The 211,311-nt window shown below is 45.7% G+C and overlaps 3 protein-coding genes across 15 annotated transcripts; 2 read left to right on the top strand and 1 right to left on the bottom strand.

The window, feature by feature from the left end:
* Window positions 1–9,530: 9,530 nt before the first annotated feature.
* Window positions 9,531–16,986, bottom strand: MRTO4 (MRT4 homolog, ribosome maturation factor). Of its 2 annotated transcripts, XM_032300625.1 has the most exons (8): window positions 16,667–16,986; window positions 13,609–13,667; window positions 12,450–12,553; window positions 11,359–11,440; window positions 10,992–11,059; window positions 10,540–10,691; window positions 9,974–10,050; window positions 9,531–9,846 (listed from the first exon to the last, which is right to left on the bottom strand). In XM_032300625.1, exons 1-8 carry the CDS (start codon window positions 16,692–16,694, stop codon window positions 9,697–9,699), a joined length of 720 nt encoding a protein of 239 aa, XP_032156516.1. In that variant the 5' UTR covers window positions 16,695–16,986; the 3' UTR covers window positions 9,531–9,696. The 2 variants fall into 2 exon arrangements, with proteins under 2 accessions (XP_032156516.1, XP_032156517.1); XM_032300626.1 differs by lacking the exon at window positions 13,609–13,667 and having other exon boundaries at window positions 9,546–9,846; window positions 16,667–16,791.
* On the top strand, window positions 16,972–51,489 carry EMC1 (ER membrane protein complex subunit 1). Of its 5 annotated transcripts, none has more exons than XM_032300618.1 (24): window positions 16,972–17,110; window positions 23,820–23,944; window positions 24,829–24,894; window positions 25,136–25,229; window positions 26,682–26,810; window positions 28,117–28,243; window positions 29,115–29,264; window positions 29,575–29,742; window positions 30,264–30,335; window positions 30,712–30,771; window positions 31,419–31,541; window positions 32,357–32,453; window positions 34,019–34,141; window positions 34,770–34,778; window positions 35,816–36,015; window positions 36,177–36,326; window positions 37,525–37,686; window positions 38,023–38,142; window positions 41,226–41,363; window positions 46,317–46,490; window positions 47,050–47,260; window positions 48,721–48,805; window positions 49,861–49,990; window positions 50,107–51,489. In XM_032300618.1, the coding sequence occupies exons 1-24, from the start codon at window positions 17,016–17,018 to the stop codon at window positions 50,284–50,286; spliced, it is 2,988 nt and encodes a 995-aa protein (XP_032156509.1). In that variant the 5' UTR covers window positions 16,972–17,015; the 3' UTR covers window positions 50,287–51,489. The 5 variants fall into 5 exon arrangements, with proteins under 5 accessions (XP_032156509.1, XP_032156508.1, XP_032156512.1 ...); XM_032300617.1 differs by having other exon boundaries at window positions 30,709–30,771; XM_032300621.1 differs by lacking the exon at window positions 30,712–30,771.
* Window positions 51,490–59,542: 8,053 nt separating this feature from the next.
* UBR4 (ubiquitin protein ligase E3 component n-recognin 4) lies at window positions 59,543–197,117 on the top strand. 8 transcript variants are annotated; one of them, XM_032300609.1, is made up of 108 exons: window positions 59,543–59,789; window positions 67,662–67,759; window positions 69,696–69,799; window positions 70,491–70,620; window positions 70,738–70,877; window positions 71,360–71,462; window positions 71,597–71,738; window positions 72,161–72,285; window positions 75,565–75,689; window positions 76,588–76,647; window positions 76,746–76,936; window positions 82,182–82,281; window positions 82,420–82,557; window positions 83,401–83,518; window positions 84,388–84,575; window positions 85,535–85,694; window positions 85,814–85,899; window positions 90,993–91,162; window positions 93,000–93,282; window positions 93,997–94,132; window positions 95,643–95,722; window positions 96,214–96,342; window positions 97,024–97,206; window positions 97,355–97,480; window positions 97,568–97,797; window positions 99,669–99,790; window positions 100,951–101,048; window positions 101,998–102,155; window positions 102,924–103,133; window positions 104,380–104,481; window positions 104,786–104,886; window positions 105,134–105,332; window positions 105,694–105,882; window positions 106,311–106,374; window positions 107,538–107,729; window positions 108,252–108,322; window positions 108,413–108,560; window positions 109,002–109,229; window positions 109,875–110,045; window positions 112,401–112,583; window positions 113,494–113,652; window positions 113,998–114,150; window positions 114,751–114,978; window positions 115,377–115,534; window positions 116,517–116,688; window positions 116,948–117,149; window positions 117,969–118,132; window positions 118,585–118,801; window positions 119,629–119,845; window positions 120,613–120,645; window positions 121,797–121,860; window positions 122,298–122,432; window positions 123,751–123,925; window positions 124,630–124,713; window positions 124,803–124,943; window positions 125,804–125,925; window positions 126,618–126,729; window positions 128,777–128,907; window positions 129,030–129,207; window positions 129,660–129,764; window positions 131,335–131,466; window positions 132,520–132,694; window positions 141,676–141,772; window positions 142,432–142,539; window positions 143,009–143,125; window positions 144,091–144,300; window positions 146,046–146,195; window positions 147,663–147,890; window positions 148,703–148,781; window positions 149,275–149,520; window positions 150,353–150,521; window positions 151,016–151,160; window positions 151,751–151,836; window positions 152,757–152,844; window positions 153,237–153,430; window positions 155,015–155,254; window positions 155,691–155,829; window positions 156,563–156,688; window positions 156,765–156,893; window positions 157,725–158,068; window positions 159,961–160,051; window positions 160,341–160,425; window positions 160,580–160,707; window positions 164,031–164,160; window positions 164,270–164,427; window positions 165,134–165,243; window positions 165,747–165,888; window positions 166,263–166,344; window positions 166,677–166,850; window positions 168,988–169,109; window positions 169,948–170,145; window positions 170,846–170,926; window positions 173,233–173,320; window positions 173,834–173,961; window positions 175,233–175,340; window positions 175,892–176,011; window positions 176,765–176,955; window positions 177,409–177,582; window positions 177,978–178,077; window positions 181,829–182,047; window positions 182,834–182,947; window positions 183,936–184,078; window positions 184,485–184,610; window positions 186,048–186,242; window positions 189,104–189,328; window positions 192,565–192,655; window positions 193,719–193,881; window positions 196,257–197,117. In XM_032300609.1, exons 1-108 carry the CDS (start codon window positions 59,614–59,616, stop codon window positions 196,319–196,321), a joined length of 15,660 nt encoding a protein of 5,219 aa, XP_032156500.1. In that variant the 5' UTR covers window positions 59,543–59,613; the 3' UTR covers window positions 196,322–197,117. The 8 variants fall into 8 exon arrangements, with proteins under 8 accessions (XP_032156500.1, XP_032156499.1, XP_032156501.1 ...); XM_032300608.1 differs by having other exon boundaries at window positions 131,329–131,466; XM_032300610.1 differs by lacking the exon at window positions 120,613–120,645 and having other exon boundaries at window positions 131,329–131,466.
* The last annotated feature ends 14,194 nt before the right edge of the window (window positions 197,118–211,311 follow it).

Here is a 211,311-nt window from a genome sequence, read left to right as displayed (position 1 = left end):
CAACATGGTGAAACCCCGTCTCTACTAAAAATACAAAAAAATCAGCTGGGCATGGTGGCGCATGCCCAGCTGATTTTTTTGTATTTTTAGTAGAGACGGGGTTTCACCATGTTGACCAGGATGGTCTCGATCTCTTGACCTCGTGATCCACCCACCTCGGCCTCCCAAAGTACTGGGATTACAGGCGTGAGCCACCGCGCCCGGCCTAATTTTTGTCTTTTTAATAGAGATGGGGTTTCACCATGTTGACCAGGCTGCTCTCAAACTTCTGACCTCGTGATCTGCCTGCCTCAGCCTTGCAAAGTGCTGGGATTACAGGCGGGAGCCACCGGGCCCAGCCTCATTGTCTGTATTTCTATTAGCATTTTTGTCACAACTACTTAACAAGTCTCTAAGAAGTTCCAAACTTTCCCTAACCTTCCTGTCATCTACTGAGCCCTCCAACCTCTTCCAACCTTTGCCCATTTCCCAGTTCCAAAGCTGCTTCCAACCTGCATTTTCAGTTACTGTTATCGTAATGCTGCACTCCTCCATACCAATTTTTTGTGTTCGTCCATTTATGTTACTATAAAGGAATACCAGAGCCTGAGTAATTTATAAAGAAAGGAGATTTCTTTGGCTCACAGTTCTGCTGGCTGTACAAAAAGCATGACGCAATCTTGGTGGACTGGCAAAAAGGGAGCGGATGCGTCACATGGCAAGAGGGGGAGCAAGAGGGAGGGAGATGGTGCCAGGTTCTTTTAAACAACCAGGTCTCCTGTGAACTAAGAGAGGGAGAATTTATCATCATGAGGACAGCACCAAGCCATTCATGAGGGATCCACCCCAGTGACCCAAATATCTCCCACAAGGCCCACTTCCAACATTGGAGGTCACATTTCAACATGAGATTTGAAGGGGAGAAAACATCCAAGCCATATCAGTGTGGAACTTTTTTTTTTTTTTTTGAGACGACGTCTTGCTCTGTTGCCTAGTCTAGAGTGCAACGGCACAATCTTGGCTTACTCCAACTTCTGCCTTCCGGGTTCAAGAAATTCTCCTGCCTCAGTCTCTTGAGTAGCGGGGATTACAGGAACATGGTATCAAGCCTGGCTAATTTTTGTATTTGAGTAGAGACAGGGGTTTTATCATGTTGGCCAGGCTGGTCTCGAACTCCTGTACTCAGGTGATCCAACCGCCTCAGCCTCCCAGAGTGCTGGGATCACAGGAGTGAGCCACCACGCCGGCCCAGTGTGGAATGTTTCTACCACGCTCGATCTCAGCAGTGGCTTCCTCTTGTCAACTAAAGCTTCCTGTCTCTTCATCCATAACCTCCTCAGTGGTGGTTCTGGGCTTCTTTTTGTTGGGTATGGGGGCAAGGGCAGTGGGGTCCACATTTTCCTCACCTCTACTTCAAACAGGAGGCACTCAAGGCTGGAGAAGAAAAAGCCCAGGTTTGGTGGTTGCTGTGTGACTATTGCAGCAAAATCCCCGCAGCCCTGGGCAGGGCAGCAGGCAGCCCTTCAGGGAGCAGCCCCTGAAGGTGATGAAAGGGGCCCAACTTGGAAATGTAGATAACACCACTGATCCAAAAGCCTGACCCAAAAAGAGGTCCCGTTTGCTGACCAGAGGGAGACACCTGCAGACGAAATTTATTCTTTATGAAAAGAAATTACTCCCGCCGGGCGCGGTGGCTCATGCCTGTAATCCCAGTACTTTGGGAGGCCGAGGCGGGTGGATCACGAGGTCAAGAGATCGAGACCATCCTGGTCAACACGGTGAAACCCCGTCTCTACTAAAAATACAAAAAATTAGCTGGGCATGGTGGCGTGTGCCTGTAATCCCAGCTACTCAGGAGGCTGAGGCAGGAGAATTGCCTGAACCCAGGAGGCGGAGGTTGCGGTGAGCCGAGATAGCGCCATTGCACTCCAGCCTAGGTAACATGAGCGAAACTCCGTCTCAAAAAAAAAAAAAAAAAAAGAGAAATTACTCCCTCATTGTTTTTATCCATACAACATAGATACTCCCTGATGCAGGGTGGCCTGCATCAGGCCAGTTATCTTTGGACAAAAAAGCACACCCAAAATTGAGTTGCTTAATATGACAGAATCTCCCAAGTTGATGAGGAAATTCAGCACAATCTCTGTCCATCCAAATTCCAGCTGCTATTTTTTTTTGTTGTTGTTGTTCAGAGATGGAGTCTGTCTCCCAGGCTACACTACAGTGGGGGCATCTTCGCTCACTGCAGCATCCACCTCCCGGGTTCAAGTGGTTCTCCTGCCTCAGCCTTCTGAGTAGCTGGAATTACAGTCATGCGCTACCACATCTGGCTAATTTTTGCACTTTTTGTGGATGGGGTTTTGCCATGTTGGCCAGGTTGGTTTCAAACTCCTGACTTCAGATGATCCTCCCACCTCGGTCTCCCAGAATGCTGGGATTATAGGCCTGAGCCACCACGCCCAGTCAGCTTTTTTCTTCTTTTTAAGCACAGAAATTGACAAACTGGTTTAAAAATTCATAGGGAAATTCAGAGCACCCAGGATAGCCAAGGTGTGAGCCAGCGTGCCTGACCAAATCATACACTTTAAGTAGGTCAACTTTATAGTGTCTGAATTATGTCTCAATACAGTTGATTTTGAAAAACAAAACAGGCAGGGCATGGTGGCTCATGCCTGTAATCACAGAAATTTGGTAGGCCTAGGAGATTGCTTGAACCCAGGAGTTCAAGACCAGCCTGGGCGACGTGGTGAAATCCCATCTTGATGAAATACACAAAAATTTGCTGGGTGGTGGCAAACCTGCTGTTTGGTAGAACTCAGTGGGGAAGCTTCATCTGTTCCCCAGTATCCGAGATGTGATTTAGCAGCTGGAGGCAAGAGTTGCGTGGAGACATTCACTTATCAGCTGCTGTCATCAACCGGCACACATGTCACCTCTGCATGTGGCTTCCAAGGGAGAACATCCCAAGAAAACTAGGCAGAAGCTGTGTGGCCTTTTATGCCCAAGCCTCAGAAGTCTATAGCATCACTTGTGTCTTGGGAGGAGAGTCAAAGACACTATTGCAAAGTGCATGTGAGAGTATGGGGTGCTTATCTTAGGAAACAAACTTTTTTTTTTTTAGGTGACACTTTTGCTCTTGTTGCCCAGGCTGGAGTGCAATGGTGCAATCTTGGCTCACTGCAACCTCTGCCTCCTGGGTTCAAACGATTCTCTTGCCTCAGCCTCCTGAGTAGCTGGGATTACAGGCATGTGTCACCACACCCAGCTAATTTTTTGTATTTTTAGTAGAGACGGGGTTTCTCCATGTTGGTCAGGCTGGTCTTGAATTCCTGACCTCAGGTGATCTGCCTGCCTTGGCCTCCCAAAGTGCTGGGATTAACAGGTGAGAGCCACCGCGCTCGGTGGAAATAAACTCTTCACACTGGGAGCAACAGTCCTGAGTGGTCAAGTCGAGATGAGCCCCAGGAGCTGCTGAGACTTCTTGAGTATCCCCATCAGGGATGTACTCTCTGCCATCACATCCCATCTGTTAAAATCTTCTGGATACTATATCTCAAAATAGTTGATGGCCACTTGAATTCAGCCATTTCAAATATATTTTTCTCTTTTTTCCCACTCCACTTCCTCCCCTGGTCATTTCATATTGAAAGAGCTTCTCCAAGAGACAATTCCCAAACAGCACCTTGAGTATATACACAATTTGTGTTTGTTAATTTAAAAACAAATAAGTGAGGATGAACAAAAATACTTGAAGGAGCAGAGCTGGATCTGGAGAGCATCTCTCTCTCTTTTTTTTTTTTTTTGGAGACGGAGTGTTGCTCTGTCACCAGGCTGGAGTTCAGCTCTGTCACTAAGCTGGAGTGCAGTGGGGCAATCTCCGCTCACTGCAACCTCCGCCTCCTGCATTCAAGCAATTCTTCCGCCTCAGCCTCCCGAGTAGCTGGGACTACAGCTGCACGCCACCACACCTGGATAATTTTTTGTATTTTGGTAGAGACGGGGTTTCACCATGTTGCCCAGGCTAGTGTTGAACTCTTGAGCTCACGTAATCCACCTGCCTCGGCCTCTCAAAGTGCTGGGATTACAGGCATGAGCCTCCGCACCTGGGCACGTCTAATATAATCATCCTCAAACTAAGGAAACTGGTCTGTGCTGGTCTGTACTGTATAAAAGACTGGAGAAGGAGGTGGTAGAGATTTTGCACATGGGAATTCACAAGGAGGGGGGCTCCTGAAACTTCACACTGCAGAGAGGGCCACGAGTGGCCCCACTTGCTTCATTTCTGACCTGCTTGTTCCCAGCAACTGGGCTGATTGGCCTCGCCAGTGTCTCATATTTGGCCATTCTGAATACATTTCAGAAGCAACATGAAAGTAAGAGCACTAGGTTCCATAATGGCTTATGAACAAGTACATTTCTGCTGCATGGACTTTTTTTTTTTTTTTTTTTGAGACGGAGTTTCACTCTTGTTACCCAGGCTGGAGTGCAATGGCGTGATCTCGGCTCACCGCAACCTCCGCCTCCTGGGTCCCGGCAATTCTCCTGCCTCAGCCTCCTGAGTAGCTGGGATTACAGGCATGCGCCACCATGCCCAGCTAATTTTTGTATTTTTAGTAGAGACGGGGTTTCACCATGTTGACCAGGATGGTCTCGATCTCTTGACCTCGTGATCCACCCGCCTCGGCCTCCCAAAGTGCTGGGATTACAGGCTTGAGCCACCGCGCCCGGCTGCATGGACTTTTAATTTTTCTTTTTACTTTTGAGATGGAGTCTTGCCCTGCCAGCCAGGCTGGAGTACAGTGGTGCGATCTCAGCTCACTGCAACCTCTGCCTCCCAGGTTCAAGCAATTCTCCTGCCTCAGCCTCTGGGACTACAGGCATGTGCCACCATGCCTGGCTAATTTTTTTTTTTTTTAAGTAGAGACGGTTTCACCCTGTTAGTCAGGATGGTCTTGATCTCCTGACCTCGTGATCTACCTGCCTCGGCCTCCCAAAGTACTGAGATTACAGGCATGAGCCACCACACTCGGCCAGATTTTTAATTTAATAAGGCTATTTTTACCATGGCATTTGTAAGTGTATGTCCACTGCAGAAACAAATTTCTATCCTCAATGTTGAGCTTTATTCACTGAATTTGAAACAGCATTCAGAACAGTTAGATGATGCTGCTTCTTTTTTTTAGAGATGAGGGTTCACCATGTTAGCCAGGCTGGTCTCGAACTCCTGAGCTCAGGTGATCCACTCACCTTGGCTTCCCAAAGTGCTGGGATTACAGGCATGAGCCACTGCGCCCAGCCTAGACACTTCACCTCTGACAAAACAGTTCCAAAAGCTTTCCTCTGATTCCATGAATTGGATGGAAAGCAGTTTATATATGCAAACTGGGAGCCACCACACCCACTGTATGTTTTAAATTTTGAAAAATTTATCAAAGTGGTATGTGCCCGTGGTTAAAAGCTGACGCTTTCCAAGTCTCATTCCTCAGAGGCAACTTTTAGAAATTCTTGCGGCTTTCTTTTCCTCTAGCAGTTAACTGCTGCGTTATCTCTAAAGTATACACTTGGCTGGGAGCGGTGGCTCACGCTTATCATCCCAACACTTTGGGATACGTAGGTGGATCGCTTGAGCCCAGGAGTTTGAGACCGGCCTGGGCAAGACAGTGACACTGTCTTTTTTTCAAAAAAAAAAAATTAAAAAACTAGCCCTGCACGGTGTCCTGTGCCTGTAGTTCCAGTCTTGGGAGGCCAAGGCAGGAGGACTGCTTGAGCTCAGGAGTTTGGCCTGGGTATCAACGCGAGACCCTCATCTCCCCTTTAAAAAAAGCTACACCCTTTATCGCTATTCCTTAATGTATCAAATTTAGATGTTGTGGGCTGCTGGAAAGCTCCTAATCTTTCTAGATTTACAAAAGCCGCATCTGCAAGGTTAATTTTTGTGCACAATGTGATTTATTCCTTCTTTTTGTTTTCTCCCCCTGGAAGGCGGAAGCAAGCCAAACTACATGCAAGTGGGACCAGTCATAGTTTTGTGGAAATGGCCAAGGACTTAGGCAGTGGCATCCAATTTGGGTTCACCTTATGTGCAAGGCTGTGATTTAAATCCTTATGTGGAACTACCCCCAAGTGTTTCTGATAATCCTGGTCAGGTTGAGGAGCCACTGTCCTAAGCGGAGGTTTGTCAAGCTTTTCACACTGTAGGGCCCAGGATACAGCCCTGGAGACTCAAGGCCTGATGGGCTTCATCCCATCTGTTCCTCACAGCATGCAAAGCTGGCCAGGCCCCTTAGCACCTTTCTACTTGGCATGTGGCTCATGGGGCTGGCATGGGGCATTTCCTTTCCTCACGAAGCAGGTGAGGCAGATGGCTCAGCTAAGGCCACAGAGCCAGAACTGGAGATCAGGACTCGTGTCCCCTAGGGTACACAGTTGTGCTGTTGTAGGCGCTCAGGGGACCCAAGGTGGTGGGGTGTTTGACACCTGGTGAAAAGGTTAAATGCTAGGGTTTTTTGAAATGGAGTCTCACTCTGTCCTCCAGGATGGTGTGCAGGAGCTCCATCACCACTCCCTGCAGCCTCGACCTCCCAGACTCAAGTAATCTTCCTGTGCCAGCCTCCAATGCAGCTGGGACTAGGGGTTCTCATCCCTCTTTTGCCTCCTAAAGTGCTGGGACTACAGGTGTGGCCATGATAGCTGGCCAAATGCAAGGATTCCTGCCCACTGCCTCCCCTCTACCCATCCAAGAACATGGATGAGGGGCCCAGGAGCCTGCATATATTCTGATGCTCAGATACGTAAGATGTCTACTTAGAAGCCATTAGCCCCTCAGTGCTTCAGGGACCTGGGTGTGGGCAACCACCCTGGGATGACCCCAAGTACTGACCTCTGTGCCATTCCCTCTCCCCACCCAGCTTCTGGAAGGAGCACCACCAGGATGTGTATAGCACCAGTGCCCCAGCATGACCTTGGCTGCCTTGCAATGGAAGGAATGCTCACAAGCTGCAGGTAACCCAGCTGTCTCTAGATGCTCAGATGCTTCTCTCAAATTTTGCGGGGGTGTGGGGAACGGGGAAGCTGCGAGGGCTATGCAGTCATTTGGTCATTTCTGAGATAGGTCCTTTTCTTCCTATGAAAGCTCTGCACGGCCCAGTTCTTTCGGGTGATAAACCTGTTCTTAGATTACTTAAGTGGCCAGGTCACCAACACGTTATTGCAATGGCCCTGTTAAGTATGATCACCTCAGTTTTACATGAGGAAACTGGCTCAGAGCAATTTCACTTGACTAGGGTCCCACAGCTTACGTGTGGTAGGGAATGAATGTGGGTTTGACTGAAACTAACTTTTTTCTTTTTGGGGGGACAGAGTCTTCCTCTGTCATCCAGGCTGGAGTGCAGCAGCTTGATCATAGTTCACTGTGACCTTGACTTCCAGGGTTCAGACAATCCTCCGCCTCAGTCTCCTGTGTAGCTGGGACCACAGGCATACACCACCATGTGACTAATTTTTCTATTTTTTGTAGAGATGGGGTTTCTTACTATGTTGCCTGGGCTGGTCTTGAGTCCTTGGGCTCAAGCAATCCTCCTACCTTAGTATCCCAAATTGCTGGGATTACAGGTGTGAGCCACTGCCTGAAACCTGTGGTTTTAATCATTAGCCTTTACTGGGTCCCAGACTGCCCCCCCTGGAGACAGAGTCCAACCCCATGTGTAGTGGCGGGGCTTCCCTCTGCCTGCTGTCCCTAACCCCCTTCTCCAGCTTGGGTATTATATGGCTATGGCTCCCCTTTAAATGAGTACCTATTAAGTGCCAGGCCTGGAGGCAAAGTACTTCACACAATTTCTAATTCAGACAAGCAGCCTGAAAAGTAAAGGAGGTTTGAAGTTGAAGGGCTGGATCACTGACCCGGGTTTACCCAGCTGTTGAGCAGAAGTCAGCAGCTCTGAAGTCAGCTGTCTGCAGCTGAGACAGAGTGGAGACAGGGCTTCAGAGCCCAATGGCCACGGCTGTTTGCAGGCAGTAATACAAGGCATACATAAATAACCAGAGCCCAAACAGCGGCGGGGCCATGGCTGGGAGGGGCATGTTGAGTCACTGTGCAGCGGAAGTGTGTTGAAGTCTAGCTGTCTCCCTTGCAGGGTGTCCATGGGGACGTGCTCATCCTGGCTGGAGCAGCTGGAGAAATTGGCAGCAGCAGAGGAAGGACATCTGGAGTCAGCTGTCATGGAGGTGGTTGATCAAGCCTGGCACCTGAACGTCCCACTACTTCCTCTAGGCCTGGCTAGACCTGGCTCAGGTGCGGAGCGCACCACCTGCCACCTTTCATCTTCTCCCCCTGGTAAGTTGTGGCCTTCAGTGGTTTTAGGCTGCTTTCCCCTCAGCTCAGTTTGCAGACTGTCCGCTACACTCCCGCGGTCCTCCCAGCCACCCTCCCGAGGCGAGAAGGCTGGGCCTGAGCTCTCCCTCAGCATTTCCTGCTAAGGCTGGCACTTCACCTGGCCCAGGCTGGGTGACCCTGGTGAATTCGTTTCCTCTTCCGCCGGAAGTCCACTTCTTGCTGTCCTTCCCAAGGGCTTGGTGAGAAGCAGGCAGGAGTATGAAGTCTTCAAAGAGCAGAGGCAGTGAGAGGTTGTCGGCACAACGCCCTTGTGAAGGTCGCCCCCCCACACCCTGGGATGCGGCCTGACCTCTCAACAGCGGGGCTGGAGGTAGCTCTCTTCCATGCATGGCAGAGAAGAGGGCCGCCGTAACCCTGAAGCCGATTTGCTCTCATTCAAAACCGCTTTCATGAAATACAAACAGAACAATATGGGCTAGGTGCGGTGGCTCACACCTGTAATCCCAGCACTTTGGGAGGCCAAGGTGGGCAGATCGCTTGAGCTCAGGAGTTGGAGACCAGCCTGGGCAATATGGCAAAACTCCATCCCTATTTAAAATTTAAAAACAGAGGGGAAAAACCAAAACCAAAACCAAATAGAACAAGGTGGACAAAACCTACCATTAGGTCACCAAGAATAAAACCTCCCAGGATGCCATGGAACTTTAGACACTGGCTCTCAACTCCCGCTGTTGACTCCACTCTTGTCTCAGCTCAAGCCTATCTTCCTGGCATCTGCCAGATCTGCAGCCCTGGTGTGGAGGGCTGGGAGGACACCTAAATTTCCTCAGCAAATCCTTCTGCCAAGGGGTACCCAGGGCTGAAGAGGAGAAGCTCCAGCTCTGGCATGGAGCTGTGTTATCCACAGCAGTCCCGAGGCAGCCAGTGGGGGAAGCTGGCTGACAGGGCAAACCACGGCAATCCAAGCAGAGCAAGTGCGACGGCCGCCCAGGCTGGAGTGCAGGGTCATGATCACGGCTCACCGAGCCTCAAACATCCAGGCTTACGCAATTCTCCCACCTCATTCTCCAGAGTAGCGGGGATCACAGGCGTGTGCCACCACGCCTAGCTAATTTTTTCATTTTTTTGTAGAGACGGGATCTTGCTGAATTGCCCAGGCTGGTTTCAAACTCCTGGGCTCACCAAAGGCCTCTTTCCTAAGAAAGATCCCCCTTGTCTCCAGGGAGACATCCTACAAAGTTTTATTCTTTACAGGACCTCAGTGCCCATTATGTACCCTGTGCACAGCCAAACAAAAAGCTGCTCTCTCTAGAGGGGTGGCAGCAGTCCTGCATGGTCCAGTGAGACCCCGAAGGCTCCAGGAGACCTTCGGTCCTGAGTCTCTTTCAGTCACTGTCTTCTGACTCTGAGTCTTCTGCGGACTCAGATGCGCTTTCTGGCAAGTCATCTCCCATCTGCTGGAACCTTCCCGACTGTGAGTCCCACATGTATTTAATGGTCACCTTGAATTCAGCCATCTCATACCCAAAAAGCTTCTGCAAGAGACAAAGGAAACAAAGCATCAGGAGGAATGAAGGTATTCAGAAGTGCAGGGGGGCGTTCTCCGCAGGCAGAGGAAAGGCAGCGGCCCCTCCTGCCAGGGCCCTCAGGGGCCACACTCACCAGGACGCGTGCCTGCTCCGGGGTCAGCACGTCACCCTCCTTGCACACCTCGTAGTCTGACAGCAGGGTCACCACACCTGCAGGAGGGGGGTCCCCAGTTACCTCTGGCCCAGGGGTCTGCAGAGCCCTCTCTGTGCTGCCAAGTTGGGAGAATTCCAACTGGCCACCCGCCTTCCCCGCAGCTCTAACACACACTGGGCAGTGGCTGCCTCTGTGAGGTCCCTTGATTCGCTGCAGCCTCGACCTCCTGGGCTTGAGTGATCCTCTTGCCTCAGCCTCCCATATAGCTAGGACCACAGGCACACACCACCATGGCTAAGTTTTTGATTCTCTTTTTTTTTTTTTTAAACAGGTGCCAGGCCCCTGATGTCCCTCAAGGGCTGCATTCTGGCTCTAAGTTACTGTCTGCTTTCACCCCAACTGCGAGGCGGGCACTCTTAGCTCCATTTTCACATGAGAAAATGGAGGCTTGTAGAAATAACCTGCTCAGCTAGAAAGGGAAGAGCTTGCAGGCCTGTGCTCTTGGACTCTGGGCTGTGACCTTTTGGCTCCAGGGCTGTCCATACCTCTCTTGAGGGTGGTGGGCAGGCCCAGCTGCCTGAGCTGCGGCTCCATAGAGTGGGGGAACTGCTCCAGGGGCCCCGAGTCCAAGCTCACAGTGAAAGTTGCTTTGTTACCAGCTCGGGCATAGTCCATTTCTGTGTATTTCATGAACCATCTAAGGGAAAAGAGAAGTGGTAAGAGGATACTCCTGGCCACACCACCAGCCCACGTGTCAGGTTCCCCAAGTGTCCTGTGGTCCTGGGCCTTCTCCCATCATAGAAGCCAGCCAGCCAGCCCAGCGCACCATGCTGGAGAGGGCAGAGAGGGCTGTGGTCCCAGGCCACAAGCTCAGTGACGGGCTTCCAGGAGTGGTTCCAACTGGATGCCCCCCACACGGAAGGAAGTCCCCGCATCATTCCTTCCCTGAAATCCCCTCTCACCCTCCTCTTCCCCTCCATTCCTCAGGAGTACTTACTCATTCACCTCCTCCTTTGTGCGGTTGGTGAACAGGAGACCCACTTCGCCCCTCAGCTTTTTGCTGACCTACAAATCGACAGTGAGGCCGGCGGGGTCACATTAGAGTAGTGCTTCTCTTCTAGACACGTTTTTGGCCACCAGGGGACATTTGGTAACATCTAAAGATGTTTCTGATTGTCACAGCGGGAAGGAGTGGGAGGCAGGAAGTGTGCTATTCCCTGGTCTGGTGGTGAAGGGAGAGCTTTAAGCCAGGACCTGCTCGCTGAGCCATGGAGCTGCCAAGGGCTGGGGAGGCTGTCACGTGGGAGTAGCGGGAGAGAAGGCGGCCTTGCCTCAGCCCCTTCCTGTGAGGATTGGCGACTTACCTGGTGCAGGTTGTCCTTGTACTCATCAGATGGGCTCCGACCCAAGGCCACCATCATCACCTTGTTTTTGCCAAAGAACATCCTACCACAGGAGAAAGAGCGTTCTGTGAAGGAAGTACCCTGCCCTCTCCATCCCTCAGCTACCTGCAAAGCTGCTCTAGTCCCCAGTGAGCTCAGGCCCAGGCTGAGCCAGTGGCACCCACTCCTCCATGCTGCCTGGCCACACAATCTCCCGCTCAGGGTCCCTTTCATTATGCCCCCACCCACAAACCCCTGACATGGCAACAGTCTGTGTCTCAGCCCATCATGAGCATTTTGTACCGGTTCCCAGTCTGGATGTATGAAGGAGGCATGTTAACAGGTGAAGCACAGCTGGTGTGGCAAGAGACCACCACCAGGGCCACCTGCCCCAGGACAGAAACTCGCCACGTGGTTCCTGCATCCTACTCCGGGGTCGCTGTGTTCCAGTGCATGTACTGACATTCTAAAATTCATGTGATACTCCTAAACCGTCCAGACTCCAGGATTAAAGGGCCACTTTTCCTGAAAGGACCACCTCTCAAACATCTCTTGAGTAACTGCCAAGTCCTGCCTCCTAAAGGTTCAGTCCAAGACCTGCTTTTTTTTTTTTTTTTTTGAGATGGAGTCTCATGCTGTCTCGCAGGCTGGAGTGCAATGGTGCAGCTCACTGCAATCTCTGCCTCATGGGTTCAAGTGATTCTTCTGCCTCAGCCTCCCGAGTATTGGGATTACAGGCGTTCACCACCACACCAGGCTAATTTTTGTATTTTTAGTAGAGAAGGGGTTTTGCCATGTTGGCCAGGCTGGTCTCGATCTCCTGAGCTCAGGTGATCCGCCTGCCTCAGCCCCCTAAAGTGCTGGGATTACAGGCGTGAGCTACTGCGCCCGGCCCAAGACCAGCTTTAACAGTGAAAAAGCAGTGCCCTTCAGTAGCAGGTAGCACTTTGTCCTTACCAAAGTGTCAGCAGCATGACCCAGGCACCTAAAGGGTCAGAAGTTGCTCCTGTGCTTTGACTGAGAGCAGGCTGGTGTCCCCACTCAGAAGGGCCTTTCTCCCCCTGCCCGCTCACCGGCTGTGCTTCCAGGCGTTCCGGATGTCCTTCAGCTTGCTATTCCTCATGTTGGCCACAGAGAAGATGAAAAGGTACTTGTAGGTGTCCACACATTTCCGAAGCTGTGGGACAATTCACAACGCTCTGAGTTCAAGCAGCAGAATACGATGGGCACTACTCTGACCGCAGATGGGAATGAATCTGCTCTGGGCCCCAGATAACTATGGAAACTGGAAGAACTGGAGGCCTCTCATTTGGTTGTCTCCCACCTCCGTTACTGAAATTAGGATCGCCAACTACAGGGGAGGCTGAGCCATGGATCTACACCCCACAGCCTTTCCCAGGTCTCTGACTTATCTAAGACCAACAGTGGAACTGACGATCAGCTGTTACCCACACCAGCAAGGCTCCTGCCACATGCAGCCTCAGTGTTACAAGGGGAGGCAGCTAATCGGTACTGCTCTGCACGCAGTGCTGGCCAAAACCACCATGAGGTGGCCTCCAGGAGTGGAGCCTGCAGGAGGAGACAGTCTTCACCTAGCCTGCAGCCCAGGTTGGCAGGTCAGACGCACTACAGACAATGGGTTGGTGCGGTCTCCTACCCGCAGCAATTTTTTTTTTTTTTTTAAAGACAGGGCCTCACTCTGTTGCCCAGGCTGCGTACCACCAAGTCCAGCTAGTTTTTCTCTCTTTTCTTTTTGTAGAGATGAGGTTTTGCCATGTTGCCCAGGCTGGTCTTGAACTCCTTGACTCAAGCTATCTGATCACTTGGCCTCCCAAAGTGCTGGGATTACAGGTGTGAGCCACTGTGGCTGGCCTCCTCCTGTTTTTTTTTGACATTGGGCAGGCCAACAAACCTCTTTAAGCTTCAGTGACCCCAAATGCAAAACAGCAACATCATCACCTAGTACCTACATCACAGGGATGTTACAAGGATGGAGTGAACAATACATCTGAAACACTTAGTGCAGGACGGGGCACAGAGTAAGAACTAATCAAAGCTGTAAACCATCACTATGGAAGTTTTTGCTGGTGCTGCTGCTGGAGGAAAAAGGGCTGGATTAGCAGCTTGGAGAATCCCCCCCTCCCCCACTAGTATGCTCTCCTGGCCAACAGTCCTATACCTACCCTTATAAACCAAACAATTTCAAGCTCTGGAAAAAGAACCACCTCTTACCTCTTCTATCAGGTTTTGTTTCAATTCCAAGCCTTTCTTGGCAGTTTTGGTTAAGGAGACTAATGAAAACAAGGAGAGAGATGATGAGAGACAAATCTAGATGCACTGGAGACTTCAGCTGGATGCAGCCATGCAGAAAAAGGCAGCAAGGCCTTCACGGCCATTATTTCTGGCACACACAGCCACCATTCCAGGGCCCACGGAATGCCTACTCATTAGCATTTTTGGGCCTGACGATCCCTGGATATAAATCTGGCTATTTAGACAAACTCGGCCTTTCTTAACTCCTCAGGCTGACCCAAATAACTTGGTTGCAGTGTGAGGGCTGGAGGTTGTTCCTGCTGCTGGGAGTGCTCTGGGTGGCAGACCTCACCTGCCGGTTGAGGCAGGCCTCTTTCTGTTTTTTTTTGGCTTTTTTTTTTTTTTTTGAGATGGGGTCTCACTCTGTCACCCAGGCTGGAGTGCAGTGGCATAATTTCGGCTCACTGCAGCCTTGACCTCCTGGGCTCAGGCAATCCTCCCACACAGTTAGGACTACAGACACACACCATCATGGTCTGCTAATTTTGTCTGGGACCACAGAAATCCACCACCATACCCAAGTGATTTTTCTATTTTTTGCAGAGATGAATTCTGCCATGTGGTCTGGGTTGGTCTCGAACTCTTGGGCTCAAGAGATCTGCCTACTTCAGCCTCCCAAACTGTTGGAATCATAGGTGTGAGCCACTGCACCCAGCCCCTTTCTGCTCTCAACCATGATGCAGAGTCCACTCTCGCTGTCCTCTGTGGTGAAACAGCGAGTCTGGGGCTCAACCTCCTGTTACATATCTGCGCTCCAATTTTGCAGTGTAGACTTACAGATGCAGCAACACCTCTCTGGGGAGGAACATGTTACCTCTACTGTAAAAATGGCTGGGACCCAATTTACCTTCTATCCAGAAAGTTTGGCATTTGCCAGACCTGACCCAGGCCCTCTGCACAGAATCAAATTGTTCCAGAATCACTTAAAAGAACTCCAACTGCAAAGCCCAGGGTGCCCTCACAAAGGGGCCTCGGCCTCTCTTCTTTAGCCCGCCTGGCACTCAGCCCCTCTTAACAAGGCACCACACGGACAAGGACAATCATACCGGCAAGGAGGGCAAAAGAAATATAGCTGGCCACTTCCCATCATTTCCACTGTTATACCTTGGATCCAAGCCAGCATCGCCCTCTCTTGGATTAATATGGGCCTCACTGCTTCCATCCCTGCCCTCTGACCTGTCTTCCCCAGCTAGTCTCACCAAGGCAACCAGAGTGACCCTTTACAAGTAAAGGTAAATCACATGAATCTTCTGCTTGAACTCTAGGGAGGAAAGCCAATGCCTTACCAAGGCTGAGGAAGTCCTGCCCTCTTTGCTTAACCCTCTTTCCCAACTCTGTTTGGCTCCTTCTGTCCAACCCCACTGGCCTCTTGTCCCAAACATGTCAAATCTGCTCCCACTTCAGAGCCTCTTCACTTCACGTTCCCTCTACTTGGAACAGCATTCTCCCAGGTATTTCCACCGGTGCGCAATTCCGCAGGTTGCTCACTTCCTTTCTTCGATTTTCTGCTCATTTGTCACCTCATCAGTGAGACCTTTCCTGACCATATTATACAAAACATCACCGTCTCTTCACCCCGTGTTTACTCAATCTGATTTTTAGCATTCTGTGGAATGTGTTTCCCCTAAAACATTAAGGTTGATGAGAAATAGGCCTTTCTTGTGTAACTGCTGTATCCTCCAATGCCTAGAAAATTACAGATCCCTAAATATTTTTGAATATGCTGGGGAGCGGATTGGAGAGATGCCACCACAGCAAAGGTGGCCAAAGATGGTCTCTTAAGAGGTGCTCAAGTCGGGTGTAGTGGCTCACGCCTGTACTCCCAGCACTTTGGGAGGCTGAGGCAGGAGGGTCGTTTGAGCCCAGGAGTTCCAGACCAGCCTTGGCAACACACTGAGAGTCATCTCTACAAAAACAAAAAAAAAACCTGGTTTGAGACCAGCCTGGCCAATATGGTTAAACCCCATCTTTACTAAAAATACGAAAAATTAGCTGGGAGTGGTGGGGTGCGCCTGCAGTCTCAGCTACTTGGGGGGCTGAGGTGGGAGGATCACTTAAGCCCAGGAGGCCGAGGCTGCAGGGACTTATTTTATCTATCTATCTATGTATCTATCTGTCTATCTATCTATTTAATTTGTTATCTATTTATTTATGAGAGGGAGTCTCGCTCTGTCGTGCCCAGGCTGGAATGCAGTGGTGTGATCTTGGCTTATTGCAACCTCCGCCTCCCGGGTTCAAGCGATTCTCCCGCCTCAGTCTCCCAAGTTGCTGGGATTACAGGCACCCGCCACTACGCCCAGCTAATTTTTTGTATTTTTAGTAAAGATGGGATTTCACCATATTGACCAGGCGGGTCTCGAACTCCCGACCTCAGATGATCCACCCGCCTCGCCTACCAAAGTGCTGGGATTACAGGCATAAGCCACCGTGCCCGGCCTGCAGTGACTTATGATCGCACCACCGCACTCCAGCCTGGGCAACAGAGTGAGATCCTGTCTCAGAGAGGTCCTGTTAGCTGACAACTAAGAAGAACAAGCCATACGAAGAGGTAAGCCTGCCAGGCAGAAACAACCGCAGATAACGCCAGAGCGCGAACAAGCCTGTGCTGGAAGAAGGGAAAGGGGAAAGGCAGCCAGGATGGCGGGAACGCAGGAAGTTGAGAAAGGGCCGAGGTTGGGAAAAGTGGGCCGAAACGAGTGGGGGGTGCTCAGGGGTTGTCTCCCGGCCCAGTCGGCCTTGCAAGAGCACTTGAAACTAGGCAAAAGAGTCTCGGCTCCCTGGACACGACCAGGCGTCAGCTCCCTCTGGCGGTTCTACAGCCCCGAAGCCCCCATTCCAGCTCGCAGCGAGGCAGCAGAACACCTCGAGGATATTCCTGGCGTCCTATCTGCGTCTCCGCCTCCCCAAAGCCCCCACCGCAGGCTGGGCAACCAGCCCGCGGAGTTGCCCAAAGAGTCCCAACGGTCCCTTCGCCCACCTTTCTTGTCGCGCTTGGATTTGGGCATCGCGTTGAATCCACGTGCGGCGGAAGACGGTGCACCCTGTTAAGACCCCGGCGGCGCGGGGGCCTCTGGGACGGCCCTCGGGGGGCTGCCCCTCGCGTGTGCCTGACCCAATATGCGCTGCAGCCCGCCTCTCACTGCCGAGGCGTCGCCTGCGCTTTCTCTTGCGCCTGTAGGGCGACTTCCTGCGTACCCAGGCGGCCCCCGAACCCCGAGCGTCCCACCGAGGACCTCGTACAAGGTCCCAGCTCTTTGGTCCCGCGGAGGTGGAGCCGCGGCGCGGTGCATGCCGGGACGGCGGCGGGCGGTGCCTACGCTCGCATCATGGCGGCGGAGTGGGCTTCTTATTCCTGGCTTTGGGCTGCCCTGCTGATTTCTGTGGCCGCGGTCTACGAAGATCAAGTGGGCAAATTTGATTGGTGCGTACGTGTGGAATATATTCAGAGATAAGTGGCTGTTTCCTCAGTACCTGTCTCCTACCTGCTAAAGGTAGGGGGATTGTCATGTAGCAGGATTGGCTACATAATTTGCAGGACCAGTGCAAGATGAAAACGTGGCTCCTTGTTCAAAAGTTATTAAGGATTTAACGTCGTCGGGAGCAGAGCTTTAAACCAAGTATTAGAGTTCCTTCTAAGTTGATCCTTGTGTGTAAGCCGGCCCTGCCATCCGGTCATGTTTGGGGTGCTTGCTGGCCAGAGGTCACTGATCCCGTCCTCCCTCGTCAGGTTCCATTTCTTTGACTGTCAAGCTTCTGGTCTACCAGGTTTCAGAGGTCCCCAAGCCGTCAGTGAACTTTAATTCCTACTCGAATTGGTGTCTTGTAGTATGTGAACAGGGCTTTCGTCTTAAAAGTCCTAAACTGAGTCCTTTTCCCCCTCTTCTCAATCTAGTCTGGCCCTGGGCTCAGAGCAGAATTGCTGAAAACACTAAGCAGCTAGAAGATGCCATTCATTCATTCATTCATTCACCCACCCACGTCCTCCTCAGGGCCCTGGAGTCGCTTGCTTTTGTTTGAATTTTGCCAGTTAAGAGTTGTGTGATTTTGGGGAAAGTGACTTAACCACTCTGTGCCTTGGTGTCTTTGTAGAATGGGTTTAGTAACAGTCCATTATCTCCTACAGTACTTGTGAGAATGCGTGAGACAACCCAATTACTTAGCACAGTGCCTGGCTCATTGAATGTCACTAAATGTTACCTGTTGTTATTGCTGTTTACACTTCATTCTTCAGGGCCCAGCTCAGATTTCTCCTCCTCTGAAGTATTTTCTGTCTTGGAAAAGTTGATGTCGAGTACCTGTTATGCCAGACAAATAGAACATAAGTCACATTTTAAATGTCATATGTGTATATTACACATATATAGCAGGTGATATGTGTATCTAATTTTGCAGAATACTAGATATATGCAGTTTTCTTTCTTTTCCTTTCATGAACGAATGAATGAATGGCATTTCCTAGCCGCTTAGTGTGTTGGGTAACTCTGCTCTGAGCCCAGGGCCAGGCTAGGCTGATGAGAGGGGGCAAAGGACTCAGGTTTTTTTTTTTTTTTTGAGACATGGTCTCATTCTGTAACCCAGGCTGGAGTGTAGTACAGTCACAGCTCACTGCAGCTCCAACCTCCCGGGTTCAAGTGACCCTCCCACCTCAGCCTCCTCAGTAGCTGGGACTACTGGTGCACACCTCTCTAGTTTCTTTGTATTTTTTTGTAGAGACTGGGTTTTGCTATGTTGACCAGGCTGGTCTTGAACACCTGGGCTCAAGCGACCCACCTGCCTTGGTCTCCCAAAGTGCTGGGATTACAGGTGTGAGCCACTGCACCTGGTCTACAGTTTTCAGATTGAAAAATAAATAGAAGAATTATAGGTATGCATCTCTTAATGATGGGAATACATTCTGAGAAATGCACTTTTGTGCAAACATTGTAGCGTGTACTTACGTAAACCTAGACGGTTTAGCCTGCTACGTACCTAGGCTATATGGTATATCCTGTTGTTCCTAGGCTACAAACCTGTACAGCGTGTTACTGTACCAAAAACTGTAGGCAGCTGTAACACAATAGTAAATACTTGTGTATCTAAACATAGAAAAGGCACAGTAAAAATAGGGTGTGAAAGATAAAAACTGGTACACCTGTATAGGGCACTTACCATGAACATATGTTGCAGGACTAGGAATTGTTCTGGGGTTAGTCAGTGCGTGAGTGGCGAGTAAATGTAAAGACTTAGGACATTACTGTACAACTACTGTGGACTTCATAAACACTGTACATTTAGACTATACTAAATTTATAAGATATTTTTCTTCAATAATTAACCTCAGCTTAATGCAGCTTTTTAACTTTACATTTTATTTTTTTAAATTTTTGACTTGTAATAATACTTCGTGTAAAACACAAACCCTTTACAGCTGTACAAAAATATATTTTTAAAATTTGTTTTTGACATGGGATCTTGCAGTGTTCCCCATGCTGATCTTGAACTCCTGGGCTCAAGCAAGCCTCCCACCTCAGCCTCCCTAGCAGCTGGGGTTACAGGCACATGCTATCATGCCTGAGTTAATAATATTTTCCTTATATCCATATTCTGTGAGCTTTTTCCTACAATACTAAAAAAAATTTTTTTCAGTCTTAAACTATTTTGTTAAAGACCAAGACAGGCCGGGCGTAGTGGCTCACATCTGTAATCTCAGCATTTTAGGAGGCTGAGGGGGGTGGATGGCTTGAGCCCAGGAGTTCAAACCAGCTTGGGCAATATGGCAAAACCCCATCTCTACAAAACATACAAAAATTAGCTGGGCATGGTGGTGGGTGCCTATGGTCCCAGCTACTCAGGAGGCTGACTGAGGTGGGAGGATCACCTCAGCCTCCTGAGTAGCTGGGACTATAGTTTTTTGAGACCACCTCAAAAAACAAACAAAAAAACTAAGACACAAACACATTAGCCTAGGCATAAACAGGGTCAGGATCATCAATATCACTGTCTTTCACCTCCGCATACTGTCCTACTGGCAGGTCTTCAGGAGCAGTACCACTCGTGGAGCTGTCTTCTCCTGTGATAACAGTACCTGTTTCTGGAATACCTCTTTTTTTTTTTTGAGATGGAGTCTTACTCTGTCACTCAGCCTGGAGTGCAGTGGCGCTTTCTCAGCTCTCTGCAACCTCTGCCTCCTGGGTTCAAGCTCTTCTTGTGTCTCAGCCTCCCAAGTAGCTGGGACTAGAGGCGCACACCACTGAGCCTGGCTAATTTTTGTATTTTTAGTAGAAATGGGGTTTTACCATGTTGGACAGGCTGGTCTCAAACTCCTGACCTCAGGTGATCGCCTGCTTCAGCCTCCCAAAGTTCTGGGATTACAGGCATGAGCCACCACGGCCAGCTTGGAATGCCTCTTGAAGCACCTGCTTGAGATTATTTTACAGTTAATCTTTTTTTTTTTTTTTTTTTTTTTGAGACGCAGTCTTGCTCTGTCACCCAGGCTGGAGGGCAGTGGCACGATCTTGGCTCATTGCAGCTTCCACCTCGTGGGTTCAAGCAGTTCTTCTGCCTCAGCCTCCCAAGTGGCTAGGACTACAGGCATGTGCCACCATGCCCAACTAATTGTTAAATTATTAGTAGAGACAGGGTTTCACCATATTGGTCAGGCTGGTCTCGAACTCCCGACCTCGTGATCCACCTGGCTTGGCCTCCCAAAGTGCTGGGATTACAGGTGTGAGCCACCGTGCCCAGCCAATTTTTTTTTTTTTTTTTAAATAAGTAGGAGGAGTACTGTAATGATAAGTGAATACATAAATCAGTAACATAGTCATTTATTATCATTGTCAAGTATTATGTAGTATATATAATTGAATATGCTGTACTTTTACACAGCTGAAGTACAGTGGGTTTTTATACCACCATCGCCACAAACATGATTAATGCATTGAACTACAATGTTATGGCAGCTACAGTGTCACTAGGCGATAGGAATTTTCAGCTTCATTGTAATCTTGTGGGACCATTGCTGTATATGCTGTATATCCAATCAATCATTGACTGAAACATTGATTGGTAGTACATGACTCTTTACTAAAATGTTTAAAAGTATATGTACAAAGCCAGGGACAGAGGCATGTACCTGAAATCCCAGGTACTTGGGAGGCTGAGATGGGAGTATTACTTGAAGACAGTGAGATCCCAGCTCAAAAAATAAAAAGTATGTCTATATCGGTGATTGTATTAGTTTGCTCAGGCTGCTGTAATGAAATACCACAGACTAGGTGGCTTAAACAATATAAATTTATATTCTCACAATCCTGGAGGCTGGAAATTTAAATTCAGGGCATTGGGAGGCTTTGTTTCCTCTGAGGCCCCACTCATTGGCTTGCAGAAGCTGCCTTCTTGCTGTGTCTTTACATGGCCTTTGCTGTGCTTACATATCCCCAGTGTCTCTTCCTCTATTGGATTAGGGCCCCACCCTTTTGACTCTATTAAAACGTAATTACATTTTTAAAGGCCTTATCTTCAAATACCGTAACATTGGGGGTTAGGGTTTCAACATAGGAGTTTTTGATGATACAATTCAATCCAGAAGAGTGATATTTTAGATTAAAAAATTTTTATTTATTTATTTATTTATTTTTTGAGACAGAGTTTTGCTCTGTCACCCACACTGGAGTGCAGTGGCATGATCTTGGCTCACTGTAACCTCTGCCTTCAGGATTTAAACGATTTTCCTACCCCAGGCTGCCAAGTAGCTGGGATTATAGGTGCCCACCACCATGCCCCACCACGCCCAGCTAATTTTTGTATTTTTAGTAGAGATGGGGTTTCACCACGTTGGCCAGGCTGGTCTCAAACTCTGGACCTCAAGTGATCCACCTGCCTCAGCCTTCCAAAGTGCTGGGATTACAGGTGTGAGCCACCTCGCCTGGGGGAGATTTATAAATTTTTATAGGTATTGCCCCCACCCACCCATTTTTCTGTAATAAGGAGGCATTACTTTTATATCCAGATAAAACAACAGTATTTTATTTACTTATTTATTTGAGACAGAGTCTCACACTGTCTCCCAGGCTGGAGTTTAGTGGCATGTTCTTGGATCACTGCAGCCTCCGTCTCCTGGGTTCAAGCAATTCTTTTGCCTCAGCCTTCCAAGTAGCTGGGATTATAGGCACGTGGCACCATGTCTGGCTAATTTTTGCATTTTTGATCGAGATGGGTTCTTACCATCTTGGCCAACTGGTCTCGAACTCCTGACTTTAAATGATCCATCTGCCTCGGCCTCCCAAAGTGCTGGGATTACAGGTGTGAGCCACTGTGCCTGGCCTATTTATTTTTTGAGACAGATTCTTGCTGTGTCGCCCAGGCTGGAGTGCAATGGTGTGATTTTTGCTTACTGCAGCCTCGAACTCCTGGGCTCAAGCAATCCTCCTACCTCAACCTCCCAAGCAGCTGAGACTGCAGGTGCTTACCACCATTCTTGGCTTTTTTTGTCTTTTTTTTGGTAGACTGGAGTTTGCTGTGTTTCCCAGTCGGGTCTCAAGCTCCTGGGTGCAAACAATCCTCTCACCTTGGCCTCCCAAAGTATTGAGATTATGGGTGTGAGCCACTGTGCTAGCCAAAACAACAGTATGGAGTAATAATAATATTTGCTCTATGTACTTTTAGGGTTGTTTACTAGATACACTGGGAGTAAAGTATGTGAAAATACAGGTAGAAACAAACAAATGTCATATAAGTCTTTGTCTTTACCGGCACCTTAACTTCTTTTTTTCCCTCCCAAACTAAACCAACAGCCTAAGGATGAAAGATTCCATGTATATGTCATGTGTGTTTCATGTACTAGAGATCACAGTACTTCTTTTTTTTTTTTTTGTGGCGATGGAGTCTCACTCTGTTGCCCAGGCTGGAGTGCAATGGCATGATCTCGGCTCACTGCAACCTCTGCCTCCCAGGTTCAAGCAACTCTTTTGCCTCCACCTCCTGAGTAGCTGGGATTATAGGCGTGTGCCGCCATGCCTGGCTAATTTTTCTGTATTTTTAGTAGAGATGGGATTTCTCTACTAAATGTTGGCCAGGCTGGTCTGGAACTCCTGACCTCAAGTGATCCACGCACTTCGGCCTTTCAGAGTGCTGTGATTATAGGCATGAGCCACCACACCTGGCCGGGAGCACAGTATTTCTCTCTTTTTTTTTTTTTTTTTTTTGAGATGGATTCTTGCTCAGTTGCCCAGGCTGGAGTGTAGTAGCGTAATTTCTGCTCATTGCAGTCTCTGCACCCCAGGTTCCAGTGATTCTCCTGCCTCAGCCTCCTGGGTAGCTGGGAATTACAGGCGTATACCACCATGCCGAGCTAATTTTTGGATTTTTAGTAAGACAGGGTTTTACCATGTTGGCTGGGCTGGTCTCAAACTCCTGATCTCAGGTGATCTGCCCACTTCAGCCTCCCAAGTGCTGGGATTGCAGGCGTGAGCCACCGTGCCCTGCCCCACAGTACTTCTTAACAGCATGGGGCAAGCACCTCCTCTGTCCTTGGTAGCCTACTGTGTGAGGCAAATCGTTTTCTCCTACTGCTTAGGTAAGAGTGTTGAAAGTAGTGGGATACAGCCCAAGGAAAGTAAGAGCGGGTCCAAATGGGTCCTGAATATAGTTGGGGTAGAATGAGTTGAGAGAGAGCAAAGGCCTGTCCCCGTCTGTGGCCTGTCATTGGAACTTTTGCAGACTTTTCCTCCAGCAGTCAGCGACAGTAGAAGGGAATGCAGGACTGTGTGCCCATGAAAGCAGGGTTTGTGTCTCTCCTTCATTTGTAGGCTGAGTGCCTAGTCCCACTGTCAGTGAACATGGAGAGGACTGTAGAAATTTAGGTCAGGTGGCCTTTGGGGTGTCACTTATCTGAAGGTAAATATGTGCTTCCATTTAGAAGGAAGACTTAGTATGTCTCATCTGTTAGGAGGTAATTCTCTTCTCTTGCTCTCTTTGCATCTGACTACATTGAATGGAAATCTTGCTTTTGGTCAGAACTCTTCACTAATAAGCACTTCTTATATGTCCTAAAATAAGTGTGATGGTGATAGCCCTGTGATATGCTTTTTCCCAGCGCATTTTGTGGAATGGTGATTTTAGCTCCTTACGTTCTCTTGTTCTCTTTTCCTCAGGAGGCAGCAGTATGTTGGGAAGCTCAAGTTTGCCTCCTTGGAATTTTCTCCTGGATCCAAGAAGTTGGTTGTAGCCACAGAGAAGAATGTGATTGCAGCATTAAATTCCCGAACTGGGGAGATTTGTGAGTGAACTGGGATCCATGAAGACTGGCTGCCTCAGGGATGGAAGGTCCATTGCTAACTCTGCCTGGCTGACTCCTGAATAAGGGACGTGTTGGCCAAAAGATGCCTCTCTTGGTGGATTCTGATACTTTTTTTTTTTTCAGTCTTACCATCTTGGAATATTTGTATATTCCTATAACTGACCTTTGCAGTTTGTTCCCTCAGCCTGAATCCTGAGTGCCCTTAAGTAAGATATTCCTGCAGGCCCAGGTGGGATGATCACTTGAGCTCAGGAGTTCGAGACCAGCTTGGGGAACATAGTGAGTCCCCATGCCTAAAATTGAAAACTAGTCAGGCTTGGTGGCATGTTCCTAGAGTCCCAGCTACTTGGGAGACTGAGGTGGAGGATCGCTTCAGCCCATCAGGTTGAGGCTGCAGTGAGCTGTGATCACGCCAGTTCACTCCTGCCTGGGAAACAGAGCAAGACCTTGTCTCAAAAAAAGATACTGCTGCAAAAAACACATTATTCTACTTTGCAGTAAACTCTCAAACACCCTCACTTGATTACCTATACTGGGTGGATGTTTTTAGGCACTAAAATAATGGAAATAGAATTTATGATCACTGTTTTTCTTGTGAATTGGAGGGATTTTAGTAATCTTGTTGTTTGTTGATATGTTTGATGGGGTGTTAGTGGGGCTTGGATAGTAGCGACTCCTCTTACCCACTTCTTCCCTCATTACCCTGTGAGTGGGACTGGATCACTACCAATTAGCTCTACTCCTTCCCTCCCTTGAAATAAAATTGGACATTGCTGTGCAAATGAAGAGCTCTTCATTTACCTCTCAGTCTTCTGGGCCACCCCCTTCAGTTCATAGTAACGTCTGACTTTTATTTCTCTCAGTGTGGCGCCATGTTGACAAGGGCACGGCAGAAGGGGCTGTGGATGCCATGCTCCTGCACGGACAGGGTAAGCAGAGTCCTCCCGTGTCTCCGCTGTGTGGCCGGCTCCTGTCCCTTTCCTTGGCTCCTTCGTCTGTACAGGGTGTGGTAGGGAAAGGAGGAGGGGTACTTCTGACAGGGAAGGACAGGTACCTGTTTACCGTCTATTTGCATGCAGAAATCAGAGGTGAGGCCACTGCTCACAGTGGGACCCTAGGAGGCAACAGAGCAAGTGGGAAATGACTTCACCATGATCTTTTCTTTTCCAGATGCGATCACTGTGTCCAATGGAGGCCGAATCATGCGTTCCTGGGAGACTAACATCGGGGGCCTGAACTGGGAGATAACCTTGGACAGTGGCAGGTAGGGGAGGAAACTGGATTTTATCTTGACTGAGTTAAAGGCTTTGCTGGGACACAGATCTGCATAGATGGCAACTCTGAGCCTTTTGGCTTTTTCCCAGGGACCACTGAAGAGCCAGAACATGGAATGCCCATTGTGGGTATGGTTGCTCAGCCAACACGTGTTGGGCACCTGTTAGATGCAGAGCTGTGTGCGGGGTGCAGTAGTTTGTGCTTGTGCTTGAATGCTCCAATTTTTTTTTTTTTTTTTTTTTTTTTTTTTTTTTTTTTGAGACGGAGTTTCGCTCTTGTTACCCAGGCTGGAGTGCAATGGCGCAATCTCGGCTCACCGCAACCTCCGCCTCCTGGGTTCAGGCAATTCTCCTGCCTCAGCCTCCTGAGTAGCTGGGATTACAGGCACGTGCCACCATGCCCAGCTAATTTTTTGTAGTTTTAGTAGAGACGGGGTTTCACCATGTTGACCAGGATGGTCTCGATCTCTTGACCTCGTGATCCACCCGCCTCGGCCTCCCAAAGTGCTGGGATTACAGGCGTGAGCCACCGCGCCCGGCCTGAGTGCTCCAATTTTACCGTGATGTGTGAGTTTTGCAATGTTCTAGATATAAACATAATATAAAACTTCCAGTGTTTTAATTTTGTTTAAAGAACAGCTTGACTTACTGTTACATCTTTGCTAAAGTTGTTTATTTTTATTTATGTATTTTGACACAGTTTCACTCTGTTGCCCAGGCTGGAGTGCAGTGACTCGATCTTGGCTCACTGCAACCTCCGCCTGCCAGGTTCAAGCAATTCTCATGCCTCAGCCTCCTGAGTAGCTGGAATTACAGGCATGTGGACCACACCTGGCTGATTTTTGTATTATTAGTGGAGACAGGGTTTCATCATGTTGGCCAGGCTGGTCTCAAAATCCTGACCTCAAGTGATCTTCCCACCTTGGCTGCCCAAAGTGTTGGGATTACAGGTGTGAGCCACTGTTCCTGGCCCTTAAAGTTGTTTAAATGATAGGGTCATTTGTATTAGCTTATACATCTTCTGATGGTAATTCATTTGGTAAACACGTGGTGAGCCCCCAGGTGGTGGGAACACACGGGACTGTGAGACAGTTTCTGTCATCGAGGATTCCGCTGTCCATTGGGAGGCATGCAGGTAGCACAGTAATGACAGCACTGTCTGACGTGTATGTGGCAGAGGGTAGGTCCAGTTGTGGTGAAGTCCCGGGGAAGGAGGGAACAGCCCTTAGGAGATGTAGGTGGTTTCAGGGAAGCAAGCAGTGTGGCCAAATAGTTGCAAGTGCAGAAGCTAACGAGAGAGAGCCAGGATTAGGATCCAGCTATGTTTGATCCTGAAGCCTGTTTTCTTACCCACCAAGCAACAGTGGGTACTGTTCTGGACTGTCTCTCCTAGCCTGAGGCTCTGCAGGTGTGGGCACCTCTCAAGCTGTGTCTGTGCTCAGTTTCCAGGCACTTGGGCTGGTTGGCCTGCAGGAGTCTGTGAGGTACGTCGCAGTCCTGAAGAAGACTACGCTTGCCCTCCATCACCTCTCCAGTGGGCACCTGAAGTGGGTGGAACATCTCCCAGAAAGGTAAGACCGCCTGCTCACAGGCAACAGCTACCTCGCCCTACTCTGTACGAGCTCCTCTTTCTCTTTGAGGGCCCCGAAGCATTTTCTTTCTTTTCTTTTTTTTTTTAACTTTTATTTTATTATTTTTTATTTTATTTTATTTTTGTTCTTTTTGTTTTTCTTTTTTCTTCACGTTTGCTTTATCCAGGCCTCTCTCTTGTTGGTATTGCGTAGAGTGTGTTGCATTCACACGATCTTGAAGGCCGTGAGTATGGGTGATAGGCTGTGATACTCATAGGCTGGGAGTGCGGGTGAAACTCCAGAGTATGTCTGGCGTTTGCTTTGCACTGAGAATACTCTCAAACTGGGGCACTGGTGCAAGCCATGCTACGGGAGCCATTCACTCGCTCATGGTCATGCTACTTTGCACGTTTTGACTTCTAGTTCAAGTTAGACAGAGCCTTTCATTCATATTAAGAGTTAGAACAACTCAAGAAGAGCCTAGGGTAGGCTGAGTGGGGTTTGAAATGGTTTCTCGAGGTCCTGCTGGTAGAAAGCATTGAAACTGGGAAGGAACCGGAGGGAGGAACAAGAGCAAACACACCACATAGACACGCTGTGGCCATTTTTTAAGTTTAGAGCAGGACTCAACACTTCAGATTCTGGCCGGGCACAGTGTCTCACGCCTGTAATCCCAGCACTTTGGGAGCGCGAGGTGGGCGGATCTGGAACTCAGAAGTTCGAGACCAGCCTGGGCAACCTCAACTCTACAAAAAATACAAAAAATTAGCATGGTGGTGTGTGCTTGTGATCCCAGCTACTTGGGAGGCTGCAGTGGGAGGGTCACTTGAGCCTGGGGAGGTAGAGGCTGCAGTGAGCCATGATCGCATCACTGTATTCCAGTCTGGGTGACAGAGCAAGACACTGTCTAAAAAAAACCGGCACAACGACAACAAAAAATGCTATGAGGCCGGTTATGAAATATTCATGAGCAACACTGGCTGGATGGGAGCTGCAGTGCGCCTAGCCTGCCTGGAGGGGGCAGCCTTACCCACCTTATTGGTGCTCTGTATTTAGGCCTAGTGTTGTCAGGTCTTCTAACTGTAGGAAAAATTAGAAATCTGACTGTGAAGTGTAGTGTCTTCTAAATGTCGACAACTAATTCAAATTAAGGACAACAACAAGAAAAGCCCCCAAACTGTGTGAGCCAAACAAAACCTATTTTGGAATTGCTAGTTTATGACATCTGGCCTAGGCCTGGCAGCCTGGAAGGATAATCCTGTCATGGGGCTAAAGCTGACGCTCCCTTTCTTCTTCCATCTCTTAGTGACAGCATCCACTACCAGATGGTGTATTCTTACGGCTCTGGGGTGGTGTGGGCCCTTGGTGTTGTTCCCTTCAGCCATGTGAACATTGTCAAGTTTAATGTGGAAGATGGAGAGATCGTTCAGCAGGTACGGCGGGGGGGTGTCAGGTTCCAGGAGCCTGTGAATGGGTAGGGGACTTGATAGATTTCTTTGTACTGGGTAACAGGGAACTTGGCTGGGCAGATGCAAAAGCTTCTTATGCTTCCTCATTCTGGTCGCTTGCAAGCTACCTTCCCATTAGACCTTTATTTAAAGTACTCATATTTACATGTGTTATCTTATGGGGTGGCTAAACAATTACATAGATCTAGTCACTGCCTGTAATATCTTATAGTGCTATGAAATAACAGTAGGACACCACATATGACAAATACAGTAAAGAGGTGCTGATCTGAAGTGTCACGTATTTAAAATTATCTGGGCTGGGTGCAGTGGCCCACACCTGTAATCCCAGCACTTAGGGAGGCCGAGGCAGGCAGATTGCGAGGTCAGGAGTTCGAGACCAGCCTGACCAACATGGTGAAACCTGTCTCCACTAAAAATACCAAAATTAGCCAGGGATGGTGGTGCATGCCTGTAATCCCAGCTACTCAGGAGGCTCAGGCAGGAGAATTGCTTGAATCTGGGAGGTGGAGGTTGCAGTGAGTCAAGATCAAGCCACTGCACTCTAATCTGGGCGACAGAGCAAGACTCTGTCTCAGAAAAAAAAAAAAAAAAATCTGGTATATTTTTCCAGTGACCAGAAAGAAAATCCTGATCTTTTTTTTCCAAACTTTGGAGGCTCTCAGGAGGTTAGAGGGTGGGGCTTTAGGGGACAGCAAGAATTCCTTTGGAACCAACCATGAAGAACCTTTGAGCTTAGGCCCCTAGTGGATGCTGGCAGCAATACTGCTGTTGGGCTGAGAGGGAAATGTAAAAATCCTTCACGAGCTTCCTGTTGACAATGACGTTTCCGTAGGTCAGGGTGTCAACTCCATGGCTGCAGCACCTCACCGGAGCCTGTGGCATGGTGGATGAGGCTGTCCTGGTGTGTCCTGACCCAAGCTCACGTTCCCTCCAAACTTTGGCTCTGGAGACGGAATGGGAGTTGAGACAAATCCCGCTGCAGGTGAGAGGCTGCCACTGCTGCTTCTGGCCTGAGGCATTTTCTTCACGGAGTAGAAGGTTTGGCATGATTCCCCTGGAGGGGCTTTTTCCCAGACTCTTCTGAGCAGTGGAAGCCAGTCAGGCCTCTGGCTGAACTGGTATAAGGGGAAATTGGCCACTTTCCTCTTTGGGGAACTTGAACTGGAGCATTTGGAGCCACCTGCCGTGGCCTAGTTACTTCCCCCAGCAAAGTGGGGCAGAGGATGAGAGCCTGGGATGGGTCAGGGACTTGTCAGCTGTTAGCCGTAATCCTCCTCCTTCTTGCCTTCCAGTCTCTCGACTTAGAATTTGGAAGTGGATTCCAACCCCGGGTCCTGCCCACCCAGCCCAACCCAGTGGATGCTTCCCGGGCCCAGTTCTTCCTGCAATTGTCCCCGAGCCACTATGCTCTGCTGCAGTACCATTACGGCACCCTGAGTTTGCTTAAAAACTTCCCACAGGTAACTGCAGGCAACGTGGTTTGCCAGGATTCAGGACATCTAGCCAAGACATGGATGCTCGAAGGCAGTGCTTTCGAATCTGGAAATGTTTGCTCTTAGGCCTAAGATTGATGACACCTTCCCATAAGTGGTTTGGTTTGAGAGGGGGTGGCAGCCTTACAGTAGAAATGGTGTATTTTCTCTGAGTATTACAAAGCATCTTTAGAGTAAAACTAGTGTCTTCCTTAGTCCAAAGGAAATAAGGGGACATAAATGAGATCTTCCCCATAGATACTAAGAGCGAGCAGCATGCGATTTAGGATTGGCTTGTGCCTTTGTTGGAGGTAGGGGAGAGTTCTGTTTTTAGCTGTAGATGCAACTGGGGTTTCCTTCTGCTCTTAAATGCCCTTACCATTCTGCTTCAAAGTGGGGAGCAGTTTCAACTCTAAGGCCAAGGGGCCATCCCTGGAGAAGTGACCCTCCATAAGGCAGCTGGCTAGTACTGGTCCCATTTAGGAGCTGATGCCTTGCTTTTCCCCTAGACTGCCCTTGTGAGCTTTGCCACCACTGGGGAGAAGACGGTGGCTGCAGTCATGACCTGTCGGAATGAAGTGGTGAGTACTGAGAACAACAGTCAGCACTTGGGGTTTTCCTTCCTGGTCTCTGCCAGGAACCCTGAAAATCAGAAGTCTGGGCACATTGGCCTAGTCAGTTTGAACCCAGGGAGCAGGAGGCTGTTGAGGATTGAGGTCTTGCCTCACCTGTAGAGCTTCCTGTGCACCCCATTTCTCCCCGGGAATGAGATCCTAATGTGACGACCTTACTTTCATATGGGGCTATTAAGGGTTGAATAGGCCTTGTGGGCAGGGGTGAGAAATGAGCTTTGCCTTCTCCCAAGTGCTGAGAAGACAGAAATAAAAGCTTCATTTCAGTGACTGGGAAGTGACCCTTTGGCTGATTTTTTTCCTGTCCTTCTCTTTCTCATAGCAGAAACCTAGCAATTCTGAAGATGGGTCAATGGGGAGCTTTTCGGAGAAGTCTAGCTCAAAGGTAGGGTGTGGCATTGGGCAGTATGCCAGACCTTTGATCTCTCACCAAAGACAGCTGGGGGAGCAGCTTTGGTTAGGAGCAGGCCTCAGAGTTCCCAGCTTCAAATGGGGTTTCCTAAGTACTGCAAATTAAATGATGTTTCTCTTAATCCCATTTTATTGGGAGATTAGGAGGTAGAATCCCTAGTCTGTTCCTAGCCACTTTCCCCTCTGGGCCTCAGCATCCCCATTTCTATAGGGGCCCAGCTGGCACAGTTAAGTAGTAATCTGTGCAGTTGCCCTGAAGCAGAAGCATGAGACCCTGGCTGGAGGCATAGGTTCCTGCTGTGCTTCCGTCTCCCGAGCTTTTCCCTGCCTCCTCTCTTGCTCAGTCTTACCTTGCTCAGCTCTACCTCTCTTTCAGAAGTCTCTGCTACACTGTCCTGGCCTCCAAGACAAGTATGGTAGTTGTAATTTCATTTATTTACGCAGGCACCTTATTTCTGCCTTAGGATTTAGCTTGCTTTTCTCCTTTATTTTCCTTTGCATATATTTCCCCTTCTGGCTGGGCTCCTTCTCTAGAGTATTGGTCCCCAATCCTTGAACTTCCTTTGGTGGGCTTTGCTTTGGGACATAGCTGTAGTTGACCCATGCTGTCTGTACCCCTAGGACTCTCTGGCTTGCTTCAATCAGACCTACACCATTAACCTGTACCTCGTGGAGACAGGTCGGCGGCTGCTGGACACCACGATTACATTTAGCCTGGAGCAGAGTGGCACTCGGCCTGAGCGGGTGAGGCAGAGCCTTTTGCTGCAGACTGTCATGTGGGCTTCTCAGCATGGGGCTTTCCTTCCTCAGGGCCAGGTCATAGCCACGGGGCTTGGATTAGGCTCTCTGAATACATGTTCTAGTGCTCCCTGAGCCACTGACTTGTTAGAAATAAGAGTAAAGGCGGGTATTACTTATGCCAGCTTGTCATTGTGCACCAGGCACTGTGCTAAGCTTTTAACTCACACATTAATTGATTTAATCCTCTGAACACTCATGAAGTGGTTGTTCCTGACCTGTTTTTAAAATGATCCTGTGAAAAAAAATAAATAAATAAAAAATAAAATGATCCTGTGGCCCGGTGGGATCGAGTACCATAGCCAGAGTCATGGAACCAGTAAGAGGTGTTGCTGGGGTTCAGCCTCAGGTCTCACACCACAGCCTGGACTCCTCATCACTTCCCAGTGTTGCCTTTGTGTACATTTGGTTGTGTTCCTCAGCTGCTTGGGCTGTGGCTTCTTTGCTTCTAAAGTGGAAAGCCTAATCCTGACCTCCTGCTCACTTTGTGGGGTGTGATTAGAGCATGGATGAATGGTGTACAAATGGAGTACTCAGGTTCTTTCATAGAAAGGCCTGGGAGATCCCAGCATCGTTGTGTTGGCTTCTGAGAATGTGTGTCACTTATTGGCATCCGGATAATACCTTCATTGTTTACAAATCAAATAGTGCCATGACCTGGAGCTCCGTGAACTCCTGATGCTTTGACTCCTGGGGTCTGGCGCTCTCAGAGGCATTTGGATCTTCACTGACTACACTGGTCTTGACTGTGTGGCTTACAGCTGTATATCCAGGTGTTCTTGAAGAAGGATGACTCAGTAGGCTACCGGGTTTTGGTGCAGACGGAGGATCATCTGCTACTTTTCCTGCAGCAGCTGGGTAAGTAGACCTCATTCAACCCATTTAAACAATTTCCCCAATCAGACTGTTTTGGGAGGCTGTGGACAGGCTTCTGCAAGAGATTCAAGTGGAAGTGTGCCCTGAGTGTTTTCTTCAGAGCCAAATGTCACCTGCGTTTTTTTTTTTTTTTTTTTTTTGAGTTAGAGTCTCACTCTCTTGCCCAAGCTGGAGTGCAGTGGCATGATCTCGGCCCACTGCAACCTCTACCTTTCGGGTTCAAGTGATTCTCCTGCCTCAGCCACCTGAGTAGCTGGGATTACAGGCCTGCACAACCACAACCAGCTAATTTTCGTATTTTCGGTAGAGATGGTTTTGCCATGTTGGCCAGGCTGGTCTGGAATTCCTGGCCTCAAGTGATCCAACTGCCTTGGCCTCCCAAAGTTCTGGGATTATAGGTGTGAGCCACCATGCCTAGCCAGTCACCTGCTTTTTTTTTTTTTTTTTTTTTGAGATGAGTTGAAGTTTTTCTCTTTTTGCTCAGGCTGGGGTATAGTGGTGTAATCTCGGCTCACTGCAACCTCTGCCTCCCAGGGTTAAGTGATTCTCCTTCCTCAGCCTCCCAAGTAGCTGGGATTACAGGCATGCACCACCATGCCCGGCTAATTTTGTATTTTTAGTACAGATGGGATTTCACCATGTTTGTCAGGCTGGTCTCAAACTCCTGACTTCAGGTGATCCACCTGCCTTGGTCTCCCAAAGTGCTGGGATCACAGGTCTGAACCACCATGCCCGGGTGTTTTTTTTCTTTTTTGAGACAGAGTTTTGTTCTTATTGCCCAGGCTGTAGTGCAGTGGTGTAATCTCAGCTCTTTGCAAATCCTGCCTCCTGGTTAAGGGCGATTCTCCGCCTCAGCCTCCTGAGTCGCTGGGATTATACGTGTGTGCCACCATATTAGGCTAATTTTGTATTTTTAATAGAGACAGGATTTTACTATGTTGCCCAGGCTAGTCTTGAACTTTTAACCTCGGGTGATCTGCTTGCCTTGGTCTCCCAAAGTGCTGGGGTTACAGGTGTGAGCCACTGTGCCCAGCCCCTGTCACCTGTTTTTGAAGAATAACTTGGCATTCTCGGGGGATACAGAACATTTCTCCCTTGACCTATTGATTCCAGTCCCTTGCTCTGCCATTTCTCCTTTTATGCAAGAGCTTGTAGTGATCCCTGAGTCAGCAAGAAGAGTCTCTTTAGAAAATCTGGGAGGTAAGTTTAGCTTTTGTTTTTTTTCTGAGACTGGGTCTCACCCTGTTGCCCAGGCTGGAGTGCAATGGCACGATCACGGCTGACTGCAGCCTCAATCTTCCTGGCTCAAGTGATCTTCCCACCTCAGCCTCCCTGGTAGCTGGGACTGTGGGTGCCACCACCATGCCTGACTAGTTTTTTGATTTTTATTTTTCGTTGAGATAGGGCTTTGCCCTGTTGTCCATACTGATCTCAAATTCCTGGGCTCAAGTGATTTGCCCACTTCAGCTTCCAAAAGTGCTGGGATTACAGGTGTGAACCACTGTGCCTGGCCCCAGGCTTAGCTTATGTAAAAATGTTTCCTGTAGCAGGGAAGGTGGTGCTGTGGAGCCGTGAGGAGTCCCTGGCAGAAGTGGTGTGCCTAGAGATGGTAGACCTCCCCCTGACTGGGGCACAGGCCGAGCTGGAAGGAGAATTTGGCAAAAAGGCAGGTATGAACCTAAGAGGTTGGAGCTGCAGAGTTGCTGGAGGGGCAGTCTGGAAATGACCACAAGAGACACTGTGTCATGCATCTCTGGCTTCCTCGGCTTGACAGATTGCTAGACTTTTCTGAATGAGCTTTGTGATAAGGTCCTGGTGCATTTGTGGCCATATGGTTTATGAAACCATTCTTTTCTGTGAAAGAATGAACTGTGAATCCTTCTAGGGAAAGCTAGGGCAAAATCCCTCTAGGGGAAAGCTGAGGGAAAAAAGTCTTAACTTGGTATGGTAATAACTGCCATTGCCTGGGTACTAAAAATTTGCCAGGTACCGTATACTCACTGTCTCCAAAGCAGCAACCAATCTGTCTGGAGACACGATTGGGTTGATCTGGGTATTGTGGAAATAACCCAGTGCCCTCTAAAGCTGGCCATGGTCCCAGCTGCCTGGATGAACTTCATTCACTCTGCTCTGATTCAGTCCTACCCCAAACCCTCTCCCTTCTGTCCATTCATCTAGCTTTCCAACGGATAGCTATTGAGGTCCTGCTCTGGACCAGGCACTCTGCTAGGCAATGCACATTTTCTTAAGCTGAAGATTAATTTGACTTTACTGTTTATTTCTGCTGCCTGGATCCAGCAATTCAAGGTAAAACCTGCTTCTTGCTGCTGTGTTGCTCATTGCCTGCTCACATGGCTAGCTTTTGGTTGTTTTTCTTCCTGACTTGGACCAATGAGGTACATCCTGTGTGTGTGTGTGTGTGTGTGTGTGTGTGTGTGTGTGTGTGGACTGCCGTGCTTGTGACTTGTCCTGTTGCCATTCACTTTTCTTCCTTGAGCAGAGGTGGGTGGAAAATAAGATAAGCAGAGGTTCTGCTCCTTTTTTAGTGAGTGCTTACCATGTACCAGGGACCACGCTAAATCCTTTATGTACATCATACGATATAATTTTGCAACAGTCCGGTGGGTTGCATGCCACTTTACAGATGAGGAATCAGAAGCAAAAAGGTGAAGAACATTTCTCAGGATTGCACAGTAGTGAGTGGTGAAGCTGGGCCTGCTAGATTCCAGAGACCATGCTCTTTACCTTGCTTCCTTATATCTGTTTCCAAATCTATGGTCTCCAATGGAGGAGATTTGGAGGGCAGTGGCTTCATGATGGCATCAGGGATAGAGTGAATGATGGTCCTGGGAACTTGTTGCAAGTACGTCTGTTGGTGTAGGTTAAACAGTTGACAAAGTAGGAATGAAGCAGTGAGAGCTGGAAGTACCTACTCATGATACACATTTATTTACCTGCACCCTGCCACCCCCACACCTGTACCTTTTTGGCTTTGTCACGGCACCCAGAAACCTTCCTCCGCATCTTAGATGTGGAGCTGTGGTGGAGACATTCATAGCATGGCTACCTCTTGCATGCCTGATTCCTGACCTCTTAGTTTCCTATTCCAAGATTCCATCTGGGTTTAGTTGTAAGAGCCAGGTAAGTAGTTTCTGGAAGCTCTTGCCTGACTCTTACATGAGTGTGAGACTGGGCATCAGATATAGGATGCCCCTTGGGCTTGTGGCCTAGAGTGTGGAGTTTATCACTTCAGAGGAGAGGCAGAGATTCCTCATAGGAAAAGCATGTACCTCCTTCTGGACCCCTAGTCTGATGTAGAGTGTGTTACTTTTCCTTTACACCAGATGGCTTGCTGGGGATGTTCCTGAAACGCCTCTCGTCGCAGCTTATCCTGCTGCAGGCATGGACTTCCCACCTCTGGAAAATGTTTTATGATGCTCGGAAGCCCCGAAGTCAGATTAAGAATGAGATAAACATTGACACCCTGGCCAGAGACGAATTCAACCTCCAGAAGATGATGGTGATGGTAACAGCCTCAGGCAAGGTGAGTGGGGTTTAAGCCCCAGTTACTGAACCGTTTCAAGTTCTGAGGATGGGGAACAAAAAGCCTTTGCTGGGGATAACACTGGTTCTAGTTTTCAAGGACAGACTGAGTTCTTTGGTTTCTCTTTCTCGTAGTGAGCCAAGTATTTGTTTATCTTGCAGCTCTTTGGCATTGAGAGCAGCTCTGGCACCATCCTGTGGAAACAGTATCTACCCAATGTCAAGCCAGACTCCTCCTTTAAACTGATGGTCCAAAGAACTACTGCTCATTTCCCCCACCCCCCACAGTGCACCCTGCTGGTGAAGGACAAGGTGAGGCATCCACCTCTGACTTGAGCCAGAGTCAGTGTGGCTTTTTGGCTATTTTGTAACTTAAATTGCTCCTAGGCCCTTGGAATTGTGTGAGTTCATGAGGAACTTTCAGGGGTTAGAATTCTGTTTCTTCTAGTTTCATGCCTGGGTGGAGGAACCATCCAGCACTGATGTGGAATTATTTAGAAAGTGGGTATGACTTCACCAGCTACATAGGGAGCCAGCTCTCCTCTTTTCTAAACATGGGCTATTGGTAGCTGAGTGGCTATTTTCTCTTCTCTCTTGAGGAAGAGCAGGACACAAAGATATTTTTGTGTTTTCCCAGAATTAGAATGGCTTTTTGTGCCTTCATTCTAGCATAGAAGGTGGGCTTGGTAGACAGTTTCCTGAAGTGGCTGCCTGGCATGATCTCGGCTCGCTGCAGCTTCCACCTCCTGGGTTCAGATGATTCTCATGCCTCAGCCTCCAGAGGAGCTGGGATTACAGGCATGTGCCACCATGCCAGCTAATTTTTGTATGTTTAGTAGAGATGGGGTCTCACCATGTTGGCCAGACTGGTCTCAAACTCCTGACCTCGGGTGATCCTCCTGCCTTGGCCTCCCAAAGTGCTGGGATTACAGGTGTGAGCCACCATGCCTGGCCAGGTTGCTGAATTGTTACTTGACTCTTTGATCAGTTCCTGGTTAGAACTGGCAGAACAGCTAGGCATGGTGGTTCCCGCCTATAATCTCAGCACTTCAGCAGGCCAAGGAGGGCGGATTGCTTGAGTCTAGGAGTTTGAGACCCGCCTGGGCAACACGGCAAAACCCCATCTCTACAAAAAATAAAAGCAGAATTAGCCATGTGTGGTGGTTTGTGCCTGTAGTCCCAGCTACTTGGGAGGCTGAGGTGGGAGGATCGCTTGAACCTGGGAGGTAGAGGTTGCACTGAGCCTTGATCATGCCACGGCACTTCCGGTTTGGGTGACAGAGGGAGGCCCTGTTTCAAACAAAAAAGAACTGGCAGACAGTCTGACTTTTTTCTTTGTGACATTAGCCTAGGGGACTATTCACCTTCAGCCAAGAACTTATTTTCTGCAAAGAGGGCAAAGACTAGGGAACCCCTCACAGTTGTTGAGCTGCAGTCCCAGCTCTTCAGGTCTTTCCCTAGGATTTACAGTCTTTTCTTGCTGGTGGAGCTGACAGTTCACTCATTTTAGGAGTCGGGAATGAGTTCTCTGTACGTCTTCAATCCCATTTTTGGGAAATGGAGTCAGGTGGCTCCCCCAGTGCTGAAGCGCCCCATCTTGCAGTCCTTGCTTCTCCCAGTCATGGATCAAGACTACGCCAAGGTGTTGCTGTTGATAGATGATGAATATAAGGTACTGTCTTCAGAGGGGTTGGAGAACATGCCAGTGGAACCAGGTTTGCAGCCAGGTGGCCATAACAGTGGCCCAGAGACGGAGTGCTGTCTACACCCAGCACATGTTTTGGCTCTAAGGCCGTGTCTGAGAGAAATGACTGCTGTGTCTGCATGTGAAAACTCCGGTTCTTAGCAGAACTGAATGTAAACCCTAAACTGTGTTCACTAGACTCTAATTCTTTTAAGATTTGCTGTTCTATTTTTAAGGCTCTCTTTGATGGGGAAATAGTAATGAGTTTTGGGGCACTGGGCTTAGAGATTCCTGACTCTTCTTGGGCTATCTGGGTTTTTCAAGGTCACAGCTTTTCCAGCCACTCGGAATGTCTTGCGACAGCTGCATGAGCTTGCCCCTTCCATCTTCTTCTATTTGGTGGATGCAGAGCAGGGACGACTGTGTGGATATCGGCTTCGAAAGGTAGGGAAGGCGCGTCCTGGCAGTACCCTTTGTAGTGAGATGTGGGCATTTCCTGGCATTTGGCTAAGAAGTGAATGATGCTACTTATTCTATTGTAAACTTAGATTAGCATTATCCTGATGTCTGATATAAAGTCAATCACTTGTTTATTGTTGAACAGCTACTACGTGGCAGGTCTGGTTCTAGGTGCTGTGGACAGAGTGGTAAACAGCAGACTGAATCTCTGCCCTTGTGGAGCTTTCATTCCACACTCTTTTTCTTTTTTTTGAGATGGAGTCTCCCTCTGTCGCCCAGGCTGGAAAATGGCACGATCTTGGCTCACTGCAACCTCTGCCTCCTGGGTTTAAGCAATTCTCCTGCCTCAGCCTCCCTAGTAGCTGAGATTACAGGCGCCCGCCACTACACTCAGCTATTTTTTTATTTTTAGTAGAGGCAGGGTTTCACCGTGTTGGCCAGGTTGGTCTCGAACTCCTGACCTTGTGATTTGCCCACCTCAGCCTCCCAAAGTGTTGGGATTACAGGCTTGAGCCACTGTGCCTGGCTCCACTTTCTATTTCTATAGCAGAGAGATGGGACGTTTTTCCCATTCTTGGGAGGGTAGCAGGTAGGAATGTGGGTTGAGTAATAAGTTGTACTTTTACATGAAGATGATGTTGACCAACTCTTGATACAATATGTGCTTTGAATTTTATTTCTTGAAAGAGTAACTCTTATAAACAGTGATACACACTGGCTGTGAAGTCCAGCTCTGAAGTCCACGAGGGGCTGGCGTGGTCTTGTTAGCAGGACTGTTTGGAGAAGTACTTTGTGGTGTGCACTCACAGACAGCTTTCCCACCCTGTCCTGTATGGCCTTTTGAGAGGCATAGAATTTAAGAGCTTAGATCCAGTTTGCTGGATTTGAAGCCGAGGTTTGTCACTCACTATGTGAGCTTGGGCTCTGACCTTCTGTTTTCTTATCTGTAAAATAAGGTGATAAGTACCTGTCTCATAAGGTTGTTGAGAGAATTCAACACATAAATCACATAAAACAGCACCTGGCACATGGTAAATGCCATCTAAATTTGCAGTGCTCTTGTTTTGAAAATGCAGTGCCCTTTTGTGACATTTATAATAGCTAACCTTAGCATAAATGGCACTGGAAATGGTCGGCCCAGAAGACACATCCTTTACCCTTGTGGATGAAAAAAAAATGTCCTTCCAAGTTAATAAAAAGGGGATGTTGAAAGAGACAGTTTTGTAGATTCAAGGGAGTGAACTGGAGTGTGGGTGTCATGAATCTGGAGTCCTGAGGACATTATCTGAGTGAACAAAGACCAAGGAAGACAAAGGACGCAGAGCAGTCTGTGGGAAGTGAGCCAGCTGTGTGGGCGAGTCCTGGACCACAAGGGCATTTGCTGCCTTTGCCTTCACTTGTGACCGTCCTTTCTGGAGATGTTTTAGTGAGTTCTCATGTTTTCAAAGAAGGTTGTGGCAGTGAAGGCTTGTTATTAATCAAATTTTTGTTATTTAAAAAATTCCGGCAATACATGAGTATATTCTCATTGTAAAAGAGTCCATTGATACAGAGAGGTGTACAAGCAAAATGTGGACAGATGCTTATAGCCCATTTCCAGCGGTCTCCCCCAGGTGGAAACCCTGTCACAGTTTGCTGTGGCTCTTCCCACTGTCCTTGTGTATTTACGATTCCATAAATCCAGGTCTCGAACTCCTGACCTCAAGTGATCCTCCTGCCTCGGCCTTCAAAAGTGTTGGGATTACAGGCGTTAGCCACCATGCCTGGCCCATTTTTTTTTCTTACTCACATGGAATTGACCTATATTTATTCTCAAATGAAATTTGCTTTTTTCATTTAATGAGTTTTCTACCTTATTGTTCTGAAACTTCAGTTTTTATTACAGAAAAATATTGACAAAGGTACAAAATTATGAGGCATAGGTCAGTTAACCCTCACCAAGGGAATACACTTGTGTACCTGGTAGTCACATCAGGAAACAGAACAGCACCAGCCCCGAGGAGGTCCCTGTGCCCCTTGCCAATCTCCACCCCGCAAGGGCTCCGCATAATTCCATATGATGGATGTATAACGTATTTCACCATGAATGTTATTGGTTGGTTTCTTGTGACCGTAAAGAATCATACAGGAGGCCAGGCGTGCTGGCTCATGCCTGTAATCCCAGCACTTTGGGAGGCTGAGGCGGGTGGATCACAAGGTCAGGAGATCGGGGCCAACATGCTGAAACCCCATCTCTACTAAAATTACAAAAATTAGCTGGGTGTGGTGGTGCATGCCTGTAATTCCAGCTACTCAGGAGGCTGAGGGAAGAGAATCGCTTGAACCCAGGAGGCGGAGATTGCAGTGAGCTGAGATCAGGTCACTGCACTCCAACCTAGTAAGATTGAGACTCTGTCTCAAGAAAAAAAAAAAAAAAGAATCATACAGGAAATGTTTCAAGGTCCCTGTTAGCTTAGACATTTACTCCTTGCCCCAGTATTCAGGGATCTTGGATTTTAGTAATAAATAGTAAATTTTCCTTGCATATTTCCTACTCAGATGAACAACGGGATACTATTGAACATTCTTCTCCTTTCCTGCTGGCTTTTGTATCTATCTTAATCAAACCAAGAGTTCTGAAATTTCTTCACAAACTAGATCTCTATTGCCATTTTTCTAGTTTGCTTTTTTATTTTTTGAGACGGGGTTTTGCTCTGTCACCCAGGCTGGAATGCAGTGGTGTGATCTCAGCTCACTGCAGCCTCTGCCTTAGACTCCCGAGCAGCTAGGATTATAGGTGCCTGCCACCACATCTGGCTAATTTTTTGTATGTTTAGTAGAGATGGGGTTTCGCCATGTTGGCCGAGCTGGTCTTGAACTGTTGACCTCAAGTGATCCACCTTGCTTGGCCTCCCAAAGTGCTGGGATTACAGGTGTGAGCCACTGCTCCTGGCCCATTTTTCTAGTTCTGATCTCTGTTCCTTCCTGCACAAAGACCTCAAATAATGGACTGCAGGATGGGTCTAACTCCAGCTGTTTCAGCTCTAAGTGTACCCTCCTGATTACAGACTCTTTTGCTCCTGCCCTAGGATCTCACCACTGAGCTGAGCTGGGAGCTGACCATTCCTCCAGAAGTACAGCGGATCGTCAAGGTGAAGGGGAAACGCAGCAGTGAGCACGTTCATTCCCAGGGCCGTGTGATGGGGGACCGCAGTGTGCTCTACAAGGTACATACAGCCAGCTGTCTGGCCTACAGCAAGGGTTTTCGACCCAGGAAAATAAGGGTTTCAAGTCTGGCTGTGGGACTTGGTAGATATGTGATCTTGCGTAAGTCATTTAATCCCTTTGACCATTAATTTTTGTTTGTGAAATGGGGATAATATACCCTCCTCCTAGGCTGGTTGTGATGATCCCATGAGCTGTTCATGCCTAGCCCAGTGCCTAGCATATGATAAGTAAGGAACAGATGTTAGCTCTTGTTTTTTTGGCCTTTTTTGTTTGTTTCCTGAGACAGAGTCTTGCTCTGTTGCCCAGGCTGGAGTGCAGTGATGCAGTCATGGCTCACCAAAGCATCGTCCTCCTGGGCTTAAGCAATCCTTCCACCTCAGTCTCCCAAGTAGTTGGGACCACAGACACATGCTGTGCTAATTTTTAAAAAAGGCTGGGCATGGTGGCTTATGCCTGTAATCCCAGCATTTTGAGAGGCTGATGCGGGTGGATCACTTGAGTCCAAGAATTTCAGAACAGCCACTGGGCAACCCGGCTGAAACCTTGTCTTTCCAAAAAATAAAAACAATACGATTAGCTGGGCATAGTAGTGCATGCCTGTGGTCTCAGCTACTCAGGAGGCTGAGGTAGGAGGATCATCCGAGCCTGGGGAGGTCAAGGCTACTACGGTGAGCTGTGATTGTGCCACTATACTCCAGCCTGGGTGACAGAGTGGGACCCTGTCTCCAAACAACAACAACAACAATTTAAAAAATTTTTAATTTTTGTAGAAGATAGAGATCAGCCTAGGCAACATAGTAAAACCCTGTCTCCAAAAATATATATTTTTTTTAATTTTTAATTTTTGTATCAACAGGGCCTCAGCTGGTCTCTATCTCCTGGCCTCAAGCAGTTGTCTTTCCTCAGCCTCCCAAAGTGTTGGGATTACAGACTCGAGCCACTGGGCCTGGCCCAGCTCTTTTTAGTGGTGGTAGTACTGATACGGCATTCTGGGGTTAAACCATAGGTGAGCCATCAGAAACTCCATCTCTATGATCCAACACTCTAGTGAGTGTTAAAGAGAGGGAGATGGAGGTAACTAGTGGGCTGCAAAACTGTCTTGGGAGAGAATGTAATCACAGTAGGAATGCACATTAATTCCACCCTCTGGGACAGCAGAGACTGAGTTGGAGGGTGTGTCATAGAATGGAGTAGCAAGATCACAGACCTTGATGGTAAAGCTGGATCACTAAGCATGAGCCAGTGCAACCCAGTGCAAGCCTCTAGTTGGACTGTCGAATTAAGACTTGGCTCTGCATTGCACTAGCTGTTCATCTCTTAGGCTGCCTAAGCTTCAATTTTCCCCAGTATATGGGGATGATAGCACCAACGTCAGAGGATTGTTTTGAAGATTAATGATAACACGTAAAGTGATTAGAATATTGCCTGCCACATAGTTAACGTTATTATTGGTGGTATTGACTTAAATACTTTTTTTTTTTTTGAGACAGGGTCCTGCTCTGTTACAGCCCAGGCTGGAGTGCAGTGGTGTGATCACAGCTCACTGCAGCCTTGACCTCCTGGGCTCAAGCAGTCCTCCCATCTCAGCCTTCTAAACAGCTGAGACAACAGGTGTGTGTCACCATGCCTGGCTAATTGTTTTATTTTCTTTAGAGATGGGGTCTTGCTATGTTGTCCAGATTGGTCTTGAACTCCTGGGCTCAAGTAATCCTCCTACTTTGGCCTCCCAAAATGTTGGGATTACAGGTGTGAGAGCCACTGTGGCCAGCCAAATTCTTTTAATTTATTTTTTACTTTGTACTTTAATGGATGCAAATCGAATTCTTAGTTGACAGACATCTTCCATGTGGCAGCAGTTTAAATTTGTTCAGAGGTTGGGTGCAGTGACTCATGCCTGTAATCCTGGCACTTTGGGAGGCTGAGGCAGGAGGATCAGTTGAGGTCAGGAGTTCTAGACAAGCCTGGCCAACATGGTGAAACCCCATCTCAACACAGAAAAATTAGCAGGGCATGGTGGTGCACACCTGTAGTCTCAGCTACCAGGGAGGCTGAGGCAGGAGAATCCCTTGAACCTGGGAAGCAGAGTTGCAGTGAGCTGAGATTGTGCCACTGCACTCCAGCCTGGGTGACCGAGCGACACTGTGTCTCAAAAAAAAAAAAAAAAAAAAAAAATCCTTCAGAAGGACTAAAACAATACAAATGCTAAAGTACATTTTGACATAGATAAAATATACCATTATTTAACTTTGCCTTTACTGAAGTAGGGATCCCCACCACTATTGGTCCGTGGCCTGTTAGGAACCAGGCTGCACAGCCAGAGGTGAGCAGTGGGCAAGTGAGTGAAGCTTCATCTGTATTTACAGCCACACCCCATCACTTGCATGATTGCCCGGGCTCTGCTTCCTGTCAGCTCAGTGGTGGCATCAGATTCTCAGAGGAGCGTGAACCCTATTGTGAACTGGGCATGTGAGGGACCTAGGTTGCACGCTCCTTATGAGAATCTAATACCCAATGGTCTGTCACTGTCTTTCGTCACCCCAAGATGGGATGTCTAGTTGTAGGGAAATAAGCTCAGGGCTCCCACTGATTCTACCTGATGGTGAGTTGGATCATTATTTTATTTATGTTACAATGTAATACTAATAGAAATGAAGTGCACAATGAATGTAATGGGCTTGAACCATTCCCGAAACCATCCCTTGCCCCAGGCTGTGGGAAAATTATCTTCCATGAAACCGGTCTCTGGCATCAGAAAGGTTGGGGACCGCTGTACTAGAGCACCTGTGTTTTCATGTGCAGAAAAGAATGCTAGCTAGGAGTAGGCCTTTTTGGACTCATGTTCATTATGCAGATTCTAAAGGTTTTTTTTTTTTTGGGTAAACTTCATTGTGGCATAATTTTAGACTTGCAGAAAAGCTGCACAGATAGTACACAGTTCCCATATATCCCTTACGTAGTTTTTCCTACGTAACCGTGACGTGACTGTTAACTACACTCCAGACTTTATTTGGGTTTCGTCATTTTTTTCCACCAGTGTCATTTTTCTGTTCCAGAACTCTACATCGCATTTAGTCATCAGGTTTCTTTAGACTGCTCTGGTCTGTGACAGTTTTTCAGTTTTTTCCTTGTTTTTTGTGACCTTGATAGTTTTAAGAGTCCTAGTCAGATATTCTGTAGAATGTTTCTCAGTTTTTCTGATAGTTTTCTCATGGTTAGACTGTGGTTATGGGTTTTTGGAAGGAATGCCACAGAGGTAAAGCAGGAAGTATTTTTCGAGTGCTAGCTGGGTGCAGGTACTCTTTTAGACACTGGGGTATAAAATGGGCAAAATAGACAAAACTTCTTGACTGGTAAGGCTTTCATCATAGTTGGGTGAGGCTAATAATACAGAAGACAGATAGGTAAATTATATGGTGTATTAGAAAGCGACCAGTTTTATAGAGAAAAATAAAGCCGGGAAGAGGGAAAGGGGATACACTATAAATCGGGTGGCTAAGGAGAGGCTTAGTGAGAAGGTGGCACGGAGCCTGGAGTTCAAAGGAGAGTCTGGGTTGGATACATACATTGGACTTGAGTGAGGAAGTGAGTTGTATGGATAGCTGGGGGGAGAGCCTTTCAGAGAGAAAAGCCAGAGTGCTCCTGGTGTGTGTGACAAACAGCAAGGAAGACCAGGTGACCAGAAGATGATGAGTGAGGAGGCATGTCAGGCCTGCAGAGGGCAGAGGGCAACAGGGCCAGATCATAGGCCACCACCCCGGCCTTCACTTTGGAGCATGGTAAAGAGCCACTGGGAAGTTTCTGAGCAGGAGTGACATCAGTGACTGAGATTCCACAGGCTCATTTGACCTAGATTAGACTGTAGAGGGGTGAGGGGGAAAGCAGGAAACCAGGTAGGCTGTGGGGTCATCCAGGGGCTGATGGCGGCTGGAACTGGGCTGGGGGCATGGAGGTGGGGAGGAAGGATCAGGTTCTGGGGACTTTTGAAGGTAGAGCCAAAAGGGGGCATATGTGTGTTACAGAGAAAGGAGTCAAGGATGACTCAAGGCTTTAGGTGTGAGCCACTGAAGCAGGGAGCCACCGTGGCTGGGAGGAAAGAGGAGCAGATTTTAGGGAGGGGTAGAACAGTTCAGTTTGGGCTGTGTTAAGTTTCAGATGAGACATCTGAGAAAAGATACTGAGATAGTTTCTTAGTTCAGTCTGGAGTTCAAAGGAGAGTTTGGTTTCGATGCATACATTGGGTATTGCCAACATCCATAAATTGTGTTTAAGCCATGAGATTGGCTTGAGATCACCATGAGGGTGAGTGTAGATGGAAATGCCCAAGGTTGGAGAGCTGCCTGGAATGTTCCACCATGAAGAAACTGGGGAGATGCGGAAGAACCTCCAAAAGAGACTGAGAAGGAGAGGCCAGTGAGGTAGGAACGCTGGGCAGGGATGTTCTGGAAGCCAGGTGACAAGATGTCACAAGAAGGTAGTGATCACCTGCATCATGTGGTAGTAGTGGATCAAGTAAAATGAGGGCCAAGACTCAGCCACTGGATTTAGTGATGGGGAGGGTGGTGGTGACCCTGAGAAGAAAAATATCACTGCAACAGTTGTCGCTAGGTCAATGAGTGGGCAGACCTAGATTGTATCTTGGGTTAACATTTGCTATCTGTGACTTGAGAAGCTGCTTAACTACTTTGGGACTTTTCTGCAAAATGTGGACCATAATAGCTACTCTGTAAGGTTGTTTAAGGGATTAGATAAAATACAAGGTACCTGGCATGGCACCTAGTCCCCAATGCACATAAAACAAGTGCAGTGATGAGAAACTCCAAACAGGAAGCTCTTCTCACCAGAAACCCTGATTCCTCTGCCAGGCTGGAGAGCTCCAGGCTGGCCTCACAGCACAGGAATGGAGTATGTGATGGTCATTGTGGTTCCAAAGGAGCTTTTTTCTCTCTCTACAGAGCCTGAACCCCAACCTGCTGGCTGTGGTGACGGAGAGCACAGACATGCACCATGAGCGCACCTTTATTGGCATCTTCCTCATTGATGGCGTCACTGGGCGCATCATCCACTCCTCTGTGCAGAAGAAAGCCAAGGGCCCTGTTCATATTGTGCATTCTGAGAACTGGGTGGTGGTAAGCAGTTACTACTAGGGACACAGGGTAGCTCCAGAGGTCTCCTTGATTCCTAAGTCCTTTCCAGAAACCCAGTTGCTGCTTTGGTTTTCATAGGGTCTCAGATTCCCTGGATGGCAGCGAAGTGTGCTGGTTAGGGCGCTAGGCTCAGGAATCAGACTGCCTAGGTTTGATCCTACCTCCGTTTCCTGACTGTACAACCTCAAACTAGTTATGTATGCTCTCTGTGTTGCATCATTGGTAAAATACGGCTAATAACAGTCACCTTTAGTCTAGCTGAGAACAATGCCTGGTACCTAGTAAGGACTCAAAGGTTAGTAACTATTATGACTTCTAAGAATCTTGAGAATTTCTTTTGTTTTATGGTGAACTTTATATAGCCTAGATGAAAATACTTTGAAAGTTAGTAAACTTGGTAGTAAGGAATGATAACTACGGTGCTAGTTGATAGTTTTCCTTCCTGGATCTGTAGCTAATTGGAAAGGTACCTTCCAATGCAATTTCCCTTTCCAGCTGAAGCAGCTGCTAAGCCTTGAGCTGCCTCCTCCTATTCCTGCAGTACCAGTACTGGAACACCAAGGCTCGGCGCAACGAGTTTACTGCACTGGAGCTCTATGAGGGCACCGAGCAATACAACGCCACCGCCTTCAGCTCCCTGGACCGCCCCCAGCTGCCCCAGGTCCTCCAGCAGTCCTATATCTTCCCATCCTCCATCAGTGCCATGGAGGCCACCATCACCGAGCGGGGCATCACCAGCCGACATCTGCTGAGTGAGTGCCTGGAGAACCTCTGGATGGCTGGGTTCCCTTGGGCAACCACACTGAAGGACAAAGCAAGGGACACATTGCTGGCAGAGCCCCGTTGAACCACCTGTAAGGGAAAGGCGGTGAGGAGGGCTATTTATCAGTAGAAAAAGTTCCTTAGTTCACCTTTGCCATCTACAAGGTGACCACTTCTCTCTCAGTCCTCCTCTTTTTTTTTTTTGAGACAGGGTCTCACTCTGTCACCCAGGCTGAAGTACAGTGGTGTGATCGTGGGTCACTGCAGCCTTAACCTCCTGAGCTCACCTGGCTAATGAAAAATTTTTTTGCAGAGACGGGGTTTTGCCATGTTGCCCAGGCTGGTCTAGAACTCCTGGGCTTAGGTGATCCTCCCGCCTTGGCCTCCCGAAGTGTTGGGATTACAGGTGTGAGCCATTGTGCCTGGTCTTCAGTCCTCATTTCTGATATACCACCTCTTTATTTGGCATTTTCACCTAGCTAAAAAAGTCAGTTCCTGATAGCATTCTAAACATAGCTAGCCTGTGCTGACAGGTTGCAGAAATTGGCAGGGTTTAGAAACTCATCCTTTTTTTTTTTTTTTTTTTTTTTTGAGATGGAGTCTCACTCTGTCACCCGGGTGCAGTGGTATGATCTTTGCTCACTGCAAGCTCTGCCTCCTGGGTTCAAGCAATCCTCTTGCCTCAGCCTCCTGAGTAGCTGGGATTATAGGTACGCATCACTATGCCCAGCTAATTTTTGTATTTTTAGTAGAGATGGGCTTTTGTTACATTGGCCAGGCTGGTCTCGAAGTTGCCTCCCAAAGTGCTGGGATTATGGGTGTGAGCCACTGCGCCAGCCCTAGAATCTCATCCTTATGTAACCTAAGTCCAGGACTTAGGACTTGGTGATTGTTTAACAGGCTCATGTGTTTAGGTGATTTTACCAAAGATGTTTGGGACTCTCAGATCTGATGGGCACTTGGTATTACTATTGTATTCTTAAATGTGAGGAAGCCAGCCCTGTTGGCAGTTTATCGGCTTTAATTTCCATTACTGAAACTGGTGCAATGATGGATCATGCCTGGTCCTGCAGTCTTCCCTGGCCATTGTACTGCAGCTGTATGCGTTTGCTCAACAGGAAGGAGACTCCCTGCTGGGGAGGTATTGGAGGGAGGGGAGAGAGGGATGAGGGAATCCTTTTACATTTTTCTCTTTCATCATTACCCATATCTTGATTCTAGAACTTTATTTTCTGGTCTCAGAATGTTAAGAAACCAGTGTCTTCAAAAGTGAGAACCTTCATTCAGACCCATGCATATTATTGGATTATTGTTTTTGGCTATTCAAGGGAGCCCCATTGACCCATTTTTTTTGTTTTAAACTCGTTTACATTTCTGCAAAAATGACACTTTTGTAACTGGCCGTCGCTGGACACTGGACCGGTATGAACATTTACTTCTTCCTGTGCAGTTGGACTGCCTTCTGGAGCAATTCTTTCCCTTCCTAAAGCTTTGCTGGATCCTCGCCGCCCTGAGATCCCAACAGAACAAAGCAGGTGAGACCTTCATGGGTGGTGCTGAAGGCTGTACCTTACAAAATTTAACCTCACTGATTAAGCTTTCTTCTCAGTCTCCATGTGGCCCCATGCTGCGCTAGGCTGGGGAGGTAGCAGGGGGCAAGCCTGAAAAAGTCATCTGCTCTCATGGAGCATACAGTCTGCTGGGAAATGGACAATAAATAAATAAGATAAACAAGTAAAATAGATACTATGTTAGGTACTCAAATGCTAAGGAGAGTAAAACAGGAATGAGCTGGGAAGTGGGCACGGGGATGTGCGTGGTGAACTTTGAGAGGTGGCCTGGGAAAGCCCCTTTGAAAAGGTGTGTTTTGAGTGAAAGCCTGAAGGAGCTAGCTGTGTGGATGTCTGAGGAAGAACTTTCTAGGCAGAGGGAACCGGCAATGCAAATCCCCTGAGATTATGTCTGGTGAGTCCGCGGAGGGCAATGCTAGGAAATAGATCACTGAGGTAATTCGGGGCTGGATCATGTGGGCAAGCCAGTAACTTGTTCACTGTTGGTGTTAATTTTTGTATTAACAACCACTATTTCTTCGGGTTTTCTTACCTCCATCCTGAATTTCTTTACCTAGGGCATGAGGAATGGAGTGGAGTGTGATTTGGAGAAGTACATGAGAGAGAGGAGGTTAAAGCTGGGGAAAGACACAGGATGATAACCAGGTTGCAGAGAAATGGGGACCGAGAGGCAGCCTGGAGTGGAGAGCAGGAATTAGCCTAGTGGTTCAGTTTGTTGGTGGTAAAATGGTTGGCTTTCTTCTTGTGGTGTGAAATGCCAGTCATCTGTATGTTCTTTCTTTTCAGATTTAGAACAAGGTAGGAATCTGGATCTCAGTCTTATTCTCCAGAGAGCCTCCTTTCTTGTAGTCCTTCCTAACATTCAGCTGCTAAATTTTTAACTACCTAATGTAAGCAGACCTCCTAGGAGATTCGAGGCTAGATATGTAGCCTGGAAACCTCCCAGGACTCCGGAAGGGCGGCCAAGAGATCCCTTTACAGCAGGGCTCAGACCGCCTGTCTCGGCTGGTGTTTTGCAGAGAGGAGAACCTAATCCCGTATTCTCCAGATGTACAGATACACGCAGAGCGATTCATCAACTATAACCAGACAGTTTCTCGAATGCGAGGTATCTACACTGCTCCCTCGGGCCTGGAGTCCACTTGTTTGGTGAGCAGAGCCCACAGCTGCCCTGTTCCACCCTTGGGCGTCCCATTTCCCTTCTTAGCTGAGTTTGAGGTGGACCATTGGTTGTTTCTTCCGTAATTATTCCATCTGCCTTCCAGGTTGTGGCCTATGGTTTGGACATTTACCAAACTCGAGTCTACCCATCCAAGCAGTTTGACGTTCTGAAGGATGACTATGACTATGTGTTAATCAGCAGCGTCCTCTTTGGCCTGGTTTTTGCCACCATGATCACTAAGAGACTGGCACAGGTGAAGCTCCTGAATCGGGCCTGGCGGTAAAGACCAAAGACTGTCCCCAAAAGGGAAGAGCCATTGTGTGGGTCAGATAAGAAGCTACTGCTGCAGTTTGGTGGATTGGTGGGGTGTGTGTGTGTCATTGCTCAGCTCAGCTCAGCTAAGAGCTATGGGGAAGATGACCTTCACGTAGAACTCCTTTTGGGATACACATGATGCAGAAGCCTACGTGAACAGAGACAGAACTCACTCTCAGCTGAGAATCTCAAAGAATCTTGATGGGCTTTCCCCTCAAGTCCAAAAGCCTCTGCATTGTTTCCTTCTTTGCCCATCCATGAATGTTCTGCTTTTTTTTTTTTTTAAATAAGAGTTCCAACTGATTTTTGTTTAAATTGATTTACTTTGCCTTTTGTGTTTCCCAATTTTATTTAGAAATCTTTCTTTTTCCATCTCTTGCTACAAAGTAAGAGGGGAATGCTCCTTGCCAACTCTTCCTTCTAGGTGCATTTGCTATTTTGCACTGGGAAGAAATAGGATCCATCCTTAGCTGAGGCTTGAGGACTGATCCAGCCTCTCCTGGCTTCCCTCCAAAGTAACTTAGGGTTAAGGGATCTATCTGTGATGTCAAAACTTACTTTACACCTCTAGTTTCAAGCTGTCATTCATTAGGTTGGGCCACCAAATCTCTTTTAGTTGATCAGAAGCCAAGTGCATACTAGCATCTTGTTTGTAGCCCATTGCTCATACTTTTTGCCTGAGATGTGAGAGTTGGGGCCTTTGAAAAACTACTGAATTGTCTGAGCCTTGAAGACATTTCCAGGGAGAAGAGATAATCTCTCATTTTACCCACAGCCTGGTCTACTCATAACCTAGTTAAAGAAAGATGTCCTTGTTTAAGAACCCCATTATTTATTTTTAGTTTTTAATATAAATTAACATGTGGGTCATCATATTTCTCTTCAAATGAGGAAATTTTAAGTCTTGTTGATCTAACCTTTGAAGCTTTAAAAAAGGGAAGAAAAAGGGTAGGGGTGGGAAGCTGGCATACTGTGGGTGTAGCACTGCCAACTGGCCAGGCCACCCTGTCTCTGCTACAAAGTAAAGATCCTGAAAGTTTTCCCTTGGTCATGGAGTTGGGGAATGTAGGAATTTTTCTTTATTGTGAAATATATGTACAGAGTAGACCATCTCTAGTCCCGTGGTGAAAGAGGTACCCTCGAATGTCTGAATAAAGCAAATGACAAATAACACTGATTTAAGTCCTCTTTTGTGTCTTAGAAGATCACTTTGAGGTTACTTTCACATTAGAGGGGATAAAAGCAGTAAAGAAATGGAGTAAGTCTATTTTATTTTAGTAGGGAAACATGTCAGCTTAATCATATGGGTTGGTCAGGTTATCTAAAATTTTTCATCTTTCTGTGGTCATATGCTGATGGTAGATGATGGCAGAGAAGAAGATATGACACCATTTTGTGAATTGTCAATATGATATTGAGTGAATGAATGTCTAAGAATCTCCAGAAAAAACAGGCATCTATCATCTTGACCCAAGCCATATTTTGTTTAACATAACCTGGGAGAAGGGAGTAAGTACAAGTTAAAAAAATTCTGCCCTAGTTTTGAGAAAGCCTGGCTGAAATTCTTACATGAATATGTGCAAGCTGTATGATAAGCCACTCTTGTATTGCCTGCTCTGCTTGCCCAGCCCACTTAGCCTGCAAGATTCTAGTTTGTATTTACCAGTGGGCCAGAATCTGAAACAAGCTAATGGGAGGGAAGTTATTTGTCCGTTAGTAACATTCCCTGTATTTCGGCTGTAATCAGTTACCTCAAAGCAGGTGCTTTTTTTTTTTTGAGACAGTCTTACTCTGTTGCCCAGGCTGGAGTGCAGTGGCACAATCTCAGCTCACTGCAAACTCCACCTCACAAGCAGCTAGGACTACATGCTCGCGCCACCACGCTCTGCTAATTTTTTGTATTTTTAGTAGAGATGGGGTTTCACTGTGTTGGCCAGGCTGGTCTCAAACTCCTGGCCTCAGCCTCCCAACGTGCTGGGATTACAGGCGTGAGCCACTGCGCCTGGCCAAGTGCTTAAAATAGTTAATGCTAATGCCACAGTCCAATTTAAATCTTTTCCTAGTTCTCAACCTTCCTTAATCTTAAAAGTAGCATTCGGTTCTGAGCAGCTGCACTCAGTGTCCACCAATGGCTGCTGAGACTATATATTTCCTCTCTCAGGTCTTGGATCCATTTGCTTTCTTGTCATTCCTTGTTTTTTTGTGTATTCCTTGACTTACCTCTTCTCCTGTCTTAATTAATTAGGTTAATTTTGGGGCCTCCTACAGTGTTTCACTTAAAAAGAGATTTGGCTAGGTGTGATGGTTCATCCTGTAATCCCAGCATTTGGGAGGCCATGGCGGAGGATTTCTTTGAGCCCAGGAGTTCCAGACCAGCCTGGGCAACATAGCAAGACCCTGTCTCTACAAAAATTAAAAACAAAATTGGCTGGGCATATGCCTGTGGTCCCAGCTACTCAGGAGGCTGAGATGGGTGGATCACTTGAACCTGGGAGGTCGAGGCTGCAGTGACCTATGAACCTGCCACTGCACTCCAGCCTGGGCAACAGAGTGAGACTTCAAAAAGAAGTAACACCAAAACCAATTTGTTTTAGTATTCATTAACTACATATATGGGCACTGGTAGTCTGGAGTTTGTTCTTGTATACAATGTTTTCTTAAATGAGATGATGCTATTTAATGCACTTAACTTGTTTTTTTCAACTAATGGATCTTTTAAATTTTTTTATTTAAAATTTTTGTGGGTATGTAGTAGGTATATATACTTACGGGGTACATGAGATGTTTTGATAAAAGCTCAACTAATGGATCCTGAATATCATGTATTTATAAAGATGACTGAAATATTTTCTGGAACAATGTCTGATGGAAAAATACTCAACTCCTAATTGAAGTGTTAGAAACTTTGATGTAAGCTACCTAATCTGAACTAGTTTCATGATTTATGTGCGGGTACAAGTTATGTGGTCTGTAAGGCATTTTTCAACTTGAAAATTTCAGAATTGTATTTTCACTGCCTTTATAAATTGCTTTTTTTTTTTTTAAATTGTAGACAGCGTCTCTGTTACCCAGGCTGGAGAGCAGTGGCACAGTCATAGCTCATTGCAGCCTCAAACACCTGGGCTCAAGTGATCCTCCCTCCTCAGCCTCCTGAAGTGCTGGGATTACAGACATGAGCTACTGTACCTGGCCCATATATTGCTATCCTTTTAAAAAGCCTATTAAGCATCATCAGAATCATCCCAAGACTCATTTACTGATTCCTAATTATTTAAAATTTTGCTTTTAGGCCAGGCATGGGGGCTCATACCTGCAATCTCAGCATTTTGGGAGGCCTGAAGCGGGAAGATCACTTGAGGTTAGAAGTTCGAGACCAGCCTGGCCAACATGGTGAAATTCCATCGCTACTAAAAAAAAAAAAAAAAAAAAAAAAAAAGCCAGGTGTGGTGGTGCATGCCGGTAATCCCAGCTACTTGGGAGGGTGAGGCAGGAGAATCACTTGAACCCAGGAGACAGAGGTTTCAGTGAGCCGCTACAGAGTGCGACCCTGTCTCAAAAAATAAAAATAAAATTTTGCTTGTAAATCATGAAGCTATTGTTTTCTTCACTAGAAATGTTTTCTTCCCTGCTCAAAATCTGGCTTGTCTCAAATCTGAACTCCTCCAAAAAGCTTTCCCTATTGATTTCGGCTCATCATGCCCTCCAAGCGTCCTAGCTGCTCACCACATAGCTTCCTAAATAATATAAGGTACCACTTTATGATTCCAGATACTGTGTCTCTCAGGAACTGTTACACTGTTTTCTGAATTCCCTATTGTCCCAGACATGAAGTTGCTCCTTGACAAATAGTTCCCCAAATGGTTGCACCTTCTTCACAGAAGCCTTAGGAACTTTGTCCCCAGTTTCCTAAATTTCTAAGACTTTGGTGACTTAGTAAGGAATTCCTCCCTTCCTCCTTCCTTTCTCTTCCTTCTCTCCCTTCCTTCCTTGCCACAGAGTGCAGAGTCTCACTCGACTCACTGCAACTTCTGCCTCCAGGTTCAACAAATCTTTCTGCCTCAGCCTCCCGAGTAGCTGGGACTACGGGTGTGTGCCACAATACCCAGCTAATTTTAGTATTTTTAGTAAAGACAGGGTTTCACCATGTTAGCCAGGCTGGTCTTGAACTGACTTCAGGTGATCACCTGTCTTGGCCTCCCAAAGTGCTAGGATTATAGGTGTGAGCCACCACACCTGGCCCCAATAATTCTTTTTTCCTTTGAAACGGAGTCTCACTCTGTTGCCCAGGCTGGAGTGCAGTGGCGCAGTCTCGGCTCACCACAAATTCTGCCTCCCGGGTCCAAGCGATTCTCCTGCCTCAAGCCTCCCGAGTAGGTAGGATTACAGGCATGTGCTACCACATCCTTCTAATTTTTGTATATTAAATGGCAAGAGATAATTCAATCTGCCTCTCTGGCATGCCCTGGACACTAGGTCTGACAAACCCTATTTTAGTCCTTAAAACAAATGCCTACATGATCAATATGGGGAAATAAGCTGCATGGTGCCATAATTTCTATTCTAAAAGGGAAAAGGATCTCTTTAGTATTGCTTTGGAAATCATTGTTCTTTATAACTATCTTACTATTTAAAAATTGACAATTATCCTTCCATAATTAAAACAGGTAGACAACATCTTCTGCCTTTTCATTTTTTGTAAAATGTAACCTGAACCTATTCACCATTCTTGAAGCTACTTTTCAATAATGGAGATATGGGTGCTTTATATGAATCAGCTGTTTTGATTTTTGTGGCTAAATGCTTTATTTTAAAGACTATGCAAGTTAAAAAAAATTTTTCACAATGGTCTCAAATGAAGGTGAGTGTCCCCTTCCAAACCTCCCCCACCATCTGTTTCCCAGAGGTCACCACTGAACAATTTGGTATCTCTCCAGGTAATATAATATCTTACAACTTGATTTTATCACTGAATCATGGAGAGCTCCTGTGTCAGAGGTAGGGCTCTAGACCATTTTTAGTGGTCACAGGGTTGAAATTCTTAAGTGCTGTTCCATTAGAGATTTTTATGAGACCAAATACTCTTTTGGGAAAGTCTAATATTTAGGCCATCTTTCCAGTAAGAAATTTAGAACATAAAGGATGTATACACACCCACCTTCTGATATTTTTAGGAATCAGAATGTGAAGTTAGTTGAGATTGACATCCAACGAAGCAGACTGTTTTCCACCAGCAATAAGGCTTTTATATATTTCTGATCCGTGATACTGAGAGGGTGCCTTTTCCAGGATAGAGACTAAGAACATTTAGGAAGGTGTGTTTGTAAAACAGATACAGGTTTATATTGAAGCACACTCTTTTCTGTCCCCTAACGTGCAATCTGAATGGATGCAAGTCCAGAAAGCAAACTAAAACTATATTTAAATGGCACAAGTACAAACTCCATTATACTCACGGTTTGTTCACATCATGGTTTTGATGGTATCATATATCCCATGTGCTGTGATAAAGTAAGAACTAGACTAGACCGATCAACCAGAGACCAGTTTATTGATAATGAATGAAGACTGCAATTGCAAAAAGGGCTAGAACACTTACGCTGCTGGATATATATCCTCTCCTATACAAAAGGTGATATAAGTTAAAACACTATTATAAGTTTGCTTGGTTGTTATGGAGTTAGGAGACATGACGTCTTACTCATGGTTTTTACTATACGGATATATCTTCTGAGGAGACCAGAACAGGCCCTCTCTGTGCACTGCCCCCCACCATGTCCCCACCCCAAACAGTGCTAAAGGATCACGTGGCTCCACTTTTCCCAGAGTTTACATGTAAATTACTTTCCTTCACTTAAGCATCTGGTATACAGTAGGCTTTCTCTGTCATCATCCTTTAATTATGCTTTCCTAATTGTAAAGCAAGTGGATCTTAAAAAAAGGTGTTTATAAACTTTTTATTTTGACTTTTGATGACACAATTTCAGACTTACAGAAAAGTTGCAATAGCACAATGAATTCCGAGATACCCTCCACCCAGATTCCCCAAAGGTTAACATTTTACAATGACATTTGATTTATCCTTCTTTGTCTCTCTCTCTCAATCTGATCGGTCAAAACTTTTGAGAATGTAAATCTTAAAGTGACATTCTATTCTAGTCCCTCCATAGTTACCAAAATTGTTTTGTTTTCGCTCTTAAAGCAAGAAGGCTGCAATTCGCATTTCCTTCTTCTTTTTGAGTTCATACCATGCGAATAGTTCAATATCGTGGGAAAAATAATATTTATGGATTACAAATAATGTCTCATAATTCTAAATTGAATTAGGCTTCTAATCTAATTCCTTTTATTCTTGGTAATTTGAAAACTAACTCTGCTGTGAACTACCAAAAAGGAGCTGCTCTCCATTTGCAGTTTTCAGTACTGCAGGAGGAGTTTCAACAAAATATGCACTTATTACTTGTTCTTGTAACTTTGTAAAAGCCGTTGGCTCCTAGCGGGTAATAGCTAAGGTTTATTCACTTACTTGTTTCTAAAAACATTGTATCTATTAGGATTTATTTCAAGCAACTCTCTAAGGGATGGCTTAAAAAAAAGAAAAGGAAAAAAAGAAAACAAAAAAAGACATGCTCTCTCACTTTTCAAGCTCCTGTAGTGAGGCACGCTGACCTCATTTGTTTTCAGATTGTCTGATGTACAATTTACAACCACCAAAGTGTACAAATCAGAAGTACAAATCATGGCTCAGTGATTCTGTGTGTGTATATCCATGCAAGCACCACTGTGTCAAGATACAGAACTTTTCCAGCTCTCAGCAGGCCTCCTCATCCCTTCCTCTACACAAATCTTTATACTATACCACTCATCAATGTCCGCCATTTTTCCTTCATTGCATTCCCTGTAACATGATGTATCATATCTTATCATTTTAAATTTTAGTTCCTTGGCAGGCACTTGGGATTAGAATGGAACTAGTATTTTAAGTCCTTCAGTTAATTCATAAAAGTTATTTACTATTCTTTAGTTTCTATCATTTTCTGGACCAGCATATTAGAAGCTTGTGTTTCATCTAGAAGTCTTTTATTAGTCTGTTTCTTTTGTCATCTAAATTTATAATATAGATGCCATTCCAAACTTTGGGCAACACAAGACCAAACCTCCAGTACTGAAATAAACATGGCATTTATAAAGGAAGTTCTTTATCTGGAGTGTTCTCTCCCAATCTATTAACCAGAAATATCATAAAGTAGATAATAAATATTAATTTAGGTACAGGTGCAAATCTCCCTGTGATAGTTTGCATTTGCCTTTTATTCTCTTGGAGAGCAGAGACATTTGATCTTTTATTTCCTGAAATTTCTCCAAGAGAGTCTCTGCAGATTAATTTTGTCCTTTGGTTAAAATAAAATTAATGTCCCAAAGCCACTATAAAATTCTGGGTCTAGCCCGGCCCGATGGCTCACGCCTGTAATCCCAGCACTTTGGGAGGCAGAGGCAGGTGGATCACGAGGTCAGGAGTTCCAGACTAGTCTGGCCAACATGGTGAAAACCTATTTCTACTAAAAATACAAAAATTAGCTGGATGTGGTGGCACACACCTGTAGTCCCAGCTACTTGGAAGGCTGAGGCAGGAGAAGTGCTTGAACCTGGGAGGCGGAGGTTGCAGTGAGCAGAGATCGTGCCACTACACTCCAGCCTGGTGACAGGGCTGGACTCCATCTCCAAAAAAAAAAAAAAAAAAATTCAAGGTCTCCAGCCCAGCCTTTATTTAGGGCTCTGGTTCAGTATCTTGAAACAGTGCAATATTTACAGTGTTATGGAAAGTTCTTTTTCATTTCTGATGTTTTTATGTTTAAGAAACTTGCTGTTATTATTATCCTCTGATAAGTAGACATTGAAGGAAAATCTCTACTGCTATCATCGAAGCCACATTTTCCTCCAAGACTGGCTTTGACTGAATTTCATTTGGAATGTAAAAATGCACGCTGGGTGCAGTGGGTCAAGCCTGTAATCTTAGCACTCTGGGAGGCCAAGGTGCTCCCACCTTGGATCACTTGAGCCTAGGACTTCAAAACCAGCTTGGGCTACATAGGGACACCTGTCTCTTAAAAAAAAAATTAAGAGTGGTGGCCTGTATAGTCTCAGCTACTGGGGAGGCTGAGGCTGGAAGATCGCTTGAGTCAGGGAGGTGGAGGCCGGAGCGAACCGCAACTGTGCCACTGCACTCCAGCCTGGGCTGCTGGGGTGACAGAGCAAGATCCTGTCTCAAAAAAGGTAAAGTATGTCACATCTAAATAAAAGTGCAGATTAATCACTAGGTACCAATTCATTTATCAGTGTTATACACTGAGAACAAAAGCTCTTCCTAAACAAGGGGGAGAATTTCAGGGCTTTAGGAATTTGGAACCGTCTTCACAGTTCCTGCGAAGTCTTATTTAGGCCGGCTGTAGGCCACAGGCCTAGAGCTTGAAGCCGTCCACCAGCATCTTACACGCAGGACTGTCCTTAATGCACGAATATCTTTCCTCGAGCAAACTGCGTTTCCCTCTTAAATCCTTGTGGCCAGATCATTTTACCGGCAAAAGTCTCAGACATCTGCGAATAAAAGCTTACATTCTTTCCTTGCCAGTAGAAAAACGGGGAAAACATAACCATACGTGGCAAATTTGCAGAGGGATGCATTGCACGAGCTGATAAGATTGTTAATGAGGGCAATCTAAACACAGAAGACATTTGAGCGCGAAGAGAATGTAGATCAGTGATTAAAAGAGGTGGTGTGAGAGAGAGAAAGCTTTGTAAGCTCTGGGACGCTTTAGTATTACTACCGGGGGGGATCTAGGCAGGGGAAGAAGCGGGTGAATAGCGTTTAGGCTTCGGCCTCTTCTCGTCCTTAGCTGTTCCAGGCCAGGGCCATTCTATTCGCCCCCGGCGTAGTCTGCTCTGCTGCCCTAGACTTGCCCACTGCACCTAAGCCCCAAACTCACCTTTCCCCGCCGTCAGGAAGCCAGGTCGCTCTCACCTGCTAGAGTAACTCCCACCGCGCAGGCGCAAAAGTTAACGCTCTCCCGCCTTCCCCGCGCTGCGCTACCTTCTGAGCAGGCGCAGCGTCTCCAACCCGTTCCCTCACCGCGCAACTCGACCCCGGTGAGAGCAGAGGGCGCTCTGCGCGTCGCATTTTTGACCCACGACAGCGGCGCGCAGTCTGACGCGACAGATTGCGTCACTTCCGCCCCCTCCCGGGAGGCGGCGCTGGGCCGGTGGCAAGCCCCCGAAGGGAGCCGCAGTAGTACGACGGAAGATGGCGACGAGCGGCGGCGAAGAGGCGGCGGCAGCGGCGCCGGCGCCCGGGGCCTCGGCCACTGGGGCGGACACGACCCCGGGCTGGGAGGTGGCGGTGCGGCCCCTGCTGTCCGCGTCCTACTCCGCCTTCGAGATGAAGGAGTTGCCACAGCTGGTGGCCTCAGTCATCGAGAGGTACCGGGCGGCGGCTCCGGCGGGGCGACGCTTTGGGGGGGGAGGGGATTTCGAGCCGGATCGTCCGGACCCGCTTCCTGGGCTGCCTCCTGCCGCTTGGGGATCCCCGCCCCAGCCAGGGCTTCGGGGTTCCTGGGCCCCGGGACACTAGGGCTTGCCCGGGGTTCCTTCCGCCAACCCATATAAATCACCCCTACCTCAGTTTCCCCTCTCGAGCAAAACTTTTGCGGCCTCCCTTGCGGGAGGGCGTGGCCGGACACGTTTGAGAGTGACTTTGAGGTGCATTCGCCCCCTTAAGGGAATGTTCATGGGGCTGTCCCTTGGGTCAAGTCACGGATGAGTTTGCATTTCTCACCCGCACTCATCCCTCTACCCTGGGCCGCAGCGGAGCCCTTTGGTATAATTTAATAGCGGCCTTTCTGCGGTGCTGTGTTCACTGGGGGCACATGCTTTTTCTGTGACTGAAGCCACCAGCTACCATGGATGATGTCTTTTTTACGTTGCACTCCTTGTGCATTCCTACTGTATCGGTCTTTGATTAAAAACATTTCAGTGTGTGAGTCTGAGAGATCATTTTCCCAGAGGATGTGGGGTGTGTGTGTGTGTTTCTCTCTCTGCCTCGCATCCTTCTCGCATTAAAATACATCACACATTCTTTTACAAACGGTACTACCTGTTGGTTTCCTTTTGTGTGTTTTTGTCCTTTTGCACAGTGGTTCTTAGCTAGTGAGAGTTGTGTAGGTACAAAGATGGTGATCTCAGAGTGCCTTCCTTTTCCTGACATACCGCGCTCAGAGCAGTCTTTCATTAGTTTAATGGTAGTAGACTTTTGCTTTTAAAGCCAGACTCAGTTTCATTTTTCTAGCCATACTGCATTTCAGCAACTCGCTGCTATTGCTGAGTCGTAGCTTCTTGATGACAAGGGTATATCTAGATGTTATCCAGAGTTTAGAAATTGTTATTTGTTACTCAAAGGAGGCCCATGGTTTGACAAAGTGTTTATTTTTATGCTTTTTCTTGTTAGGCTTGTGATCCTTTGAATGCAAAGTTTTTAACAAATTAGAATAAAATAATGGTTGGGTTTGGTAACTTCACAGTCAGCTTTACAGACGGATTTTCCTATCTAATCACTAGGCCAGGAATGTCCTGAAGATGTAAAGAGGTTTCAAAGATACTACTTTCAAATTATGTAGCTGCTTTTTGTTTTAAACATTTGGATTGGCAATATTGTTCGTGAATCATACTCATGTTAACGTACAATCAGTAACGTTCCAGTCTTTTTAGGGCATTTGCATTTATGTTTTTCTGGACATAAGCTGGATGGGTTATAAAGTATTAATAATTTGTTGACACCCTTCTAAAAATCCTGTATTTGGGGGCCATGCCTAAAGCTGTAATACTTAAGCAACACCCTCCAACCAAATCCATCACTAGGTTTGAATTTTGCCATGTATGTAGTAGTGGTCTCTGCCATACCCTCTCTTTGTGCAGGTAATCAAGAGTTGCATTTGTAGACATTAATAAGACCTCTCTTTATAGTTTAGAAAAGAAGTCCAAGCTGATGGGTCTTTGGTAACATGTACTTTTTTATTGGAAGGCAAGATCTTTTAAGTCTTCCGGTTTTTGGGGCTCAGTTAACTTTGAAAGCCTATGTGTCCTCTGCAGGCTGTGTGAGAGGAGTATGATCTAAAGAAAAATTTCCAGAAGAAATACCTGGCTTACAAGTTCTTTACAGTGAGAACAGCTAAATGTGCAAGTGTTCGGTTTGTAATAAAGTAGGGGTTGGCAGATGTCCTGTAAATGGCCAGATAGTAAATAATTGTGGGTCATGTGGTTTCTGTCGACTGCTCAACTCTGCCATCATTGTGTGAGCAGTCACACACCATACATAAATGAATGGGCATGGCTGTGTTCAAAATTGTATCTGTGGGTACTGAAATTTGAATTTCTTGTGATATCTACATGTCACAAAATATTCTTTTGATTTTTTTTTTTTTTTCAGTCACTCTTAGCCATACAAAAACAGGTGATTTGGCTTGCAGGTTTGCCAACCCCTAGCTTGGAGCACACAAATTATACGCTGCTATCAGTATTCTATTTTTCAAAGCTTTATTGATTGATTGATTGATTGATTGATTTGGAGACAGAGTCTTGCTCTGTTGCCCAGGCTGGAGTACAGTGGCACAATTTCAGCTCACTGCAAACTATGCCTCCCGGGTTCAAGTGATTCTTGTGCCGCAGCCTCCAGAGTAGCTGGGATTACAGACGTGCGCCACCATACCCAGCTAATTTTTGTATTTTTAGTAGAGATGAGGGTTCACTATGTTGGCCAGTCTGGTCTTGAACTCCTGACCTCAGGTGATCCGCCCGCCTCAGCCTTCCAAAGTGCTGGGATTATAGGCATGAGCCACCGCGCCTGGCCCAAAGGTTTTATTTGTTTGTCTTTCCCTGTCTCCGAGGACCATCTGTTTTTCTGTTGCAGTCTACTACTCTTTTCTTTCTTTTTGGTATCCTGGCTCCATCGTGCCAGCTTTTACTCTCTACCTTGTAGCCTACTTATCCATTGCATTTCTCTCTTGACTGTTGAGAATGATGACATGTGCTCAAGAGACTCCTCAGTACACCACCATTCTAAATCTTCTTTTATACTTGAAATTAACCTTTTGAAGAAAAGGTAGATTATACATTCCGAGGTCTAACTCCCTGTTTCTTCAGTTTGACTTTGGAGCCAAACTGAAACAGAGGAGGAATAGATTAACACAGATGAGTTGGAAAGCGTACTCTAAAAAGTCTTTGGATTATTTATTTATTTTAAAAATGTATTATTTTTAAATTTTTATTATTTTAAATATATTTATTTTTATTTTTTACTTTTTAAGAGACGGGGTCTTGCTTTGTTGCCCAGGCTGGAGTGCAGTGGCTATTCCCAGGCGCGATCCCACTACTGATCAGCACGGGAATTTTGACCTTTTCTGTTTCTGACCTGGGCCAGTTCACCCCTCCTTAGGCAACCTGGTGGTCCTCTGCTCCCGGGAGGTCACCATATTGATGCTGAACTTAGTGTGGAAAAGATCTGCATAGAGCACTACAGCCCAGAACTCCTGGACTCAAGCAATCCTCCAGCCTTAGCCTCCCGAGTAGCTGGGACTACAGGCATGCGCCATTGCACCTGGCTAGATTTTTTAAAAGAAAAAGATAATCTGAATTTATTTAAAGGGAAGAGTTTTTTTTTCCTATTGCCTGTAGCTAGCATGTATTTTAGTAGTAAAGACTACTAAAATCTTTTTTCCATTGTAAGAGGCATGGCCTCCCCCCGTTGCCGAGGCTGGAGTACAGTGGGACGATTATAGCTGACTGCAGCCACAAACTCCTGGACTCAAAGGATGCTCCTACCTCAGCCTTCTGAGTAGCTACAGTAGCTAGCTAGACTAGAAGTTCCCACCACCAGGCCCAGCTTCAACTCTTTTTAACACTGTTACATAATACATAGTTTAAAGAACATTTTAAACACACTGTTACTTTTCCAAGCCAGAAATGGAGCACAACTAGCTCAATGGAGCACATGCCATCCATGGGATTAGTTAGTGTAATCATTGCTGAATGTAGCCTTCTGTGTTAAGGTACAGATAATTCCTTTCTTAACTCTGTGTAAGATATGCTGGTGAGCATGGTTATCACTGAACATTTGATTGACTCTTTGTAGATAAAAAGGAATATGCTCCTTCCTCTGAGCCAGTTCTTTCTGGGCTGAACTGGCCTCTTTAATGATAAACCTCTTCAAGGTTTCTGTTTCCAGATATTTGCTAGAATTTAGGGCAAATAAATCTACTTGGGAAGGGGGAGATTGTGACAACTTTTCCATTAGATAATGCACAGTCATTTCCTAAAAATCTTGAAAGGAAGAAAGGGAGGCACTAATGCTCTGATCCTTTGAATTTATAAGCAATAGGATGTAAAATGATAATTGACCTACAGGAAAAAAAAAGAGTCTGCCACAGAAAGATACAGTATGATTGTAAGATTAGTAGTTGTGACTGATGTTTCTATATCTTAGTATCACATTAACCACAGATTTGTCAAGAGTACCAGGGAAGTATCTGAAAGATAGTTTTCAGTTCTTTGCTTAACATGAAGCAGATTAGATAGAAAGATAGGAATAAGCATGATGGATTCTATATATTCTTGAGAGTACATGAAACTGATGAAGGGAAAGGAGCTTGTGGAATTTCTACTGCTTACAAAAAAGGTCGATAGTATGATATTGAAGAGGGAGAAGGGAGGTGAATCCTTAGTCTTTTATGATGCCCCCCCTCAGATTTCCATTTCTTGCAAGTATGATATTGAAGAGGGAGAAGGGAGGTGAATCCTTAGTCTTTTATGATGCCCCCCCTCAGATTTCCATTTCTTGCTAAAAAGAGCTAGATTTTTCCAGACCCTGCCAGTTCTTTTTTCACTTACACATCAAATTGGATTTCTCTAACCTGGCTGCTTAGCTGCTGTTTCCCTTTGTACTCTGCCACATTTATTTGGTATGGAGTATAAAAGCTTCAGATTCTGTATCAGCGGTGTTTCAGGCTCAGTGGTGCTGTTGTTGCAGTTCGTTAGGAGCAGCAGGTGATTTAGGAAGATAGCTTGACCAACCAGAGCAAAGATATACATTCGCTTTTGTCTCTTGATTTTTCTTCCTGTGCATTATATTTACTTCAATTTCTTCATTCTTCTCCTTCCTACTCAGCTTTCTGCCCTCTGTTCCATTTTTCCATTTCTTATCCCCTGGTGTCTTGGTGTCTGTCATTTTCTCAGGGAACGAGGGTGAGGTCGGAAATTATGGCAGCACATCCATATTAGCTGACTCATGCACACTGTTTCTTTAAAATCAAGAGATATGCCAGGCATGGTGGCTCTCGCCTGTAATCCCAGCACTTTGGGAGGCCGAGGCAGGTGGATCACGAGGTCAGGAATTTAAGACTAGCCTGGCCAAGATGGTGAAACTCCATCTCTACTAAAAATACAAAAATTAACCAGGCATGTTGGTGAGTGCCTGTAATCCCAGCTACTCAGGAGGCTGAGGCAGAGAATTGCTTGAACCCAGGAGGCGGAGGTTGCAGTGAGCTGAGATCGTGCCACTGCACTCCAGCCTTGGCGACAGAGTGAGACTCCATCTCAAACAAACAAACAAAAACAAGAGATATGACAATGTTCATTACTTCTCTGTTTCCTCCTTCAAGTCTTTAAAACCAGTTTTTCCCAGGTTTATCTTTAGTTGCCTTATGCACATTGTAAGTAGAGCTGAAGACTGCTCCATTTTTCCTCTGCCAATGTCCATCTTTCCCTAAAATGCATTCTTCCTGTTTTTGTTTTTGTTTTTTAATTTGGAGGTGGAGTCTTGCTCCCATCACACGGTCTGGAGTGCAGTGGCGCGATCTGGGCTCACTGCAACCTCTGCCTCCCTGGTTCAAGCGATTCTCCTTCCTCAGCCTCCTGAGTAGCTTGGATTACAGGTGTGCGCCACCATGCCCTGTCAATTTTGTGTATTTTTAGTTGAGACAAGCATTTGCCATGTTGGCCAGGCTAGCCTCAAACTCCTGACATCAGGTGATCCACCTGCCTCGGCCTCCCTAAATGCTCGGATTACAGAGCTGAACCACTGGGCCTGGCCTTCCCGATTCTTTATTGGAATAAGGATGTTGCGTACTTCTAGGCGAGGAAGTTGGGCTCATTAGATAACAATAGGATGACGTTGAACCAGGCAATTAGATGAGTTAACACCTATTTTTTTTTGATATGCTTCATTATCAGAATGGGTATGAAAGCAGTGGACTAAGTCCATCCTATGGGTAGGCAGTTTTTCCTCTTAGATTTGGTAAACCCGTTCAGCTGGAAAAAGTCGCGGTAAGCAACTCTGAACTTTGGAAATAAAGCATGGAAGGTAAATAAACCGAGTAAATAACATCAAATTACAGAATGGGAAAGCCTTAGAACAATGAATAAGAAAGCATAAGGCTGGAAGTGAAGGAAAAGCTAAGTATACGAGGTAGAAACGGGGATTTAGTAGGGAGTGTTCTGTTGTACATGTGAGCCTTAAAACTGTGTTTAGTCACCAGGAACTTTTGAGTGCTGCTTGTTGTTGAAAGGTTTTTGTTTCCTCCTTTTTGTATCCCTGCAAATGGAAAGTGACCCTCAGTGGGCAGGAGGATCCTTGCACACATCATATATGTTCCATAAATAATTTTTCTTGGTGAAGGAGTTATTCTAGGTTAGGCGCTAATCTTTGATACATACCCATTTATCCTTGATAGATCTCCAAATAGCAAAGTGCTTGCAATGCCAGTTATTTGAGGTGATTTATCACTGACATTGGCCCCTTCCAAATAGTGACTTGTCCTTCTGGCTCATGTGTTCATTTGGCAAGCAGATAGTCTTACGGGCAGTGAATGGAGTGTTCACACTGTTTACGTTTCCCTTCTTAGGTTGATACTTTTTTTTTTTTTTTTTTTTTTTGAGTTGGTGTCTCACTCTTTTGCCCAGGCTGGAGTACAGTGGCACAATCTCTGCTTACTGCAACCGCTGCCTCTCGGGTTCAGGCGATTCTTGTGTCTCAGCCTCCTGAGTAGCTGAGACCACAGGTGGGTGCCGCTACACCTGGCTAATTTTTGTATTTTTAATACAGACAGGGTTTCAGCATATTGGCCAGGCTGGTCTCGAACTCTTGACCTCAGGTGATCCACCTGCTTCAGCCTCCCAAAGTTCTGGGATTACTTGGTTGAGCCACTGGTTGCAATGTGCCCCACCATAGGTTGATACTTGTTGCTGAGGATTGACTCACTAAGGAAACTATTCAGCCACATTGTTGTTCTTTTCATTTAATAAGATACATTTTAGTCTTGGCTTCACCTTCTTGTGTCATCAGTTGTGGATTAGCACCTAATTTGATAGAGAGAATGACTTTAAATGTATCCAACCTTTAAACTAGTTGGGCTCTGGATTTTTTCAGAAGAGGGCATTTCCCCAGCTAAGGATAACGGATGTGGTTAAAAAAGAACAAAATCACTGACTCTGTTGTGATCTCACTTTAGTCTATAGTCAGGGGGATAGGGTAGGTGGTGACTCTGGTACCCAGTGAATTTTGGATTTTAGCACTGATCATATGATTTCTTACCTGGAATTGTTGATTCCTTTTAAATTACTGCATTATGGGCCAGCCTTATTTGGTCTGAAAATTGGTTACTTTAATCTGTATTACCACTAACAGTATATCGAGTTCTCTGGTTTACGCTTTTCGACCATCAGTAATAAAGGCATATTAGCGATTGGTCCTTGCCAGTCAGTAATGTAGAACTTATTGATACCCTCTTATGTCTTTACTTGCATTTCATTAGTTCTGCTTGAGTTTGAAAATGTTTTCTGTTTGTTAGTCTCTGCTTCTTACTAAGCCTCATGACCTTGAATGAGATATTTAATTTTAATTCTCTGTGCTTCACTTTCCCAATCTTTTTTTGAGACAGAGTGTCGCCGTATTGCCCAGCCCAGAGTGCAGTGGTGCAATCTTGGCTCACTGCAATCTCCACCTCCTGGGTTCAAGCAATTCTGCCTCAGCCTCCTGAGGAGCTGAGACTATAGGCACGTTCCACCACGCCTGGCTAATATTTGTATTTTTAGTGGAGATGGGTTTTCACCATGTTGGCCAAGCTGGTCTTAAACTCCTGACCTCACGTGGTTCAACTGCCTTGTCTTTCCCAATCTTGAATGGGAATAGGATGATGGTACTACCTACCAGGTAGTAAGGATTAAATAATGTAATATCCATAAAGGGGTATCTGGCACATAGTAAGTGCTAAGTAGATGCTGGCTGAATTATTATTATTTTTGCAGTGAATCAGAAATCCTGCACCATGAGAAGCAGTACGAGCCATTCTACTCATCTTTTGTTGCACTTTCCACACACTATATCACAACAGTTTGCAGTCTCAGTAAGTATTCCGCTCTTGTCACTCCCTTCCGAGGGCTTGTGAATAGGGGGATTGTTTATCCTCTCAATAGAGTATCTGAAAAGTTGTTAATGAAATCTAGGTTTTAGCACTCCTAAGCCGGTCACCCAAAAGTGGAGACAACTGTTAGCCAGGATGAGGCTCCAGAGGTTCCCTTATAACCAAGTAGAATTTTAAAACTGCTTGTCTTGGACACCTGCTTTATAACTATTAAGTCAGCTTCCTTTTCCTTCTTAATCCAAAGCATTTTATTGATTTCTCATGTAATTACTGGTGTGTTAATTCTTCTTGGGGGGAAGGGGTGGTGGTTACTGACCTCTGGAGTTAGCAACCACTAACCAAGGCTCTATTCCTTTTTTGATTTTGGTGAGGATATGAATTCTCCTTTGTGTTCTCTGGTATATGAAGGGATTTCAACTTGAGATCTCCATTTCCTTCATTTTTTTTTACCCCCCAAATGGCTAAGCCCTACTGTACATTTCTGAATTTTTATATTTTCTAAAAATCCTAATTCAAATAGTTCTGAAGAATTCTAATTATTTTAATTTTGTTTTTTTAGAGACAGGGTCTTGCTCTGTCACCCAGGCTGGAGTACAGTGGCGTGATTATAGCTCACTGCAGCCTTGAACTCCTGGGCTCTAGTGATTCTCCTGCCTCAGCCTCCTTAGTCCTTGCTGGGACTACAGGTGCAAGCCACCATGTCCAATTAATATATTAATTTTTTTGTAGAGACAGAGTCTCCCTCTGTTGCCTAGGCCAGTCTGGAACTTCTGGGCTCAAGCAATCTTCTTACTTTGGCCACCCAAAGTGCTGGGATTACAGGCAGGAGCCACCACAAACTGTTTATTGGAATAGTTTACTAAGCAAGTAAACTGAAAGGAAACTGTAGAGTTGCTGAGTAATCCTTTAGTGTCTATCCAATACTGTTTATTACAGGCACTGGATACTGGTGGAAGAATCAAATTTAGCTTGGAGAAACTTTATATAAGGAAGCCATTTTATTGTTTTAAATTATACCAAAAGATTTTATTCATTTATTTATTTATTTTGAGATCAGGTTATGAGACTACCTTTTTGTATTTTTGGTAGAGATGGGGTTTTGCTATGTTGGCCCAAGCTGGTCTCGAACTCCTGGGCTCAAGTGATCCACCCGCCTCAGCCTCCCGAAGTGCTGGGATTACAAGTGTGAGCCTCTGTGCCTGACCAGGACTTCATTTTAGAATCCATAGAAAGGAGTGGTAGTATTGTTTAGTGCAAGTTTGTCCAACTCACTCCTGAGGGCCGCAGGTGGCCCAGGATGGCTTTCAATTTGGCCCAACACAAATTCATAAACTTTCCTAAAACATTATGAGCATTATGAGATTTTTTTTTGCCTTTTTTTTTTTTTTTTTTTTTTTAAAGAGCTCATCAGCTATCATTACTTTTAGTGTATTTTATGTGTGGCCCAAGACAATTCTTCCATTCCAGTGTAGCCCAGGGAAGCCAAAAGATTTCACATTGCTGGTTTAGTGGTTAAGAGCATAAACTCTAGAGGCTGACTGCCTGGATTTAAATCTAGCTATGTGACTTTGATCAGGTCATTTAGTTAGCTGATCTGTTACAAATGAGCAGGGGATAATACGAATATTTGTTCATAGAATTGGTTTAAGAATTAAATGAGTTAATACATTTGAAGGGCTTGGCACTGGTGTGATGTAAGTATTTCCTATTAAAATTATCCTAATTTTTAGTAATTATGAGATAAACTGATCTGATAGTTATTGATGTCAAAATACCTCTGTTTGCCCCTTGGGTTTTTGGCTGTGAATAATTGTTTTGATATTGGGAATGTTGGATATAGAGCTCAATACTTATTTTGCTTGATTTAATGACCAAGGCTGAGCAGTCTGAAATTGAGTAATGTTTATTACTTTCTCAGTTCCCCGGAACCAACTTCAGTCAGTGGCAGCAGCCTGTAAAGTTCTAATTGAGTTTTCTCTCCTGCGTCTGGAGAATCCAGATGAGGCTTGTGCTGTGTCCCAGGTAAGAGTGTTGGGCCCATTTCTTGCCCTTATTCTGAAGCACTATTGTGATTGACTAGTGGAATAGAGCAGAGGTCAGTGAACTTTTTCTGTAGTAAGCCAGATAGGAAATCATTTGCAGGCCATGTGTTATCTATTGCAGCTAGTTAACTGCCTTTTTAGTGTGAAAGCAACTCGAGATTAATATGTAAATGATGAACGTGGCTGTGTTCCAGTAAACTTTATTTACAAAAACAGGCAGTGGGTGAATTGGAACTGTAGGTTGCCCACCTCTGGTACATGGGGTTACAGAGTCTTCTCAAGGATTGCACATTACATACCTACAGGGGCCAGGTAGGTAACAGAAAATGAGCAAAGCATGCTAGTTGAGAAGATTGCAGCCCCAACTAAAGGGGCCAACCTCTTTGGCTGTAGCTCATTACTGCCCTGCAGGAATGGAGGTGCAAGGTTGCTATGCTGTGTTATTTGAGAGCGAGAAGTTTGGATTTGCATGTGAATCTTTTCATTCACTTCAAATTAAAAAAAAATACTCTGAGAATAATAAGACAAATCTGCGAGCTAGGTCTGATCTAAGGACATCACCTTGCAGTCTTTGCTTCAGTTTACATGAACCTAAATTTGGCCCTGTGCCAGTTAGAATTTCCCAGAGTAGAATTTTATGAAAGATATATTTGCATTTGTTTTCTTTTCAGAAACACTTGATTCTCCTAATCAAGGGCCTGTGCACTGGCTGTAGCCGACTAGATAGAACTGAAATTATCACATTTACAGCAATGATGAAATCCGCCAAGCTGCCCCAAACAGTGAAGACACTTTCAGATGGTGGGTGTTTCTTCCGCAGACCTGATTATATGGCCACCTCCGTGCCACCTTTTCTATGGTACCTTTGCCTTCTAGTGGCACTTTCCTTAGCCCTTTTTTTGATTTTGTATTTTACAGTGGAAGATCAGAAAGAGCTGGCCTCACCAGTAAGTCCTGAGTTGAGGCAAAAGGAGGTACAGATGAATTTTTTGAACCAGCTGACCTCAGTTTTTAACCCTAGAACTGTAGCATCACAACCTATCAGTCCACAGACTCTGGTGAGTTTCTTGAGTCAAATGTCTTCTTCTCTGTAGGATTTCTTAAGATGAGAACACTAGGGGAGAAAAAGTAACATGTTTTATGTTTGATATAAAATGATATACATGTCTGTGGGACAAAACAAATTGAGGAATACAAAATAAAACAAGGAAAATTCACCGTCACTCCTTCTGTCCACAGTTATTACTGTTTTGATGACTATTCTAGGGCTCTCTCAAAGCACATAAACAAATGTGAGGTGTATATACAGTTCGCCATATAAAGGCATCACTCCTTACTAGTTGTAGAACATTAATTTAAAGCTGCATATTTTTTTCCCTCCTGTTGGGAATGTAACCTATATTTTTTCCAACATTAGTAAGGAATTTTCCCTTTGTTAACTGGGAAGCCTAGAGAGTATCCATGCAGCTGCTGCTCGCTATTGACGGTTGGTTTGGTGAAGAGATAATAGTGTCTTGATAGGCCCTATGTTTCTTTTCAGGTGGAAGGAGAAAATGACGAGCAGTCATCCACCGATCAAGCCTCAGCTATCAAAACCAAGAATGTGTTCATAGCTCAGAATGTAGCTAGTCTTCAAGAGCTTGGTAAGAGTCCCAGCTGTTGTCAGAAAGCTGATTTCTAGGCTGTCAGAAATTCCTAAGTGTGCTTCTGTCATGTGGAGAAGTATCGACCATGAGACGAAGGCCTGTTTGTAAGGTCATGGTTTTCATTCATTTAGGTGGCTCAGAGAAGCTACTGCGTGTGTGTTTGAACCTGCCATATTTTCTGCGCTATATCAATCGGTTCCAAGATGCAGTGTTAGCTAATTCCTTCTTCATAATGCCTGCAACAGTAGCAGATGCCACTGCTGTTCGTAATGGGTAAGTTGCTTCCTGGTGCACATGCTTTACTTTTTTGTTATTGTTTTGTTTTGTTTTGTTTTGAGACAGGGTCTTGTTCTGTCACTCAGGCTGGAGTGCCGTGGTGTGATCTCAGCTCACTGTAACCTCTGTATCCTGGGCTTAAGCAATTCTCCCACTTCAGCCTTCTGAGGAGCTGGAACTATAGGCATACACCACCATGCCTGGTTAATTTTTGTCTTTTTTGTAGAGTTGGGGTTTTGCCATATTACCCAGGCTCGTCTTGAACTCCTGGGCTCAAGCAGTCCTCCCGCCTTGGCCTCCTAAGTGTTGGGATTATAGGCGTGAACCTCTGTTGGGCCCATGCTGATAATTTCTTTAACTGTCACATTATAGAAGGGAATGATTCTAAGAGACATTTGTCGATCTCTGTTATGTTCCAGCTTTCATTCACTGGTGATTGATGTAACTATGGCATTGGATACCCTTTCTCTACCTGTGTTGGAACCTCTCAATCCTTCTCGTCTACAAGATGTGACAGTCCTTAGCCTAAGTTGTCTGTATGCAGGTGAGAAGTTATTATGTCTGGTGTCATTTTCTCAGTCAAGCACAGATATACTTTCAGGAAACCATGAAAATCCTTCTGAATACTCTACTCATCCCCCTTTACTTGCTCTCTTTCCCCAAGGATCATCTAACATCGCGTCAAGGTGAAATGAGGTCTCAATAGGAATCTTTGTAAATGGTCCTGTTGTTTCACTGCTGCCATTGTGTTATAGGCATATTTGGTTTTATAGTATGTGCAGACATTAAGTATTTACTATATAAAAAGGAAACTGCCAAAGACTGATGGGATATTGAAATGAACCAAGTGTAGTCTCTGCCCTGAAGGAGCCTATATTAGAGCAGCAAAGAACACATAGGGCTAAATAGTATAATGTAAAACAGGATGATAAAGGCAGTAAGAGAAATATAGAATATTTTGGGTACACAAAGAAGAGGGGAATTGAGTCTTGCTGTGAGGTCAGGTTTGAAGAAGGCTTCATGGAACAGGTGGTATCTGTTTATGTTGATAAATGCGAAGAATGGTATTCTTTAAGCTTCCATAAAATCCCCTTTCTTCCTGTTGATCTTACTGCCTTTGAAGCAGGCCCTGACACCTGGTGTTTACTCTCTTTTAAGTTATTGTTAAAAGGACTTTTTAGTCCAAGTCACTGATCCTTGGCTTTAAGTTCCAAGACATATCATATCTCTAGTATGTCTTAGAAGTTACAGCAATTTCAGAAGTTTACTTGGTTTTGCAAGTGAGGATTTGAGTAGATTGTCTTAGAAAACTGACCTTGAGAACACCATGAAATTGCTGAGGTTGATCTCCCTACATTCTCTGAACAGTTTTAATTTGAACATCTATGTGTGAATAGGAATATAAAGATAAAGGCATCTCTGCCCTCAAGGACTTTACTGTCTTTTAGAGGATATTAGTAAATCACTTTTGTAAGTAAAGAAACTGAGTGAGAGATGAGACAGTGCTTTGGAAGTTTAGAGGAGGGAGAACTCACTTTCAGTTGAGAAAGGCAGTAATCATGGAGGAGTTCTGATGTTGATTCTTAAGTCAGGTAGGATCTTGGCTTGGCTATTTCTAGGCAGAGGCAAAAGCAGACAAAAAGTATCCGAGAGTCTGGGGTAATATACTCCATAAATCTGTGTGTGTGTGTGTGTGTGTGTGTGTGTGTGTGTGTGTGTGTGTAAGTAAGTGAGTCTGTAGGTTTTATGGCTGTTCGTGGGTGTTGTATAATTGGACAGAAAGTAAGACTCAATTAGAGATGCAGATGAAGTCATTTGGACCATATCCTGTAGATAGTAGAGACCATTAAAGATTCTGAGCTGTGAGAGGATCTGAGGTATATTTTAGGAAGAACAGTCAGGCAGTAGTGTACAAGGTGTTTTGGTGTGGGGAAATGTTGGAGGCAGGGAAATTGCTTAGGAGGAATTTGCAGTCGTTCAGGCAGCACGCATATAGGGCCTCAGCTAGGGCAGCAGCACTAAGAGCAGAAACTTAAGGATGCATGTGAGAATATGTTCTCTCCTGACTAATTTCCAGTATTGAGCTTCCTTGTGTTCTGCTGTTGATTTTGCATTTTTAAATTTGGGGTTTATTTAATTTGATTTCCATGGAACTTCATAACCCTCACATGGATCTCAGCGTACTCAGTAAGTGATTAAAGTCAGTAAGGACTAGAGATTCTTTAAAGATTCATAGTTGGATTAAAGATCCCAAAGCTGGTTTGTTAAAATTTGATGATTTGGGATTTGATTTAAGGAAAGAGATTTGGCTATGATGTCTTTGAGAAGTTCCAGGTATGGGATTTTTTTCTATAATCTTAAAATTTATTTTAATTTTTTGAAATTACTAGATTTTATTATTTATTATTTAAGAAATATGGTCTTGCTATGTTGCCTAGGCTAGATTTGATTGAACTCCTAGGCTCAAGTGATCCTCTCACTTCAGCCTCTTGAGTCCACTGTGCCTGGCTGTAGATTTTAGTTTTAATTAATTAGTTAATTAATTTTTTTTTGAGACGAAGTTTCACTCTTTTGCCCAGGCTGGAGTGCAGTGGCACGATCTCTTGGGATTTGATCATTGCAACCCCTGCCCCTACCGGGTTCAAACAATTCTCCTGCTTCAGCCTCTCAAGTAGCTGGGATTATAGGCGCCTGCCACCACACCTGGCTATATTTTGTATTTTTAGTAGAGACAGGGTTTTGCCATGTTGGCGAGGCTGGTGTCGAACTCCTGACCTCAGGTGATCCAGCCACCTTGGCCTCCCAAAATGCTAGGATTACAGGCATGAGCTACCATACCTGGCCCATTTATTTTTATTACTTTTTTTTTTTTTGAGACAGAATCTTAGTGTTTCAGCCAAGTGGGAGTGTAGTGGACCAATCATAATTCACTGTAGCCTCAAACCCCTGGGTGCAAACGATCCTTCCACATCAACTACCCGAGCAACTGGAACTAGAGGCATGTGCCACAACATCTGGCTTAGATTTTAATTTTAAAGCAGTTTTAGATTTAGAGTTCCCATATACTCTCTCTCCCCTATAGCTAGTTTCTCTTATCAGTAATACTTTTAATTAATGTGGCATATTTATTATTGATGAACCAGTATTGAGATATTATTAACTAAAGTCCATAGTTTACATTGGGGTTCCCTTTTTGTGTTGTACAGGTCTGTGGGTTTTGACAGATGTATAGTGTCATGTATCCATGATTGCTATATTGTACAAAATAGTTTCACTGCCCTAAAAATCCCCTTTGCTCCACCTGTTCATTCCTTACCCCATCCCTTGACCCCTGCTAACACCACTGATCTGTTTACTATCTCTCTAGTTTTACCTTTTCTAGAATATCATATAGTTGGGATCATACAATAAACAAGATTTTCAGATTGGCTTCTTTCTCTTAGCAATATGCATATAGGTTCCTCCGTGTCTTCTTATGGCTTGATAGTCCATTTCTTTTTATTGCTGAATTAATATTCCATTATATGGATATACCATAATTTATCTGTTCACCTGTTGAAGGGCATTTGTGTGTTTTGTGTGTGTGTGTGTGTGTGTGTGTGTGTGTGTGTGTGTGTGTGTAGTTTTTTGCTTATTTGGATAAATACCTAGGAGTCTGGTTGCTGAATTGTATGGCAAACCTATTTATTCTTGCTCTTAATGGCATTTATTTTAAGTAATCAAGTCATGGAATTGCTTGTGGGTGGAGTGTGCTTTTTTGTTTCAGCTTTGGTGGATTCTTGGGTGTACTCCATGGCTGAGATCTGTGCATCATCTTTTTCAGGTGTGAGTGTGGCGACCTGCATGGCCATCCTGCATGTGGGTAGTGCCCAACAAGTGCGGACAGGGTCCACGAGCTCCAAAGAAGACGACTATGAAAGTGACGCAGCTACAATTGTCCAGAAATGTGTAAGCCAAAGATCTCGGGATAAGGGAACCTTGATTGTTCAAATGAGGGTGTATGGCCAGTTCCATGGTAGAGGAAAGAATTTAGAGTATCTTCCACATTACTTTCCCTGGTAGTAGGTTTAAGAGGTAAGCATCCAGCTTGTTGATTTGGTGTACTGGTTTTGCACAGGTGCTTTCCTGTCACTGTTGCCTCTGTAGAACACACTTGAAAGATTCGCCATTAATTCAGCATATATGTTTGAGGACTTACTGTGTGTCAGTATACTTTTTTGGGGAATGCAGTAAACAGGAAAATTTTGGATTGTGATTAAGTGTGCTGAAACAATACATTATGACTGAAAGTGATCTGGGCCGGGTGTGTGGCTCACGCCTGTAATCCCAGCACTTTGGGAGGCTGAGGCGGGTGGATCACCTGAAGTCAGGAGTTCAAAACCAGCCTGGCCAGCATGGTGAAGCCCTGTCTCTACTAAAAATACAAAAATTGGCCGGGCGTGGTGGTGCATACCTGTAATTCCAGCTGCTTGGGAGGCTGAGGCAGGAGAATCGCTTGAGCCTGGGAGGTAGAGGTTGCAGTGAGCCAAGATCACACCATTGCACTCCAGCCTGGACAACAAGAGTAAAACTCGGTCTTAAAAAAAAAAAGAAAAAAACAGTGATCTGATGAGCTGGGCATGCTGCTTTTGATTGGGAGGAGGGATGACTTCTGAGAAGGTGACATTTGATCCAAATGAAAAGAGGAAGTCAGCTCCATGTGAAGGTCAAGGGAAGTGTGATGGAATGGTATCATTTTAAAGAGGATACTGAACTCTTCAAGTCAAATTGATTTGGGTATGAGGCAGTATTTCTAATGAAATGTGTCAGCTTGTTCAGATTTTTGTGTCTGTTTGATATTGTACAGCTTGAAATCTATGACATGATTGGACAAGCAATCAGCAGTTCTCGCCGGGCTGGTGGGGAGGTAAGAAGCATATCTCTGTAGCATACTTCCTATCTTGTCCTCTCTGAGATGTGAATCTCTCTGTGATTATATTTTTTGTTTTGTGCTTTTTACAACAGCACTATCAGAATTTCCAGTTGCTAGGTGCTTGGTGCTTATTAAACAGCCTTTTCCTCATACTGAACCTCAGTCCTACTGCGTTGGCTGATAAGGGGAAAGAGAAAGACCCGCTGGCTGCCCTCCGAGTCAGAGACATCCTTTCTCGTACTAAAGAGGGAGTGGGCTCCCCTAAACTGGGGCCTGGAAAAGGGTATGTGTCTACTTGATTATAACTTTTATTTTATTTCCTTAATATATTATATTGACAAGGACCTCTTCATATCAATAGGAAAATTTGCCTTCCTACCTGGTTTGAATTTAAGAACTAAGACAATGATCATGATCTACTATCTCCACAGCATAGCTTTGTGATTTTTAGAAAAGTCACTCATTGTCTTTGATCCTATTTCCTCATCTATCAGAGGGAAAAAATATCTGTGTAATGTGTATTTCAGGAATTTTATGAAGTTCAAATCAGAAAAAACATGTTTCTGTCTTGTAAAGCTGGCTTGTTTGACTTGGAGTTGGGTACTTGCATGTGTAACCCGTTAAGAAGGGAATATTATCAGAGCCTCCTGGTTTACTTCCTCCTATTGTTTTGATAAAATCTGGGAAATAATTACTGCTTGCTAGGAAAGAAGAGATATGACCAGTGTGCTATTCAGGTTTCGTTTTCTAAGCCCAGGTATTTCTGGATTTTATTTTTTATTCAATCTGTATCATATACTGGGCCCTTTTCTAGGCATTGAGGATATAGCACTAAACAAAGTAATGTCGTTGTCTTTATGGAGTTTATGTCTGGAGAAACAGTGAACAAATCTAATAAGTAGATTATAGATAATCATATATAAACGTTGTGAAGAAAAGGATGTCAGAGTGAGGGGCCGGAGAGTTATAGGGGGTTTATATTGTATTATATATTTATTTTAAAAACATTTTTATTTTATTTTATTTTGAGACAGAGTCTTGTTCTGTCGCCCAGGCTGGAGTGCAGTGGTGTGATCTCGGCTCACTGCAACCTCTGCCTCCTGGGTTCAAGCAGTTTTCCTGCCTCAGCCTCCCAAGTAGCTGGGACTACAAGTGCGTGCCACCACACCTGGCTAATTTTTGTATTTTTAGTAGAAATGAGGTTTCACTATGTTGGTCAGGCTGGTCTTGAACTCCTGACCTCATGAGCCACTGTGCCTGACCTAAATTCTATTTAATTTTAATTTAATTTATTTTAATTTTATTTTTTTGAGACAGAGTCTCACTCTGTTGCCCAGGCTGGAGTGCAGTGGCTTGATCATGGTGCACTGTATCCTCCGCTTCTCAGGTTCAAGCAATTCTCATGCCTCAGCTTCCCAAGTTGCGGGGATTACAGGTGCACGCCACCACACCCGTCTAATTCTTGTGTTTTTAGTAGAGACAGGGTTTTACCGTGTTGGTCAGGCTGGGTCTCGAACTCCTGGCCTCAAGTGATCTGCTCACCTCAGCCTCCTAGAGTGCTGGGATTATAGGTGTGAGCCACTGTACCCAGCCCAGGGCTATTATTTTAGTTAGGATAATCCAGAAAGGGCTCCAAAGACATGATGTGGAGACCATATGTTAGGTGACAGAGAGACCCATGTAAGAATTTGGCGTAGAATTGTTCAGGTTTGAGGTGGAAGTATGATTGACGTTTCTGAGGATCAGCAAGGTCAGTGTGACTAAAATAGAGAAACCAAGAGGGAGAGTGGTAGAAAATTAGGTCAGACAGGTAGCCAGTGGCCAGATCATTTAGGGCCAAGTGTAGTCAGTAACTGTTAGAGGGATTAAACATGGGAGAGATGTGACCTGATTTATTGGTGATCTGAGAATAGACTGCAGGGCATAAGACAAGAAGGAGGGAGAACAGTTAGCAGCTAATGTGTTATTCCAGATGAGAGATGAAGGTGCCTTGGAATAAGGTGATGTGGCAAAGACAGAGAAAAGAGGTCAATTTGGAATATGTTTGAAAGGTACGGTTGAAAGGATTTGCTGGTGGCTTGCATGTTGGGTGTGAAAAAGATGACCATGATTTTTTGGCTTGAGCCACTGGGCTATATAATTTACTGATACATGGAACTCTTGTTTAGGAGTGGGTTGAGTGGGAGGAAAGGGAAGAAATAAAAATGTTGTCTTGGCCATGCTGAGTGTAAGAGGACTGTCAGACCTCTATGTGAGATGTTGAGTAGGCAGGTGGATATGTGAGTCTGGCGTTTAAGGAAGAGGTCACATCCTGGACCACATTAACAAATTACCCTCTGAGCATCTTCTCTGTCCCAGGCTCTGTGTTAGTTCTGGAGTGCTGTGATGAACATAAAAATGAATGTATTCTCAAGAGACATGAAGTAGATATCCATACAAATACATCTTTTTTTTTTTTTTTTTAAGCAGAGTCTTGCTCTTTCGCTCAGGTTGGAGTGTAGTGGTGTGATATCAACTCACTGCAACCTCTGCCTCCCAGGTTCAAGTAATTCTTGTGCCTCAACCACCAAGTAGCTAGGATTACAGGTGTGCGCCACCATGCCCAGCTAACTTTTTTGTATTTTTTATTAGAGATGCGGTTTTGCCATGTTGGCAAGGCTGGTATTGAACTCCTAGCCTCAAGTGATCTGCCTGCCTCAGCCTCCCAAAGTGCTGGGATTACAGGCATGAGCCAACCTGCCCAGCCATGTCAAATTATAGCTAAGAGATTATTAGAATGGGACATTTGACCCAGCCAGGAACATCAGGGCAGGCTTCCCCAAAGAAATGCTAATTAAGCTGAAAGCTGAAACAGGTATTGACATGGTAGGCAGTAGATACTAGGCAAAGTAAGGAGGTAAGAGTGTTCCAGAATAAACGATAGTTTTTGATTTTATGAGTGGCCATTTTCATTCTTGGCATTGCAAAGGGAAATGAAAGAATGCCAAGAAGCGTATCCTTAGAAGTAACAGTTACGCTTTTGAAAGGGCGGTGGTTTCTTCATATTTTAAAAGAATGCATGTACATTGTGTAAGTAACAAGCCATACAGATGGGCATGAATAGGAAAGGTAAAAATGATCCCAAATTCTGCCACTCAAATTGGTAAGCATTCTTTCAGACATTTTTCTGTGCACATATAAAAAGTATGTAAGTTTACAGAAATGGGATTGGTGTATATGAAATACTGCAACATGTTTTCAGTGACACTATTAAAATGTCAATTTTTAATGGCCAGTAGTATTCCATTATGTAAATATACCATAGTTGACTAATTCACCTATTGCTAAGCACTTATTTAGATTGTTCCAAATGTCTTGTTTTAAAAAATTTTGCTTTGATAACTTCCTGAAATATAAACTTTTGGGAACTTAATTGTCGTCTTGGGATGAATTCCCCGAAAGTACAGTTGTTAGGACAAAGGGCTCACATTTAAAAATTGGAAATGTTTTGTCAAACTACTCTTTAGAAAAGTAACGCTAATTTGCATTGACACCAACTGTGTATTTATATGCCCACTTCTCCTTGCCCTCTTTAACACTGGGTATCATTAGTCTTCATGTTTGCTAATTATCTTAGGGGAGAAAATGCTCTGGTATTTCATGCATTTGTATTTCTTTGATTACTAGTGTGATTGTGTTTCATTTCACATATTTATTGGTCTTTTTTTTTTTTTTTTTTCTTTTTTTGAGACGGAGTTTCGCTCTTGTTACCCAGGCTGGAGTGCAATGGCGCGATCTCGGCTCACCTCATCCTCTGCCTCCTGGGTTCAAGCAAGTCTCCTGCAATAGCCTCCCGAGTAGCTGGGACTACAGGCATGCGCCATCATGCCCAGCTAATTTTTGTATTTTTAGTAGAGACGGGGTTTCACCATGTTGACCCGATGGTCTCGATCTCTTGACCTCGTGATCCACCCGCCTCTGCCTCCCAAAGTGCTGGGATTATAGGCGTGAGCCACTGCACCCGGCCTTCATTTGTGTTTTTTTTTTGTGTGTGTGTGTGAACTACCTTATGTCCTTTGCCGTGGTTTTCTCTTTGGTATTTGTCATTTTCTTTTTAATTTTTTAATTATTATTTTTACAGAGATAGATTCTCACTTTGTCTCCTAGGCTAGAGTGCAATGTTATGATCATTGCTCACGGTAACCTTGAACTTCTGGGCTCTGGTGATCCTCCCACCTCAGCCTCCTAAGCAGCTAGGACTACAGGTCTGCACCACCATGCCCAGCTAATTTTTAAAATTTTCTGTGTTGACTAGGCTGGTCCCGCACTCTTGGCCTCAAGCAATCTTCCTGCATTGGCCCCACAAAATGCTGGGATAAAGGTGTGAGCCACTGCGTCTGACCTGTGTTTGTTCCTTTTTCTTTTTGATTTATATGAGCTTGCAAATTAGATACATTAACCCTTTGTTTTGTGGACATTTTGAACAGGAGGAAAACACTTCACTCAAATGTAATTTTTTTTTTTTTTTTTTTTTTTTTGAGACACAGACTCACCCTATTGGCCAGGCTGGAGTGCAGTAGTATGAATACATGAACACAGTTCACTGCAGCCTCCACCTCCTGGCTCAAGTGATCCTTCTGCCTCAGCCTCTTGGGTAGCTGACACCACAGGTGTGCGCCACCATGCCTGGCCAAGTTTTTAATATTTTGTAGAGATGGGTGGGGTCTTGCCATGTTGCCCAGGTTGGTCTAAAACTTCTGGGCTCAAGTGATTCTCCCACCCTGGTCTCTCAAAATGCTAGGATTATAGGCATGAGCCACTGCTCCTGGCCTCTCTTTTTATTCTCTTAGATTTGTTTCCAGATATTTTATAGAAATTGGCCATTTTAACCTTTTTCTTTTCAAAATAATGATTCTTTAGCACTTCAATCTACATTTAAAAGTCAGCATCTTTGCATGACCTGTTAGCTTTGAATTGATTGTATAAATTCTAAAAATTTTTGGATTTGGGAGTTTCTTCTATTCCAGGAGGTTTTACTTACTTATTTATTTATTTGTCTTTTTGTTTTGAGACAGGGTCTTGTTCTGTCATCCAGGTTGAAGTGCAGTGGCACACCTCAGCCTCCCAAGTAGCTGGGGCTATAGGTACATGCCACCACACCCGGCTAACTTTTTAATTTTTCTGTAAAGACAGGGTCTCCCTCCCTAGGTTGCCCAGGCTGGTCTCAAATTTCTGGGCTCAAGTGATTCTCTCATCTTGGGCTCTAAAAGTGTTGAGATTTAAGATGTGAGCCACCATGCCTAGCCTAGTCCAGGAGTTCTTAACCTGAAGCCTTGCAGATCCTTAGGCCATCTGTGGATGGGGTTCAAGGAGATTGTGAACTTCAGGAATTATATACAAATGTATGTATATATAATTTATTTTCTGAAGAAAGGTCCACAGAGTCTCAAAAGGGTCTAAGACCCCAAAATGTCAAGATCTACTGTTTCAGAGGTTGTGATTTATTGTTAATTATTTTAAGGTTTGCGTTTTCCTTTTTCTTTGTGTAGGCATCAGGGATTTGGGGTACTCTCAGTAATATTGGCAAACCATGCCATCAAACTGCTAACGTCTCTCTTTCAAGACCTACAAGTGGAGGCCCTTCACAAGGTGAGGAGGTTATACTCATGGTAATCAGCATATTGATTACTGGATCCACTTCTGGCCAAGCTAGCTTGATCCGTCAACTCAGGTTGTTTTTCTGGCTGAGTGGTATCATTAATTTTCCTTTGATATTGTTGCCTTCAGGGTTGGGAGACAGATGGACCTCCTGCAGCCCTGAATATTATGGCTCAGAGCACCTCCATACAGAGGATTCAACGGCTGATTGACTCTGTCCCACTGATGAACCTACTCTTGACGTTACTTTCAACTTCCTACAGAAAGGTGAGTGGGAGTCAAGCCACTGATAATTTGGAAGAATGTCTCATAATTGTGTGTATATGTACATATACACACAATTATATATACATTATATGTGTGTGTGTGTGTGTGTGTGTGTGTGTGTGTGTGTAACCTTCTTGAAATGAATAAGACTGACTATACACCATGACCTTTATAGACCCAAAGTTGTGGTAATGGTGTTGAAGAAATTCTTTTTTCTTTTTTTTTTGAGACAGAGTCTTGCTCTGTCACCCAGGCTGGAGTACAGTGGCACAATCTCGGCTCACTGCAGCTTCTGCGTCCGGGGTTCAAGCAATTCTCCTCCCTCAGCCTCCCGAGTAGCGGGTCCTGCAGCTGCATGCCACCACGCCCAGCTAATTTTTTGTATTTTTAGTAGAGATGGGGTTTTACCATGTTGGCCAGGATGGTCTTGATCTCCTGACCTCATGATCCACTCGCCTTGGGCTCCCAAAGTGCTGGATTATATGCATCAGCCACTGCACCCGGCCAGAAGTGAGAATTCTTAACTGGTTGAATCTGTCCAAACATTTGAATTAGTTATTGATTATCAATGTTGTGATACACGTGGCTATGTGGTGATTTGTGATGATTGGCATACTGAAGCAGAAGCATAGAGGACACTATAGTAACACCCCGTTTTTCAATTCTTGTCCACATCTCTGGTTAGTAGTGTTTTTGTGGGATAAAGTGATGAAAGTCCTTAAGGGAGCCGTTAAGAGGCATACTTCTTAGATTTAGAAAAAATAGTGAGATATGAAGAAAGTTTTTATGTGGTGAATGAGATTAAGTAGGATAGCTCTGGTTTTGTAATTGTCATTTTCCTAGGCATGTGTCCTGCAGCGGCAGAGGAAGGGCTCCATGAGCAGTGATGCCAGTGCCTCTACTGACTCCAATACTTACTATGAGGATGATTTCAGTAGCACGGAGGAGGACAGCAGCCAAGGTAGAGGCAACTCTTTTCTCTCTCCCCGAGATAAGCTATAGAGTGCAACAGGAGTCTTCTCAGCAGGCTGTTGTAGTTTCCTGAACAAACAAAAGCTTCCATTTTGTTTTCACCTGCTTAGCCTGGACCTTGGTTTTATGTGCACTCAAAGATGACGTGTTATTTAACAGTAAGTTGAGCTATTGAGGAATGAATGATGGACACAACTTTCAGCCAAGCCCGGGTTACTTTCCATTCCTTTTCCTCCAAAATCAGAAAACATCTCAATTGTTGCATATTTCTTCTTGTGTTGGCTCATCTGGTGACCTCTGCTCTAAGCTTTCTCAGTGAAACTCAAAAGGTCACAAGTGAGGTGTTGGGTTTGGATGTTGTCATAGGCGTAGTTTAGGGAAGCTTGAGTAGAGAAACCTAATCCTGTGGTAGTGAACACACTGGCATGCCCTCCTGCCTTAGTTTGATGAGAGAGTAAATAAGGTAAGTACCTCAGATTCTTTCATAGTCAGGTTTGTGGGAGCAATGTGAAATACAGAGGGAGGTGTGATTCTTACATCCTGTGATTTTTGGTTGATAAGGCAAGTATAAATTTGCTCTTGAAAATGTTTTACCAGCAAAATAATGTGAAGTTGTTTCTCTTTCTTTGTTGGGCTCCTTAAAGAAAAAATAAATCAGTTTTATTGGGGTATAATTAACATGCAGTAAGGCGCTCTTATTTTATGTATGCATTTAGATGAGTTTTGATAAATATATGCAACCTTGTAACCACCATCACAATCAGGATATTCTTGTGTTCCTTTTGACTTTTAGGAAGCAGATGCACTAAAAACATTTTTTTAAAATTTATTTTTGTTACTTTCTCTTTTTCTATTCAGACGATGACAGTGAACCTATTTTGGGGCAATGGTTTGAGGAGACTATTTCTCCCAGTAAAGAGAAAGCAGCACCTCCGCCCCCTCCCCCACCTCCTCCACTGGAAAGCTCTCCTCGCGTTAAAAGCCCTAGTAAGCAGACCTCTGGTGAGAAGGGCAACATTTTGGCCAGTCGCAAAGATCCTGAGTTGGTAAGAGTAGGTTTTTAAGGTTTAGGGGAAGTGAACATGGGGGGTCTAGGGGTATGAGAAGTAGATCATTTGAACTATTTTTAGGTTAAATAACTGTAATGTTTAAAGATATTTTTGCTTAGGACTTACATGTTGTGATTAAGTTTCATTAAATAACGTGTATGACTGTTACTGTTTCTCTACTAGCCTTTAGAATTGATCAGAAGTAGGCTTGAAACTTACTTCTATCGCTTAATGGCTTTGTGACCTTGGGCAAGAATCTGAATTTTTTCCAGCCTTGGTTTTGTCTCCTATCATATGAGAGTCATTGTACCTGTATCTACAGGTGTTGTGACATCTTAAAGAGAGACTATTTGTAAAGTGCTTAGCATAGGTCTGATACATCATAAGTGCCTGCTGTGGTTGAACTGTTGGTTCAGCCAGTATTGATTATCTAGTAAGTGTCAGTCCCCATTCTGATGATGTGAGTGAGTTAGATACAATTCTTGCCTTCATATAGCTTATAGCTAGTCAAGGATGTAGACATAAAACATTTATACAATAATTCAATTTAATTTTAGTAGGGAAGTGAAGAGTCAGGAATTCTATATATGTGTAATAATCATTAATATAGGCTTCAGGATTGAATATGTCAGTAATGAATTGGAGCTGGACAGAGGACCTTAGGAGAACAAAAGAATTGGGTCAGTCTAGTTGGAAATCCTGTTACAAAATGCACTATTTTATAACCTCTGTTATATTAAACTGGAATGCCATTTTATGTAACTGGTAGAGTTACATGGGAAAGACTCTCATAATTAAACTTAGACCCATTGTAAGTGATTTAAAATCTGATTCTTTAATTCATTGTGTTTATTGCATGAGAACTATCAGGATATTTTATTTTCTCTTTGTAATCAGAGTTTGTAAACGCTGGGCTTATGACCCTGATGAGAGTTGTTTTTGTGTGTTCCTTTCAGTTCTTAGGTCTGGCTTCCAACATTTTGAACTTCATCACCTCTTCCATGTTGAACTCTCGGAACAATTTTATCCGAAACTATCTGAGTGTATCTCTTTCGGAACACCATATGGCCACCCTAGCCAGTATCATCAAGGAAGTGGACAAAGATGGACTCAAGGGTCAGTAGACAAGATATGTGCCTGGTGGATTTTTCTTCTCATGGAGTTTGGCTCTTGGCAGGGAGGTGTGGTGCATTCAATAACCACTTAAATAATTGGCTTTTCTACTTGTTTTCAAGGTTCATCAGATGAAGAGTTTGCCGCAGCTCTCTATCACTTCAACCACTCTCTGGTAACCTCTGACCTTCAGTCACCTAACCTGCAGGTTGGTGTGTGCTGTGACCATCTAGACAAGAGCTCATTACACCAGCTTCCATAGGCTGTAGCTCCAATTGTTTTTTTTGTTTGTTTTTTGAGATGGAGTCTTGCTCTGTCACCCAAGCTGGAGTGCAGTGACGTGATCTCGGCTTGCTGCAACCTCCATCTCCTAGGTTCAATTCTTCTGCCTCAGCCTCCCAAGTAGCTGGGATTACAGGCGCATGCCACCATACCTGGCTAATTTTTGTATTTTATGCAGAGATGGGGTTTCACAATGTTGGCCAGGCTGGTCTTGAACTCCTGATCTCAAATGATCCACCTGCCTTGGCCTCCCAAAGTGCTGGGATTGCAAGCGTGAACCACTGCCCCTGGCCTGTAGCTCCAATTGTTAAGGAAGTTTGCCATTAAATCCCCTCCCTGGAAAGAGCATTGAGAGGTGATTCTAGTATGTCCCTGTGTCTTATATTTGGGATCATTTCGAGAAAAAAAAAAAAAAATGTGTCCTTTATCCTAAGTTAGTAAGATTAAAGAAAAGGAAAACCCACAAAAACAAACAGAAACTCCTGATGATTATGTTAGCAGAAAAGTAGACAAATACACAAGCAGGCAATTTATATAAAAAGAATTATAAGTGGTCAATAAACAGAGGAAAAATGTTTAGCATCCTTAGTAATTGAAGAAACACAAGTTAAACTTTGGTTTTAAAAGAATCCGTCAAATTATAGGAGATAGATGCTCTCATATACATTTGTACTTGCAAACCCACCACCAGAACAAAATCTAGGACGTTGATTGTAAACTTCCAGTCTTAACGGTTCTCTCCCCACTGAAGTAGCTGTTGTCTTGACTCCTAAATCTCAAGTTCCTGATGTCCTTAGTCACGTATTTATATATATGTGTATCTACATATATAATCCATATCCCTTACATTTAAAAAACCTTTTACAAATTGCTTGTAGTTTTTTTTTTTTTTTTTTTTTTGAGACAGAGTCTCACTCCGTCACCAGGCGCGAGGCTGGAGTACAGTGGCACGACCTCGGCTCACTGCAACCTCCGCCTCCCAGGTTCGAGCAATTCTCCTGCGTCAGCTTCCTGAGTAGCTGGGACTACAGGTGTGCACTACCACGCCCAGCTAATTTTTTTGTATTTTTAGTAGAGACGGTGTTTCTCCATGTTGGCCAGGATGGTCTCGACCTCCCGACCTCGTGATCCGCCTGCCTTGGCCTCCCAAAGTGCTGGGATTACAGGCGTGAGCCACCATGCCCGGCCTGCTTGTAGTTTTATAGTAAATGACATCAAGCTCTATGTAGTCTTTTCAGGCTCTTTTTTTCATATATTATGATACAGTACTATACTGCCAAGATTCATCTATATTGTTATTTATTTCTGTAGTTCTTGTTTGGACTACTCTATGATATTCCACTATGTTTGTGACTCAGAGCCACAGTGAGATACTACTTCACTAATACCCATTAGGTGTAAGTGAACAAATGTAATGCATCCATACAATGACTGTTACACAGCCTTCAGAAGGAAAGAAAGTCTGACTCATGCTATGATATGGATGAACCTTAAAGGCATAATACTAAATAAGTCAGTCGCCAAAGCACAAGTACAACCCTGTATGGTTCCACTTATGAGGGACTTAGGTAGTCAAATTCATAGAGACAGAAAGTAGAATGGTGGATGCCTGGGGCAGGGAGGAGGGGAAAATGGGGACTTGGTGTTGAGTGTGTGAAGTGTTTCACTTGGGAAAGATGAAAACGTTTTGGACGTGGATAGTAGTGGGCTGCAGAATAATGTATATGTACTTAATGCCACAGAACTGTTCATGCAAAAGTGGTTGAAATGGTAAATTTTGTGTTATCATATTTTACCCTACAAGACAAATAAAACAAAAATAGTGCTTGGTACCTAGTACTAGTAACTAGTAAATGTTAACTGTCTTTATAATTGTATTATTATTTAATATTATTGCATCTCTTGGTTCATTTGTTCAATAAATACTTACTGAGAACCTGCTATGTGCCAGGTACTATTATGGACACTGAAGAAATAAACATAACTTGAATTAGTGTGAGATCATGAAAAAGAAGGGAGATACGGTGTAGGACATTTTGCAGAGATCATGGGCCATTATTTGAATGGGGTGAAGAGCATGGAAAGGAAGGAGTCTTGGATATTGCCTGGGTTTAAAACTCATACGAGAGTAGAAGGATGCTATTGTCATTAATAGAGGCAGGAAAGTCAGGAAGGAGGGTTGGTTTGGGGGTAAGAGAGGTTGGATTTTGTTTTATTCATTTATTTATTTTTAGAGGTGAGGATCTTACCGTATCTCCCAAGCTGGTCTTGAACTCTGGGTTGAAGCCTTACTCTTGCCCTCAGCCTTTTGGGACTATGTGTGTATGCCACCATGCCCAGCTAGTTGCTAGTTTTTTTTTTTTTTTTTTTTAAGAGATGGCGTTTCACTATGTTGCCCACACTGCTCTAACTCCTGACCCAAGTGATCTTCTTCCCACCTCAGTCTCGGGTATAGCTGGGACTGTAGGTGTGAGAAATTGCTTGGCCTAAGGTTTCAGTTTAATGATGATGAAGTTTTGGGTGCCAGTGTCTAGAATAAAGTTGGGAATGTGAGTCTGAAATTCAGGAATTAAATTGGGACAGTTTTTGAAGTAATGAGAAACAGTGAGACTAGCAAGAGAGCTGAAGGCTGAGGCTGAACCCTCAGAAATGCCAGTATGAAAGAGGAGTGGTGGGCTGGGCATGGTGGCTCATGCCTGTAATCCCAGCACTTAGGGGAGGCCGAGGCGGGTGAATCACGAGGTCAAGAGATACAGACCATCCTGGCCAACATGGTGAAACCCTGTGTCTACTAAAAATACAAAAATTAGCTGGGCATGGTGGTATGCACTTGTAGTTCCAACTACTTGGGAGGCTGAGGCAGGAGAATTGCTTGAACCTAGGAGGTAGAGGTTTCATTGAGCTGAGATTGTGCCACTGCACTTCAGCCTGGGCAACAGAGCGAGACTCCATCTCAAAAAAAACAAAAAAAAAAAGGCCAAGTGTGGTGGCTCACTCCTATAACCACAGCACTTTGGAAGGCCAAGGTGGGCAGATCACCTTAGGTCAGGAGTTCATGACCAGCCTGACCAACATGGTGAAACCTTGTCCGTACTAAAAATACAAGATTAGCTGGGCATGGTGGCACATGCCTGTAAACCTACCTACTTGGGAGGCTGAGGCAGGAGAATTGCTTGAACCCGGGAGGCAGAGGTTGTGGTGAGCCGAGATTGCACCATTGCACTCCAGCCTGGGCAAAAAGAGTGAAACTCCATCTCAAAAAGAAGAAAGAGAAGTGGGGGAAGGAAGGGCTTAGCCCGAGTTCTGCTGCTAGATGGACTGTGGTGCAGTTTGACTTTTTAGAGAGTCAGTTACCTTACTTAAAGCTGAGAAGGAAGGATGGGAGTGGGAGGGAAAGACCAGGTTCCTGTGGAATGTTCGCTCATTTTTGTGGCTCTGAGGCCTGAAAAACTGACACAAAGATGAAAAACAAAAGCTTTAAAAAAAGCGTTAAAAAGCAGCATAAGGAATATATGTTACTTATCCCTATTTATGGCTAGATACGCCCCTTGATTTGAACATTTAGATTTTTCCATTATTAGAATTGTGCTACAATTATTATTAGTATTATTAGTATTTTTCTTGTACCTCAGGAAGATTTATTTTTTTAAATTGTTTCACTGAACTTAGGGATTGAGAAATTGTTTATGTCTGTGTTGAGCACAGTGGTTAAGAACATGGGTATAGAGGCCGGGCACTGTGGCACTTTGGGAGGCTAAGGCAGCGGATCACTTGAGGCCAGAAGTTTAATGCAAACCTGGCCAATGAGGTAAAACCCTGTCTCTAGTAAAAATAAAAAAATTAGCCAGGCATGGTGGCACATGCCTGTAATCCCAGCTACGTAGTAGGCTGAGACACAAGAATCGCTTGCACCTGGGAGGTGGAGGTTGCAGTGAGCTGAGATTGCACAGTTGCATTCCAGCCTGGGTGACTGAGTGAGATTCTATCTCACACACACAAAAAAAGAACATGATTTTAGAAATAAACCTGAGTTTACCACTTAGAGACCTTAAAACTTTGGTCATGTTCTTTGTCTTCCCTCATCAGTGACAAGGAGCACATAGTACTTCCTGTCACATCCGAGGAGCACATGATACTTCCTGCCTGGCACATCCAGTGTGACAACAGTATATGCTCTGTGCTTAGCTCAACATATGGTAACTGCCCAGTGCACGGAAACTGCTCTTGAGGCTAGCGACATTTTGCGTAACATTCGTTTCCGAGGAAGGGTCCTTGAGCATGTAGTATAAGAATGTAATTTAATTTGGCAGACTTAGAAATGTATACTACATCCTATAGTAACGATGCTTTGTGTCTTCTGAAGCCAAATGAGAAAGCAGGCATCTGTCTGGTTTTACGTTGGCGTCTTGCTCAGTTTGTGTGTGTGTGTTTAAGAAGATAATTTGCAGCTTAATTAACTGAGCTGAAAATTAATTCTCATGCGAAAGACATGCTGCACGTGGAGGTAAAGAACAGCCTTGATGAGTTCTAGGTGCCTAGAGATCTCACAGGCTCTGCTCATACTGCCAGTGCAAGTTGTCGGATCTATAAGTTGTTGGATCTTCCCCTTTTGGGTGTTATTTGTATTATGTAACTGATTATGAAAGTAAAACTATTAGCTGTTACAGTTGTTCAAGAAGTTTGCTTTCAAAGGCAACAGCTTTTCATATTTTGTCCATTTACAAAATTATCCTGATTCTGCTCATCTCAGTGCCTTTTTCCTTTTTCAGTAGCCCATAACTGACACTCATTAAGTGTAGATGTTAATTAGGATAGATCAGTAAGTTTTCATTCATGTTTTTCTCATTTGTTGAACTAAATGATCTTTATCCAGACTATTCCAAAATCTGAATTTCTAGGTCCTTTCTTTAAAATACTGTGTCCAATATTAAAACAAACAAACTTTTGAGAACGTGAGTAACCTTTTGACTTTATCACACGTCTGTTTCCTGATGGTCTCTTCCGTGTCTTTCTTGTCAGAACACACTGTTGCAGCAGCTGGGAGTGGCTCCTTTTTCTGAGGGCCCTTGGCCCTTGTACATTCACCCTCAAAGCCTCTCTGTGCTTTCACGCCTCCTGCTCATCTGGCAACATAAAGCCAGTGCTCAAGGTGACCCTGACGTCCCTGAATGCCTTAAAGTTTGGGACAGGTAAGATGCCTCCAAGAGAAGGGAGAAGGTTATTTCCTTTTTTATTTGTTTGACTTCTTTGTAGTTAATCTGTGGCTTTGAGGCGTTGCTGTAATGTTTAGAGTGGGGAGGGTAGAAGAGGGATGGAGTTGGAATGGGCTGTTAAAAAAACAAGTATGTCAACTTTGGTCTGGAAATAAAGTCTTCCTGCAGCACATGGGGGATTTGGTTATAATCATTAGATGGAACCACAATCTTGAACAGAACCAATTTTATCCTGACCTGTTTTTTTGAAAGACAAGCAGGGAAGCCAACTCTGTCCTTGGTTATTTTGCTTTCAGCATGAAACCACTTAGAGGAACTTGCAGTCCTTTTTGGACAAATTTTAAAGAATTTTTTTCCTTGGGGGAAGCTCAGATTAATCATCTAAATCCTCTTTAGATGGACCTGTATTTGCCATTTTTGTTTACATGGTTAGAAGTCTTCAAAGCAGTTTGTTTTCCTAAAAGGCTTTGCTTTCTGTTCCCCATTCTAGGATCAAATAGCCCTAATGCTGGATTTGAGAAATAATAAACCTCCTTGAATGCCAAAGACCCACTGTATTTTTCCTGGTGGAATCTTACAAAAAGGTTGAGAGGATAGGGGAGTGCAATGAGGGAAACACTTATTAAAACACAAATCTCTTTCCTAATAGCCAAAGGCAGTGGAAACAGTTGGCTACATTCATTCCTTTTTTGCATAAAAGCTCTTCTGACAAGTTCTCTGAATAGTATAATTTCTTTTTTATTACTTTATAGTCTGCTATTTTTGACTATTATCATGCAGTGATTTTTAACCTGTAATGTGCACTCTCAAAACTAAAATTAAATGATGGAATCAAAGTAGGGGAAAAGTAATTGAATTGGTTCTACCTGTCCAGGTTTATTAATCAGAAAGGAATAATAGCAACATCTTTGTGGGAGCTTGTAGTACTTTTCATTGTCACAAATGACAGGGTGGGCATTACACTTCTGTGGCCACAGTTGAGAGAGCTGAAGAGCTCTTGAAAATGTTTTTGTGGCTGGGCGTAGTGGCTCATGCCTGTAATCCCAGCATTTTGGGATACTGAGGCAGGTGGATCACTTGAGATCAGGGTTCCAGACTAGCCTGGCCAACATGGTGAAACCCCGTCTCTACTTAAAATACAAAAATTAGTGGTGGTGCATACCTGTAATCCTAGCTACTCTGGAGGCTGAGGCAGGAGAATTGCTTGAAACTGGGAGGCAGAGGTTGCAGTGAGTCCAGATCATGCCACTGCATGCCAGCCTGGGTGACAGAGTGAGCCTTTGTCTCCTGAAGAAAAGGAAAATATTTTTGTGGCTGAATTTGATATTTTTGTCTTTTTGAGACAGGGCCTTGCTCTGTTGTTCAGGGTGAAGTGTTGTGGCACAGTCATGGCTCTCTGTAGCCTTGACCTCCCGGGGTCAAGCAATTCTCCCACCTTGGCCTCCGGGAGCTAGGACTACAGATGTACACCAGCATGCCCAGCTACTTTTTTAAGTTTTTGTGCAGACAAGGTTTTGCTTTGTTTCCTAGTCTGGTCTTGAACTCCTGGCTTGCCTCAAGCAGTCCTCCCCTCGACCTCCCAAAGTGTTGGGATTATAGACTGAGCCACTGTGCCTGGCTGGCCATGTCTGACTTTTTTTTAGCCAAAATTTAGCTTCTGTCTTTTCTTTTCCGTTTAGCCTTTCTTTCTTCCTTAATTTGGTACCTTAATGCCTGGTTTTAGGAAATTTAACTCTTCTAGTGCTTGACATTATAACTTGGGAGATGCTTTGACTTTTTCTCACCAGACATAGTCATCTTTTCTCTGTGGTAGGTTTTTGTCTACAATGAAGCAGAATGCCCTGCAAGGTGTGGTACCCAATGAGACAGAAGATTTGAATGTGGAACACCTGCAGCTGCTCCTCCTCATTTTCCACAACTTCACTGAGACAGGCCGGCGGGCCATATTGACGCTTTTTGTCCAGATCATCCAGGAGTTGAGTGTTAACATGGATGTTCAGATGCGCTCCGTGCCACTCATCTTGGCTCGCCTCCTTCTCATCTTTGATTATCTGCTTCATCAGTACTCCAAAGCCCCTGTGTATCTGTTTGAGCAGGTACAGACCAACACATTCTTTTTTGCTTTGCCATTATACAGAGTTTTGTTCTTCTCAGTGGTTACCATGATCCACAGCCCAGATGACCTGCTCACTTTAGGTTTTAGGTGTTGGTAGGTTGATGGGTAGGATTAGGAGAACCACTGAGACTTGTACTTTGTGTTTAGCCTGAAGTGATTAATGTAGATTACTTGATTTGATGCATCTGTTAAAACTGGGATGTAGGCTGTGTTCACAGGCATTCTTCCACAAATTACCCTGTTGTACCTGTGTCTGATGCAGTGCCCTGAGCATCAGCCCTCAATGAGTATTAGTGGTTGAATGACAGTCAAGTAGTAAATGTTATGGATTGTTAAATTCTTTTGTTATTAAGATCCAAAACGAGGATAAGGGGATTTGTTCAGATTGTGTGCAGCATTTCTTAAAATGTTTCAATGAGTACCATTCTCTTTATGTTCCATCAAAAAATGCATTCCAAAAGTAGTCACAGAAAAATATTTAAATTTTTATTTGGTTTGTGAGTTTCCCAGGCTTTGGTATACCAAGCTATTATGCCTGAGTGAAAAACTGAATGGTGCCCAATGAGACAGCAGATTTGAATGTAGACCCACCTTCAGATTACTAAGATTCAATGTACTGAGCTATTATCATGCCTAAGTGAAAACCTGAATGGTGACTATGTATCTTTTAATTTCAGTATTTGTGTTTTAAAAGGTACAGCATAACCTGCTAAGTCCTCCTTTTGGGTGGGCAAGTGGATCCCAGGACAGCAACAGCCGCCGGGTGACCACTCCTCTCTATCATGGGTTCAAAGAAGTAGAGGAAAACTGGTCTAAGCATTTCTCATCAGGTCAGAAAGAAGACTGTCAGTAAGAAACTGACTTACTGATTCTCATTGGCGGGATTGAATTTGAAGCTTAGAGACTCTTGGAGGATCTTTGGTCATTTGCTTTAGTGTAATCCCTGTGGATGGCAAATCACCTATAGATTAAAACATTTCAGAAATGGACTCCCACATAGCCTACATTTATATTTTTTTAAAAAATTGAGGCCAGGCACTGTGGGTCATGCCTATAATCCCAGCACCTTGGGAGGCAGAGGTGGGCGGATCATTTGAGGTCAGGAGTCCGAGACCAGCCTGGCCAACATGGTGAAACCCTATCTCTAGTTAAAAAAAAATAAAAAAATTTTAGCCAGGTTGTGGTGCATGCCTGTAATCCAGCTACTTGAGTGGCTGAGGCAGGAGAATCACTTGAACCAGGGAAGTGGAAGTTGCAGTGAGCCGAGATTTCACCACTGCACTCCAGCCTGGGTGTCAGAATGAGACTCTGACTCAAGGGGAAAACAAAATTGAGGCCGAGCATGGTGGCTCATGCCTATAATCCCAGCCCTTTGGGAGGCCAAAGTGGGAGGATCGCTTGAACCCAGGCGTTTGAGACCAGCCTGGGCAACATAGATCCTGTCTACCAAAAAATCATTTTAATAAGTAGCCGGGCATGGTGGCACATGCCTGTGGTCCCAGGTACTTGAGAGGATTGCTTGAGCTTGGGAGGTTGAGGCTGCAGTGAGCTGTGATCACGCCACTGTACGCCATCCTGGCTGACAAAATAAGACCCCTGTTTCAAAAAAATAAAAAATAAATCGAGACACAAAAATTCGGAATCCTGGTGTCTGGCTATAGGGTACAATATATGGATTCTTGGCACTCTGTGTGATTAATTTTTCTTATTTTCCGTTAGAGTTGTGGTTCTAATGTACAACTAAATTTCCTTTTGGTTCTTGATGGCATGCTGGTCTGAAACGAATGTGAACATGAGATTATCTCTAGTGTTTTTCTCATACAGCAAGTGTCTGTTCTTTGGATGAGTTATTTCTTGTGTTCATTTTTAGTATGTGTTTCCACTTATGCTAAGGAGTATTAGTTGTTAAGTGTATTTTGTAGAAACTTTCGTGTAGCCTTAGTATGAGGTTACTGTTATCTCTTACTGTTTGATGTTAGGGAAATAGCATGTAAGTTTAATGTGTTCAGACATTTGATTATAGAGCATCTTATTTAACTCTTAAGAGCAATGGTTCTCAATGGGTGATTTTGCCCCCTCCTCCCAGGACTTTTGGCAACGTCTAAAATATTTTTGGTTGTCACAGCTGGGGGTGCCACTGGCATTGAGTGGGTAGAGGCCAGGGCTGCTGTTAAATCTCCTGTAGTGCTCAGGATAGCCTCCCACAACAAACAGTTATCTGGCTCCAGATTTCAATATTGTTAAGGCTGGGAAACCTTGTTCTAAAGTATTTTCTGAGTTTTTACATTGTATACTAGTTAGAGTTAAGAATGAAACATTCTTTTAATTGTTACTTTTCAGATGCTGTCCCACAACCCAGATTCTACTGTGTCCTGTCCCCAGAAGCCTCAGAGGATGATTTGAATCGACTTGATTCTGTGGTACCAGGAATTTAAAAACTGCATTTTACATGTTGATTAAATGGTTTCCAGCAGAATCAGCCTACTAGGGGGAAAGGGAATGACTTACTTTTTATAGTCAGGAAATGTGATCTATATTATGACATGAGCTCATTCTAATAGGAAATGTTACTTGGATTTATTTGTTGGGTGCACTTTTGCTGTGGGGGTTTTCCTTTCTGGGTTGGCACCTCTGACACCTGATTTTTGAAGATAATCTTTGTTAGCATTTTCACATGCAAGTATTTTAATGGACAAAAAATAATTGCCTTACTTTCTTATTCTAAAGCCTGCAGTTGTGTGCCCACAGTAGCTTGCAAACAGTGTGAGTAAGGTCCCAGAATGGGAATCTGCTCCAAGGAGAAATTAATGAATGTATTTGTCGATCATGAGGATAAGCGATAGTACATAGGTGCAATGGGAAAAAATATTTTAGAAATGAAGAAATGATTGTCTTTCTTTCTTGATGTCAGGCATGTGATGTCCTTTTCTCCAAGCTTGTCAAGTATGATGAGCTTTATGCTGCACTGACAACCCTGCTTGCAGCTGGGTCCCAGCTTGATACAGTGAGGAGAAAGGAAAACAAGAATGTAACAGCCTTGGTAAGACCATGGAACCTTGAGAAGTCTTCGGGTTGTGTGTGATGATTGATCATTTCTATCAGAAATTTCCTTTTGAAATGTAATCAGTTTATTGAATATTGATTTGCAAAACTGACCGATACGTCAGTATTTCTAGGTTGTTTGGATAGCTATGTTCACCTTAAAGATAATTTTGTCAGTTTTGCATTTTTTTGGTTACCATTGAGAGAACTGTAATTTAAGAGTTAGTGGTCCCCCCCAAGTGCTTGAGGTCCTGTGAATACTGGTTGACGTGTGAAATTGAAAGCCTCACACTTGAGATGTTTCTGTGGCTCTGTTACTGCGTCTGTATACTTCTAGAAGCAATTTCAGGCCACAGAAAAGGACATCTGATTCCAGTCCTGCTAAACAGAGTGTCCTGCCCTCTTTTGGTTAATTGGTAAATTATTGGGGAGCTGAAGTTGTCTCTGAATAGCCTTTTTGGTCTGAGGAACGTACAAAATGTGGAGCAAATTATATGTATGTGTGTTCTGCCACTCTCTAGGAAAGATCTGGAGAATGGGCTTGGGGGCCAAATCTCTGTTGAAAATCAGGACTCTACATAGTTCTGCTTTAAAAGTTGTATTTGGAGCAGTTCTTACTGTGAAAGAGATATTGAGGCAATACCAAGTACTACCTCTATGCTCCTTTTGCTTTCTCCAGGAGGCCTGTGCCCTTCAGTATTACTTTTTGATATTGTGGAGGATCCTAGGAATTTTGCCACCATCAAAGACTTACATTAACCAGCTATCGATGAACTCACCTGAGATGAGTGAATGTGACATCTTGCACACTCTGCGATGGTCTTCTCGGCTCCGGATCACCTCCTATGTCAACTGGATAAAGGTACCACAGCGGAACATAGAGCTTGCTGCTCAGAGTCTTCAAAGCCAAAGTGTTTTGTGTTTACTGGAGCTTTTAAATTTGAAGATACTGAAAGCTTAGATTCTGCCTATATTGATCTCCTAAACACTTTTTCTTGCTGTCCAAATAGGATCACCTTATCAAACAGGGAATGAAGGCTGAGCATGCTAGCTCACTCCTAGAGCTGGCATCCACTGCCAAATGTAGCTCAGTGAAATACGATGTTGAAATAGTGGAGGAATACTTCGCTCGACAGGTTTGTAGTATTGTAACCATAATGTTAGAACTTGGCTTCTATCGTAGCCTTTTGCCACAACTAATTATATTTTGCATATTTTTAAAGATCTCATCCTTCTGTAGTATCGACTGTACCACCATCTTGCAGCTGCATGAAATTCCGAGTCTGCAGTCCATCTACACCCTTGATGCTGCCATCTCAAAGGTCCAGGTCTCTTTGGATGAGCATTTTTCTAAGATGGCTGCTGAGACTGATCCTCATAAGTCGTCTGAGATTACCAAGAACCTACTTCCAGCCACGCTACAACTCATTGACACCTACGCATCATTTACCAGGTGTGGTGACCTGCCTGCCCAGAGATGCACATGACTCTTCACTCTGCAGATCCACCAGTGACTCAGAATTTTATGTTTTTCCGTTTTGTCAGCTAAGGGGTTTTTCTCCATAGTATAATGCTTTCTTCTCTAGCATGAAGGGGTGCTTGATGAGGGAATTTTCAAATAGCGCAGGAAGAGTCAGGAGGAAGTTTAATGTCTATAATTTAAATATTTTGTACCATTTGAGTTATGGGATACAAAGAAAGGTGATATAATTTTCCTAAACACTGTCATTTCTGTTATTAACTGAGTTAAAGCTCCTTAAATGCTCTTTATTATTATTAAAATAACTTTTTTTTTTTTTTGAGATGGAGTCTCGCTCTTGTTGCCCAGGCTAGAGTGCAGTAGTATGATCTCGGCTCAATGCAACCTCCACCTCCTGGGTTCAGGTGATTCTCCTGCCTCAGCCTCCTGAGTAGCTGGGATTACAGGCATATGCCACCACGCCATGGCTAATTTTTGTATTTTTGGCAGAGGTGGGGCTTCACCATGTTGGCCAGGCTGGTATCAAACTGCTCACCTTAGGTGATTCACCCACCTCAGCCTACCAAAGAGCTGGGATCACAGGCATGAGCCACCACACCCGGCCCTTAAATACTCTTTAAATGTCATGATATGTAGTTGGAGAAAAAAATTTCCAAATGATTTAGAAGTTATTTGAAATTCAGCTCTTTCTATAACAAAGACTGCAAATTGCATGCCCTGTAGGCTTTGTCTGTTTGGTGTTTAAATATGTTAAAATTAATTTCACTATATAAAATTGGGAGATTATTCACAATTTCTAGATCTCTGGCTTTTCTTAAATTGGAAGAACTGGCAAAACTGGGTCTGACTTCCCAAACGACAGTAACAGAATGGAGCCGAGAATGAGTTCCCCTTGCAGCAGTTCTCACCGGGCTCTCTTAAGCTTATTTACTTTATCTTGTTCCTGTAGGATCTCAGTGTTCACTCCTATTCTGTGGGGCTTTTTTTTTTTTGCAAACGGAGTCTTGCTTTGTCACCTAGGCTGGAGTGCAGTATCGCGAACTTGACTTACTGCAACCTCTGTCACCAGGGTTCAAGTGATTCTCCTCAGCCTCCCAAGTACCTGGGACAGGCGCGCACCACCACACTCGGCTAATTTTTGTATTTTCAGTAGACACGGGGTTTCTCTATGTTGACCATACTGGTCTCAAAACTCCTGACCTCAGGTGATCCACCTGCCCCAGACTCCCAGAGTGCTGGGATTACAGTCTTGAGCCACCGTGTGCCCGGCTCTATGGGGCTTTAGGCTCCTTTAAAGGGGCCTGTTTGAGGCAAATTTTATGAACAAATGTATGTGGCTGCTATGTGCCAGGTACTTTTCTCGGTGCTACGGTCATAGCAGTAGCCAAACCCGACCACTAAGTCATTGCCCTCTGGAGATTAATAGGCTCTAATCTGGCCTATTAGGCCAGTGCTTTCCACACTGAACTATTACCATTCCTGGCCCGTAAGTTTGCAAAATGTTGGATAAACAGTTTGTTTTGTTTTCTTTAAAAATATATAGTATTCAGAGCCTTTACATTGTCAATCTTCTGAGGTGGGGGAAGGGGGATGGATATAGTATTCACTGTTTCTCAGACTTGTCAGGAAATCATGTTTTTGGAACATTTCAGAGGAGGGGACATTCTTTGGGAAACAATTACCCATTGGAATTCTTATGAGACCAGGAAGGAGCAGGCACTATCAACTATATTAAATAGATTAGGAAACTGAGATAGAGGATTTTCAGCCCGGCTAGGGTTAGTTTTTCCTAACTGGTGGGATTAGATTCCTATGTCCTTACTTTCCCCCTATTTTTCCCCCAGAGCCTATTTGCTGCAGAACTTTAATGAAGAGGGAACAACTGAGAAACCTTCCAAGGAGAAACTGCAAGGCTTTGCTGCCGTTTTGGCTATTGGCTCTAGTAGGTGCAAGGCAAATACTCTGGGTAAGTGAATGAATGTGCTTTTGAATAATATTATTACAACAGCTGCTATTGCTGATACTACTACTTCTCTCCCTTGCTGCCTATTGGCATTTACCATTTATTGGAGCCTTTTTGTGTATCAAGCATTTACATAGGTTTATCTGTTTTGATCTTCACAACAACCTTTACTGTTTAGAAACTTAGGCCTAGAGAAGTTATTTGTCCAAAATCCTGCATCTTGCAAGTGATGGAGCTGTGATTGAAACCAGGATCTGTTGGTTCCAAAGCATAAGACTATTTTGCCTTTAGCACAGATCTACCCTCCCCCTCCCCTTCCCCATCCCTGTCCCCTCCTCGGCCAGACTGGAATGCAGTGGCACTGTCACAGCTCACTGTAGCCTTGACCTCCTGTGTTCAAGCAGTCCCCCTGCTGCAGCCTCCCAAGTAGCTGGGACTGCAGGCATACACCACCTCACCAGATAATTTTTAAATTTTTTTGTAGAGATGAGGTCTTGTTATGTTGCCCGGGCTGGTGTTCTTTTCATTAATAGAGGATAGGAAGATTAGCAAGCTAGCACTTTGTGCCTGGAAAATTCTCTTTGCTGGGTTAGGAATGATTTGGGAGAAATCTAGGGTGGAGAATCTAAGGGCTAGACTGGAGTTAAGTATAGTTCTTATCGTTTAAAATTTACAGCCATTTGTATTTTCCTTAATTTCAAGCTTTAAATATTCATTGAACATTGCACTGCTTCACTGAATGCTGCTCTTAATGTGTGTTATGATCCCTGTCCTTAAGATTTGTCTTGAAGAGAAAAGATATCAAGAGAAAAGTGATACCTATTTATAGAAAGGAGAGCAGATGTTTAATGGTGATTTCAGTCTGACTTGCAATGAGTCACCCTCACTTCGCATCATATTTTCAGTTGTCTTCTTTACTTGTACGATTAGAAAGTGAATATCATAGGAAATGAAAACCTTACAATTGAGAGTGTTAGCTATTAAGCAATTAACTGGTTCTTGGACATAGTACTGCTATTAAAATATCCATTTAAGCTGTCTTACTAATTATTTTGACAGCCTGGGCTGTACTGTTTCTTTCTGCATTTGGGTTTGGCTTTTAACATGCTCTGTGTCATTCCCTCTTTGTTGTGATGATTTCTCGTCCTTTTTGTCACCTCCAGGTCCGACACTGGTTCAGAATTTACCATCGTCAGTGCAGGCTGTGTGTGAGTCCTGGAACAACATCAATACCAATGAATTTCCCAATATTGGATCCTGGGTGAGTTCCTGTCTGTTCCAGGGGTAGAAATCCTGAGTGCTAACCATTCTGTCTTTTGTTCCTGATTCTAAAGGAATTAGACTTAAACTAGCTATCAAAAGATCTTCATATACTGCAGTAGTATTGGCTATGACTGAATCAATAATCAATGTGTTTAATCACCTAATTGTTTCTCATATGTCCTTTTTGCTTAGAAGTTTGTGTTATCAGAAGACAAACCATTTTATTTATTTGAGCCTCAGTTTCTTCACCAGTTGAATATTGGGCTGTGACGATTCAATGTATTAAATGTTAAGTGTCTAGCATATTATCTAGCAAATGAATTCTCAATACATGTTAACTGTTTCCTTTGTAGGTTATATGTCAGGAACCTGCTCCTTTTTTTTTTTTTTTTTTTAACAGTTTTATGGGGTCACTTTTAGCTTCTCTAGGCTTTTAGATACTACCAAGTCTTCTGTCAGTTTGCTTGCTCTTTGTATGTCTTCTGCTCAGACGGCCTCTATTAACCGATTATTCGCTTACTGAAGTTCTTTTGGAAAGCTAAATATTATAGCCTTGTTATCCCTGCCTTATGATCGTGACCTTTCTTTACACCACCCAGAGCTTTAGTAGAGACCAGATGCGTTGCAAAATCCAGTTCCTTCTCAGTCATTATCGACAAACAATAGTTTTACTTTAAATATAGTGCATTATATTATGTTCTAATCATTTGAAAGTGGTATTGAATATTTGTTGCATTTAACTGTTAACTTTGTACTAATTAAAATTTAACTATTTCCTTTTCCCCACCCCACTGTCCTTCCCAGGATGAATAACAGTGTATACTGAGTAGAGGCCATTGTTTACAAACCTCAGTGGGGTCTTAGTTTTTATCAGTTTTTTTTTTCATGTGAGAATTTTTTCCAGGGTAGATGGCCTATCCATTTACATCTGCTTTGCTTCCTTTCAGCGCAATGCCTTTGCCAATGACACCATCCCTTCAGAGAGTTATATCAGTGCAGTGCAGGCTGCACACTTGGGGACTCTCTGTAGCCAAAGCCTGCCGCTGGCTGCTTCCCTGAAGCACACCCTCCTCTCCCTGGTCAGGTTGACTGGAGATCTCATTGTGTGAGTACCTGCTACAGAGCCCCAGGGACTCTATGTCTGTATTTTATTGGGTTAAAGGGGGACAGTGAGAGTTTTTATAACTATATAGTAATGCTTTCCTGTATACTTCTTTAGCAAAAAGAACCTGTTGCTTTAAACCATGAGCACTTAGCTAGAATGATTTTTTAACTTAGAGCTGAAAGACAATAGAGTACCTCCCCTTCTCTGTGTATTTTTCAGAAAAAGCATGCTGGTTTTAAGCCATATTGCAATTTGGAGATGTCTTGGGTTTAACTTTTAAAATGATAGTGACAAATTAGTTGATAATTTCTCCAGAATCATAGTGGGATAAATTCCACCATTGTAGGGACTAGACCAGGCCAATGGGGGGACTCTTTTGTTTTCTTGTACATAGGTAACAAGTAAAGTCAGATATCATATTGCCCTAAAAGTGATCCAGGTTCCTGGGAGTTCTGGAAGGCTTGTCTGGGATGGAATACTTGTTAATTTTCTTTGTTGAATATTATAAAACGCAGCTCAGTAATTTGATGTTTTAATAAATGGATTTTTCCAATAAAAATATTTGTTTCTGATATAATAATGAAAAAGAGGAATATGAAATTGTATGATTATACCTGTGTGTAAAATACCTATCATGGGAAAAAAGACGAATAAATGCCCTTGTGCAATCCCCTTCCCTTCTGGCAAATAGTTGAATTACCCTATCTTTGCTTTGCAGCTTTTTAGAGAAATGTAGTCACTAACTTGATTTCATATTCTTTGCTGAAGTTGGTCGGATGAGATGAACCCACCACAGGTAATTCGGACTCTGCTACCTCTTCTTTTGGAATCAAGCACTGAGAGTGTTGCTGAGATCAGTAGCAACTCCCTGGAACGCATCTTGGGCCCTGCTGAGTCTGATGAGTTCTTGGCGCGTGTTTATGAGAAGCTGATCACTGGTTGTTACAACATCCTGGCCAATCATGCGGATCCTAACAGGTGAGCCGGATGGAGAACAGTCAGGTTCCTGTAACCTACTGCTACTGTCAGTGAAATGTACCAACACTGCTGCCATTATGTAATCAATTAATAGCTTATTGTTTGTGTGTGTGTGTGTGTGTGTGTGTGTGTGTGTGTGTGTGTGTGTGTTTTATTCTGAGACATGATCTCACTCTGACATCCAGGCTGCAGTGCAGTGGAGCTCACTGCAACCTCTGCCTCCAGGGCTCAAGCAATCCTCCTACCTCAGCCTTCCGAGTAGCTGGGACTACCGGTGCACACCACCATGCCAGGCTGGTTTTTGTTTTTTTGGTAGAGCTGGGTTTTGTCGTGTTGTGTACGCTGGTCTCGAACTCCTGGGTTCAAGTGATCCTCCCGCCTTGGCCCCCCAAAGTGCTGGGATTACAATCGTGAGCCACTGCACATGCCCACTTTATTGTTATTTGTGTTTTTCAACAGAAATTTCTGTACTCATGTGCATTCTGCATGAGTTTTTTGGAGTCCTCTTTTGTGATTAATTCTTAGGAATAAAGAAAATGGAAGACTTAAATGTTCAGATTTGGAGACTTAAAATTGTCTACTAAATGACTACCAAGTGCTGCACTAGCTGTGATGAGATGTACAGAGGACCTCACTGAAATTGGTTTCTAATGTTTCGGTGACTCTGCTGCTGAAATGAGTGTGGAATGGATGGTCCCACAGCATAGCTGTACCTTGATAGTTTAGGCCACATTGCTATAGATGAGCTGTAAAGAACAGTTCTGTTTCACTTTCACCTCGCTGAGAATTACACAAATGAAGGTGCCACATGTTGGAATTTCCTGTCTCTTTGTTGTTGAGTAGTCCAGGTTTTCATCAAGGATTCCTTTTATTCTCTTTCTCCTCTTTTTCTTTTTAACAGGTAAGTAATTTCAGACGCTTTTAGCTGTGTAGAGATGATTTGTCCAAAGTGTCTTTTTCCCTAAATCACTGGCAGATCTGGATTAGGACTGAGCTGTAGATGCCTTTCCTGTTTAGTTTCCTAGGAAGGAGGGTAGAAGAATAAAGTTGAGGGGCTGCTGTTAATTCAGTAAACATTTTTTGAACACCTACTTTGTGCCAGGCTTTATGTTAAGCTTTGGCAAAACAAAATTGGACATTGCCCTCAAGGTCAAACAGACAAACTTTGGATTTTAATAAATCACTATGAGGAGGACATTGAAACAGGTCTTAATACTGGTAGTTAAGTTTTCTGTTTAATCCTCAGTGGACTGGATGAATCCATCCTGGAGGAATGTCTTCAGTACTTGGAAAAGCAGCTGGAAAGCAGCCAGGCTCGTAAAGCTATGGAGGAGTTTTTCTCTGACAGGTGAGCTGTGTTTTGCTTTATTCAGTGAATATTTTTTGAATGCCTCTTGAAAGCAAGGGGCTATGTATGTTGATTTAGGTACTTCTTATCAGTAATACTTAAGGCTTGCTTAAGTGTCTGCACTTTGGAGAGTTAATTGCTGACTCTTTGGGGTTATTGGTGAGGAGGTTAATTTCATGAACACCTTGTGTTATTGACTCATAAGTGGCCATTTTCCCCAGAGGAGATGAGATTGTGAAGGCGGGTTGCTTTTTATGTGAGGCTTAATGTGATTCTTCCATTTTTCTCCCCTCCTGCCTCCCAGTGGAGAACTTGTACAGATCATGATGGCAACAGCCAATGAGAACCTCTCTGCTAAATTCTGTAACCGAGTTTTGAAATTCTTCACCAAACTCTTCCAGCTGAGTGAGTGACAGCTTTTAGTAATCTTCTTATGGGAACTTTGATGTCTGGCTAATACTGTGCATATCTTCTGCCTGAGTTTAACTACAGCATGAAAATGCTAACAAGTGGAGAGAATCCCTCAGAAAGTTTGGAAGGAAGTTGAAAACTTGCTCTGGAGCCTTTTCCCCTTTCCTGGCTCACAGTTTGCCCCTTCTTCCCCTTCTTCTTGCCCTTCTTTATTGACCCTGCCCTCTTGGTCTGCTCCCAGCTGAGAAGAGCCCTAACCCGAGCCTGTTGCATCTCTGCGGCTCCCTGGCACAGCTGGCCTGTGTGGAGCCTGTGCGCCTGCAGGCCTGGCTCACCCGCATGACTACATCACCCCCAAAAGATTCTGATCAGCTGGATGTAATTCAGGAGAATCGGCAGCTGCTGCAGTTACTGACTACCTACATTGTTCGGGAAAACAGGTAGAACAACTGCATTTCTGTCATGCTTCCCTAGCAACCTCAGAAATATGGTAATATTTGCAGTTATCTTTCCTGTGGGCACCAGTCTTAGCATTTTCAGCACTTTTATATCTACTTGTCTCTGGACTCAAGGATTCTAGTATAGCTCCTTGATGTTTTTTCCCATGGAAAAACTTTTGGAATGGCTTGGCCTGTCAGTTACAACCTGAGTGAATGTTTTATGCTCTAGTAGCTCAAGTCCAAAGCTGGGATTGGTATTATAGTTATGTGTTCAATGTTTAATTTAAAACTTCATTGACAATGCACAGAATGAGATTCCTATTGATTATTATTCACCAACTTGCTCTTTCTTTTCTACTAGCCAAGTTGGGGAAGGCGTGTGTGCTGTTCTTCTGGGTACCCTGACCCCCATGGCAACAGAGATGCTGGCCAATGGTGATGGGACTGGCTTCCCTGAACTCATGGTTGTGATGGCCACCCTAGCCAGTGCAGGTCAAGGTGCTGGTCACCTTCAGCTTCACAATGCTGCTGTGGATTGGCTGAGCAGATGGTAAGATGATGAAATTGTATCTAAGTTACAACATTGCTCTTGGAGAAGTGGGTTGTTTCAGGTTACTTTCTTTATAGCTCAAAGTGAGTATGGAAGAAATTTGAATCTCTACCCTTATATTGGAGTTTGGGGGTGGGGGTAGCAAATAGCTCTGTTCACTTTAGACTTTATCTTCATCATTTTCTTAGTAGAGTTTCCTGTTCATTGTTCCCAAGAGAATTCTTGGGGAAAGTATGCCAAGTGTTAATGGTAATTCTAAGACCAGAGCACCCCAAGCTCTGTACCTATATAATACAGAGTTTTCTAAGAACGCCTCTGCTTTACAGCGTCCTCAGATTGATTCAGGGTTCATGAAGATGCTTCATTTCTTTGGTTCCTTATATGATTTTGTGTCTCCTCTTTCCCCTCTTTTTTGTCCTTTGGGACAGTAAGAAATACCTGTCACAGAAGAATGTGGTTGAAAAACTGAATGCCAATGTAATGCATGGAAAGGTAAGAAAAATGAGGAATAGCAATGAGGGGTGAAGGGAAAGATGATTCTCAACCAATGTGGTCAGGTGGAAGTCTCTTGTTCCTACTGAGTTCTGTGTCCGGCTATCTTACCAAGAATAAGGCTGATAATCTCAAAGACCTAGGAGTGTGTAACTGTGCGCTAACTGTGTGCCTTTAGGCATCTTTTGGCTGGCAAGAAGTGATGGGAAGGAAATACACTGGTAAATAAGCAGACCGAATCTTTCTTAAAACACAGTGAGTTCCTGACATCCTAAGATTTTGGAATATTGTGGGAAACTGTCTCCCTGCTCAGGAATTGGAACTGTGCCACTCTGAGTCAGTGTTGTAAAAGGCTAAATATGGCCTCCTCAGCTCTAGTCCACATGCTGAGCATTATTTAATTTGCTTGAAGGTTCTGGTTACTCTGCTGAGAAAAGGGGTTTGAAACTGACAGAAATCTTGCATTCAGGCGTTTTCTTCTCCTGCCTAACCCATGAACAGCCTAGGTGGCTAGGAACAGATAACTAGCTTCTAAGAATCACTGTGGTACCATTCATTACTCCCTTCTTTCTTGTTGATCCTTATCCTTTCAGCACTGAAATGTCAGAGTGCAGAGCAAAGGAACTTTGAAATCTGAGTCTTTGATGCTAATTAATTGGGTTTTCTAGGCAAGCATGAACGATCTATAGTGATTTGCTAGAATTTTTTTCTCTTAATTTCTGAAGCTGTCCTCTTTTGCATTACTGTAAAGCCCGATAATTAAAATGACTTTAACTTAATGGTTAGAAATGCTAATGTTAGGGCGAAAATGCTAATGAGAGTCTCTTCATACTCTAATTTGGTCATTTTTTGAATAATTTTAATCTGTTTTTACTCTATTCTTCTAATTTCAATCCTACTTAATCTTATAAGACTTCGTAAATAGCTGTTGTGCTTAAGAATGAATGAATGCATATTACTTCAGTACAATTTACTGACCAGCTACGTGGGGATGGAGTGGTATAAGCTGGTTAAGAGATACTAAAAACACACAGTTTTTCTTCTCTGCTTTCATACTATTTCTATGATCTTGAGCTTTATTTGAAAAAGCTTGAGAACACATAGTTGACATAATAAAACATGGAGAATCGAAGTTTCTGTGGGGCTTTGGTCTTCTTTTGCAGCATGTGACAATCTTAGAGTGCACGTGCCATATCATGTCTTACTTGGCTGATGTCACGAATGCCCTGAGCCAGAGTAATGGTCAAGGCCCAAGTCATCTCTCAGTGGATGGGGAAGAGCGGGCCATTGAAGTAGACTCAGACTGGGTGGAGGAGTTGGCTGTGGAAGAGGAAGATTCCCAGGCTGAGGATTCAGTAAGTATGAAGTAACCTCGAAGTTAACCTCTCAAGGTAATGACTGATATGGTACCAAGCTTTTGGCTCATTTTTCCAGCCCCCTGTGAGCTTCAAAACTTCCTAGTCCTTATTGCTGCCAGATTCCGGTTTTCTAAGCCTGCAGAACAAGGCATGGAGATCTAATCTCTTATGGAAAGGACTTTTTCATAAGCTTATTCCAGAGCCACATCTCCTGCTTTTTCAGTCTTTAATTCCAAATGGAATTTTAGGGATGAGTTCTTCATGGGGGTAGTGGAAGCTCCCCTGTAAAGAAAGCATGAGATGTTTTTTCTTAACCACAAACCCCTAAGGTCTCTTTCACCTGAAATAACAACAGATTTTCAGCCAACTAGCTATTTCTAATTGTGGTAGATTTCCACTGGTCATTTATGAGTTGACTATTCACTGCTCCCTCCAATAGAGTGTTGAGAAAGATAGGTTTTTGTGGGTGTTTATATACAGGGATATATTTCTAGTTAAAAAGACTTATTATTTTTGAAGGATGAAGATTCTCTTTGCAACAAACTCTGCACTTTTACGATTACACAGAAAGAATTCATGAACCAGCATTGGTAAGAGTAGTTCTTCCTTTTAGGTAAAGATTTGCTGGGCACTGACTGTTGGGACTTCTGAGCTTCTTTGTTGGTTTTTGTTCTTTGTAGGTACCACTGTCACACCTGCAAAATGGTGGATGGGGTGGGTGTCTGCACAGTGTGTGCTAAGGTGTGCCACAAAGATCATGAGATTTCCTATGCCAAGTATGGATCCTTCTTCTGTGACTGTGGAGCCAAAGAAGATGGCAGCTGTTTGGTGAGAGATTTGGAACCCTCACTGAGCTATGAAGGGTGGCTTGTTAGACATGGGATTACTGAAGCCAAACTGGAAAATTCCCATCCCTTCTAGGATACCTGAGTCTAGGAATATGTTCCAGTTCAAGTCATCGGTGATCTGTACAGTTGTGGCCTAAGCACTTCATTTAGAAATCAGAACCAGCAGATTCCTTAGGGATCTTGTAGTGTGTTTTTCCTAAGACCTCCCCACAATTTCAGATGTTATAAGGCCTGATACTGTGAGTAGGTAAAGAAGTTAGATACTAGGTGAATACCATGATGATCAGAATTTAGGCTTTCGGATAACATTGAAATGCTTAGCCACTTTCTTCTTTGGGTCAGTTTTTCCTCAGAGATCTCAGGCAGTATTTCTTCTGTGCTTGAGGCAAGAACTTAGGGACTGTGACGTTTTCTGTCCTAGGCTCTGGTGAAGAGAACTCCTAGCAGCGGCATGAGCTCTACCATGAAGGAGTCAGCATTTCAGAGTGAACCCAGGATTTCAGAGAGTCTAGTGCGCCATGCCAGCACCTCACCAGCTGACAAAGCCAAGGTTACCATCAGTGATGGAAAGGTTGCTGACGAAGAGAAGCCCAAGAAGAGCAGCCTGTGCCGCACAGTGGAGGGCTGCCGGGAGGAGTTACAGAATCAGGTGGGGCTGAGTGATACCCCGTAGTACATAGACATAGTTGAGAGCCTGGCAAATTGGTGTGAGAGTAAATAATGCGCATGGCTCCCCTTGAAACTCATTTTCTCCTTTCTCTAAGTTTACCATTTTCATAGTGTGAATACAAATACCATGTGTTGTCATCACAAGGGAAGGATTTATGGCTGAGCGCTATTAGGAATGTTATCGGGGGTGATGGAAGCATACATTTTAGTTGTATCATACTTTAGAGTACCCTTTCTTGGCCAGGGTTCCTTATCTGAAACACAGAAAACAAAATTATTTGAGTGATTATATTCTCAGTTTTCCCGAGGATGGTACAAATCCCAAACCATTCTAGACACATAGGAGAGAAGTTAACTCATTTCATATGAGGGATGCCTCTGAGCATTAGGATATGTATGTGAGATCCCTGGTTTAGAAAGATTGCTCTGGAGTTAGTAGTACAAATGTGCATCGATTAGAATCAATGCCAGGATTATGGTGAGAATTAGAAGATGGCTAGAATATCCAACTGGAAGTGAAGAAGCTGGATTCTGAAGGAAATTACTGGCAAGATTATTGTTATGAGTATTACCCATTGTTTCTCCTTTTTTTTTTTCACTTGTGTATTTTTTCTGTTTTTCTCAGGCCAATTTTTCCTTCGCTCCTCTCGTGTTAGACATGCTCAATTTCCTTATGGATGCCATTCAGACCAACTTCCAGCAAGCTTCAGCCGTGGGGAGCAGTAGCCGCGCTCAGCAAGCCCTCAGTGAGCTCCACACAGTAGAGAAGGCAGTGGAGATGACAGACCAGCTGATGGTAAGTGTTTTAGGGCCATGATGTTTGGTGGCTGTGGGAACTAACAAATTTATTGAGATCCTAAAGTGTACTAGATGCTCTGAGGAATATACTTAGAGCAATTGATCCTTGGCCATCCAAAACTTAGAATCTAAGACATCATGACATTCCCAGAATATATAGTGTAAAAATCAGCATATGAGATATGGCTTCAAAAGAAGGGAATTGGCCAGGGGCGTGCTTATAATCCTAGCACTTTGGGAGACCCGAAGCAGGGGGATTGCTTGAGCCTGGGAGTTTGAGACCAGCCTTGGCAACATGGTGAAACCGCATCTCTACCCCAAAAAACACACAAAAAAATTTAGGTGGGCATGGTGGTGTGGCGCCTATAGTCCCAGCTACTCGGAAGGCTGAGGTGGGTGGATCACCTGAGCCCAGGAGTTTGCAGTGAGCTGAGATCACACCACTGTACTCCAGCCTGGGCAACAAAGTGAGACTCTGTCTCAAAAAAAAAAAAAAAAAAAAAAGAGTGGGGCTGGGGAATTCAGGGTCATTTTGGCCAATGAAAAGACTAAATCTCCATTTTAGTTCATATAAATATATGAATCACCAAGAGGTAGGGAACTCCATTTTGGGGCAATTAGAATAGTTAGAAATATTTTCTTTTTTAGAAAATAGAACTTTATCTTTTCTAAAGTTCATCTAACTTGCAAAATAATGCTTGTCCTCTTTTACTTATAGTCCTTTAGATAACTTTCCTTTAGTTTTTCATGTCAGATGGGTTGTAAGGTATAAATCATTATTCACTTTAAAACTGGCTGCTCAGCACTGAATATAGGACTTCTGATGTAGCCTTCCTGGCCTTTTTTTAGCAGCAGAATTAAGTAGCAGAAAGTAAAGTGGTGGCAACTCCAAAAGGGAAGTGAACAGATATTGTGAATGAGATACATGAATAGATCTCATAAATTGGCTTTTTTTTTTTTAAGAGTCTCGCTCTGTCACCTAGGCTGGAGTGCGGTGGCATGATCTCAGCTCACTGCAATCTCTGCCTCCCTGGTTCCAGCAATTCTCTTGCCTTGCTCAGCCTCCTGAGTAGCTGAGACAGGAGGCACGCACCACCATGCCCAGCTAATTTTTGTATTTTTGGTAGAGAGAGAGTTTCACCATGTTGCCCAGGTTGGTCTCGAACAACTGTGCTCAAGTGATTTGCGCAACGCAGCCTGCCAAAGTGCTGGGATTATAGGCGTGAGCCACCATGCCAGCCAAAGTTGGCTATTTTTAAGGGACTGATACTCAGTTGGAAATACACACATTCATACATATATTCTGGCATTTTATTTAAATCAGTCACAGTTTTTGCCAGGCATGGTGTACCTGAGGAGTTTGAGACTATCCTGGGCAACATGGTTAAACCCTGTCTCTACAAAAAATGTACAAAATAATTAGCCGGATATGGTATGCATCCTTGTGGTCTCAGCCACCTGGGAGGCTGAGGCAAGAGGATTGCCTGAACCTGGGAAGTCAAGGCTGTAATGAGCTGGTATTGCATCACTGCACTCACCAGTGCACTCCAAGCTGGGTGACAGAGCAAAACCCCGTCTCAAAAGAAAAAAAAAATTAGTCACAGTTTTATTTGATATTCTTGGAATTTAAAAATGTCATAAAAATCAGTCACACTTTGAGAGCATTGGTTTTTAAATATTAAAGATGAAGTGAAAAAATACTTTTGTGGGATTGGGGACCCATAAAGTTGCTTTCTATGTTGCCAGATTAGATCAATGAAAAAAAATTTCATCTGTCATCACCGTTTATAAGACATTGAACATTTTAACTTTTTTTTTTTAAAAGAGACCACTACCTTGTATTTAAGTTTAGTTTTATGAAAAAGTTTACTATGGTTTTTTTTTTTTTTTTTTTTTTTTTTGAGATGGAGCCTTGCTCTGTCGCCCAGGCTGGGGTGCAGTGGCACGATCTCAGCTTTATCTCCCAGGTTCAAGCCATTCTCCTGCCTCAGCCTCCTGAGTAGCTGGGATTACAGGCGTGTGTCACCATGCCCGGCTAATTTTTGTATTTTGAGTAGAAATGGGGTTTCACCATTTTGGTCAGGCTGGTCTCGAGCTCCCGACCTCATGATCCGTCCGCCTCTGCCTCCCAAAGTGCTGAGATCACAGGCATGAGCCACCGTGCCTGGCCTACTATGTTGTTCTTAATGGATTGATAATAACATTAACAAATTTACTCAGCCATCCATGGTTTGGATGTTGAAATCACTGCTTTTGAATGACTAAATTGTGCAGTGTCTCAGTCGCATGAATAGTGTGTGAATCCACATGATTTTATTTGCCTCATTACTGGCTATGCTTTCTTCTTTGCCAGGTTCCTACCTTAGGCTCCCAGGAAGGTGCTTTTGAGAACGTGCGGATGAATTACAGTGGCGACCAGGGCCAGACCATCCGGCAGCTGATTAGCGCTCATGTGCTCAGGCGGGTGGCTATGTGTGTGCTCTCCTCTCCCCATGGGCGCCGCCAACATTTGGCTGTCAGCCATGAGAAGGGCAAGGTGGGTCCTCCAATGCCTGTGCACTTACTTTAGGTCATGTTGTCTTAAATGCTAAGCAAAATAGATCGATGGCCACTTTCGGGTTAGCCCTCTGTGGGAAAAAGTCCGTTGGATTCTAAGAATGCTTTATGGACAGATCTTGAGCTTTTCAAATACTTAAACCCTGAGTTAATTTGATTAGAACTAGAGCTGGTATGACCAGGACAGACTGTTTGTAATTAGTAAATTTCCACTCAAAACGTATTCTTCAAGCCCTCAGGAAAAGGTAATGACCAGCAGTTACCTAGGACAGCTTGGCTCCCAGTATTGCCTTATTTGGACACTCTGGAAGGCATAAGCGGAGAGACAAAAGTTTTCATAGGAACACTCAGTGTTGCTTATGTAGACCTGCCCTGCCTTCCCAGCTCTCTTAAGGATACAAGTAAATTTGTATTGTTTTATAGAGCTAGTAGAAGTTGGAAGAATGCTAGGTATCTGAACTCACACTTTTCTGTATTCTGGCCTCTCCATCACCACTAATGTTGTTTTCACTTTTAAGTGAAAAGTTAAAAGATCTTTTAAAGATAGTCTTTAAAAGAATTCTAAAATCATTTAAAAAACAGTTTCATAGAAAATACTAGAAAAGGACAGTGATACATAGATATTCCTAAACTATTTTGTGAAATAACTCTATAAATTGGCTTCATTACTCATCTCTTCTGTCCTACTTGGAAGGACAGAATGAAAGACATGGCTTTTAACCAGGAGAAATACAGACTAATATTGATCGAGGATTTTTCTACTAGACTTAACTTGTAAAAAAAAAAAAGTGCGCAACCTATTATCTCTTATTGAAAGATTTTTTGTTACTTGCTTTGAGTTCTCTGAGAGGACTAGGAGTAAGAATAAATTGGTCATTGTTCCTTTGCAGATCACTGTTCTGCAGCTTTCTGCTCTCCTGAAGCAAGCAGATTCCAGCAAAAGGAAGTTGACTCTGACCCGCTTGGCTTCTGCCCCAGTTCCTTTCACTGTGTTGAGCCTCACAGGAAATCCCTGCAAGGAAGACTACCTGGCGGTTTGTGGGCTAAAGGTAAAAATCCTCATCTAGGTTTGATTACCTGGAACTGGGGATTCTAGTCACCTTCTCTCCACTATTCTCAGAACTACTTTTTATTATTTATTGTTGAGATTAAAACTTAAAACCTACTGAAATGCAAAAGGAATTTTTCTTTGAATTTTTCCTAGATCTTTGGGATTTCTTTGATATTGGAAATAACCTTTGGATTCACGAAACCTGAATATTACTAGACAGTCTAAATACTGTCTAAAGGCAGGGGATATTGGGGGGAAAAAAAGGAACATCAGAAGTCTGAAATGAATTAACCTACTTTCCCACATCATCTTTTCACCATTTTGTTCCTTAAACATTGTCCAGGACTGCCATGTGCTCACCTTTGGTAGCTCAGGCTCTGTTTCGGATCACTTGGTTTTGCACCCTCAGTTGGCAACGGGGAACTTCATCATCAAAGCCGTGTGGTTGCCTGGTTCACAGACCGAGTTAGCAATTGTCACTGCGGACTTTGTTAAGGTACAGTTACAGTTCTTTGATGATATGGTCCTAGAATTTTTCTACTTTTAAATCTAGAATGTCTGATCTTCATTATGTGTTAGCTTCTCCCAAAAGTTAAAAAATCAGCTGGGCGCCATGTCTTGCAACTGTAGTACCAGTACTTGGGAGGCTGAGTAGAGGATTACTTGAGGCTTAGTTCAAGGCTGCAGTGAGCTATGATCATGCCACTGCACTCCAATGTGGGTGATAGAGCAAGACCCTGTCTCTAAAAATAAAAATAAACCATATTTTTTCGCGTTTTGCTATGTGGCTGAGTGGGAGCTTTCTGTCTTTAGGCAATAGGGAATTGATTCTGGTTCTAACTTCAATGTACCAAGGGCACACCTATAACCGTACTTGTTACAGAATTTATGTATGTATGTCTGTCCCCTACTCATTCCATGAAGGAAAGTGAAAGGTGTTCTGTTCATCTTTATAGGACCAGTGCCTAACCATTTTTTATTGAATGGAGAATGAATGCCTGTTATTGGTCAATTTCAGCTATTTGGATTCACTAAGATATGTGGGGGATGGGACTGAGACAGATTTCCCTTGTTTAGTTTTTCTTCCATCCTGCAGATATATGACCTGTCTGTTGATGCCTTGAGTCCAACCTTCTACTTTCTCCTGCCAAGCTCCAAGATAAGAGACGTTACTTTCCTTTTCAACGAGGAAGGAAAGAACATCATTGTTATAATGTCTTCGGCTGGGTACATCTATACTCAGCTCATGGAAGAGGCCAGCAGTGCCCAGCAAGGACCCTTCTATGTCACAAATGTGCTGGAAATCAATCATGAGGACCTGAAGGTTAGAGCACATGTTGCTATTTCCTTCAGTTCAGATTTAATTATTTAGCAACTATCTATTCTTTTTCTTTGTTCTTTTATAAAATTTTTCTGTGGACTTCATCTAACTGGATCTTTTTTTCTTTTTCTTTGTTTTTCCTTCTAATGTTTTGCCTAATAGCAAAATCTCTTATCCTTTAGGATCTCCCAGAGACCCTGGGAATAATGGAACCGATTGAAGTATAGATCTCTTCAGTTCCATTATTCTCAGGGTCTTTGTAAGATTTACCAACAGGGAGCTCATGCTTAGAGTATGAGAGCACCTGATTATGATTGAAAACTAATAACCAGCATAAACTGGAAATTGGTAACCAAGGCAGCATGAGGAGTTACTGCAAATATGTGTCTTTGTACCAGCAGGACAGTAACAGCCAGGTGGCAGGTGGTGGTGTGTCCGTGTACTACTCCCATGTGTTGCAGATGTTGTTCTTCAGCTACTGTCAAGGCAAATCATTTGCAGCCACCATCAGCAGGACAACCCTGGAGGTGTTGCAGCTCTTCCCCATCAACATCAAAAGGTGGGAATGAACATTTAATGTTCAACTTTCACAATGTTCACATTCAACGAGGGAGCTCTACTCCCACTCCCAAGTACTGCTATCTGTTCTGGGTTTTGTGAAACTTACTTTTCTCCAGCCAACCTTTGTCTTCCCTGCTGGGTATCTTTAAAATTAGGAGCATCTGGGCTTGGCAGGTTGGGTTGTCTCCACGGCTTGTCCTCCACTGTGTAGATCCCAAGCTGTCGAAGGTAGTTTAGTGGTCCACTGTTACTCAGAAGGAAAACCTATAGTTAGTTATAAATGTGACTTCAATGTGAGAAGGAAACCTAAGTTTTTCTTAGATGCTCATTCTGCCGCAGTGCCCTTTAAGTTTTTCTCCTGAGGCAAACTTACTCTGTTAGCAAATGGAATGTATCAGTAATGGGGGCATGGTTGGATTTGGGGGAGGAAGAGACTTTTCACCAAGTTTGCAGATAATAGAGGGATGTGTTAAGGGAGTGAAAGTTTCATTTAGGGAGGAGGAAGAAGAGGCTTACAATATCTTCCCGTGTTTCTTATCTGCCATTGATGACCCATTGTAGCACTTTCTTTCAGGCCTTTCTTTGGGAATTACATGGTTTGGGATGAAATAAAATGAATACCAGCTTACACTAACTCACTGTGTTTGAAGATCCTTATAGGACAGTGGATCATTAACCTTAGGCAGCTCCATGGCCCTATGCTGTTGGCAGCCTCTAGGCACATAGGGCCACCTGTTATTCAGAAATGGAACGTTTCAGTGGAGATTCCAAATGAGGGCTGCCCTGCCAGAAGCACACATTAGGGTGTGTGAGCAGGTGTGCATGGCTTGGAATAAAACTAACCTGTGGATAATCTGAGTTGCTGGCCAAGGATATTGATCTGGAGTCATGTAGCCAGTTAGAGGATGGTTTTTAGGTCAAGAAAAGAACTATTAAATGGTGACTGACACGCTAACCATAGCCAGTTTTGTTGTCTGCAGTTCCAATGGTGGCAGTAAGACGTCTCCTGCTCTTTGCCAGTGGTCTGAGGTGATGAACCACCCTGGCTTGGTGTGCTGTGTCCAGCAAACTACAGGGGTGCCGCTGGTAGTCATGGTGAAACCAGACACTTTTCTTATCCAGGAGATTAAGACTCTTCCTGCTAAAGCAAAGGTCAGTGCCATATTTTCCCATTGATTACTTTGCTGTGAACCTGGTCTCTTTTTATACTTTTATATTCACTTCACTTCCCCAGCTCTTTCAATGGAGGCCCATGAAAGAGTTCTTTTTTCTCCTACATGCCTTTTCTTTGCCACCCTTCTGTACAGCCCCTCAACTGACTGTGAAACCAGTTGCATCTCTCCTCTTTTTCTGTGTGGTTGCTGATCTGTAGGTATGGAAACTAAGACCCTCCTTTGTCCTCTCCTCCTAGATCCAAGACATGGTTGCCATTAGGCATACGGCCTGCAATGAGCAGCAGCGGACAACAATGATTCTGCTGTGTGAGGACGGCAGCCTGCGCATTTACATGGCCAACGTGGAGAACACCTCCTACTGGCTGCAGCCATCCCTGCAGCCCAGCAGTGTCATCAGCATCATGAAGCCCGTTCGAAAGCGCAAAACAGCTACAATCAGTAAGGCTTCTTCTCATAAGACTTGTGGGGGAGTAGGAATGGTGTGGTCTTCTAGACAGTGACTCAGAATAGACTGTTGCAAATGTCTGTGAAGAAATGGTGACTGTCCTACTTGCACATTTTGTAAAGTTAGAGGTATGTGCTGGCTGATTTCCTGAAAGCAGAGTCACAGTTCCAAATGGCAAACACCCACTGGCTGCCTGCTTCAGGCCATCAGTTCTTTGGTGCCTAGTAACAAGTTATGTCCTGGACCTTATTTGAGAGATTTTTCTCTCTAGGTTTAGGGAGAATGACTTTTCTGAAGATTGCAACTGATTGAAGTATAGATCTCTTCAGTTGGTTAATTTCCCACTGAGTAGTAAAGAACCCACCACAGGTCTCTGAGCTGGTGGTCTCGCACTTGACTGACTGAGGACTCTTTAGGAAAGTGAAAGCTTGAGTTTAGCAGTGAGCAAATCCAGCTAAGCAAAGACCATTACCATGATCCAAAGGGATCATCACATTACCGTAAATTTGCTCTGGAGTCTATGTTTGAAAGACTGGTTTATTCATTTACATTCTTATTTACATTGTTATTAACTGTATACCCAATACCAATGCCAGATTTCTTTGTATTGCTAGGACATGTTGTAGTTAGGGATAACAACCATTGGAGAGCTAACCACATGTAGGTATCATGCTGATGCAAGTGTTCTAATCCAGAGTTTGCTTAGAAAGATGAGAGTGTGAATGTGGGTTCTGTCTGGGAGGAGTCTTTGCCGATGGCATTGAGGCAGAGGTGGTCGAGACTCTCTGACAATCTGGTACCATTCTCTGCAGCAACCCGCACGTCTAGCCAGGTGACTTTCCCCATTGACTTTTTTGAACACAACCAGCAGCTGACAGATGTGGAGTTTGGTGGTAATGACCTCCTCCAGGTCTACAATGCACAACAGATAAAACACCGGCTGAATTCCACTGGCATGTATGTGGCCAACACCAAGGTAAGAATTGCACTGGGCTGGGATCAATTCCTGGGTAAAAGGACTCATAAACAATGTGGTTTGAGAACACATCTCCTTTTAGAATGCAAGCATAGAGTATATATTCATAGTCACAACTCCTGATTCTAGTTAAATGATTCCTTAGAAAAATGGATATTCTCACTCACTTGCCAAAGGATGTCTGCAGGTTAGGTTTCCACCAATACCAGCAGGTTACTGTGTAAACGACACCAAAGAGATTGTTAATGCTGGGCGGAAGGAAGCCTGACGTTGAAAAGAATCTGTTCTCCTCCCCTATTTTCTCATTTTTAGAAACAAGGAGGTCATTACCAGGGAGTTGAAAGGATAAGATTTAATGAGCTTCACATGTTGAGACAATGTCAGAGAAGGACTCCTAGTTTGAATTTAAGAACTCCTTTTAGTTTCCTGATGTGTGCCTTGTCTCCCCACAGCCTGGAGGCTTCACCATTGAGATTAGTAACAACAATAGCACTATGGTGATGACAGGCATGCGGATCCAGATTGGGACTCAAGCAATAGAACGGGCCCCATCGTATATCGAGATCTTCGGCAGAACTATGCAGCTCAACCTGAGTCGCTCACGCTGGTTTGACTTCCCCTTTACCAGAGAAGAAGCCCTGCAGGCTGATAAGAAGCTGAACCTCTTCAGTGAGTCACCAACCCCTGGCGCAGACACTGTCCTCATTGTGACTGCTAAATTGGGTGCCACTGGTCTGTGGCTCTCCAGTATTCTGGGATCTGTCCACTCTACTGATTTTCCTGTCCTTCTCTCAGGAAACTTTGAGCTTAGGAGGCAGGGTGACAGGAAAGGAGTACACCGGAGCATGGGAGCAGTAAAGATAGGGCTGCACTCTGTGAAGTATTCATTTCTGTAATGTTGTGTCCACCTCACTAATGGGGCAGCTTCTGTGTTTAGGCTGAGAGAGGCAGATTGATGTGAAATTGGAAGGCTTTCTTAAAGCACAAAGGAAGACCTCAGGTCACACATGGCTGAGAGATGGTTAGTGATAGCTTGCTATGCCATTGAAAACTAAACCCTCAGAGTGCAAATCCTTGAGCCTTAAGACTGCATTTCTCTGTCATTTATTGGCCACTGTCTGATACTCTTTCTCTTGGAAATTGTTGTTGTTAGTGTGAATGATCTTGATCTGTACTTTGAACAAAGAAAGTGTGTAGAGACCCCTGGGAGTGAGGGGTAGGGGATACAAGTATTATGAAGCAGAAGAGGACCCTTACAGTGATGGATAGGGACTCTAGTGAGTGGGAGAAGCAATTGGTTTTTGGTCCATGGAACTTTTTCCACATGTTTTCAGCGTCTATACATGACTAAAGTGCTGTGAATATCTCGGAAGATAAAGTTTCTCTATGTCTATAAAATTGATGTGATTTACTTCTTTGCTCCAACTGTTCTGGTCTTTGCTTTGGAGGGGTGGCCCTTTAGAGAATGTGCTTCCTAAAGACCTCTCTTATTGCAGTAGGGGCCTCGGTGGATCCAGCAGGTGTCACCATGATAGATGCTGTAAAAATTTATGGCAAGACTAAGGAACAGTTTGGCTGGCCTGATGAGCCCCCAGAAGAATTCCCTTCTGCCTCTGTCAGTAACATCTGCCCTTCAAACCTGAACCAGAGCAACGGCACTGGAGATAGCGACTCAGCTGCGCCCACTACGACCAGTGGAACTGTCCTGGAGAGGTACTAGTTCTGGCAGGGGTTGGCTCCAGTTTTTACATTCCCCACTCTCACTGCAGAACTTTCCTGTGTCTTGAGCGAGCCAGCTTCTAATAACCTTCTCAAAGCTAGCCTGGAATTTTTTAAAGTTTTCTCACCCACATTCAGTGTCTCTTTAGTGTGCAGACAAAGCCTGAAAAATGTGCTCAGTCATCTGACACCAGAGTCTCTCCCTGGGCAGAAGTTCTGTCCCTTCTCTTAATGCTTAGGTACCCTTTAGAGGCCATAGGCTAGACGATGCTTAAGCCAGTATTCTAGATTAGGATCCAGGCTTGCTGAAGTGATAGGAAAACACCCTCCCTTCCATTCTGATCTCGTCATCTTCTCATCATCTTTCTCTGCAGTAGCTACTTCTGTGGTAATAACATTGCCAGCAAGAGAGGCTGACTGCTGCCTCTTATAGCAGAGTCCAGAGTTTCCTTAGGTCTCCCTACAGTGGCATTCTAAAGCATTGTGCTTGGCTTCTTTGTGCTAGGTAGTTGCTGGTTTGCCATGGTAGATGAAATATTATAGTTCATGATGTAAGATTATGAGTTTCTTACATTGTAAGTCACAAGAATAGCATTGCTTGGAATCACTGCCTCCCACCAGCAGCCTCCTCCCTCCCTCCCTTTCTCTTTCTTTTTCCCCCACCACCCTATCCATACATGATTTGCTTAGGATGTGTTTCCAGGTTTCTCTGAGCTTCACATTTTTTTCCTTTTTTTTTTTTTCTTTGCTTCTCCCCCAAGTTCTGAAACTGAGTCCCTAACCAAGCTGGACCGGTTAGTATGCCCTCTTTCTTTTCTCTGCACGAGTGAGTGTGTGTCAGAGAGCAGTGTAACCAATGGTGTGGCTTTGCATTGATTCTGCTTCTGCTGAAGAGTCCTCCTGCTTCTTTCTGTTCTGGTCATTGCATGGCTACAGAGCTGTCCATGTGTAAAAATGTAGTATACGGAGGATCGTAAGTGCACACTTGATGTTGGCCGTGTCAGAGACTCTCTTGTCAGAGACTCTCTCAACTCTCTTCCTTACCCGAGTCCTCTCTGCTCCCTCTCTAAGTGGATGAAAAGGGGGTTCGGGGTAGAGGGATTAACAGCAAAGTCCTACCATCTGATAAACCACTAGAGAGCTTGTTCTGTCTAAATTTGCTTTATGCCTCAGTTCCCTCTTCCCTTGTTCTTTATTGCCTTCCTCTACCCCTTAACCCCTTTCTTTCCAGCTACCTTCTGAATATTTTTCTTTCTCTGTCCAGAGCTTCAGCTGTCAGGATGTTGTTCTTTTTACTATGACACATTAAACTCAAAGGAGTAAACCCTGGGAAGCATGTTACTTGGTATCCTTTAATAGTAATAGTTGGGTTTCCTATTTCTTCCCTAAGGGGAAATCAGTTTTCTAAAGATGCTTTGTATTACCCCTTGAATGTTGGCAGTTGGCATGCATCTGAAAAATAGTTTGTTCTCTCCCCCATACTTAGAGACTCATAGGAAATGCCATTGTGCATATATAACTTTAAACTTCCCAGTATAAGAAGATGGTTTTACCTTTCCCTTTGTGTATCCTTTTGCCCACTGATCTCTGGGCACCTGAGCTTTGGGTCCCATTGCATCAAGACTGTTAAGCCCATCTCAGTGATCCCTGCCACAGGCAGCAGAAGGAAGCACATTTATCCTCTTTGAGGAAGAAAAGCCCTGTCTTTGAGTTACGGATTATGAACATGGCCTCAGGTTGATCTCCGAGCAGGAGCCAGGTTTCTCCTGGCCTGTAACATAGGAAACGATATGCATGGTGCCTGTGGCAGGTCTTATTGTGCTTTGATTTTGTATTTGGCATTCATTAGCTGTCCCCAAGGTCCTCCTGTCTATAGTTTGCTTAGGCTAAAGCGCAAGGCAGAGAGAATGGTGTTGTACTCAAGCCAGGTTTTCTGTCTCCCCAGGCTGGTTGTGAGTTCTTTAGAAGCCCTGGAAAGCTGCTTTGCTGTTGGCCCAATCATCGAGAAGGCAAGTCACTTTTTCAAAGCACATGGAAGCTCCCTGAAGAGGCAGGAAGTCAGTGGAGTTGTCTGAGGCCCTGATGCCTCGCAGCTAAAGAACATTTATAGTAGCATAATCTTGATTTACTAAGAAGCACCAGAGAAGTCTTCAGCTAAGGCCTTATGCCCTACTTATGGGGCCCATATTGAGCGTGTGTCATAGAATAGGATGCGTGCTGGTACAAGAATACTGTTCTGGGAATCACGAGGTTGGATTCCATTTCTTCACCTGCTAGTAAGGAGGATTATAATTTCTGAAACTTTTTATTTTTTTCTCTTTGCAGTCCATGGAGCATAACCTAGCCCTGGTGGCCTAGAAGGAGGGAAGTGGCAGGCAGAGTGTAGATAGTTCATTCTGCCTTGAGTTGGTGGGACTAGTGATAACCCTGCTGTCTTTTGCTTCAGGAGAGAAACAAGAATGCCGCTCAGGAGCTGGCCACTTTGCTGCTGTCCCTGCCGGCACCTGCCAGCGTCCAGCAGCAATCCAAGAGCCTTCTGGCCAGCCTGCACACCAGCCGCTCGGCCTACCACAGCCACAAGGTAACCGTTTTCTCTCAGGGATGCCTGTGTAGGAAAGGAAATTGCATTGCTAACAGGGAATCAAATAAATTAGCTTTTCACGGTAAAGCAACAGCACAGCAAAGAAAGGTAGAGGATAGCATTCAGATTACACCCACATTGTCTAGAGTTTCTCCTGAGAAATTCACAAGTGCCACTCAAAACTGAGGATAAGCCAGCAACTGGGCCCCTGGTTTGTACATATTTTTCTGTCACTCTAACAGGATCAGCAGGACTTAAGAGAGGGAGGGGGCCGGGTGCGGTGACTCACGCCTGTAATCCCAGCACTTTGGGAGGCGCAGGCGGGCGGATCACGAGGTCAGGAGATCGAGATCATCCTGGCCAACATGGTGAAACCCCATCTCTACTGAAAATACAGAAATTAGCTGGGCGTGGTGGCGTGTGCCTGTAATCCCAGCTACTCGGGAGGCTGAGGCAGGAGAATCCGGGAGGTGGAGCTTGAACCCGGGAGGTGGAGGTTGCAGTGAGCCGAGATCACACCATTGCACTCCAGCCTGGTGACAGAGTGAGACTCTATCTCAAAAAAAAAAAAAAAAAAAAAGAAAGGAAGAGAGGGAAGGACATTGAGCGTGAGTAGCCTTCTCACTGGAAAGGGTGAGGTGAGGGAGTCCCTCAGGAGATAGACTGCTAGTGTTTCAGCCGTGGCACAGCACGAGAGACGTATTACCCTTGTTGGTGAGACAGGTGTTGAATAGTGGTTACAGTGCCTCTGAAAGGAAAATCTGGGGAAAGAGGATGTCACCTGTGAAAGAAAGGCATTGCCAAAGGAGACAAATTGGGCTAATTTCTATAGATCGAAAAGATGACAGTTCAGACCCCTGAAGAAGAAGGGCTCTGAGAGAAGCCGTCAGCCCAGAGCTTTGGTTAGCTTCTGTACCTCCAGCCCAGGGAACTGAGAAGTGTGAGTTTAAACTGCTGAGCCTCTCAAGGAAAGGCAATTTTGGATCGTAGTCCCTGGGTAATACGATTTTGCTAAGAAATGACTCTTCTACTGTAGTAGAAAGAAATCTGGCAGTCTGGAGAACTGAGTAGATTCGAATTTTCCCATCAGACTTTGATAATGCACAGTTTTTATTTTTTAATGACATTAATATTTTATGTATTAGGAAACTTTATATGGGGCTGCTTTGAAGATTTTTTTGTAGGTGGTTGGTGGTCATTGGCCTGTTCTCTTGAGAGGAGGTAATAATCCTGACGATCTGCCAGCTTTTCTCTCCTTTTTGCTTTCGTACCCAGCCCTTGCTTATGGCTGACCCTTTGTTGCCCTGTTGTTCTATAGGATCAGGCCTTGCTCAGCAAAGCTGTGCAGTGTCTCAACACATCCAGCAAAGAAGGGAAGGATTTGGACCCCGAGGTGTTCCAGAGGCTAGTGATCACAGCTCGCTCCATTGCCATCATGCGCCCCAACAACCTTGTCCACTTTACGGAGTCAAAGCTGCCCCAGACGGAAACAGGTGAACTTGGCCTCTGGCTGTGATCCTGAGATCTGCTTCATACACTGATTTACTCTCTCATTCTTACTGTTCTTACCGGCCTCTGACTGACTGCATGCTCAGAGACAGGGATTTTGCTTCCTGGTCTTTATACCTGGTAGGGCCTTTTGTCATTGGGATTGTACCATTTTAAACACATTCTTTTTCCAGTGATTATCCTTTTGATTATTCTTGAGATCACTTATGTTCTAGACATCAGATATAATCTGTCTTTGAAGTTATGACCTCTTAGGAGCTTTGGGGTAAAGCTAAGCTTGGTTGGGCCCTGGTCACTTTAAAGCAGCTGTGGCTTATCTTTCGCTTTCATGCTGTTCTTTTGTCAGTGTTGTTAATATGTGTAGCAGCTTTCTCAGTGCTTAGTGCTGTTTCCTCATCTCTTCTTATGTTGCCTGGGTAGCAAACCTGTTTTGTCATTGTCTAATTGCTGCCTTTAGAATTCTCTGTTATGTACATGCTCCCATATGCTATCATCATCCTGTTCCTCCTTTAAATACTATAATCCCAGAATTATTCTAGAGAAATCTCTAGAATGTTCAGATGTTCTTCTAGGGTTTAGAAGTTGAACAGTTGGAACTGAGATCTTTGAATCTGCTGTGAACATCCTAAATGCTCCCCCTTCGACTTAATTCTAACATACAATGTTTTCTGCGATATTCCTTTCCCAGACTGTTTTTTTCCTAGATGTGCCTGCTGGAATCTAGGGATAGTTGGCATATTGATTGGGGCCCCACTTGAAACTCCCTCCCCAGGCAAGCTTCCTTGACCTGAGTTAACCTTAAAACAAATTAAATTCCATCTCGGATTTACCATCGTTGATAATTTTCTTTCTCTTGGTTAGAAGGAATGGATGAGGGGAAAGAACCGCAGAAGCAGTTGGAAGGAGATTGCTGTAGTTTCATCACCCAGCTTGTGAACCACTTCTGGAAACTCCATGCATCCAAACCGAAGAATGCCTTCTTGGCACCTGCCTGCCTTCCAGGTATGTTAAAAGAGCTACTTGAATCTTGGTAATGAAGCCTGAAGTAAGGTCTGTCTTTGAACAGCTATGACCCTTAGCCATTAGCCTTCCTTCTTCGTAATCCGTTTCTTCCAGAATTCATAACTGGGGAGTAGAAGTCTGTGAGATAAATGCAATGTTCCTGAGACAGGAATTTACCAGTGTAGCAGAGTGGCATTTTCTTGTACCATATCTTTTCATTGGGGTTGAATATTTTACATAAAGAGGCACTGTGTGTGTGTGTGTGTCCTCAGTGGCTTATAATTGTTTTAAAAAGTCTTTGAAAACTTGATTTAAAGCCAGCTCAAAAGGCAAAAGTATCTGTTCTATGTCTAAGCTATTTGGTCTCTAACTTCTTACACTATTGAAAATTCAGGTGGAAGGGTAAGAGTCTGAATAGTAATACAGAAAGGTAGGATGATCCTCGTGCTCATTTATGTTTGGAGGACATGTGGGTGGTAAACCTAGAAGGCATGTCAAGGTTATGTTTTGCCATCACCTGAGGCTGGGGGTTAGTAGGGGACATTTAGTATCTGCCTTCCTCTTCGTATTTCTTTGCCTTATCTTTTGATATCCAGAGGGTTTGGACAGCTACTTATTTCTGTGACTCAAGATATCTGGAAAGGCTTTTGAGGACAATTTGGGAAATAAGGAAACTGTTAATGAAACAAATCACAAGTAATACTTTCAGACTACTGTGTGTATGTGTGTGAGTGTTTTTTTATTTTGTTTCCATGACCTTTTATGTGGAGATACAAAAAGTTACACTTTTGTCTCAGACTCTCAAGTAGTTAAGAGTTTTTTCCTCCAGATTTTCAAATGATGTTTGTCTCCCCCTTTAGGCCTAACTCATATTGAAGCAACTGTCAATGCTCTGGTGGACATCATCCATGGCTACTGTACCTGTGAGCTGGATTGTATCAACACAGCTTCCAAGATCTACATGCAGATGCTCTTGTGCCCTGTACGTAGCATCATGATCCCAGATAGCGCTCAGCAGCCAGGGAATGTCTGGAAAATTGTTTTTAGTTTACTAAACTAATGAAATAAAATAGATTTAAAGGAAGCTGAAGGGAATTAAGTTTCAAATATCTATAAAAGCTTTAAGATCTTACTCCATGGAGGAGAACAATTTGGAAAGGGGACGGGCTTTGTCTTTCTTGTTCAGTGCTGAATCACCAGAGACTAGTTGCTTGCTACGTAGTAAGTGCTAGGTAACTCACTGAATTGTGACTTGAATGAGGGAATGAATGAATGTAGCACATCAAGATTTCTATTTCCAGTGACCCTCTCACAGAAGCAAAATGTTAAAACTACTGATTTCAGCACAGAGCTAAGATGCGCACTGGGGGCCTGTTCATCTGATAAAAAGACAAAAACATTTGTACGGAGCCAAAGTGGCTTCAGGAGCAAATGACCTGCCAGTTTATATCACCAGGAACTGAGAGACAGGAAGTTAGTGAATGGCTTTTGTGTGTGCCAGATCAGGAAGAGGGGATTAACTTAACCTGCTGAACTTGGTCAGCTGGGTTGCAGGTGAGAGTAGTGAGGTATTCTACATGCGTGTGAGCGAGTGGCCAAGAAAGGAAAGTGTTCTATAGAGAGTTTCATGAATAATATGAAACCAAAGCATGACAGTTTTCTTTTAAACTTCAGGATCCTGCTGTGAGCTTCTCTTGTAAACAAGCTCTCATTCGAGTCCTAAGGCCCAGGAACAAACGGAGACATGTGACTTTACCCTCTTCCCCTCGAAGCAACACTCCAATGGGTAATGTGAGGTCTGGGTTTAGGCTTGAGCCTGTATTTGGGAGGAGGGGAGAGAGGGAGGTACAGTAGCATTAGACATGCTGCTTATGTTGACCAGGGTCCTGGAGACTTTTGTTTACAAATTTTTCTTTTTCTAATCCTACCTTGCCCCATAAGGAATTTAAGGTGGCACATCAAAATTTATATAGTAAATAGAATAAAAATAAAGATCCAAGGCCATGGGAAAGTAAAAATACCATGGTAAAATCAAGATACAGAAAATCCGTATCACAAGGTCCTGCATGGTTGTTAGGGGAGGGCCTTATATTTGGCTGAAAGCTTCCTAGGAGCCATAGCAAAAATAAAATCACAGTGACCAAAGACAAAACAAAAACATAACTTTTCTTGGCATAGAAGCTCTTCATGAAATGTCCATTTTGTTGCCAAAGGGGCAGAATCTTTAGTGTACTTACCTACAATAAGTTGGATGGCAGATTTCACAGGAATTTCACTTATGATACACTTGGGCACAGTCAACAGCATAACATTTTACAATTCAGTAAAAGCAATTCTAACAGGTGTCCAAATAACAGTGATATAATTCTGGTTACTTGGTTTGATGTAGAAGTAAATTTCAAATGAAAGTCACTATATACTTTTTTTTTTTTTCAGTGACTTACTGGGTGTGATGATACTGAGTCACTGTGTACTTTTAAATTTTCTTTATTTTTTTATTTTTTTTTGTTTTTTTCCTCTGAGACAGGGTCTCACTCTGTGGCCCAGGCTAGAGTGCAATGGTTTGATCTTGGCTCACTGCGACCTCTGCCTTCCAGGATCAGGCAATTCTCATGCCTCAGCCTCCCGAGTAGCCACTGTGCCCAGCTAATTTTTGTATTTTTAGTAGAGATGGGGTTTCACCATGTTGGCCAAGCTGGTCTTGAACTCCTAACCTCAAGTGATCCGCCTGCCTCTGCCTCACAAAGTGCTGGGATTATAGACGTGAGCCACTGCCCAGCCTGTACTTTTAAATTTTCTAATAGCAATATTATAAAGAGTTAAGTAAAATTGATTTACCAATTATTTAATCCAGTATGTTAAAAATGTTATTTCAACATATTGTTAATATAAAAAATTGTAGTGAAATATTTTGCCTGTTTTGGTACCATCTTGGGAATCTAGAATGTATTTTACGCTAGTGGCACATCTCCTTGTAGACTAGCCATGTTTTAAGTGCTCAGTAGCCACATGTGGCTGGGACAGTGCACGTCTAGAGGAATGTACACAACTTTGTGATTTTCAGACTATCTTCCTTGAATATCATTTATCTTGTCTAAGCTTTTGGGTTAGGCAGCAGTTTGTGGCTCTTTTCTCCGGCAAGAACCTGGAGTGGAGATAGTTTGTTTCTAACCGACATATTTACATGCTTTAACAATCCATTGAGTGGAAGGTGAGATCTCTGTCCTCTTCTGACAATTAGGAGTCTCACCTGGACTTCTTTATTAGAAGGCCTTCTCACCTTCACACAGAAGCAGGCACAGGCAGGGCCTGCAGTGGTGTCCTTGGTTTCCAAGTCAATGGTTTTATGCTTCAATTCTTGTTCTTCTCATAATAATTACATAGTGTGACAATCTCACTGACCTAGTTGTTTTAGAAAAAAGTAGTGAAATAAATTCTAATCTGCCATGACAGACAAAAGATAAAGATCACAGTCATATGATTTTTCCTGTCTTATCCAAGGTCTCCTGAGAGTTAGTGGGCGCTTGTGGGGCCTACTGGTTTTAGATATCTCTGCTTTATGTAAATCCCTTTGGAGTCCAAGGTTGTTGCCCTCACCAGCTGGAAAATTTTATTTCTGTAGGGGACAGGCTGTCACTGCCAACTCCATCTTCCCAGATGCTGTAGGTCCAAGAGAACCAGGGCAACCGTAGCACCCTGGAGCTTTCCCACTAAAGTGGTGCCGAGTGCTAGCTGGTAGCTTGTCTTGGGTTTTTATTGCCACATGACTTATCGCAACTTTGTCAAGGGAGGAAAGCAAGCACCTTTAGGTGACTGGGGTTTCTTTGACTCAGGAGACAAGGATGATGATGACGATGATGACGCAGATGAGAAAATGCAGTCATCAGGGATCCCGAATGGCGGTCACATCCGTCAGGAAAGCCAGGAACAGAGTGAGGTGGACCATGGAGATTTTGAGATGGTGGTGAGTCTCTGGCAGCAGGAGAAGGGGAGGAGGAGCTTCAAAACTCTCCTCTAGCTCTTATTCAGTGGACTTCCAGAAGTTACCATTTACCATGGGACACTGACAGAGCTTTCTCTCTGCAGTCTGAGTCGATGGTCCTGGAGACAGCTGAAAATGTCAACAATGGCAACCCCTCTCCCCTGGAGGCCCTGCTGGCAGGCGCAGAGGGCTTCCCCCCAATGCTGGACATCCCGCCTGATGCAGATGACGAGACCATGGTTGAACTAGCCATTGCCCTGAGCCTGCAGCAGGACCAACAAGGTAGAAGGCCATGCCAGGAGCAAAGCGGCCCATTGGCCTTGCACAGGAAAAGAGGGTTTGGCAGTTACTGATTCCAGCTGACTTAGCTTGTCCCCAGATTTGGGGAGAGGTTGATCTGGGTGAGAGCTGTTCAGAGATACAGGTGGAGAGTGAGAGGGATGTGGTGGGAATTGGAGTCTGAGTGCCAATCTCATAGTTTCTGCCAGTTTGGGTTATTTCCTCTTGAATCTTAGATTCCTCCAGCCTGTGTCCTGCCTGAGCTGAAGGAAGCATTCCACCATCTCTGTAACTGAACTTGGTGGGTGGACAGCAGTGGCTGTTGGCTAACTTCTGTAGGCCAGAGGAGGTCACATGCTGGTATTTGGAGACTCTTGAGGGCAGCAGGTGGCCAAAGCAGCGCTGTGGATGGGACCTGGAGGGGATGTTGTGCTCACTCTCCACTTGTTTCCCAGGCAGCAGCAGCAGTGCCCTGGGCCTGCAGAGCCTGGGACTGTCCGGCCAGGCACCCAGCTCTTCCTCTCTGGACGCAGGAACCCTCTCTGACACCACAGCATCAGGTAACTGTCCACAGCAAGGAGCACGGCTCAGGGCCCCAGGACCCTCAGGCCTTGTTTCCACTGCTGTGAGAGTGTAATGGGCAGCTGCTTTGACAGGCCATTCTGGACTTCCTGCTTCTGCCTTGGCTTTAGAAACATGGGTGTGGAGGGTGTAGTGCTGTGGCTCGGCCACGCCACACATAGCTCCGCTTCCTCACACTTTGCATGCTGCCTGGCTTCAGCTCCTTCCCCACGGAAAAGCCGAGAGAACAGCACGCAGGCCGATCAGCTAGAGGGCTTCCACTGCAGCTTCCAGCATTCTTTGTCAGAGTGCTAGCATTTTAGACAATATGAAAAGAGAGACAGGAAATAGAACTCCTACCTTTTACCTTTTTTCTCTTCATTTGCAAATAAAAGGAAAGCTACAAGAAGCTGGATTGTACTTCGGAATTCTTGGTTGGTGTGACCAAGGATCAGGGATCTGTGAGCCTGAGAGAGAGGGTTTTTGTGGACAATCAAAATCTATAGGAAATCTCCAGAACTCGTCTTCTCTTTATTTTCAATCTTTTCCGTAATCTGATAAGAAAAAAAAATAGAAATGTTTCCTGAATAGAGAGTTGGACCACGTGGAGATTCCTGGTCAACCCCTGAATAATTTAAGGTTGATTTGTAGTTTTTTAGACTGATGCTTCCTTGTATTTGTTTTTGTTTGTTTTTTCTTTTCTTTTGGAAGTTTCAGCCTGGGTAGATAAGAAAGGGAGAGAGCGGCCGGCCCCACCCACTGCCATGGCTTGTTGCTTTTCTCAGGTCTCTTTGGTTGCTGTCATTTCAGACTCTGAGGTTGCTGTTGTGTTGTGCCAGTCGTGTTCCCGCTGTGCTCTGTGGCTGTTTTGGCTTTCCTCCTCCATGTATCTCATCCAGCATTTTCCTCCTGTCTCAGCTCAGCCCTGTTCCTGGATGCTGTGGCTGTCTCTGGGGAATTTCCTTGCTTCATTATTAGCATCTGATAAGGATGATTAGGAGGTGTGAAATTTCCCATTGAGCTCCCCTCCGGACCACTTGCCAAAAAAACCAAAACAGAGTTGATTCAAGAGCTCATGCTAAATGATTTCCTAGCATAAGCAAAAATTGACTGATTTCAAAACAAGTCTCATTAAAATTCAGAGTTCTATGCTTTAAATGGTAGTGGCTAGTTTCAGATCTCTCAGCAGGTGTCAGTAACACCTAAAACAATGGTGACCATGAAGTGTTTTAGCTAGAAACTCAGCGTCCATGTCACAGATTCTCATTGAATCGCTGCACTTTTCTACTTGCACCTTAATGTAAACAGCGAAGGAAATGCCCAGTGAACTGGGTTTTCTTCACTCCTGTCTGAGTACTGTTTGCAATGCACCATGTATAGTGTTTGTTCCTGTTAGTTACTAACCAGCAAAGCAAATCTCTCCCCTTTTTTTTGATGACAGGATAAATAAACTGCATTGTGTCCTATGCACTATGTGGTTTGATGCTTTCATCCCAAGAAGGGTTTTTTGTTTGTTTTTTTGTTTGTTTTTTTTACCTGTAACAGCTCTTATTACTCTCTCAGCTCCAGCCTCAGACGACGAGGGCAGCACAGCAGCGACAGATGGTTCTACCCTTCGGACCTCCCCTGCTGACCATGGTGGTAGTGTGGGCTCGGAGAGCGGGGGCAGTGCAGTGGACTCAGTGGCTGGCGAGCACAGTGGTAATGTGCCATGTGGGGGTCCTGTCTCCTTGGGCAGAGGGTGGCGACAGAACAGGAATCTCTGCTTGGGTCCTGGGATTGGTTTTTACAAAGAGAAGCTATAGAGACTCATTGAAAGTCTTGTGGAATTCATTTGGCCTCAACTTTTGAGTTTCAAATGTTCAGTGGCTTAAGCTCAGGGGGTTAGTATTAAATTTTTTACAGGTGCATTTAATTATCTGTTAGTGGAAAAAAAGCAATGACATGCATAATTCTTTTTTTTTTCCCTCTCACTCTGAAACTGCAATTACGTGCATAATTCTTTTTTTTTTTTTTTTTTTTTTGAGACGGAGTTTCACTCTTGTTACCCAGGCTGGAGTGCAATGGCCCGATCTCGGCTCACCGCAACCTCCGCCTCCTGGGTTCAGGCAATTCTCCTGCCTCAGCCTCCTGAGTAGCTGGGATTACAGTCACACGCCACCATGCCCAGCTGAATTTTTGTCTTTTTTAGTAGAGACGGGGTTTCACCATTTTGACCAGGATGGTCTCGATCTCTTGACCTCGTGATCCACCCGCCTCGGCCTCCCACGTGCATAATTCTAAATCACAATTAGCCTAAAACAGTTATTGTGTGACCTTGAAACCCATTATCCTATGGTTTCTGCTCCTTACTTATTTGGGGAAGAGTTTTTTTAAGCAATCTGATTGTTAATGATCTGTTGTATTGATGTAGCAGACCATCCACACAGTCTACTAGCTGATGAGGTAGAGCTCTAGAATGAGGGAGCGCGACAAAGCCATTTTGGTATCAGTCTGTGGTTAGCAGTCAGATACGATTTTTACAGACGAGATCAAGATCGTTCATTTAGAGGGTCTTATCTACTGGGGAAGAGTGAATGACTACTGTGAGAGTGACTTAGCGTCGTGCTGGGGGGGTCTTACTTAGCTTTACATATAAGAAAAAAAAATCTAATGCTACCAGTTATTGTCTAACTATTGCTGCTGCTTTAGAATGCACTGGGCTCCATCATGCTTTGGGAGTTGACTTGTGCTTTTTAAACCATTTTCCTTTAGTGTCCGGCCGGAGCAGTGCTTATGGTGATGCTACAGCCGAGGGGCATCCAGCTGGACCAGGAAGTGTCAGCTCAAGCACTGGAGCCATCAGCACCACCACTGGGCACCAGGAGGGAGATGGCTCTGAGGGAGAAGGAGAAGGGGAAGCTGAAGGAGATGTCCACACTAGCAACAGGTCAAGACCTTTTCCTTCACAGTTAAGAAACTTGCCTGTCTGAGACTATTTCAAGAAAAGTAGGACTGATCAATGGCAGGAGGTGGAGCGGTGATAACAATGTATTTCTTTTGTAATATAAAAGTGTAAACTTATGAAACAGTTTAAAATCTTAGGAAGTGCTCTAGGTCTGTTTTTGTCTTAGAATTATTTATATCAATTACAGAGAAAATAGAAAGTTGTCTTTCTCTAAAGGCTGCTCTAAGTACCTTAGTAACTGTAAAGTGGTTATCATAAAAACATAGCTTCCTTATTCAAATCTTTCCAGTTTCATCAATATCCATACACTCAGTGTGTGGCATCCTCTTTACAAATTTTACTGCTGGAGGCTCAACATTTAGGTATACGTATTAGATAACCTAGAAGTGCTCCTTGTTTAGCATGCTTGTAAGGTGAAGGAGAAATAAGATGTAGCAAATACATGCATATGCCTAGAAATACCAGTGGTGGACCATTTTGAAATTAAGAGTGATACAAAATCCTACTCCATTTTGTGGTGGGGTTTGGTACTAGATTGGTGAAGTGAATGTATTCTTAACCAAGAGGCAACTAGAGAAATAGAAGAAAAACCTGAAAAAATACTCATGATACAATGTTTGTTGAATTTGTTGAGGCCAGCAGTTCTTATATTAGTGCAAAAATAGTAAGTCAGAATATTTTTTTCTTTTTTTGAGACAGAGTCTCTCTCTGTAACCCTGGCTGGAGTGCAGTGGTATGAACACAGCTCACTGAAGCCTTGACTTCCCAGGCTCAGGTGATCCTCCTGCCTCAGCCTCCCGAGTAGCTGGGACTACAGGGGTGCAGCACCACACCCAGCAAATTTTTGTATTTTTTGTAGAGATGGGATTTTGCCATGTTCCCCAGGCTGATCTCAAACTCCTGAGCTCAAGTGATCGCTTACCTCCACCTCCCAAAGTGCTGGGATTACAGGTGTAAGCCACCATGCCTTGCCCAGATTTTTGGACCTAATGATTTCTATCAGGGAAAAAATTGGTGCCTGATGCAGTCAGGCATCAGAGTAAAGGGGGCATCAAAGAGTGCCTTTCACGTTCCCTGTATCCTGCTGGTTGAACATAAGATGCTTATAGTTCTGGATGAATTTCTCTGGTTCTGTTAATAGATGATACTTTGCTAGAGGTTTTTTTTTTGTTGTTGTTGTTTTTTGAGACGGAGTCTTGCTCTATCTTAGCCTCCCAAGTAGCTGGGATTACAGTTGCATGACACCACACCTGGCTATTTTTTTATTTTCTTTTGTATTTTTAGTAGAGATGGAGTGTCACCAAGTTGGCCAGAATGGTTTCCTGACTTCATGATCCACCTGAGTCAGCCTCCAAAGTGCTGGGATTACAGGCATGAACCACTGCGCCTGGCCTAACATTTCTCTTTATATGATTTCTAGGTTAATTCCCTTGTGTTTGGTTAACTTGGTCTCTGATTTTTTAAAAAGTTTACTTAAAAAATTTACAATCCATTCTGCCTTTTTCTTCCAATCGATACAGCTGAGTTCATTTATAATTACTGTTGATTGCTAAGAGATTTTGAGTGGATGTCTGTCATTACTTTGTGCTTCTTATTTGCTCTATGTGTGTCCTTTTCTTTGTGGCCTTCTTTTGAGTTGATTTGCTAGTTTTTTGTTCCTGTTTCTTTCCTTTTTTCCTCCAGCTCTGCAAGTTTGGAAGTTGTTTACTGTTTTTGATCTTTCAATGGTTATACTATACATTTTAACATGCATACTTACCTTATCCAAAATGAAATTTAGCTAATAGCTATATCTTCTTCCTGAATGAGGATCTTAGAAGACTTTACTCCTTCTTCTCAATGTAAATCATCATTTTTGTGTGTTTCCATTTTTTAAATTTTAGTTAAAGCCTTTAGGATTTTACAGTTTATATGTTCAGTGTTCAAGTTTTACTCATATGTTTACCATTTTCTATGCCTAATATTTCTTTATACCTCTGAGACCTCCCTTCCAGGATCATTTTTTTCCTGAACTTTATCATTTAGATTTTCCTTTAGGGAGGTTTCCTGGTTTACAATATCTCAGATTTTGTTGGTCTGGAAATATCTTTATTTAACTTAATTTGGGGATGTATTTTTGGTGGGTATAAAATTTTGTGTTGGCAGCACTCCCGACCTCCCCAGTTGAAAATGGTATTCTGTTATTTCCTGGCTTTTGTTATTTTCAATGAGAAATCACCTCCTATTTTAACCGTTGCTTCTTTGAAAGTAATGTTTTTACTGCTGCTTTTAAGATCTTCACTTGTCATTATTTTTGCAGTTTTACCAGGATATGTGATTTATTTCTTTACATTTATTTTGCTCTCCATTTGCTTGGTAAATCTTCCTCCATCCCTTTATTTTGAGCCTTTGTGTATCCTTGCATGTGAGATGGGTTTCCTGGATACAGCACACCGACGGGTTTTGGCTTTTTATCCAATTTGCCACTCTGTGTCTTTTGATTGGGGCATTTAGTCCATTTACATTTAGGGTTAATATTGTTATGTGCGAATTTGATACTGCCATTTTGGTGCTAGCTGGGTGTTTTGCCCTTTTGTTGAGCTGGTACTTGTTGTTCCTTTATATGTGTAGAGCCTCTTTCAGGAGCTCTTGTAGAGCTGGCCTGGTGGTGACGAAATCTCTGAGCACTTGCATGTTCCCAAAGGATTTTATTTTTCCTTCACTTATGAAGCTTAGTTTGGCTGGATAGGAGATTGTGGGTTGAAAGTTCTTTTCTTTAAGGATGTTGAATATTGGCCCCCACTCTCTTCTGGCTTGCAGGGTTTCTGCTGAGAGATCTGCTGTGAGTCTGATGGGCTTCCCTTTGTGGGTAACCCGACCTTTCTCTCTGGCTGCCCTTAGTATTTTCTCCTTCATTTCAACCCTGGTGAATCTGACGATTATGTGCCTTGGGGTTGCTCTTCTTGACGAATATCTTTGTGGTGTTCTCTGTATTTCCTGGACTTGAATGTTTGCCTGCCTTGCTAGGTTGGGGAAGTTTTCCTGGATAATATCCTGAAGAGTATTTTCCAGCTTGGATTCATTCTCTTCGTCGCATTCAGGTACGCCTAGAAAACGTAGATTAGGTCTTTTCACATAGTCCCACATTTCTTGGAGATTTTGTTCATTCCTTTTTACCCTTTTTTCTCCAGTCTTACCTTCCTGTTTTATTTCATTGAGTTGATCTTTGACCTCTGATATCTTTTCTTCTGCTTGGTCAATTCGGCTGTTGATACTTGTGCATGCTTCGCGAAGTTCTCGTGTTGCGTTTTTCAGCTCCATCAATTCACTTATATTCCTTTCTATTTTGTCCATTCTCGTTAGCATTTCGTCAAATCTTTTTTCAAGGTTCTTAGTTTCTTTGCATTTGGTTAGAACATGTTCTTTAAGTTCACAGAAGTTTCTTACTATCCACCTTCTGAAGTCTGATTCTGTCATTTCATCACACTCGTTCTCCCTCCAACCTTGTTCCCTTGCTGATAAGGAGTTATGATCCCTTGTAGGAGGAGAGGTGTTCTGGTTTCGGGTGTTTTCATCCTTTTTGCGCTGGTTTCTTCCCATCTTTAAGGATTTATCCACCTGTCCACTTTGTAGTTGCTGGCTTTCAGATTGGGTCTCAAATCTTTCAGATTGACGTTCTGTTTGTTGATGATGAGATTATTTCTGTTTCTTGGTTTTCCTTCTGACAGTCTGGCCCCTCTGCTGTAGGTCTGCTGAGGTTGACTCCAGGCCCTGCTTGCCTGGGGTTCACCTGCAGCAGCTGCTGAACAGCAAGGGTTGTTACCAGTTTTCTTCTTCTGCTATCTTTGTCCCAGAAGGATACCCGCCTAGTGTCAATCTGCTCTCTCCTTTATGAGGTGTCTCTTTGGATATATAGGGGTCAGGGAGCTGCTTGAGGAGACGGTCTCTTCTTTATAGGAGCTTGAATGGCGAGCTGTGAGCTCTGTTGTTCATTCAGAGCTGCTGGGCAGGTACGTTTAGGTCTGCTGCAGCAGAACTCATAAACTGCTTTTTGTTCCCAGGTGCTCTGTCCCAGGGATTTAGGGCTTTATTTATGAGTTTCTGTTATGCTGCTGCCTTTTTTTTTTTTCCTTCAGACCTGCCCTATCCAGCAAAGAGGCAGCCTAGTCACTGTCGGCCTGTAGAGGCTTTGCTGAGCTGCTGTGGGCTCCGCCCCGCTGCCGAGTGAACTTCCCTGCAGTCCTGTTTATATGGGTGTAGTTAGAACTGCTTTGGCGATGGTGGCCTGCCTCTGTTGAGGTGGAGTCTCTCTGCTGTGGCGGGTTGCCTTGGCAACGGCGGGCTGTCTCAGCAATGGCGGGTTGCTTTGGCAACGGCGGGCTGCCTCAGCATTGGCCGACTACCTCCGCCATGGTGGGCTGCCTCGGTAATGGCGGACGCCCCTCCCCTACAGAGCTGGCCGGGTTCAGCTGCGCTTGCTGTGAAACTCTCAATCCAGAGTTTCTGGTTGCTGTTCTTTCGTGGGGTGGGACCAGCCGAGCCTGATCGCCTGGCTCCCTGCCTCAGAGCCCTTTTTAAGTTGGTGGTGTTCCAGTCGCCTGTTGAAGAGGCGCCGGGGTCTGTTTGTTTTCCCCTGTGGCCACTCACTGCGCTGGCTTAAACAGCGGCACTGAGGTTTGTGGCACTTTTTTTTTTTTTTTTGCCCTGGAATCTACTGTCCTGGTTCCCTGCTCAGTCCCCTTTTTAAGCAGACGAATGGACGACTTCCCGTGGCTCCAGTCGCCAGCCAAAAGGGCACCTGGACCGGTGTATTTTGTACGGAGAACCGCTGCTCTGGGGCGCCGACAAAGCAGCCGCGCGGGGCAAAGCAGCGGCGCCGTCGGCACAGCCGCGCTGGCCGAAACAGCCGTGCTGGTGACCTGTAGAGCTCCTCCGCCTGGGAATTTCCTAGTCTGTGGGCAATAAAAACGCGGCGTCCACTCACTCTCTGCGCTTTCACTGGGAGCTGCAATCCTGAGCTGTTCCTAAACGGCCATCTTGGATCCTCCTCTGGTGAAGAAGCCATAAATTCTTTTTTTTCCTTTTTTTTGAGACGGAGTTTTGCTCTTGTTACCCAGGCTGGAGTGCAATGGCACGATCTCGGCTCATCGCAACCTCTGCCACCTGGGTTCAAGCAATTCTCCTGCCTTACCCTCCAGTAGCTGGGACTACAGGCATGCGCCACCATGCCTAGCTAATTTTTGTATCTTTAGTAGAGACGGGGTTTCACCATGTTGACCAGGATGGTCTCGATCTCTTGACCTTGTGATCCACCCGCCTCGGCCCCGCAAAGGCCATAAAGTCTTAGAGAAATTCACTAGTGAAGTCATCTGAGTCTGGACTTCATTTAAGGGAAGATTTTAAATTAGGTTTATTCTTTAAATGCTAGATAATTATTTTTATTTATTTTGGTTTTAATATTGGTATATTTTACAAGGAATTTGTTCATTTTATTAAAGTTAGTTTTACTGCCATAAGCCTGTTCATGTATTTTTTTTCTCATCTTTTAATGTCTTAATAATCTTTAATGATTTATTTTTTCCGTTTCTGACAGTGGTAACTTATGTATCTATTCATTATTTCCTTTCTTTTGCTTAATTTTTTACTATTTTTTTGTTTGTTTAGTTTCCTGTTCTATTTCTGGCTTATGAGATACAAACCTAAATCATTTAATCATATGTATGTTAAACCTACTTTAAAAATACATACTCGGCTGTGCACAGTGGCTCACGCTTTTAATCCCATCACTTTGGGAGGCTGAGGCGGGCCAATCACTTGAGGTCAGGAGTTTGAAACTAGCCTGACCAATGTAGCAAAACCCTGTCTCTCCTAAAAATATAAAAATTAGCCTTGTGTGGTGGCACACGCCTGTAATTCCAGCTACTTGGGAGGCTGAGACAGGAGAATCACTTGAACGTGGGAGGTGGAGGTTGCTGTGAGCTGAGATAGCGCCACGACACTCCAGCCTGGGTGACAGAGTGAGACTCTGTCTCAAAAAAATATGTATGTATTTGAAGCAATGTATTTTCTTCTAAAATTCCACCTTAATCTTGCTTTGGCTGCAGCTCACATATTTTGATAGTGTTCTATTTTCATTGCTGTTCAATTCAAACTGTTTTCTAAATTCTGTTGTAATTTAGTCTTTGGCCCATGGGATATTTAAAAGTATGTTACTAAATTTCCAAACATTTGGGAATTTTACTTATCTTTTTGTTACTGGTTTATATTTTAATTTTCCCATGGTTGGGGAACATACTGTGTGATTGTAGATTGTTTGAAATCTCTTGAGACTCATCATTACTTCTAAAGTGGTGTTGTATCTTCTTAGGATTTTCATTTGTGTTTAGGAGGAGGGTGAATTTAGGTAACCTAGCCATATTGGCAATGGAAGTCTCTGTAGTGGTTTTAAGTTAACCTTATTTTATATAATAAAACAGAATTTTACTTTAAGTCACTAAAGAAAAGGAAACTTCAGTTTTTGGTGCTGTGTTTATTTATTTTTTTAAAGTTTTAAAAGTACTGTATAAGAGTTTGAAAATGTGAAAGAAATTGAAAAAGAGTACTTTTAAGAGTAGGGTATAGTGGCTTATGCCTGTAATCCCAGCACTTTGGGAGGCTGAAGTTGGGAGGATCGCTTGAGCCCAGGAGTTTGAGATCAGCCTGGGCAACATATGGAGACCTTGTCTCTACAAAAAATAAAAAAATTAGCTGGGCATGGTGGCATGCGCTTGTGGTACCAGCTACTCAGGAGGCTGAGGTGGGAGGAACTCTTAAGACCAGGAAGTCAAGGCTGCACTGAGCTGTGATTGTGCCACTGTACTCCAGCCTGGGCAACAGAGTGTCCCTGTCTCAAAAATAAAAACAAATAAAATAAAATAATAAAATAGGAACAAATGACTGAAGTTTGAAAATACTCTGCTGTGATCTTGGTCCAAGTCTAGACTCTGCTCATTTTATTGACTTTTTTCTTCATGTGTGTGTATTCACATGTATGTTCTCCAAATCTGAAGATACTAATCCATCTCAAAACAAATTCATTTTCTCATGTTTTATGTTCAAACTATTGAACAACTGCTGTCATCTCACCTTTCCTCACTTGTACCTTGTCCATCTGTGAGCAATTCTTATTCGTTTTTAGTTCCCACCTAGCTTGGCTAACTACTAACAGACACATGCGTGGTATTCTGAAGAACAGTTAGCTCATTCCTTTGAGTTCTTTTTAGAATGATAATTTGTAATTCATGTAAGACCCTGTACTTGCTTTCATTCGTTCTTTTTTTGGAAACAGGCTCTCACTCTGTTGTTCAGGCTGGAGTACAGTGGCATGATCATGGCTCACTGTAACCTTGAACTCCTGGGATGAAGTGACCTTCCTGAGGCAGGACTATAGGCACATACCACCATGCCTGGCTAATTTTTAAATTTTTTGTAGAGATGAGGTCTTGCTGTGTTCCCCTGGCTGGTCTTGAAGTCCTGCCTCAGCCACCAAGTTTTGGGATTATAGATGTGAGCTACTGCACCCAACCCTAGACCCTGTTCTTTCCATTCAGACTTGTATTATTTTGAAAATATTCTGGGCTGAGTACAGTGGCTCACTTTAGCTCTGTTGCCCAGGCTAGAATGCAGTGGTATGATTATAGCTCACTGCATCTTTGAATTCCTGGGCTCAACCAATCCTCCCTTTTTAGCCTCCTGAATTGCTGAAATTATAGGCATACCACAATGCCCAGCTATTTTCTTTAAAACAATTTTTTTGGTCCGTTTTTGTATTTTTAAAAAAGTTTGTTTTTAAGAAAAGAAGAAGTATTTTGGATAGCTGCTAAGATATGTAACACACAAAAATCAGACGTTAAAATGTAGGCATATGGTTTCTTACAAATAATCTCTAAGATATAAATGAGACGGGGGCTGAGGGGGGCGGATCACAAAGTCAGGAGATCTAGACCATCCTGGCTAACATTGTGAAACCCTGTCTCTACTAAAAATACAAAAAAAAAAAAAAAAAATTAACCAGCTGTGGTGGTATGTGCCTGTAGTCCCAGCTACTCAGGGGAAAAACCCAGGAGGTGGAGGTTGCCTTGAGCCGAGACTGTGCCACTGCACTCCAGCCTGGACAACAGAGCGAGACTCTGTCTCAAAAAAAATGAGACAAGGACCATTTACTAATTACGAAAGTGAATCCATTAATTTATTCAACAACTATATTTTTAATCTGCATGAGATTGTGTATTAGGTGAGACTACCAACCAAATTGTCAGCAGGACCTTTATTAATTTTCATCATCCTCTTGAATCAGCATAGAGATCAAGGGGCACATACTTAGTACAGAAGGTCAGCTCTATATCTGCAGATGAAGGCTAGGTAATGGCCAATTAAGTATATGGGAAAACTCATGGGTCCAGTAGGAGAGTGGGACATTGAAACGGAATTAGGAAGATGGTGGACAAGGTGTGAGAGAGTAGAGCAGTGACTGGCTTTTGTAAGATTTTGGAAATGTGAGAAAGGGCCGGGTCATTGTGCAGCTGGGTGATACAGAATTTGTATATAGAAGAATTCTAGAAAATAATGCCCGGAGGCAGAATAGGGCCACATATTAGAAAAAAAGCCATCAATCTTGCAGTTGGAAGTTTGGTTTTGGAGCTGAGAACTAGTAGGGCCTGATGCCTTGGGAAATACTTTGAACTTTCCTGTAGTAGGATTTCTTTCAGTGCAGTTGTATTTTAGAATAGTTTTGCTTTCTTTTAACAGAGTGGGATCTCCCCTTCTGTGTTGCTGACTGGCATACCAATTAGGCAGTTCTTAACTTTTTTAATGCTAGAGATTGTTCCTAAGCATTAGGCTTCTTGTTGATCTTGGTAGGTGGGTGGGGGTGGGGAGGGAATTATATTCAACTCATTCCTGTTGATATACAGCTCATATTTTGTATTTTTTCCTTGGCCCTTTAGGCTGCACATGGTCCGTCTAATGCTGCTGGAGAGATTACTGCAGACCCTGCCTCAGTTACGAAACGTTGGCGGTGTCCGGGCCATCCCGTATATGCAGGTAACCCTTAGCTCATCTGGGTCTGTCACATGATCAGACCCTCCTTAAGCATTTCCGCATCTCTCTCCCAGGGGTCCTGGAAGTCTTCATTCATTTGGTGTTAGGCCACAAAATAATGAAATCTAATTTTGAACTACAAATTATAGCTCTACATTTTATAAATGTGAAGGCTAAGGGTCAGAGAATTTTTTAAATGCACAAGTTTGTCCAGGTAGTTATTGACAGCCAGTGCAAAAGGCTGCTCCTGAGATTCTGAGTCTCTAGTCTCTGTGTCCATATTAGAGTGTGGGCTAATAGCTGTTCTTCCACTCACTGGCTGCCTTCCTCAGAGGAAAAACTGTTCTTTAATTCTTAGCTCAGTGCACCACCCTATCTCAAGCTACTTTGCTTGGATATAGTACAGGTTAGTCCATTAATTTTACAAACTTTTTACAAAACATTTTTTGTAATGTCAAGTGCGGTATATATCAGAATTTGACTTTTCTGACTCTGAACACTGAAGCTTTGGATAACTGGAATTTAGAATGCTATAATGGATTACAGTTATGATTGATAGGGAGGGATGGCAGGAAGGTTAGGGTTTCTTGTGAAACACCCTGTATTTTCAGTTGTTGTTCTTTAGGAAATTGGGTTTTGTGTTTTCTCTTTTTGACTTCTAGGTCATTCTAATGCTCACTACAGATCTGGATGGAGAAGATGAGAAAGACAAGGGGGCCCTAGACAACCTGCTCTCCCAGCTTATTGCTGAGTTGGGTATGGATAAAAAGGTAAAATCTGAGAGTCAATCTGTGTGAGAAACAGGATTGGCTGAGAGCCTTCCTTACGTTCCCATTCCTTTTGTAGAGGAACTTCACCTTGTTTCATGGGGTAACCATCCACTGAGGGCTCCAGTTCTATTGAATCAACAAAAGTGTATTCAGGGCCCGTTTTGGCCTAAGCATAGTTTTGGACCATGAGCATAATTGAGGGCAAAGATGAAGTTCTTACCCTCATGGACCTTTTGTACTCAGTGAGGTGAGAACATTAAATTAGTTGTTTGTATCTTAATGTGGTCTCCTAAGCGTATTGAGCTCTAGATGCCCCAAGTATAGTCCGTGGATATTCTGGGGCTTGTTTTGTCTCTGATTCAATCTGAGACTTTTGGGGCTGATGGGTTTGACTTGAAGGAATCTTGTTTAGAGGTTGCCTCAAGCATCGAGTAAGTATAGGTTTCTGGGCTTATGCTTTTGTCTGCAGGATGTCTCTAAGAAGAATGAGCGCAGCGCCCTGAATGAAGTCCATCTGGTAGTAATGAGACTCCTGAGTGTCTTCATGTCCCGCACCAAATCTGGATCCAAGTCTTCCATATGTGAGGTATTTTTGCTTTGAGTTTGTGGGTTTGGGGAAAGGTAAGAGGATTGTCTGGATAGTGCTAGGGCCAGGGCAGGGGTGATAGTCCTCTGTAAGAATAAAGCCATTGTTGCCTCAGGGGAGTAAGATTCTGAGCTGTCACCTTTTCAAGAGCAGAACCTCCACCTTTTTCCGAATCCCTTCCAAGCCCTAGTCTTTGCTAACAATCCCCCCAATGGAGGGGTAAAAGGTTTTGGAAGTTCCATTATTGAAAACAGGGACCTCTTCTGCAAGGCACAGAGTGGCTAAGAGGATTCCCCTAGTGTATGTTGCTATAAGGTATGGTAATAAAGCAGAGAGAAAGCAATGTGTGTGTGGTGAAAGGAGATTAGCACAAAGCAGAGAAGGTAGAAATTGAGGCTGAACTGCATCCAATCTTAATGAGCTTAGGAGCTGTGGGGTTTGCTGGGATTTGCAAGGCTCTTCTAATGGTCTTATTTACAGTAGCTTTTCTCCTGCTTTTTTATGCATGTGATCACTCACCCCCATCTCCTGTGGAAGCTGGTTCTGTGGAAGAGACTCTGCAGAGGGTGGGGTGGGGTTGTTTAGACGTGCCTATAATGGAAAGTTTTCTCTCTTCTTTTTGGATTGGGCTGCTTTTCTAGTTGCTCAAGGTAAAAGAGAAAAGCTGTCCCTTCTAGGGGGAAAGGTTATCTAATCCTTGCCTCCCTGGACTCTGGCACGTGTATGTGGCAAGGTTAGAGTTGAGAACAGGTGTGTTTCTTTGTTTATCTTACCATGTGGTTGTTCAAAAAGTTCTGAACACCCTCACAAACTTCCTTGGGAAAGTTTCAGTGCAAGAGCCTGATTCACTCACTGCCATAATAGCTAAGACTATTGTGAGTGTGTTTCCCCCCCTCAGCACCCTCCCGGATTTCACATTGTTTGTACAAGCCATTCTTACCATTGCTGTGTTTTCTGTCTCCCAGTCATCTTCTCTCATCTCCAGTGCCACAGCAGCAGCTCTCCTGAGCTCTGGGGCTGTGGACTACTGCCTGCACGTGCTGAAATCACTGCTGGAATATTGGAAGAGCCAACAGAATGATGAGGAGCCTGTGGCTACCAGCCAGTTGCTGAAACCACATACTACCTCCTCCCCACCTGACATGAGCCCATTCTTTCTCCGCCAGTATGTGAAGGTGAGATCTTTCCCTCATCAAAGAAACACTCTTGTCCTTTGTTCAGAGCACTCTTCTCTTTCCTCACAGTGAAGACAGCTCAAGGGGCTGAGGGTGAAGAGCCATAGGAAGGAGCTGGCATTCCTTGGTAGGGGTTAATCTCAGCGTTATTTAATAAATGACTGCTTCTTCCAACCTTCTGTGGGATTCTGGTTCCTGCCTCTTTGTAAATTGAGGGAATTGAATGAAATCATAGTTACCTCCTTTCACATTAGGTTTAGAAAAAGATGAGAAGGTATAAGCTAATGTCACAGTTGTGGGTCATGATGTGTGTGTTGGACATTCCCTGTGCTGTCACCACTGAGAGGCCCTTTAACATACTTATTAAGAAAGATGGGCCTTCGGATCAGATTTATCTGGGATAAGTCCCATCTTGTATTCTTCTTACTTACCAGTCTTGAAGCGTGGAGAAGTTCTGTCTGTCTAACCTCACTAAGCTTCAGCTTCTACAGCTGGAAAATGAGCATACACATAGTATCTACTTTACAGGGCTGTTGTGAGGTGACATTTGTAAAGGACTTAGCACAGTACCTAGAATGGATCAATGCTCAGTCCATGTTAACTGTTATCATCACTCTCTTCCTCACTGCCCACTCAGAATAGCTTTGAATAGGGTAGGAATACGATAGGCATCAAGTGTGGATCTGATCGTATCTTGCTCTTTTTTCATGAGTCTTTGGTGGTTTTCCATAACTTGTAGGCCAAAAAGTTCTTGAGGACCCAGCTACCTGCTTGACTCTATAGCTATGTCACCTATAACACCCTACACGCAGCCCTCTCAGCCTGTGCATTTCCCAAGATGTGGTGTGTTGCCTTTGTTCATGCTGTCCCTTCTGGAATTCTTTCCTTTCCCTCTGCTCCCCTTTCTTCCCCTGTCTAGCGAATTCCAAGGCCTTCTTCAAGACCCACCACAGGCTTTGGATCCTTGGGAAAACCTCCCTAATATACACTCCCTGCCAGTAAGTCTGCTTGAGGGAGCCTCGTCCTGGGTTCCCCGAGCATCCTGTGCACTCATTCACCTATCTTCCCCTGCATACTCTCAGCGGAAACCACATTTTATTCCTATTTACAACTCCAGTGCTTGACACAGAGCCAATGAGTAACTGGGAATTGAATATATGAGACACACTGTGCCCTCAAACTCTTACAGATTCTTTTACCACACAGCTTGCAGGATAGCTGTTGTTTCCACTGTCCACAAATCTCTCATTTACCCCTGCCTTTTTGTGTTATGTGAAGCCAGGAATCTTGACTGAGTTTAGTGATTTGCCTGCCTTAGTTTATTTAACAATTTCTGTTATCATGGGAAATTTTGGTTCTAGGGAATAGAATGCATCTCATAGAAGTTAGAGATCCTTACTACCATTTTTTTTTTTTTTCAATTATTTTGGCCTTTCTAGTACTCATCTTTAAGCAGAATACAGTCAACCCAATGTCAAAAACCACAGAGTGAAATATTAAGACTTTTGGGAACAGTGAGGTCTGCCTCCACTGTAACCTTTGCATGTAATTAAATTGTCCCCAGAAGCCCGGTCTTCTGGGTTTGTAGAATAAACTGTCAGTCAGTCTTGGTTCCAGCTCTGAAAGGTACCCTTGACCACCTCTAACATGCAGTATGTCTAGTGACCAGTGAGCCAGCCTTTTTCCTAATTGTGGACCTGGAAAATCGACAGTCACGGGTTCTCACGCAAGTTTTCCTCTCCCAGGGTCATGCTGCTGATGTGTTTGAGGCCTATACTCAGCTTCTAACAGAAATGGTACTGAGGCTTCCCTACCAAATCAAAAAGATCGCTGACACCAATTCTCGAATCCCTCCTCCTGTCTTTGACCATTCATGGTTTTACTTTCTCTCCGAGGTAAGTGAAGGTCCAAGCTGCGTGCTTGTTGGGCTGAGGACACACATGCATTTGCCTCTGTGGGCCCCTTTCTTCCTCATCCTCACTTGGTATTTCCCCTTGCAGAGTCCCTTTCACACTTCTAGGTCTTAGTCTTGCCCTTCTGGAATATACTGTGTGGTAGAACTGTGGGAGATGGCGTATCAAACAAGCCATACTTTACCTTGTGATTGTGTGTGTTGAATTCTCCCACATGTGCTGATAACCAGCAAGTTTAATAATTTAGGTTCTGTCAGGAAAACAAACTATACTAGTTATCTTAACAGAGAAATTTCAATATGGGAAATTGGGTAAATGCTGTTGGACAACAAGAGAGGAAACATTGAGGTAACACAGGGATAGTAACCGCCCGAAGCAGCTATCAGGAAGCTGGTGCTCTGCAGGGATGGGATGTAGCTGATTCTGGGAGCAGTGAGAGAGTCTGATGATTAGAACTCATTGTGGCTGTCAGGGTGCAGGGCTGTTGCTAGGACTGCAGGAAGATGGGAAGAAGCAAGCCCCTTCCTCCTCCTGCTGCCAGGCTCCCTCCCTCTTGGCAGAACTTGAGAGGGAGCCAGCTGGCAAAGAAGCAGTGCACTTGACATAATTCTAGCCTGGGCATCACTGGGCAGAGTCGGTGATGGGGGCTTTGGGAACTGAGAGACAATAGCGTAATAACCTTAGTAACCAGCACAGCAAGCCTGAGATAGATTCACTCTGGGAAGAATAATCTCTTAGCAAACCTCAGATGAGGATTTCCAGTTACATAGTTGTACCAACTCAATCTTTTCTTTTGCTCTTTTACCTGAAAAAGAGATTTGGAATGGTTTTTTTCTTGATAGTTTCCCTTTGGGTGGGCTGAAGTAGAGGCCATTTGCCCTGTAGATTCCTAAGTGCACAAGGAAGAGATGCATGAATGTTGATACTTTCCTCTTTGATTTCTTTCTCTCTCTTGCTTTCTCCTGGTCCCATGAAAAGATACTTAAGTCTAAGAGAGGTTGGTCTGGTGAAGAGGAAATAGCTTGGTTTGTGTTTCTCTCCAGTTTTTCTTTTTTTAGAGATGGAGTCTCGCTCTGTCAGCCCAGGCTGGAGTGCAATGGCATGATCTTGGCTCACTGTGACCTCCGCTCCCTGGGTTCAAGCAGTTCTCCTGCCTCAGCCTCCCTACTAATTGGGATTACAAACATGTGATACCATGCCCAGCTAATTTTTGTGTTTTTAGCAGAGATGGGATTTCACCATGTTGGCCAGGCTGGTCTTGAAATCCTGACCTCAAGTGATCAGCTCGCCTTGGCCTTCCAAAGTGCTAGGATTACACCTGTGAGCCACTGTACCCAGCCTCTCCCCAACTTTTAATAACAGTTTATTAAAACCTAGGATGTGAGAGCCACAGTTGATATAGATACAGTCCCAGAGTCATTTACTCTTTGTGTTGTTTGTCTCCTCAAGTACCTAATGATCCAGCAGACTCCATTTGTGCGGCGTCAAGTCCGCAAACTTCTGCTCTTCATCTGTGGATCCAAAGAGAAGTACCGCCAGCTCCGGGATTTGCACACCCTGGACTCTCACGTGCGTGGGATCAAGAAGCTGCTGGAAGAGCAGGGGATATTCCTCCGGGCAAGTGTGGTTACAGCCAGCTCAGGCTCCGCCTTGCAATATGACACACTCATCAGCCTGGTACGAGAGCTGGGACCTGGTAGGGTAGGGAGGGGGCATGTGATGAGGCTTTGCCAAGTAGGTAATGGGGTGGAGGTGATAACGCAGGACTTTTAACTGTGTTGACAATGGCTAGTTAGGGTTGAGATGATGGTAACCCCTACCTGGGTGCTGTATCGTGTAGTTGGCTTCAGGGTCTCGGATGTCCCCCTCGGCACTCTCGTCTCACCTGGCAGCAGTTCCTCCAGTGTGAGGGGTGTCGCTTGGGCTTATCAGTGCCATTTGCTTACATCCTGGGCAGGATTGACCTCTTTGTTCAACTCTGGTTTTTTCTTTTAAATACTAAAGAAATAGTGAAGGTTCGACTAGAAAAATGCATTACTGCCTAAAGAGAAACTGTTTGGACTTACGGGAGTAAACTGAGTATTTCGTATGTGAATAGCCTAGAAAGAACATCTTTAATCCAGCTGTCTCGTGTCCTTGCTATTGTGTTTATATCAAGAAAAGTAAACTGGATTGTACTTTCTTAGGTCATGGTCTAGCTTTTGCTGTTGCCTTATTGAGTAGTCTGAAGCTTCCCTGAAAACAGAGGGCCTTCCATGGGGATTGGCGGGTAGAACAAAGGCAGGTTCAGTAAGAGCTGCAGTGCTTGCAGCAGTGTGTGAGCCTTGGTCCCAGGTTCACCAGACATTCCAGCAAGCACCTGCCTTGCTCAGAAGACCATGTTCGGCTTGCAGCCCAAAGCCAGGGCGATGGCTTCAGCTAGCAGGTGTGGTGCTTGTCCGGGCTATATGGTGGAGTTACTCATTTTCCCTGGTTGGTTCCTATTTCAGATGGAGCACCTGAAAGCCTGTGCAGAGATTGCCGCCCAGCGAACCATCAACTGGCAGAAATTCTGCATTAAAGACGACTGTAAGCAATGCTGCTCCTTTTGATTGCTGTTATTCAGGAACTGTTAAGGCCTACTATATGCCAAGGACCTAACTGGATGCTGGAGATACAGCTATGAACAAGATACATAGACTAGACAGAACCCTGCCTAGCAAAGAAGACAAGTAAAAACGTGAAAGAGTGATAAGCGCTGATAGTCAATGTTTGAGGTGCTATGGAAGCACAAAGTGGGATACTTTGACCACCAGGTAGTGGCAGTAAAGCCAAAGAGGAGTAGGTGGAGTCTAGAGAACCCTTTATTTAAAGGAGCAGGGGCTCTGGTTGGTGCGTAGTTATAATGCTTTTCAGAGATTTCCACAGAAAGTATAACTTCTTCACAATGTTCAGCAGAAAGAACATGGAAAAGAAAGCTGGTGAGAGCAGGCAGTCTCAGCTGTATGGAGACGTTGCTTTGGTTCTTGTGAGTCTGGTTGAGGTCTTCTCAGAGCTGAGCCGCTGTCTCCTCTGCTTGCAGCCGTCCTGTACTTCCTCCTCCAACTCAGTTTCCTTGTGGACGAGGGCGTGTCCCCAGTGCTGCTGCAGCTGCTCTCCTGTGCTCTGTGCGGTAGCAAAGTGCTCGCTGCACTGGCAGCCTCTGCGGGGTCCTCCAGTGCTTCTTCCTCCTCAGCCCCTGTGGCTGCCAGCTCCGGACAAGCCACAACACAGTCCAAGTCTTCCACTAAAAAGAGCAAGAAAGAAGAAAAAGAAAAGGAGAAAGACGGTAAGGGTCACCCTCTTGTCATTGTGACCGCAGTGATGTGCCTAAATCTCTCTTGGATCACATGATTTGTTCTGTTGTAAAAGGTCTTTTAATCCTGATTTACAGGGGACCTAAAACCCAAATGTTCTCTAGTGTCTACTTTGGGTCTCATTTTCAATTATACTGAAGTGACAACTTAAACAGCACAACTTCTCATGCCAAGTGACAGTAATAGGAAAAGTCAAAGTGCACTGAATATTTTTAGTAGGCCAAGATTTCTTATTCTGTGAAATAATAACACCTGCTCTATGGAACTCCCATCAGAGTTATGTGAAATGATACTTAGTACATTGGTAAATGCTCAGTGAATGTTAGTTGTCTTTGCTGACCCTCACCATCAACTGCACTGTTTTCTATGTTCCTTGGAGATCTCAGATAGGTGATCAGGGTTGAGAGCAGTGGTGGTGGTTCACATTCCTCCAGTTAATGATCAGACATCTCTGTGCAGGCCTATTGCAAGCTCTTGAAAGGAAATTCCTCCTCTGGTGTCACTGTATTTGTTCAGTGTCAGCTTACATAACACTTTGTGGTTTTCAGTGACATTATCATATGCCTCATCTGAAGGCAGTTGTGCTCACCACTGCATCACCAGTGCTGCACATATGTCTCATTTGGGGCTTACCTATTTGTCACCCAGTAAACAACTAAAAATTGTTTTGCAGAATATCAGCTTTCAGTAGAAACTTTTAGAAATGGACAGAGTTCCCTCTCTCCCCATTTGGTAGCCCAGGCCTTAGGACTCTAGAGGACTTCTTCCTACTCTTCAGCCCTCAGTCCTGTTTTAATCTTGCAGGTGAAAGCTCTGGCAGCCAGGAGGACCAACTGTGCACAGCTCTGGTGAACCAGCTGAACAAAGTTGCTGATAAGGAAACCCTGATCCAGTTCCTGCGTTGCTTCCTGTTAGAGTCCAATTCTTCCTCAGTGCGCTGGCAGGCCCACTGCCTGACGCTGCACATCTACAGGTGGGCCCAGGGCTTGGTTTGGCAGACCTGCAAGGGTCTGAGGCCAGGGTGCATAATGCAGTTCCGTTTTGGTTTTTGGTTACATACAGGCATAGAATCGGTAGTTACACCAGCCTGAATCCTCTTGTGCTTTAAAGATTTCTTCATTGTTGTCTGCTTTTTAGCTATTAAACTCATGTCATAGGCAAGAGAGGATCTGTTTTCTACTCAGAAGGCTGTGTTTTGGGAGTTTTAAAATCATCAAGCTGGACTCTTTAGGCTAAAAAAGCTCAGTTGCTGCTCTGGGGTATACTGGGTGATGTATAGAGGCAGCAAATGACTGTGGCATCTCTGTTAGGGTTGACTGTCAGAAGAGAAAGAAAATCATTCAGACTTAATCCATAATTGTGGGGAAATAGATAAATTTACAAAAACAATACCAGGGCCTCAGTGATGAGCACAGGTGCCTCAGGGTTTTCTGCTGCTTGGTAACATGAGCTTTCATCTGTCTACAGAAATTCCAGCAAATCTCAACAGGAGCTCCTGCTAGATCTGATGTGGGCCATCTGGCCAGAACTCCCAGCCTATGGTCGTAAGGCTGCCCAGTTTGTGGACCTGCTAGGCTATTTCTCCCTGAAAACGCCACAAACGGAGAAAAAGGTAATAGTTGCTTTATGGTCAGAGAGGCTAACTTGCCATATTTTACCTTTTTTTCTCTTGAGTTAAGAATATTATGAACAACCCAGATACAGGGAGTCCATATAGGAAATCTCTTTTAAATATATCTAGTTTTGCATTTCTTGTTAAGCAGCGTAATATGTCTATGATGTAGACAGTATTCACTAGCAAATTTGACTTAACACATGAAGTAGGTCAAGTATGGAAAGAAGATAAAACTTATTAAAGTTCTTTGGAAAAGAAAGTGCTCCTTGGTTTGCTGGTAGCCCTGATTATGTACCAGAAAATGTTTCTGCAATTAGCCAACTATTTTATGGCTTCTCCATAAGAATAAAAATGATCTTCCTCTATCAGGTTGGGAAAGGGTACCATCTATCACTAAAGACTGTGGAAACTTCTAAAGGAAATAGAATGCATTAAATGATTAAAATTAGGCCCAGCTTTGTGTGATTCAGACTGAGAAGTCTGGTATGTTTAGGGCAATATTTGGCTAGAATGCAGAAGACAAAAGTCTTTTCTAATAAGACTTTCTCTTGGGCTTTAACTTGTTTCTTTACTGAATTCTGTTTCAGTTGAAGGAGTATTCACAGAAGGCTGTGGAGATTCTGCGGACTCAAAACCATATTCTTACCAACCACCCCAACTCCAACATTTATAAGTGAGCTTTGTTTTGCTGTCTACCTGTTGGAAGCTCAGTCAGCATTCTGAGTAGTTATTTGCATGTTGATAGGCTCTTACATAGGAATTGACAAGCCCCTGGGAGAAGAGTGAATCTGCCTACTTGAGATTCTAATCCCTTCCATGTAGCCCAGGGTCTGGTACGCAGAAGGTACTCAAAATGCCATTGCTGAGTTCAGGGTTTGGTGAGTAGTCATGTAAAAAGTTCTGTATACCCTGGGCAACATAGTGAGACTTCATCTCTACAAAAAATTTTTAAAAAGTGAGCCAGGTGTGGTGGCGTGTTCCTGTGGTCTCAGCCGCTAGGTAGGCTGAGACAGGATGATGGCTTGGATGCAATGAATTGTGGTCCGCACCACTGCACTCCAGCCTGGGTGACAGAGCGAGACCTTATCTCAAAAAAAGAGGTCTTTAGTTTTAAGGGTTTAAGCCTAAATAAGATAAAACAAATTTAAAGAAAATGTCTTCCTTTTTTTTTAAAAAAAACCTTTATAAGAGGATATTGGTTAAATTGACAATTTATTATTTCTCTGGTTTAGTAGTGACTGTTCTTTAAAAAAAAAATTAAAAATAATTTTAATGAGTTAATTTATGTATCCACCTATTTTAAATGTACAGTTCAATGATTTTTCGTAAATTTAATTGTGACTCTTGAGACTACTTTTTAGAGTTCCTCTGAAGGATAGATCAAAGATGAGGAAACATCTAAGGGCAGTTAGTCGAAATTTCTTTCCTGTGACTTTGTAATCCTATTGGAATTTCTCCTATTTCCTTGAGTTCTCACTAGGGTGCGGCTCACTTTGGGGGATATTGAGCCATGGCTTTGTTATGACTTTTTTGTGAAGCTCAGTGCTTCCTAAGATGAAAATTTATTCATGCTAAAACTGGTTTCTTCCTTAGCACTTTGTCTGGCTTAGTGGAGTTTGATGGCTATTACCTGGAGAGCGATCCCTGCCTGGTGTGTAATAATCCAGAAGTACCGTTCTGTGTAAGTAACATCTATAACATGGACAATCCTGAGGCTTACAAGTCCTGTGGGATTCTTGTTTCCAGAGATGGATCGTTAGCACATAGATGTTCCTCTCCTAATCCTTATCTGCCACATCTTTTACCTTAAATAGAAACTTGGCTAGGTACAGTGGCTCAAGCCTATAGTCCCAGTACTTGGGGAGGCTAAGGTGGGAGGATCCCCTGAGCCCAGGGCAAGATGATGAGACCCTATCTCTTTTTTCTGATTGTCCCTCCAGGATACAAACATTTTTTTAAAAAAATTAAATAGAAATTTCATCTGTGGATGAAGAGTGGGTTACATTGATGAATTTTTTAAAAGGCAGTACAAGTCTTGAACTAATACCATGTTTTTTGAACTATTGTATTTAGTATATCAAGCTCTCTTCCATTAAAGTGGACACACGGTACACCACCACCCAGCAGGTTGTGAAGCTAATTGGCAGTCACACCATCAGCAAAGTGACAGTGAAAATCGGGGATCTGAAACGAACCAAGATGGTGCGGACCATCAACCTGTATTATAACAACCGAACCGTGCAGGCCATCGTGGAGTTGAAAAACAAGTACGGGCTTTTAGGCTTTGGGAGGGGCAGCAGGTCTGTAAGTCTCAAGCTTAGTTGCTGCCTTTGGTTCCTGGAATGGAGTAAGGCAGCACATCCCTAGAAGCCTAGTACGTCCTCTTGTCCACTCCATTCATGACCACAGGACAAAAGTGAAACAACAGTTCTGAGGATGTTGACAAAGATTTTAAAAATTAGTCCAGTGGAACCATAGGGGTCTGTGGAAGCTCCTCAACAGCCTGCCTAGGGCGGGGAAGCTGAGTGACGGGACCTCTAGGCTTCTCGTACCCAGTTTAACTCTTCTTATATAAAGTTTTATTCTTCTGTAAAACCCTCTGTATTGGGAAATAATTGTCATTTCTTGGATTAAGACAGCTATGCTCTTGCTCATAGGGCAGGAAGTTATTTCTCAAGGAGTGTCTTTAGTACATACACTCTTCAGTTTCTGCATGGTGCCTTTCCTCTGTATCTGCTGATAGTGGATCTTCCTAGCCCATGTATCCCAGTGACTGAGTCAGGGCATGTTGCGTATAGGCCACGAGAGGCACTAACGTGTTACAGTGTTGACTTTCACAGAGACAGATCACCTTTTGTTGAATTCTCAGGCATTGCTACTGGATGGAGAACACAGGTCGATGCTACTTGAATAGTAAGACTTAGAGAGTTGTTCTGTACCCAGGATGAAAGTATTGCTATTATTCCAAGAGGCAGATAAGGCTCTTGGACCACGGCAACAAGTGGCCATGAAAGCTGCCTAGGGAGGTTTTCTTTCCTTGCCTTGAAAAGCCCAGTTTCACCTTGGTGACCTGAAAGTCGATGCTGCACATTAGGAGGGCCCATTCCCCTCCAGAGGAGGTGGGTTTGATTTTTGCTGTGTGGAGTCAGCAGAGCTGCTGGTAGACTATTTGGATTCAGATCCCAGCTCTACTACGTAGCTCTGTGACCTTGGAAAAGCTGCTTAACCTCAGTTTCTATATCTATAAAATGGAGATAAGGCCCCATTTCCAGGGTTTTATTTTAAGGATTAAATGAGTTAGTATATGTCAGGTGCTGAGAACAGAGCCTAGCACATAGTAAGTACTCCGTAAATATTAGCTCTCATTATGTTAATATAATCACTTCCAAATTATTATTTACTTTCCTATTTATGACTTGACTTAGCACTTGGTTCAGACCCTGGTTTTGTTCCTCTGCCTCTCTAAAACAGCCCAGCTTTATCTTTCCAAGGTTGCTGTCAGGATGGGAACTTGGCGGCAAGCATCATCGTTGTACCTCTTATAGGCTTCGGTGTGGCATGCTTTTGGAGTCATGATTTCCCTTTTTATATACTTGTTGTTTTCCTGGAATTTCTAAAGGTATCATATATAACAGCTTAAAGCACTTGTATGTTCTTTTCTTTTTTTATAGAGAAAAGATAGTGGAAAACTTTTTTTAAACTGGCTTGCTATTATATGCCAGATTTCTCTTCCTTGGAGTAACCACTAATTGCCTTAGAAAAATACATAGGACAGTCTTTCTCTTTGTCTCATCAGACTGTTATCACTGAGGGTTAGATAAAAAAATCTCAAGGCCATCTGTTTTTCCTAGGCCAGCTCGCTGGCACAAAGCCAAGAAAGTTCAGCTGACCCCTGGGCAGACAGAGGTGAAGATTGACCTTCCGTTGCCCATTGTGGCCTCCAACCTGATGATTGAGTTTGCAGACTTCTACGAAAACTACCAGGCCTCCACAGAGACCCTGCAGTGCCCACGCTGTAGTGCCTCAGTCCCTGCCAACCCAGGAGTCTGTGGCAACTGTGGGGAGAATGTATACCAGTGTCACAAATGCAGGTAAGTCGGTGGCTGTCCCCTAGGCCAGGGCTGTGCACTTTCCTTGTATTTTTCTCTAACAGTGTCAGTGTGAGCAATTACAGTGTCTGATTCCCTCATAACATTTAGAGTATGGGCTTGTAGAGTGGGTTCAAGGGTAGAAAGGGAGGAGGAAAAAGAGAGTCAGTGTGTGTGTGTGTGTGTGTGTGTGTGTGTGTACATGAGTATGCCTGTTCTGTGGCAGGGGTGGAGGTTTAGGGTGGAGGGCAGTCCAGAAGTTTAGTTCTGGGTCTTGCTTTCTTGGTACCTGGCTGTTTAAGTCATTTGTTATTGTCCCTTCAGTAGGCCCTGCAGTAGCTACCAGAGTATAGAGATATGGCACAATCCATCTCCTCAGAGCGATCCCCACCCCACCCAACCTTGTCATCTCACTCACCCAAACGCTTTGGTTACTCAGATCCATCAACTATGATGAAAAGGATCCCTTCCTCTGCAATGCCTGTGGCTTCTGTAAATATGCCCGCTTCGACTTCATGCTGTATGCCAAGCCTTGCTGTGCAGTGGATCCCATTGAAAATGAAGAAGATCGGAAGAAGGTGAGGCCAGGTCTGGCCTAGACTCACCGCAGTGGCTTGGTCTGGACTTTGGGCAGAGCTGGTGCAGTGCAGTGTGCTTTGCTTTCTAGCCCAAGCCTTCCTTGACTCAGCACCAGTTTCAGGGCCCAGCTTTTGGGTGGGAGCAAAGAATGGCGTAAGATGTGTTGGAACACATGGTTTGCATAGGATTTTAGAAAAGCGTTGGTCGGTAATGAAATTAGAGTATCTCCAGGAACAGATAACTTTGGATTTGAATGTTTTGCCCTGTGTTTGTTCCACAGACTGCTTCATATTGAGGCTGCTGGCCCTCCCTCAGTGTTAGCTTGTCCAGTGCTAGTTCCCAGTCAGCATAATGTGTGTGTGTGTGTAGAGGGGGGGTCCTAGATATTAAGGAACAGTGAAAAGGGGGCACCTATTGGGATAACAGAAGAACATTTAGCTTTGGAGTCAGGACAGAAATTCGAATTCCACCCAAACTTTTAATGCTTGTGTAACCTGGTATAAGTTACTTCTCTCAGCATTGTGTTATTGTATATCACAGATATGTATTGCATTGTTATTAGAAATAATATACCCACCTCACAGGAAGGATTATTGTGAAGAACAGAGATAATGTATGAAACACAGTGCCTGACCCGTGGGAAATGTTCTAGTCAATGGTTAGCAATTAGGATTACTCAGGGAAAGCTGTCAGCAAAAAAACCTTTGCTCAGGTCTGTCTTTTTCTGTCTAGGCTGTATCCAACATCAATACACTTTTGGACAAAGCTGATAGAGTATATCATCAGCTGATGGGACACCGGCCACAGCTGGAGAACCTGCTCTGCAAAGTGAATGAGGCAGCTCCAGAAAAGCCACAGGTAATTATCCTAAGACTACCCCTAGGTGAGATCACCTTAGGTGGGAAGCCTGACAGCTTACCTCTTGGGGTTGCAGGATGACTCAGGAACAGCAGGGGGCATCAGCTCCACTTCTGCCAGTGTGAATCGTTACATCCTGCAGTTGGCTCAGGAGTACTGTGGAGACTGCAAGAACTCTTTTGATGAACTCTCCAAAATCATCCAGGTAGAGAGTGGGGAGCAGCTTTTGGGTATGTTTTGTCCGAGTGTTACTGGCATTGCCTTCAAAGCAGTCCTGCTGCTCTCTCCTCCAGCAGCCCAGGTCTTGGTGGTGTTCCTGCCTAGTCCAACTGAAAAGGCAGGCAGATGGCTGCACCGACAGCATCTCCCCGGGTGATTTATGGCCCTGGTCAGAATGCTGAGTTCATGCTAGATAACTGAGAATACTGGTGATGGGAAGGTAGCACAGATATGGGTTTTTGTTAAGCCATTAACAACCCATCTCTTGGTAGAGGGGTTACTGGTCTTAAAAAATTTGATGCCAAGGTTCTATTCCTCTTTTTCTGATATGCTGTGTTTGCAGGCTATAGGGCAAGGCACACCAACTGCAATCAAGCAGGGTGGGCCATGTGTCAGTTGCAACGTCACAGACCTAATCTCCGTGGGATGGGAGGCTGGCCATAGACAGTGGTACCTCATATAAGGAAAGCATCCAGTTTACCTTCCTCCTCAACCCCAGATTGCTGGAGTGCCATGTTTGGCACACGTGTATTAGCTTCTGACCTTTGCCTTTGTTACATGGGAGTTAAGAGCATGAGCCCGGCATCTGAGTCTGAGTTCTAATTCTGTCACTTACCTTGGTTAAGCCAGTTCCTCCAAGATTCGCTTTCCTTCTCTGTAAAATGGAGATAAAGCATCTAACTGGCTGAGTTATTGAGCAGATTAAATTATATTATGCATGTAAATTTTTTTCTAAAGCAAAACTCAATTTTCCAGTCAACATCCTCTTCTTATTTTAATTGCCAGTTTCCATTATTGTTGCGTTTTTTGTTCTTAGAAAGTCTTTGCTTCGCGTAAAGAGTTGTTGGAATACGACCTACAGCAGAGGGAAGCAGCCACTAAATCATCTCGGACCTCCGTGCAGCCCACGTTCACTGCCAGCCAGTACCGTGCCTTATCTGTCCTGGGCTGTGGCCACACATCCTCCACCAAGTGCTACGGTTGTGCCTCGGCTGTTACAGAACATTGTATCACACTACTTCGGGCCCTGGCCACCAACCCAGCCTTGAGGCACATCCTTGTCTCCCAGGGCCTTATACGGGAGCTCTTTGATTATAATCTTCGTCGAGGGGCTGCGGCCATGCGGGAGGAGGTCCGCCAGCTCATGTGCCTCCTTACTCGGTCAGCACCTACACCATGGTTATAGGCCTAGTGGTTCCTACTGACACGCAGGATGGTGGCAGCAGCCATGCCAGGAGCATTAGAGGGTACACAGAATAGTGCTTCTGACTGCCCAACAGGTTAGGTAGCTTATAATAGAGGAAAGATGGAAAGATACATAGGGTGTAGGTGAGCGAGCTTGGGGAGCATTAAAACCCAGGTTTCCTTGTAAATGTCATGTTCGGCTTGTGCTTTGTTGGCTCCAATACAGTGTCATGAGGAAACTGTCTCTGAGTCCTCATGAGAGAAGAGAAAGGGAGAGATTTGAACTTAAGAAAGACTCACATGAAAGAAGATAGTGGAGCAGAGCAGTGGGGAAAGACTCAGTTTCAGTATCTGATGCCTTGTACTATACACCTTGGACATATTCCTTAATTTCTCTGAGCCTATGTTTTCCTCATCTGAAAAATACTGACAACAGGCCAGGTGCAGTAGCTCTTGCCCATAATCCTAGCACTTTTGGAGACTGAGGCTGGCAGATCACTTGAGTTCAGGAATTCAAGACCAGCCTGGCCGACATGGTGAAACCCTGTCTTCATTAAAAATACAAAAATTACCCAGGCGTGGAGCATGCCTGTAATCCCAGCTACTTGGGAGGCTGAGGCAGGAGAATTGCTTGAACCCAGGAGGTGGAGGTTGCAGTGAGCTGAGATGGCATCACCACACTCCAGCCTGGGTGACAGAGCGAGACTCCGTCTCAGAAAACAAAAACCTGACAATAATAAATACCTTAAAGGCATGTGGTTGTGCAGTAAAGAACTCATACATGCCTAGTGCTTAGTATGTCCCAGGTCCTGCAGCCAGAGCTATGGGGATTACCTTGTGTGGCATAAATTCTAGAACATGTTAGGTGCTTGATAAATGGTACTCGCTATATTATTTATTCACTAATTTAACAAGTATTTATTGAGCAGCTGCTGAATGCCAGGCATTGATACAGACTCTGGGGATATAGTGGTAAATGGAATGAAGTTCCATCCTTATGTGGCTTATATTCTACATGGGGAGAACTGCACAATATAATGTCAGGAAATAAGATTGTGAAAAAAAATAAAGCAGGGATGGTGACCCTGATTGCAGGAAGACGTGCTGTTTGGATAAGGTGGTCAAGAAGCACTTTGCCGAGGAGGTGCTACTTGAGCAAAGACCTGTGTGAAGGAAGGGGCCAGCCATGGCAGTGTTTTCAGCAGTGGGCTGCATGCCTAGGAAGTAGCAAATGGGGAGCTGAGAGCAGGCACATGTTGGGACTGCTAGGGCACGACAAGGAGCCCCTGTAGCTGGAGACGGATGCAGGAGGAGGATCAGGTGGGAGGGTGCGAGGGCCCGTCCCGTAGGGTCTTGTGGGCCTGTATAAGGACTTTGGGGCTTATTCAGTATGTTGGGAAGTAAGAGTGAAGTGATATGGTTTGGTTTGTGTCATTAATAATAGGAACATTGTTACAAAAATACATCAACTGGCATGTGGAGGCCTTGTGGAAAGTGATGTGCAGGCAGATGCAGAAGACGGGGAAAGAGTTGTGACCAAGACTTAAGAGCTGACCTGTAGGTTTTGGAGACTGTGTCACACCAGACAGCAGGGCCTTTGTCATGCGGGACATGGGCCCCATAAGGTGGTGCTTCTCTCCCATCAGTTAGCATCTGTTCATAGGCAAGGCGGCTGTGACTGGCCCTTTATTATTACCAACCAAAGTTTTGTGAAGCCAAACCTGTAGTCTTGCCCCTGGGAAGGAAGTAGAAAATTTGGGGCCAGGTAGCATTAGACATTGATTTTGTTTTTTCTGGGCTCCTTCAGGTGGAAAGGAGTATCACACCTGATATGAATTATAGGACTCCATTTCTCTTTGCTTCTGCAGAGACAACCCGGAAGCCACCCAGCAGATGAATGACCTGATTATTGGCAAGGTCTCCACAGCCCTGAAGGGCCACTGGGCCAACCCTGATCTGGTGAGCCGGCTTAGCAGGCCCAGCTGTCTTCTCAGACTCCCTGCTCATATGCCTTGTGTTCCTCAGCTTCCCCCCTCCCAGGTCCTACAGTGACTGAGGAGGGCAGGAGCAGAACACTACAAAGTTTACATTCAGAATAGTTTTCCTAGGCAAGAGCCCGGAGCACAAGGGTCTTGTCTGTCCCTTGTCTCTGTTGGAGCCACGTAGGACCAGAAATTGTATAAATACTTAAGAGTTACTGGATCGAAGCTGACCCTCTTGATTCATGTCTCTTCCCACTGCCTTCTAGGCAAGTAGCCTGCAGTATGAAATGCTGCTGCTGACGGATTCTATCTCCAAGGAGGACAGCTGCTGGGAGCTTCGGTTACGCTGTGGTGAGTTAGGGGCTTTTCAGAGAAAGGAAAGGGCTCCAAAGTGCAGTCCTGGCCAGAGTGGGAGAGGAGGAGGGAAACTGATGTTTGGGCGGCCTCTGCAGAGCAGGTGTGTGGTGTTCCTGATTGTGACTCTGCCTTTCCTGATCATCCCCAGCGCTCAGCCTTTTCCTCATGGCTGTGAACATTAAGACTCCCGTGGTGGTTGAGAACATTACCCTCATGTGCCTGCGGATCTTGCAGAAGCTGATTAAGCCACCTGCTCCCACTAGCAAAAAGAACAAGGTACTGGACCAAGCAGGGGTCTAAGAAGGAAGGCAGGGCAGCTTCCATCCTCATTCCCTGGCGGTGTGCCCTGCCTCCTCAGTCTCTGCCTTGCCTCAAGCCCACTTCTCCTGAGTGGCTCCAGTGCCACCTTTGCCTTAGTTCAGCAGACATGGGTTGGGATTTTTGAGATGGATGGTTAAAGTAAAATAAACATGAAACTACAAAGCAGAGAGCAAAGTGGCTAACTGTGGAGGATGACCTCTTTCTCCACTCATGTTAGATAACTTGCAGCCCCTGGAAAGCATTGTTTCCTTCCTACCCCTGTGCCTTTGCACATGCTGTGCTGTGCAGTGATAGAAATCCCAGGCTCTGAAGCAGCCTTTCTGAGTTCAAATCCCAGCGCTTCCATTTATTAGCATTGTGACCTTGGGCAAGTTGTTCCTTAGTTTCCCCATCTATAAAATGGGAATACAGCCTCCACCTTGAAGTGTTGTGAAAAATAAATGACATAGTGCAGACCAAGTGATCAAAATAGTGTCTGCCTAAGTTAGGCCTTAGTTAGCTGTGGCTATCTTCTTCTTTCTCTGTCTAGGATGTTTTCCTTCACTTTATTAGCTGCTCCTTCAAGAGTCAGTTCTCTACTAGACTAGCTGTAAGCTCCTTGAATCCAGGGACTGGACCATCGTATTTTTTATGTCTAGTATATAGGATGGCATAGCACCTATAATAGCTGCTTAGAAAATTATTGTTAAGTGAATAAAGGAAACCAAGTTTCTATCCTAAAATAACTAGCTGAGCACAGATTGACTTGCTTGTATCAGCTTTTGAATGACAGGCCACAGTCCTTTCTTTGGGTCATGCCTAAGGCTCTGCTACCAACTTGCCCTGGATTGGGCCTTGGGTCATTCTGATTCCTGCTGTTTCTGATGGGCCATCCCTTAAGGGGAACCAAGTTTCTATCCTAAAATAATTGTAGCTGAGCTACAGATTGTCTTGCTTGTATCAGCTTTTGAATTGACAGGCCATAATTCTTTTTTTGGGCCATGCCTAAGGCTCTGCCACCAACTTGCCCTGACTTGGGCCTTGGGTCATTCTGATTCCTGCTCTGTCTGGTGGGCCATCCCTTATGAGGAGCAGAGTCCTAATGGCAGGAAGATTGCTTTCTAAGTGCTAAGCACTAGGGTTATGATCAGGGGAAGCTGGATGTTGAAGCCGCCTTCAGAAAAGGCAGCACTGGGCACTCTGATTCCTTCCCTTTGATGGAGGAATTATTTCCCCCCAGATTCCCAGCAAATCAGATCAACCCTTGGTTGAGAACAGGACACCCGTTCCCACATGACCATCATTTTTTTCCACAGTGTGAGGCAAAGGGAGATTTTTCACGGAATTACTTGCCCTGTAAGGACTGGGGCCTGGTGTTAACGTTCACATTTTTCTCTGGTGTAACTTAGCAAGAGCAGCAGTTCTTAAAATCTGGCTCACGGACCCTGGGGTACTCTCAAGACATTCAGAGATCTGTGAGGACAAAGTTAATTTCATAATTGTCCTAAGACACTGTTTGCCTCTGTCATTCTTGTGATGTTTGTGCTGATGGTACAAAACCTTTGCTACTGGGGAAGACGGCCGGTGCCTTAGGTGGACAAGGCAGTGGCCCCGTGCAGCTCTTCACTGCCGCCTGGTTTCATCAAGAATATCCTTGATGAAGCAGTACAAATTAATTTCATTAAATCTCCACTCTTGGGTATGAATCTGTTTAATGCTCAGTGTGACAAAACGAGCACACCAAAAGTGCCTCTGCTGTACCCCAAGTACAGCCATTGTGCCGAGGAAAGGTACTTGTGTGAGATGCCATATGAACCAGCTGCCTTTCCATGGGTCTCTCAAGCTTTAAGCTTGTGCTTGAAAAAATGGCTGATGGGCAAATTATGGTTTGTATTAGGCTTGTATTTGGCAGATACTTTCCTCAAAATGAGTGAAGTGAGCTTTAAGAAGAACTGACATGACCGTGTAAACTAGTGTTTTCTAACGACCAATGCATGTTGTATCCTGCTGGGTAAAAAATGAAGGTTAGCGTAATGAACTATGAAAAGTTTATTGATGTGATTTCAGAGTCCATAGTACAGCTAATCTTTCAGACCCTATAATTTGTTGAATTTTGGTATAGTCTCAAAAAAATCCATAATTCATTGAAAAAGTTATTAAAATATTCTTTCCTTTTCCAACCAACTGCAAATCTGTATGAGGCCCAGTGTTTTTCATATACTTCAGCCAAAACCACGTAACATGGCACTTTGACCACAGAAGCAGATACGAGAATCCAGATGTCTTATAAGGCAGTCATTAAACAACTATCAAAAATATAAAACAGTGCCACATCTTTCTGTAGGTTATTTTTGTTTTGGAAAATATAAAATTTAGGTTGACAAATAATAGATTTACTCTCCTTTTTAAGTGAATTAACAAATATCTTAAGAATTTCTCAGTTTTTTTAATTTATTTGGGTTTTTTTTTTTTTTTTTTTTTGAGACAGGGTCCCACTCTGTCACCTAACCTGGAGTGCAGTGGCAAGATCTCCACTCACTGCAAACTCTGCCTCCTGGGTGCAAGCAATCCTCCTGTCTCAGCCCCCTGAGTAGCTGGGATTACAGGCCTATGCTACCATGCCCAGCAATTTTTTTGGTGTTTTTTATTGAGACAGGGTTTCACCATATTAGCCAGGCTGGTCTCGAACTCCTGGCCTAAAGCATCATCTGCTTGCCTTGGGCTCCCAAAGTGCTGGGATTATAGGCGTGAGTCACCATGCCCAGCCAGTTTTAATTTTTAACATGAGAAATATCAATAGATACAACCATGTAAAGCAAAGCTCTCTGGACTCCTTAATAATTTTCAGAGTATAACAGGGTTCTGAGGCCAAACAGCTTGAGATATGCTGGCCTGGAGAGCTGTCCGTGGCTCTCTGTCAGCACGCTGCTTCTGGTTAGTGACAGTTTGCATTCTGGAGGCTGCTTGTGACCTGTGGAAGATTTATACTTGGGAAACTGCAAATCAGCCGTGGGGTAGGAATTAGTGTACGTGCTATAGGATTGTCTGCAGGAAACCAGCCACAGCTTCTGCTGCACAATAAAAATCAGTGACCTTAAGCTCAGTGTGGAGATGCTGCTGCTAAATGGGATCAAAATGGTTTAACAGGAGCACATTTGGGCATAAAAAAAACACACGTTGATCCTCCTGATCATCTTGGCTTTGCACGTCACCCCCTAGGGCACCAGTGCCATGCTTTTGGGGCTGTGTCTCAGGTGTGCTCTTGAGCGCCCTCACCTTGCCCCGCTTGTCTCCTCCAGGATGTCCCTGTCGAGGCCCTCACCACGGTGAAACCATACTGCAATGAGATCCATGCCCAGGCTCAACTGTGGCTCAAGAGAGACCCCAAGGCATCTTATGATGCCTGGAAGAAGTGTCTTCCTATCAGAGGTATACCTATCTGTCTTTTCCAGATGCTGGGAACTCCTGCCTGTGCTCTGACAGCCCTGCCTTCTGTCACTCTTTCACTTACCTACCCCTTTAACCCTTGGCCCTGCAGGGATGGATGGCAATGGGAAAGCCCCCAGCAAATCAGAGCTCCGCCATCTCTATTTGACTGAGAAGTATGTGTGGAGGTGGAAACAGTTCCTGAGTCGTCGGGGGAAGAGGACCTCCCCCTTGGATCTCAAACTGGGACATAACAACTGGCTGCGCCAAGTGAGTGGCCATTTTCTGGACTTTTCACCCCCTGACTCTGACCCCAGACTCTGAGCAATGTGTTTCTGGCCCTCATCATGTGTTTGTGCTGCTGTCTCTTCTTTCTCTTGGCTGTTCTTGCTTCCTTTCAAATAGGAAGTGGGTACAGGTTCTTGGTTGCAGCTGCTGGGCTAGCCTGGTGGACAGGCCAAAACAGAACTACTTCTGCTTATCTCAACAAGCTCCTTATGCTTTCTGCTTTCCTCCCTGACCATTGTCCCTTTTCTCTTTCCACTTTTTTGTATCTTCCGCTGTCCTTCCTCTCCCTCTTCTTCCTAGCTAAAGTAATTCTATGTTAGGTAATCCATTTATCCATTCATATATAAAATAAGAAATACTTGGTTTACATTAAATGTAAGTGTCCTCAAAAAGAATTATCAGCATCTTTGCTAAGGAAGATCCCTTTTTCCTACTTCGCTTATTGTAGGTATGTTCTTCACATCTCCTGATGGAGAAGTCTCCAGGAAGAAGCAGGGCTCTTTCATAGCCCCTTTCCCCATCTACAGCAGTCAAGTCTTGTGTTAGCTGGGGATTTTTACCTCTAACATTTTCCTAGAGAGGTACCAGAAGACCTCTCTTAGATGGGTGGCAGTTGACTGCCCTGCTGGGGCCTGGTGGGGCAGGGCATCATCTGAGCCTCTGGCCCCTTCTCTCCCTCGTCTTGCAGGTACTTTTCACTCCAGCAACGCAGGCTGCACGCCAGGCAGCCTGTACCATTGTGGAAGCTCTAGCCACCATTCCCAGCCGCAAGCAGCAGGTCCTGGATCTGCTTACCAGGTACCATTTGGGAGTGGGCTTGGGGGCGTGGTTAGACTTCCTCTAGAGCCTTTTCATCTTCCCCGGGGAAATCCATGGATCAGGGTAATGAAAGGCACACCTTCATTCCCTGTAGAAGACCCCAGAAACAACAAAGTGTTAAATAGCTGAATTTTAGTGGTAGTGGTGGTGGTGGTGGTGGTGGTGGTGTGGGTGTTAGCAGCAACAGCTAATATTTATTGAGATTGAGTGCTTAAATGCTTGGCATGCATTATCTTGTTTAATTCTCTCATAGCAATCAGTGCCAAAATGTGAATGCTTAGATTCTGTGGCATTCATGCCTAGGTGTGGGAAATTCCCACGTGGGAATTGGAGCTTTCTGGGATGTTCTTCATCCACCTTCTAGGAAGCAGGAGAGACAGACAGCAGAAGATAGGAAAGATTGGGAGGAGAAAGGGGATCCTCAGAGCCATTCAAAGTGTTAGAGTTCTTGATTAGTAGTGCCCTGTCCCTCTTGGTGGCAGTTACCTGGACGAGCTGAGCATAGCTGGGGAGTGTGCGGCCGAGTACCTGGCTCTCTACCAGAAGCTCATCACTTCCGCACACTGGAAAGTCTACTTGGCAGCTCGGGGAGTCCTACCCTATGTGGGCAACCTCATCACTAAGGTATCCTACCCTATTGCCCAGGAGAGCCCCTTCCCTAATCCTCCTTTCATTGCACTTTGATGTAAACTTTACCATGCTGTTTTGTTTGTTTTTGCTGAGAAGAAATACTTGTTGAAGGTATTTGGAAATATTTTTGTGACTTTATTATATTTATCATATGGCTATATCAGTCTCTTGGGGGGCATTTCGACTGTTCTCAGTTTTTAAGCAATCCTTCACCAGCACTGGAACTGTTGTTGACCTCCTGGAAAGGAGTTGTGCAAGGGCTTGAGGAAGAAGGTGTGACTACTGAGTGGTTGGTGCTGCCAGCTCCTGGGATGGTGGTGGAGGTAACTGGTATCCTTGGCAGTGACTGCACTTGTCATCCTGTTTAGGAAATAGCCCGTCTGCTGGCCCTGGAGGAGGCTACCCTGAGCACCGATCTGCAGCAGGGCTATGCCCTTAAAAGTCTCACAGGTAAAGAGAGCCACCTGGACCTTCTTCTAGGGCATCCTGAATCTGTTGTAGGGACAACCCTTTGTTCCTTGGGTGCTGAGGTTGACTCTCTCCCTCTCTCGTACCGACCTTAATGCAGATTTAAGCTCTGCATTTTTTTTCTGTATTGATATGTTTGTGATTTTGAGACTCTGTTTGCTATTGACTGCTTCTGCTCGTTGGACACCTGCTCTGTGCTGTGCACAAAAATAGATTTTCCCTGCTTTTTGAGCTACTCATTATCTTTTGAAGACATAGACCTTCCTTATATTCTCATCCAGCGCTCTCACAGCAACATTTTCCCATCTCCACAGGCCTTCTCTCCTCCTTTGTTGAGGTGGAATCCATCAAAAGACATTTTAAAAGTCGCTTGGTGGGTACTGTGCTGAATGGATACCTGTGCTTGCGAAAACTGGTGGTGCAGAGGACCAAGCTGATTGATGAGACACAGGACATGCTGCTGGAGATGCTGGAGGACATGACCACAGGTAGCACTGCCCAGTGGCCTGGAGCTTGAGGCACACTGTCCCTTCTGGGGCTGGCTAGGTGCATTTGACACATTTCCCTCAGTTCCACAGAGCCATAGGAGGTGGGCAAACATCTCCCTGCATTCAAAGAGAGACTCATTTCTTAACAAAGTGTTGGCTCTTGGAATTTTCAATACCAGAGCTGGGCCCAGTCACTTTGGACTTTTCATGTTGAGCTTATCGAGTGGTACAAGGTCAAAGGCTCTCTGATTGGTGTCTTTTATCAGCCTGGAAAATTCGCAGCCATTGTCTCTTTAATCCCCTCTGCTGTGTTCTCTTTCCTTTCCTTGTGAAACTCCATTTTCACTGTCATCCATGTCTCTCTATCTCTTTCATAGTATTTATCTCATTGTATATTTGTGCTGCATTTTTGACAATTTCTTCAATTCATTTTTTCTTCACTATGTATAAATGTTTAATCTACCCATTGAATTCTTGTAGTTCTAGGTTTTATGGTCTCTTTTTTAAGATTCACATTTCCCTCCCTTATATAATCTATAAGCATATTAAACATTTGTGTCTGATAATTCTAAAATTTGAGGTATTTATAGGCCTGATTCTGCAGTTTGTTATTTTGGCTCTTGCTCATGGTATCTTAAAGCCTTGTTGTACTGTGACCTCATATTTTTTAGCTTTATCTGTGGAAATTCTTTAGGACTGGACCAAAGGTGTGTTTCTCCAGAGAAGATAAATAACTGCTTCTGTGAGGCAGCTCAGGGCACTGCTGTCCCAGTTCTGAGCCTCAGGTTTTTCAGAACTCCTAGGTAGTGAGAGGTTTGAGCTGCAAACCCCTATGAGGAGACAGCTCATTATGAGTTTCAGAGGAGATTTTTTTCCCTGTTACTTGATGCTAAAGTTTAAGGAAAGACAATTTCCTCATTTACTTGATTGGGGGAAAGGTATAGTTGCACCCCCTTGGTGCAGAGATCTTTGGGGTACCAGTTTTGTGTTTGTGGGGCATGGGGTGGGGGATTCCTGCTAGACTCTTGGACTCAGTGGATTCGGGTCTTTATCCACCTCTCAAATCTGGTCAGGACATTAAAACCAAAGCTCAACGCAGAAACTGACTGGTGTTTTGCTTGTCTCTCTGGCTTCCCAATTTCTCTTAGTTTTTGACTTTTGGCCGTTCTGTGGTAGTGTGGCAGTTCAGTGATACATTTTTATTCAACACTTTAAATTGTTTTTTGGTGGTGGGGAGTGAGGAGCAGGTCAGGGAACCTTGTTTGCTTTATTGCCCGAAATGGAAGTCTTTCTGATGCCATTTTCATCATACCATTCTGACCTGGTTGGTGACTTTGTCAGGGCCGTTTACCCTTTTTTTTTTTGCTGCAGACCCACCCAGGAATGCGACAGTGTGACTTTGTTTTGTTTTGTTTTGTTTGAGACAAAGTCTAACTCTGTCATCCAGGCTGGAGTACCGTGGTACGATCTTGGCTCACTGTAACCTCTGCCTTCTGGACTCAAGCCATCCTCCCATCTCAGCCTCCCGAATAGCTGGGACTATAGGCGTGTGCCACCACGCCCAGCTAACTTTTGTGTTTTTTGTAGAGGTGGTGTTTCACCACATTCCTAGGCTGGTCTCAAACTTGTGTGCTCAAAGTGCTGAAATGGGACCTTTTTAAAGACCATATTTTCTCACCTTCACATTACTTTAAGCTGTCTTTTTTGCTTATAGAGGACATTCTGCCTAATCTTTTAGAATGAAGCTAAGAACTATAACTTCCATTTGATTTGACAGGAACACAGAATTATTTGACATTTTTTGAGTGCCTGTTTTGGTCAAGGAGATACTAGTTAAATAAGGCACAGCCCCTCTCCTTGAGGAGGGTATATCCTGAGAGAGAGCAAGACACGTACACAGCCAGTCATGATAGAGTGCATTGACTTGGATGTTACGGGTTTCAAACTGAATGTGGTCTGAGGATAAAATCAATCAGCATAATATTTCCAATTTGAACTACTGATGTTGCCATGTAGGGCGTTTAAAGACTTAACCAGGCAGAAATAATTTGTCAATGATGGTACTTCAACTAGAAGTCTCATTTCAGTTTGCATGGGTGAGGCTCCTTCCTAACTTGGCCGCTTTGATTTCTGGCAGGTACAGAATCAGAAACCAAGGCCTTCATGGCTGTGTGCATTGAGACAGCCAAGCGCTACAACCTGGATGACTACCGGACCCCGGTGTTCATCTTTGAGAGGCTCTGCAGCATCATTTATCCTGTAAGCAGTGCGGTGTTTCCCATGGCTCTCGTGTGTCAGCACGGGCCTCTTGGCCATGAAACCTCTTGGTGATTCATTCAAGTTATGGTGCATTATACCACTTAGCAGTTAAAGAAGATCCACCCCATAAAAGAGAAGCAACCTCATAATTTTTCTCTTGCTCACAATGGGACATTTAATGGCCTTCCTTGGTCTTAGTTTTCTGGATTCAAGTAAAGAATCATGTTTTTTTTAAAAACTAGGTTTAATCTCCATTACCAAAATCCCATTGCATTATCAATCCAGCATGCTGTGGAGAGGCAGCATTGAGCTACAATATAAAGTTATTTTCATTCTCTTCCTTCTTTTTCTGCCCTGTATTTTGTGCACACATGCAGCATGTGTTTTGCTTCCTGGACTGAGCTGTGTAGAAGCACAGTATGATCCAGAGCACCCTTCCTGCTGTTGAGGGAGGATGAACACTAGTATCGTCAGCTAGCAATGAGAACTCATTGTGGGTGTGCCTGAGTGTCATGTCCCGTAGAGAAGCCCTTTCCTTGACTTCAGGGTCATCAGTGACAAAGTCCTCTGGCCCCAAATTGGTTAGCATCAAATGAGACCTGCGGGAGGAGGAAGGAAGGTCCCTTCTTGCACCCCTTCCCCCATTTCATTAACACATCTCTCATGTGTCACTCCTTGTCTGCTTGTTTTGTTGGGCTTTGTCTCCTAATCTGCCCTGGGGGTTCAGCAGAGATGCAGTCTTTTTACGTGTTTGGGGGACTTGCTGAGTGTGGTGTGTTTTCCTCGAGTGTCCCGCCTCTGCCATCCCTTCTGATATACACTTCCCTTTGTCCTCCAGGAGGAGAATGAAGTCACTGAGTTCTTTGTGACCCTGGAGAAGGATCCCCAACAAGAAGACTTCTTACAGGGCAGGATGCCTGGGAACCCGTATAGCAGCAATGAGCCAGGCATCGGGCCACTGATGAGGGATATAAAGAACAAGATTTGCCAGGACTGTGATTTGGTGGCCCTCCTGGAAGATGACAGTGGCATGGAGGTAATGAGCATAGGACAGCGGTGCCCACGTTTAAGAGCAGGGGCTGGGACCAAATCCAGGTGCTTCCTCCTAGTAGCTGATTAACCTGGGGCAGGTGGCCTTGAGTTTATTGCTCTATAAATTGGGTTTAATGATTTGCACCTTTCTACCTCACCTAGTGCTAAGATTAATAACCTGTAAAGGGCTCTGCCCAGGGCCTGGCAGGAAATAAGCATATTGTTGTTGGCTGTTGGTTGTAGTAGTGGTAGGTGTTTATTATTGCTGCATCTGGCAGAGACTTCTCGGTGAGTCTGAGTTACCTGAGCCCCCTAAATATTGGTATTTTACCCCTTGCGTAGGTGTATGGCCCTGCATCAGTTACCTTCTGGGCAGATCCAGAAGGGTCTGGCATTTTTACACAGTGAAAAGCCTTTTCTGGTTCTGAGCCTGTGGGATAAGGTCCCCAGCGGTGTGTCTAAGCTGCAGCCCATGTGTGGGTTAGGGATGCTTGCAGCCCCTGAAATTGTGCACAAAATTCTGTGTGTTTTGCACACATGTGCTTTTTTTTTTTTTTTTTTTTTTTTTTAGTGGGAAAGTTGATAGGTCCATGACATATAAAAATGATGAATTATGAACCATTGCCATAAGGTGCCCTTTGCTCTTGGATTTTACTTGCCTTACAATTATTTAGAATAACAGCTTCACCTCCTTTTCTGTTCAGCTTCTAGTGAACAATAAAATCATTAGTTTGGACCTTCCTGTGGCTGAAGTTTACAAAAAAGTTTGGTGTACCACGAATGAGGTATGTGCCTGCTTTTTTGCTTGGAGGTGTGGTTTCCCTTTTCTGATTTGTGCTATGCAGACTTGTACCAGCGGGAGCCATTGTTCATCATCACTTACCCTGCTTGTAGCAGCGCTCTTAGGCTTTACTTTCCCTATTTGGGGTTGTGTGAAGAAAACCAATCATCCTGTTTTCCTTTGGAGGCATCTGACTAATGAAGGTTGAAGAGCCTCAGGAAAGCAAAAGCATTTTGCTGGGCTGTGCAAGTTGTCAAACCCCAAGGACTGGAAGCCAGGGAGTGTCAAAGGAAGCTCTGTGTTGGGAATGCTTGCTGTTTTGTTCCCTTCAATATGGACACCTCTCAGCTGAGATTAGCCTGCTCACTTAATAGAACATTTTCCCAGTAGCTGTGTCAAGGAGCATCATTGCTGTTTTACAAGTTGGGGAATTGAGGCTCAAACAGGCAGTTGTTCTTGAGGAGGGGAAAAGGGAAATGAAGGAAGTCCAGCGCTCTGTACCTTTTGACCATCACGAGTGATACTATTTGTCCACTTGTGAAAGTATCAGATGGTCCCCTTCACCTTTCCCTCCTTTCTTAGTCTCTCTCTGTTCCTTCCTTCCCTCTCTTCCTGTTTCTTTTTCTTCCCCTTCATTTCTCTCTCCTCAGGGCATTTCTTCCCTTCTCTTGTTTCTATTGGGAGGAGAGGTCTTTAGTACATGTATCAGATAAGTAACTTAATTACAGCAAACTAGTAGCAGGGACGCACAGCAAACTTCTATACTTGGTCCCAAACACTTCTGTAGAGTTTGAGAAACTAAATTGGCAGTATACTGTTTGTACATTTTGGCCTTTAATTTTTTATATATTTCCGCCTCTCTCCTTTCTTTTCTCCCACTGGGCTGGGAATCCTGGTCACTGTTTACTGTTGGTCTGCTGCCAGCTGGGTCGATGTTGCACTGTTGGCCGAGGGACTGGCAGAGAACTGTCCCAGTCAATACATCTTGTCACAGAGATTTCAGCATCGAAACAGAATGATACTGATTTAATCCCTGATGCACATAAAAAATTAAGACCAAGCTTCTCTGGGCACTCTTGTAAATGGCGGTAGTGAACCCAAAGAATGCACAAGGGTATCTATCTCCCTTGAATGGTGAAGCAAGATAGACATTGGGAATCATTTGCCCCTCACATTGATGTGCTTAATCTAGTTAGAAGGTTTTCTGGCAAAGTCCAGAGTTTATGTTAGTATTTGTTCTGGGACTTCAGCTTCCTTCTCTACTTTGCCCTCCATTTCCCTAATAAGCAACCTACCTTTTTAGCTGCTGACTAGAACCTGCTCTGTGTTCAGTGTCTGTGGTGGTTCTCTCTCTGGGGAATCCTCACTGGGCTTCCGTAGCCGGAAACACTTCTACAACTGGCCTTTCTGGAGGGTTGTCTTCCTCCAGGGTTTCCTGTTCTGCAGCTAAGCCTATACTTGGAGGCAGGCTGTTTGTACATTTTGGCCTTTAATTTTTTACATATTTAGTGTGCTACCAAATCCCCCACTGGATTTCATTGAGGGTTACTTTGAGCTCCAGTTTCTAATCTGCAAAATGAGAATAATAATATTATATGCACTCAGTGCCAGACATATAGTGAACTTTTCTGATCCTTCAATTTAGTGAAGTTGCTGTAATTTCATCATTTAAAAAAGCCTTGATTCTTATTCCAGTCAGATTATGGGTTTAGCTTAGAGAATTGTGGATGAACCCCCTCCTTGTGTAGTTATATAAAGACATCCGAATCTCTATAGGCAAAGATTGATCTACTCTCTTTTCCTGTATTCCCGAGACTTGAGTCAAAGCTCTTTGATTTAAATGGCCTTGCTTGTCCTGGGTAGTAGTTCCTATTGATGGGAGAGAGTTTCTACTCCTGAGGAAGGTCCAGGCTTGGAATTAGACCTCCGCTTATAGCTTGGCAACCTTGAACAAGCTGTGTAACCTTGTGTAAAAGGATCATCTACAGTACTTAATTAGCATAGGACCTGGCACAGAGTAAAACATTCAATAAATATTAAGTAACTACATGTGTTGTAATGAAATTGAAGGAGATAGTGTCTTTAAAATGTTTCATACCATGTCTAGCTTATAGTAGACACTAAATAAAACTAATATTCTTTCCCCTAAGTGAATTGCTATACAGTTGGATTCTAGATATTGTGGATGAGACCTTGTAGAAAAATAGAGGCTCTCCACATTGCTGTAGCTTTAAGCAAGACCAAGTATGGAGTTCTTTGCATTTGTGTGGGCTTGTTTTTAAATACCTTTCTCCAACTTTCTCTGCCCAGGGAGAGCCCATGAGGATTGTTTATCGTATGCGGGGGCTGCTGGGAGATGCCACAGAGGAGTTCATTGAGTCCCTGGACTCCACCACAGGTAGATCATAGACAATGCTGCACATTGGATTTGAGTTCGGGACTAAAGAGCGGCTCACATCCCAGGACATTGGGGTATACTCAGTAGGTTCTGTCTTGTACCTCTGCGTCGGAGTTGTGGGGAGATTGTTTCTTCAGTTGAGGAATAATAGAAATGTCTATGGTATGATGCAGATACCACTGAGGATTTAAAAAAAAAAAAACCACCAAACTTTTAGAGGAAAATGCAATTAACAATAAACTTGAATTCAGATTCATTTTTAACTTTCTCTTCCCCCCACCCCCTTGATGATATAAGTACTCATACTTTGACATTTGAGTAAGTAATTTTAATTGACTTGAAACTTAAAAAAAGCTTCTATTGAGGGTGGAATAGTTTCATATTCTCCATCATTGACCCTTTTTATTGGCTGTGTCTTTACTGGAGATGTGGAATAGGGCTGTCTTACTCTGGCCTAGCTTATTCCCATCTTCACCTTCCCCTCCATTTCTGCTGGCTTCCCTTCTCCCCTAGATGAAGAAGAAGATGAAGAAGAAGTGTACAAAATGGCTGGTGTGATGGCTCAGTGTGGGGGCCTGGAATGCATGCTTAACAGACTCGCCGGGATCCGAGATTTCAAGCAGGGACGCCACCTTCTAACGGTGAGTTAGGGGCAGCAAGGTATGGGGGCCAGCCTTTCTGCATTGGGAGAGACCCCTGTGAAAAGAAGCTATGGCCACTGTGTCATTTTACCCTAGAGGGCAGCATGGTGCTATGGAGCAGTACGAGTTGGCGAAGGCAGTTAGGAACCCTCTGCATTCTTGGGCACCCCTCTTCCTGACCTGCTGGCCCACTTCCCTTCTCCAGTACCTCCTTAGCTGGCAGTCAGGAGCCCTCTACATTCTCAGACACCCCTCTTCCCGTCCTGCTGGCCCACTTCCCTTCTCCAGTACCTCTTTAGTTATCTGTAGAGCCAGCATCTGACTGTCTTTACCCAAATAACTGTACTTGTTTTAACCATTATTATTATTGTTGTTTTTAAAATGGATTTTATAATGTAAATCATTTCTTGCATTGTTGGGTTTTGTTTGGGTATTTATCTAACTAATCTCCTTAGTAAGGATTAGAGCATTCCAGAGAGGCACCACAAATATTATACTATTATTTTCACTAGCCCCCACTCCCCCAGGGTTTATGAGAATATATATATATTTTTTATTATTATTACTATTATTATTGTGCCTTTTTTTTTTTTTTTTTTGAGATGTAGTTTTGATCTTGTCACCCAGGCTGGAGTGCAATGGCGCGATCTCGGCTCACCGCAACCTCTACCTCCTAGGTTCAAGCAATTCTCCTGCCTCAGCCTCCTGAGTAGCTGGGATTACAGCCATGCACCACCATGCTCGGCTGATTTTATATTTTTAGTAGAGATAGGGTTTCTCCATGTTGGTCAGGCTGGTCTTGAACTCCCAACCTCAGGTGATCCACCTGCCTTGGCCTCCCAGAGTGCTGGGATTACAGACGTGAGCCACTGTGCCTGGCCTGTGCCTTTGTTTTAAATGACCTATGTGGTTCTGAGCTCTCACAGGCCACAAGCTTTGGGATCATTCTATTTACTATTAGTTTAGCGTCTGAGTTAATGCTGGGATTTCTCTCAAGACAAGATCATCACCTCTTGCATTAGGCACTGGTGTCACTGCCATTGAGTTAGAGATGGTAGAGATATATCCAGCCTGTGGAACTACCAATTGTGAGAGCCCAGCTATCTTACCATGTCCCCTTAAGGGTCACTTCTCCATGCTGTCCTCTTCATTTCAAAGGAACCCCTGCTGATGGTATAGGACGGACTCTGCTTAGACATCCCTTTCCTACTGCTCCCCGCATTTTACACTCTCATGTGGTCTCATGGGTTTTGACTGGCTTTTCTTGTCAGGTGCTACTGAAATTGTTCAGTTACTGCGTGAAGGTGAAAGTCAACCGGCAGCAACTGGTCAAACTGGAAATGAACACCTTGAATGTCATGCTGGGGACTTTAAACTTGGTAAAGAGCATGGGCTGCAAATGATGAAGAGTAAGCCTTGGAAGTCTGGGTGCGGGGAAGACATTTCAGTTCTAGGCTTAGATGAAATGGACTCATGGCTTCTTCAAGCTCTTCATCTCTCTGGCTGACTGGTGTAGAGGCTTGGATCATTCAGCTGCCCTTCTCCTCTGGTTGCCCCTCACCCCCCACCCATCCCCATGCTGCTGCCATGGCACCCAAGAACTTCCTCATTCCTTTCCTGAGTTCAAATCAGAGATGAGAGGAAGGCAGTCCCTTAAACAGTCTAACTACACACCAATGGGAAAGAAGTCCCCATCTCCTTGAGGCAGCCAAGAAAGACATCTGGAACTTCATGTTTTCCCTGTCATCAAAAGCTCTCACACTTGTCTCCCTCTCAGAACATGCATATACACACACACATACATACACATAGTCATACACACACGGTCTCTGGGAAGTAAGGCCATGAGGGGATCCTTAAGAGCAAATGCTATCAGCGGTGAATGGCTGTGGTCTTGTTCTGAGAGTGACTGGGTCTCCTTCTCCTACAGGCGCTTGTAGCGGAACAAGAAAGCAAGGACAGTGGGGGCGCAGCTGTGGCTGAGCAGGTGCTTAGCATCATGGAGATCATTCTTGATGAGTCCAATGCTGAGCCTCTGAGTGAGGACAAGGTGAGTGGGGCCTGGCTCCCCCCATCTGCAGGCACTGAGAGCCTGCACGGTCCCATTGCCCACAACAGGCCTGTGTTTGGCTTAGCCCACCTGAGAATGACAGAGCCTCCTTAAGCATTGGAATGTCAAGACTCAACTAATGGTCACATAATTGTATTGAAACCTGAAATCTTTGGATTTGGAGCAAGCAAGATTGCTAAGGATAGTCTTTTACTCGAAAGCTGCTCATTAATGGAATCCTGGCATGTCCCACTTGATAGAAAGGGACTTTAGTCCAATCTTGTGTTTCATAGTTCAGAAATTGAATAGTGCACTTCATTTCCTGGACTTGGCATTTCCTCAACTGTGGTATATAATTGGTTACTGGTGGAAATCAGGCCTAGAACCCAGGTCTCCAACTCCCAGAATTTCTCTCCACCTATAATTTTCTCCATTCTTATTGGCACTAATGATTTGGCTAGAGCTATGACCAAATGAATGCACAGCAGCCTGCATTCTGTTACAGGAAAGGAAGATTGTATTGGTATATTTTGACCACCTGGGACTAGTAACAGAACTGTCACAGGAATTTAGAAACCACATTCTCAAGTGAAACGCATACTGTTTGTTATTCCCCAGGAAGTGCTGAAACACAGTTCTTCTAAGGCTACTCCTGATGACTCTGATAGAAATGGTGACCTTTGGGGCTCAGATGTGGCTGCAGCCACAGTCCTGGCGGCATTCATGGGACTCCCACCCTCTTTTCTGTTGCAGGGCAACCTCCTCCTGACAGGTGACAAGGATCAACTCGTGATGCTCTTGGACCAGATCAACAGCACCTTCGTCCGCTCCAACCCCAGCGTGCTCCAGGGCCTGCTTCGCATCATCCCGTACCTTTCCTTTGGAGAGGTGGAGAAAATGCAGATCTTGGTGGAGCGATTCAAACCATACTGCAACTTTGATAAGTATGTTATTTGGGTTTCATAAAGTGAAATGAGAGTCCCTACAAAAACCCTGAACTAGGCCTGTGAGATGAGGAAGAATCACCTGAATTTCTATTAGATTTTTGTGTCCTTGTTCTGGCTTTTAAGGAGTTCAGTCTAGTTGGGGAGTAAATAGTTACTGTATTGGAGTAGCAATTGGCTAGGCAGAGAAGGCAAAGTGGTTGGTGAGGTGGGAGGAATATGACGAGATGGAGTCACGTGTGCAGAAGTGTGAGTGCAAGAGAAAGCTGTGAGTGTGGGAGACATAGCAGGCAACAGAGAGAGTGGCAGGAGCCAGGGCAGAAGGGTCTTTGTGTCACATTAGGGAGTTTAGTCTTGATATTCTATAGGCTGTTGACAATTGTTAGCCAAGAGAGTGAATGATTGGGTTTTGCCCCACCTTTTGCACCCTCAGACTCTGCTCTTTCCTTCTAGGTATGATGAAGATCACAGTGGCGATGATAAAGTCTTCCTGGACTGCTTCTGTAAAATAGCTGCTGGCATCAAGAACAACAGCAATGGGCACCAGCTGAAGGATCTGATTCTCCAGAAGGGGATCACCCAGAATGCGCTTGACTACATGAAAAAGCACATCCCTAGCGCCAAGAAGTATGAAGCCCTCCCACAGAGGGGCTGCTTTGTCTCCCCTTTGCCCTTTCCTTTTCCTTCTCCATCAGCATCTTGGTGTAAAGCTTCACGCGTGTGCCTTGCCCTCCTTGGGGCCTCCCAACCCTTTCTGGAAACTGTGTGGGTGACCATCCAACCACTGCAGAGCCCTTTGGGACTTATGGGAAAAGGATGGCAACTTTTTGGTTTCTGCTTAGAATACTCACTTCTACCTGGCTTTTCAGCTGAGCTGGGTGGTTCTATGTGATTCTTCATGACACTTGGAGAGGGTCACATTTAAACAGGCACCGGGGCTTTAAACAAGCCAGAGTCAACAACTGGTTTCTAGGTAGCCTTTGCTTCCCTGGCCTGCCAATAAGCCATCATTTGCTTTGCAGCTTGGATGCCGACATCTGGAAAAAGTTTTTGTCTCGCCCAGCCTTGCCGTTTATCCTGAGGCTGCTTCGGGGCCTGGCCATCCAGCACCCTGCCACCCAGGTGGGTAGCCAGGATAAGTAGTGTGAGGGTGCAGGGGTACAAGTTTAACCGTGCTAGTTCACCCTGAGACATAACTTACCCTAATATATAAGACTCCTAGAGTGGAAGTGAGCCTCAGAGGTCATCGACTTTGTCTCTCTGTGTGCTGAGAGAAGTCAGTTGTATTTGTGATTCCCCCATTCAACTCATTCTTTAAGTGGGGCCTCATTGTCTCATGGGTCAGCTATGCAGCTGTTGAACTGTGAGGGTATGGCTGACCAGCGAGTAAAACACTTGGGTGTCAGGCCACAGTCATTGGGACACTTAGATTATCATCACCTCTGTTTTCTCTCTGCCTCAGGCAGCTGAACACTTTGTTCTTAGGGAGTCCCATCCATTCTACTCTGCAGCTCATTTCCGATTTCTCCCCATGGGACTGAGCGGTAACCCCTCACAGATCCAGTCCTATCTGGCCCTGGATAGATGGCCAGGGCTGGGTTTTTTTGTTTTTCTTTCTGATCGAAGTTTTAATTTGCAGATTGTTACAGATTCACATGCAGTTGTTAAATACAGAGAAATCGTATGGATCCTTTTCCCACTGTATCCCAGGGGTAACATCATGTGGAACCTGAGCACACACCACAACCAGAATATAGACATCAGTGCCGTCAGGATGCAGGCAGTTTGCTCTGCACAAGGGCCCTCTGGGCCTTTTCCAGCCACATCCACCTTCCCCTGCTCCCTTGCCACAGCCTCTGGCACCCACCAATCTGTTCTCCATTTCTGTAATTTTGTCATTTCAAGAATGTTGTATAAATGTAGTTGTACGGCATGTGACCTTTTGGGATTGTCTTTTTTCTTTTTCTCAGCATGATTTTCTGGAGTTTCATTCAGGTTCATTCACGCACTAAAGGATACCTGGATTGTTGCCAGTTTTGGCTGTTACTTATAAAGCTGCCATGAACACTCGTGTGCAGGTTTTTATGTGAATATAAGTTTTCATTTCTCTGGGATAAATGCCCGAGAGTGCAGTTGCTGGGTTGTGTAGTAGTTGCATATTTTGTTTATTAGAAGCTGCTAAACTGACCGATCCAGTTTCTCTGTGTCTTTGCCAGCATTTGGTGACTGTTCGTTTTTGCTGTTCTGGTAGATGTGCAGGGGTCCCTTGTCGTTTGTGTTTTCCTAGTGGTTCATGATGTTGAACTTCTTTTCATGTGCCTTGTGTATCTTCTTCAGTGAAATGTCTGTTTATGTCTTTTGCCCGCTTTCTAACTGGAGTGTTTGTTTTTTAATGTTGAGTTTTGAGCGTCCTCAGCATTGGGTTTTTTCTGTTTGTAGTGTTCTATCGAAAATAGTTCCACTGTCTCCTTTCGTAATCTGTTCTGATAACTCATTCCAAAAACTTGGCGACTCGAATGCAGTGAAGATTCTTTACTGTGTCTCACTGAAATCCCTTTTCTAAACTTTTATTCAAGTCAGTGGAGTCATAATTAGCATATATTTGTGGAGATTCTTTTTTCTACATAGGAATTTTCACATATGTTCTTTTCCCTATCCTTGTAACATCTCTATTTTGTGTATGATAAATCTAGGAACACAGTTGTGATATGGCCAAAGGGAACACCATGAGTTTGGAACTCAAAGTCAGCGGATTTCCAGGCTTTTTTTTTTTTTTTTTTTTGAGATGGAGTTTCACTCCTGTTGCCCAGGCTGGAGTGCAATGGCACAATCTTGGCTCACTGCAACCTCTGCCTCCCAATTCAAGCAGTTCTTCTGTCTCAGCCTCCAAAGTAGTTGGAACTACAGGTGCCTACCTGGCCATTTTTTTGTATTTTTAGTAGAAACATAATTTGATCATGTTGGCCAGGCTGGTCTCGAACCCCTGACCTCGGGTGATCCACCCGCCTTGGCTTCCCAAAGTGCTGGGATTACAGGCATGAGTCACCACTCCTGGCCTTCCAGGCTTATTCTTAGTTACCAAATTGAATTACTTTATTTAGAATAAGGCTTTATCTAGTTAGATAGTTGGCATTTACTCTGTGACCATTCATTTTTCTTTCAATGCATATTTATTGAGTACCTGTTGTATACCTGGTCCTGTGCAAGGTAAGGAGACAATCACTGTCTGTGCCTTTTGGGAGCTTACTGTCTGGTGGAAGATAGAGCTTTTGTTTATTACTAAACAGCGAGATAGATACAGTGTGGAAGGGCCTAAGGAAAGAGGAGGGCATGTTTAGTAGAGGGCACCTGCAAAGGCTTAGGGGCTAAAGAGAGCTTAAAGCCTTCCAAAAATTGAAAGCAGCTGCAGTGGGAGGTGAGACATGGCACGAGCTGCCGATGAAGACCCGAGCAGGGGCAAGGCATGTTCTTTCTCCCAGAAGGGGAGTGTGGGTTTTCTCCTGAGGGCAGTGCCCCAGCCGTTTCATAGAGAGTGAATTGAAGGGAGTTGAGGTTGGAGGTAGGAAGAACAGGCTTTTATTGCAATCAAGGTGAGAGAAATGATGGCCTGAACTAGTTCATGGAAACATTGAACAGAGATTGAGCTGGGAGGAAGAATAAATGGGATTTGGAGGAGCAAAGAAGCTGGATGAATCAAGAGCCCTGCTCAGTTGCTAGACTGGGTAATGAGGTGAATGGTGGCACCACTGAGACGGAGAAGATCGGAGGTTTGCGAGTAAGGTGGAGGAGAGTTCATTAGACTATGCTTATCAACATATGGTTTGTCCTATTAATTACTAAAATGTAAGTTAAATGAGGGCAGAGTCTTTGTTTCCCCAGCACTGAAATCACACATGTGCAAGGATGCACACACAGTAAACAGCCAGAATGTTGAGTTTGGGGTACCTGTGGAAAAGCTCAGTCAGAGTTAAAATATGGGCTCAGCATTTAGGAGCATGAGACATGAGAGAATATATAATTTTGCTGAGACACAGATTGGAAGCGGACTTGCTATGAGAACAGATTTATGAGCTACCGAGTGATGTGCTGGCTTTATTGTTTTCAGCTTGTCTCATATGTAATAATTGCTATCAAGTCACTTGTGACAGGGTGGTGAGGATTTCAGGGATGTGGTGATATTTCTCAGTGAGCTCACCTGGAGAGCTTTTTCCAGCTACACCTGCCTTTAGCCTTCTGATGTTCCCCACCCCTGTTGACCGTGCGGTGCCGTATGTAGTGACTGCCAGCTTTTTCAGGCACCGAGTTCTCTTGTTAATATCTTTTTTTGTTTTGTTTGTTTAAGTTTTTAATCTCCATACCTGCTTGTTGTCATTGTACCTCTAGTATCCCTAGGCTGAGAAAACCGTGCTCCTAGGTTTGGTGGACCTGGGGGCTCCCAGGTGGAGAACTTAGGGTAGGCCCTTATGAACGTCCAGTGCCTGCTCTGGCTGGTGAGTTCATCACTCAGGACTCATCAGGTGCTGAGGCTTCTCTTACCTGGATAAGTATCTTCTCCTGGCCCCTTTCCATGTCCCCTGTGATGGATGCTTTGCATGTTATCTAATTTCCGATCCTCACAGCAACCCTGGCATTATCCCCATTTTATAGATGGAAATACTGAGCTTAGAACGTAGCAACTGGTCAGAGGCAGTGGCAGAGTCAAACCCTCTTCCATCTGTCTTTGTCTCTCAAAGCGTAGAATCAAAGGACATCATTGCAGCTGAGCAGGTGACATGAAGTGATGCACACTGGTTGAGTTTCTAAACCTTTAAGCTTCCAGAAAGGTTTGTCTACATAATTGGAGTTATGTGTCTCTCTGGTCTCTTATTGGCAGGTTCTGATTGGAACCGACTCCATCCCAAACCTGCATAAGCTGGAGCAGGTGTCCAGTGATGAGGGCATTGGGACTCTGGCAGAGAACCTGCTGGAAGCCCTGCGGGAACACCCTGATGTAAACAAGAAGATTGACGCGGCCCGCAGGGAGACCCGGGCGGAGAAGAAGCGCATGGCCATGGCAATGAGGCAGAAGGCTCTGGGCACCCTGGGCATGACGGTAAAGCCACCTCCCCGAGTCCCCATGTTTCTGCCCACACTGTTGAGGAGGAGGTGGCCATGGAGAAGGAGAAGGCTGGATAGAGGAGGAGGAAGGAACTAGGCATGGTAGGCCCTCTCAGAGGTGGGACCACTATTGTTCAATCATACAGGTGCGACTCAGGGTAAGTGACTTACGAAGTTTACTTAAACAGTAAACCAGTGATCACAGCCATTGTTTATTGAGGACTTATTTAAGCCCTGAAGTAGTTCTAGGAGGTTGATAACGGTTATACCCATTTTCCAGGTGAAGTAACTGAAACTTAGAAGTGAAGTAAATAGGCCAAGGCATATAAGTAATAAGTGGTTGCCACAAAGAGCTCTGCTCTTTTAGCTGTCCCACCTTGGAGGAAGTACAGTCCTACAAGCTCCTCCAAACCACAGACTTGAGTGTCAGCAGTTTAAAAACTCACATGAGAACGGTGAATGAATCACAGTGCAACAGCCCTTGGAAGCTGAGACTTGACATTGCTGGCACAAAGAAAGGGGGCTTTTCTGATGGCAGGTTGCACCTTGCCAGGGCTCCAGGTGGATGATTTCCTTTGCTTCAGTGGTTCCTGTAGGAAGAGAGACTAGTAGAGGGGCCTGGGTCTTTATCCTCATTAGAAGCCAGCTAAAGGGCTTTCCTCTAATGCAGCTGTCCTTTTAGTGGAGGTAGGAGGTTAGCCCTGTTCCTGAGCATCTCCAGGCTAGGGTGGGAGAGGGTGTGTGGAAATCCCCCTGACATGCCACCGGGGTTCCCCTACAGACAAATGAAAAGGGCCAGGTCGTAACCAAGACGGCACTCCTGAAGCAGATGGAAGAGCTGATCGAGGAACCTGGCCTCACATGCTGCATCTGCAGGGAGGGATACAAGTTCCAGGTACAGCTGCTGGGCCTGCGGTCGGTCCTGAGGGCCCAGCCTGGCCCCTTGTTCTAGGTAGCATCCCCTTCCTCCAGGCCATTTTGTTGCTAGCGAGGCAGGTTCAAGGCTTGCATCTTAGGAGGTTGACAAAAGGACTAGCTGTCCGGTTTAAAGGCAGGATGGCAAACTCATCCGAACTTTAGACTTCATTATCCTTGTCATCGTCATGACAAATGCCACTCATCGGATTCTTCCTGTATGTGAGGCCTCATGCTCAGAGCTTTGTGTAAACTGGATAATTTTATTTAAACCTGTGAAAAGTCCCAACTTGTGGTTAAGCAAACAAAGGTCACATGGCAGAGCCAGAATTTCAGCTGAGGCTTCTCAGACTCCAGACCTGGGCTTTTGAAAACACACCATGCTGCTTCCATTGAGGGTAACTGGGGAGAAAATCGGAACTTTCTTGGCTCATCCAAACAAGATTCCACCTGAAAGGAGCAGAGCAGCCAGTGACCTGCTGGCTCCCCTGAAGGCTCCAAGGTGGCCTCTTCTCTCCAGTTTGAACTTACTGCTCAGAACTCAGGCTGTGCAAGGGCAGGTGCCTGGCCCACAGGCCTCATTCGTCCTGCATAAGACAGGCTCCTCAGAGCTGCCGGCACATTTTGAAAAGCAAGTGAATATCAAGGAGGTACTTCTGCATTTTCAGACAGACAAAGCACAGAGTAAAGGAAGATGGCCTGGGCTTGCTAACGGGTCTGACTCAGCATCTATACCATGTCCCCCTCTTCTGGTTACTCCCCTAATCCTCATTTCACTAGGGCTGCGCTAGCCAAGTGCTTCACCCACAGACTGATGGGCAGGCCTCATCTGCTCTTCTGAACTTCTCTAGTGAGAGCAGCCTGAATCCTAAGGCATTGCCCAAGAAGGGAGACAGTTCCCCTCTCTTCTGCTTCACCTGGACCTGACTTGGAGTTTCCCCTCCTCTCTCCTCATGCTGTCTTTGCAGCCCACGAAGGTCCTGGGCATTTATACCTTCACAAAGCGGGTAGCCTTGGAGGAGATGGAGAATAAGCCCCGGAAACAGCAGGGCTACAGCACCGTGTCCCACTTCAACATCGTGCACTACGACTGCCACCTGGCTGCCGTCAGGTAGGCCCTGGCTGTTGCAGGGTGGCTCCTTCAGTAGGCCTGCCTGTGGGCCTGGAGCAGGTGGGACTGCCAACCTCGTGGTTTTAAATCTGCTCCTTAGTCTCTGGGAGGCAGGGTGTTCTGCCTGACACCACATAGGTCCCCGAGCAGTTATTTGAGTGATAGGAAAATATACTTTGGCCTGGGTCCAAGGCTGGGGAGAGCAGCCTTGCTTGCCTGAGTTAGCAAGGCCAGCATGTACCACATCGAGGCTACAAATGGCGAATTCTCTTTGCCGGGTCAGGAGCTTAGGCTGACTGACTTCTTAGCATTGGCACGCCCCCACCCCCATCCCTGCCCCCGCCCAGGTGCCTGGTTGCCACCTTAATTCTAGCAGTTGCTTGTCCCTGCTCTCCTCCCCATCCAGGTTGGCTCGAGGCCGGGAAGAGTGGGAAAGTGCCGCCCTTCAGAATGCCAACACCAAGTGCAATGGGCTCCTTCCGGTCTGGGGGCCTCACGTCCCTGAATCAGCTTTTGCCACTTGCTTGGCGAGGTGAGTGTTGAGTATTTTCCATGGTGGGAAGGAGATTTGCAGGGGATGGGACAAGACCTGCTATCAGCCCAATCCCTTGGTGACATCATTTCCTGTTACATTCCTTGGGAGTCCATGTCTGTCTGCTCGCTGACTGGGAGCTGTCCAGAGCAGACAGAGTGGGGGATGGAAGCTTATTCAGGGGATGACCTGACATGGCCCACCACAGGGTGAGAGGAACCAGCACCCTCAGCTTCCAGGGCACCATGTGAAGTTTCTGGTTCTTCACTACTCCTTTGTTGATCTTATGATGTAAAATGTGGGACCCTGACTTGGTCCTTGAGGCCAGAATTTCTCAGAGTTCACTTCTGTAGTGGTGGCTCTGAGGTTTAAATAATGAAAGTGGCTTAGTGGCAGCAGGAATGGTGGGCTCCTTGGAAGGCCTCCCTGGTCCTTTAGGACCCAGATTAGAATAGCTTAAGCATCTGTGAGGTCCTCATGTCTTGCTGATGCCATGTGGAGTGGTTCCCCACCCCAAGTCCTGTTTTAAAGCTTGGGGATAAAAAGATGTCTGTCATAAAACAGGCAGCTGGCAGTGATAAAGGGCAGCATATTGAAATTCGTAGCATCTATTCTTTTTTTTTTGAGACAGAGTTTTGCTCTTGTCACCCAGGCTGGAGTGCAATGGCATGATCTCGGCTCACTGCAGCCTCCGCCTCCCAGGTTAAAGCGATTGTCCTGCCTCAGCCTCCTGAGTAGCTGGGATTTATAGGTGCCTGCCACCACATCTGGCTAAGTTTTATATTTTTAGTAGAGATGGGGTTTTGCCATGTTGGCCAGGCTGGTCTCAAACTCCTGACCTCAGGTGATCCGCCTGCCCCGGCCTCCCAAAGTGCTGGAATTACAGGTATGAGCCACCAGGCCTGGCCAGCTGTGTGTTCTTATACACATTGTACAGATGAGATGCAGAGAGTTTGAGCAACTTGCTTGAGGTTGTCCAGTTAATAAGAGGCACAGCCCAGATAGACGGGAATGTGTATTGACATAAGAAAAAAAAACCCTTCTATTTGGAGATTGAAGAGCTAATTCTTATAGACAGATCACTTTGTCAGTCAGAATGGATGAGTTCTACATTTCTTCCTCCGAAATGTGTTTCAGATACAGCCACAGTATGTCCTACGACATTGGTCCATTAAGAAATGGGCCCCCAAAAGTGGTGGGCTCTCATCAAAACTGGGAGAGTGTCACAGTGGGCCAGTGCAGAAATGAAAATGTCCTGTGGTCTTCTCATCCTGCTGGCCCAAGCCTTGGCCTCAACTCTCCCTTTTATTCTTATCTCCATTTGCAAACCTTTGCAGCCACCAGGCCCGGGAGTACTGGAAGGAGGTTCTATCTCCCAAACTGGGTTTTCACCAGGAACTCACTTCCAAGTCATTGTTTGTTCTGCTTCCCCTCTAGACACAACACTTACCTCCAGGAATGTACAGGCCAGCGGGAGCCCACGTACCAGCTCAACATCCATGACATCAAACTGCTCTTCCTGCGGTTCGCCATGGAGCAGTCATTCAGCGCAGACACCGGCGGGGGCGGCCGGGAGAGCAACATCCACCTGATCCCCTACATCATTCACACTGTGCTTTATGTCCTGAACACGTCAGTACCCTGTGTCCCAGGGGTGGCATCTTGCAGGCCCACCCTGCGTCCCTCTGCCCAAGATCCCTCAGCTTTTTCATAGCCTCTTGTGCTAATTCCAGAGCAAGGGTCTGGCCTAAGGCACCTTTTTTGCCGAGGTGGGGATGCTCATCTGCATTGTTTTAGGGCCACACAGAAAAACAATAAGGGGAACTTCCTTCCCCCAAACTGCCCTGTCACTTACCATGGGCAGCCCAAGGCCGCATCCTTGGACCGACCTTCAGCTCACAGAGAAGCAGGAAATGGGAAAAGCCAGGCCACTAAAGTCTCTACTTCGATGCAGCTGCTACTTACTTTCCAGACTGTTCTCTTGAATGGGGGGTGGCCACAGTTTGGAGCGGCACCCACATCATTAGTCAAGGGCATATGGGCGTTACAGGTGAAGGTTTCCCATCAAGGGGATGCCACAGAACTAAGGACCCAGTTCATAAATGGAAAACTGGATTTGTTATCCCAGTTTTCTCTACAGTGAGTAATGCTTCTGGCAAGTGTGAAGGGAAGGGGAATGTTCGAGATTATCTGGGAAAGTCAACCAACAAGGAAGGCAGCCAGGAAAAAAAAGAGATTGGTAGTTTTATCCATATGCACATTATAGGAAAGTCAGGTTGGTACCTGAAAGTGTAATTTTAAAGAAGCACTTAGGCCAGGCACGGTGGGTCACCTGTATCCTCCCAGCACTTTGGGAGGCCAAGGTAGGAGGATTGCTTGAGCCCAGCCTAGGCATCATAGTAAGGCTGTCTTATTTTTTTTTTTAAATTGTTTTTAATTACCCAGGTGGGGTGGCACACACCTGTAGTCCCAGCTGTTCAGGAGGCTGAGGTAAGAGATGGCTTGAGCCAAGGAGGTTGTGGCTGCAGTGGATGGTGATCACACCACTGCCCTCCAGCCAAGCCAATAGCAAGACCAGGTATCAAAGAGAAAAAACAATTAGGAGATTGACTATCCTTTAGTTCTTCCATTTAATTCACTGTTTCATACTTGTAGGCCCCATGTCCTAGGAAGAGGCTTACGGTTCCCTGTTGAAAGGTTGTGTACGGCTCACCCCGGGTGGCTGCAGCACAGTTTAGGCAACAGGACAATCCTTCTCTTGTCTTTTCTGGTTCTTTCTCTTCAGCAATGTTATTTTTTCCTTCCCTCCCATTTCCTTATGAGATAAAAGGCTGACCTCGAGACCATAGGCTTCATTGTTAAAACACGCAGGGGCAAGTTGACATCAGAGTGCATTACATCATCTGCTGAACTGCTTAGACTGGCGGCACAGACCTTCCCACTGTCCAAACTTTCTTCCTCTAATCAGTGTTCCTGGGGCCCTGGACAGAGCCCTTGGTGACTTTGTCAGTATGTTTCTGAAAAGCCAGACATTGGTGATTAATGCTCAAGTTCCTTAATTGGAGAGGGAATTGGCTCTCTCACAGTTACTTTGGTCAGCCAGAGGCTGACCCAGCAGCTTCACAGAGAGGCCCTGCTTCTCGGCCACAGACTGTTTTCCGATTGACAGCTAGCCAGTTGACATTGGTGGGAACCTGGTCACAGGGGGATTGAGTGCCTTTGGTGGAATATTGTGTATGGAAGCAAGCATGTCATAGCATGGCCACCGTAAGCCAGACCAGAGCCTGAGGAGGCCCTGCGGTGATCAAAAGCCTCAGATTCCTCAGAGGGCTGGAAGATCAAGTTGAGTGTATCTATCCTTGCCCATCTGCAGGCAGCAGAAGCAGGCAAGGTGTCCTTGCACCCTTTCCTCCTGCTGTCCCAGAGTCCAGCCTCTGTGCCTGGGCCACCTGTAGCCTGGTAACTTGGGTTCTAGTGTTGTGTTTGTCATCACCTCTCCCCACCATTGCCCCATGGAGTTAGGATAGGGCATCAAGCATTCACAGCATGAGAGCACTGTCCAGGTTCTAAGGAGAGAGTGCACCCAGAAGTGTGTCATCACGAAGGACTTAAGTCACCTCTCAGAGCTGATTCCGTGACCTCTTGTCAAAGCGTGGAGAAGGAGGTAGGGTCAAGATGGACAGGCTTCCTGGCTTCAGAGCCCAGCTCTTTCCACATTGTGAGACTTTGGCAAAATCCTTGCCTCCTGTGTACTGCAGTTTCCCTTTTCTTTAAAATTGGGATAGTGGTGGTATCTGTCCCATAGAGTTTTTGTGAAGACCAAGTGAAATAATCCCGTAAAGCACTTCGAGCAGTGCCTGGCACTGAGTTTGCTGTGATCATCATCATCATCATCATCATCATTTTAACTTAGGATTCATGAGGACAAGAAGCAGTGCTCATCTGGAAGAAACTGTTTTAGCGGAGGTGGGAGGACCTAGAGCGCAAGAAGACGAACCGGAAGAGGGAACCTAGGAAAGGAACCACATGCAAATTTAGTGCAAACCACGTCAACATAACGAGAATGTGGAGCAAAGGAGTCAGGCTGTGGACCCGCCAGGGAATCTTGATTCATTTTTCGGCCTCGTCATGTACTAGCTTGGTGACTTTGGGCAAGTCACTTCACTCTTCTGGGCCTCTGGAGTTATTAGCACAGTTCCATGTTGGGGTGTTGTGAATGGCCGTGATATATATGGTGCTCAGGAACCAGTAGTTGCCTGGAATTGTGTCAGACTGGAAGCAGGAGCCAGGGAAGAAGGGAAGATGCCACAAACAAGGGCCTGGAAGGGGGAAGAAGAGCATGGATTGTCAGAGAGTGGGAGTAGTAGTCAAGGATGGGGTGGGGAGTGTTCAGATGTCACAAGACAATGACAAATTGAGCAAATTCTTCCTACTCTTGCTGCCAGGCCCTGCTTCCACCCACCTCTTATTTTATCGTGCCCCTTTTCTCCTAGAACCCGAGCAACTTCCCGAGAAGAGAAGAACCTCCAAGGCTTTCTGGAGCAGCCCAAGGAGAAGTGGGTGGAGAGTGCCTTTGAAGTGGACGGGCCCCACTATTTCACAGTCCTAGCCCTTCACATCCTGCCCCCTGAGCAGTGGAGAGCCACACGTGTGGAAATCTTGCGGAGGCTGCTGGTGACCTCGCAGGCCCGGTCAGTGGCTCCAGGTGGAGCTACCAGGTCAGTACCTGCTTCGGGAAGCTGTTGCTGATTATTTCTGAGAATTGGTGTTGAAAAGCTGTGTAGCGGTACTCCTGTGCTAGGTGAGGGCATGCTTTGTGACTGCGGCAGTTAACACCAGCCTTCTCCCTTCTCAGTCAGTCACGTCGAGAGTCTAGGCTGATGGCCGGCAGTTGCCTGCTCACTTCTGGGTGTTGTGTTCAGCTACTAGCAAGGTAGAGCCAGGCTTACCTGCTGTAGAAAATGTTAGAGAGGAGGGCAGCCAGGCACAGGGTGATACAACCCATGACACGATCAGAGCCGGCGGGGCTAAGAACAGTAGTCAGGTTTCCGAATCTTGCTGGCCTTGGCGTAAACCAGGAAAGTTTCGGTGTGGCCACATGGAATAGTTTTCTAAGAATTAAAGCTCGTTGTCACTCCCTTTCCTTGATTACGTTCATATCCCATGCATCCCACATTCCATGAAGCTTCCTTCTTCTAGGCTATTCTCCTATACATGTGGACACTTCCCCAAGAAAGCGTGTCAGGAAGGAAGTGGTCTTTGTTTTATGACCCTGGGCTGTGATTTGGGTCAGATGGGAAGTGTCTTGAGAGAAACGGCTGTAAACAACCACCACAGCAGCCCTTTGAGGACCCACATGGATGGGGCAGAGGGGACTCCAAGGGCACCGCTTGGGCTGCCAGTGACCCCAGACAGTCTCTGCCTGTCCTGGGGAGCTACGGAGCAGACTCTGGGTTTGGCAGTTTGCTTCTGTACCTCGAGTGAAATGTTCCTCTGCTTCATTTCTGGAAAATCTGGAATCCTGCTTTAGTTCAGGATTCAAGGGATCATGTCTATATTTGTAGGCCAGCCAGGGAGCAGAGGGAAACTTTTGGGGCCCTGAAGACAGGCCAAGTGGAAATAGCGTGTGCCTTCACTGGCACACCTGGTGTGTCTTTACTTCCATTGCTCTGATTTATCAGGCATTACTGATCTGTGGGCACTTGCCGCCCCCAGAGAGCCTGGGTTGGAGCTGTACTGTTGTATCTGGCTTGTACCAGATCGTTTGTGGAGAGTGGGGGGGGGGCAAGTCTTGTTAGATTCCTAGGTAACCCCTGCCCCCATTCCTAACATACCCCTTTCCAGTATTTGCCAAGAGACTGAATTAATAGTTAACTAGCTGCCGGAATTTAGATCTTGAGAATACTAAGTTGATAAGTCAGGCTCAGCCTGCATCCATTTGCTGCATCCACAGCAAAGAGAGTGGCCATTTATTGGGCAGTCTCTCCCTGGCAGGTGTGAAATCTGAACCCACAGGAGCTGTTTTGCTCTCAGTCAGGAGACTAGCATTCATTACTATCTTAGGCAGTTAAGGAAAAGCTGATTTGGTCACAGCTTAATTAGGAAATCCAGTGTGAGCTACATTCATGAGTTGCTGTTTTCTCTGTAGCAGTTTAGTCACCTTTACTAATTAGCCTTAAATAATTAAGTTGGGCAGGGTCACTCAAGATTGCTGCTTACCAAAGCAAAACAGCCACAGCACAGGGCCAAACATGGCCATGGTCAGGCATCAGGCAGACTAGGAAAGGCACTGAGGGTTTCTCGATACTGGGAGGAGACCCATGGAGCCCACAGCAGGAAGGGCGTTTAGAGGTATCATCCCAGCGCTGGGGCAGCCTCAGTGGCGGCAGTTTCTGTCCTAAGTCCTGTAAGTCATGGGGTGAAGGGCAGTAGCAGAGACACAGAAATGGAGCCCAGCAGAAGCTGACCTCCTCTGCACATTTGACATTCAGAAAAAAGATCCTCTGCCAGGAACTTGCAAGTATGGAGACCTGGGACGTCCTCAGGCTTCTATCAGAACTTGATCTGTTCTCTTACCTGCCAGGGTGCAGAGGTGCAGAGAAATGTATTCTTGTCCTTATCCACAGGTCCACCTTCTAGGACTGTAGACTGCAGTATTGTCACATGAAAGCAGGAGAGAAGGTGGGAGCTTGGGAAGGTACTAGGGCAGAGGGAGGCCACAGGAAGTATATTTTAGTGGAGAGGGAATTGTCCTCACTTATTATTTGTTTTTTTGTGAGTTAAACATTTATTGAATGCAGGTGTGGATGGCCTGTCTCATGCTAGGCAGTCCCTTCACTTGAGGCCCATAGTTTTAGCTTCTATAATAAATACCATCTGTGTTGTCTTGTTTTATGATTCTTATATATGCCCATGCATTTTAATACTAAACATTTTAATACATGTCCCTTTAGTGATGGATGAGTCCCAGTGTGTTCTGAGATGCAGAATACTCTGTGACAAGGATTCACCCAGGCTTTACTTGCTTATTACAGATGTGATGGCTGTTGGCAGACAAAACCTCCATAGAGCTTGGGTGGTAGAAACTGAATCCCAACACTGATATTTCACTGCCTGTGCCGAGGGGAGCCTGGTCTTTCTGTATTTCATACTAGCTCTACCTGGCGTAATCATCCCTCAAACCAAGAGTGCCTACTGAGAAGGCAGTGGACACTGTTAGAGGCAGTTCCCCACCTCCCCACCCCGCCGCCCCATATTCCAAGGAACTGGTTGGTCTTTAATCCTGAACTGAATCACTGGATTAAGTAGCAGCGATACTGGTTAGAAATAATGGGGTGTGGTGAGCAGCTTGGATTATCCCAGGATTTGGGTGATGTCAGGGTAGCTGCATGCTCCATCTTACACATTACCATTGCTTCACACCAAGTTCCTAGCAGCTTGCTGCTGTGTAACACAGCACATGTTTGACAAGTTACTGTGTTTGACTGGTTTAAGAAATGTCTGTGTTTGCTGGCTTTTAAGAAATGTCTCCTGGTGGGAATGCAAAGACTGACTTGGAACCTTGTTCCCTACCTCATTTATCAGGTTCCATCAAATTCCAAGAGCTTGTGGGGCCCAAACACAAGGGACACGTGGGACTCCTTTGCCTTTCTTTGAGTCAGTAGCCTCGTGTCTGTCACATCTGCCCTGGTTATGTCTCCCCCAGTTCCGTTTTACCCTGCTGGAAGATGAGCACTGAGAGACTCAGATGAGTTTCATGGAGCTTTTTTATAATTAAACTTCTGGGTCACAGGGTTCCAGAGGTTCTTGCCCACAGTTGCTGTTTTCCAAGCAGAAGGCAAGTTGCTGGAACTATGAGATGCATAGACCACTGTGACTCTTCCCTTGCTTCCAGAATGCCTTGTGAGTATCCTCCTAGGGACTTGATGCGATAGAATTGGATTTTCTTTTCCAGGCTGACAGATAAGGCAGTGAAGGACTATTCTGCCTACCGTTCTTCCCTTCTCTTTTGGGCCCTCGTCGATCTCATTTACAACATGTTTAAGGTAAGGAGGCTGTCAGAGGCCCAGTAGCTTTCAGCAAGGGTGTAAAATGTCTGCACTCCTGTCCCTGACCCTGCCTCAGTGCCCACATGGCTGCTCCTCTGCTGGCTTAGGGGCACTTTGTTCCTAGAAACAAATAGCCCCAGCTGTGGGAGGGATTGACACTGGCAGCCTTGCGCCTTGCGCCTGTGAGGTACATTGTGAAGTACATTTGTTTTGTTGTTGTTGTTTTTGAGATGGAGTGTTGCTTTTGTTGCCCAGGCTGGAGTGCAGTGGCATGATCTTGGCTCACTGCAATCTCCACCTCCCAGGTTCAATTGATTCTCTTGCCTCAGCCTCAAGTAGCTGGGATTACAGGTGTGAACCACCACACCTGGCTAATTTTGTATTTTTAGTAGAGACAGGGTTTCACCATGTTGGCCAGGCTGGTCTCGAACTCCTGACTTCAAGTGACCCATCCACCTCAGCCTCCCAAAGTGCTGCTATTACAGGCATGAGCCACCGTGCTCAGCCCACATTTGTAGCTGAGATCACTCCCGTCACCTGCTCCTGAGTCTGCTCCAGGCTCACCTGTGCAGGAGGATCTTCCCCCCTGGGTCTCTCTTTGCTGCTGTTGCCATGCCATCGGGATAAGCTCTGTTGCCCTGAGTGAGTCTGACTTACCACAGCCAGCTTATATAACAGGACCCTCCTCTCTGCCTTGAGAGAATCTGAGTTTTTGAGTTGGTTCCTTTCATCATCGAAATGAAACAGCTCTTGGAAGCACATCGACAAGTTCCTTTGTTCTGGGGGATGCAGATGGGAAGTGTACGGGAGGGAATGCAGCCACTTGTTGGAGCCTGTAGGTTCAGGTGACACAGCGCCTAATAAGGGAGCCCTAGGAGGAATGAAGTGAAATTCTGTTGTTCCTGGAGACAAAACACACGCTCCAGGGTGTATGTTAGTATGCTTTGACATAGGCTGGGAGCACTGTCCTTCGAGGGGCTGAAATGGCCTGCCTGGCTTGAGGTGAAAGATGAGGCAGCAGTAGGTAACCTACCTCCCTGTCTCCTGTTGATTCTCGTAGAAGGTGCCTACCAGTAATACGGAGGGAGGCTGGTCCTGCTCTCTCGCTGAGTACATCCGCCATAATGACATGCCTATCTACGAAGCTGCCGACAAAGCCCTGAAAACCTTCCAGGAGGAGTTCATGCCGGTGGAAACCTTCTCAGAGTTCCTCGACGTGGCTGGTCAGTGTCAAGGTTTTATCTTTTAAAGATCCTCCGTGGCAAACCCCCATGTCTTCCTCAGTATGAGCCAGCCTGTCAGCTGCCACCAAAAGCCCTGGGAAAGATGTGTACATAGCAAGTCGCCAGTAACAAGAACAGCAGCACGTGTACTGAGCACTCCCTCTTTCCCAGGGTGGTGCTGTTCACTGGACGTGATCTCAGCCCTCGGGGCAATCCTATATGAGGCAGGAGCTTTGCTTATCCCCATTTTATAGATGCTGTAAATGAGGCTTTGAGTGTCAAATACGTGGCCAAGGGAGCATAGCTAAAAAGGGACCCTTTTTGAGTCTGTTTTTTAATGGCAGTTCAGAGAATTCACATGCAAATGGGAATACCCTTGTCTTCCTCCTGAGTCTGTTGTTATAGCTGACCCCAGGGAGACAAGGGAAACCAAGCAGGGCCTCTCTGAACCGTGGGTGTGGGAGACGTGGTCAGACAGTTCCTTATCCTACTGCTAGTAAAATTGAAATCTTTGTGTAACAAATTTGTCACTCTGATTGCAAACAAACACATTAGAGTTGGTTTGGATTTCATAACCAAGCACCAAGTGACAGTAGGGGAGGTGACCTGGCCCATGCCTGGGAAATCCACGTAGGGCTAAAAAAGACAGTGCCCTCTCCGGGTGTGGGCGCCGCGGCCCCTGTCAGAGCGCCCTCCCTGTGAAGGTCAGCTCCCCAGAGCCAAAGCACAGGTAACCAAACCTGCCAGCTTTTTTTTTTTTTTTTTTTTTGCCAGCTCTTTTTTGTGAACTTGTTTCACTTTCTTCTGGTGTTCATTGTGGGAATTTTGTAAAGTATAAAGAAGCAGGAAGACAAACTCCCCCCAGATCCTACTCTTAGGAGAATGCCTCTGCTAACGTTTTCTCTGTCTTGTTATCCTCTGGGAATGAGACCCACTAAAGGGCCAGAGTGTAGCTCAGTGTGAAATCCTCTTTCTTCCCAGCTCAGAGCCAGCTGACCGATTCTCCCAAAAAGCCCTGCCCGTCTGCATTGGCCACCCCTTGCAGTGGCCTCAGTGGAGGCTCTGTGCTGGGATGGCTTTGTCAGCTTGGTGCCTGCCTCAACGTCTGGGTGGCCTGTGCTAATGCTGCTCACCTCCGTGTGTGTGTTAACCCTACCACCTCCACCTCTTTACAGCTCTGCTGGCACGGTTTCAGTCTAGACGTTTAACCAGCATGATACCTTAGCACATGCCTTGCGTTCTTCCCAGAAAGTCAGCCCTGGGAACAGGTGGGCTGCCAAAGTCGTCAGTGCTGGGCCCTGTGCCTGTTGCATGAGCATGTGTCCGTGAATGTGTGGAAGTTGGAGCCAGTGAGAGGAGGAGGAGGTGGGCAGAGGAAGGAGGGTCCCCTGGGCTCAAGCTCCATGCCAGCCCTGAGCTGGTGGCAGCACCCCTGGCCTGCAGCCAGGGAGAGCCAGAGCCCTTGCCAGGCAGTGAGCCTCTGTGCCTTCCCCTCCTAGGTCAGGTTTTGACAGCACCACTTTATTACTTTGTTTAAGCTGTTAGAAAATTTGAGAACAGCAGACACACCCAATTCAAACGTGAGAACAAAAACACCTTCCAAAGCCAACTGGGGATGATCTGAGCCGCTCTCCTTCCTTGAGCCCAGATGCCTGGGCGCCGACTTCAGTTCAGAGGCTGCCAGGCCTTTGGGGTTAGCAGCTCTGTGGCTGTTTTACGAGAGGCTTCTGTGTCTCCTGTCCTCTGATCGGTGACGGAGGTGTGGGGCTACCAAGGCCTTGGTGCAGCTCGAGCACCTTCTGTGTGTGAGGCACTTGCACACGCAGGGCCTCATTTAATCCCTGCAGTGGGGCCGCAGGGCTTCTTCCTGTCTCTATTTGATGGTTGAGGGATTGGAGCTCCTGAGCTTTGACAACCTGCTCAGGAGCCCAGGACCCACCATCGGATCAGAGCTCAGAAGAAGCTGGGGTCCTGCTACCCTGCTGTACTCCTCCCAGCCTGGAAGGGCAGGGCTTTCTTTGGTCCTAGCTCCCTTTGAGAAGATGGTTAAGACTGCGGGCACTCTCCCTTCAGAACCTGCCTTCCCTTTCGCACTGGGGGTCAGTGGATTTGCACATCCCTGGTGTCCCTGAGCCAGGTGTGGCCTCTGCCACTTCACCCCCAGCAGCAGTGCCTGCTTCTGGAACAGGACTCCTACGGAACAGGGTTTTGCTTGATGACTGTCTCCCCGGTCATGCTGGTATCCAGTGAGCAGCTGGGCCAGAGCTTGTTGGGGCACAATGGTGTGTGCTCTGCTAGATGCGGCAGCTCTGACTCAGGGGGAATGAGGGCTGCATGCCCGCACCTGACGCACCTCTGCCTGCTGTGCTTTGCAGGTCTTTTATCAGAAATAACCGATCCCGAGAGCTTCCTGAAGGACCTGTTGAACTCAGTCCCCTGACCACCACACAGAAGCTGCAGTGGCGAAGATAGAAGCTGGCCTGCCTTCCAACCTCTTCTCCCTCCTCGTGCGTTGAGCTCCCCCCGAGGGATGCTACATTGTGACCCCGCCCTCCCCTCTCTCATTTTTCTTGGCGTGGCTTGGGGTTTTTAGGCTTCCTGTTTTATCCTGTGTGTGTGGTGCACTAGCTCTGAAGTTGTCTGTAACCCACGCCATCAGCCGGCCTGTACATACCGAGGAGCCGTGAGTTGCCCTGGCCAGCCTCATACGTGAGTGTGCACATCTTGAGGAATAAACAAACGACTTAACACACATGAAAAAGAAGGTGTTGCCTGCTGCTTCAGCTCATCCTCGGTGGCACTGGCCACATGGTTTCCCTTGAATGCACAGCCATTTCCTGCATCAGCACGGGAAGACTCATGTTAGAGTCGGTCTCCAGGCCTGCTCTCAGCGCCAAATGGAACCTGTCTATTTTTGGCCAGCGAGTTGGGGCACCACATTTGATGGTTATGGTTTTTCCCAAAACAAAGCCCATGCCTTGCTCTTAATTTTTGGCTTTAACAGCTGGAACCCAAAGACACGTGGAGCCCAGTGGTTTTTAGCCCTGGGCCAAAGGGAGGCTCCATGGAGCAGGGCACACTCTTGTTGGACCACAAAGGCCTTGGGAGAATTTGACATTCTCATGCTAGCCACGAATCAGGAATCCCTTGGTGACTTCTCTTCAGGACTGTCATATTAAGAGAGGCCTGGGGCAGACTTAGGATCAGAATAAAGAGCATGGCTGCTATTTACGTTGCCAGGCACCCAGTATGTCTTAATTCTAATCTCTTCAAGAAAAAGGGCCCATGAGCTAGAGCTGCCCGCCCAAGGGCTCCCAGCCAGGAGCTGTGGAGTTGTCAGGTTTGTGCCTCTGAAGCTGTGTCCTGACCGCTGTGGCTGCTGCTCCTGGAGGCCTCTGAGACCTGCTCCTCCCCTACATTCATTGGCAGCAGGATTCCCCAGAGCCTCTCCCCAGCCTTCTGGAAAAGGTTCACCCAGACGTTGTCTCGTGGGAGGGAGAGCTCGCTAATGTCTGTCTCTTGTTCTTTGCGGGCCACTCAGCCAACTGACATCGGCCTCTCCTGTCTAGATGGTCAGTCAGTTTCTGTGGCTCATTCCTCAAGGCAGATCATCTGGGACTCGGGGGTGGTTGGGGGCGGGGGGTGGTGGCGGGGGTGGACAGCGGCCTCTAGGCTCCTGTAGACTTCCACAGCCAGGACTTCTCGTCCCTCCCCAGAGCTCTTGACTGGGCAGCCACAAGCAGGCATGAGTGTCGTACCTGGACTAAGCTGGAGAGACAGGGCATTTGTGGCAAGGGCCCAGCTGGAAACCGTGGCAGACCATGCATTTGCTGGCTTGCATGAGCACACTTCAGTGTTTGTGTTGGGGACACTGGGCTTCTGAGAGACTGGCGTGGCTCCAGGGAGGGGAGCAGCATGGTTGAAGCGCAGCCGGGCACTCACTCCTTTGTTCTGATCCCAGCTCCACTGCCTGCTGTGTCTCCAGACTCCTCACCTGTAAAATGGGATCTTGGTGTCTTTGTGGCAGAAGGGTGCTGAGGTTTCCATGAACCAATCTGCCTGCCATGTAGTAACTAGTAGCTTCTCTTACTGTTAGTGAACTTGTTTTAGTCCAAAGGAAGGCACCCATACCTCAGGTGAAGTCCAGGTGAGTTCAGTGAGGACGATGGAGACCCTGGTCTGGGCACCTTCCACCTCACACTGGGAATGGCACAGGCTCGCTCCCGCTCCGTGTCTGTGGTCGCCCACTTTCTGGTGGTCTCTGAGACCGATTCAGGTGTTAGGAGTCTGTGATCGTTGTTACATAACCTCCTTGTGAGGAATAAAGTGGAGCAGCCTCATCCGGGACAGCGAAGCAAGGAGGGAGCGTGGGGAGCAGCCTCGTGAGCAGGTGGCATGAGGCCTGCGTGGCAGAAGCCGGGCTCACTGCCTCATGTGGCACAGGAAGGCTCAGCGCGTCTGTCATCACACCTCAGGGCAGTGAGTGTGGACCTGGTGCCTTCAGAAGCCCGCCCAAGGCCTGATGCTCTGGCCCAAAGAGGTGGAGTCACCAAAGCTCATTCATTACAAGGTGTTTACTTATTTTTGTCTGCCCTGCATTTGTTTTATTTCCTGCAAAGGCCTCGGAGGATGTTGGCCCCAGCCCAAACACATCTTGTTTTCACTGTTAGAGCTTTTCAGGGTGCTTCCAGTGTCTCTGCCAAGCTCCAGACAAGCTGCTGACACAGCAGCCATGAGGTCTGTGACAGGTTCCAGGGGGTGCTTTCTGCCTGCCCCAGCAGGAGGGGAGACTGGTCTGGGGAGAGAGCCGCACCTCTCCAGGCCCAGGTCTCACGACAGGAGCATTGAAGGGCGCTGAGCAAAACGCCACTTAGCCCACCCCTGTCCTGCACCATTACCTGGGCCCATTGTTTCTTGGGTCCCTGCCTTTCTCAAAAGGCAGCCCCAGTTGGGGAGTGAAGTTGATTCTGGACTGGCTACGCCTAATGATGGCTACAATTTTAATCCCATAAAGTTCGAGTTCAGCGATCGAGTTGGGGCAGCAGCCTCAACACTTTACTTGTAGAATGGCTGGAGCCTCTGGTGTGCCTCAGTCAGCAGCCGCCCTGGTGCCTGGCTGTCCACGTGTGTTGATTTAGAGGTGAAAAGGGAGGCCCCTGCCTGCACCTCCCCTCCCCAGGGGTGTTTGTTGGGACACCAGGGGCTGTGCTGGCTTCTCTGCATTTCACTCTTGCATCACCTCTGTATGTTAGGTGGTGGAATTTCTGCCTTACCGATAGGGAGGCGGCCCCCAGAGGAGGTAACTCGCCTGCTAGGGAGTCGGGAGCTGAGAGGTCTGTGGGATTCCAAAGATGACTCTATGTCATGCGACTTCATTTGTTCCTTCCAGCATGTAGCAAGTGTCTCCTCGGTGCCAGGGACTTACCAGAGGCCGAGGGCACAGCGTGCATCAAACAGGCTCTGTCCTCATGGAGAGGAGAGAGTCAGAACTGAGGGGTTCCACCGACATAAGGTGTGAGGTGGCTGTGTGGAGTGTAGACAGCGGGAACAGACTGGCTGGCATGCAGCTTATGTGGGGTGGCTGGGTTGGTCCGCCACCAGCTCCAACCTGCCCATGGCCAGATTCTCACACCTGATTGCAGTGGGCATCCTCTGGTCACTTAGCAAACCTCAGCTGGGTACCTAGTCTGTGCTTGGCTGTTAGCATGGGGTTCCCTTGGGGGACTGGGAGAAGCCAGAAAAGAGACTTACTTTGCTCTCTAGACTGCAGAATATAGCCCAGAGCCAGCCACTTCCTACCACCTTTGCACCCAGACCCAGCTCCTGGATCTCCCCTTCCTTCCCCACTGCAGTCCATTCTCCAGCACCCAGAGCAGTCACTTACAAACACGGTGCAGGCGGTTGCCCCTGAAACTCTTTTTCCTCCCAGACCCTCTCCCGCCTCCCTCCTCCCCACTCGCTCTCAGCCCCACTCCACACACTTGCTCCCTGCTTCACGCTTTGTCGCATTAGCCCAGATGTCTGTGTGGCTCCTCTCCTCCCTCCACTCAGGTCTCAGAGATTCCCCGGAGCCCCTGTCTGTGAGAGCAGTGCCCTCCGGGGCCCTCCGCCCCTGCCTGCCCCGTTTCGGTCCTTTCTACCAGCCTTGTGCCGCTGTGGTCAGCTCACACGTTCATGCACATGTCCTGCTCATCATCTCTCTCAGCTGCGTCCTGCTCGTGGCTTTTATTTCCTGCTGCATCTGCAGGGCCTAGAACAGTGCTTGGTGCATAGAAGACACTCGGGGAGTGTTTGACTGAATGATGGGGCTATGTCAGGATCTCCCAGGGAACGGTCAGCCATCCCCACAAGCCTATGCCTAACTCTGGAATGGTGGGCAGTAAATCCAAACCTGATTCCAGTGACAGGCTGGAGCCAGTGGGCCCGTGAGGGTCCTCCCACACCTTCCCCTGCCTGTCGTTGTTCTGCAGCAAGTCTGGGCTGAGCCCCTGGAACATGCTGGAGGCAGAGCAGGCTCAGACCCAGGCTGGAGTGCCCAAGTCAGGGCTCCCGCCAGGCTCCTGCTCCAGGCTGTACCCCTTCCTCCTCCTGCCACAGATCAGCTTGGCAGGGCCATTCCTCTTCCTGGAGCTAGGTCTGGTCTCCCACACCATAGCAAGTCCTTTTCAAGCCGGAGTGGTTCCCAGCAGCACCAACAGGATGGCAGAGATGGACAAGGTAAGTCCCCAGACTGAGCTCCCTGGAGCTGGCTGCTGACACCTAGCTGGGGTGAGGCCTGGGCGAATCCTCTGCCTTCTCTTGGTGCCCTTGGTCTTCTTTCTGTCCCCAGCCTGGCTGGTGGCTCAGATGCAATAGGGGCAGAGCAGCCTCTGAGCAGGAAGGGAGCTGAGGGCTGGCCTTTATTCAGGGCCTGCATGAAGCTGATGCTTCACTTGCGGCACGTCCTTCCACCCTTACAGCTGTCCAGAGCAGCAGGTGGATCCCCTTCTCCACACAAACAGGTGCAGAGAGGCTGATGACCCACCCAGGCTCACACAGCGAAGGGTGGAGCCATGATGAGAACTCACGTGTGTTTGGCTCTGAAAGCTCCTCTTCAGAGAGAGCGTTGCTGATGGTGGAGGAGGGGGAGAACTGGCTGCTGTTAATGCTGGGGTGTGAGGACCAGGAGGAAGAGGGTGAAGGCTGACTTGGGGAGTGTGACCCAGTTTCCTCCCTCCTGTCCCCATGACCAGCAGGGGCAGCCTCAGGGCCCTGTACGCGAGGATGCAGCTGAGAGGTACATATCCTAGGGCTGCATTGCACGGGCTCTGAATTTGGGGTGCCACTCCCCATCAGAGGGCAAGGGCCACATGGTGTAGAGGCAAGACCGAGGGCTCAGAGGGAGCCCAGCTCTGCTGTAGGACTGTAGCAAGCTTCCTACCCTGTCTGTGCGGGTGAGGATTCGAGGAACAGATGCAGAAGGTCCTAGAACCTGGCACAGCCCAGGCACAGCTGGCTTTAGCTGTGACCGTCAGTGTTACTGTATCAGTGTGTCAAGGAATCAGAGATGACAGGGCTTGGTGGCTCAGGCCTATAATCCCAGCACTTTGGGAGACCAAGGCAGGCAGATCACTTGAGGCCAGGAGTTTGAGACCAACCTGGTCAATGTGGTGAAACTCCATCTCTACTAAAAATACAAAAGTTAGCCTGGCATGGTGGTGGGTGCCTGTAATCCCAGCTACTCGGGAGGCTGAGGCAGGAGAATTGTCTGAACCCTGGGAGGCAGAGGTTGTAGTGAGCTGAGATCATGCTACTGCACTCCAGCCTGGGTGATAGAGCAAGATTCCATCTCAAAACAACAACTAGAATCACAGAATGTCTGGAGGAGGATCCCTTGATCTCCACATCACCCCTCTCCTTGTCTTATGGGTGTTAGGACAGATGCCCACCCTGACACACACACACACACGCACGCACGCGCGCGCGCGCGCGCGCGCGCGCCTTCCAGGCATGCACGAGTTCAGTTGCTTTGGTTACATCTGTTTGCTTTCCATGGTTTATTTCTGTCTCTCTGCTCTGTGTTTCCTGCCCTGGGGGTGGGGGGAGCTACTCCCTTCCTACCCTTCCTTATCTATTACACAGTCTTGGAGCTTGGCCTGGTCCCCGTGTATTGCCAACTCACCCCCTTGGCCTCCTTGACAAGCTGGGAGAAGCTGAGCAAGGCATGTGCAGAGGCAAAGCCGTCTCTACTGCCGCCGGGCTGTGTCAGAGGGACCCCACCCTCCAGAGCATCAGGACCCCAGCCTGGGAAGGGCGGGCTGCCAGCTGCCATCTGCCCTGGTAGCTGCCCCTGGCCAAGGTGGCTGGGATCAGTGCCCACCGCATTTCACTCTGTGCCCCTTTGCCCTGACTTCAGAGCTTGAAGGTGAACTCTGACCCCTTCACTCTAGGGTTGGGGACAGTGGACACAGAGAGCAGGAGGGGACTTGCCTGAAGCCCCCTATTTGTAGTCCATAACTCTTTCCCACATGGCACACAGGCCAACAGGATTCTGGGCATGTGGGGCCTGGCAGCATTCCAGGTGGGCACCCAGAGGTATGATGACTTCCTGGAGGAAAGAGTGGGATGGGAGGTGCCCGGCTTGAAGTGTGGAGGGAGCTGGTGCTCCGGTTTAGGCGTCAAAGTGATGGATGGGGTATGAAGACAAGTGTCCCGCCAGCCCACCTCTTCTGGCTACTCCGGGCTCTAAGTTGCTGCTGACCACAGGCCACAGGCTTCCTCCCAAGGGATGTGGGGGTTCCGCTCTCTGGAAGCCTCCTGGGACATTGCCAGAGGTTGGCCAGGCCTCTCAGGAGCAGAGAGATGAGCTCCTGGGCACTGGGGTGAGGAAGCCGTGGGGAGAGGTATCTAAGGCCAACACCTCTGACAGTGGTAGGGCCCACAGGGGGCATGGGGCAGCAGAATCTGTGCTTTGTTGGGTTTCTGAGTCCAGGGGCCTGGGGACATGACCAGAATTAGCCCCAGGTGCCAAGTTTACAGGGGGAAATCACCCAGAGCCCCAAATTCTCACACAGGGTGGGAAGCAGGGGTGTTCTGGGCATGGGCAGGAGTGAAGGGCATAGGGTCTTAGGCTCGTCGTTCTTTGGACTCTGTCCCTTAGGTCCCTCTGCTGCCTTTGCCCAATGACCTTGCCACCCCATCCACCCCTTGTGTCCATAAGCCAGCTTGGTCCCTACAAGAGGTCCTGGCTGGACTCCTAGTTAGGCTGTTCTGGCTTCAGAGATCTGGGAACCACTCCACAGTCACATTTACTGAGTATGCACTCCCACAGAATCACCATGCCTCGTGTGATCTCGAGTACCTGGTACTATTGTTCTTCCTGTTTTACAGATGAGGAACCTTAGACTCAGAGAGGCAAACTCACCTGCCCAAGGCAGCACAGCCCGTAAGTGAGATGGAGCCCCAATCTGCCCAGCCAGCCTGAGCCCTGCTGCTTCACCTGGTCCTGCTCCCCATCTGGTCTGGACATGGATTGGGTTAGATCATCCCAGCTCCCAGCAAGAGGGCACAGCTCTGGGAGCCAGGGCTTAGCCAGGTGCCCGGCAGGCAGGCAGGGCAGCCGCAGCCAAGGGTTAGCTGGCCTCAGGCTGGGAACCGTGCTTGGGGCCCTGTGGACAAGGTGCAAGGCCCTGGGGACCAGCTCCAGGCCGGGATGACAGTGAGCTCTGTGGGCTCTCATGCCAGAACAAACAGGGCAATTAAGAGGTGGCTTTTGTTTGGCAGGGCCTGAATGCTGGGCTTGGAGCTGCGGCCGCTTCAGCCTTGACCCCCTCATGTGGCAGGAATCTGCTCCTTCACAGGGACAAGTTCACATGTGTAGTGTGACAGCAGACAACAGGACAATGCCACTCTGTTTTCTCACCCAGCTTCAGAAGTGGTGGCTGGAGGGCTGCTGCTTTTCACAGCACAGTGTGACCCCTCCCTCCCCTCCTCTTCCGGCAGCCAGAAGGCTCCAGCCACCTCAAAAGCCATCACAGGGGTGGCCCAGGCCACCAGGCGCGGGGGCCCAGCACCTTCGCATTTCTCTCCCTCTGGTTCCTTCCTCGGGGCCCCACATGGAACCCACTGTGCAGGGCTGCATTCCGTCCCCTGTGGTTGTGCTCCGTGTCACCTCTCTCTGAGGCAGGCACTATTAATCCCATTCCAATGAGGGGATAGGGGCTCAAGGCTGAGGCCACCTCACCCAAAGGAGGGGCTCGGGTTAGAGGTGCTGGGTGAAATACAAGGTGCCAAGTTCAATCTGAATTTCACATCAACAACAAACACATGTAAGCCTCCGATGGTGGTGGGGCCCACCGCGGGTATTGGGCAGTAGGATCTGTGCTTTGCTGGGTTTCTGAGTCTGGTGGGCTGGGACAGGTCCAGAATTAGCCCCAGGTGCCAAGTTTACAGGAGGTCAGCCAGAGCCCTGAATTACTACAGGCTTTTTTTTTTTTTTTTTTTTTTTTTTTAGACAGAGTCTTGCTATTGTCCCCCAGGCTGGAGTGCAGTGGCACGATCTTGGCTCACTGCAACCTCCGCCTCCCGGGTTCAAGTTTCAAGCAATTCTCCTGCCTCAGCCTCCTGAGTAGCTGGGACTACAGGCATGTGCCACCACGCCCAGCTTAACTTTTGTATTATTAGTAGAGACGGGGTTTCACCATATTGGCCAGGATGGTCTCGATCTTTTGACCTCACGATCTGCCTGCCTTGGCCTCCCAAGGTGTTGGGATTACAGGCGTGAGCCACCCCACCCAGCCATTATTACAGTCTATAATATGGACTATACTAAAAAAAACTATTCACCATTTCTCTGAAATTCAAGCTTACCCAGGCAGCCTGTATTTTTATTGACTGAATCCGGGAGTCCCAGCACAGGCGCTCACTGGACGCTCTGAATAAAGCCAGATGAGGCCCTGACCTCGGGGTGAGGCAGGAGTGGCCACAAGAAACAGACCTCTTGGACACTGAACTAGAAAGGAAGAGGTGTTCATTATGACACCTGGGAGCAAGGCTTGATGTGTCCAAATGGCCAAGCTCCCCTAACAAAGAGCAGCTCTGCCTTTATATAGGCTTACACTCTAGATATTACACGTGAAAGGGTCTTGGGTTTACAGCCTTAGAAATTACATGTGAAAGGGTCTTGGTTTTACAGCTTTAGGGATTACATGTGAAAGGGTCTTGGGTTTACAGCTTTAGAAATCACCTATGAAAGGGTTCTGGTTCTCCAGATGGAGGAGTGGGGTGGGGATTTGATCTTGTTTAAGTAAAAACAGTGTCTTCCGGAGAGAGTCCCCCATACCACACCTGCAATCTTATAGGAAGGGGATTTAGGAGGCACCAGTCGGCCAACCTTTTCTTCTATTGAACTGCAGTGTGGAGGTCAAGGAGGAGGTGATCCTAGATGCCGGGGTCTCCTTCCTCAGGGGAGCCCCCTCTGCTTCAGCAGGAGAGAGAAGTCCTAGACACAGGTCTCCACGTGGAGGCCAACGGAGCAGCTTCGCATGTCTGGAAACTTCCAGGTCCACAGGCCTGGAGTGTCAGGAGTGGGAACATCGAGGGGCCTATCTGAGGGCCACGAGGGCCCTGAAGTGCTATGAGCAGGGGAAGCAGGTTCCAGAAGCCTTGGTCCCTGCCTTTCTGCAGGGCTCCCCTCCACAGGACTAGGCGGCCACAGGACTGCTCCAGGTGGCTCCCAGCCCCGCCCTGCCTCCTCTCTCTGATGCCACTCCCTGCTCTGCCCACCACATCTGCCAGCTCTGCATGGAGCCCTGAAGCCAGGGCTGGGTGGCACAGTGGTTGAGGTTGGAGTGTGGAGCCAGATTGGGTTCGGGGCTGGCTGTACAGCAGCGCTTTACCTGGCCAGGCCTTTGGTTTCATGTGTAAGGTGAACATGCCTCATTGGGTTCACCAAGAGCCTTGCACAGAGGCGGCTCTGGAAGGGTGTCATTGGGTTATGAAGGACCTACTCCTGCGAAGAGCCTTCACAGAAGTGGCTTTAGTTCCGTCTAAGGAAAACACAGCTGACAGAGGGCTCCCACAGTGACAAGAGCTGTTTGTAGGTAGTGAGTCCCCTGTCATTGGAGGTATTCAAGAAGAGAGGCCTGTATACTGGCCACGCCTCAGATGTGTCACTTGGGAGGTGACCATGTCAACAGTCATTTACAACTCTATGAGCTGGGTGGCAGGTGGAACGTTCAAGGGCTTTGGTGTCAGACAGTCCTGGGTTCTAATTCTGGCCATGCGACCTTGGACAAGCTGCTTCCCCAGCAACCTCAGTTTTGTCCCTTGTAAAAGGCAGTCAGCAGCCTTGCCTCCCAGGACATGTGACCGTGTTCGCAAAGTGCCCGGCTCTGAGCAGGTGCCAAGGAGTTGTGGGTTCTAAGACGCATCTCCCTGATGTGGGAACAGAGGCTTCTGAGAAGCCTTCCAGGGCCCAGCTGGGAGCCACCCTGTCCCCCTCCCCAGTTACCCTGGCTGGTGCCCCAGCCACAGGGTTGGACTGCGGTGAGAACGGCAGACAGGTTTCTCAGAATCCAAAGAGGACCTGGGGACAGAAGCAGCTCAGAGGGGAGAGCCCTCTGTCCCCCTGGGGCTTGACATTCCAGGGTGGGGATTGTGGGACCCAGAGCCTGGGCTGCGCTTGCCTTCCTGCCACGGAGGGCAAGGCAGCCTTGAACCTGAGGCAGGGATGGCCTCAGGCTGGGCTTTCCTCCCTGCCATGTCTTGCTGCTCTGAGCACTGCACAGGGTCTCTTCTGGCCTGGGAGGGCCGTCAGCACCAGGCAACTGGCACGCACGTGGCTATTTTCATTCCATTAACTCCTGAAGGGTGGCGGGCCTTCAGGGGTCAGGTCCAATCAACCTCAGACAGGGAAACTGAGGCCCAGGAGGGACAGGACCTTGCACAAGCTCATGGTATCAGGCACTACCAGGCCCACAGCCTCATCAGAAGTGGGCGTAGGTGCTGTTCAGACCAGGGCTGGGCTGCCAGGTGCTTCCCACACCACAATTACCTGCCAAGGTGCGCCTCGCTGCGTGGGAAGTGCTTATGGGGAGTTTCATCCTGTAACCACCCCATGAGGCTGGCACTATTGTCTCCATCTTACAGACGAGGAAACTGAGGCCACCCCGTCTGAAGTGACACAGCAGGGATTTAAGTCCAAATCCGTGAGCAGCCCCTCTGCCACCTCATCCTGGTCCTCAGCCCAGCTGGACACTACCTGGGAGATATACAGACTTGACTGGCCAGGACTGTGGGGACAAACACGAAGAACTTACTGTCCCAGAGGCGGACCTGGCCGAAAGTGGCAGATCAATTCCAGCAGGGCTTACTGGGTGGCAAATCTGGCCTGCTTTTGGACAGCCAGCAAGGAAGAATGGTTTTTACATTTGTAAAGGGCTGAGGGAATATGCGACAGACACCACAGGTGGCCCTCAAAGCCTAAGGCATTTCCTACTTGGCCGTTTCCAGGAAAAATTGCTATGCCCCGGCTGAGATAAAGGCTGACCCAGGGATCTATGGAGGATTACAGGAGAGAGACAGGCCTGGGAATCCCTGCCTCGCCCCTGTCCCAGCGGCCATCCTCCAAGACACCTGCCTATCTCTCCACCAACACCAGGGAGGGAGGCAGCTCAGAGGGAGGAGACTGGCCTCGGGAGTCAGACAGACAGGGTTCCAGGTGGAGTTCTGCCTCTTGCTGACTATGTGGCCTTGGGCACGTGAATTCACCACTCTGAACCTCTGTTTCCTCATCTGTAAAATGGAGATGATAATACTTACCTCTAAGAGTTGGCAGGGCGCAATAGCTCATGCCTGTAGTCCCAGCACTTTGGGAGGTTAAGATGGGTGGATCTGTTGGGTCTGACCTGCAGAACCTGACCCAGTGACGGATAAACAAATGTACTCAGATGCAGATATCCAGTGAAAGCGTGGGCTAGGGGTCCAGGCCACTCATAGACACCAAGGAGGGTGCTGTAAAGAGTCAGCAGCTGTGGCCCTTACCAGCTAGCACTGCAGGCATTTATTCAGTATAGATTTAATGACAAAGGCTTTGAGTCCACACACTTGTGGATAATTAACATGGTTGCCCTTTCACAGAGAGCAGTCCAACAGATGATCAAAGGCCAGGTTCCGAGGCCTAAGTAAACTAACTTATCTAGATCAGTTTCTTTACATCCCTTAGTTATCTACCTTAAGCTTTCAGGCACCAGATGAGACAAGCTGGCTGCCTTCAGCCAAATCCTTTTCCAAGGCTTTTGTAAGACCCTCTGGCCTTCCAAGAAGGTTTGTGCCCATTTTACAATTTTTCCCACCTCCCTGACTGAACTCCTCTTACATGGATCACCTGAGGCCAGGAGTTCAAGGCCAGCCTAGCCAAGGTGACAAAATCCTGTCTCTACTAAAAATATAAAAATTACCCAGGTGCGGTGGTGCACACCTGTATTCCCAGCTACTTCAGAGGCTGAGGCAGGAGAATTGCTTGAACCTGGGAGGTGGAGATTGCAGTGAGCCAAGATGGTGTCACTGCATCCAGCCTGGGTGACAGAGCAAGACTCTGTCTCAAAAACAACAACAAAAGAGTTGTAAGAATAGAGATGTTGGCCGGGCGCGGTGGCTCAAGCCTGTAATCCCAGCACTTTGGGAGGCCGAGGCGGGTGGATCACGAGGTCAAGAGATCGAGACCATCCTGGTCAACACGGTGAAACCCCGTCTCTACTAAAAATACAAAACATTAGCTGGGCATGGTGGCGCGTGCCTGTAATCCCAGCTACTCAGGAAGCTGAGGCAGGAGAATTGCCTGAACCCAGGAGGCAGAGGTTGCGGTGAGCCAAGATCGCGCCATTGCACTCCAGCCTGGGTAACGAGAGCGAAACTCCGTCCCAAAAAAAAAAAAAAAAAAAAAAGAATAGAGATGTTTACCAGTAACAGCAGCAGTCGTGGAGCTGGCAGGCTGTTTGGAGAGCTCTGCGTTTGACCTCCTGGTCTTTACGGCTACCTTAGGAGTCGCTCTCCAGGTGAGAAAACTGAGCCTTGGAGGGCTCTAAGGACTTGTCCAAGGTCACCAGGCTGGTGGCAGGCTGACTGCCAAGCTTACCCACTGCACCCCTCACTGAGACATGCCCAGGCTCTGTCTCAGGGAATAGGAGGGCATTGGTGTCACCGCCTGAGGGTGGAGCAGCTGAGAGGAGCATGGCAGTGAGTGGCAGAAGACCCAGTGCAAAGCGGCCTGGCAGGTTAGGGGAACTCGCTGTGGTGCTCTTGGCAAGTCCAGGGGCAGGGTGGCCCCAGGAGTCTGACCCGATTACTTAGGCCCACAGGAGCCCGGTCTTTGAGGAGTCTGTGGGCTCTGTCCCCAGGCCGGTGTCCCTCAGGGCCCCGAGCAGGTCCAGAGGAAGCAGGGCTTTCTGGTCTCTGAGTCCTCTTCTCAGGATAGCTCTCCCCTGTGAGCTTCCCCTCACCCCACCTCCTGGGGTTGGGCAGGATAGGTATCTGAAGCCCCTAGGAATGCCTGTGGCTGGGCAACGATGCCAGTGACTGTCCACCCCAGCCACCCAGCATCCCTCCCTCCCTTCCTTCTTGTTAAAAGAACTGGTCAAGACAGGCTGCCACACTGTAGACACAGGATATGACTGTGTCCATGACCACCACTGCCACCTGCCCCTACCTAGATCCTGCTTCTCTGTATCCTTGCTCTGGGGTCAAATCTGTACAGGTGCATCTGATTGGCTAAGCCAGGTCCCATGACCATGCAGCTGCAAGGGAGGCTGGGAAAGCACTAGAGGATCGTGTGGGCATGGCCTCCTCTAAGTCGCAGGTGGCAGGTCCCAGACCTGGAAGTGGTCTCAGAGGCTGAGTTGCCACCTTTCACCAGGGAGAAGCTCAGCTTACTCAGCCATGAACTTGAAAAACAGAGGTGGGATTTTACAGGGGAGCTTTGGTGTCAGACCGGCTCTGCCACCAGGCATGCTGTGCACCCTGGGCAAATTGCTTAGCCTCTCTGGGCCTCAGTTTCCTCATCCCTAAAAAGGGGGTACTAATACCTACGGGAGGACTGAGTGGAGATTATGGCCGCTAAGCACTTAGCACAATGCCTGACGAGCCAGCAGGACCCATCATTAACCATCACATGACTATTATTGTAAGCCACAGCACCTGGCACAAGGTGCGACCAGCAGACATCCACTGAGGCTGTTCCCAGTTCTGCAGCATGAGACTCAAGGCCAGGCGGGAAACCTACAGATTGGGGCTGTGGGTCTGAGTACCAGGGGGGCAGAGGTGAAGAGATTTTAAGGGAAGGAGAAATCACATCTGGTTGGAGGATGGTATGCAGGCATCAGGAAGGACTTCCTGTAGGAGGTGGTGTTCAAGACAGGGGTTCCTAGGTGGAGAAAGCAGAATCTCAGAGGGGTTGAGGAGGGCTCTGGAGAGTTCTGGAAGGAGGCCAGCCCCTGAGGGCCTGGGTGTGTCTTGCAGCCAGTGTAGGCACTGCCAGGGGAATTTCTTGAGAAAGGCCTGGTGCCAGGTGTTCCGGTTGTGGGAGCTGGAAGGGGCTGCAGGTGCAGGGTGCGGCTAGGGGAGGCTGGGGGCAGGAGGAGGGAGAGAGAAGGCAGAACAAAGGAAGACTGAGGAGATGGCTTGGTTGCAGTGGACAGCTGCCCTGCCTCCCTGCATGACCATGCCCCTCTCAAGGCCCTGGCTGTCTCTCTAACACAAGGGTATTGGAAGGGACCAGCTCTTCCCCTGGTGCTCCTGGAAGCCCTTGGAGGCCTCCCCTTCCTTCTCCAAGAGAACCACCTGGAGGCTGGACAATGATGCAGATTCTTGGCCTTCCCCAGCCCTGCCTCCTGAGAGAACTGCCCCAGCACTAGTGATCATTAGCCCCTTCTGTTCATATTTTGGTTTAAACCAACTCAACACACACTTGCTGAGCACCTACTAGGTGCCAGGTCCTGGGATGGACAAGGTACTGCCCCTGCCTGTGACAGGGTGAGTGGGTCCCAGATCACCTGACTCCCATTCTAAGTGGGACTGACACAGGCAGCATATCAGTTTCTTTCCCCAGGGACTCTTCCCTGCTTTCAGATGATGATGATGATGATGATATGATAGTGGCAGTGGTAATGATGGTGATGATGGTGGTGGTAGTGATGAAGATGGTGGTGGGGGTTGATGGTGGTGGAAGTGATGATAGTGGTGACAATGATGATGGTGATGGTGGTAGTGGTGGTGTTGGTAGTGGTGATGATGGTGGTGGTAGTGATGATAGTGGTGGTGGTGATGATGGTGGTGGTGGTGATGGTGGTAGTGGTGGTGGTGGTAGTAGCGATGATTGTGATGGTGATGATTATGGTGTTGGTAGTGGTGATGATGGTGGTGTTAGTGATGATAGTGGTGATGGTGATGGTGGTG

The sequence above is a fragment of the Sapajus apella genome, unplaced genomic scaffold (genome assembly GCF_009761245.1).
Source record: "Sapajus apella isolate SASKATOON/1434 unplaced genomic scaffold, GSC_monkey_1.0 scaffold43, whole genome shotgun sequence".
Classification (NCBI taxonomy): domain Eukaryota; kingdom Metazoa; phylum Chordata; class Mammalia; order Primates; family Cebidae; genus Sapajus; species Sapajus apella.
Note: the sequence above shows the minus strand (reverse complement) of the source record. Positions and strands in the feature narration are given on the sequence as shown.

Bases quoted from the DNA above. Each gene is read 5' to 3' on its own strand.
- UBR4 (XM_032300608.1), top strand. From the start codon at position 59,614: ATGGCGACGAGCGGCGGCGAAGAGGCGGCGGCAGCGGCGCCGGCGCCC. The intron at 104,482-104,785 runs GTGAGCTGTGTT...CCTGCCTCCCAG, and splicing joins GAGGAGTTTTTCTCTGACAG to TGGAGAACTTGTACAGATCA. The intron at 105,883-106,310 runs GTAAGATGATGA...CCTTTGGGACAG, and splicing joins GTGGATTGGCTGAGCAGATG to TAAGAAATACCTGTCACAGA.
- MRTO4 (XM_032300625.1), bottom strand. From the start codon at position 16,694: ATGCCCAAATCCAAGCGCGACAAGAAAG. The intron at 12,554-13,608 runs GTAAGAGGTGGT...ATTGTCCCACAG, and splicing joins AACAAAACCTGATAGAAGAG to CTTCGGAAATGTGTGGACAC. The intron at 11,441-12,449 runs GTGAGCGGGCAG...CTCCTGTGGTAG, and splicing joins AACGCCTGGAAGCACAGCCG to GATGTTCTTTGGCAAAAACA.
- EMC1 (XM_032300617.1), top strand. From the start codon at position 17,016: ATGGCGGCGGAGTGGGCTTCTTATTCCTGGCTTTGGGCTGCCCTGCTG. The intron at 30,336-30,708 runs GTGAGTACTGAG...TCTTTCTCATAG, and splicing joins TGACCTGTCGGAATGAAGTG to CAGAAACCTAGCAATTCTGA. The intron at 46,491-47,049 runs GTAAGCAGTTAC...CTATTCCTGCAG, and splicing joins ATTCTGAGAACTGGGTGGTG to TACCAGTACTGGAACACCAA.